Consider the following 288,358-nt stretch of genomic DNA (forward strand, 5'->3'; position numbering starts at 1 on the left):
TCCCCTAATAACATCTAAATTATGTGACATCAGTCTCTGGCAGGAACTAGGGTAGACATCAGGACCAATCCAATTCTTTGGAACTGGGAGGGTACTATGAAGTCTAGAACAGAGAATCACTGAGCCTGGGTGGCCTTGTCTTTGTCGAGTCACATTAATGGCAACTATTTTAGGAACTTCAGCCAAGGGCTTGAAGCAAGACTAGTTCCCTCTCATTGACCTTTGGTTGTTCTAAACATCCATGAGGTAATTTACATCCTTTCAAAAATGTGCCTTTTTGCTAAGTTAGAAAGAGGATTTCTGTTACTTACAACCAAAGAAACTTAACCAATAAAACCCATCTGTTTTTTATTTTTGTTAATTTTTTAGAGCTGTATTTTAGGCTGAAGCGTGGTAGGGCAATCATGACTCACTGAAGTCTCAAACTCCTGGGCTCAAGTGATCCTCCTGCCTCAGCCTCCCGAGTAGCTGGGACTACAGGCATGCACCACTACACCTGGCGAATTATTATTATTATTATTGGAGAGATGGGGTCTTGCTATGTTGCCCAGACTGGTCTCAAAATCATGGCCTCAAGTGATCCTACTGCTTCAGCCTCCCAAAGAGCTAGGATTACAGGCATGAGCCACTGTGTCCAGCAAAAACCCATCTGTTTTTATTTTATTTTATTTTATTTTTTTGAGACAGAATCACCCTGTGGCCCAGGCTGGAGTGCAGTGGTGCGATGTCAGCTCACTGAAACTTCCACCTCCCAGGTTCAAACTCCTGAGTAGCTGGAATTACAGGCATGCGCCACCACGCCTAGCTAATTTTTGTATTTTTAGTAGAGACAGGGTTACATCATGTTGGCCAGGCTGGTCTTGAACTCCTGACCTCAGGTCATCAGCCTGCCTCAGCCTCCCAATGTGCTGGGATTACAGGTGTGAGCCACTGCGCCTGGCCCCATCTGTTTTTAACCTGATAATTTAATTAACTGCTGGATGCTGTCTTCTTTTATTAATATTTTATATAAATATAATATTTCTTGGTATTTTATACTTGTTCCCAGAGCTAGTAAAAAACAAAACAAAACTCCCACAACCTTTCAGTCCTTTCTGCAGTTATTTTACTGACTGACTATGCAAAGCTTAGAATATACAGTCATAACTAAATGGATTTCAATCTCATGAAGGTGCCCAATATATAAACAATTAACTGTAGGCAAATCAGACTGAAAATTTGTTCTTTCATGGCCTTGGAATGAGAGAAATCTAACAGAAGCAGCTTCTAAAAATACAATCAAGATGATCTTGTATCTTTTTAAAAATAAGCCATTATTAGCAAGATCCTTCTCTCCTTTTCTGAAGTATGGGCTTCCCTTCACCGTAGCTATATGTGCCTCCATTTCTTAGTAAACTCATATCTTTCCATTCTGCTTTCTTAATCCTCTTCTTATCTATTTATCCAGCAATTAAGTCAACTGATACCTATTTAGTGCCAACTGTGAATTGATTGTGGTAGGTGCTAGATCTATAATCATAAAACGAAACAAAACAAACTTAGTTCCTGACCTTAAAGAGCCTATGATCTCATAGTGAGACAAATATTAAATAAATAAGCATTAAAAACACCTAGTCACCGGGCACAGTGGCTCACGCCTGTAATCCCAGCGCTTTGGGAGGCTGAGGTGGGTGGATCACCTGAGGTCAGGAGTTTGGGACCAGCCTGGCCAGCATGTGAAACCCCGTCTCTACTAAAAATACAAGAATTAGCCAGGCATGGTGGCAGGCGCCTGTAATCCCAGCTACTCCAGAGGCTGAGGCAGGAGAATCACTTGAACCCAGGAGGCAGAGGTTGCAGCGAGCTGAGATCGCGCCATTGCACTCCAGCCTGGGGGACAAGAGCGAGACTTCGTCTCAAAAAAAAAAACCTAGTCAAAGTATGTGTCACTGCAGGCTGGACTCATGGTCTCACCACTGAGTTTCAACAGCTGGTGATACTGGTCACTGGTGTAGGGGAGGACTGTGCCCAGTCTATGCCCTGGCTTTTGTAGAAAAAGGAGCACTAATTGTTGTGAATTATTGAAGAGGGAGTTGCTAAAGGCTCTTTAGTTGCTGATAAGGTTGATGAAGAAATAAAAGACAAAGGTGGAAAAGTGGTGGCCAACTATGATTCAGTGAAAACAGGAGAGAAGGTTGTAAAGACAGCACTGGATGCTTTTAGAATAGATGTTGTAGGTCAACAATGCTGGAATTCTGAGGGATCATTCTTTTGCTAGGATAAGTGATGAAGACTGGGATATCATCCACAGAGTTCAATTGCGGGGCTCATTCCAAGTGACCCTGGAAAGCATGGGATCACATGAAGAAGCAGAAATATGGAAGGATCATTATCACTTCATCAGCTTCAGGAATATATGGCAGCTTTGGCCAGGCAAATTATAGTGCTGCAAAGTTGGGTCTTCTGGTCCTTGGAAATTCTGTTGCAGTTGAAGGCAGGAAAAGCAACATTCATTGTAACACTGTTTCTCCTAATGCTGAATCGAGGTTGACTCAATTATGCATGAAGATTTTGTGGAAGCCCTAAAGCCAGATTATGTAGCATCGCTGGTCCTTCGGCTTTGCCAAGAGAGTTGTGAGGAAAATGGGGGCTTGTTTGAGGTTGGAGCAGGATGGATTGGAAAATTATTCTGGGACCGGACCCTTGGAGTGGTTGTAAGACAAAATCAGCCAATGACTCCTGAAGCAGTGAAGGCTAACTGGAAGAAGACATGTGACTTCGAGAATGCCAGCAAGCCTCAGAGTATCCAAAAATCAACTGGCAGTATAATTGTAGTTCTAAGTAAAATAGATTCAGAAGGAGGAGTTTCAGCAAATCATATCAGTCATGCAACATCTACAGCAACATCAGGATTTGCTGGAGCTATTGGCCATAAACTCCCTCCATTTTCTTCTGCTTATACAGAACTGGAAGCTATTATGTGTGCCCTTGGAATGGGAGCATCAATCAAGGATCCAAAAGATTTTAAATTTGTTCATGAAGGAAGCTCTGATTTCTTCTGTTTGCCTACCTTTGGAGTTATCATAAGTCAGAAATCTATAATGGGTGGAGAATTAGCAGAAGTTCCTGGGCTTTCAAGGAACTTTGCAAAGGTTCTTTATGGGGAACAATACTTGCAGTTATATAAACCACTTCCTAGAGCAGGAAAATGAAAATGTGAAACAGTTGTTGCTGATGTCCTAGATAAATGATCTGGTGTAGTAATTCTTATGTCTATTCTTATTCTAAGAAGGAATTTATATGCCGTAATCAGTTCTCTCTCTTTCTCATTGGCTCTGGAGGCTTTGGTGGAAAATGGGCCTGAAAGTCAAGGTAGCTGTAGCCATACCTAATAGACCACCTGATGCTATACTTACAGATACCACCTCTCTTAATCAGGCTGCTTCGTACTGCCTCAGCAGAAACTGGAATCTGTTACACGTTGATCCTAACTTTGCTAGCCTAGCACGTTTTGACATGTGTACATGGATTATGTGTATGTGGGTTATGTACATTTAGATTTTTTGCCAGGCATGTTTTATAATGTGTCAAGATTCAAAGTGATTAAGACTTGTTTTGCAAAACCAGTATATCCAGCGCAAACTACAAACTGAGATGTGGAAGGAAGGAAACAGAATTCACTTTCAAACCACGGTCCAAGGACCTAGAGACACTGTCATTTCAAATGCATATGTGAATCTTATGCCAACATCTGATATTTCAGCTAAGACACCCTCTGAAGGTGAGGAACTTCAGAATACCCTTGCATTTGAGGAAAAAGGTCACTGCCTTTTAAGGATGTTGGGTGTGAGATGGCAAAGAAAGTAAATGCTGTATTCGAGTGACATATTAGTGAAGGTGGAAATATTGCAGCTAAGTGACCTGAAAAGTGGCTCTGGAAAAGTGTATCAAAACCTGGAAAAGGTTTTGCTGATGCATACTTTCAGATGAAGATTTCACAGAGGTAGTTCTAGGCAAGCTTGACCCTCAGAAGGCATCTGTTACTGGCAGACTGAAGGCCAGAGGGAACATTATGCTGAGCCAGAAACTTCAGATGATTCTTAAAGACTACACCAGGTTCTGGCTGGGCGCGGTGGCTCACGCCTGTAATCCCAGCACTTTGGGAGGTCGAGGTGGGTGGATCACGATGTCAGGAGTTCGAGACCAGCCTGACCAACTGAAACCCGTCTCTACTAACAATACAAAAATTAGCTGGGCGTGGTGGCAGACACCTGTAATCCCAGCTACTCAGGAGGCTCAGGCAGGAGAATCGCTTGAACCCGGGAGGGGGAGGTTGTGGTGAGCCGAGACTGCACCATTGCACACCATTCTGGGTGACAGAGCGAGACTCAGTCTCAAAAAAAGAAAAAAAAAAAGACTATACCAATTTCTGAAGGGCACACTATATTATTAATAAAAATAGAATAATTAAATACTCTCTTCACCCAAATATGCTTGATTCTTCTGCAGAAGTGATCAGAACTAAGATGCAGAGGAAGTTACTTACCATTTTCAGATGTCAGATAAGTTTTCAGATTTTTTTTTTTTTTTTGAGACCCAGTTTCGCTCTTGTTGCCCAGGCTGGAGTGCAATGGCACGATCTCAGCTCACCACAACCTCCGCCTCCCAGGTTCAAGCGATTCTCCTGCCTCAGCCTCCTGAGTAGCAGGGATTACAGGCATGCACCACAACACCCAGCTAATTTTTGTATTTTTAGTACAGATGTGGTTTCTCCATGTTGATCAGGCTGGTCTTGAACTCCCGACCTCAGGTGATCCACCTGCCTTGGCCTTCCAAAGTGCTGGGATTACAGGCGTGAGCCACTGCGCCCAGCCGAGATTTTTATTTTTGACTATTTTTTAAATGTATAATTATTTTTACAAGGAACTATATATAAGCTAGCATATAATTATCCTTCTGTTCTTAGATCTATATCTTCATAATAAAAAATTTTCACTCAAGTCTAGATTCTTTAGAATTTGTGATAGCATTTATAAAAGTTAAAAGGAAAATTAAATGAATAAAGGCCACTTTGATACCTTTAAAAAATACCTAGTTAAAAATCATGAAATATGTAATATAGGAATATTGTACATTAAATGAGAGGTTAAAATACGAAGTCTTGTTTAGATTCAAGGAGTAAGAAAAACTTCTCTAAGACAGTGACTTCTATGCTGATAAATGAAGGATAAAGCATAGAGGTTAGATAGGTACCGAAAAAGGAAAGAGCATTCTAGACAAAAGGAACAGCATATGAAAGAGCCCAGAGGTAAGAAAAAGAACTTTAAAAAGGACAAGTGTAGGCCGGGCGCGGTGGCTCACGCCTGTAATCCCAGCACTTTGGGAGGCCAAGGTGGGTGGATCACCTGAGGTCAGAAGTTCGAGACCAGCCTGGCTAACATGGTGAAACTCCATTTCTATTAAAAATACAAAAAAATTAGCCGGGCGTGGTGGCAGGCACCTGTAATCCCAGCTACTCTGGAGGCTGAGGCAGAAGAATCGCTTGAACCTGGGAGGCGGAGGTTGCAGTGAGCTGAGATTGTGCCATTGCACTCCAGCTTGGGCAACAAGAGCAAAACTCCATCTCCAAAAATAAAAGGGAGAGAGAAGCTTTGTTTCTGGTTTCAGCATTTAGATGGATGGTAGTGGAATTTATTGATACAAGGAACTTTGGAGGAGCAGCAGGTTTCAGGGGAAGATCAAGATACATGGGCTTGTAGTTTAGAAAAATGATATGACCTAGAGATAGAAATTTGGGAGCAGTTGATATTCAGACGGTATTTAAAGCCTTGAGAGTAGAAAACACCACCTGGGAAAACAGTGTCAACTGGTAAGAGAACAGAACCCCACACCAACTCTGCAGAACAACATGAAGCTAAAGGTAGAGGAGGATGCCATCAAAAAGGCAAAAAGGCCGGGCGCGGTGGCTCACACCTGTAATCTCAGCACTTTGAGAGGCTGAGGCGGGTGGATTATTTGAGGCCAGGAGTTCAAGACCAGCCTGGCCAACACAGTGAAACCCCATCTCTACTAAAAATACAAAAATTAGCCAGGTGTGGTGGCAGGCGCCTGTAATCCCAGCTATTCGAGAGGCTGAGGCAGGAGAATTGCTTGAATCCGGGAGGCGGAGGTTGCAGTGAGCCAAGATTGTGCCACTGCATTCCAGCCTGGGTCACAGAGGGAGACTTACTTCAATTTAAAAGAAAAAAAAAGGCAAAATGTTTAAGAACAAAAGAACAGCCATAGAATCTGGAGGAAAAACCACATGAGTGTAGAGTAGGCATAAGAAAGCAGGCAGAAGAAAAAATTTGTTTCAAGAAAGCTATATGCTGTATTTCATGGAATGATGCTAAGTGGCAGAATATAAAAAAAAAGTGCACATTGATTCGGTCACATGGCTGTCACTGATCCCCTTAGACTAGTTTGAAGAAGTGTTTTTGCAACTTGCTATGCCCTATTCCAATCATGCTCTTCTCCCTGACCAAAAATTTTAAAAAGCAAAAACCGTTCTCCTACATTTTGCTTTGAAATCTACAGCACTCCTACTCCAAGGTGAGAAATTCTCCTTCATATAAAATGAATTCAAAACCTCTTTCATTTCCTTCCTCACCTTATTCTCACATGATAACCTCCCCATCTTCTGAGGAAGATCCACTTCAAGGGGAGGAACTTAGAATACTTGTTCTTTCTTTCCATCATTACTTCTAGGCAATCATAACTCCACCAGTTTTCTGTTGAGTGAAACGTTGGTTCTAGCATTTGCCTCTAGCATTAATTCAATTATTTAACAAGTATTTATTGTGTACTTTTATCACTAGAAATACAAAGACACAGTATTTATTCTCAAGAAGCTTATAGATTCCTAGAATAAGCAGAGATAGTGGTATGATATAGATATAAACAAGTATTTTACTGAGAGGAATTACTTATGGACCATAAATATGTATAAAATCACGATGACTGGGCCAATGGAAATCAAGGCCACAGTGGGATGCCATTTTACACCCATTTAATAGACAAATGTTACAAAGTTTGACATTGTCAAGTTTTGGAGGAGGAAATATGCATTCACAAAGTCTCTTGTACACTACAAGTGGAGTGGAAGTTCTGTGGCCATTTTGAAAAGTTTGACATCACCTCCTAAAGGTGGACATTCACATGCCTTATGACTCTAGGTATACAGCAGTGTTGGATACTTTCTGTTTGTCCCTCCAGGTCTGCTTTCCACCCTTCTTCATCCTGCTCTCCACTAAGATGTCTGACTTGTGTGGACTGCATCAACAGGATCCCATACACCATTGCTTCTGGTTGGGTTAGCTACTGGGAAGCAACGACAGGAAAAGAGGGAGAGTGAGGTTAGGGCATTTATTCCAATTCCCTCTGTGGGGTTGCTGTGGGGTGGCCATATCCCTCATCTGATGGTTACTGTTTCCCTCAAGGTAGCAGAGTCTACATGACTCTTTCTCTTTCCAGGTTTCAGTAACTATTCCCCGCCCTTGTTCCTCTGGGCTTAGGGGTAGTAACTAGCACCATGCACCCACACATTTGTAAATAAATGTTCTTCACAGGTACTGTTGCATGCTAAGACACTGATTGATACAGTATTTGACACCAGACCTAGGTTAAAACAAAACAAAAAACAAAGAAACTCCTCAAAATAGGATTCTGGGACTGGGTTAGTCATATATTCAAATGCTTGTGCACTGTTGTGAATGTAAAATGATATAGCTGCTATGAAAAACAGTATGGCAGTTCTTCAAAAAATTAAAAATAGCATTATTACTTGATCCATCAATTTCACTTCTAGGTATATACTCAAAAGAATTGAAAGCAGGGCCGGACACAGTGGATCACGCCTGTTAGTCCAGCACTTTGGGAGGTTCAGGAGGGCGGATTGCTTGAGCCCAGGAGTTCCAGACCAGCCTGGGCAACATGGCAAAACACCGTCTCTACAAAAAATACAAAAATTAGCCAAGTGTGGTAGCATGCACTTGTGGTCTCACCTACTCTGGAGGCTGAGGTGGGAGGATCACCTCAGCCCAGGGAGGTCAAGGCTGTAAAGAGCCATAGTCATACCACTGTACTCCAGCCTGGGTGATGGAGTGAGACCTTGTCTCAAAAAATAATAATAATAAATAAAATAAAATAAAATAAATTGAAAGGGGGATTTTTTATTTTTTTGTTTTTCAGATGGTGTCTTGCTCTGTCACCCAGGCTGGAGTGCAGTGGCATGATCTCGGCTCACCGCAACCTTCGCCTCCTGGGTTCAGGCAATTCTTCCTGCCTCAGCCTCCTGGGTAGCTGAGATTACAGGTGTGCCACCATGCCTGGCTAATTTTTGTATTTTTTAGTAGAGACGAGGGTTCACTATGTCAGCCAGGCTGGTCTCAAACTTCTGAACTCAAATGATCTGTCCGCCTTGCCCTCCCAAAGTGCTGGGATTACAGGCATGAGCCACCATGCCTGGCGTTTTTTGTTTGTTTTGATGGAGTCTCACTCTGTCGCCCAGGATGGAGTGCAGTGGCGCGATCTCAGCTCACTGCAACCTCCGCCTCCTGGGTTCAAGTGATTCTCATGCCTCAGCCTCCCAAATAGCTAGGATTATAGGCATGTGCCACCATGCCCGGCTTTTTTTTTTTTGTATTTTTAGTAGAGGCAGGGTTTTTCCATGTTGGCCAGGCTGCTCTTGAACTCCTGATCTTAAGTGACCTGTCTGCCTTGGCCTCCCAAAGTGCTGGGATTACAGGCGTGAGCCACTATGCCTGGCCTGGAAGCAAGATCTTTTTTTTTTTTTTTTTTTTTTTTGAGATGGAGTTTTGCTCTGTTACCCAGGCTGGAGTGCAGTGGCGCAATCTCAGCTCACTGCAACCTCCGCCTCCTTGGTTCAAGCGATTCTCCTCTCTCAGCCTCCCAAGTAGCTGAGACTACAGGCATGCACCACCACACCTGGCTAATTTTTTTGTATTTTATTTTTAGCAGAGACAGGGTTTCACTATGTTGCTATGTTGGCCAGGCTGGTCTTGAACTCCTGACCTCAGGTGATCCAACCGCCTCGACCTCCCAAAGTGCTGGGATTACAGGCATGAGCCACTGCGCCCAGCCCTTCCGGGGTTTTATAGTTTTGGATTTTACATTTAAGTCAGAAAGACAATTTTCTTATGTTAAACTTCTATCTTACAACCTTACTAAACTCAACTATTAGTACTAGAAGTTTCCTTTTTTTTTTTGCAGATTCCATTTTCTACACAGATGATCATGCTATATATGAATTAAGACAATTTTGCTTTTTCCTTTCCAATCTGTATGTCTTTTATTTCTGTTTTTTAATTATGGCAAAATACACATAACATAAAATTTGCCACCTTAGCCATTTTTAAGTGTTCAGTTCAGTAATGTTAAGTATATTCATGTAGTTGTGCAACCAATCTCCAGAACTTTGGCATCTTGCAAAACTGAAACTCTGTATCATTCAACAACTCCCCAGCAACCAGCCCCTGGCAACCACCATTCTACTTTCTGTCTCTATGACTTTGACTACTCTAGATACCTCCTATAGGTGAAATCATATAGGATTTGTCTTTTTGTGATTGGTGCATTTAACTTAGCAAAATGGTTCATCCATACTGTAGCATATGTCAGAATTTCCTTATTTTTAATGCTGAATAATATTCCTTTGTATGTATATACCACATTTTGCTTATTCATTTATCCATGGATGGACACCTGGGTTGCTTCCACGTTTTAGCTATTGTGAATAATGCTGCTGTGAACATGGGTGTACAAATATCTCTTCAAGATCCTGCTTTCGGCCGGGCGTAGTGGCTAGTGGAAGACAACCTAGACAACACCATTCTGGACATTGGAATGGGCAAAGATTTCATAATGAAAACTTCAAAAGCAATTGCAACAAAAGGATTATATAGGATTTGTCATATAGGATTTGTCTTTTTGTGACTGGCTCATTTAACTTAGCAAAATGGCCCCAAAGTTTATCCATATTGTAGCGTATGTCAGGATTTCCTTCTTTTTAATATTCACATATATATATATGTACACACACATGCCACATTTTGCTTATCCATTCATCTATGGATAAACACTTGGGTTGCTTCTGCATTTTAGCTATTGTGACTAACGCTGCTATGAACATAGATATACAAACATCTCTTCAAAGTCCTGCTTTCAATTCTTTTCAATATATACCTAGAAGTGGAATTGCTGGATCATATGAGGAACCGCCATACTGTTTTTCATTGACTGTACCATTTTACAATCCCACCAACAGTGCACAAGATTTCCAACTTATCCATACCCACACCAACACTTGTAATTTTCTTTTTTTTTTAGGTGGAGCTTCTCTCTTTCACCCAGGCTGGAGTGAAGTATGAAGTAGTGCAATCTCAGCCCACTGCAACCTCCACCCCCTGGGTTCAAGCGATTCTCCTGCCTCAGCCTCCTGAGTAGCTGAGATTATAGGCGCCCACCACCATGCCTGGCTAATTTTTGTATTTTTAGTAGAGACGGGGTTTCGCCACATTGGCCAGACTGGTCTCGAAGTCCTGACCTCAGGTGATCCACCCACCTTGGCCTCCTAAAGTGCTAGGATTACAGGCATGAGCCACCACGCCTGGCCAATTTTCTGGTTTTAATGTCAATCTTCCTCCCGGGTGTGAGATATTATCTCACTGTTTTGATTTGCATTTCTCTAATGATTAGTGATATTGTACATCTTTTCATGTGCTTGACCATTTGTATATCTTCTTTGAAGAAATGTCTATTCAAGTGCTTTGCCCAATTTTGAATTGAGTTTGTTGTTGTTAAGTTTTAGGAGTTTTCTTTATGTTCTGGATATTAATTCTGGGTATATGATTTGCAAATATTTTCCCCCATTCAGTGGGTTGTCTTTCTTCTCTGTTGATAGTGTCTTTTGATGCACAAAATTTTAAAAATTTTCCTGAAGTCCAATTTGTCTATTTTTTTTTATTATCTGTGCCTTTGGTGTCATATCCAAGAAGTCATTGCCAATTCCAATGTCATGGAAATTTTGCCATATATTTTCTTCTAAGAGTTTCATAGTTTTAGGTCTTACATTTAGGTCGTTAATCCATTTAAGTTAATTTTTGTATATGGTGCTAGGTAAGGGTCCAACTTCATTCTTTTGCATGTGGATATCCAGTTTTACCAGCACCATTTGTTGAAAAGATTGTCCTTTCTCCATTGAATGGTCTTGGCACCCTTACCAAAAATCTCTTGACCATATAAGTGAGGGTGATTTCTGGGCTCTCTATTCGATCCCATTTGTCCTTATGTCTGTCTGTCTTTATGCTAGTATGACACTGTTTTGATTACTGTGGCTTTGTAGTAAGTTTTGAAATCAGGAAGTATGAATCCTCCTGCTTTGTTCTTCTTCTTTTTTTTTTTTTTTTGAGACGGAGTCTCACTCTGTCACCCAGGCTGGAGTGCAGTGGCACGATTTCGGCTCACTGCAAGCTCTGCCTCCCGGGTTTATGCCATTCTCCTGCCTCAGCCTCCCAAGTAGCTGGGACTACAGGCGCCTGCCACCATGCCTGGCTAAGTTTTTGTATTTTTAGTAGAGACGGGGTTTCACCGTGTTAGCCAGGATAGTCTTGATCTCCTGACCTTGTGATCTGCCTGCCTCGGCCTCCCAAAGTTCTGGGATTACAGGCATGAGCCACTGCACCCGGCTCTTCTTTTTCAATATGGTTTTGGCTATTCAAGGTGTTGTGAGATTCCATATGAAATTTAGAATGGGTTTTCCTATTTTTGCAAAAAAAAAAAAAAAAAATCCCAAAAAGTCATTGGGGTTTTAATGGGGATTGCATTGAATTTGTAGATCACTTTGGGTTATGTTGACCTCATCGACAATGTTAAGTCTTCTAACCCATGAACATGGGATGTGTTTCAATTTATATATGTCTTCAGTAATTTCTTTCAGCAATGGTTTGTAGTTTTCATTGTACAAGTCTTTCACCTCCTTGGTTCAGTTAATTATCAAATATTTTATTCTTTTTGTTGCTATTGTAAATGGAATTGTTCTTGCAATTTCCTTTTCAGATTGTTCATTGTGTTTAGAAATGCAGTTGATTTTGTGTGTTGACTTGGTAACCTGCTACTTTGCTGAATTCACTTACTAGCTCTTAACAGTTTTTTCTTTGGTGTGTGTGTGTGTGCGTGTAATCTTTGTTTTTTTTCTACTTATAAGGTCTGTCTGTAAACAGATAGTTTTACTTTTCCAACATAAATGCTTTTTATTTTATTTTATTTTTCTTAAATGCTCTGGCTAGAACCTCCAGTACTACATTGAATAGAAGTTGCGAAAGTGGGCTTCCTTGTCTACTTTCTGATCTTGGAGGAAAAGCTTTGTCTTTCACAATTGGGTATGATGTTTGCTGTGGGTTTTCATATATAGCTTTATGTTGAGGTAGTTTCCTGCTATTCCTAGTTTGTTGAGTGTTTTTATAATAAAAGGGTGCTAAATGTTGTCAGATGCCTTTTTTCTGAATCAACTGAGATGATCATGTGTTTTTTCCCCTTCATTCTGCTAATTTAGTGTATTACACTGATCGATTTTTGTATATTGAATCATCCTTGCATTCCAGGAATACACCTTACTTAGTCATGATGTACAATCCTTTTTTTTTTTAATTGATATGGAGTCTTACTCTGTCACCCAGGCTGGAGTGCAGTGGCATGATCTTGGCTTACTGCAACCTCTGCCTCCTGAGTTCAAGCAATTCTCCTGCCTCAGCCTCCCAAGTAGCTGGGATTACAGGTGTGAGCCACCATGCCCGGCTAATTTTTTGTATTTTTAGTGGAGATGGGGTTTCACCATGTTGACTGGGCTGGTCTTGAACTCCTGACCACAAGTGATCCACCCACCTTGGCCTCCCAAAGTGCTAGGATTACAGGAGTGAGCCACATGCCTGGCCTACAATCCTTTTAATATGCTGCTGAATTCAGTTTGCTAGTATTTTATGGAGGATTTTTACATCAGTGTTTGTAAAGGATACTAAAGAAAACTACAAATATTTATCTGTAATTTTCTTCTACTGTCTTTGGATTTGGTATCAGGAGAATTCTGGCTACAGAATGAGTTAGAAAGTGTTCCTTCTTAAAAAAATTTTTTTTAAGAAAAGTTTGAGGATTGGTATAGTTCTTTAAATGTTTGCTGGAATTCACTGGTGAAGCCATCAGGTCCAGGGTTTTTCTTTATCAGGAAATTTTTGATTACAAATTCAATCTCTTTGTTACTGATCTATTCAGATTTTCTATTTCTCTATGATTTAGTGTTGGTAGGTTTTGTGTTTCTATAAATGTGTCCGTTTCATCTAGAGTTTCCAACTTGTTGGCATGTAATTGCTCACAGTACTATTATAATCCTTTATATTTCTGTAACATCAGTAATAATGTCCCCATTTTCATTTCTGACTTTATTTCATTTATTTATGTATTTATTTACTTATTTTTGAGATAGAGTTTCACTCTGTCTCCTGGGCTGGATTGCAGTGGTCCGATCTCATCTCAATGTAACCTCCACCTCCCAGGTTCAAGCAATTCTCTTGCCTCAGTCTCCTGAGTAGCTGGGATTACAGGTGCCCAACACACCTGGCTAATTTTTGTATTTTTAGTAGAGACAGGTTTCACCATGCTGGCTAGGCTGGTCTCGAACTCCTGACCTCAAGTGATCCACCTGCCTTGGTCTCCCAAAGTGGTATTACAGGCGTGAGCTACCGTGCCCGGCCTAATTTCTGACTTTAGTAATGTGTCTTCTCTCATCTTTTCCTAGTCCATCCAGCTAAAAGTTTGTTGATTGCGTTGTTTCAAAGAACCAATGTTTAGTTTCATAAATTTTCTCTATTGTTTTTCTATTCCTTATGTTGTTTTTCTCTGCTCTAATCTTTAATATTTTCTTTCTGTTAGCTTTTGGTTGTTCGCTGTTTTTCTTCTAGTTCCTTAAGTTGTAAAGCTAGGTTATTGATTTGAGATCTTTCTTGTTTTTCAGTGGAAATGTTTATAGTCATAAAGTACCCCTTCGCACTGCTTCCCTGTGTCACATAAGCTTTGGTATGTTGTTTGCATCTTCACTTGTCTCTATTTTCTAATTCCTCTTATGATGTTTTCTTTGATCCATTGGTTAAGAGTGTGTTGTTTAATTTCCAGAAGTTGTGAATTTTCCAGTTTTACTTCTATTGCTAATTTCTAACTTCATCCTAATGTGAATGGAGAAGATACTTGGTATCTTTTTACATGTATTGAGACTTAAATTGTGAAATATGGTGTATCCTGGAAGATGTCCCATGTTGCACTTGGGAAGAATGTGTATGCTGTTGTTGGGTAGAGCATTTTGTATATGACTCTTATATTAGTTGGTTTCTATTTTTTTACTTATCTTTGTGTGGTTGTTCTATCCGTTATTGAGAGTGGGGTATTGAAGTCTCCAAATGTCATTGTAGAATCATCTATTTCTTTCTTCAATTCTGTCAGTTTTTGCTTGATATATTCTGATGGACTGTCATTATGTGTGTGTAATGGTTATAATGTTTCTGTCTTCCTGCTGTATCGAACCTTTATTAATAAAAGTCATTTTTTTGTCTCCTGTAAACTTTTCTTTTTCCTTAAAGAGTCTTTTGAATAATTTACATATTTAAGATCTTCCTATTCGCCTGCTTTCCATCAGCATAGGTAGCCAAAATTTAGGTATAGCTTTCATTAAAGAGAAAAATTAAGTGAGAGACTGACAGACAAAAGGAAAGGATAGACAAAAGCCAGGATGGAGGTGAACAGATGGATGTAAGGAGAAACATTTATTGAATGCATTCTGTGACTTTATTTCTCGTAAACTTTTTAAAACTAAAATCTATTTTGTCTTATAGTCACCCTGCTTTTCTTTTGGTTACCATTTGCATGAAATATTTTTTGCTACCCTTTAACTTTCTGTTTTTTTTTTGAGACGGAGTCTCGCTGTCGCCTAGGCTGGAGTGCAGTGGGGCGATCTCCATTCACTGCAAGCTCCGCCTTCCGGGTTCACGCCATTCTCCTGCCTCAGCCTCCCGAGAAGCTGGGACTACAGGTGCCCACCACCACGCCCGGCTAATTTTTTGTATTTTTAGTAGAGGCAGGGTTCTACCATGTTAGCCAAGATGGTCTCAATCTCCTGACCTCGTGATCCACCCGCCTTGGCCTCCCAAAGTGCTGGGATTACAAGCGTGAGCCACTGCGCCCGGCCTAATTTTGTATTTTTAATAGAGATGGGGTTTCTCCATGTTGGTCAGGCTGGTCTCAAACTCCTGGCCTTAGGTGATTCACCTGCCTCAGCCTCCCAAAGTGCTGGGATTACAGGCATGAGCCACTATGCCCGGCCCAGTACTAATAATTGTTTTTAAATATATATTAGTCTCTCAAATAATGTAGAAAACAAAAAGTGCAGTTACAAGCCATTACTGCAATAATACTACTAGCTTTTATAATCACCCATGTATTTACCATTATTCAGTTCTTTATTTCTTCATACAAGTTCAAATTACTGTCTAGTATTTTTTGACATTTCACTCTGCAAGAGTCCCTTGACTGTTCTTGCAAGGCAAGTCTAGTGGTAACACACTCCCTCAACTTCTGTTTATCTTAAAATGTCTTAATTTCTCCCTCAACTTCTGTTTATCTTAAAATGTCTTAATTTCTCCCTCAACTTCTGTTTATCTTCAAATGTCTTAATTTCTCCCTCATTTTTGAAGGACAGCTTTTGCCAGATATAAGATCTTTGGTTGACAGTTTTTTATTTGATTTTTGTTTTTTAGCATTTTAGCTAACTGCCTTTGGTATTCCAATGTTTCTGATGAGAAATTTGTTGATAATCCCACTGAGTATCCTTTGTATGTGATGAGTTGCCTCTCTCTTGCTGCTTTCAAGATTCTTTTGCCTTTCAAAAGTTTGATTATGTGTCTTGGTGTGGATCTCCTTCAGTTAATCTTACTTGGAGAATGAATTTCTTGGATGTTTATATTCATGTCTTTCATCAAATTTGGGAAGTTTTCAGCCATTATTTCTCCAAATATTTTCTCTGCTGCTTTCTTTCTTCCCCTTGTGGAACTCCCACAATGTGTATGTTAGTCTACTTTATTGTGTTCCACAGGTTCTTTATGCTCTGTTCATTTTTTTTTCAATTTTTTTTCTGTTCCTCAGACTCAGTACTTCCCAGTATCCTATCTTCAAGTTTGCTGATTCTTCTTCTGCAGATTTCTGTTCAACTATGCCTTTAAATCTCTTTACTAAATTTGTCATTTTAGTTATCATACTTTTCAGCTCCAGAATTTCTGATTTAGTTTGTGTCTTTTTATTATTGATAGTAAAAGCAATAAAATAAATAAATAGCACAGTTTTCTTTACTTCTCCACATTTTCCTTTAGTTCTTTGAGCTCTTTAAGACAGGTTTTTATCTTCATACTACATGCCTGTTAGTATAAGACAGTTTTTAAAAGAGTCTTCGCCTAGTTTATCTGCCATCAGGTCTTTTTCAGAAAGTTTTTGTTGATTATTATTTTTTACTTTAAATGGGCCATATTTTCCTGTTTCTTTGTAAGCCTTGTGATTTTTTTTGTTGTTGTTGGAAACTGAACATTTAAATATATTACTGTAGTAACTCTGGAAATCAGATTCTTCCCCTTCCCCAGGGCTTGCTGTTTTTGTTACTGTTTTTGCTTTTTTAAAAAAATTTTTGTCTCTGTGCCAAGAATCAGCCCGAGCTATAAACTTAAGGTCTTCTCCGCTTTTCTGAGCCTCTCTTTGGGCGTGCAGTCACTTTCTAATTTTCCCCATATACGCAGTTGTTGAGGCTTTTCTCTTCACTTTTTTTAAAGACAGGGTCTCTGTTACCCAGGTTTTAGTGCAGTGGCATAATCATGTCTTATTGCAGTCTCAAACTCCTGGGCTCAAGTGACCCTCCCACTTTGGTCTCTTAAGGATCTGGGATTACAGGCATGAGCCACCACATCTGACAATATATGCAGTTGTTTTTGAATGGCCTAGTCTTAATGTCTGGCTCCCAAAAGGGGAAAAGGGTGCCAGCCTTTTAAATACCCCGAGAGCCACAGGAAAAAAAGACTTGCAACATTGGAGGGAAGTGGAACAATGGTCATCCACCTTCATCTGTACCTTTGTAATCAGGAGGAGCAATCAGAGCACAGATCCCTGATATTTGGAGGACAGGGTCCTTTCTGCCCACTCTGGCTCCAATAAATTGTGTGTAAGCTGCTGCCGGAATACGTGCACAGCTGCCTGTCACAGGGCTGATTTATGGGTAACTACTACTGTGCTAAAAGCTGAAATTGACTGAATTAACCACAATTTAGTGTCCAAGCCTTTCCCTGGAATTTGCAAGCCTTGAACAGACCCTAGAATTCCAAAATAGTAACATCAGACTGATTTTGCCAGTACAATTGTCTTCTAGGTGGGGAGACAGATTCCTGGTGTTTCCCACTCCACCATCTTCCCAGAACTTTACAGTATATGTGTTAACCAGCAGTATTTTATGCCACCTCCCTCACACTCCAAAATGCAATAGAAAAGTAAGGGTAGGGATAACTTGTGTCCCCTCTCACCATTGCATTTAATAACCCACTGGAATTTTTGCTTCCCATTCCTGAGACCTTGAGATCAGAGACTTTAGAGTCTTATCTTAGTGCTCAAGGAAGAAGCTCTCACCAGAGAACATGATCATGGTTCCAACTGATCGGCCTCTTTTAGGTCCCCATGCCACTGAACCAACTGGCAAAGACAGCAGTTACTGTACTGACCAGGGTAATTGATTCTGATTATATCAGGGGGAAATACGGAAGCCAGGAAAAGTGTTTGCAACCCAGGGAATTCATTTGGGATGCTTTTAAGTACTTCCTTTCAATAGTCTTGGTCACTGAAACACTGCAATAGACCACAAAGAATTCATATCTTGCAGGAATGAAAATACGGGTTACCCCATTAGGTGAAGAAGCCTGTCCAACTGAGGTACTGATGGAAGGGAAGGGCAATAGGTAAATGGGTGGTGAAAGGCAGTTCTGATTGCCAACATAAACCTAACGAGTAGATACGGAGGTAAATACTATAGCAGCTGGTTTTTAAATGATCTTTCTTCTCTCTTCCTTCGACCTCCACTACCTTGTATGAGTAACACTGGTTGTGGTATCATTTTAGGTTTCAGGTGGGAATTAGTAAAATGACATAATCGCACAATGATTCAGTATCTAATGGACTTTTTATATCCCTGATGTTAAAGACAAACTTTTCACATGGACAAAGAATAAAAGTGGATACAGGGGTGCAAAAGGGGTAGACTGTGCCAATTATTTTATTTGTCCTCCATCCTTCTTCATTCTACTCCCTGCTCCAGAAAGCTGACCATATAGATTACAGCAGTGGGCTCTGCAAGTGTGGTTTTGACCGTGTTTAACTAACTGGAAACCCTAGCAAGAGCCTAAAGAGAGTGAAGTCAGAGCACTTTTTCTTCTGGTTCCCTTTATGAGGTAATGTTGCCTAGGGCTGAATAGATGCTGTGACTGCAAATCACTGCTTTTCTCAAGGTGGCAGACTACATGCAGCCACTCCTCATCCATTACAGCCTAGGAAAGGCAACTAGGGCCAAGTTACTACTTGACATTCCCCTACACCAATCATCTTTCCTTGAGTTATTCTATCTTCAGTATGGTGTTTCCTAATACCCAAGTGGATCTCTTGCACAACACGTACAACAGACAGAAGGTGCAAGAATGTCCTTAAAACAGTTGACAATAATCAAAACCCGGAAAAACTCCAAATGCCCCTACAGTGAAGTGGATGGATAAATAAACTGTGATTTACTCACAAAATGGATTCTATAGCAGTCGAATGATGTACAATATGCAATCCTATAAAACATTTTAGCAGTAACATTACGTGAAAAAAGGAAGCTCCAGAAGATATCACACATGTAGTAGCGTAATACCCTTTCTCTAAGGTAAAAATCTGGCATTTTAAAACATGATTTGTAGGAACACACGGATGCAATAGAATTACATACAATAGAAAGCAAGGAATGATGATTGAGGATTATAATTATAGTGGGTGGTAATGGGTTAATGTGTCCAATAGGTGATTTGGTTAGTTCCTTTTGAGAAACAGGTTTTTATGGGGCATTTATTATTTTAAAAAATAAACTTTCTAAAGGGGGGGCATGCATGAATCGATGACAAGTGTGTCATAGTGCATGCTGATTAATTCTGTATACTTGACGTTAAATTTAAAAGTGGAAGGGACTTATACAGGGAGCTATGAGAAATTAAAAGGTCCCAGTTTAGCCTGGGGAATTAGGGAGATCTTTCTGGACCATCTCTGATGCCTAAAGTAGTCAAGTGAGAGTTGAGAGTGGGTGAGAAAAATTATTTCTGGCAGAGGATATAGCCTGAACAGAAGCCCTGAGGAGAGAAAAGTCATTTTTTAATTATTTTTTAAAATTATACTTCTGGGATACATGTGCAAGAAAAGGCATTGTTTATAAAATGGCAGTTTTGTGTTGGTATAAGGTTGTATTAGTTTTCTGTAAACATTGTAACAAGTTACCACAATCTTGGTGGTTTAAAAAATTCTTTCACAGTTCTGGAGGCAGAAATCTGAAATCAGCATCATTAGGCCAAAATCGAGGGATTGACAGGGCTGCACTACTCTGGAGGATCTAAGGAAGAATGTTGTGTGCTTCTTCAGCTTCTGGTGGTTGGCTGCTGACATTACCTTGGCTTGTGGCTGCAGGACACCAATCTCTGACTCTGTGGTTTCACAGCCTTCTCCCTTCCGCATAAAATCTCCCTCTGCTCTCCTTTTATAAGGATACATGTGATTGATTTGGGGCCCACAGAGATAATCCAGGATAATCTCCCATTTCAAGATCTCAAAATCTAAAAGAAACCCTTCCTCCTCTTTTGTTTTGCCATATAATGTAACATTCACAGTTTTCAGGGATTAGGACAAAGATATCTTTGGGAGTGGGTAATTTCTCAGCTTACCACAAAGGTTTTGTGCAACATATGAACTGTAAAAACACTCTTCTGAGCTGGGTGCGGTGGCTCACGCCTGTAATCCCAGCACTTTAAGAGGCTGAGGTGGGTGGATCACCTGAGGTCAGGAGTTTGAGACCAGCCTGGCCAACATGGTTAAACCCTATCTCTACTAAAAATACAAAAATTAGCCAGGTGTGGTGGCACACACCTGTAATCCCAGCTACCTGAGAAGCTGAGGCAGGAAAATAGCTTGAACAGGGAGGCGAAGGTTGCAGTGAGCCAAGATTGCGTCACTGCACTTCAAAAAAACAAAAGAACTATTCTCTTAAGCCTCGACAGCATCCCTACATTACCTGAAAAATCCAGATATTTCCAATTGTAATCAACTAATAGCTGAAATAGGCAACTTTTCTTTTAATGTCATTGCCGAGGACCCTCTACATATATAGAGAAAATACAGAGAGTGTAAATGGTTTCAATTTTGAAGTCCAATTGATCATTTTTTGTGTGTTTTATGGATTGTGATTTTAGTATATCTAAGAACTTTTTGCCTAACTTAAGATCATGATGTGTCACTTCAAATATGAAGCTATAGAAAAAAGAAAGATCAGCTGGGCACGGTGGCTCATGCCTGTAATCCCAGCACTTTGGGAGGCCGAGGTGGGCGCATCACCTGAGGTCAGGAGTTCGAGACCAGCCTGACCAACATGGAGAAATCCTGTCTCTACTAAAAATACAAAAAAAATAGCTGGGTGCGGTGGCACATGCCTGTAATCCAAGCTACTCGGGAGGCTGAGGCAAGAGAATCACTTGAACCTGGGAGACAGAGGTTGCAGCGAGCTGAGATCGCACCATTGCACTCCAGCCTGGGCAATAAGAGCGAAACTCTGTCTCAAAAAAAAAAAAAAAAAAAGAGTAAAAAGAAAGTAAGATCATGATGATTTTCTCTTATCCTCTCTTCTAAAAGTTTTATAGTTTTAGCTCTTATAGACAGGTCTCTGATCAATTTTGAGTTAATGTTTTATGTGGTGTGAGGTAAGGATCTAATTTCATCTTTTTTTTTGCATGTGAATATTCAATTAATCCAGCACCATTTGTTAAAAAATAACTATTTTTTCCCAACTGCCTTGGCAACTCTCTTGAAAATAAGTGAATACATAAAGACTCTCATAACTCAATAAGGAGACAATTAAAAAATGGTCAAAATATTCAAAAGGCCATTTCACCAAAGACGATATATGAATGGCTAATAAGTACATGAAAAATGTTTTCAACATCATTAATCACTAGAGCAATGCAGTTAACAACCACAAAGAGTACCACTTTGTACCCACCTGCATGGCTATTAAAAGCAGACAAGGCCAGGCCTGGTGGCTCATGCCTTGTAACCCCAGCACTTTGGGAGGCTGAGGCAGGAGGATCACTTAAGGCAAGGAGGCAAGGAGTTTGAGACCAGCCTGACCAACATGGCAAAACCCTGTCTCTAGTAAAAATACAAAAGTTAGCTGGGCATGGTGGTGAGTGCCTGTGCTTCCAGCTACTCAGGAGGCTGAGGCAGGAGAAACGCTTGAACCCGGGAGGCGGAGGTTGCAGTGAGCTGAGATTGCACCACTGCACTCCAGCCTGGGTGTTAGAGCAAGACTCTGTCTCACACACACACACACACACACACACACACAAAGGCAAACAACAAAAACAGTACAGATGATAACAAGGGTGGTAAGAATGTGGACAAGGTGGAACCCTCATATAGTGCCAGTGGAAATGTAAAATGGAGCAGCCTCTTTGGAGAGCAGTTTAAGATAATCATAAGTTTACCATATAATTCTGCAATTCTAGTCCCAGGTATCTGTCCAAGAGAAATGAAAACAAGTCACACAAAGACTTGCATGTAAATGTTCACAGCAGTACTATTCATACTAGCCAAAATGTGAAGCAATCCAAACGTCCATCAACTGTGGATGAATAGGCAAAAGGGGCATATCCATACAATGAAATACTATCCCACAATACAACATAACAAATTACTGATACATGCTACAACACTGATGAATTTCAAAAACATTATGTTAAGTGAAAGAATCTAGATGTAAAAGACTATATATTATTTCATTTACATGAACTGTCCAGAAAATGCAAATCTATAGAGACAGAAAGTAGGTTAGGGAATGCCTGGGGTTGGGGGTAGGAGGCCTGACTGCAAATGGGCATGAGGAAGAGATTGGAAATCTCTCTTTTGGGGAGATGGAAATGTTCTAAAACTGATTCATGCTGATAGTTGCACAACTCTGTAAATTTACTAACAATCATTAAATTGTACTGTTAAGATCAGTGAATTTTATGATATATAAATTATACCTCAATAAAGATGTTAACAATAAATAAAAAAATACATATAAGAATTGGAGACAATATTTTTTATGCTTAAGGGTCTGTAAAGGCCTTGCTCAGGATCTGCTACTTATAGTAAATTAAAGTTGAAAAAAACACACATTTATTTTATATGCTTTTACTGGTTAAGAATTACATTCCACTATCAGTAACAGAGATCCACTCAAGAATACTGAACAGCAATTCCCTAAAATTATCATGCACACACACATACACAGAGATGCTTAACTGTATATATGTATATATATATATATGTGTGTGTGTGTCTGTGTGTATAGGAAACTCAGAAGGCTCATCCTTGCCCTTCCAGAGAGCTTTCCTAGAAACTGTGTGCAATTCTCTATCTCATTGGCTAGAATTTAGTCACGTGGCCATATTTTGCTGCAATGGATGAAACATCATTTACCAAATGGGACTGTTACAAATAACGGAAGAATGCATATTAGGAGGCAAGTTGGCAATCTTTCCCTCAATGTCAGGGAGCAATCTCTTAATTACATTACTTTGAACAATAAAATATTCTGTGTATAAGGTGGGGAGTAGTAGGGAGAAGACACGAGTCTAAAATAAGCTCAATTAACGCTACAATATGTACATTTAGGGATCACTGATAGAACTGGCCTAAAAATAAATGGCAGAGTATAACTCCTCACTCCTTAAGAGTGGCCTGTTCATTGTGTGACTTCTTTTCATAGTACAGTTCAAAAGATAGTTCAGAAAAGATTTTCAGTGGAGAAACCTGAGAAATACTACTTAACTTGATCAAAGTCAACCAATAGTCAAAAATCACATCACTAGTAGGCAACCTTGATATGACCACTTTGCCTCTGTGATCTTCTTTCCCCAAACCCATAATTCTGGTCTGGTCATGAGAAAAACATTAGACTATTCCAAAATAGGTATCTTCCAAAATATTTGCCTGGTATCCTAAATATTGTTAATGTCATAAAAAACATCCACATCCATTGGGTTGTCTTTTTCTTGTTGAGTTTTAGGAGTTATATACATTATTTGTTGAAGCACAAAGTTTTAAAATTTTGATGAAGTCCAATTTATCTAATTGCCAAACTCAAGGTCATGAAAATGTCCTTGTTTTCTTCTAAGAATTTTACTTTTAGCTATTCAACTTAGGTCTTTAATCCATTTTATTGTGGTTTTTTTTTTTTAAAATCAACTTTTAAGTTCTGGGGTAAATGTGCAAGATGTGCAGCTTTGTTAGACACAGATAAACGTGTGCCATGGTGGTTTGCTGCACACATCAACCCATTACCTAGGTATTAAGCCCAGCACGCATTAGCCATTCTCAGATAAGGATCTAACTTCATTCTTTTGCATGTGAATATCCAGTTGTCTCAGAAACCATCTGTTGAAGAAATGGTTCTTTCCTATTGAATAGATGTGGGCACTCTTGTTGAAAATCAAGTGACCATAGATATATTGGTTTATTTCTGGACTTTCTATTCCATTGACCTATATGTCTAACCTTACGCCTGTATTATACTGCTTTAATATATGTAGCTTTGTAGTAAGTTTCAAAGTCAGGAAGTGAGTTCTCTCCTTTTTCAAGATCTTTTGGGCTATTCAGGGTACCTTGCAATACGTCATGATTTTTAGGATTTACTTTCCTATTTTTCAAAAAAAGGCCATTGGGATTTTGATGGAAATTGCATTGAATCTGTAGTCGCTTTGGGGATTACTGCCATCTTACCAGTACTGTCTTCCAAACCATGAATACAGGCTGTCTTTCTGTTTATTTAGGTCTTACTTAATTTCTTTCGGCAACAGTTTGTAGTTATCAGTATGTAAGTTCTTAAACATCCTTGGTTAAATTTATTCCTAGGTGTTTACTGTTTTAGATGTTATTACAAGTAAAATTGCTTTCATAATTTTCCTTTTGGACTGTTCATTGCTAGTATATAGAAATACAACTGATTTTAGTATGTTTTCTATCTTGTAACTCTGCTGATTTTTTTTTTTTTTTTTAAAGACAGAGTCTCACCCTGCCACCCAGGCTGAAGTACAGTAGTGCAATCTTGGCTCACTGCAGCTTTGACCTCCTGGGCTCAAGCTTTGACCTCCTGGGCTCAAGCTTTGACCTCCTGCCTCAGCCTCCCAGGGAATAGCTGGGACTACAAGTATGTGCCACCATGCCCAGCTAATGATTGTATTTTTTTTGTAGAGACAGGGTTTCACCATGTTGTCCAGGCTGGCCCTGAACTCCTGAGCTCAAGTTGAAGGCCACCCACGTTGGCCTCACAAAGTTCTGGGATTACAGGCATGCACCACCACATCCAGCCTGCTGAGTTCTTTTACTACCTCTAACAGATTTTTTGTGGATTCTTTAGGATTTCCTACGTAATACAAAAATTAGCCGGGCGTGGTAGTATGCGCCTGTGGGCCCAACTACTCAAGAGGCTGAGGCGGGAGAATCGCTTGAACCTGGGAGGAAGAGGTTGTGGTGAGCCGAGATCATGCCATTGCACTCCAGCCTAGGCGACAGAGCAAGATTCTGTCTCAAAAAAGGATTTCCTACATATAAAATCATGTCATTTGTACATAAAGAGAATTTCACTTTTTCCTTTCTGAGTTCCTTTTGTTTTTCTTGCCTTAACTGCACTTTTGAGCAACAAATGAGAGATAACATTCAACACTGCAATTTCAGCATGGTTTTCAAACTCTGCATAGGAATGTAGACATAACACTTCTAAAATCTGTAGAAGACATTTCAGGAAGCACTTTAGTCGCTGTACCTAAAATACATGTACCATATAAACATTCCAGTGTCAACAGCACTTTAAATTTGCACAGTAATATATGAAAGAACAGACTTTACACTTCTTTTGCACTGAATTATCTTTGCTGTGTTTTAAAATACTTAAGAAATAGAAACAAATTTGGCAGTTTTCACCTTTAAAATTTATTACATAAGCTACACACACAAAATGAAGTCCTAGTTATAAAAGATGCATCTAGAATAATTTATAATAAACCAACAAAAATGAGAATGTGTATCTCCAGGAATACAGACATATTTAAATGTTCTCAGTGACTGGCATTGCTTTATGCATTACATAAGACAGTATCTACTAATTAAGATACTGAATTTACTGGGTTTTAGAAGGCTTTAAAAACAATATCCAGATAAATCAACAACAAAAATTCAGCTCAACTTTGAACTGCATTAAAATCCAGAATCTCTCATTTTAGATGACCATTCCTTATTCCTCTCAAAAGGTTTCCAACAGAAGCTATCTCACAAACTAATTATTAGAATGTCTTCTCCCCACTCTCCCCAAAAGCAAGTATGCATAGAAGTGCATGCTTTTAACCTTAAGAAATGTATTTTTGGTATCATTAATATAAAATTATAATATTTATATTTATAAAATTGTATATAAAAAGTATCAATAGAATATAACCTAAACACAATTTTAGAAAGATATCAACAGCTTGCAAATATAAAAACTTTGTGCTATTAAAAGGTGTTTAACAAGGTAGTTATTAACACATTTGTTGTGTATATAATTACAAAAGTAAACCAAGAAATATTTAAAATCTTTATTAACCCAAATTAGAATTATAAGAATGTTTGTCTCAAAAACAGTAACTGTGACACTCAAGTACAGAATTGTGGTGCAGCCAGAAGTTGTTTAAGAGCCCTCCCGCAAATCATGACTTGCACTCTGGCTTTTAAGTGAAGACAAGGGAATCTCAAGACAGATAGGAGGAGGGCATTTAAAGAAAACAAAGATGACAAAAAAGATGGGAAGGACACAATGGTTAAGTAAGTTTCTTGTCTGATACAATAAACTATTTTTAGGAAGGATAAAATTAAAAGTGCTTAATACAAACAAAATTTAACGCTGCTAATTATTCTTAAGTGCCGTAAAACATTAGTTACCAAAATAACTTTATTAAGAGTTGGCCAAACTTCAACTATTATTACTATTACTACAGGGTCTTGTTCTAGCAAAGTTCCAATATTTATCAGTTATCTTACACATGACATTTATCTTAATATGTACATAAATATCAGGAAAGTTTAAATACTTTTATTTTACTATTTTAATCTTTTCCTTAAAGATGCAGGGTTTCATACTACATCAATTAGGTGGACATGACAAAAATGACTTGAATAGGAACTGAATATAAAGAATACTCGATACCATGACATCATCATCTGGAACAATTGAAGTTTTCTACCTCTTCCTCCATTTTCTAGATAAAGGGGAGGAAGAGCAAATAGTAAGTTTCAATATGGAATAAGCTAAAGAAACATTTCATTACTTTTTTTTTCAGTAAACAACCTTAAGAATATTAATATTCGTGTATATATTTGATAGTGAAAATAAACATTCAGTTCAATATTTAAGACTGCCACATAAACTGATTTTACCTGTAGGACTTCATTATTTAAATAACTTTGAAATGAGTCTGGGGTGCATTCATCTTATGTTAAATTCAAATAGTATTATCAAGGTACTGATGTAGTTAAAGAGTTTAGTATTTTACACTTTGTAGGTATCAATATTATATATATACTACATAGTATACTTTAGTAGGTATACTAAATACTATATATATACTAATGGGTATCATTTTTATATTTTGTAGTTACCAATAATATGCATATGTAAGTAATATCTTTTTTTAAAATTTAGCACTGTCTAGTGAAATGATCTGTTATTAAAAATAATAATAAGGCCAGGCATGGTGGCTCCTGCCTGTTAATGCCAGCACTTTGGGAGGCTGAGGCGGGAGGACTGCTTCAAGCTAGGAATTCGGGACCATCCTAGGCAACACAGCAAAACCTCCATCTCTACAAAAAATTTAAAAATTAGCCCAGCATGGTGGTGCTTGCCTATAATCTCAGTTACTTGAGAAGCTGAGGCAGGATTGCCTGAGCTCAGGAGTTCCAGGTTATAGTGAGCTATGTTCTTGCCACTGCACTCCAGTCTAGGTGACAGAGAAAGATCCTGTCTCAAAAATAAATATTAATGCTCTAATTAACACTCTTAATACCTACTATAAAGGAAGATTAAGTACATAAGTCTTTTTTTTTTTTCATACAGAGTCTTACTCTGTCGGCCAGGCTGGAGTGCAGTAGTAGCTTGATCTCGGCTCACTGCAACCTCTGCCTCCCGGGTTCAAGTGATTCTCATGCCTCAGCCACCCGAGTAGCTAGGACTATGGGTGCACACCACCACATCTGGCTACTTTTTGTTGTTTTAGTAGACACGGGGTTTCACCATGTTGGCCAGGCTAGTCTTGAACTCCTGGGCTCAAACAATCCACCTGCCTTGGCTTCCCAAAGTGCTGGGATTACAGGCATGAGCCACTGTGCCTGGCTGACAAGTCTTAAAAGAAGCTATTATTCTTCATTAATACATACACACAAAAAGGGTATTCATAGTTTATGTTCCACTATTTTTTTTTTTTTTTTTTTTTTGAGACGGAGTCTCGCTCTGTCGCCCAGGCTGGAGTGCAGTGGCGCAATCTCGGCTCACTGCAAGCTCCGCCTCCCGGGTTCACGCCATTCTCCTGCCTCAGCCTCCAGAGTAGCTGGGACTACAGGCACCCGCCACCGCGCCCGGCTAATTTTTTGTATTTTTAGTAGAGACGGGGTTTCACCGTGGTCTCGATCTCCTGACCTCATGATCCGCCCGCCTCGGCCTCCCAAAGTGCTGGGATTACAGGCGTGAGCTACTGCGCCTGGCCTCCACTATTTATTAAAGACACAAACTATGGCTGGGTGCAGTAGCTCACGTTTGTAATTCCAGTATTTTGGGAGGCTGAGGTGGCTGGATGGCTTAAGCTCAGGAGCTCAAGATCGGCGTGGGCAACATAGTGAAACCTCATCTCTACAAAAATCACAAAAATTAGCTGGGCATGATGGCAGGTGCCTGTAGTCCCAGCTACTTGGGAGGCTGAGGCAGGAGGATCGCTTGAACCTGGGAGGTGGAGGTTGCAGTGAATGAGTTGAGATCGCACCACTGCACTCCAGCCTGGGCGACAGAGACCCTGTCTCTAAATAAATAAATAAATAAATAAATAAACAAACAAACTAAGTTCTAGATTGAAAAAATACTAAACTCACTTGCATTTAGAAATAAGTCATAATCCGGCCGGGCGCGGTGGCTCACGCCTGTAATCCCAGCACTTTGGGAGGCCGAGGCGGGCGGATCACGAGGTCAGGAGATCGAGACCATCCTGGCTAACACGGTGAAAGCCCGTCTCTACTAAAAATACAAAACATTAGCCGGGCGAGGTGGTGGGCGCCTGTAGTCCCAGCTACGTGGGAGGCTGAGGCAGGAGAATGGCGTGAACTCTGGGGGTCGGAGTCAGCAGTGAGCCGAGATCGCGCCACTGCACTCCAGCCTGGGTGAAAGAGCGAGACTCCGTCTCAAAAAAAAAAAAAAAAAAAAAAAAGAAATAAGTCATAATCCATATATTAAAAATGATCTTTATGGAATGGGACATCAACTTTGGAAATAGAAAGATGGTCTTTAAGTTCTTACACAGATTAAATAAAGCCTCAACAATCCTACATAAGTGATATATTAATGTGACCATAAGAGCATTTGTAAAAAGTTTCCACTCAAGAGTTTACCTGAATAAGTGATGTTTTATCATAGTCCTTGCGATGCTGATAAATACATTGGCTGATTACTGCATACAAATTTTCCAACTGAAATATGTTGTAGTTTCGACTTTTTTTAACAACAGTCTTCAAAAGATTCTAAAAGAAAATATGAGTGTCAGTGTGTGAGAGAGAAACTTCCTCAGACAAGATACTTAATTTAGAAGGTTTGGGGAATTATTACAAGCCTGACAGAGGGTAGACCAAGCCATCTGATGACACAGGGCAGCCTCTGGCAGTGGCTCTGACATTTAAATGTACTTAAGTCTAGCTATAATCCTGGCCTTGACCTTGAGTAACTCATATTCTAAAAACTACAGCTGAGGGGATTGCCAATTCTACGTCTAGCCATAAGCATCTACAAACAAATTAAAAACTAACCTCAATTTAGATTAACAGGAGAAAAGCAAAGTTTTTTTGCAGGAGATTTTATGATAGTATAAGTAGATTTTAACTAATTTTATTATGTGAAACTAAAAAAGATACTACATAAATGGTGAACTACCTCACCACTTCAGGGTTCTTATATAAAAAGGATTTTCCATCTGCTAAGTGTTTTTTTGTCATGACTAAAACGGTGGACTTACTGGATTTCTGTAATTCTTCAAGTCTGGCCCTTCCAGAATATGCTGCCATTACCTCATAATTAACAAAAACACACCATTATAGTTAAGTAAAAACCAACTAAAATGGCCATAGGTAATGGTCATAAAAACAATGTATGGGACCAGTAATTTAGATCAGCAAGTTAAAAACTGCAATTTAATACATTAGTCACCTCCAACTACATCCTTTATGCAAATTATTTTTATTTTTTTTTTTTTTGAGACGGAGTCTCACTCTGTCGCCCAGGCTGGAGTGCAGTGGTGCAATCTCGGCTCACTGCAAGCTGCGCCTCCCGGGTTCACGCCATTCTCCTGCCTCAGCCTCTCCGAGTAGCTGGGACTACAGGCGTCCGCCACCACGCCCTGCTAATTTTTTTGTATTTTTTAGTAGAGACGGGGTTTCACTGTGTTAGCCAGGATGGCCTCGATCTCCTAACCTCGTGATCCGCCTGCCTCGGCCTCCCAAAGTGCTGGGATTACAAGCGTGAGCCACCGTGCCCGGCTTATGCAAATTATTCTATAGCAAGTATATCCTCTCATAAAAGGCCATTATTTATTGCATGCCTAATGGATATATGGTACTATTACATAGTCTATTTTGATGGGTTATATTATCAGAAAAAGTAAAAATTGAAAGTCTCAGTAATGAATTTAATTGACTCTGAATGACACACATGTATATTGAGCAGAACAAAGCTGCAAAATTTATAAAAATTAAGTAGAATAATAATTACTACTCTTAACCCCAAACAACATAACACGGTGAACTTACACACAAGTTCCTGTTTCAGCACTAGGAATACATTTCACTGTCATGAGATTTACATGGGCTTTCAGTTCCACACATATTTTTTAATAGAGTTTTTCAGAAAGACCAGTTTTTTGAGAGAAACTACTCCAGGAATACTGCTGCTTCCTTCTCTAAGAAGTGTAGACATCAAGTTCTTATTAGCTCTGCTACATTCAAGAAAAAGGCTTTCCTAAGTTCATTAGTACTAACAGGTTCACTTTGTACTTAAACAGGGCAGATTTCCCTCTAAAATGCCAAAACTCTTATCTGTATTACAAATAATGTATCTCTGATAAACGTATAATGTTTTCAGACTTGAAATGTGGCCAAAATAAAACAGGTAAATTGGAATTGGGATGCGAAATGTTTTTACTTTTGAAGGAAAAGGGCAAGAAATCAATCTTATTTCAAATATGTTAAGGCAACTGTAACACATCCAAGTTGTTGGTTGAGGAGATAAGACTGTTGTTTAGGGGTGTCAGGGTGTGGGGTTCCAGATGTAGGATCACCGTTACAGAGGTGATGGCTATTCCAAAAGTACAGAATAATAAAGCAAATGATCAGAAAAACCCTGAGGAGCTTACAAAAGTAGTTGAAGGCAAGGATGATTTAAGGACACAACAGTCAAGGAAGAAGAGTTATCTATTGTGTCAAGTGTTACAGATATGGCAAGAAGAATTCAATTTAACAAAGGCAAGTATTATTAGCTATTAGGATGTCATTTTATTACAGTGGTCAGGATGAAAATTGAATTTAGGGGAACAGGCAGGGGAATAGAATGAGCAACAGATAACCTGACAGCTATCAGAATCACTTAGCTATTTTCTCTCTGATTCCTACCACAGATCCTTGGATATAATTCTTAATTTTGGGCCAGGCATGGTGGCTCATGCCTATAATCCTAGCACTTTGGGAGGCTGAGGCGGGAGGATTACTTGAGCTCAGGAGTTCAAGACCAGACTGGGCAACATAGTGAGACTTTGTCTATTTTTTTAAGAATTAAAAATCTATTTTATATTAAAAAATAATAGTAATAATTCGTTTTTTTTTTTTTTTTTGGAGAGAGTTTTGCTCGTCACCCAGGCTGGAGGGCACGATCTCGGCTCACTGCAACCTCCGCCTCCGGGTTCAAATGATTCTCCTGCTTCAGCCTCCCTAGTAGCTGGGAATACAGGCGCCCAGCACCACACCTAACTAATTTTTTGTTTTATCTATTATTATTATTTTTTTTTGAGACAGAGTCTTGCTGTATCGCCCAGGCTGGAGTGCAGTGGCACAACCTCGGCTCACTGCAAGCTCCACCTCCCGGGTTCACGCTATTCTCCTGCCTCAGCCTCCCGAGTAGCTGGGACTACAGGCGCCAGCCACCACACTCAGCTAATTTTGTTTTTGTATTTTTACTAGAGATGGGGTTTCACCGTGTTAGCCAGGATGGTCTCAATCTCCTGACCTCGTGATCCGCCCACCTCAGCCCTCCCAAAGTGCTGGGATTACATGAATCATGGAAGGCATGAGTCACTGCGCCCAGCCTAATTTTTTATTTTTAGTAAAGACAGGGTTTCACGCTGTTGGCCAGGCTGGTCTCGAACTCCTGACTTCAGGTGATCCGCCCACCTCAGCCTCCCAAAGTGCTGGGGTTACAGGCGTGAGCCACTGTGCCTGACCTATTCTTAATTTGGAACAGGGGAAGGAGAAGAACAGTAAAGGGAAACTTGGAGGAAAAAAAAGTTTTACTTTTTCATGTAAATCCCATGTAGCCAGAATGCTACTAGTCACAAGCCAGTGTTTGGGGATTACTAATCTGCAGAGTAAAAGCATTATGATTTCAATTTACATACTTTTAATCGCTCATGATCCACAACAAGTGAGGGTGTAGGCTGAGAAAGAATTGCCAAAGCCTTTTCAACACTGATGAGCTGCTGCTGTTGTACCTGGGAACGTCTAGCTCGAGTCATTCGCAGAACACACATTTCTAGAATGAAAAATCAAATGATTATTATTTGGTCCATAGATAGTATGATGCCTAAAATAAATAATATTAGGCAGATTAAACAGGGCATGTTTACTAAGGACATAAACAGCAATTCTGGCTTATTAACTCATTCTAAGATTAAGATACTGCCACTCATACACTCAAAAATTAAGGACAGTTTGAGAAGTATGTTTCATACTGAGTATTTCAAGGGGATTCTCAACAGGTTAGAATGTCTTCTACTTAAGCACAAGACACACAACTGAAAAGCTAGAAGGGACCTCAATAATCTAGAACAGGGGTTGTAAAATACCATCCATGGTCAAAATCTGGCCTACCACTGTAAATTACGTTTTATTAGAACACAGCCTGCCTGTAATCCCAGCACTTTGGGAGGCCAAGGCAGGTGAATCCCTTGAGTCCAAGAGTTCAAGACCAGCCTGGGCAACATGGAAAAACCCCATCTCTTAAAAAAAAAAAGAAAAAAAATTAGCTGTGCATGGTGGTACATGCCTGTAGTCTCAGCTGCTTGGGAGGCTGAGGTTGGAGGATCGTTTGAGCCCAGGAGGCAGAAGTTGCAGTGAGCAGAGATCATGCTACTGAAATCCAGCCTGGATGACACAGCAAGACTCAAAACAAACCAACCAACCCAGCCATATCCATTTTATCTACTGTCAGTGTAGTTTTCCCAGCAGGGTTGAGTAGTTGTCACAGAGACCAAGATTGTACGGGCCCCTGTGTAGGCTAAAGTATTTAACTATCCGGTATTTGGTTCTTTAAAGAAGTCTGCTGATCCATGATTTAGCACAATACATTCAATGATAAATGAGAAAAATAAGGCCAGGAGAGGTGAAGAGACTTTTCTTTCTTTTTTTTTCGAGACGGAGTCTTTCTGTCACCCAGGCTGGAGTGCAGTAGCATGATCTTGGCTCACTGCAACCTCCGCCTCTGCCTCGTGGGTTCAGGCGATTCTCCTGTCTCAGCCTCCAGAACAGCTGGGACTACAGGCAGGAGCCACCACGCCCAGCTAATTTTTGTATTTTTAGTAGAGACGGGGTTTCACCATATTGGCCAGGCTGGTCTCGAACTCCTGACCTCGTGATCCACCCACCTCAGCCTCCCAAAGTGTTAGGATTACAGGCTTGAGCCACCGCGCCTGACCGTGAAGAGACTTTTCTAAGGATATACATCTAATTGTTGTGAGAGCCAGGATAAGAACCCAGACTTCTTGATATCGAAGCAAGTACCTGTACCGCTAAATAGTATTCTTTTTAAAAAGAAAACGATAAAAGAAAAAACAAATCTGATTCAAACCAAAACATATTATACAGCCAGAAGATTAACATTTAAAATATTCACACTAGAAAGTATATCCTAGTCTATTATTGCTAATTACTCAAATATACTTAGAACTCATGTCAAAGAAGCCCTTGCAAAAGCCTTGCATTCAGTGTATCAGCCACTAAAAAAAAAAGTCCATTAACTGAGTCAATGCTTATTTTTGACCAAAATAAATGTTTGGCCCCATTATCCACTATTTTGCTTTGTATAATTAAATAATGTTTGGCTTTTCTAAAATCCAAACAAATCTACTGTCAGGGGCTCCAGAAGATCCAAATGAGGACAATTCTAAATAGAAAATTTGGGGAGCAGGATCAGTGGAATAAATATAAATAATCTTGGACTTAACCTACAATAAGGGATAGAAAAATGATCGGGGTAAGAGTTGTTCATACCACTCAGCAAGAATCATAGCAGACTCTTACCTTGCTTAAAAATGAAAGGGTATCATATGCTTTAGTTTGTTACATTTAATCTTCAAAATACCTCATTACCAAGCAACTATCTTATCTACCCCAATTCTGCAGATGAGCAAACAGGCTGACAAGTTAAGTATCTTGCCAAAGGTCACAAGCTACTAAGTAGTGAACTGGAGGCTCAAATCTAGGTCTGTTTGATGCCACAGCTTGTAACTATCCTTACTAGCTCAATAGTAAAGATAATGCTATTGTTTTCTAATTAACTAACATCTGCTCTGAAAGGCAAGCAAAAAGCAATAAACCAAGATGCAATTAGGTGTTTAGAAACTTTGAAATATCTTTTAAAATTAGTAGATTATTTTAATTGAAAAAGACGTACCTTTTCCTTCATTTTCATCAGAAATATGTATTATCTGAGAGCTAGAAGCATCTTCATTGCAAGCAATCTTGTCTCTCAATTCTGTACATGCTGTAGTCTTCCTAGAGTCTTCAAGCTCATTCTCAATATTACAAGTATTTGAATTATTTCTCAATTCCAGTATGCTTTCAGAGGCATTTTGCTGTTTTTCATTTTCTTCCACTGAAGACTCTCCTGTGTTTCCAGTCTCATTATGATCTACACTTGTGTCTTGAGTTTCCTCTGTATCACTCTCAATTTTGTGGTCCATGGCATTCTGGCTATCATCCTTTGCCTGTGAAATCTTCCTTCGCTTTCTTATGGTACCTAAGTACCAGTTTGACTTTTTGCGAATTTTCCTCTTCAACTGAGCTTCAAGAAATTTAAAGAAAAATGATGAAAGAACATTCAAGCATTTTCTAAAATTCAAAGAGTGAAAAGCCCTGATATATGAAAGGATAAATAGTGAGAAACCACAGTAGTTTTGTATGATTAAAATACAGAAACAAGAATAGAGCATACTGTGAGAAGGTGGAGAAGTGGGTAAGGCCCAGATCATAAAATGGTAAAAAATTTTGATTTTATCTTGAAATTTTTTTTTTTTTTTTTTGAGACGGAGTCTCGCTCTGTTGCCCAGGCTGGAGTGCAGTGGTGCAATCTTGGCTCACTGCAAGCTCTGCCTCCCGGGTTCACGCCATTCTCCTGCCTCAGCCTCTCCAAGTAGCTGGGACTACAGGCGCCCGCCACCACGCCCAGATAATTTTTTGTATTTTTAGTAGAGACGGGGTTTCACCATGTTAGCCAGGATGGTCTCGATCTCCTGACCTCGTGATCCGCCCGCCTCGGCCTATCCTGAATACTTTTAATCTTGAATAATTTTAAGGAGGGTACTGACACGATCTGTCTAATGCATATTTTGCAAAGATCACTTTGGCAGCAGTATGAGAAATGGACTGGAAGAACGACAAGACTTGAAATAGGCTACACTTATTGAGCATTTATCATATACTAGAAACTATCTTACTACATTGCCTAGACTGGAGTGCAATGGCTATACAGAAGCACAGTCTTGGCGCACTACAACCCCCAAACTCCTGGGCTCAAGTGATCCTCCTACCTCAGCCTCCTGAGTAGCTACAACTATAGGTGTATGCCACTGCATCAAGCATATACTAGGAATTCTTCTAAGCCCCTTATGTATGCTTACTCATTAAAATTTAATTTAACCTGGTGGGGCGCGGTGGCTCACGCCTGTAATCCCAGCACTTTGGGAGGCTGAGGTGGGCGGATCACGAGGTCAGGAGATCGAGACCATCCTGGCTAACACGGTGAAACCCCATCACTACAAAAAATACAAAAAAATTTGCCGGGCATGGTGGCCGGTGCCTGTAGTCCCAGCGACTCACAAGAGAATGGTGTGAACCTGGGAGGCGGAGCTTGCAGTGAATCGAGATCATGCCCTGACGCGACTCCGTCTCAAAAAAAAAAAAAACTTCACTTTAACTCAATGAAGTTTGCTACCATTTTCATCATCATTTTACAGATGAAGAAACTAAGGTACAGAGAGGTTAAATATTCTGTCTAGACTAGATGCAGTATAACCACACAGCAGTAGTCCTGGAAAGAAGTGGTAAAACTTTTAGGTAATAGAAATGACAAAGGAGAATGAAAGATTACCTTTCTCCCCAGTAGCTTTTTTTTTTTTTTTTTGAGACACGGTCTTGCTCTGTCACCCAGGCTGGAGTGCTGTGGCATAATCAATAGCTCACTGCAGCCTTGAACTCCCGGGCTCAAGCAATCCTCCTGCCTCAGTCTCCCAAGAAGGTAGGGCTACAAATGTGTGCCACCATGCCTGGCCAGTGTTTTGTTTGTTTTTTAGAGATGGAGTCTTGCTCTGTTGCCCAGGCTGGTCTTAAACTCCTGGCCTCAAGCAATCCTACCACCTTGGCCTCCCAAAGTGCTGGGATTACAGACATGAGCCATAGTGCCTGGCCTCTGTCCAGTGATTTTCTTAATGGTGTTTGGGAACTTGTCTGCTGCCTCTTGGTTGTCAGAAGCTGCTTCTCTTGTTATCTTGGTTTTTTTTTGAGATGGAGTCTTGCTCTGTCACCCAGGCTGGAGTGCTGTGGTGCGATCTTGGCTCACTGCAAGCTCCGCCTCCCGGGCTCACGCCATTCTCCTGCCTCAGCCTCCCGAGTAGCTGGACTACAGGTGCCCACCACCGTGCCCGGCTAATTTTTTGTATTTTTAGTAGTGATGGGGTTTCACCGTGTTAGCCAGGATGGTCTCGATCACATGACCTCATGATCTGCCCACCTCGGCCTCCCAAAGTGCTGGAATTACAGGTGTGAGCCACGCGCCTGGCCCTATCTTGATATTTTTTAAGCCAAACCTCTTTCTAAAATTATCAAACCATCTTTTGCTGGCATTAAATTTCTTCTGCTTTGTCATACAATGACTTCATTTTTTCTTGAATTATATTACAGTCTACAGGTATGCCTTTCTTATAGCAATCTTGCATCCGGATAAAAGCTGCATTTTCAATATCAGACAAAAGGTATTTCACAAAAAGTACAAAGTTTTTGCATCTGCTAGTGTAGCTGCAACAACAGCTTCAGAAATTTCCTTCTTTTCTTTATTTTTTGAGACAGTCTCACTCTATTGCCCAGGCTGGAAGGCAGTGGCGCGATCTCGGCTCACTGCAACCTCTGCCCCACTGGGTTCAAGCAATTCTCCTGCCTCAGTCTCTTGAGGGCTGGGATTACAGGAGGAGCTGGGATTACAGGCGTGCACCACCATGACCAACTAGTTGTTGTATTTTTAGTAGAGACGGGGTTTCACCACGTTGGCCAGGCTGGTCTTGAGCTCCTGACCTCAGGCAATCTGCCCACCTTGACCTCCCAAAGTGTTGGGATTACAGGCGTGAGCCACTGCGCCTGGTATTCTTTTCTTTCTTTTGAGACAAGGGTCTCACTTTGTTGGCCAGACTGGAGTGCAGTGATGCAGTCTGGCTCACTGCAAACTCCACCTCCCGGGTTCAAGTGATTCTCATGCCTCAGCCTCCCCAGTGGCTGGGATTACAGGCACTCTCTACCACGCCTGGCTAATTTTTTTTATTTTTAGTAGAGGCGGGGTTTCACTGTGTTGACCAGGCTTGTCTCAAACTCTTGACCTCAAGTGATCCATCCGCCTCAGCCTCCCAAAGTGCTGGGTTTACAGTTGTGAGCCACCACGCCTGGCTCTTTATTATTGTTTATAATGGTCCTTATACTGGATTCATTTGTCTTGAAAGGGCAGGATACTACAGCTGCAGACCTCAATCTATGGTATATATCAAACAATTCAACTTTATCTTAGAAAGTTATGACTTTCTCTGCTTCTTGGGAGCACTTCCAGCATTACTAGTGGCACCTCCTAGGTGTCCTATGGTGTTACTCAAGGTTTTTTGTACTACACTAAACACAAAAAAAAAATACTTGAGAACCGCAAATCACTTTTTACTGCAATAAGCAATTTACTGGAGAGGCCAACTGCTCACCGCATCACACATCGTTTTAAGCAGATACTCACGAAACTTGAGCTCACCACAACAGTAACAGGAGGTGGCTCCAAAATTACGGTAGTAAAGTTATGTACTACAGTAAATTTTATGCAGTTGTGATTTAATACTGAATCTTTACATTTGTTTACATTTCTCTTGACTGCAAATGGTGCTATGTACGATCTGTGTTTGTGTGATAAGTTTTGATAAATCTTAACTTTTTAAAAGACTTGTGTATATTTTATGGTGGTGATAAAATAGACTACTGTTTATACATATTGTATGCATCTGTGACATACCTAATTTTTTCACTATTTCTAGGCTATGCGATTCAATCTGCAAGTTTTTTCAAACTGTTGCAAAGCTCCAAAAAAATTTCCAAGATATTTATTGAAAAAAATCCACACATATGTGGACCTGTGTACCTCAAACTTGTATTATTCAAGGGTCAATTGTACTCAGAACATAAACATGAAATGAATATCCACCAACAGAAGAAACTCACATAATCAGCACCCAGATTGAGAAACAGAATATATACTAACATTCCAAATCACCTTTATTCTAATTCTAGTCATAATATCCTAAAAAGTAAACAGTATCCTGATTTATAACACCATGGATTAGTTTTGTCCATTTTTGACTTCATACATATATAAAAATTTTAAATGTATATTTTAAAATTTATTTCACAGGTGAATGTATCTAGGATTCACTCAACATTGTTTGGGAGGTTCATCTATGCTGTTATATGTAGTTGGCATTTAAGGATTCTCACTGTATAATAATTCATATCTTTCCATTCTACTAGTAACGGGCATTTGAGTTACCCCCAGTGTTGAACCATGACTTTTAATGGCAAAACCACAACCACTTTTGTACCAACCTAATATTATGAATATTGCTTCTCTGAATATTCTTGTACATGTCTTTTGGTGGACACAAAATATGTAATCCTGTTGGGTATCTATCAAACGACTGTTTTAAGGTAGCCAATTTCCATGTCATCAATTTATATATTCTTGCTTAAAGCTGATTTGACTGTCAGCATTCTAGTAGTGAAGGCCTCTTGCTAATTTTCTTCTCTTATCTTTCCTTTCCCAGCTGCCTCCTCCCATTTTTTCAAAAGAAGGGCTTATTCTTTATCTCAAATCAATTACCCGAGGATGGACAAACTTGCAATACAATAGAAGGCTCAACCCCAGCAAACACCGCTAACCCTAACCTTAACACACACACAGAGATCTAAAAAGGTAGTGAGGAATGGCCAGGCGCAGTGGCTCACGCCTGTAATCCCAGCACTTTGGGAGGCCGAGGCGGGTGGATCATGAGGTCAGGAGATCAAGACCATCCTGGCTAACACGGTGAACCCCATCTCTCTAAAAAAAAAAAAAAAAAAAAAAAATTAGCCGGGAGTGGTGGCGGGTGCCTGTAGTCCCAGCTACTCGGGAGACTGAGGCAGGAGAATGGCATGAATCCGGGACGCAGCGGTTGCAGTGAGCCGAGATCGCACCACTGCACTCCAGCCTGGGTGACAGAGCGAGACTCCGTCTCAAAAAAAAAAAAGAGTAGTGAGGAATTACAGTGCTAAAATCTGGGAAAACAAATGAGTAACAGAGGCTGAGAAGCTGAGCAGTCTGACAAAGGGGCTTAAAGAACAAAAATTGGAATTAGAGGTCTGCCAAGGAAGGCAGGCCTTAGAAAACCCTACCGGCTTTGAATAGGTAACATGTGGAGTTACCTTCTAAGAATAAGGGGGAGTAGGAAATAGACCAGAATTTACAGACATCAGTTTCAAATCAAGACAGTCCACAATTAGATGGTGACTTCTGGGTTGCAAGTGGTACATTAAAAACTTGGATTTATTTCAAGAATGCAAAGTTGTCTTAATAGTAACAAAATCAATGTAATTCACTGCATTAACACATATAAAGGAAAATAAGGGAGAAAGTTAATGGTATTAGAAAAGAATAAAGTTATAGTTTCATAAATGAAAACTACTTGAGTACTTACCAGGAGTGCTGCAAGCCATGGGAGTACTCGGTGTCTTTAGCTTTTCATTCTGCTCTGGGTCTGATCTTTTATCACCAACAAGAGTGGAATTTTGCTTTGGCATCACATGGTAGTAAGACGGGGCATATTTGGAGGAGCTACAACCTTATAAATAGATATGTGGGATGTCAAAAGGATTTCCAGATTTCAAAATTACATGAAGGATTAACTAAAAGTACAAAATACATCTGAAGCACCCTTTTCAGATGCTTCTGAAATTCATATATTCTGAAATTCATTCATAATATTAAGTTGGTATAAATCAACCAAACCACTTTCCTACCTCTTTTCTTTCTAGATTCCTGAATTTCTTCACAGAGCTGCTCAAAGTCTTCATCAAGTTCTTCTTTAATTATGGCATAGGCAGTATCTCTTAAAGCACAGGCTCTATGCCTAATAAGACGATCTATGAAGTGAGTAAAAAATGTAATTTTTAATTTCCCCCTTTTAATAATATACCAAAAATAAACTCAGTATATTAGGCTAAGATAGTAGCTCTTACAATTCCTTTTGACTTTTATCAAGAATAGTAAAAGTTACTAGAATTGTCCTATTCTGTTTCTGGTGCTAATCTAATGTTCTGGACATCTGATTCAATATGGCAGACTAAACCCAAACAATTTTACTGCTCTGTCCTGTTCAGATCCCTTTGAAATATCAGAAGAAAAAAGAATCAATCAATAGCAAGAGATTAAACATGATAACAAAAAATAAGAGGCAGCTATCAGTGTCATTAGTGAACAAAGAATGTGAAAGAATTTTGCAAGAGATTTATAGAGGTTGTTATTGCATTGACAAAGAAACTAGACAATGAAAAAGCAATCCTCCACAGGAAACACTGGGAAAATCCTATGCTGAGAGTATGAATACTACAAACTGGAATATGATTTCAGGCAGAAGACGGAATAAGCGAATGCAGGATTGCTTGAGCCACATCAATACTCCTCAAAGGACAAGAGATTGCAAAATTCACTCCCAGGTTATACAGTACATCACACGCAGAATGTTGAAGTGGGCTTTCTAACATGGCATTTGGGCCTGAAGAAAGTCAGAGCAAGGTCTAAGTAGTGGTTCCTGAACCCAGCAGCATCAGTGTCACCGGGAAACTCATTAGAAATGCAAATTCTCAGGGTCCACACCTACAGAATCAGAAACCTTAGAGATGGGGTCCAGTGATCCGTATTTTATGAAGTCCTTTAGGAGATTCTGATGTCCACTAACATTTGACACCACTAGCCTGAAGTAATTTTAGATTGCCACAATAGACAGAAAGGGAGTAGCAGCAACAGCATGATTGCAATGCAACAGAGAAAGCCCTCTGCCTCCAGGGTACCTCGTTTCTTCTTCCTACGTACAATGGACTGTTCTCATCTTGTTAGTCTGTTTCCTACTGCTTAACTCCAGAACTCTGAACTACAGGGAAATGCCTAGGGAAGGTGAGCTAGAGGACTGGGAGGGAAAGAGTAGTAAGATTTTCAATTGTTGAAAAAAATTTTAGTAGTTTCCTATACTAATCAATCTAACAAGCGCCACCAATTTAAAAACAGCTGGAGGAGAAATTAATACAGAAAACAACTATTTTTAAAATGTATCTTTTTATCCACTGGTAAGAGTTAAAGAACTGCATCTGTAAGAACAGGAAGCCATCAAAAAATAAGCACCCAAGAACATTTCTTGGAAATGGACAAGCTGCAGAACAAACATATCATTAAAAATCCTTTATACATTTTATTTTTAAAAATTTGTAAAAATTTATGGGGTGCAAGTGTAATTTTTGTTACAGGCACAGACTGCACATGAAGTCAGGGCTTTGGGGGCATCTACCACCCAAATAACATACATTGTACCCATTAAATTTTATATTAATAGAGGGGATAGGTGAGAGCAGAACGGGTATATGCACAGAAAAAGGTCTGAAAAGATATCCTCAAACTTAACAGTGTCTGCCTTTGGAGAAAGGAAATGGGGGGCTAGATTTTTTAAAATATTACTACTAGTAAGCTCTATATTATATTGCTTTTGTAATAAAAATTATAATGGTCTTAACTAATAGAATATTTTAAAAACTATTTCATTACAGAGTGCCTACTTTTCCACTTTGAGGAAGAGCACTAATATAGAAAGTATACAAGCCATTTTGTGTCTCATTAGAGGATCTATCATGTAATTGTTAATAAACAGGGATTTGGGAATGAAAGAAACCTGCATTCAAATTCTCACTGTCCCTTCCTGGAAGTGTGACCTTCAGCAATGTTTTTAACCTTTCTAAACTTCATTTTTACCATTTGTAAAATGGTTGTTGCGGATTAAATAGTATTTTGATTATGTTTATAATACAGCACCTGACACACAAATCAACCCTAAGTGTTAGCTGCCCCCCAACTCAATCCCCTGAAAAAAAAATTCACTAATGCTCACCTCCAGGATCTCTATCTGGATTGTATTCTAAGGCATTACTACAGATTAGATCAATATCTCTCAAATAGTCTTTCACGGTCAGATACTTGTGTAGATCAATTTTACTGATTACAGATGAAAGGTCCATTGGTTGCTTTATTACAGTGACATAATCAGGAACCTAAAATTCAAGCAAATGATGAAATCACGAAGTTAACTCTAAACGTAACATGTGAGTCAAGTTTCTCTGCCAGGCAATATAGGAGATAGAGAATAAATACGTAAGAGATTATGATAATATATTTAACATAAAACCTTTCACTTGATTTAAGGCTATTTTTGTTTTGTATTTGTTTCTATTCCTTGGGCAACTGTATTCTCCAGTAATTGCTTCTTATTCTTGGGCAGCTATATTCTCCAGTAACAGCCTATATTCTTTCCTCATCCAATTGCCACCCATCCTTCAGGGCAACTTAAGACCTGGCTCTCTAGGTCTCTTCCAACCGTGTAGGTCATAATAATAACATGCCTGTAATCCCCAGCACTTTGGGAGTCTGAGACAGGAAGATTGCTTGAGGCCAAGAGTTTGAGACTAGGCTGGGCAACATAGCAAGACCCTATCTCTACAAGGTTGCAGTGAAAGATGATTGTGTGACTGCACTCCAGCCTGGGCAACAGAGTGAGGCCTCAACCCTTACTACAAAAAAGGCCGAGCATGGTGGCTCATGCCTGTAATCCCAGCACTTTGGGAGGCTGAGACAGGAAGATCGCTTGAGGCCAAGAGTTTGCGACTAGGCTGGGCAACATAGCAAGACCCTATCTCACAAGGTTGCAGTGAAAGATGATTGTGTGACTGCACTCCAGCCTGGGCAACAGAGTGAGGCCTCAACCCTTACTACAAAAAAGGCCGAGCATGGTGGCTCATGCCTGTAATCCCAGCACTTTGGGAGGCCGAGGTGGGTGGATTACCTGAGGTCAGGAGTTTGAGACCAGCTTGGCCAACATGGAGAAACCCTCTCTCTACTAAAAATACAAAAATTAGCTGGGCGTGGTGGCACACGCCTGTAGTCCCAGCTACTTGGGAGGCTGACGCAGGAGAATCACTTGAACCTGGGAGGTGAAGGTTGCAATAGCTGAGATCGCGCCATTGCACTCCAGCCCGGGCAACAGGAGCAAAACTCCGTTTCAAAGAAATAAAAAATAAAATAAGACATTCTCAATTACTTCTGGAATGTTTAGGTTGGGGAGACAAAGTTAATTGTCTGCAGGAAAGGAAAATGTGTTACCCTGCTCTTATAAAGTCTACATGTGCGTAGGACACTAACCCGGTACATGTTTCCAAATAGATAAAACTAGTTCAGAGTGTAGGCAGAACCACATAAACTCTTCAAATATCCTTTGATTGTGAAGCATTATGGCCTAGAATACACTTGATCCAAAGATTAATCTAATACCTCATCAGGGTCAACAGGCTTAGTAAACACTCGGAATCGCTTGTCAATAGCAAGCCTATGTGTAACATTTCTTAAGAAAATCCTCAGTTCTCTAAATGTATCTTCTTCTTGTTCTTCTAGTCGTTTCACTTCTTCTGCTGTCAGTGATCTTGGCTCAGGTGGTGGTGCTACTGGGAGTACCTCCAAAGCCTGCAAAACTTCACATGAATGGAAGAGGTTAGTTACTGCTCCTCCATAACATTGAGGGTGACAAGTGATTTAATGAAAACAGAGTCAGGATTTGAGGGATTATCTTCCTTATATATACAAGGAATCCAAAGATTTGAAATACAAAAGTACTACCATAATCTCTAACCCTACATCCCCTCTAGAAATCATTAGTAACTTGTAATTTGGAATGCTAATTCCTACAAGTCATTACCTCTGTTCCATTTTAAGATAATTTAAGAGGCAGCTGGGTGTGGTGGCTCACACCTGTAATCCCAGCACTTTGGGAGGCCGAGGTGGGTGGATCACCAGGTCAGGAGATCCAGACCATACTGGCTAATACAGTGAAACCCGGTCTCTACTAAAAATACAAAAAATTAGCTGGGCGTGGTGGCGTGTGCCTATAGTCCCAGCTACTCAGGAGGCTGAGGCAGGAGAATGGCATGAATCCGGGAGGCAGAGCTTGCAGTGAGCCAAGATCGTGCCACTGCACTCCAGCCTGGGTGACAGAGAGACTCCGTCTCAAGAAAAAAAAAAAAAAAAAGATAATTTAAGAGGCTATTAAACTTCGAAATTGCATGATTTCCAGGACAAAAATATTCTAACTATAAAAAAGCCTTCTTTACTAGTTTTGAACTAATGAAAATGTGTAATATGTTTCAAATATAACAACAAGTTATTTTGTTTAAATAGATATCCAATGAGTACTCAGGATAAAAAAAGGATTATTAGAGTCCTGCCACAATGAGCTGACTAACTACTAAGGGCGTAAGAGGCATAATTATATCATTGTAATGCCATATTAGTAGTATTTTAAAAGTATGATGGGTCATAAAGGCAGAAGCAATTCATTTTGCCCATATAAGTTAGGAAAGGCTTCATAATAAAGAATAAATGAGGTATACTAAAAGGACAATTATTTAGCCGGGCATTTTGGCATGAGCCTGTAGTCCTAGCTACTTGGGAGGCTGAGGTGGGAGGATGCTTGAGCCCAGAAGGTTGAGGCTGCAGTTGAGCCTCAATCATGCCACTTCACTCCAATGGATGACACAGACCCTGTCTCAAAAAATAAAAATAAAAGAATAAGTAGTTCTTTAGACAGAGATGGGGGATAGAGATAGAAGCTTTACTGAGGAGAGAGCAAGCATTAATAAAATAGTGAAAAGGTAAAATCATGTTACCTATGGTTTAAAGATAGTGTTTTATAAGAAAAAAAAATGTGGGGGTGGAGGGCTGAGCAGAACATAAGTGCCCAAAATGAGTTCAGAAAGACAGACTGGGGCTATACTATGAAAGACCTTGTGTACCTTAAGAACTTTAGTCTACTTTAATGGGAAGCATAGAGATTTTTAAGCAGCAGATGCATCAACCTCACGACTGAGGTTTTGAGCTTGTGTTTTCAGACACATGTCAATGCCATTAACTATTTCATTCCTACTTTCTCAAAATTATTAAATATTAACTTTGATATAGAAACTAACCTGCTTTCTTTTTTGATATAGGAGGCTTAGCAGCTTGTTTTAGAATTAAATCTTCAAAAAATTTTGTCCGTTCTTCTTTACGCGGTAACTGGACATTAAAAATCTCTCCATAATCACGGATAAACAATTCTTGCACCTTAAAAAAGAAAATAAATGCAATATATATCATATATACAGATGATCCCCAACTTACAATGGTTCAATTTACAATTTTTAGACTTTACAGCAGCATGAAAGTGACATGTATTCAGTATGTCCCTCCACTTAACAACCGGGTTATGTCCAAAGAAACCCATCATATGTCAAGGAGCATCTGTACAGTATATAAACATATGTATGCAGTATATATACACACATGCATATGAAATGCATGTGTCAGTCATTTAAGACAATAGCAGGTTATTATACACATATTTTTAATGACAAGCTAAATTGTATATTTTTTAAAAGAGTCTTTAAAGAATGTTAGATTTATGTATAAACTATGTTTAGAAGAGACTGAGGAACTAAAAACCATGAGAACTCAAGAACCCAAACTACAATTAATAAAGGACCTGACTTGATGATATTTTACTTTTTTCGTTTTCTTTTTTTTTTTTTTTAAGAGACAAGGTCTTGCTCTGTCACTCAGGCTGGACTGCAGTGGCACAATCATAGCTCACTGCAACCTCAGACCGGGCTCAAGCAATCCTCTTATCTCAGCCTCCTGAGTAGCTGAGACTACAGGCACGCACCACCACACTCAGCTAATTTTTAAATTTCTTGTAGAGACAGGGTCTCCTTGTGTTGCCCAGGCTGATCTCAAATTCCTGGGCTTAAGTGATCCTCCTGCCCTGGCCTCCCAAAGTGCTACAATTATACGCATATGCCACTGTGCCTGGCCCTGATACTTAAAAGGTTTGTTGAGATCAATTAATTCATTTTCCCAACCCCAAATGAGATGAGATACAAGAAAGAGAAATTGTTCAAAAATAAAAAGCAGGCCGGGCGCAGTGGCTCACGCTTGTAATCCCAGCACTTTGGGAGGCCGAGATGGGTGGATCACGAGGTCAGGAGATCGAGACCACGGTGAAACCCCATCTCTACTAAAAATACAAAAAATTAGCCGGGCGTGGTGGCGGGCGCCTGTAGTCCCAGCTACTTGGAGAGGCTGAGGCAGGAGAATGGCGTGAACCTGGGAGGCGGAGCTTGCAGTGAGCCGAGACTGCGCCACTGCACTCCAGCCTGGGCGACAGAGCGAGACCCCGTCTCAAAAAAAAAAAAAAAAAAAAAAAAAAAAAAAAAAAAAAGAACTGTGTAGAAAGTGTTTCAACATAGGTGAGATATCCACATAAAGGCAATAGTGTAGAGTATGAAACTAGATAATTAACTAAACTGGAAACCTTTAAGGACCTCCCCCACTCAAAGAGTTTATAATATATACTTAATATTCATTTCCTAGCTTATTTAACTTAGAGGTTCTGTAATCAATTATTACACAGAGTCACTGGGGACATAATCTGGTCCCTTGATAACCTTGGCCTCCTTTCCTCCTGCATTACCCCTCACTTACTCTGCTCTATCATCCTGGCCTTCTTGCTATTTTTCCAACCTGCCAGATACAGATCTGCCTCAGAGCCTCTGCATTTGCTTCTTCCTCTGCTAGGACCTTTTGTCCCTCAGCTATTCCAATGGTTCACTACCTTACCTTTTCCATGTCTTTCCTCAAATATCATCATCATCTTTTTTTTAATTTTTTTTTTGAGATGGAGTTTTGCTTTGTCGCCCCAGCTGGAGTGCAATGGTGGGATCTTGGCTCACTACAAACCCCACCTCCCGGGTTCAAGCAATTCTCCCGCCTTAGCCTCCCGAGTAGCTGGGATTACGGGCACACATCACCATGTCTGGCTAATTTTTGTAGAGACAAGGTTTCACCATGTTGGCCAGGCTGGTCTTGGACTCTTGATCTCAGGTGATTCGCCCACCCCGGCCTCCTGAAGTGCTAGGATTACAGGCGTGAACCACCGCACCCGGCCAAATATCATCTTCTTACTGAGGCCTTACCTAGCCTATTTAACACTGTAACCTACCCATACTCTTTTACCCTTAGCTGAATCTTTCTCCACAATAATAGTTAGTATTATAAATTTTTTAAAACTTCTCTCCCCCACTCAACTAAAATGTTAGCCCTATATGTGTAAGGATACACGTTTTTGTGTATATTATTCACTGTTATATCTCCAGTTCCTAGAACCATGCCTGGGAGAAAATAAGCACTCAATAAATATTTCTTTAATAAGTATTTGAGCTTATCTTCCTACTAGTGTTCTAAAAAGTATAAACCAATTTTGTCAAAGTTGTGAAAAAAACATTAAACTCATTCATTAAAATATACAGAAGCCTACAATATGCTTGTTATGTGCTCCATGGACACAAAGATGACAAAAAATAGTTCCTAATTTCATGTACTTTACATTCTGATGGGGAAACAGTCAAGCAAATTAATATTTAATGGAAGGAGGCAATACAAATAAAGCAGGAAAAGGGAAAAGAGTGTGATGGGTGAAAGAGCTATTGCTATTAGTGAGAAACTCTGATCAAAGAAGGCCTCCCTGAGGTGATATCTGAGCAGAGATTTGAGAAAAATAGAAAATGATGCCAGGCAAGTATGTAAGAGAAGAGTATTCCAGGCAGAAGTAGCATGGCCTTTTGTTCACTATTGGCAGTTGTCTAAATTGGCACAAACTTGAATGAGTAATTTAATATTGTTAAAACTTGTAAATGTAAAACACTCTTTGATTCAGCTACAGCTATTCCACTTCTAGGAATCAATACTAGAAAAATCCACATACTAGTGCTCAGACTAACTAAAATACAAGGATGCTCACTATAATAGTTCAGTAGAAAAAAATCTGCAAAACCACCAAAAAACCTATCAACAGGGCTTTGGACAAATAAATTATAGTACATCAAGAGTGGAAAAACCATGCAGCTCTTAAAGAGACTTTCGCACTAACAAATACATGACTACATTTATTGATAAATGAATAAAGCAAATTGCAGAATAGTATGTATCACATAATCCCGTTTTTTAAATACTTTTTTTTTGAGACGGAGTCTCGCTCTGTCACCTAGGCTGGAGTGCAGTGGCTCACTCGGCTCACTGCAAGCTCTGCCTCCAGGGTTCATGCCATTCTCCCGCCTCAGCCTCCCGAGTAGCTGGGACTACAGGCGCCAGCCACCACACCCAGCTAATTTTTTTTTGTATTTTTAGTAGGGACGGGGTTTCACTGTGTTAGCCAGGATGGTCTCCATCTCCTGACCTCATGATCCACCGCCTTGGCCTCCCAAAGTGCTGGGATTACAGGCGTGAGCCACTGCGCCCGGCATATAATACCACTTTTTTAAGAGAAAAAATTTATGTATCCTTAATATATATATATACACATATACATATACCATCTTACCCAATGAGCATATATACCAAATAGTTAACAATGGTATCTCTGATAAGAAAACTTATCCTTTTATTCACTTCTATAGCATTTGAATTTTTTCAATAAGTTATGATTATTGTGGTACAAACAACTCTCTTTTTAAAAGTATAACAATACTGCCCCACATAAATTACCTCTTCTGGCAAAGCAGAATGGGGTTTGTCAGAAGTTGCAAGTAGTAAAACTGGAGCAAATGAAGGAATATTCTGTAATAATGTGGTAAATGTGGCTTTAAGTGTCGGTCCAACTATTTCCCACCACACGTGGATATGAGGAACATACACTATACTTGGTGCTGTTCTCTTAGCTTCACGAATCACCTAATAGAGAGAGAACAAAACAAATTCAGTTACAGTCAGCATGTTAATAATGCTAGTTCTATTAGTCTGAAACAATGTTTAACCTCCTAGGAGTAACATATAAAGTCCTCAAGTTTTTAAAATGCTTCTCCAAAATCCCACAACCTTATTTTTAAATGTTGATTAAAAGTTTCATTTTTTTGGAAAAAGATAATTTCTTCAAGCAACTAGAAAACAGCTGGAGAAATCTAGAAGATTTTTCTATTGTGGTAATCAAAAGTAAACAAAACTACAAATATAAAATATTTTTATATTTTAAAAATGTTAATATAGCCAGGCGTGGTGGCTCATGCCTATAATCCATGCACTTTGGGAGGCTGAGGCGGGTGGACTGCCTGAGTCCAGGAGTTCGAGACCATCCTGGGCAACATGGTGAAACCCCGTCTCTATTAAAATACAAAAAAAAAAAAAAAAATAACTGGATGTGGCGCCATACACCTGTAGTACCAGCTACTTGGGAGGCTAAGGCAGGAGAATTGCTTGAACCCGGAAGGTGGAGGTTGCAAGGAGCCAGGATCGTGCCACTGCACTCTAGCCTGGTGACAGAGCGAGACTCTGTCTCAAAAAAACCAAAACCAAAAACAAACAAAAGCTAATATACAAATACCAAAAACAGAAACTGCAGAATATCTGAGTACTTACTAAGGAGCAGTCACCATTTTAAGTACTTTACTCATTTAATTCTCACAACAGCCATATGAGGTAAGTATTATTATCTCCATTTTCCAAAAGGGGAAAATTAGATCTAACAACTTTACTAAGGTCACAAAGATATTAAGGGTGAATGTGGGATTTAAAGTCATTCTCTTTAATGACTAAGCAATCATGCATAATTCTGTTTTGTAAACCTGAAGTTACAAATCACAAAGACAAAAAAACATAATACAAAAAAATGGGGCAATTTTAGCTTTTGTCTCCGAAAGGCTGTTTTGTCTTACACTTATACTTGGGCACCAACAAATTACCTGGGCACATGTTTCTTCAGGGGATGTAGCACTAACTCCAAAAAGAACAGGAATGTCTAATGTATATACAGTAAACTTTTCCAAAGCATGAATGACAGCTGGTGCCAAGTGAGAACCCTGCCCAAATCCTGGTTCTCCTACTATCAATATTCTCGGTCGAAAAGACATAGGTTGGTAACAAGCATTTCTGAAAAAGAAATGATTAATAAGCTATGTTTTAGAAAAAACAGTTTAAATTTCCCCTCTAAATTGTCAACTATAAACTTTCATAAGTAAAAAGTCTTGCCAATAAGGCCAACCAATCATAACATGGTTCACATAGTTTCTGGAAACAACCGACTCCCAAAGGTTTTTAGGAATATTTTTATAGACTGTAATTTCTACTGTTGTGACAACTGTAACAACTAAAAATTTCTGGTAGTTTAATTTAAATAAAAAGCAGATTGGTTAGCATTTTTTACTTTTTCAACCACATCTCATTTATTTTTAGAAAATTTACACATGTAAAACATTGATTTGCAAGAAAAATATACCTATTCAAACGAAGAAAATTAAAATTGTCTTTTGTCTTATGAGCAGATTTCTGAGAAAGTCCATTTTCATAAACTGATGGAACATCATCATCACTGTAAGCCAAGTCACTTTCTAGCAGAGGACAAGAAATATCTATAAAACCAAAAAATTGTACATTAGTAACTTTTGGATTGCAAAGCAAATCTTTAATGCTTCAGTTACCAAGTCAGCATACTTCAATTAAATTTTTTCAAATAATCAAAAATATTTGTGTAGATATGAATAAGTAAATGTAAAAATGTACCCCAAACTTACAATAAATTAAGGGCAATCCATGGAGTAAATTTCCTTCAAATATCCCAGGTAAAGCATTACCAAATTCTTTTCAAGAGATTCTTTTACAAATAAATATTTCTGGTATGTATGAAACATTTCACTTTACTGATTATAAAAACTAACTTTAAATGGTCAATCAAGTTTTGTACCTGAGTCTAATGTTTTATTTGTTCTGAATTCTGCATGTGGAAATACTCTCTGCAGGGCTTCTAAGATCTTGTCAACAGTGTTTTGCAGGAGTGGTTTCACAATGGTGGACAGTGCCTGCCCAGGTGATGTCACAGCTCTTTGGGAGGCTGGTATCATCTTTTGCATAGCTACCTCGAAATCCTTAGCTGAGATATTAATTGAAGAGAGATCCAACTGTAGTTTCTCACTAGTGGTATAGATCTGTGGGTAGCGTCGTCGTAAAGCACATAAAGCAGCTTCAGCACATATTGATTTAATATCTGCTCCACAGTATCCTATCCAAAGCAACCAGGGGAAGAAATGAACCAACCGACCAAACAAAGAAACACAAAACTCTATTAGCATGACCATGGTTAAAAAAAAATTAAAAATCAGCCTCGCAATATAGTTAGCAAATATTTAAGAATAATAAGACCAAAATCTCTTTTACCCAGTAAACTTATAGGGTAGTAATGGCCATCAACAATCAATCAACTTTTAAGAGTGCAATACACAAGCACTAAGTATAGCACAGAGGTCAAAAGCAAGAGTTTTAAAATCACACAGACTAGATTCAAATTCCAGTTTGTAATTCGCTAGCTGTATGACCTTAGAAGATTCACACAATGCTCTCCAGCCATTTCTTCATCTGTAGAGATACTGCTACCTACATCACAGGAATGATGTGAAAATTACATGAAATAATATATGTAAAATGCTTAAAAGGATGACTACAAAATGGTCAGTAAAGAATAGCTATTATCTTATTATGATATAATAATATAATGTTTTTATACAATTATATTAGTATCTACTCTGCCCCTGATGGCCAATTTGTCAAATATCTCTATTTAATACCAAGACTTCATGAGAAGAAAATGCCACAAATAAGAGATAAGAAACAAATATAACCTTGTATTTCTTTATTAGTTTGGTGCAAAAGAAACTGGTTTTTGCCATTACTTTTATAGGCAAAAACCACAATTACTTTTGCACCAACCTAATATAACTTGTCTCATATTTGAAATAAATGTAGTATTTATTTTAACTGCTTAAAACAATGTTTACCAACACAGTTTTCTGCTAGCTCTTCTAAAAATGTGTCCAGTGGTTTGGGATTCCAATCCCTGGTGTGAATCTTTAGAATCTCTTTTCGAGCCTATGAAAAAAACAATTTAATTTTTTACAACTATAATAATAAATGCTATTCAGATTACACTAATTTCAATTAAAATACTTTTGATTATCTAAAATTTTAAAGTGATCAGTACTTAATATTGGCTGGGTGCGGTGGCTCACACCTGTAATCCCAGCACTTTGGGAGGCCGAGGCAGGTGGATCACCTGAGGTTGGAAGTTCGAGACCAGCCTGGCCAACACGGTGAAAACCACTCTACTAAAAATACAAAGATTAGCTGGGCGTGGTAGCGTGTGCCTGTAATCCCAGCTACTTGGGAGTCTGAGGCACGAGAATTGCTTGAATCCTGGGGGCGGAAGTTGCAGTGAGCTGAGATTGTGCCACTGCACCCCAGCCTGGGTGACAGAGCAAGACTTTATCACAAACAAACAAACAACCAAAAAAACTTAATATAAGCAAAATATGAAAATGAAAATAAGAAAAAGGATGTACTTTTAAGAGTTTAATGAACTTAAGTCTCATTATTAAACATATTTGCATTTATAGCACTAAAGTTATATTCATTATAAATACAAATAAGAGAAAATAAGTAACTACTAAAGTAGCTATTCATTCTGGTGCATATTAAGAGCTGTTTTTAAGACTACAGAGAGCTCTTCACATATTTTCCTCTTTGGTTCCCAGAAGATTAAGTAGACATAAAAAAACTCAGTAGAATTATATAATGATATTCATGAAAAAGTCAAGGCTAACAAACTGGCTAAGGATTGATTACTCATTAAGCCATATGTTCTGAAGCAACACTTAGAACATCCAAAGGCTACACTCAAATTGAAATAATTTTAAGAGTAATTTTGGGAAGGCATTATTATATTTAAAGAAAAGAATAAAAATTTGTCCCCACTTGAGTTGTTTACTAACAACTATCACTTGACAAGACCATGATACAAAACGCAAGAATCTCCAAATTTTTACTATACCAAGACTTATTATTAACAAACAGCAATATATTTTGTCAAAATTTGAGTGACATTAAATTCTTACCTCTTTATCAGGCAGGCTAAAGAGGAATTCTCTGTCAAAGCGACCAGGCCTTCGTAAAGCAGGGTCTATAGAATCTAGTCTGTTGGTAGCACCAATGACCACAATTTCCCCCCTGCTGTCCAATCCATCCATAAGAGCTAGCAGGGTGGAAACAATAGAACTAAATTTTAAAAATAAGAGAGAAGAGATTAATACTATGAACACAGTCTATATCATTCAATAATATTTCTTCTTTTGTAATATTTAATGCATTGCACGTGAATAAATTTTCTCAGGGCACCTCACTATTTCCAATGGATTACAAAAATCTATAAAATAACATCCCAAATGGCCCACAGAAATTGAAATAAATGGAAAACAGACAGTCGTTAGACCCCCACAAATGAATCCTAGAAGACATTTCATAAAGCATAATTTCAAAGGAACTTAAGAGTTCCCAAACAATATATAACATCAAAAAGAAAAAAAAGGCAAGGCATGGTGGCTCACGCCTGTAACCCCAGAACTTGGGGGCTGAGGTGGGAAGAGTGCTCGAGGCCAAGAGTTTGAGACCAGCCTGGGCAACATAGGGAAACCCCATCTCTATTAAAAAAAAAAAAAATTAGCCAGCATGGTGACATGACCTGTGCCTGTAGTCCTACTACTGGGGAAGCTGAGGTTGTACGTAGTGAGCCAAGATTGCACCACTGCATTCCAGCCTGGGCGACAGAGCAAGACCTTGTCTCAAAAAAATAAAAAAGAAAAGAAAAAGAAAAAAAGTGCTGGTAGCACCAGGTAGGACACACAGTATCTAAAAATAATAAAATTCCCACTATATATACATTATCAAAGGACATCAAAATAAAATACAATATACATAAAGCATAACAGAATTTTCATTACATTTCAAACTTTTTATTATAAAGACAGAATAGTAAAATGATATCCAAATTTCCATCGCTCAGCTTCAACAATTATCAGTATGCCTTTTTTAATGTCTTCACCTGACCACTTTTAAAGAGAAAAATAAAACCTCGGACACACAGTTCAATTCATAAATATTTCATGTAAGTACTTCATGTATGTATTTCTAAGAGATAAGGACTTAAACCCAACAATATCATCATCCTAAGTAAATGACTAATTCTTTAATATCCAATATCCAATTTTTCCTGATTATCTCAAAATATCTGTTTACATTTAATTTAGTTAATCCAGGACCCACACACCACACGTATTTGTCACTGAATTCCTTGACAGTTCCCACTGTGCCTCTTACATCTTTTTTCCCTCCATGCCATTTATTTGTTGAAGAAAGTGGGTCATTTGGCTTGTAGAATTTCCTTTCCACATTCTGGACTGGGCTGACTGCTTCCTGACAGGGTCATTTAAGTTGTCCCTCTATCTTTCGTATTTCCTGCAAACTGGTAGCTAGATCTAGAATCTTTTTTTTTTTTTTGAGACGGAGTCTCACTCTGTCTCCTAGGCTGGAGGGCAGTGGCGCGGTCTTGGCTCACTGCAAGCTCTACCTTCTGGGTTCACGCCATTCTCCTGCCTCAGCCTCCCAAGTAGCTGGGACTACAGGCGCCCGCTACCATGCCTGGCTAATTTTTTTTTTTTTTTTTTTTTTTTTAGTAGAGATGAGATTTCACCGTGTTAGCCAGGATGGTCTTGATCTTCTGACCTGTGATCTGCCTACCTCGATCTTCTGACCTGTGATCTGCCTGCCTAGGACTCCCAAAGTGCTGGGATTACAGGTGTGAGCCACTGCGCCCAGCCTAGATCTAGAAGCTTAATGGATGCTGGCTAAACCATTTGGGATGACATATTTCACAGGAAGATACCAGGTAATTCCTATTATATCCCCACAGGAGTCACCTAATACCAGTTTCCCATTTAAGGTCAATCAGTGGGTTGAGTTTCGGTCAGGTGTTATCAGCTTGTTCCACCCATCATAAATATCCCCATCAATCTTCTTTTTTATCTTACTGCTTCAGTGGCCATTGATAATTATTGTTTAGATAAAGGTTTCCCAAATTAGCACTACTGACATTTTGGGCCAGATAATTATTTGTTGTGGAGAGCTGTCCTGTATGTGTAAGATGTTTAACAGCATGTCTGGCCTTCATTTACCAAATGCTAAGTAGCTGCCCCCACCAGTTGTGACAACCAGAACTGTCTCTAGATATCTGTCCCTGTGGGGAGGGGGATGGCATCATCCCTGGTTAAAAAACGACAGGTCTAGATCCACTATTTCATAAGAGGGGGCAAAATGGTGACTTTCTAATTAAATCATTTCTTTTGCATTTATTAGCTGTGATTTTCCTATATAAAGAACTACACTACTTCATCAACTGCTGAATTACCCTCAATCATGGCCTGTATAGACAGGAAGAAGAAATGTTTGATTCTTTCCCTCTTATCAATTTTCAGAGTAATAAATAATAACTCAGCAACCTTAGGTGACCAGTTGAATTAAAAACATTATTAAAAACTGATGATTTTTTTTTTCTTTTTTGAGACGAAGTCTGGCTCTGTCGCCCAGGTTGGAGTGCAGTAGCACGATCTCAGCTCACTGCAAGCTCCGCCTCCCGGGTTCGTGCCATTCTCCTGCCTCTGCCTCCCGAGTAGCTGGGACTACAGGCGCCTGCCACCATGCTTGGCTAATTTTTTTGTATTTTTAGTAGAGATGGGGTTTCACCGTGTTAGCCAGGATGGTCTCGATCTCCTGACCTCGTGATCCACCTGTCTCGGCCTCCCAAAGTGCTGGGATTACAGGCGTGAGCCACTGCGCCCAGCTCTAAAAATTGATGATTTTAAAGATCTTGGTGTGTTCCCTGCCAGCAGTGGCGGGGGTGGTGGTGATGGGGAGAAGGCTCATTCTGCACTTTCTGGTTCTCGTGGCTATCTCCTCCCCTCACCTCCTTGCTCTGCCATGCCCTGCTCCAAAGAGACACCTGTCATTTCCCTCCGCAAGTGGGTCTGGCCTGCAGAGGAGGGTGGGATGGGGCATGCAGCTCCACCTTGCCTGGTTCTGGACTCAACCTGGGAGCTGGGAGTCCACACAGGCTGAGGGCTATGACCTACACAGTGCATATGATTATACAATACCACCTATGGAAGAAGCTATCAGACATTCAGATACCTCCTCCTTCTGGGTGTTACGGAAGAGTAGCTCTACATTTTGGCTTGGCTGCAAAACACTTAAGAGCTGGGTGTCTTAGATGAAGGTTATAGGAGAAACATTGGTGTTTTGTCAAAGAAAAGTTTGAAGTCAAAACTTCAAGGTAATTGAATTGCACAGCTTATTTGTGAATCAATTTTTTATCCAGCAATAGAACTCCAAGTTTTGAATAACAATGCTGAAAAGGGTTCAGGAAGTTTTGGTTGCAATGGAAAGAAAATTTATGCCAAGAATAGAAATGAAGAAATCATACCTTTGTCTTACAAATAAGATGTTTTCATTTAAAAAAAAAAAAACAAAAAAACAAAAAAACAAAAAAACAAAATCAAAAACAACAACAACAAAAAACTGATGGTGGCTGGGCATGGTGGCTCATGCCTGTAATCCCAGCACTTTGGGAGCCCGAGGTGGGAGGATCACTTGAGCTCAGGAGTTCGAGACCAACCTGGGCAACAGAGACTTCATCTTTACTAAAACAGAGACTTCACCTTTACTAAAAAAAAAAAACAGACAAAAAAAAAAACCCAGCTGAGTGTGGTAGTGTGTGCCTGTAGTTCCGAGAAGTTGAGGTGGGAAGATTACTTGAGCCCAGGAGATCAAGGCTGCAGCGAGTTGTGATCATGCTACTGCACTCCAGCCTGGGTAACAGAGTAAGATCCCGTCTCAAAAAAAAAAAAAAAAAAAAAAAAAAAAAAAAACAAGGCCTTGTGCGGTGGGTCACGCCTGTAATCCCAGCACTTTGGGAGGATGAGGCAGGTAGATCTCTTGAGGCCAGGAGTTCAAGACCAGTTGGCCAAAAGGGCAAAACCCCGTCTCTACTGAAAGTTCAAAAATTAGCCAGGAGTGGTGGCACATGCCTGTAATCCCCGCTACTGCGGAGGCTGAGGCACGAGAATGGCTTGAACCTGGGAGGTGGAGGTTGCAGTGAGCCAAGATCATGCCACTGCACTCCAGCCTCGGTGACAGAGTGAGACTCTGTCACAGAACAACAACAACAACAACCAAAACCAACAACAACAAAAAACTAACAACACAAAAAAAGTGATGTTTTTTAGGTATTTGATAAATTTCTATCTACTGTAGTCATTATTTTTGATGCTCAAATTGTTTAATCTTCAGCCAGTGAGAGATCCCTCAAAATTGGCTCCTACGTCATTCTGGTACGATTCCAGTAATTTTTTTTTTTATTGCTTTCAGGCATTACAAAGTATTCCAGGCTTGACTTTATCATTTCTGCTTCAGTGTTACAATCCGCCATCTCTCCTGAGTCCTAAGATTTAGAGACCACACTCAGGGACGGACATTAATTGCTACTGGACTGCGATTGCTTCTAGGCCTTTTTAAAGTGTCCAGAGTTAGGATTTTTTTTTCTTTAAAAACAAAAACAAAAAAAACTTCGTCCCAAGTTCCTATTGATATTTGCAATTCAAAGTAAAGACTATCAGGGTTTCAGGTCGAGTGGGTGGCTCGCGCCTGTAATCCCAGTACTTTGGAAGGCTGAGGCACAGGTGGATCACCTGAGATCAGGAGTTCGAGACCAGCCTGGCCAACATGGTGAAACCCTGTCTCTACTAAAAATACAAAAAAATTAGCTAAGTGTGCTGGTGCATGCCTGTAATCCCAGCTACTCAGGAGGCTGAGGCAGGAGAATCGCTTGAACTCGGGAGGCAGAGGTTGCAGTGAGCCAAGACTGTGCTACCGCACTCCAGCCTGGGCGACAGGGCAAGACTTCGTCTCAAAAAAAACAATTTAGGGTAATTTGACCTCTTTATTCACATTTGAATCTTCTTTCTCTTAGGTTGAAACTATTATTACCTAATGACATTCACATAATTACTTATTTGCACTATTCTACAGTATTATTACTAAAATTAAGGTACAGAATACAGTTTAATCATCTTCAACATGCAATGTGCTAAATTCTAAAAAAGCTTAATTTAACATACATTTTTACTCTGTCAGAATTTTTAAGTTTTTGGTTAAAATAACTTGAATACTAAATTTCTTTTAAAAATGTAGCTATATTTGGCCGGGTGCAGTGGCTCATGCCTGTAATCCCAGCACTTTGGGAGGCAGAGACGGGTGGATCACCTAAAGTCAGGAGTTCAGGACCAGCCTGGCCAACATGGCGAAACCCAGTGCCTGCTAAAAATACAAAGAACAGGCTAGGCACGGTGGCTCACGTCTGTAATCCCAGCACTCTGGGAGGCCGAGGAGGGCTGATCATCTGAGGTCAGGAGTTCAAGACCTGGCCAACATGGTGAAACCCCATCTCTACTAAAACACAAAAATTTAGCCAGGCATGGTGGAGCACACCTGTAGCCCCAACTACTTGGGAGGCTGAGGCAGAAGAATCGCTGGAACCTGGGAGATGGGAGTTGCAGTGAGCCGAGATCACACGCTATTGCATTCCAGCCTGGGCAACAGAGCAAGACTGTCTCAAAAGAAAAAAAAAAAAATATATATATATATATATTTGAGATGGCATAGTTTTGCTACAATTACTGTGTAATTTTTTTGCCAAAATTCCTCCAATACCTTTAGAACTATCCCAAAACACAGTAAGTACTCAACTTACTTCCTTATGAAGTGATGGAAGTATTGTTAAATGTTTCTTCCTGTTAGCACAATGAATATAGTGTGACTGATAATGAAATGTGTCACATATAAAAAGTTTATCTGATTACTAATAGGACATGCAGAGACAAAACTACTTTTACCATGGTACTTAACACATATTTTAATTTACTCACAGCAACAAATAAAATTGTTTATCATCAAGTTTAAAAGGCCATTAGAATATAGCAAATCTTGTTAGATGTTAGAAAAGCCAAAACCCACCTATCAATCACACACTATATCTTATTCATCTATATTATCTACAATATAAAACAATACTACTAGCATATATGAAAGCATGAAAATATTTCCTTTAGGATATTCCAAATTAATCAATAAATTACACATCATTCATGAAACCATTTAAAAAGAAGTTCTAAAAAACTAGAATGAATTGGGACTAAAAGTAATTTAGATTCAGGTTGGGACAGTAGCACTAGTAAAAGTGCTCCCTTGGATAAGCAACTAATCATGGGGGTTGAGGGTTCAATTTACCCATCTTTAAAATGAGGAGATTGGTCTAGTATTAGAATCCTAAACTAATAGTAATGCCCTAAGTTAGATTTTATTTAGCACAGGCAATGTCTTAAAAGCATCCAAATTAGCTGGCAAAATTTAAGATACTTAACAATTTGAACATAAAATCTGAGGGAAAAAAATCGATTTTTCAAGCCTGGGTAAGCTTCTGCACATCAGTAACAGGTCAGAGATAAAAGCAACTGGATATGCTCTTGTGATAGGACATTCAGCCACATTCCCCACCATAGCCCTACTCTTACTAGTGGCTTAACATCACTGACCCGCAGACATTTGTTTCTATCATGAGTTAAATCTTCTGCAACCAAGATTTTTAAACCATGCTTTACAACACACTGACACTCGGAGCAGGTTTACTTTTTTTTTTTTTTTTGAGAGGGAGTCTCGCTCTGTCACCCAAGCTGGAGTGCAGTGGCATAATCTCAGCTCACTGCAACCTCCGCCTCCCGGGTTCAAATGATTCTCCTGCCTCAGCCTTCCATGGAGCTGGGATTATAGGTTTGCATCACCACACCCGGCTAATTTTTTTTTTTTTTTTTTTTTTAGTAGAGACAGGATTTCACCATGTTGGCCAGGCTGGTCTCAAACTCTTGACCTCAAGTGATCTGCCTGCCTTGGCCTCCCAAAGTGCCAGGAATACAGGTATGAGCCACTGCACCCGTCCACATTTTTTATTTTTGTACTATATACTGGGGTTCTACTACCAAAAAAAAGGAACTACTAGCTTATAAAGTTTCTTTTACCATTTAACATTCTATCTCTCACACATCAATACCACTCAGGAAATAGGAAGAAATGTTGAAGTGCCATCAAGCAAGTTTTACCTGTGAATCTGATCTTGCCTGCTTGACCGTACTGGAGCCAGACCATCAATTTCATCAAAAAAAATAATTGATGGGCGCATCTGATAGGCCTAGAAAGTAGGTTGAGTGGTCATTTGTTAGCATAAATAGCCTCAAACACGTAGACTTAAACCATTTTAATCAATTCTCATTCAAACATGCTTAACAGAATTTATAAAGCTGAATATACTATTTCAATCGGTTTTTCTTCAAACTTGCTACCAGAATTTATTTATAATTTTTTTTTTTTTTTGAGATGGAGTCTGTCACCCAGGCTGGAGTGCAGTGGTGTGATCTTGGCTCACTGCAACCTCTGCCTCCTGGGTTCAAGTGATTTTCCTGCCTCAGCCTCAATTTATTTATAATTTATAACTATTTATAATTTATAAATTTAAACATAAGTTCCAGTAACTGGGTTTTAAGAATTCAAACTAAATTATAATGACATATGGTTTAATTTTCAATTGCATTTTCGACTAGAAGTATTCAAAAGACATACTCCACTGGTTATATACCTTAGATTTCATACAGCTATCGTTCCTGGACATGCAAAAATATCTATTGAACTATGGAAACAAGACAAAGAATAGAAGACAGTGACATAGTCTTCCTCCAAGTCAGGATGGGAAAACATTATTTAGCAAGATGCCACAGTTTTTATCCATTTCCATAAACATAAAAGTAAAAAAGAACCTCGGGAGAGTTCCAAAAAGAGATTTAAAAGCATTTGCAGCAATATGCCCCAGTAGATCAGAATGTATTATCTCACAATGTGCTGTCAATACAATCTGGGATATGAAAATGAAAGCTGCTCCAGGGCAGAACTAGTCTTCAACTCCCATACTGAGCCATAATTCACTACTACCATCTCTCTAAATATGAGATTACCACTCTCTTCCTAGGCATGAGACCTAAGACTCCAAAGAACTAAGATCCAATTATTTCTTTCCCTTCGTACTATAAAATTGTTCACTGTAGGTCAGTGTCATCTCGACATATAAAAGAAAATAATCTAGAAAGATTACATATTGCCGGGCGCGGTGGCTCACGCCTGTAATCCCAGCACTTTGGGAGGCCGAGGCGGGCGGATCACGAGGTCAGGAGATCGAGACCATCCTGGCTAACACGGTGAAACCCCGTCTCTACTAAAAATACAAAAAATTGGCCGGGCGAGGTGGCAGGCGCCTGTAGTCCCAGCTACAAGGGAGGCTGAGGCAGGAGAATGGCGTGAACCCTGGGGGGCGGAGCCTGCAGTGAGCCGAGATCGCGCCACTGCACTCCAGCCTGGGTGAAAGAGCGAGACTCCGTCTCAAAAAAAAAAAAAAAAAAAAAAAAAAAAAGAAAGATTACATATTTAGTCTAATTCCTCTGGGTTTATTTAGAACACTGATTAAATGAAAGATTTATCTAATCCTCACAGACATCTGCCTAGATTACAGAACTATCCAGATATATAAAATGTTAATACCATACCTGATCAAATAGCAATCGTAGCTGTCTTTCAGATTCTCCTACCCATTTACTTAGGCAATCAGCACCTTTCCTCATGAAAAATGCTACTCTTTTATCCCCTTGACTGCACTCATTGGCAAGTGCTCTGGCAACCAGAGTCTTTCCAGTTCCAGGTGGCCCATAAAACAAACAACCTCTGAAAAACAATACATTAACATTTTAGTATTACATTTAAAAAGCAGACTTTTAAAACAAAAATTAGAAACCAATTTCATGATTCATTTAATTAGAAAATTAAAATGTGTAAGACAACTGAATTATGGTACAGTTTCACGCCACAAAGCACAACTTAAAACCTGGGAGTTAATACTGATACTGTAAAATTAATATTGAAACTGTAAATAAAACTCTATTTGAAACATTTAACAATTCATTCATCATATTATCCTATCTTGCATACGTAATCACATATCACAATCATATAATTCAATTTGTATGGGGGAAAACGTATGTTGTAAGGAAGAAGAAATGTGAAAGAAAATTCAAGAAATTTGTTTTTAATTTACTAAATTACTTTAACTAGGCATTTCCAACATTTCCTGTAAGAAGTAAATGTTATTTAATATTAATAACTTTCTGACTTATTTTTAGAGATGGGGTCTGTCAGCTAGGCTGGAGTGCAGTGGCATGATCATAGCTCACTGCAACCTCAAACTCCTGAGCTAAAGCAATCTTCCTGTCTTAGTCTCCCAAGTCACTGGAATCACAGGTGTGAGCCACCACGCCTGGCACTTTCTTTCTTTCTTTTTTTTTTTTGAGACAGAGTCTTGCTGTGTCGCCCAGGCTGGAGTACAGTGGTGCGATCTCGGCTCACTGCAATCTCTGCATCCCAGGTTCAAGCAATTCTCCTGCCTCAGCCTCCCAAGTAGCTGGGACAACAGGTGCCCGCCACCATGCCCAGCTAATTTTTTTGGGTATTTTTAGTAAAGACAGGGTTTCACCATGTTGGCCAGGCTGGTCTTGAACTCCGGACCTTGTGATCCACCTACCTCGACCTTCCAAAGTGCTGGGATTACAGGCGAAAGCCACCGTGCCTGGCCACTTTCTAATTTTTTAAATTACAAAATTTAATTTAAAACCCACCAGTGTTTACCTGTGATTGATATATGGTACATTACTTTTTTTTTTTGGAGATGGTGTCTCGCTCTGTCGCCCAGGCTGGAATGCAGTGGCACAATCTCAGCTCACTGCAACTTACGCCTCCCGGGTTCAAGCAATTCTGCCTCAGCGCACGCTGCCAGGCCTGGCTAATTTTTTGTATTTTAGTAGAGACAGGGTTTTACCACGTTGCCCAGGCTGGTCTGGAACTCCTGAGCTCAGGTAATCCACCCGTCTTGGCCTCCCAAAGTGCTGAGATTACAGGCATGAGCCACTACGCCCGGCCCGGTATATTACTTTTATGATGGGGGGAAGCTTACTAATTTTTGAAAGTTTATTTAAATTACTGCTTCTAAAAAGGTGATTCAGAGAGAAAAGCTGTATAATGAAAAGGGAAAAATCGCTTAAAAATGGGTTAATAAGTAAGGTATAAGAACTACAAGAAGCAAGAATAACAGATTTTCAGCTAAAATTAAAAATATAATTAAATTACCTTGGGGGTTGAATTTTAAATTTTTCAAAGACTTCTGGATAAAGTAATGGAAACACCACCATCTCTTTTAGAGCTGCTATATGATTAGACAGGCCACCAACACTATCAAATCGTACCTGGTAATGGAAGCGAACATGTACATTTTTAGATTTGCATTCCAGATTAAAATGTCACCCCACACCATACACAGTCAATGAAGTAATAATATCTTAATTGTGACCTGAAGATTAACAAAAAATGTCTGTAAAGGTTAGAGTTTTGACTAAAAAGAAAAATCATTGGTTCCTTTTTTTAACTTTAAAAGCACATTATAGTTCAAGCGTATGTTTCAAAACAGAGTACTCACTGAAGAATCTAGTTGCATTGGATCAACATCGGCAAGGCTTGCTCCAATTTTCATTCGATCTTTATAAATGCCTTTTAATTCATCTTTCCGAAAATTTAGTGGGAGGCACCTATTTAAAAAGATTTTTTAAAACCACACAAACCCATCAACTCACCCTTCTTTCCAAATTCCATGTTTGAATATAAACATTTAAGTTTAAAAAAAAAATCTAATTCAACTGGAGCAATCTTTAGATATGTATTTTAATTTCCTCATTTTCTGTAATAGGTCCAGAACTTAAGTGTTAGAAATATTTATATCTGAAGCTTTATTATGAAATTAAAGATATATAATCAAATAAAAATACCAAGATGCCACAGGCACCGTAAAGTGATTCATGATGGTGAAATCAGACAGTACCAACCTACATTTTAATGGAGGTGTCTAACATAGACAGGGTATTTACCATTTGCCAGACACTGTTTTAGTTTTAGGTGCTTTACCTGGATTAAGTCAATAAATCCTCACAACAGTCTTATGAAGAAGGTATTATTATTTTCCCCATTTTAAAACAAAACCAAGACATAGAAAGATTAACTGATTTGTCCAAGATCACCCAACTGGTAAATGGCAGGGCCAGGAATCAAACACAAGTGGTCTGTCTCCAGACCTATAACAACTCTGCTATAATACCTCTCAGAAAAAATATTCGCAGTCTACCAGCATTTGGATCCAACATCAATCCTCTCAAGCAAGTTCCCTAACTACTTCCTTTTTTTGTTGTTTTGTTTTGTCTTTTGGGTTTTTTCTGAGACTGAGTCTCACTCTGTCGCCCAGGCTGGAGTGCAGTGGCGTGATCTCGGCTCGCTGCAATCTTCGCCTCCTGGGTTCAAGCGATTCTCCTGCTTCAGCCTCCTGAGTAGCTGGGATTACTGGTGTGCACCACCAACACCTGGCTAATTTTTGTACTTGTAGTCGAGATGGGGTTTCACCATGCTGGACAGGCTGGAAGTTTTCTAACTACTTTCAAAAATATTCAGAAATAGTTATGGCCAGGTGTGGTGGCTCATGCCTGTAATCCCAGCCGAGTCACTTGAGGTCAGGAGTTTGAGACCAGCTTAGCTTCTACTCCAGTCTGAGTGACATAGTGAGAACCTGTCTCTATTAAAAGAAAAAAAAAAAAAAAGAATCCAAGCACCTAAGCACTGCATTTTCACTTACTCAACCAGATCTGTAAAATGTAAATAATCCTTGCTCTATCTCCCTTAAATAATTATTGGGAAAATCAACTAAGCTGGTTAGTATATGTGGACTTACACTACAAGGAGTTATAAAATGAGTAAAGCCTTCTGTTTTCCTTAAGAGTTCCTCAGAACTTATCATTATTACAAGCAAAAAAATAAATAAATAAAAATAAAATAAAAAAATACATGAAATGAAAAGAAAAGGTTATTTCCTTTTCTGTTTGACCAGAACCACTGTGGGCCATATATAATGATTTGGCAAGTGGGCCAGGCATGGTGGCTCACAGCTGTAATTCCAAAGCTTTGGGAGGCTGAGACGGGTAGATAATTTGAGGCCAGGAGTTCGAGACCAGCCTGGCCAACATGGAGAAACCTCATCTCTACTAAAACTACAAAAATGAGTCGAGTGTAGTGATGCACACCTATAACCCCAGCTACTCGGGAGGCTGAGGCAGGAGAGTCGTGTGAACCCAGGAGGTGGTGGTTGCAGTGGGCCAAGATCATGCCACTGTACTCCAGCCTGGGCAACAGAACCAAGCCCTGTCTCAAAAAAAAAAAAAAAAAAAAAAGGCAAGAAATCAGTCATATGTTCTAACCTGTTATTCTGATTCAACTGTAGATAATTCTAACAAGACAGCATTCTAGTTTATACATTAACCTGTTGTGCAACTTTTTAATCAGCCAGCCTATACTTATACCCAAATTATTTTCTTAGCAATTTTTTAAAAATGTATCTTCTAGTTTAAAAAGGCATCGATATGGCACTTACCTATTGATAGCCCTATTACGACTCCTTTTCCTCCGCCTCTCAAAGTGCTGTTCATCTTCAGAGGAGGAAGATGAAGTCGAGTCACTACTGTGGATTGCATGCCTTCGCCTAAAGTAAAAAACAAAATTGAAATCATGATAAGGGAGGGCAGGAAAAAGAAAAGGCATAAGAAAAGCATCAGAAATATCTAATGCTCCAAAAAGGTTTATCATAAAATTAATACATCTGCTGACCCACTGACATAAACTTTGTTGGTTGAATCTTTCAAACGGAATAAAAGACTTAAACAACTGAGAGGAAAGGAAAAAAGACTAAAGACTGGCAGAGCTGAATATCAAATGTTCATGAAGACAGGAGAAGGCAGGGTGACTTCTTAGTCTTGATATAAATCAGCTATTCTCGAAGAGAAAGGTGGGATTAAGAGGGTATTAGAATATTTGGGGCTGGGTGTGGTGGCTCACACCTGTAATCCTAACACTTTAGGAGACCGAGGGTGAAGGATCACTTGACAGGAGTTCAAGAACAACGTAGCGGGACCTTGTCTCGACTAAAAATCATTCGAGCAACTTGGCAAGATTTGGTCTCTACTAAAAATCAAAAAGCTTAGACAGGTATGATTGTAGCACATCTGTTGTCCCAGATACTCAGGAGGCTGAGGTGGGAGACTTGCTTGAGCCTGGGAGGATGAGGCTGTAGTGAGCCATGATTACATCACTGCACTGCAGCCTGCTGGGTGACAAAGTAAGCCCCTGCCCCTATTTAAAAAAAAAAAAAAAAGTATTTGGGACTGTAATTTGAAACTATGTTCAATATTACACTATACATAATATTCACATTTGGGAGGAAATCACCTACTTTAAAAAATCAAATAACTTTTTTTTGAGATGAAGTCTCACTCTATAGCCCAGGTTGGAGTGCAGTGGCGTGATCTCAGCTCACTGCAACCTCTGCCTTCTGGGTCCCAGTTGAGCAATTCTCCTGCCTCAGCCCCCCGAGCAACTGGGACTACAGGCACGCGCCATTGTGCCCAGCTAACTTTTTTTTTTGATAGAAATGGGGTTTCACCATGTTGGCCAGGCTGGTCTTGAACTCCTGACCTTGTGATCTCCCCGCCTCAGCCTCCCAAAGTGTTGGGATTAAGGTGTGAGCCATCACGCCCGGCCTAAAATATCAAACAATTTTAAAAGAAGGACATGAGATTTTATGTAAACAAAAGGGCATCAAGAAAGACTTTTTAAATGCTGGGAAACAGTGATGAGTAAGATGGCCTTTTATCAACAGTTTACCATCCACTGTAAATTCACAACTGTCACTTAACAGCTGTGTAAATGTGGATGAGTTACTCAACCCATAAGTTTTCTTACTCACAAAAAAGAAAAAAATACTATCAAATACTTAGGCTGGTTGGTAAGATTAAATAAGATGCCAGGTATTACAAATATACAAGAAAATTTTTAATCACTTCTACCTTTGAATGGTTGCAAAAGACTCACAGAAAAAGAGTCTGGTTGGGAAGAACTTTAGTTATTCTACTTGCTCAGGGTCTAGAACTTTTCTGAGTCAGAGTGCAATGATGGTAAGTAGGTATTTCCAGAAATATAAAAGGTTCACAATCTATTATCTGCATAATGTAGTTCCAGAAACGTATATCAAAAAAACTCTGAAAAGTTATTCCATTATTCACTTGCAGCAAATCATAACCTGACATAGTACAAGGCAATTTTTAGTTTCTATTTTGTCCCACTTACTATGATTATTCATATGTTTTACTACAGAATTATTAGTTAATATATTTGACTACACAGTGCTGGCTTGGAGACCCTAGAGATGTTAATGTTGCCACACTACATATGTTGTGTGTTATCTGTAAATCCAGCCAAAAAGTCTGAATTCTGAAACACAAATAGTTTTCCAAGGGTTTTGGATAAGGGGTTGTAGAAACACAGAAATAAATGAGAAAATAATCTTTCACCCATCCACCTACCCAAATACACCCAAGACCATCTTTATGATCAGCCTGAAACTAAAATTATTATTATTATTATTATTATTATTTTTTTTGAGACGGAGTCTCGCTCTGTCGCCCAGGCTGGAGTGCAGTGGCGCGATCTCGGCTCACTGCAAGCTCTGCCTCCCAGGTTCACGCCATTCTCCTGCCTCAGCCTCTCCGAGTAGCTGGGACTACAGGCGCCCGCCACCACGCCCGGCTAATTTTTTGTATTTTTAGTAGAGACGGGGTTTCACCGTGGTCTCGATCTCCTGACCTCGTGATCCGCCCGCCTCGGCCTCCCAAAGTGCTAGGATTACAAGCGTGAGCCACCGTGCCCGGCCAAAACTAAAATTATTACATCCAGTACAAGTCTGCAATATTATATGAAAAACTAACTTATTCATTATTACCATGAATATTAGACTTTAATGTATTCACATAATTTTATGTGAACTCACTATGTAGTCACAGAATTCAGACTAACCTCCCAATTAATAAAAAAGACTAACATTAACTGACTGCTTTCTGTACCATGTGCTTGATATAGTATTTAATCTTAATTAAAATTTTGGAAAAGTGGATTATTAGTAGGCTCAATTTACAGTTAGGGCCAGTGTGGCTTCCAGGTTAAATAATTTACTCAAAATATCAGAATTAGTCATTGATGGTATCAGAATTCAAACCTATATGTTTATTCAAAAAATCTGCATTCTATACATTACTATACTGATAATTTCCAGTTTTTTATTTCATAAACCAATAAAGTTAAAAGCAAATAATAACACAACCTGTGGACCAACATGAAATTTCTGACATTCGATTTGCAAAATGGACATTATTTTTGAACATCAAAGTACAGTTATAATAGCAAATACATATAGCACTTAATGTATGGTAGACACTATTTTAAATGCTTTACATGTATTAACTCATCTAATTCTCACAATACTATGAGATAGGTTCTACCATCTTCACTTTACAGATAAAAAAAAAAACTGAAACAGAGTTAAGTAACTTGCCAAAGGCCACCAATAACTAGTAGAGCTGAGCTCCAAGCCTAGACAGTCCTAGTCATGGGCCCAGGTTCTTAGCAATTACTCTATACTGTAGAAAGGTCATTACTTCAGTTTAAAAACATTGTAAACACTATTCCACAAGGTAGAGAAAGAGGGAATCCTCCCCAAATCATTCTATGAAGCCAGTATCACCCTAACACCAAAACTAGGAAAGGACATAACCAAAAAAGAAAACTACAGACCAACATCCCTGTGAACATAGATGCTAAAATCCTTAACAAAATACTAGCTAATCGAATCCAACAACATCAAAAAGATAATCTACTATGGTCAAGGGGGTTTCATACCAGGGATGCAGGGATGGTTTAACATACTCAAGTCAATAAATGTGATACACCACATAAGCAGAATTAAAAACAAAAATCACATGATCATCTCAACAGATGCAGAAAAGGCATTCAACAAAATCCAGCATCCCTTTATGACTAAAGCTCTCAGCAAAGTCGACATACAAAGAACATACTTCAATGTAATAAAAGCCATCTATGACAAATCCATAGCCAACATAATACTAAATGGGGAAAGGTTAAAAGCATTCCCTCTGAGAACTGGAACTAGACAAGGATGCCCACTCTCACTACTTCTGTTCAACACAGTACTGGAAGTCCTAGCCACAGCAATCAGACAAGAGAAAAAAATACAAGGGTATCCAAATCAGTAAAAAGGAAGTCAAACTGTCTGTTTGCTGATTATATGATTGTGCACCTACAAAACCCCAAAGACTCCTGCAGAAAACTCCTAGAACTGACAAAATAATCCAGCAAAGTTTCAGGATACAAAATTAATGTACACAAATCAGCAGTAGGTCTACTATATACCAACAGTGGCCAAGCTAAGAATGAAATCAAGAACTCAACCCCTTTTACAACAGCTGCAAAATAAAATAAAATACTTAGGAATATACCTAACCAAAGAGGCAAAAGACCTCTACAAGGAAAACTACAAAACACTGCTGAAAGAAATAACAGATGACACAAACAAATGGAAGCACATCCCATGCTCATGGATGGGTAGAATGAATATTGTGAAAACGACCATATTGCCAAAAGCAATCTACAAATTCAACATAATTCCCATCAAAATACCAGCTATCATTCTTCACAGAACTAGAAAAAAAATCCTAAAATTCATATGGAACCAAAAAAGCCCGCATAGCCAAAGCAAGTCTAAGCAAAAAGAACAAACCTGGAAGCATTACATTACCTGATTTCAAACTACGCTATAAGGCCATAGTCACCAAAACAGCACAGTACTAGTATAAAAACAGGCACATAGACAAATGGAACAGAAGAGAACTCAAATAAAATCAAATACTTACAGCCAACTGATCTTCAACAAAGCAAACAGAAACATAAAAGTGGGGAAAGGACATCCTATTCATCAGATGGTGCTGGGATAATTGGGTAGCCACATGTAGGAGAATGAAACTGGTTCCTCTTCTCTCACTTGATACAAAAATCAACTCAAGATGGATCGAGGACTTAAATCTAAGACCTGAAACTATATAAAAATTCTAGAAGATAACATCAGGAAAACCCTTCTCGACATTGGCTTAGGCAAGGGTTTCATGACCAAGAACCCAAAAGCAAAAACAATAAAAGCAAAGATAAACAAGTGGGACTTAATTAAACTAAAGAGCTTTTGAACAGCAAAAGGAAGAATCAGCAGAGTAAAAAGGCAGCCCACAGTATGGGAGAAAATCTTCACAATCTATACATCTGGCAAAAGACTAATATCTAGAATCTACAATGAACTCAAACAAATTAGCAAGAAAAAAACAATCCCATCAAAAAGTGGGCTATGGACATGAACAGACAATTCTAAAAAGAAGATATACAAATGGCCAACAAACATGAAAAAATGCTCAACATCACTAATGATCAGGGAAATGCAAATCAAAACCACAAATGTGATACCACCTTACCCCCGCAAAAATGGCTATAATCAAAAAATCAAAAAATAATAGATGTTGGTGTGTATATAGTGACCACTTCTATACTGCTGGTGGAAAAGTAAACTAGTACAACCACTATGGAAAACAGTGTGGAGATTCCTTAAAGAATTAAAAGTAGAACTACCATTTGATCCAGCAATCCCACTACTGGGTATCTACTCAGAGGAAAATAAGTCATTATACGAAAAAGATACTTCCACACGCATGTTTATAGCAGCACAATTTGCAATTGCAAAAATGTGGAACCAACCCAAATGCCCATCAATCAAGTGGACTACTACTCAGCCATCAAAAGGAATGAATTAATGGCATTTGCAACTACTTGGATGAGATTGGGGACTTACTCTAAGTGAAGTAACTCAGGAATGGAAAACCAAACATCATATGTTCCATGTGTTCTCACTAATAAGTGGGAGCTAAGCAATGAAGATGCAAAGGCATAAGAATGACACAATGAACTGTGGGAACTCACGGGGAAAGAGTGGGAAGGGAGTGAGGGATAAAAGACAACAAGTTGGGTTCAATGTATACTGCTTGGGTGATGGGTACACCAAAATCTCACAAATCACTACTGAAGAACTTACTCATGTAACCAAATACCACCTGCTCCCCAAAAACCTACGGAAATAAAAACTTAAAAAAAAAAGGAAAGAGGCGCTGAGGCAACCCTTGTATTTTTTTCTCTTGTCTGATTGCTGTGGCTAGGACTTCCAGCATTGTGTTGAACAGAAGTGGTGAGAGTGGGCATCCTTGTCTAGTTCCAGTTCTCAGAGGGAATGCTTTTAACCTTTCCCCATTTAGTATTATGTTGGCTGTGGATTTGTCATAGATGGCTTTTATTACATTGAAGTATGTTCTTTGTATGTCGACTTTGCTGAGAACTTTAATCATAATCCATTTTCTTAGGAAAATGTTTCCTAAATTTGAAAAACAAAAACCAAAAATAAAATAAAATAAAAAACATTTTAAACACACATATCTGTCTACATGTGCTCATCCCCCAATCTCCATTTTACTGAAAGCCAATTAAAAATCTGACACCCACAAACACTGGACCAGCACTTTGAATCTAACCAAGAACTCGGCCGGGTGCGGTGGCTCACGCCTGTAATCCTAGCACTTTGGGAGGCCAAGGCGGGTGGATCACGAGGTCAGGAGATCGAGACCATCCTGGCTAACACGGTGAAACCCCGTCTCTACTAAAAATACAAAAAATTAGTCGGGCGTCGTGGCAGGTGCCTGTAGTCCCAGCTACTCGGGAGGCTGAGGCAGGAGAATGGCATGAACCCAGGAGACAGAGCTTGCAGTGAGCAGAGATCGCACCACTGCACTCCAGCCTGGGCAACAGAGTGAGACTCCGTATCAAAAAAAAAAAAAAAAGAAAAAAAAAAGAATCTAACCAAGAACTTCAACTTCTTGCCAGTTCTAGTTCTTTGACAAAAGATAAAGAATATACTGAAATACTAGTGATGCAATTGTGCTATTACGTTACCTTATTCAAAGGTAACATTACCTTTAAAAAAAAAAATTAGCCAGGCATGATGGCACAGGCCTGTAATCCCGCTATTCAGGAGGCTGAGGCAGGAGAATAACTTGAAAACGGGAGACGGCAGTTGCAGTGAGCTAAGACTACGCCACTGCATTCCAGCCTGGCAACAGGCGAGACTCTGTCTCAAAAAAACAAAAAAAAATCAGGAAAAAAAAAAACACCCCAAATAATTAGAGGAGAAAAAAAATCCTGTAACAAGGAGCTACTCAACGATGTGAGGCATTTTCCACAGGAGAAGACTAGACACTGTGAACCAAATATAGAAACTCACAAACATCAAAGAGATTAAAAAAAAAGAACAAAACCTACCCTCTGCAAGATACATACATTGTAGGTGGTAACTGTAGAGTTAGTCAACCAACAAATATGTTACTTCCAGAAGCATACATTCATTAAAGATGGGAGAAGAGGCCAGGAGTGGTGGCTCACGCCTGCAATCCCAGCACTTGGGAAGCCAAGGCGGGTGGATCACCTGAGGTCAGGAATTTGAGAACAGCCTGAGCAATAATGGTGAAACCCCGTCTCTACTAAAAATACAAAAAAATTAGCCGGGCGTGGTGGCAGCTGCCTGTAATCCCAACTACTTGGGAGGCTGCGGCAGGAGAATCGCTTGAATCCAGGAGGCGGAGGTTGCAGTGAGCTGAGATCGCACCACTGCACTCCAGCCTGGGCGAGAGAGTGAGATAACCAAACCAAACCAAACCAAACCAACCAAACCAAACCAAATCAAACCAAACCAAACCAAACCAAACCAAACCAAGCCAACCAAACCAAACCAAAACAGGAGAAGAAATAAAATCCCAAAGTAGCTGCCACCCTCTTAGTATTGCTGGATCAAACAGAGATCCACCCCTTGAGTTAGGTAACCATAACAGTGCCTTGGTCCTGTGCCTGGTGGTGGTGGGGATTCTAGGGAACACTACCTTCCTCTCCTTTTCTGAAGATCATTACATTTCACCACCAAAATAGAGGTCTTTACATTCTAACGGGCCTGTGAGAATACTGATGTGCAGCCTCCTTTCAAGTGCAATAATCTTGAGAAGCCCTGAGAGACTGAGTTTGTCTTCCTGATCGTCCATCCTTCTGGACCCTGGTCATGTGAAATAGGATGATGAAATAAGAAATCTAGATGTACACTTGTGATTCTTACAAGGAAATGAAAAGACCTAGGGACACAAATAGTATTTTTTACTTTTCCTAAAAGAAATTAACCTTCAGCACTTATAAAGGTGCTGCCTTCCATGACCAAAACATGATCAGATGGTCTGTTTCTAGGAGAAAACTTCCAAGAACTGTTCAAATAATTGAAATATCCTAAGGCTTCAGTCTTACTTCTGAAAAAATTCTAATATTAAGGGAAAAAAGTACGATTTCCCATACAAATAAAATTTTTTTCCTGGTTTCCTAGTCTTCTCTCTCATTCATGAACTACCAAAATGATTATTCCAATGCACTGATGAGGAAGTATCAACAATTATCTCTTTGACGGGGTGTAGTGCCTCACACCTGTAATCCCAGCACTTTGGGAAGCTGAGGCGGGTGGATTACTTGCAAGAGATTGAGACCAGCCTGGCCAACATGGTGAAAACCCGTCTCTACTAAAAATACAAAAATCAGCTGGGTGTAGTGGCAGGTACCTGCAGTCCCAGCTACTTGGGAGGCTGAAGCAGGAGAATCACTTGAACCCAGGAGGCAGAGGTTGCAGTAAGCAGAGATCGTGCCACTGCACTCCGGCCTGGGGAACACAGCAAGACTCCGTTCCGCCCCCGCCCCCCCCCAAAATAAATAAATAAAATAAAAATAAAAGAATTATCTCTTTGGACTTAAATTTGACCAACATGCAACAACTGTTGGGATGTAGAAGGAAAAGAAATCCACAAATATTGAATAGTCGAAGAAAAATGTTTCCTACAACAGAAGAGGAACAAATTATAAAACAGATCCAGAAAAAGATAACCAGAGTCATGAAAGGTCTAGAGGCCATGTAGCTTAGAACATCTGACGTGGTAGGAAAATGCATCTGTGACAGTATGCAAAGACTAAACCTATATTCTAACTTAATGTGAAGATTAAATGAAACCTTTTATGTAAAATGCTCAACACAGAGCCAGGACTACAGTAAACCCTGAGTCTAAGGTTGCTCTATTATTAAAGTGTGGAAAAATGGAATAAACTACCTTACTACGGTAGTTACTAACACTTCCTATTAGTGGAAGCAAAAGCAAAAATTAGTCAGTGGTATTGGGGATTAGACTATTAAAGGCATAGAAACTAAGCTCTCCCAAATACACAATTCTAGAATTTTATCCTAATACACCTAATCCTGAAAGTCTAGAGTCCAGCTCTAACAGAAAAACAATTATGTTGTCATAAATCAATCACTATATCAGAACCAAACCTGTTCATTCGTTTACAGTAGGGACTTCTTGGTCCTGCGGAAGATAATCGGTATCTTGGTCTTGCAGGAGAAGCTGGGCCACTATAAAATATATTGGGCTTTCTCTGGTGACGAGGTTCTAAAAAAAAGAAATATATATATATATGTGTATATATATGGCATATAAATACGTATGAAGATAATTTTGCTCTTCATCTATACTTACAAAGGTGCTTATTGCCTTCCATGAAGTACTAGTAAATATCCACTATGGAATATTTTGCTGTTCATATTTTAAGTCATTTATGTCCAGAGGGTTGCAGCTGATAACATGTATAGCACAGATACCAACCAACCAAAACACACACAGGCCATAAACAACCATTGTGACTGTAGAGATGTGTAACAGGTGATTATCAGCCTTGTATGTTAATGCTCACAAGTACTGTGGTATAATATTAACATAAATCAAAAGAAGTCCTATCTCTATACAAACTGACAAAATAAATTAAGTAGAAAGCTGTGCAATCTAAAATAAAGACAGATATAAAATTCAAAAATAGCCCAATTATTTGCTTTGGTCAAGGCTAACATTTAACTTTCTTCAGAGAAATTATTTGTTACAAACTTAGGATAGGTAAAGACAACAGTAATGAGTATTCAACAAAATGAAAATATAAAACATACCAAAAACACAAGAATAACAGAGGGGAAACAGCAAATATAAAGCTAATATAATTACATCTCCTGGAAAGAGTATGTATAGCACTTACTTTCCAATGGAGCCTGATAGTAAACAGTAGCTTTTCTCTGTCTAAGATAATATCGCTTCTGATTATCTTCTTCTCCATCTTCTTCATCTTCATCATCTTCATCATCTTCATCATCATCTTCATCTTCACCATCATCTTCATGTTCTTGGTCTTCACCCTCTTCAGATGACTCTACAATTAAGAGATACTTACTTCCAGAAGGATACTCAGCAAAATGTTAACAATTTTTAACACAGGTGAGTTGGGAGAGAAAGATCCACCCTTTTAAAACTTATCTACTCCTAAAAAAAAAAAAAAAAAAAAACCTTATCTACTTCTAGATTGTTCATGGGAAGAACTTGTAATTCTTTTCCAACATTAAAAAACTGTAGAAAAACGAGAGGAAGGAAAAAAGGAAGCAGAGAAATAAGTTTGAAGGCTACGTTAAGCAAGTACCAAACTAAAATGCATAGTCTTTCTATGAATTTCATTAATGTAGGTAACTAAAGTTTCCAAGTTAACATAACTTTTTGACAAGTTTTCAAATTTCCTCATTAAGCTTTTGCTTTCTAAACTTAAGTGTGACATCTCACCCAGCCCATCTGGCTGTCATGGAGTTACATGCTGCATAACTCAATCTACTTAGATTACGGCAAAACATGCTCACCAAACATTTAAAATGCATTTCAGAAAACTGATTTTCACTTAAGATAAGTTCTAATAGATGATGGTAATAAGTCCTAAATGGAAAAGCAAAACATAATTTTAATCACCTTTAAACTAAAAAAGAGATATACAGTGTGTTGTCCATAGCAGATGTATTACATAAGCAGACCAATATTATTGGCTTTAGATTGTTGATTTCAGTTACTTTCCCAAACAAAACATACTATCCTTTTAAGCTCTCCCCTGTCCCCACTTTTAAGTTACCAATCCTCTGATCTCTCACAAACTACCATGTCACACCTTCTAAATAAAAAGGCTATTTTCTACTAAATAAAAAGTTCTTAAATTCAATCCCAGAAGACAGAACAAGAGAAGAGACTAACCCACACTGCCTTCTTGATTATCAGTTGTTTCTTCATCAGTTCTTTGAATATCTTTCTGTTTTCCTCTTGTGTACATATTAAGATTGCTCTAAAAATGTTTAAATAAAAGCCATTAACATTTGGAATCTATTTATTAAAAAAATTAAGTTGGATCCTCCAATCTTGTTTAAAATGAAGATATTTACAGCCATAAACTCTTACATTTCCAGCAGTAACTAATGACTGATCAAATAAATGCTGGAAAAAGTGGTGTTTAACCAAAAATGGATTAGGTACTATAAAAAAAATTAAACTGGATATTATTAAATCATTCCCTTAATGGAAGAATATATTTACTTCTTCTGTTTCATTAAACACTCCCAAGTCTTCAAGTTCTCTCATTCGCTGTCTACGCATCTTCTTCATGTCATCCATTTTCTGAAGTACAGCTTCAGCAGTGCTTTAAAAAAAAGATATAAATATAAGTGAAAATTGTAAAAGAGTAGCAGAATTTTAAAAACTTTATTTTTCTTCCATTGCAATCTTTTGGCACTAAGGTTTTAAATATTTTTATAAGAAGCATTGATTCACTTGTATAAAAATATTTTAAAATTTCTTTCCAAGAATAGAGACATATACAGAATTGTCACAAAGATCTCTGATAATCATTCTCCTCTATGTTTTATGTAGTAGAATGCATTAAATGTTTGGGCTGGTTGAAATCCATGATTCTTCCCCAGCAAAATGTCTCTGACAGATAAATCATCTTGATCTAAGGAATTTTTACTTACTTAGTTATAAGTTTGTCAAACAGCATGGACTGGTTTACACCACTATAACGACTTCTAATCCTACAACTTCGACGCACTTCAACATCACCATTATCTTCATGTAAGTGTTCTGTACTTTGAACGATGTTTCTAGCCCTCAATGACCGAGTAACTGGAATCACTTTGTCTTCACAAATGCATACATAAAAATAAATAGAAACATTTTAAGTAATAGTATTTATAAAACAATTCTAAAATGAACAATTGAAAAGCAATACTTTCATGTAACAAAATTACAATATCTTAAACTTAGCTTTCTTAAAAACATTAGAAAACAAAAATAAAGTTAAAACATATACCTACCATAAGATGGAGCCCACCTACTCCCAGGAGAAGAGGAAAGATATGTAATACAAAGACTTGTACATGAATGTTCAAATCAGCTTTGTGATAACCCCAAACGAGAAACAACCCAAGTCCACCAAAAGGTGAAGAGATAAATTGTGGTATATCCATATAATGGAATACTACTCAGCAACAAAGTGACCACATGGATTCTCAAAGCAATTATGATGAGTGCAAGAAGCCAAACAAAGAATAAATACTGTATGATTCCATTTATATAAAACTCTAGATAATACAAACGAAGCTATAATAACAGAGAACAGATTCTAAAATGAATGGTCACGGCTATGTTCCAATGAAATTATTTGCTCAGGAATCTGGTGGGGAGTAGTGTCAAAGAGTGAGGAGAGAAGCTAGAAGAGCCAGGAGGAATTACAAAAGGGCCTGGGGAAGTTTTTGGGGGTAATAATTACCTTCACTATCTTGTGGTGATGGCTTCATGGCATATACTTATGTTAAAACCTAACAAATTATACACTTTAAACATGTAAAATTTATTGTATGTACCTCAAGAAACCTGTAAACAGAATATTAATTACACATTTTAAGATTTGAAATGCCTTTAACAGTACTTACCTTCTCTGCGCTCTTCTTTTTTTTTATCAGCCTGCTGTCTGGCCAACTGCCTATATTTTAAAAAATTAGATTAATTCAAAATAATTGACATAACTTTATTTTTATTTATTTAGATGGGATCGCACTCCGTCGTCCAACAGGAGTGCAGTGGCACAATCATGACTCACTACAGCCTCAAACTGCTGGGCTCAAGCAATACCTCCCACCTCAGCCTCCCCAGAAGGTAGAACTACACACCTCACTACATCCAGCTAACTTCTAACATTTTTTGTAGAGATGGGGGGGGGGGTCTTGCTTTTTTGTCCAGGTTGGTCTTGAACTCCTGGCCTCAAGCAGTTCTCCCACCTTAGCCTCCCAAAGTGCTAGGATTATAGGCATAAGCCACCATACCTCGCTATAACTGACATAACTGTATTTCTTATATTCCATAATACTACAAACAAGACAAAAAGTTAAAATCAGCCTGGAGAACAAATACTAAGATACCTAAAAACTTAAAATATACTGAAAAAAACAGGCCAGGCACGGTAGTTTACACCTGTAATCTCAGCACTTTGGGAGGCCGAGACTGGCGGATCACGAGGTCAGGAAATCGAGACCATCTTGGCTAACAGGGTGAAACCCTGTCTCTACTAAAAATACAAAAAAATTAGCCGGGCGTGGTGGTGGGCGCCTGTAGTCCCAGCTACTCAGGAGGCTGAGGCAGGAGAATGGCATGAACCCAGGAGGCGGAGCTTGCAGTGAGCCGAGATTGCGCCACTGCACTCCAGCCTGGGCGACAGAGTGACACCCCGCCTCAAAAAAAAAAAAAAATCTACTAAGCAAAACAGTATGTGCCATTAATTTGTTTTTAGTGACTCAATATTCCATCCTTAGGCTGCATTTGTTAATCAAGCTATGTATCATGCTATTTGCAAGTGGGCTGATTTATATGTGGAATTTCAAATATTACAACTTAAAATAAAACCATCTTTCCCGGATGAGTTAACTTATATATTCTCATTAACAAAGTAAGTCATCATTAATTCCTCATCTCTCTTGGAGACAGGTAAGAATTAAGAAGAAAATAAAAACTTTTGGCTGGGCACAGTGGCTCATGCCTGTAATCCCAGCACTTTGGGAGGCCAAGAGTTCAAGACCAGCCTGGCCAACATGGTGAAACCCCATCTCTACTAGAAAAAAAAAAAAAAAAAAACCAAAACCAGTCAGGTGCCTGCTGCAGTCCCACCTACTCAAGAGCTGAGGCAGGAGAATCACCTGAACCTGGGAGGCAGTGGCTGCAGTGAGCTGAGATTGTACCACTACATTACAGCCTGGGTGACAGAGCATGGGGTCCATCTCAAAAACAAACAAACAAACTTGAGTAGTCCACCTACAGGTAAAGGCTTAGTTTCTTCAAAGGCTCACAGACTTTTCTCATAAAGGAGCTCCTCCCTTCATACCATGTAGGTCTATACATTTTATAACCAGGCCCCTTTCAGATGCTAGAAAAAGAATGACTAAAGCACTATTTTTCTGAACCACCCACCCCTGCTGCCTTCTTTTTGCCTGCAGGAGGAAAGCAACCTTCCAAGGGTTGGTAAACTTTTCCTTCAATTGCTATGCACTAAATATTTTAAGCCTGTAAGCCATACAGTCTTCTCTGTCACAGCTACCTAACATTACAGGGTGAAAGGAGCCACATACAAAATGAACGGGCATGGCAGTGTTCCAAGGAAACTATTTACAAAAATATGCAGCTGGACTTTGTCAACCGCTGCAAATCTGATGAAACCTACGGTATACACAAGTTTAAACATTACTTCAGAGGTTTTGCACACCCTCTGCGAAGACTATACATAATCACTGGACTCCAGTTAAGAACCGCAGGATTATGGGCCGGGCGCGGTGGCTCACGCCTGTAATCTCAGCACTTTGGGAGGCCGAGGCGGGTGGATCACGAGGTCAGGAGATCGAGACCATCCTGGCCAATATGGTGAAACCCCGTCTCTACTAAAAATACAAAAAATTAGCGGGGCGCAGTGGCGGGCGCCTATAGTCCCAGCTACTCGGGAGGCTGAGGCAGGAGAATGGCGTGAACCCAGGAGGCAGAGCTTGCAGTGAGCCGAGATAGTGCCACTGCAGTCTGGCCTGGGCGAAAGAGCGAGACTCCGTCTCAAAAAAAAAAAATAAATAAATAAAAAATAAAAAAAAGAACCCCAGGATCAAGTAAGTAAGTAAGTATGTAGATCCTGCCCTCATGACACAGTTACTCTTATCTTTCTGTCTTTTTCTAACAATCTTGATCCTCTGGTCTTTGAGCCTCAAGTAGATTGAAAACAGAGTAAAAAAAAGAATGGAAAGGAAGGAAATAAAGAGATTTCTATAGTCAGGCATGCTGACAACAGTGAAAAAGAAACAGGAAAAGTATATGAAAAAGGACTCAGAAATACTGTAGGCTCTTTTATATATGCCTTATGCAAACAGATACTGATGTTACCATTACGTAAAATAATCATCACTATTTGTAATAATGACCTGAATGTAGGGAGAGGATTTTTGTACAGGAAATCTTCTTGACAGAAGACATACAAATGGCCAATAAGCACATAAAATGATGCTCAACATTATTAGCCATCAGGGAAAGGTAAATCAGAACCACAGTGAGATACTTCACACCTGTTAAAATGGAGAACACCAAAAAGGCAGACTATGACAAGTGTTGATGAGGATGTAGAGACCCTTATACGTTGGTGGTAGGAATGTAAAATGCTGCAAATGTTTTGGAAAAGTATGCTACTTCCTCAAAATGTTAGTGTTACTATTTGACTCAGCAATTCCACTCCCAGGTGTATACCCAAAAGGACTGACACCTACACCTTCACATAAAAATGTGTATACCTACATTCATATTATTATTCATAATGGCCAAATAGTAGACAATCCAAAGGCTCACCAACCAATGAATGAATAAACAAAATATGGTATATCAATACAATTGACTCTTATTCAATAATAAGAAGTACTGAGCCGGCCACGGTGGCTCACGCCTGTAATTCCAGCATTTTGGGAAGTCAAGACGGGTGAATCACCTGAGGTCAGGAGTTCAAGACCAGCCTGGCCAACGTGGTGAAACTCCGTATCTACTAAAAATACAAAAATTAGTGGCTGGGCGCAGTGGCTCACGCCTGTAATCCCAACACTTTGGGAGGCTCAGGCGGGTGGATCACAAGGTCAAGAGTTCAAGACCAGCCTGGCCAAGATGGTGAAACCCTGTCTCTACTAATAATACAAAAATTGGCCAGGCGTGGTGGCGGGCATCTGTAATCCCAGCTACTCGGGAGGCTGAGGCAGAGAACTGCTTGAACCTGGGAGGCAGAGGTGGCAGTGAGCCGAAATTGAGCCACTGCCTTCCAGCCTGGGCGACAGAGCAAGACTCCATCTCAAAAAAAAAAAAAAAAAAATTAGGCTGGGTGCAGTAGCTCATGCCTGTAATCCCAACACTCTGGGAGGCCTAGACAGGCAGATCGCCTCAGGTCAGGAGTTTGAGACCAGCCTGACCAACATGGTCTAACCCCGTCTCTACTAAAAACACAAAAATTAGCTGGATGTGGTGGTGGTCGCCTGTAATCCCAGCTACTAGGGAGGCTGGGGAAGGAGAATCTCTTGGACCTGGGAGGCGGAGGTTGCAGTGAGCCGAGATTGTGCCACTGCACTCCAGCCTGGGCGACAAGAGCAAAACTCTGTCTAAAAAAAAAAAGCTGGGCATGGTGGCACATGACTGTAATCCCAGCTACACTGGAGGCTGAGTTAGGAGAATTGCTCGAACCTGGGAGGCAGAGGTTGCTGTGAGCCAAGACTGCACTCCAGTCTGGTCAACAGAGGGAGACTCCATCTCAAAAAAAAAATACACACACACACACACACACACACACCATGGAATTGTACACTTTAGAACTGTGAACTGTATGGTGTATAAATTATATCTCAATAAAGCTGTTATTAAGAAATAATTAATATGGCCAGGCACAGTGGCTAGCACCTGTAATCCCAGCACTTTGGGAGGCTGAGGCAGGGGGACTGCTTGAGTCCAAAAAAGTTCAAGACAAGCCTGGGTAACATGGTGAGACTCCATCTCTACAAAAAATTTAAGGCCGGGCGCGATGGCTCACGCTTGTAATCCTAGCACTTTGGGAGGCCGAGGCGGGCGGATCATAAGGTCAGGAGATCGAGACCACAGTGAAACCCCGTCTCTACTAAAAATACAAAAAATTAGCCGGGTGTGGTGGCAGGCACCTGTAGTCCCAGCTACTCGGAGATGCTGAGGCAGGAGAATGGCGTGAACCCGGGAGGCGGAGCTTGCAGTGAGCCGAGATCGCGCCACTGCACTCCAGCCTGGGCGACAGAGCGAGACTCCGTCTCAAATAAAAAAAAAATTTAAAAATGAGGCAGGGCATGGTGGCTCACGCCTGTAATCCCAGCACTTCTGGAGGCCAAGGCAGGCAGATCACTTGAGGTCAGGAGTTCTACACCAGTCCGGCCAACATGGTGAAATCCTATCTCTCCTAAAAATACAAAAATTAGCTGGGTGTGGTAGGGCATGCCTGTAATCCCAGCTACTCAGAGGCTGAGGCAGGAGGACCACTGGATCACTTGAGCCTGGGGGTTTTAGGCTACTGTGAGCCATGATCATGCCACTACACTCCAGCCTGGGTGTCAGAGCAAGGCAATATTCTCAAAAAGAAAAACAGAATTAATAAAAAGGATAGAAATTCAATATATTTTAGAAGTAATCTAATTAAAAATATCAAGTCATTCCTCTTTAAATCCAGATTGAAAGCATTTATTTTATTATACTACCTTAAGACCTTTCTAACATAAAGCCAAACAATGTTTTATAAACTTGAATAATGTACAGATCCTTTTAAAGGTAAAAACAGGACTTCCAACATTAATTTGTTTGTATGACTACGTAAACCAAACTAAACAGAAATTCATCTATAAGTTTTATACAAATAAAACTATAAAACCATCAATAAATATTAATGTAATAAGGGGTTTTGCTAAAATGAAATAACCATTTGGTGTATGAATGTGGTATTGACTGCTATCAGTTTCTCTCGAATTTGGCATGTTGTGTATCATATTTGCGTTATATACTGCTGTGTACCACGATGGGGCAACTCATCCACTTCTCTTTACTGGAAATGTGCCAAACATTCATTTAAATAGTATGTCATGCTATGACATCATATTGCCTTTCATACAGAAGCAGACGCATCACTTATGTATTCAGGTCTGATTCTGTTCTTGTCTCATTAATCTAAGATAACTAAAGTAGTACTACTTGATGCCAATTCAACTGTAAACACAAATGTATGGCCTCAAATTTTATGGCAATTCTCTATAAGGTAACAATTTAGGGAGCCTAAAATGTTTATTTTTTTCTTCAGATTGTCAAAACCAATTTTAAGTTCTCAGAGACAGTTAATGGACCACTACCTTAACCCAGAAGAATAAACCTTAAGACTTCAAATTTCAGAAATATCAGGCTGGTTTATATTGTACTTCATCGATTCTAAAAGTTGTACATTTCTCCCCATTTTAACATCTCTGAAATTGGAATGTGTCTTACTGATGGCACCTCACAGTTCACTGTCAGTGTTTTTTCTTTTTTAGTGTCCCATAAACATTGTCATATGTTTTAATTGCTGATACTATGGATTTCATAAAATATAGTATAAAACACTCCATAAATAATGGATGAAATAAGATGCAAATTTAAAAATATGTATTAAAAGAATGATGAAATAGCTGAGAAAAAAATTAAAAACTCAAAAGGGCATAACCTTGCTTATCTAGAAAATATGGTATACAAAATAAGAGAATCAAAATTCCAGGCCGAGCGCAGTAGCTCACGCCTGTAATCCCAGCACATTGGGAGGCTGAGGTGGGTGGATCACCTGAGGTCAGGAGTTCGAGACCAGCCTGGCCAACATGGCGAAACCCCATCTCTACTAAAAATACAAAAATTAGCTGGACATGGTGGCGCGTGCCTATAATCCCAGTTACTAGGTGGGCTGATGCAAGAGGATCGCTTGAACCTGGGAGGCGGAGGTTGCAGTAAGCTGAGATCATGCCACTACATTCCAGCACAGGCGACAGAGCAAGACTCTGTCTCAAAAAAAAAAAAAAGAATCAAAATTCCATTTAAGAGCAGGAGGATTTCAGTCTTCTAAGTCATTACAAATTGTTTATTTATGAGAAGAAGTAATGTAAAAACGATTCTTTTTTTTTTTTGAAACAGGGTCTCACTCTCAGTGGCATGATTACAGCTCACTGCAGCCTTGACCTCCCCAGCTCAAGTGATCCTTCTGCCTCAGCCTCCACAGTAGCTGGGACTACAGGTGTGTGCCACCATGCCCAGATAATTTTTTTATTTTTATTTTTTGTAGAGATAGGGTCTCGTTATGTTGCCCAGGCTGGTATCAAACTCCCCAACTGAAGTGATCCTTCTGCCTTGGCCTCCCAAAGTGGTAGGATTACAGGTGTGAGCCACAGTGCCCAGCCAAAACAATTACTTCATCAAACAAATTTTACTCTAATTGGGGCTTTTTGCCCTGAACCAAAGATACTCCAGTTCCATGAATTTAGCCAAACTACCTAATCCATTAAAATTGATTTCTTGAGTTTAAAATGGGTTTCATGCCACCTCATTAGACTAAAAACAAAACCAAAAAAATGTATGTACAGGCTGCTTTAGAAATACACCAACACATAGAAATTCATAAATGACTCAGAATTGATAAAAAACTTTATAGCAAGCAATCAGAAACAGAACTACGATTATGAATGAAGGCTTTGTATAGACTATGAAGCGGAGCCATAAACCACAAGCTAAGTTATCGTCACAAAAGGTCTCTTTAGACACTCAAATACCTGAGAACTGATCCTATGTCAGCTAACCTTGTTAGCTGTACTCATACGTATCACAGGTATCATCTTTGAATAATAAAAGCATGAATGTGTACATTTTTTTTTTTTTTTTTTTTTTTGGAGATGGAGTCTTGCTTTGTCACCCAGGCTAGAGTACAGTGGCACGATCTTGGCTCACTGCAATCTCTGCCTCCTGGGTTCAAGCGATTCTTCTGCCTCAGCCTCCCGAGTAGCTAGGACCTCAGGTGCATGCCACCATGCCCAGCTAATTTTTAAAATTTTACTTTTAGTAGAGATGGGGTTTCACCATATTGGCCCGGCTGGTCTCAAACTCCTGACCTCGTGATCTGCCTGCCTTGGTCTCCCAAAGTGCTGGGATTACAGGTGTGAGTCACTGCGCCTGGCCACATATTATTATTATTATTATTATTTTTTGAGACTGAGTTTCGCTCTTGTTGCCCAGGCTGGAATGCAATGGCACGATCTCCGCTCACTGCAACCTCCACCTCCCGGGTTCAAGTGATTATCCTGCCTCAGCCTCCTGAGTAGCTGGGATTACAGGCAAGCGCCACCACACCCGGCTAATTTTGTATTTTTTTTTTTTTTTTTTTTTTTTGAGACAGAGTCTCGCTCTGTCTCCCAAGCTGAAGTGCAGTGGCACGATCTCAGCTCACTGCAAGCTCCACCTCCTGGGTTCACGCCATTCTCCTGCCTCAGCCTCCCGAGTAGCTGGGACTACAGGCGCCCGCCACTACGCCCGGCTAATTTTTTGTATTTTTAGTAGAGACGGGGGTTTCTCCATGTTGGTCAGGCTGGTCTCGAACTCCTGACCTCAGGTGATCTGCCCGCCTCGGCCTCCCAAAATGCTGGGATTACAGATGTGAGCCACCGTGCCCAGCCACATATTAATTTTTAATTTAGTAATACTCACTTGTGATCATTTATTTTCAAATAAACTACATTTTATAGCCCTGGAACCTTGATGACCAGTCAAAAATACACTTCAAAAATTAAAGCAAATCCTAAATTACTGCTTTAAAACTATTTTGAATTAGTGTTCAACCATCTTGTATTACCTTGTAAAATGCCTGCCATTAGCAAGTTGCTCCGTTATTTCCACATTCTTCTCAAAACTAGAATCTGAAGAATTCTGTGCATCTTTTCTCAAAGATCTTAAAGCACGTGTCCGGTGGTAGGTTTCAACTTCCTTAACTGATGACCCATCCTTTAAGAAAAATTAAGAAAGCCATCTAAGTTTTTCTTTACAAAACTCCCAATTTAAATTCCTCCAAAGAGTATTCTCTGATTACAAGTTAGTAAAAACTGCTTTTTGTGCAGAATCATTTTGCAGCTCCCCAGGAAACTACAAGTTAGTATCTAGAATAACCATTTCATGATAAACAAATATCAGCAATGTCTATGAAGCAGCTAATATAAGATTTACTGGTTTATGGTTCATAACAAGTAGTTCATAACCACTTTAGAAAAAGTAGTCTAGACAGTGAAGTTTTCCACCACTGACAAAAAGTTGTAATAGTTTATTACAGTAGGTACTCATTTATTTTAAGGCTATAGAAATTAGAAAGACCTAAGAAAGATACAGACTCACCAAAATATTGCCACCTAACCACCAGCAGCAACCTCAAAATAACTGGTCCATCAGAATTATAATTTTGGCTTGAACAATGAAAAAGAGTTATTACTGTATATTTTGCCCAGTTCAATGCAGATAATGCAACAGCTGAATTAAAAAACTGTTTAGGGGCCGGGCATGGTGGCTCATGCCTGTAATCCTAGCATTTTGGGAGACCTAGGCAGGTGGATTGCTTTGAGCTCACAAGTTCCAGAACAACAAGGGCAATGTGGCAAAACCCCATCTCTACTAAAATTGCAAAAAAACTAGCCAGGCATGGTGGAGCACACCTGTGGTCCCAGTTACTTGGTAGGCTGAAGTGGGAGGATGATTTGAGCCTGGGAGGTGGAGGTTGCAGTGACCCGTGATCGCGCCACTGCACTCCAGCCTGGGCAACAGAGTGAGACCCTGCCACAAAACAAAACAAAACTGTTTAAGTACGTTAATCTGTTGTAAAAACCATACAGCTTTATGTAACTTCATTTTAGTACAATAAATAGACTACAGGCTAAGTTAATGGGCTGCTTTATGAGCTAGAGGTTCTATCATAAAGTATTCCAAAGTTCATACACCGCTCTGAGATCATATAGAGTATTTTCACATTAGAAGTCAAAGGTATCTAAAATACAAACAAAACAAAACAAACAAAAATAGACAGGGCCAGGCGCGGTTGCTCATGCCTGTAATCCCAGCACTTTGGGAGGTCGAGGTGGGCGGATCACTTGAGGTCAGGAGTTTGAGACCAGCCTGGCCATGGCCAACAATGTGAAACCCCGTCTCTACTAAAATACAAAAATGAGCTGGGCGTGGTGGCACGTGCATGTAATCCCAGCTACTTGGGAGGCTGAGGCAGGAGAATCGCTTGAACCCAGGAGGCAGAGGTTGCACTGAGCAGAGATCGTGCCACTGCATTCCAGCCTGGGCGACAGAGCAAGACTCAGTCACAAACAAACAAACCAAAGATAGAAATCAAAGTCAAAGGTTCCTAACAACTCTATAATTCTATGCCCTACTACTCTGAAAACTGATCAGTTTAGAAAAACAGGCAGTGCTTTAGGAAAACACCACCAAACATTTGAGTCTTTGGATCACATCCCAGGCTGGCTTTACTCTGTTGTCGAATGTTGTTTTATCAGGGCATTTATTTTTGATTTGAGCAAAATATTTGGTTGGTTCACAATAAAAAGGATATTTATACCACAATAATTTGTGTAAAAATTAGACAGGTACTTCAAAAATATTAAATGACGTGTACGATTTGTCACCATCTTTATCAATGTACCTATATTTGAGGATGTTTGAAAAAAAGCTTACACCTTGGGTGGTGTATTATTTTTAAGACAAATATTTACATCTTAGATCAGTGTAGTGTATAAGACTTTCATTTTCCAAGGAATATTTAAAAGGAATCTATTTCCAAATTATCAACTTTCACATGTACTTTTTCTTAAAACTGATCAGCCTAAAAAGGCACAAGGCATCCCATTCATTTGCCTTTCTCCATTTTAAAAAAGAAAGTTCTAAAACCACAATGACATACCAGCTGATACCAGTTAGAATGGTGATCATTAAAAAGTCAAGAAACAACAGATGCTGGAGAGCATGTGGAGAAATAGGAACACTTTTACACAGTTGGTAGGAGTGTAAATTAGTTCAACCATTGTGGAAGACAGTGTGGCAATTCCTCAAGGATCTAGAACCAGAAATACCATTTGACCCAGCAATCCCATTATTGGGTATATACCCAAGGGATTATAAATCATTCTACTATAAAAACACATGCACACACATGTTCACTGCAGCACTATTCACAATAACAAAGACTTGGGACCAACCCAAATGCTCATCAATGATAGATTGGATAAAGAAAATGTGGCACATACATACCATGGAAATACCATGCAGCCATAAAAACGATGAGTTCATGTCCTTTGCATGGACATGGATGAAGCTGGAAGCCATCATTCTCAGCAAACTAACACAGGAACAGAAAACCAAACACTGCATGTTCTCACTCATAAGTGGGAGTTGAACAATGAGAACATATGGACACAGGGAGGGGAACACCACACACTGGGGCCTTTCGGGGAGTGGGGGACATGAGGAGGGATAGCATTAGGAGAAATACCTAATGTAGATGACGGGTTGATGGGTGCAGCAAACCACCATGGCACATATATACCTATGTAACAAACCTGCACATTCTGCACATGTATCCCAGAACTTAAAATATAATTTTAAAAATAAATAAAATTAAATCTAAAAAAAAAATTCTCTCTCTCACCCATTCTGAATTTCACTATTGCAGACACTTCAAGGTATTAAAAACTTTCATAAAGCCAAAGAAAAACACTGGTGTAGGTGTTAAGAAATTGAATGACAGCCGGGCATGGTGGTTCATGCCTGTAATCGCAGCACTTTGGGAGGCCGAGGCTGGTGGATCACCTGAGGTTGGGAGTTCGAGACCAGCCTGACCAACATGGAGAAACCCTGTCTCTACTAAAAATACAAAAAATCAGCCGGGCGAGGTGGCGCTTGCCTGTAATCAGGGAGGCTGAGGCAGGAGAATCACTAGAACCCAGGAGGCAGAGGTTGCGGTGAGCCAGGATCGCGCCACTGCACTCCAGCCTGGGCAATTAAGAGCGAAACTCAGTCTCAAAAAAGAAAAAAAAAAAAAAAAAGAAAGAAATTGAATGACTAGGCCAGGCATGGTGGCTCACGCCTGTAATCCCAGCACTTTGGGAGGCTGAGGCGGGGGGGATCATGAGGTCAAGAGATAAAGACCATTGTGGCTAACATGGTGAAATCACGTCTTTACTAAAAATACAAAAATTAGCTGGGTGTGGCAGTGCGCACCTGTAATCCCAGCTACTTGGGAGGCTGAGGCAGGAGAATTGCTTGAACCCGGGAGGCAGAGGTTGCAGTGAGCTGAGATCACACCACTGCACTGCGGCCTGGTGACACAGCGAGGCTCCGTCTCAAAAAAAAAAAAAAAAAAAAGAAAAAGAAAAAAAGAAAAAAAGACATTGAATGACTAAAGAAAGGCAACAAATACTTTCCCTTATTAGGTGGTTTTCAATTCTCTGCTTTCAATAAAATTGAAAGGAGACCTAATAAAGCTAAAAGAACAATAAAAATCATTTTTGGCAAGTGATTTTTGATGTATAACAAAAAAAACTGAGTGGCACTGCTAAGCATAACTCCTTTTATTACTGTCTACTTATTTATATGAACAATACTTACATTTATAAAAACAATGGAACTGATACACAAAAACACAGTCTTGATTTTTTGTTTGTTTGTTTTGCTTTAGGAGCTTTTAACGCTTAGACTGGAAAAGATCACAGGGTAGGTTTTTCATAGTCATTGATCCATCTCTGAGAAGGCAAGAATTTTCCCTTCACTCTGGTCACAGGTAGAAGAAGTCCAGACTCTCCCCTAGCAATGTCTTCAGAATGCAGAATGGAGGGGCTCCCTTTGCAGTGCAGTGCCTCCCCAACCCAGAGGCAAGAAAGCAAGAATATGTAATAAGCACCCATGTGCCAGGCCCATGCAAGGCATTTTCAAGAGAACACTGTCTTTAGCAATAACTACAATACATCCACAGACAAATGAACTAATTGGATGGGTAAGGAAACTTCAACCATGTAAGATCTCATAAAATCTTACTTTTCTTGCTCACAAAATTGGAACGATACAAAGATTAGCGAAAACAATTTTTTAAAATCTTACTATGTTTTATCATTTCAAATCCAAGTAGATAACATGTTCTTGTTCTGAATGACAGAGCATTAATTCTAACAACTCTACCCACAAACATTTTATTTCTTGGCACTCAGAAGCCCTCTAAGGCTCAGAAATTTTTCTTAAACTGATTTCATGTCCTATTCAAGTGTTGTCTACAACCTGCATAACCAGTACTTTGTACAACTTGTTTATACTTTAATTGTATATAAAAGTTTTTAAAGAAATACGTAGTATTTTTATTTAGGTACCTCCAAACTTGAATTCACCTGTGTAAAACATTTTAAAATGATACAATTCTCTTTTGAGTACCACTACAGCTATACAGAGGTTTCCACTGGTTCTACTTTTCTACTGTTATTGATGAGCATGCTAACACTGACTGTCTTACATATAGTAGACATTTCAAATAAACGGCTTGTATAGAAAAAAATTTCACATCAACATAAAATACAGTGGGTTAAGTCGACTGAAAACGCAAATTAAGAGAGAAAAAAAAGAATCAAGGTAAACTTTGTTTGCTAAGAGTTTGCTCATGTTATTATTTTTAAATGTTTCACAACATATCAACTGGTTTTTAGACTGCAGTGGGTACACGTAAAGTCTGACATAATAGTTTTATTCTTTTTAATGTCAACATCAAAAGATGACAGAAATTACATCCTTTGAAAGAAATAAATGAGGGGGAAGTTGAGATGATAACTTAAAACTGTATGAGAGAATAAAGAACTAAAAAACAATTTAGGAACTCTTAGGAGAAAACAGCATTGGATTTGGCAATGATTTCGTGGATGACACTAAAAGCACAGACAACTAAATAAAACTATGTAAGTTAGACCTCATCAAAATGAGTACCTTTTATGCACAAAGAACACTATCAATGGAGTGAAAAGGCAACCTACAGAAAAGGAAAAAAATCTGCAAATCATATACTGATAAGGTATATAAGGTTTTATATGTATATATACACACACACACACATATATATACACACATACATATATATATATCTCCAGAATATTTAAAGAACTCCTTTGCAAAACAAGCAAACCAATTAAAAAATAAGCTAAAGATGTGAATAGAGATTTCTCCAAAGATAGACAAATAGCCAATAAACACATGAAAAGATGCTCAACATCACTAGTCATTAGAAAAACGCAAATCAAAACCACAGAGTTAACACTTCACACACATTAGGATGGCTATTCACAAAAAAAAAAAAAAAAAAAAAAAGGAGAAAATAGCAATTGTTGGTGAGGATGTAGAGAAACTGGAATCCTTGTGTGTTGCTGGTGGTAACATAAAATAGTAAGGCAATTCCTCAGAAAGTTAAACACAAAATTTCTGTATGATCCAGCAATTCCACTTTTGGGTATATACCCAAAGAAGCAAATGCAGGGATTTGCACAAATATTTGTACACTCATGTTCATAGCAGCATTATTCAATTCCCAAAAGGGGAAGCAACCCAAGTGTCCACTGACAGACGAATGGACAAACAAAACATGGTACACAGAATGGGGTATTATTCCTTTTTGTTTAAAAAAGGGAATTTTAACACATGCTACAATATGGATGAACTCTGAAGATATGCTAAGTGAAATAAGCAAATCATAAAAGACAAATACGATTAGTGTAGGAATATGAGATTCAGAGAACAGTCCCATTCAGAGACAGAAAGTAGAATAGTGGTTGCCAGGGACTAGGAGGAGAGAGGAACTGGGACTAAGTGTTTAATGGGTATGGAGTTTCAATTCTGGAAGATGAAAAAGTTCTGGAGATGAATGGTGATGATAGTTACAGAACAACGTGAATGTACTTAACGAACTATAAGCTTAAAAATGGTTAAAATGGGCCGGGCGCGGTGGCTCACGCTTGTAATCCCAGCACTTTGGGAGGCCGAGGCGGGCGGATCACGAGGTCAGGAGATCGAGACCATGGTGAAACCCTGTCTCTACTAAATGTATAAAAAAAAAAAATAAGCCGGGCGCGGTGGCGGGCGCCTGTAGTCCCAGCTACTCGGAGAGGCTGAGGCAGGAGAATGGCGTGAACCCGGGAGGCGGAGCTTGCAGTGAGCCGAGACTGCGCCACTGCACTCCAGCCTGGGCGACAGAGCAAGACTCCGTCTCAAAAAAAAAAAAAAAAAAAAAAAAAAAAAAAAAAAAAAAAAAAAAAAAAAAAAAAAAAAAATGGTTAAAATGGTCAATTTTATGTTATGTATATTTTGGCACATTAAAAAAGAAAATAAATACTACCATATTCCTGAGGATAAAAAGATTTTATTTCCTTACAAAACAAGAAAAGGGGTGGGTGTGGACAATACTAGGAAAAAACATTTCCTAAGAAACTTGGAAGACAATCTTATAAGTGGTATAAAAGAATCTTTGATTTGCATAGTGAATGGCTTGTCATTCTCTCCAAATAAGCACTAGGCAGCAAGAAAGACTCAACAATGTGTGCAAAAAAAAAAAAAAAAAAAAATTATTTGGGAGTCCTCCATATAGAGTATACACTAAAAAATTTTTAAATGCATCTTTCAAAAACAGTTCTAACAAAAGCAATATAAAAATAAAAGCAATACATGCCCATTATAACTGGAAAAATGAAAATGCCACCCTTAATTTCAGCCACCCACAGACAACCTCTTTTAATCTCTTGGTGCAAAAACCATTTTTTTCCTGTGCAAACATATTTACGTGATTTTAAAACTGAGATAATACTATATATGTTTTGTAGTTTTTTCTAGTAATACCAACATTTTTCATGTCATTAAATACTACTCTAAAAATTTAATGAATGAATAGTATTTCAGCCATTACACGAATCTATTTAACAAATTGCTGAATGTATTATATTTAGATTGCCTGCAATTTTTTCTGATGTTATAAGTATCTCTAGATGAATTATCTTGTGTATATCTTATTTCCTAAAGAAGACTAGCACAAGTATTAAATCGAAGTCATCTAATTCCCAAGAGGTAAGTTCAACACGTTAACAGTAATTAACACTGGATGACAGAGATGGGGACTTTCACTTTCTATTTTTCACATTTTCACATGTATTACCAGAAAAAAATTCCTAAAAAGTAAAAAACAAAGAGAAAACAAACTTAATCTGAAATTTTAACCTAGAGATGTAATATTCTCATTTATTCTTTGGCTAAAATCTACTTAAATATTGAGAGCACTTATAGTTCTTTAAAAGTGAAGTTTTAAGAGAGGAAATGTCAGTATTTTGTTAAATTTTAAGTCTCTCACAACCTTGCAGAATCAGTAAGTTAGCACAGAGAAAAAGCAGCAATAACAAAAAAGTTTTCCTAAAGTAGACACAGTTGCATAATAAAAATATTCTACGTTATTTTTCACAGAAGACCAAGCTTATTCAAGCTTTAAATTCATTTTTTAAAAAGCATGTTTGGTGGGGAGGTCAGTTGTTTGAGTCAATTCAAATATCAACAAATGAGGCTGAAATAGGATGTACTCAACACAAATTTAGGGCTCTTTGAAAACTTAAACAGCAATATATTCTAATACACGATATACACGTTATATCACTATAGTTGTGATATCCTTCCTTAGCTTTGTCTTTAAACATGAGTTTAAATCACCTCACCATCTACTCGGTAATCCAATTTAGTTTCTACCTCTACAGCTCTTTCAGTACATTCACAACTGTCTTCCAATAGCTAAATCCAATAGCCTTTTCTCTACCTCACTGACTTCTACAGAACTATCACTACCTTCTTTATTTATTTTCAGAGATAGGGTCTTGCTCCGTCACCCAGGCTGGAGCACAGTGGCACAATCATGGCTCACTGCAGCCTCAACTTCCTGAGCTCAAGAGATCCTCCTGCCTCAGCCTCCCCAGTAGTAGCTGGGGCTACAGGCATGTGCCACTATGCCTGGCTACTGATTATGTATTTTATCTTATTTTATTTTACTATTTTGAGACGGAGTCTTGCTCTATTGCCTGGGCTGGGGTGCAGTGAGTGCAGCAGCACAATCTCAGCTCACTGCAACCTCTGCCTCCTGGGTTCAAGCGATTCTCTCTCTCAGCCTCCTGAGGAGCTGGGACTACAGGCAGGCGCCACCACACCCAGCTGGTTTTTGTAGAGACAGGGTTTTACCACATTGCCCAGGCTGGTCTTGAACTCCTGGGCTCAAGTTATCCACCTGCCTCGGCCTCCTAAAGTGCTGGGATTACAGGTGTGAGCCACCATGCCCAGCCAATTTTTATTTTTTATTTTAGAGATCATCATCTCTAAAATAAAGAGGTGGGGGGGGTCTCACTATGTTGCTCAGGCTGGTCTCGAACTTCTGGCTTCAGGTGGTCCTCCCACCTTGGCCTCCCAAAGTGCTGGGATTAGAAGTGTGAGCCACTATGCCTGGCCACTACTTTCTTAAAATGCTTCGATCCCTTGGTTTACTTAATATTCTTGGTTCCATGATTCAATTTCTCACCTTTAAAATACAGGCATTGTTTCAGACCTCCTTAATTCTTTTTGTGCTTTGCTGTTTTCTTTTCTTTTTTTTTTTTTTGAGACGGAGTCTCACCCTGTCGCCCAGACTGAAGTGCAGTGGTGCGATCTTGGCTCACTGCAAGCTCCGCCTCCCGGGTTCACGCCATTCTGCCACGGCCTCCCAAGTAGCTGAGATTACAGGAGCCCGCCACCACACCCGGTTAATTTTTTTTTTTTTTGTATTTTTACTAGAGATGGAATTTCACCGTGTTAGCCAGGATGGTCTCGATCTCCTGATCCGCCCGCCTTGGCCTCCCAAAGTGCTAGGATTACAGTCGTGAGCCACCACGCCCGGCCTGTGCTTTGCTGTTTTCTATTCATCCCCAAGGATAAGCAGTCCCAACCTCTTAGCAATTCTGGCATAAAACTCCCAACGGTCGGCCGGGCGCAGTGGCTCACATCTGTAATCCCAGCACTTTGGGAGGCCAAGGCGGGCAGATCACCAAGTCGGGAGATTGAGACCATCCTGGCTATCACAGTGAAAACCCAGTCTCTACTAAAAATACAAAAACTTAGCCGGGCGTGGTGGTGGACGCCTGTAGTCTCAGCTACTCAGGAGGCTGAGGCAGGAGAATGGCGTGAACCCAGGAGGAAGAGCTTGCAGTGAGCCCAGACCGTGCCATTGCACTTCAGCCTGGGCTACAGAGCAAGACTCCGTCTCAAAAACAAAACAAAACAAAACAAAACTCCCAATGGTCTACTGCTCACTTCTTCAGCTGGAAACAACACTGCCTTCCCTCCCTGTGTTCAAACAACTCTCAGATCCTGTGCTGTATTATTTGACATTTTTCTCCATTCCTGCTAATACCACCTTAATTTAAACTCTAAGGATCTAGTAATCTAGAATACTTAGTATATGGATACTAGATACTAAGAATCTAGTAATGAGGATAATGATAGTTTATAAACAGGAGAAATATATGTGTCTTATCAAGTACTATGCCTGGTACATAGCAACTGCTATGTAAGTGGTAGCTATTACTATTATATATATATATATATATATATATATATATATTTTTTTTTTTTAGACAGAGTCTTGCTCTCTTGCCCAGGCTAGAGTGCAATGGCACAACCTCGGCTCACTGCAACCTTCGCCTCCAGGGTTCAAGCAATTCTCCTGCCTCAGCCTCCCAGGCAGCTTGGATTACAGGTGCACACGGCCACATCCAGCTAATTTTTGTATTTTTAGTAGAGATGGGATTTCACCATGTTGGCTAGGCTGGTCTTGAACTCCTGATCTCAGGTGATATGCCCGCCTCAGCCTCCCAAACAAAGTGCTAGGATTACAGGCATGAGCCACCGCACCCAGCCTACCATTATAATCTTTTAACTGGTCTTCTTAGCTCTAGATTTGTTAACTATAATCCATCCTAAACACTGTGTCATCAGATCCCTGTTCTAGCTCTTCACTGTCTCCCAAATAAAGCTGTAACTTCTAAACCTAAAATCAAGGGCCCTTTCTTGCTTATAACTGAATACAGAACTGCCATGTCACCCAACTCTAGCGAACACCATTCACTGCCACACCCAAAAGCTCCCTACCTATGCTTTGTGATACTTCATTAAGCTGTATACTTTTCATGTTTCTGTACTGTTATGCTTTAAGTTTTTAAAATCTCCTGTATGCTACACGTATTGGTGTTGAGTTTTGAGTATCTTTCCAGACTTTCAAATAAACATACAATTTTTAAAATAGTACCTTCTACATACTGCAGAATGTTCTATTTTACCTAACACATGGAAGAATAAAAATGTAGGTAAACAACCCAAAAGTAGGCCGGGCGCAGTGGCTCACGCCTGTAATCCCAGCACTTTGGGAGGCTGAGGCAGGTGGATCACCTGAGGTCAGGAGTTTGATACCTCGTCTCTACTAAAAATACAAAAATTAGCTGGGCGTGGTGGCAGGCACCTGTAATTGGGAGGCGCTTACAGCTACTCCGGAGGCTGAGGCAGGAGAATTGCTTGAATCCACGAGGCAGAGGTTGCAGTGAGCCGAGATTGCGCCATTGCATTCCAGCCTGGGCGACAAAAGCAAAACACTGTCTCAAAAGAAAAAAAAAAAACCCAAAAGTAATGTACGATCATCATCAATTAAAAAAAAAAAACACCCTACTATCCATCCTTAAGTGACTCTTCAACATGAGAAACAACCCTAACTTTACAGAAACCAAAGAACCTTAGACTTTAGAAAACAAAGAAAGTACAGAAATAGACAATGGCTACTCTGATTCTGGAAGAAAAAGAAACTACAGAAAAGATATCCAAAGTCATAAAGTTGGTAGGATGAAAATAAAAGTTTTAAAAAAACAACAAAAAACAAACAGACCACCACCACCACAATATTCAGGGAACCTGTACAAGTCAGGAAAAAACAAAAACACAAATCTATAAGCCCAGCTGAATGAGATCATATTCAAAATGTAAAAATAGAATGTAGTTAATAAATAGGTGACTATAGGTAACTTCAGAACTTGAAGATAAGATCAGCCTGATCAGAGGTAATGAGAAGTTTTGAAAAAAAAGGTCAGCCTGAGATTAGACTAGGAAAAATTCAAGTTAATGAATTAATATGAATAAATGTAACCACCCATAAAAGTAGCCTAGCCTAAGAAATGCTCTGTCAATAAATATGTGGCTGAGGAAACTAAGAAATATCCAAATATAATCAGGGTGATCAGGGAGTGAAGTCTCTGAAATGCATGATTGATGTAAAACAGCAAGGTGTAATCCAGCCAAATGTTTTGAATGTAAAGCCCCCAAATCAGAAAATATTCCAATTACAGAGACGTTTCATTTTCGGTACTGATGGGCTTGTCGGTATGAATATATTACCCCTAAAGACCACCGATTTATTTTAATCCAATCCCATGCTCATTAAGTAACACTGTGATTATAATTTGGTCTACACAGACACCTTGATGTATAAAAGGGAGGAGAACTTTGTCTCAAAAAGGTATAATGCCTGCTGGGAACTGTGGTGGGGGTTGGGGGGAATCCTTTCTACTCTACAACATCCAGCAGAGTGCATTCTAATTGCTCAACCACCATATACCGCAAATATGGGATTTATGGCAAATAGTCTCTGTATATTGCTGTTAGGTCTCCTCTGCTAGACTTCTATCTCTTTAGAGTATAGAACAATCAACAACAAATATTTAATATACACTTACTTCCTGCTAGGTTCTGTTCTAAGTGCTGGGATAACATTGCCAAACAAAAAGTCAAAATCCAAGTCCCCGTGCAGTTACATTCTGATTCGGGAAGAGAGAAAAATACTTAAAAATAGAAAAGTATAGAAAATGTTGGAAGGTGGTAAGTGCTAGGAGAGGCATGTCAGGTGAGTGGTTTGTAATTTTAAATGTGGTGCTATGGTAAGCATCATTGCAAAGGTGAAATTTTAGCAAAGACTTGAAGTAGACAGACTCCTAAATTTGAATCATAGTCACACAGCTTACTATAAGGTGAATTTGGGCAATTTATTTAAGTCTCTGTGCATCAGTTTTCTCATACAAAAAAAAAATCTTACCTACCACATAAGGTTATAAGGACTGAGTTATTTATTTGTACACTTTCTGGACCACACTAAAGTACTATAACTCCTGAGGTTTTGTTTTTTAGTTTAAAATAATGTAAAAAAAAAAAAAGTTAAAAGAATGGGTCATGCAGATATCAAGGGGAAGAGTACTTCCAGCAGAGGTATACCAAATGGAAAGGCCCTGGTATTAAAGAAGTAGCTATGCCAGTGTGGCTGGAATAGAGTAGGTTTTGTAAAGGGGTAAAAAAAAGATGTCATTATAAAGGATGCAGGGATGCTTAGGGTTGCTTCCAAACTTATAGACTTTTACTTAGATAGGGAGTCTCATGAGGGTTTTAAGTGATCAACTGTTTTGACTTTTTAAAAGATTCACTGCATTTGCTGGGCGTGGTGGCTCACGCCTCTAATCCCAGCACTTTGGGAGGCCAAGGAGGGCGGATCATGAAGTCAGGAGATCGAGACCACCCTGGCCAACACGGTGAAACTCCGTCTCTACTGAAAATACAAAAAATTAGCCAGGCATGTTGGCGGGCACCTGTAGTCCCAGCTACTCCGGGAGGCTGAGGCAGGAGAATGTCGTGAACCCGGGAGGTAGAGCTTGCAGTGAGCCGAGATTGTGCCACTGCACTCCAGCCTGGGTGACAGAGCGAGACTCCGTCTCAAAAAAAAAAAAAAAAAAAGATTCACTGCATTAAGAACTGACTATTGGTGGGGCGTGGTGGTTCACACCTTTAATCCCAGCAATTTGGGAAGCTGAAACTGAAGGATTGCTTGAGTCCAGGAGTTTGAGACCAGCCTGAGCAACATAGTGAGACTCCATTTCTACAAAAAAAACTTAAAAATGAGCTGGGTCTGGTGGCGTGCCCCTGTAGTCCCAGCTACTTAGGAGGCTGAGGTGGGAGGATCACTTGATTCTGGGAAGTTGAGGCTGCAGTGAGCCGTGTTGGTGCCACTGCACTCTAACCTGGGTGACAGAGCAAGACTCTGTCTCAAAAATAAATAAATACATAAAGAGAACTGACTGTTGAGGGAAGGTGGGGCATAATATATATATCAAACAGTGGAAAACAGGAAGGAGGCCAATCAAGAATCTATTATAATAATCCAGGAAAGATGGTCAGGCGCCGTGGCTCATGCCTGTAATCCCAGCACTTCGGGAGGCTGAGGTGGGCCGATAGCCTGAGACCAGGAGTTTGAGACCAGACTGGCCAAAACGGTGAAACACCGTCTCTACCAAAAACACAAAAATTAGCTAGGCGTGGTGGTGCATGCCTGTAATCCCAGCTACTTGGGAGGCTGAGGCAGGAGAGTCACTTGAATCCGGGAGGCGGAAACTGCAGCAAGCCGAGATCACATCACTGCACTCTAGCCTGGGTGACAGAGCAAGATTCTGTCTCAAAATAGTAAGTAAATAAATAAATAAATAATCCAGGAAAGAGATTATGGCTTGAACCAGCATGGCAACACTGGAGGACATATAAAGTGGTCAGACTTGGAATGTATTTTGAAAGTAGAGCCAACAGAATTTGCTAATGCACCGGATGTGAGGAGTCAACAATGACCTAAGGTTTTTCTCCTGAGGAACTGAAAAAAAAAAAAAAAAAAAAAAAACAGAATGGCCATTAACTAAAACTGACGATGGTCTTAATAGCTGACAATGACTGAGTCCTAACTATATGCTAACTGTTCAATTAATCTCCTTACATACATGATCACATTTAATCCTCACTACCAGTGTGGTGGGTATCACCCCATTTAACAAGTGTGGAAACCTGCTGATTATTGGTAAACCTGAGAAGCTGAAACTGAAATTCATAATTAACAGTTTTCTTAAGTCTATATATTTGGCCAGGCAGGGTGGCTCACATCTGTAATCCCAGCATTTTGGGAGGCTGAGGCGAGTGGATCACCTAAGGTCGGAGTTCGAGACCAGCCTGGCCAACAAACAGAAACCCTGTCTCTCCTAAAAATACAAAAATTAGCCCAGCATGGTGATATATGTCTGTAATCCCAGCTACTTGGCAGGCTGAGGCAGGAGAACTGCTTGAACCCGGGAGGTGGAGGTTGCGGTGAGCTGAGATCGCACCAGTGCACTCCAGCCAGGATGAGAGTGAGACTGTCTCGAAGAAAAAAAAAGAGCCTATGTATTTAACCAGTATTCAATACATCAGTATGTATCATTATGTTCATAGGATCTGGTGTTACCCTGGACATAAATAATCAATCAGTATTGAAACAGCTTTTCTGAACACAGGTTAAGTAACCAATTTCAGTGCAGAAGTGTTTGGCCTCTCCAGGTCTCTGCCAATTCCTGGCAGATGACTGAGAAACAAATCCTGAGAGTCAGGAAATTACTTGTCTTTTCAATTCAGAATCACAATTTCAGAGATTGAAGGGACTACAGTTTTTAACCCATTCCCCTCAGCAGAGTAGCAACCAGAATGGGATGCCCACAGAAGATACTGGCAACTGATTTTATATAGTTATCTAAATACAAGATCTTAATAGAAGACTTAATACAAGACCCTGAAATCGTCTGCTGAACTGAAGGGGATTACATTGTCACTTCCACCACACGCTTCCCCTGAGCCTCTCATTCTCACTCCCAAGTTCCCAACCTTCTCTCAGGTCCTATTTTTCCTACTCCATGCCTACCCTCACTCACTCACTCCAACACCTTCAGTCCAACTATATATATTACTTGCTGCCTTAACTAAATTTACTAGCGAGCTTCCTCGACTTCTTCAACCTTCGGTGAATGCCGAAACCCCTCCACCTAGGCCTCTTTCAGCAGCTGGGGTGGGGAGGTAGATGGGACGGGAGTAACTCTGCTCAGCTTTAACTCTGCCCTGCAAAAACGGTCACTGTACTTCAGACCTAGAAGCAGCACTTCTTTCAAGAGGACCCTCCTCCCTTCCAAACTTCCCCTATAGACACTGCTTGTAACTGCAGCATGATGAATAGAAAGGGACCGATTTGGGAGGCAGGCAATCTGAGTTCCAATTTTAGATCTACCCCTTACTGTTTACCTCTTTGAGTCCGTTTCTTCATCTGTCAAAGAGATATCACAACTATGCATTCTCAAAGGGTTATGATGAGGCTTGGAAGGAGGGGGTACAGGAAATGTTGGTCCATCCCTCCACATTATGCAACCTGGTATTATTCACTGCGCTGTTATTACGGAACCCCTCTGGATCGTTAATGGAGGTCAGAGAACCTGAATTACAACCTGTCTGTCCCTGTGCCCCCTCCCCCCCAACGTTTATGGCGCAGACAGAAAGCAGTCAGGGGATGCGTGTTGCCTCCAGGTTGATGCGAACCTAGGGCAGGAGCCTGGGCGATCGATCGGCCAGGGAGGGGGGGGTCGTGCGGGCGGCCGAACAGCCGCGGCTTGGCCCCAGACCGCACTCCGCTGTGGCGGGCTTCGATTTCCTCTTGCGTAAAAGTAGGTGGTGACCAAATGCTTAGTCCTCTCCCGGCCAGCCTCAGCTCAGCGACCCGACCCGCACCTCCGATCCCGAGAGCTTCCATTTTACTCGTCCTCGACCACACTTCTCCCCCGACAACTGTCACCCCGACCGGCGCCGCCCACCCCCAGGCCCCTCCGAGCGCCGGGCTGCCGGCAGTCCCCACGGGAACCGCCCAGGCAGCCCGCCTCAGGCCGGTACTCACGCCCGCTTTGGCTGTGGTCGCCGCGGGTTTCTTCTGCGCCGCGCCGGCCGAGCGGAGCCGCCTCCGGCCGATCTGCTCCAGACTGAGGAAGTCACTGGACAGGTCCAAGGAGTCCGTGGCCGAGGCGGCGGAGTGGTTGTGCAGCTCCAAGCTGCTGCGGAGAACCACCATCTTCTCTCCCTAATGGCCTCGGCGTGCGCGACTGGAGAGGGCTCCAGCGCCAGGCGCCTGCAGCTCGGGCTCTTCCGCGCTCCGAATTCTGGCGCCACAAGCTCCGCGCCAGCGGCCGCAGCGCGCGCGCCCAGAATCCCTCCGCCGTCCGTCCCGCCCACGCCACCACCATAGAACAGCAGGCTCGAAACTCTCCTCCCATTTGTAGAGCGAAGGAGGCCGGGCCAACGTGGAGAGGAACACAGGCCGACAGTATAGAGGACCTGAGCAGAGAGTCGAGGGGAAAACGCTGACTTCTTTTTCTTCACATAGTTCCGGCTCGCTGAGCTCGGCGGAAGAAGACGGTGGGAGCGGTGCGCAGCCCGTTTGGAATTTTGGCGCGGGGACGGCGGCGGGGGAAGGGAGGCCTCCGCGCGCTCTGATTGGCTGGCGGGATCCGGCGTCTCCTCCCCACCCTTGGTGACACCTGCTTGCTGCTTCCCGCCATCCGGGATTCAAATGCAAAATGCCCAGTCCTTGACTGGAGGGAAATAAAGCACTTGGCCTTTGACAGGTTTTGACTGAGCCTTAAGAACTTTTTTTTTTAATTGACGGCTGACGAAAACAAGTTAACCACCAAAAAGAAAGAAAACACAAGGAGCTGAAAGCGAGCCAGCCGAGTGCCATCGTTTAGTTAAGGACGCGGGTTCTGTACCCATCTTTGCCATTGATCATCCCACGTAGAAGATCTCGAACAAATTATTCACCTCCCCGGGTTGTATTTTCTCACAGACGGAGGCAGGAGAATCGCTTGAAGCTGGGAGGCACAGGTTGCAGTGAGCCAAGATCGTGCCACTGCACTCCCGCCTGGGCAACAGAGCAAGACTCCGTCTCAAAAAAAAAAAAAAAAAAAAAGAACCTGTCTCAAAAAAAATAGCAGGACTCCCAGTTAAATGTGAAGTTCAGATAAACAACACATCAAGGCGCTGGCCCTTAGTGCCCCCACAGTGATGATGGACTCCCTGCTGGCTGCCACCTCGGAGGCCCCCAGTGAGTACTTCTCAGACACGTTGCAGCTCAAGAAATACCGGGGCACAGGTTCGCTGGATGCCACGAAGAAGAGCAGCAGCAGCCAGAAACGATACTTCAGCGAGGGGGATAAGGTGAAGATCACACAGGGTGTCTCGGGCTCCATCCAGGACAAAGGGTCCATTCAGAAGTTCGTGCCCTACCTCATAGCGGGTATCCAGCATGGCTGCTAGGATATCAGGGCCCACAGCCTGTCTATCCTTTGGTCCATGATGTACTCAGGAGAGCTCAAGTGTGAGAAGCGGACCATGTCGGCCCAGATCGAGGGTGGCGTCCATGGCCTGCACTCTTAGAAGCGGCTGTACTGAGGACAGCGGTGGAGGCCGAGGTAGTGGAGGGGGCACCCCCCAGTGTCCACCTTCGAGCATAGCCTCCCTCCATCACTAAATGGTCCCCAGATTTGCACTACGGGTTCCCCAGCTCCTTTCCAGGGAGAGAGGAGGGGAAGTTCTGAGGGGTCTGCGGCCCCTTGCTGGGCATCCCCTGCAGAGTCAGGACTGCTCCCTGGGCCAGGCTGCCCCAGGAGCCCCCCCAGAGCCCAGCCAGCCGGGCTCTCAGGCCCTATGCCTGCTTCAGGTCTTGCTGCAGCCTGCTCCAGCCTGGCCCCCACCCCAGGGGCAGGCAGCCCCTCCTGGCTTCTCCTGTAGGGCACTTCCCTGCCCCCAGCCCCCCAGGAAATGATGCTCTCCTGGCCCTGCCTCTGGCCCGCTGCCCCCTCAGCCATGTGGCACTTCTGAGCTCCTGACCTAGGCCAAGGGGAGGTCTCTGTCCCCTTCCCCGGCCCTGGGCTACCCTTGGGTCCTGCTCCTCAGGCCACTCCCCTGTCCCTGGCCCTGGGGAGAAGGCTGCCCTGGTCATGGCTGCCTGCCCCTCATTCCTGACTCACTACCTTCCCCAGTTGTACCATTCCTGCCTTCTCCTCAGCTGCAGTTGAAGGCTTTAACTTCGCACACTTTGGGATCACAGTTGCATCACTGTGTATTAAATAATCAGAATAAATCAAGCAGGTCTCAACGCCAAAAATAATAATAATAATAATAATAATAATAATAATAATAATAATAATAAAAATCAACACACTACACACAACTTCAGGTGCCTCCTCTAAAGAGCCTGATTTCATGGGTCTGAGATAAGGCCTGGAAACTTGGATTTCTTTCAGGAAGTCTCCTGGTGATTCTTATCCACACAGTGATTTGTGTTGCGCTGTTCTGGAATGTGGTGAGGAAAGAGTTGATTGCTAGAGAAGTAGCTATTGAGAATAGAAGGGTATGCATGGGCCAGATAGCACACTTTAAGAGCACAATAGAGAGGGATTTTGTCGTTGTTGTTGCTGTTTTGAGAAAGGGTCTCGCTCTGTCACCCAGGCTGGAGTGCAGTGGTGGGATTTTGGCTCACTGCAACCTCCACCTCCCAGGCTCAAGAGATTCTCCCACCTCGGCCTCCAAGTAGCTGGGAGTAGCTGGGACTACAGGGGCACACCTCTGCTCCCAGCTAATTTTTTGTATTTTTAATGGAGATGGGGTTTTGCCATGTTGCCCAGGCTGGTCTCGAACTCCTGAGCTCAGGTGATCTGCCCACTTAGGCCTCCCAAAGTGGTGGGATTACAGGCATGAGCCACTGCGCCCAGCCAGGAGGGTTTTTTTTTTTTTTTTTTTTTTTTTAACATTTATTGATTTATTTTAGAGACAAGGTCTCCCTATGTTGCCCAGGTTGCAGTGCAGTGGCTATTCACAGGCGCAATCACAGCTTGCTACAACCTCGAACTCCTGGATTCAACCGATTCTCTCACCTCAGCCTCCTGAGTAGCTGGGACTACAGGCATGCGCCACCATGCCAGGATGGGAGTTTGGTTTTGATCCATTTGCAAAGGGCAGCTGTGAAAGGACAGCAAAGGAAAGAAGTCACATGATTGGCTCTTTGGTGAGAATGACTGGAAGTAGCAAGAACAGATGTAGAATGAAAAACTAGGAGGTTACTGCACTGTCCTAGTGAGAGAAGATGGTGGCCTGGACTAGTAGCAGTGAGCAGAAGCGAAATGGACACAGATGGGGGATCTATTTCAGATCACAGCCTACAGAATATCCTGTCTGCCTTCAGCAGAAGGACTTTGTCTAGGTGTGCTGTTGACATAAAGTGACCTTGTGAGGCCATCCACAGGAAGCCACACCAGCAGGAGGGGAGGTTATTTTAGCTGGTCAGAGCTGAGCAGGCTAAAAAGGCAACATGCTTTACAGTGATTATTTTAGACACCTGCTACAATCAGAGGTAACTCTCTTCCCTGGGCTAGACCAATTAGGAGTTATTAACTTTTCTACTTACATTGTATTTATTTTTCAAGATGTAGTATATTCGTATGGTTAAATTTTAAGTTACAAAGGAGCATATGGATTAAAAGTCTCCTTCACACGCCCGTTTGCTAGCCATCTTGTCACCCTTCCCATCAGCAACCAAAGTTATTCATTTCTTGGGTATCCTTCCAGAGATCATCTATACCAGGTATGTTCATTTCTTGAGGCTGCTGCAACAACTTATCAAAAACTTGGTGGCTTAAAACAATTTATTCTCTGATGGTTCAAGAGGCAAGAAATCCAAAATCAAGGTGTTGGCCATGTTGCTTCCTTCTGGGGGCTCTGAGTGAGAATCTATTCCATGCCTGTCTCCCAGCTGCTGGTGTCTGCTGACAACCTTTGGAGTTTCTTGGCTTGTAGGAGTGTAAGTCCACACTCTGCTTTCACCATCACATGTCCTTCTTTCCTGTCTTTTTGTGCTTGTACTCAAATCTCTCCCCACTTTCTCTTTTTTTTTTTTTTTTTGAGATGAAGTCTCACTCTGTCGCCCAGGCTGGAGTGCAGTGGCGCCATCTCGGCTCACTGCAACCTCTGCCTCCCGGGTTCAAGTGATTCTCCTGCCTCAGCCTCCAGAGTAGCTGGGATTACAGGCGCCCGCCACCACGCCTGGCTAATTTTTGTATTTTTGGCCAGGCTGGTCTTGAACTCCTGACCTCATGATCCACCCACCTCGGCCTCCCAAAGTGCTGGGATTACAGGCATGAGCAACCGCGCCCAGCACCCCCCTTTCTCTTATAAGGACATCAGTCATTGAACTATTTAGAGCACACCCTAAATCCAGGATGATCTCATTTTGAGATCTTAGTTATATCTGCAAAGACCCTGTTTCCAAATCAGATCGCATTCACAGATAAGAGGGGGGTTAGGACTTGAATATATCTTTTTGGAGCCACTATTTAACCCACTACCCTAGGGGCTGGCAAACTTTTTCTGTAAATGGCCAGAGAGTAAATATTCTAGGTTTTGCGGGTGGTATGATATTTGTAGCAATTACTCAATCCCATAGTAGTGAAAAAGTGGCCACATACAATATAGACACAAATGGGCATGATTGTGTTTCAATAACACTTTATTTACAAAAACAGGTCTCAGGCTGTATTTGCCCCAAGGAGGTCATAGTTTTCTTTTTTCTTTCTTTCTTTGTTTTTTTTTTTTTTTTTTTTTTTGAGACGCAGTTTTGCTCTTGTTGCCCAGGCTGGAGTGCAATGGTGTGACCTCAGCTCACTGCAACCTTTGCTTCCCAGGCTCAAGTGATTCTTCTGCCTCAGCCTCCCGAGTAGCTGGGATTACAGGCAAGCACCATCAAACCTGGCTTTTTTTTTTCTTCGTATTTTTAGTAGAGACGGGGTTTCACCATATCGGCCAAGCTAGTCTCCAACTCCTGAGCGCAGATGATCTGCCCACCTTGGCCTTCCGAAGTGCTGGGATTACAGACATGAATCACCACACCTGGCTAGTTTTCTAACCTCTGATTTATACTATACAAGTAAGTGTGAGCATGTGTTTGCATGGGTATTCATTTCCACCCTGTTTACACAAATGTAGCATACTGTACACTCTGTTCTGTACTGTGCTTCTTTATCTAGGTCTTAGTGATCTTTCCCTGTGAGTACATAAAGAACTTCCTCCCTTTGTTCAGCAACATCATAGTCCACTTTGTGGACACACCGTATTTTATTTAAGTAGAACTTTCTTGCTGAACATTTGTTTCTGTTCTCTTGCTATTGCATAACTGCTAATGAATAGGTTCAAATATCACTTCTACATTGTATCTGTAGAATAAATTTCTAGAAGTGCAATGGCTAGGTCAAAAACTATGTACAACAACTAGATGCAATAATATGAATAAATCTTACAAGCAGAATAGGAGCCTGTATAATCCCTTTTATATTAAGCAGAAACACAGACAAAACTAACTTTTGCTGTTAGAAGTCAGAATATTGATTATTCTTGGGCTTGTAAAACATGAAGGCAGGCTGGGCACAGTGGCTCATGCCTGTAATCCCAGCACTTTGGAAGGCCGAGGCGGGCGGATCACTTGACGCCAGGAGTTCGAGACCAGCCTGGCCAACATAGTGAAACTGTGTCTCTACTAAAAATACAAAAATTAGTTGGGTGTGGTGGCGCATGCCTATAATCACAGCTACTTGGGAGGCTGAGACAGGAGAATTGCTTGAAACTGGGAGGCAGAGGTTGCAATGAGCCCAGAAGATCACGCCTCTGCACTCCAGTCTGGGGGACAGAGCGAGACACTGTCTCAAAAAAAAAAAAAAAAAGGTTTTCATAAAATTAAAAAGAAAGAAACTAAGCAAAGAAATCAAAATTCCAGAACGCTAACAGATGGACAGCCAAAAGCTTTTCTCTATTCCTTTATTCTCTCTTTATAATATTAAACATTAAGGAATTACCACACTGGAGCCAGGTGTGGTGGCTTTAGCCCTCCCAACATTTTGGGAGGCCAAGGCAGGAAGATCCTTTGAGGCCAGAGATTCAAGACCAGCCTGGGCAACATGGTGAAGCCCCATCTCTACCCAAAATACAGAAATTAGCTGGGCGTGGTGATGCATGCCAGTACTCTCGGCTGCTTGGGAGACTGAGTCAGGAGGATCACTTGAGCCTGGGAGGTGGAGGCTGCAGTGACCGGAGATCTCGCCACTGCACTTTAGCCTGGGCGATAGAGCAAGACCCTGTCTCAAAAAAAAAAAAAAAAAATTACCACACTGGCTTCAGCTTTTGGTTGGATTAGTGAGTTGAACTGTGCCCCCATAAAGGATATAAACCTCCCCTTGTGAATGTGATCTGATTTGGAAATAGGATCTTTGCAGATGTAATTAAAATCTCGACATGAGATTATTCTGGTTTATGGTGAACCCTAAATCCAATGACTAGTATTTTTATAAGGGAAAGGATAGAGAGATTGGTGCATACAGACACAGAGAACGCAGTGATGTGAAGACAGGCAGAGATTGCAGTGATGTGTTTATAAGCCAAGAAATGCTAAGGTTTGCCAGCAACCACCACAAGCCAGGAAAGAAGTATGGAACAGATTCTTCCTCCAAATCTCCAGAAAGAATCAACCTGGCTGACGCTTTAATTTCAGACTTCTGGACTCTTGAACTGTGAGAGAATACATTCCTGGTTTTTAAAGGTTACCAAGTTTGTGGTAATTTGTTACATATAGCACCCCTGGGAAATGTATATAGTACAGTTGGTCTGGGATTGGTCTTCTCTTGGTGACCAATTCTATCTTTTCTAATCTTAACTATTCTAGTTAGGAGTGACTTGATTTAGGAAAAAAATTAAAAAAGGCAGGAGAGGCTGGGTGTGGTGGCGGGCGCCTGTAGTCCCAGCACTTTGGGAGGCCAAGGCAGGTGGATCACTTGAGATCAAGAGTTCAACCTGGCCAACATGGCAAAACTCCGTCTCTACTAAAAATACAAAAATTAGCTGGGCGTGGTGGCACACGACTGTAATCCCAGCTACTCGGGAGGCTGAGGCAGAAGAATTGCTTGAATCTAGGAGGCGGAGGTTGCAGTGAGCCGAAATTGTGCCACTGCACTCCAGCTTGGGCGACAGAGTGAGACTCCGTCTCAAAAAAAAAAAGAAACAGAGGTTCTTGTTGGTAACCCCTGACTGCTTCAAAAAGACTCAAGTGTTCTTACTTCACATGCTACAGAAAAGAGGCTCAGGTAAGAGCTACTCACGATTCCACTACCTCATTTGGGATGAGGTCATAGGTGGGTCCCTTTCTGTTCTTTGGTAGCAAAATTAGAAAGTAAACATTAATTTGGACTGGGATTTCTTTCAGGAATGTTGCAAATGTGAGCTTACTTAAATTGTATACCAAATCTTATTGATTTCCCACAAAAGAATAAAAAAATTAATTGAATGGAGGTGGGGAGACATTATTGACATTTGCCATATATTAGCCATTCTATTCCATGTTTTAACTATATCCCAGATTCCCCTTCTGTCTGGGAGATTTTTCTCTTTGGGTGGGTTTGGTTTAGGGAGGGCCCAGCCTCCTTCTGTGGAAATCCTACAGGGAAATACACTTTATTTCACTGGAAACCTGGCAATAAGGATTCAGGCATGTGACCTTGGACCAGCCAATGGGCTGCTCCTATCTGAGGCATTTATTGCCTCTGGGAGGAATGACCCAAAGATGCGGGGACAGAGATTATTCATGGTGGCAGAGCAAAGGATACAGAGCCATGGTATTAATGGTGGCCTCCCCTCCCCTCCCCTCCCCTCCCTTTCCTTTTTGAGGCAGAGTTTCACTCTTGTCTCCCAGGCTGGAGTGCAATGGCACGTTCTCGGCTCACTGAACCCTCTGCCTCCAGGGTTCAAGCTATTCTCCTGCCTCAGCCTCCCAAGTAGCTGAGATTACAGGCACCTGCCACCATGCCTGGCTTCTTTTTGTATTTTTAGTAGAGACAGGGTTTCACTATGTTGGCCAGGCTGGTCTCAAACTTCTGACCTCAGGTGATCCACCCGCCTTGGCCTCCCAAAGTGCTGGGATTATAGGTGTGAGCCACTGCACACGGCCTGGAAGATATATTCTTTTTTTTTTTTTTTTTGAGAAGGAGTCTCACTCTATCACCCAGGCTGTAGTGCAGTGGCGCCATCTCAGCTCACTGCAGCCTCTGCCTCCCAAGTTCAAGCAATTCTCGTGGCTCAGCCTCCCCAGTAGCTGGGACTACAGGCACGTGCCACCACGCCTGGCTAATTTTTGTATTTTTAGTAGAGACGAGGTTTCGCTGTGTTGGCTAGACTCATCTCTAACTCCTGACCTCAGGTGATCCACTCGCCTCTGCCCCTCGAAGTGCTGGGGTTACAGGTGTGAGCCACGGCCCTGGCCGATATATTCTTATAATGTGGTTTTCAGGCCTTACCTCTCTATTGACCTCTCCTGAAAATACGTAGTTCAATTTCTCAGTTTTCCCATGTAATGTATGGTACACAGCAGTGAGTCTAATACCACAGGTATGGACCTGCTTCCCACCCCAATCTAATTCAGATGGGTCTCATATTGTGTTTCAACCCAGCCAACTTCCCATCCCCAGTGATAAGGACTCTACCCTCTGAGTTCACGTAGTACTTTGCTGCCATAGCACAAATTGCTTTGTATTGAAATGATCGCTTTAACTTGGGACAACAGCATAATGCAAATCAGATAAATGTAAATTAGAATAACAGTGGGAATGTCAGGGTTTTGGTTGTTTTGTTTTGCCAATTTGTTTTCCTTTTGAGACAGGGTCTCGCTCTGTCGCACAGGCTGGAGTGTGGTGGCTGAATCATACCTCACTGCAGCTTTGATCGCCTGGGCTCAGGTGATCCTTCTGCCTCAGTCTCCGAAAGTGCTGGGATTACAAGCTTGAGCTACTACACCCATTCTAGTTTTTGTTTTTAAATAATAATCCTTGGCCGGGCAACGGGGCTCGCGTCTGTAATCCCAGCACTTTGGGAGGCTGAGGCAGGTGGATCACCTGGGGTTGGTTTAGTTTTGTACCAAAAATACAAAAATTAGCCAGGTGTCGTGGCACACACCTGCAGTCCCAGCTACTCGGGAGGCTGAGACAGGAGAACTGCTTGAACCTGGGAGGTGGAGGTTGCAGTGAGCCGAGATTACACCACTAGAATCCAGCCTGGGTGTGACGAGTGAGACTCCATCTCAAAAAAAAAAAAAAAAAGGCATTAAAAGCACATCTTTCCAATAAAAAAAAGTTTTAAAAAAACCCTTCTGTTATTAAAGCTCAATGTACTGTGTGCTGTAGATTCCCTGGATCTCCTTTTACATGTCTGTGGCCTTTCTTGCAAATTCCTCTGTTATTTATCTCTCTTCTAAACACCTGTCCTTTAATATCTTAATTTCACTGGATACAGGCTTCGAGTAGCATTTCGTATTTCTTCCTTAACCAGATCATTTGAGTTTGTAGGTCAGAATCTGGTTCTAAGCATCTCCTACTCTTCTGAAACCATATCCGTTTTTATAGTTTCTACTGTAGGATCATATTATTTATTTATTTATTTATTTATTTATTTATTAGCAGAATTTTGCCCTTGTTGCCCAGGCTGGAGTGCAATGGTGTACTCTCAGCTTATGGCAACCTCCACCTCCCAGGTTCAAGTGATTCTCCTGCCTCAGCCTCCCGAGTAGCTGGGATTACGGGCATGCGCCAACACGCCCGGCTAATTTTGTATTTTTAGTAGAGACAGGGGTTTCTCCATGTTGGTCAGGCTGGTCTCAAACTCCTGACGTCAAGTGATCCACCTGCCTTGGCCTCCCTAAGTGCTGGGATTACAGGCATGAGCCACAACGCCCAGCCTATATGTTTTTTATGATCTATTTTTTTCAATCTAAAAAGTAATTCCTGGGCAACCCCCTTTGGGTCCCCTCCCTTTGTATGGGAGCTCTGTTTTCACTCTATTTCACTCTATTAAATCTTGCTACTGCACTCCTCTGGACCATGTTTGTTACGGCTCAAGCTGAGCTTTCACTCGCTGTCCACCACTGCTGTTTGCCGCCGTGGCAGACCCGCCGCTGACTTCTATCCCTCCGGATCTGGCAGGGTGTCTGCTGTGCTCCTGATCCAGCGAGGCACCCATTGCCGCTCCCAATCGGGCTAAAGGCTTGCCATTGTTCCTGCATGGCTAAGTGCCTGGGTTCATCCTAATCGAGCTGAACACTAGTCACTGGGTTCCACGGTTCTCTTCCATGACCCACGGCCTCTAATGGAGCTATAACACTCACCGCAGGGCCCAAGATTCCATTCCTTGGAATCCATGAGGCCAAGAACCCCAGGTCAGAGAACACGAGGCTTGCCACCATCTTGGAAGTGGCTTGCCATCATCTTGGAAGCTCTGTGAACAAGGACCCCTGGTAACATTTTGGCAACCATGAAGGGACCTCCAAAGCATTTGTCTCTTCCAGAATCAAAGCTGCAAAACTACAAATCATTCTTCAAATGGAGCCCCAGATGCAGTCTATGACTAAGATCTACCGCGGACCCCTGGACCGGCCAGCTAGCCCATGCTCCAATGTTAATGACATCGAAGGCACCCCTCCCGAGGAAATCTCAACTGCACAACCCTTACTATGCCCCAATTCAGCAAGAAGCAGTTAGAGCAGTCGTCGGCCAACCTCCCCAACAGCACTTGGGTTTTCCTGTTGAGAGGGGGGACTGAGAGACAGGACTAGCTGGGTTTCCTAGGCGGACTAAGAATCTCTAAGCCTAGATGGGAAGGTGACCGCATCCACCTTTAAACACGGGGCTTGCAACTTAGCTCAAACCCAACCAATCAGAGAGCTCACTAAAATGCTAATTAGGCAAAAACAGGAGGTAAAGAAATAGCCAATCTATTGCCTGAGAGCACAGCGGGAGGGACAAGAATCGGGATATAAACCCAGGCATTCGAGCCAGCAATGGCAACCCCCTTTGGGTCCCCTCCCTTTGTATGGGAGCTCTGTTTTCACTCTATTTCACTCTATTAAATCTTGCAACTGCAAAAATAAATAAATAAATAAACAAATAAAAAGTAATTCCTGCTTATAATAGAAAGTTTAGAAACAAAAAAAAAAAGCACAATATGGCAGTTTAGAAACTGCTGGCAATCTCTCAGTATGCATTCTCCCCTTCTTCCTTGAGACACTCAAATAATACCTGCACTGCTGAGAATAAACTGTATGTTTCCTGATCTCCTTTACACCTGGATGTGATTCTGTGAGCATCTTTTGGTCAGTGGAATGTGAGCAGAGTGATGTGCATTAACTTGCAGATTTTGTCCTTGAACCTCCCACTACTCCTTTTCCCTGGTCTTACCAGTCAGAATGCAATCAGCAGGTAGGGTGGCAAGCCATCTTCAGCCACGCGGACTAGGGCATCACTCTAGATATGGCCCCCAATAAGACATCAGGAGCCTGGGTAACAGATATTGCAGAGACACTATATCAGCTCTAGAATGTATATGCTCAGGCTGTGGCATGAGAGATGCATTTGTATCTCATTTAAGTCACTAATATTTTTGGGTTTCTTTGTTACAGCAATGTCACCTGTATTTTAATTAATAGAAATATCGATTCAACAAGGATTTATGCCAGCTACAATGCTTATACCCTGCTCAGAGCTATGTGATGATAATAATCATAACTGCAAAATTATGTAGTTTTTTAAGTTATTTTATTTATTTTTTAAGAGATGAAGGTCTCACTGTGTTGCCCAGGCTGGAGTGCAGTGGCGTAATCATAGTTCACTGCAGCCTCAAACTCCTGGGCTCAAGCAATTCTTTTGCTTCAGCCTTCTGGGTACCTAGGACTACAGGCACCACCATGCCTGGCTAATTAAAAAAATTTTTTTTTTGTAGAGACACGGTCTTGCTGTGTTGCCTAGGTTGGTCTCAAACTGACCTCAAGCGATCCTCCCGCCTTGGTCTCCCAAAGTTCTAGGATTACAGAGGTGAGCCACTACACCCGGTCTATGTAGTTGTTTATTACGTAGGGTACTGAGAACTGCAGAACTCTCAGCACAACTTGGTCCCAAATCCCTACACTAACAGACTTGACCAAACTCTAGCATGGCTTCTAGCAGTATAAGGCTATGTCAGCCTTCTCCCCCAAACCCCCCGCTAAAATGCCTGCTTAAGAAAGCTCAAAGCTGCCAGGAAAATTTACTATTTGTTGTTGCCAGTACCTGATGATAGGCCCCTGACCTCCTTTTCTTAGAGCATTTACTAAAAGGGCTTAGAATTGTAAATATGTATTAGTTGCAACTCAGAAGTCCTTCTCAAGGACTTAGCCATTCCTTTGAAATGTAATCATCAGGAAGGATAGGGCCTCTGACTCCCAGTCTCGGTGGGAGGATAGAATCCTAACTTAGATAACTGCCAGCTAGCAGACACTGCTGGCTTAATGGTATTTACACTGACCAACCCTTTGTAATTTTCACTTCCCTGGCTCTAATGAGTGCCCCTCCCCCGGCCCCCCAACTCCTCCCTGCTTCCTCATCCTCCTTTCCAAATGCCCAAATTACCTCTGCACAATTGGAATGGAGCTCAGCTCTTTCCCCTACTGTCAATAGTTGCTGAATAAAATCTGTTTTCATCGCTTTGACTGATGTTCAACGGCTGTGTTTATTTTTGACAGTACCTATGTTCTGCCAGGCACTATGCTAAGTGTTTTGCAGAGATTAGTTTATTTAATTTTCACTGCAGCACCCATTAGATAAGCACTCTACTATTATTATCCTCATTTTGCAAAGAAACTGACACTCAGAAATCCTAGTGTTACTTATCCAAGGTCACTCAGGGTAATAAGTAGCCAAGATAAGATTCGAGTGTGTTTCTGACTACAGCACTATTTATACCATTCTACCTCTTAGGGCAAGACCCATGCCCTGGAAGAGCTCATGGCAGAGGTAGAGACAGATTGAGTTGCTGAGCATGCTACTGCATTTCAAGACATATGAATAAAAAGTTGTGACAAAACAGGAAAAAAAAAAAAAGCTCCAGGAAGATGGAAGCCAACAATAAACTCTTCCTGGGAAAAGCTGCAAATAAGGCATGTAAAAGAGTGCATCAGACAGAGTATACATACATCTTGTGCAAAGGCTTGGTGTGTCAAACGAAGAATAAGACACTCAGTGACAAGAGTATGGCGGCGGGGGAGGGCGGCCGAGGCGGGCGGATCACTTAAGGTCAGGAATTTGAGAGCAGCCTGGCCAACATGGTGAAACCCCACCTCCACAAAAAAATACAAAAAAATTAGCTGCGGTGGTGGAGGTGGAGGTTGCAGTGAGTCAAGATTGCACCACTGCACTCCAGCCTGGGCAACAGAGTGAGACTCTTATCTCAAAAAAAAAAAAAAAAAAAAGTATAGGGTATATGGGAAATAATGAAATCAGATTTTTTTAAACAAAAAAACATAGTTGCTAACATTTATATTACATACTACCAACTATTCTAAGTACTTTATATACATAAACTCAACTAATCCTCATAATGACCCTATGAGGTAGTAGCATTATCATTAACTTCATTTTACAGATGAGGAAAGTGAGACACAGTGAAGTAACTTTGCCCAAGGTGACCCAACTGGCAAGTTGTAGAACCTAGCCAGCCTGGCTTCAAAGTCCTATAGTAAGTAGTTTGTGCCCAATCAGGATAAGAAACTACACAGTCGGTCAAGCAAGGGAAGTTATATGTAAAGAACTATTAATTATGTTAGCTGCGCACAGTGGCGCATGCCTGCAGTCTCAGCTACTCAGGAGGCTGAGGCTGGAGGATCACTTGAGCCCAGGAGTTTGAGGCTGCAGTGAGCTATGATTGCACCACTGCACTCCAGCCTGGGTGACAGAGGGAGACCCTGTCCCCCCCAAAAAATTATTATTAACTATGATAAAGGCATAACGATAACATATAAGGAAACTCTATTCAGTACCTTACTGTATAGAAGGTAGGGTTAGGGAGGACCCTGGTTTCTGTGTCAAGAGGCTGAAGAAAGGTTATTGCCAGGCGAAAGCTGCAAGGTTAGGGAGGGACTATGTTCTGAGTCTGGGGCTGGGGCAGACTCCACAAGGATGTTCTCACCACTACACCTGTCCCACTCACTTTAAATGGAGCATTTGGACCATTTACATTCAATGTTAGGATTGACTTGTGAGGTACCATTCCATTCATTGTGCTTTGTTGCCTGTGTACCTTGTTTTTTTTGTTTGTTTGTTTTTGCTTTTTAAATTGTATTTTTGTTTTATAGGTCCTGTGTGATTTATGCTTTAAAGAGGTTCTGTTTTGATCTGTTTCCAGGATTTGTTTCAAGATTTAGAACTCCTTTTAGCAGTTCTTGTAGTGGTGGCTTGGTAGTGGTGAATTATCTCACCATTTGTCTGAAAAACACTGTATCTTTCCTTAATATATGATGCTTAGTTTTGCTGGATACAAAATTATTGGCTGATAATTGTTTTGTTTGAGGAGGCTAAAGATAGGGCCCCAATCCCTTCTAGCTTATAGGGTTTCCCACTCACTTTAAAGGAGAAATGTTTACCACAGTTGTTATATAGCATGGAGGCTATGTGGAAGTTTGTATTAGGAGCTGAGAGGCTATAAAATTGGTAATTGACACAGGAACTGTGCTCCAAGTCTTTAGGATTTATCAGCTTTGAGACTTAAGACATTGGAGAATCCGACTGTGGATGGCTAAAATCAATGTAAACATCTCAGTTTTTATAACGGAAGTACACTGATTAGCTAGTTATGCTCATTGCAAATATAAACAATTCAGAAGACTGTAAAGTGTAAAGTCCTTGAAACTGAAAGTCCCTGATATTAATATCATTCATTCACCAGAGATAAACACTATTTTTTTTTTTTTTTTGAGACAGAGTGTCACCCTGTTGCCCAGGCTGGAGTGCAATGGCACGATCTCGGCTCACTGCAACCTCTGCCTCCCGTGTTCAGGAGATTCTCTTGTCTCAGCCTCCCGAGTATCTGGGATTACAGGCGTGCGCCTCCACGCCCAGCTAATTTTTGTATTTTTAGTAGAGACGGAGTTTCACCATGTTGGCCAGGCTGGTCTTGAACCCCTGACCTCGTGATCCACCCGCCTCAGTCTCCCAAAGTGCTGGGATTACAGGCGTGAACCACCGCGCCCGGCCCTAAACACTATTTTAACAATATGGTGTCTTTTCTTCCAGACTGCCAGTAATTGAACAAATATATGATTAACACAAAAAGGATACCATATGGACTCTTGAAACTTTTTTTTTTCGAATTTACTATATCAGGGAATTAATACATCTTTTCGAGCCAATAGATACAGGCCTCCCAATTTAAAAGATTAAGTTACAATAGAGTGAGATTTGGGGTGCTATCCCTTTTGGAAAGCGTCCTCGATGCGGTCATACTGGAATTAACCTCCACTCCCCTCCTCTTCTCTGGGCTCCCGCAGACTCCAGGCTGAGTGCAGAAACGTGGATTTTCACACCCAAACCTCTGTTATTTCAGTGTCTCACCTGGCTTCTCCACAGCGCAGAAGCCCCTGGTTGGAAGAGCCTCCCCGGGGAGATTCACAGCGAAGCGCCATTCACGGCCCAACTCCAAGCCCAAACCTAGCTCCTCCCCAAGCCGCCGCCAGGGACCCCTGTTCTCCCAAAATCACCAGGGCCCCGCCCCTGACTCCGCCCACCAGAGCCCAGGCCTCCAGTCCCGCCCCATCCCGGGCCCCACCCACCAGCCGGGATCCGCCTACCCGGAAGCGCGCTGTCCTCCTCGTCCCGGGCTCCGCCCACCGGGAGTTCGCGCCACTCAACCCACCCCGGACCCGCCCACTTCGCTTGGGCTCCACCCACCCAGGAACTGGCGCCGCAGGCCCCGAGCTCCGCCCACTTCGTCCCGAGCTTCCCGCGCCAGGAACTCGTGCTGCTAGCCCCGCCCTTGCCCCGCCCACCGCGCTACTGGCCCCACCACCCGGAAACTGCCCGAGCCCCCCCTTCCCGGGCTCCGCCCACTCCGCGCCGGGAACCCACGCGGGCCACTACAAGCCCACCCTTTCCTACGTCTTGTCCAGTCGGTCGTCCTCCGGTCCGGGCCCTGGCCTAGCTAGCCGGCCATGGAGGGTAATGGCCCTGCTGCTGTCCACTACCAGCCGGCCAGCCCCCCGCGGGACGCCTGCGTCTACAGCAGCTGCTACTGGTGAGGGGGCGCGGGCGCAGCCTCTGGGTCTCCCAGGCTCCCGGGCGGCGAGTCGCAACCGGGCCCCGCCTCTTCCCGGCCCCTCCTTGGGGGCGCTCCCGGCCTCTACCGGCGGGTTCTACAGTTCTGCGGGAGGAGGGAGCGGGAATGGCAGCTCTCGTCTCTTGAGTAGAGCGTGGGCTATTGGATGGGGTTGGGAATTCGTCCGGAATCATAGGGTCGATAGTGCCTTACCTGTGCCTGGCGCTTGTCGGTTGGATTTGCTCAGCAGATCTCTGCTTCGGGGCCAGGAAGGGTGGAGCTCTGAAAACCTTTGGAGATTACTCTGCTGAAGCCTGTGGGGTTTCAGACTGAGGTGAAGGTCATTTTAATTTTGGAAGAGAATGAAGGCACAGAGAGTTTGGGATAACTTCCCAAGGTCACCCAGCTAATAGCAGCCAGGAATCCAGTTCAGGCTCTCTCGCACCAGAAACCATGATCTTAACCATGTTGTCATTATAATAATGGTTACATTCATACAGCACTTGCTATATGCCACGCGTTGTTCTGGGTGGTTTAGGTAAACTAAATCACTGAGCATCACAATAACCCTAAGAGGAAGGTATTGTTTTCCCCAGTTTAAAGATGAGAGCACTGAAGCACAGAGGGCTGCAAGTAATTTGCGCAGGGCCACGTAGCTTGTGAATGAAAGAGTGGGGATTTACAGGCAGGGTCTGGCCCCGGAATCCACGCACTGCACCCGTGTCCTAGGCCACCTCTGCGGCTGAAGCACCGCCCCTGCCTTAGTCTTCATACCTACTCTTTCCTGAGTAATGGCTTCTTCCCCAGCTTCTAGTCCTTGTACAGGAAACCTCAGTGCTATCTAAACCTACCCCGACCCCTTCTGCTGGTCACTAAACCAATACCACCAAGAGCTTAACATTTGTTTGGCCCTGATTGCATGTCAGGCTCAGTGGCAGGTGCTTCCATCGATGTCCAGGAGGTAGCTTCTTTTATTATCGTTATCCTCATTTTACTAATAAAAAGACTGAGCCACAGAGAGGCTGTTCTGTGCCCCCAAATCACACATCTAGCAAGTGGTGGTGCTGAAACTGGAACCTCTTCGTGATTCTGAAGCTCATGCATCTTAACTACTGCACTATTTTTCTGTTCTGCCTCTTCTAAATCCCATTAGTTCTCCCTAATGTCCATTCATTGTTTTATTCATTCATTCAATAAATGTTTATTAGGCACTTGGAGTATGTGGCACACTTCTGGGCACTGGGGATACGGCAGTGAACAAAATCGACAAATTCCCTCATGGATCCCTTGGTTCTTATATTTTGAGAGAAAAGCAGATAAGGCCTGGTGCGGTGGCTCACGCCTGTAATTGCAGCACTTTGGGAGGCCGAGGTGGGCGGATTTCTTGAGGCCAGGAGTTTGAGACCAGCCTGGCCAACATGCAGAAACCCTGCCTCTACTAAAAATGCAAAAATTAGCCAGGTGTGGTGGCGCGCACCTGTAATCCCAGCTACTCAGGAAGCTGAGGCAGGAGAATCGCTTGAACCTGGGAGGCGGAGGTTCCAGTGAGCTGATGCCACTGCCCTCCTGCCTGGGCAACAGAGCGAGACCCCATCTCAAAAAAAAAACAAAACAAAAAACAAAACAAGTAAACCATGTTTGGGTTTGAGAAAAATAAGATAAAGGATGGTGATTTATTTTCTATTAGGATATTTTGAGAAGACATTGTTGATAAGGTGATATTTGAAAAGAGATCTGAAAAAAGAGGGTGGGAGCTTTGCAACTATTGGAGGATGGTCGTTTCAGCAGGGAGAACAGCAGGTACAAAGGATCTGAGAAGGAATCGTGCTGTGAGTGTGATAGGAACAGTGAGGAGGCTGGTACAATTGGAGTATTGGAGTTAGAGCAGTCTTGTAGAAGAATGGTGAGAGATGACCACTCTACCACAGGGTTTCTCCATCTTGGCTTGAGTGACATTTTGAGCATGATAATTCTTTGCTATGGAGGCTGTCCTGTGTATTGCAGGACGTGTAGCAGCATCCCTGGCTTCTACCCACTAGTTGCTGTTAGCACCCTAGCCCTAGTTATGACAACCAAAAATGTCTCCAGACATTGCTAAGTGTCCTGTAGGGGTTGGGGGGTAAAATCGCCTCTTGCTGACAACCAGTGCTCTACCCTGTCTGAATACATCAGGTGGGGACACCGCACTACTTTGGCTCCTGCAGCTTTGTGGGGTTTTTTTTTTTGTTTTTTGTGGTTTTTTTTTTGAGACTGAATCTCAGTCTGTTGCCCAGGCTGGAGTGCAATGGTGCGATCTTGGCTCACTGCAACCTCTGCCTCCCGGGCTCAAGCCATTCTTCTGCCTCAGCCTCCTGAGTAGCTGGGACTACAGGCACCCACCACCATGCCCAGCTAATTTTTGTATTTGTAGTAGAGACAGGGTTTCACCACATTGGCCGGGCTGGTCTCGAACTCCCAACCTCAGGTGATCCACCTGCCTCGGCCTCCCAAAGTTCTGGGATTACAGGTGTGAGTCACCGTGCCCGGCCATCCTGCAGGTTTTTTAACTTGAAATGAATGCCTCCTGTCTACTTCTGTTAGCTTCCGTCATGTTAGCTTCCAGATGTTACTTATGCTTCAAGACCCTGTTTAATGATAATAGTGGCAGTCAGTATTTGTTTGGGACTGTGTCATCAGCAGAGCATTTCTGATTCTGACTTAATTATTTTGTGTTTTTCAAACCTGATTCTGACTTAATTATTTTGTATTTTTCAAACAATTGTGGAGTGCCTGCTTTGTGCCAGGGGTTCTCCCCATCTGCATGCATCTCTGACCTCAGCTCATCACTGGGAACCCCTGCAGCGTCCCAACCTTTCTGCTGCCAAGATGATCAGCTGACAGCTTGGGGCAAATCCACAGCCCTCCCTCTCTCCCTCCCTCCCTCCCTCCCTCCCTCTCTCCCTCCTTTCCTCCCTCCCTCCCTCCCTTCCTCCCTCCCTTCCTTCCTTTCTTCCCTCTCTCCCTCTCTCCCTTTTTTGAGTCCCTTATGCTTTTGTTTAGAGTCTAAAGAACATTTCAGATATTGTCCAATCACATATTTTGTTTGAGTTTTGATGTAATAAAAATCTTTTTTTCCCTTCCAACTTTTATTTTAGATTTGGGGTTACATGTGCAGGTTTGTTACATGGGTAAAGTGTATGTGTTGGGGGTTTGGCCTACAAATTATTTTGTCACCCAGATAGTGAGCATACTACCAGATAGTTTTTGATCCTCACCCTCCTGTCACCCTCTACCCTCAGGTAGGCCCCGTGTCTACTCTTTCCTTATTTGTGTCCATGTGTACTCAAGGTTTAGCTCCCACTTACAAGCAAGAACATTCAGTGTTTGCTTTTCTGTCCCTGTGTTAATTCACTTGGGATGTTGGCCTCTAGCTCCATCCATGTTGCTGCAAATGACATGATTTTTGTTCTTTGTCATTGCTGTGTAGTATTCCATGGTGGATGATATATACCACATTTTCTTGATCAGTTCACCATTGATAGGTACCTAGGTTGATTCTGTATCTTTGCTATCATGAATAGTGCTGTGATGAACATATGTGTGCATGTGTCTTTATGGTAGAAGGATTTATATTCCTTTGGGTATGTGCACAGTAGCGGGATTGCTAGGTCGCATGGTAGTTCTGTTTCAAGTTCTTTGAAAAATCTCCAAACTGATTTCCACAGTGGCTTAACTAATTTACATTCCCACCAGGAGAGTATAAGCATCCCCTTTTCTCCACCACCTTGCCAGCATCTGTTATTTTTTGCCCTTTTTTTTTTTTTTTTGAGATAGGGTCTCACTCTGTCACCTAGGCTTACAGTGCAGTGGCATGATCATGGCTCACTGCAACCTCAACTTCCTGGGCTTAAGTGATCCTCTCACCTCAGCCTCCTGAGTAACTGGGAGTACCGGTGGACACCACCACTTTTTTGACTTCTTAAATTATTTTTATTTGTTTAGTTTTATTTATTCTTTTTTTTTTTTTTGAGATGGATTCTCACTCTGTCGTCAGGCTGGAGTGCAGTGGTGCAATCTAGGCTCACTGCAACCTCCGCCTCCTGGGTTCAAGCCATTCTGCCTCAGCCTCCTAAGTAGCTGGGACTACAGGCATGCACCACCACGCCCAGCTAATTTGTGTGTTTTTAGTAGAGACGGGGTTTCACCATGTTGGCCAAGATTATCTCAATCTCTTGACCTCTTGGTCTGCCCGCCTCAGCCTCCCAAAGTGCTGGGATTACAGGCGTGAGCCACCATGCCCGGCCTATTTATTGATTTTTTTGAGACAGAATCTCACTGTGTCGCCCAGGCTGGAGTGCAGTGGTGCAATCATGGCCCACTGCAGCCTTGACCTGGTGTCAATCAGTCCTCCCACTTCAGTCTCCCGAGTAACTGAGGCTACAGGTGTGCACCACCATGCCCAGCTAATTTTTATATTTTTTGTAGAGTGGGGTTGTGCCATGTTGCCCAGGCTGGTCTTGAACTTTTGGCCTCAAGCAGTCTTCCTGCCTTGGCCTCCCGAACTGTTGGGATTACAGATGTGAGCTACTGCACCTGGCCTGACTTTAATAATAGCCATTCTGACTGGAGTGAGATGGTATCTCATTGTGGTTTTGATTTGCGTTTCTCTAATGATTAGTGCTGTTGAGCGTTTCTTCATATGTTTGTTGGCCGTGTGCATGTCTCTTTTTCCTTTTTTTTGAGACGGAGTCTTACTCTGTTGCCCAGGGTGGAGTGCAGTGGCTCGATCTCGGCTCACTGCAACCTCTGCCTCCCAGGTTCAAGTGGTTCTCCCAGCTGAGCCGCCAGAGTAGCTGGGATTACAGGTGTGCACCACCATGCCCAGCTAAGTTTTGTATTTTTAATAGAGACAGTGTTTCACCATATTGGCCAGGCTGGTCTTGAACTCCTGACCTCAAGTGATCCATGTGCCTTGGCCTCCCAAAGTGCTGAGATTATAGATGTGAGCCACTGTGCCTTGTCTATCTGCTTTTGAGAAGTATCTGTTCATGTCCTTGGCCTATTTTTTAATGGGGTTGTTTTTTGCTTGTTTATTTAAGTTCCTTATAGATTCTGGATATTAGACTTTATCAGATGCATAGTTTGCAAATATTTTCTTGCATTCTGTAGGTAGTCTGTTTTTTGTTTTGGGTTTTTTTTTGAGACAGGGTCTCACTCTGTCACCCAGGCTGGAGTGCAGTGGCACAATTACAGCTCATTGCAGACTTGACCTCCCAGGCTCGAGTAATCCTCTCATGTCAGCCTCCCAAGTAACTGAAACCAGCCTGCCTGGTTAATTTTTTTTACTTTTTGTGGAGACAGGGTCTCGCTATGTTGCCCAGCCTCATTTTGAACTCTTGGACTCAAGTGGTCTTCCTGCCTGGGCTTCCCCAAGTGCTGGGATTATAAGTGTGAGCCTCACAGTGCCTGGCTGTAGGTTGTCTATTTACTCCATTGATAGTTTGGTTTTTTTTTTTTTTTTTTTTTTTGCTGTGCAGAGCTCTTTAGTTGAATTAGGTCTCATCTGTCAATTTTTGTTTTTGTTGCAATTGCTTTTGGAGTCTTCATCATGAAATCTTTGCCAGGGCCTATGTATGGAGTGGTATTTCCTAGGTTTTCTTCTAGGGTTTTATAGTTTTAGGTATTACATTTAAGTCTTTAATCCATCTTGAGTTGATTTTTGTATGTGGTGAAAGGAAGGGGTCGAGTTTCAATCTTCTGCATATGGTTAGCCAGCTATCCCAGCATCATTTATTAAATAGGGAATCCTTTCCCCATTGCTTGTTATTGGACTTTGTTGAAGATCAGATGGTTATAAATGTAAATATGCAGCTTTATTTCTGGGTTCTCTAACTTGTTCCATTGGTCCGTGTGTCTGTTCTTGTACCAGTACCATGCTGTTTTGGTTACTATAGCCTTCTAGTATAATTTGAAGTTGGGTAGTGTGATGCCTACAGCTTTGTTCTTTTTGCTTAGGATTGTTTTGGCTGTTTGGGCTCTTTTTTGGTGCATATGAATTTTAGAATAGTTTCTTCTAGTTCTTCTACAACTTGCTTGCTCTTCCTTCCTTTCCCTCCCTCCCTTCCTTCCTTCCCTCTCTCTCTCCTTCCCTCCCTCCCTCCCTCCTTTCTCTCTCTCTCTCTCCTTCCTTCCTTCCTTCCTTCCTTCCTTCCTTCCTTCTTTTCCTTCCTTTCCCTCCTTTTCCTTCTCTTCTCTTTCTCTTTTTCTTTTTCTTTCTGGAGGGTCTTGCTACATTGCCCAGGCTGGTTTCAAACTCCTGAGCTCAAGTGATCCTCCCACCTTGGCCGAGGCATTGGGATTACAGTTGTGAGCTACCGCACCCCGCCTACAGGTATTTCTGTTTCAGCTGTGACTCCTTGTATTTCCGAGTATAAGATCACCTCCCCCTTTTTTTAACATCGAAACTTTCATGGGAGTCTCCTACATGATATTCGTTGTGCTCTTGAAAAACAATTGCTGACTAAAAGGCACTAAAAAGTCAATGACTCTTATGAAGTTTACATTTTTTTTCTGTGTAACATTTACATATATTTCAAAAATAACAGTATGTTCAAGCCACATTATGTATTCAGCTTACCAGTAGTGCTTGTGGTATCTGTGGGTTCATGAACTCTTTGTAGTTTTTATTATTATTATTTTTTATTTTTAGACAGAGTCTTACTCTGTCACCCAGGCTAGAAGAGCAGTGGTGCGATCTTGGCTTATTACAACCTCTGCCTCTCGGGTTCGAGTCTTACGCCTCAGCCTCCTGAGTAACTGGGATTATAGGCGCATGCTCCTATGCCCGGGTAATTTTGTGTTTTTATTTTTATGTGTGGGTTTTTTTTTTTTTTTTTTTTTTTTTTTTGTGATGAAGTCTAACTCTGTTACCCAGGCTGGAGTGCAGTGGTGCAATCTCGGCTCACTGCAACCTCTGCCTCCCGGGCTCAAGCGATTCTCATGCCTCAGCCTCCCAAGTAGCTGGGATTACAGGTTTGTGCCACCATGCCTAGCTAATTTTTGTATTTTTTTTTTTTTTAAGACGAAGTCTCGCACTGTTGTCTGGGCTGGAGTGCAGTGGTGCGATCTAAGCTCACTGCAACCGCCGCCTCCCAGGTTCAAGCAATTCTCCTGCCTCAGGCTCCCGAGTATCTGGGATTACAGGTGCCTGCCACTATACCCATCTAATTTTTTGTATTTTTAGTAGAGACGGGGTTTCACTATGTTGGCCAGGCTGGTCTTGAACGCCTGACATCATGATCCACCTGCCTCGGCCTCCCAGAGTGCTGGGATTACAGGTGTGAGCCACTGCGCCCGGCCATTAATTTTTGTATTTTTAATAGGGTTTTGTCATGTTGGCCAGGCTGGTCTTGAACTCCCAACCTCAGGTGATCCGAGGTCTTAAATTCCTGACCTCAGGTGATCTGCCTGCCTTGGCCTCCTTAAGTGCCTGGATTACAGGCATGAACCACCTCGCCCGGCCCCTTTGTATTAACTCTAAGCCCACCCTTAGAGGGGAATGAACAAAGAGAAACTACAACCTGTACCTCTTCCCATTTCCCTCCGAATTAATGACTCCCTCTTCCTTTCTGCATGCATCTTTTATGGCCTTCTATGATGCTTGCCATTTATGGATTTGTATGTCTCTGCTCATGGTCTGTAAGCTCTAATTTATCATCATATCCTCCAAGCACTTAGCACAGTATTTCGTACATTATAGGCTCTTGAAGATATTTACGGTAAACTCCCCCAAAGCTTCTATAAGCCAGAGAGATAATTGTCTTCTTCAAACCTGGCCTTAGAACATTTAGATTAAGGAAATTTTATTGACTGTATATATACCATATGTCATGTTGAAACAGTCAGTAAAATTTTTTTTTTTAGAGGTTGTTTTGCTCTGTCACCCAGGCTGGAGTGCAGTGACACAGTCTTGGCTAACTGCAACCTCCGCCCCTGGGTTCAAGCAATTCTCCTGCCTCAGCCTCCCGAGTAGCTGGGATTACAGGCACCAGCCACCACGCCCAGCTAATTTTTATATTTTTAGTAGAGGCAGAGTTTCACCACGTTGGCCAGACTGGTCTCAAACTCCTGACCTCAGGTGATCCACACGCCTCAGCCTCCCAAAGTGCTGGGATTACAGATGTGAGCCACCATGCCCAGCCCAGTCAGTAAATTTTTATTACTGTATAGTACATATCATATGAAGTAGTCAGTAGCAGTAGCAATCTCCACCCCCCCCAACTTTTTTTTTTTTTAACCACAACCATCACTTTTCCCTTGTGGTTTCTTAGTTATTTTAGAGAAAAAGAAAACCATGGGAGAAAAATATGTCCAACTTCTGTATTTTAAGCCTAGTTTTATGGACCATTTGAGACAGGCAAGGCAAAGATTGATGAACTGAAACAGTGCCTGCTTCCGTTAAGATGGTGACCGTCCTCAGGGCTGTTCATGCCTTGCTTCATTTTTAGGTAGCATGGCATGGATGAAATTAGGCTTTGGGCTGGGTGCGGTGGCTCACACCTGTAATCCCAGCATTTTGGGAGGGCGAGGCAGGTGGATCACATGAGATCAGGAGTTCAGGACCAGCCATGGCCAACATGTGATGGCCAACATGTGAAACCCCATCTCTACTACAAATACAAAAATTAGCTAGAAGTGGTGGCGTGCATCTGTAGTCCCAGCTACTTAGGAGGCTGAGGCAGGAGAATCACTTGAATCCAGGAGGTGGAGGTTGTAGTGAGCCGAGATTGTGTCACTGCACTCTAGCCTGGATGACAGAGCGAGACTCTGTCCCCCCTCCCCACCAAAAAAAGAAACTAGGCTTTGACAGACTGAGCCACATTCTGTGAACAGAGTGTTAGTATAGCTCATTTTGAGCAAAGGTGCTGTGTATCTTATTAGAAAAAGATAGGAACCCAACAGCTGAACTGTGAGTACTGCCTGCAGTGACTGGTTTCATGTGTATGGGGGTGCAGCTCAGTTACTGCTCTGTTTGATGTACTGGGCATCACTTTACTTAGGCGGGTTCCGACCACTACTTCAGATAGCCAAAGACCTGTCACGTAGAAGAGAGATTCATCTGGGGCAAAGGTATGGGAAGATTGATTTCAGTTCAGTATGAGAAAGAACTTTCTAAAAATCAGGCCTCTTGAGAAGGCCAGGCAGTGGCTCATACCTGTAATCCCCGTACTTAGGAAGGTTGAGGTGGGAAGATTGCTTGAGCCCAGCAGTTCAAGACCAGCCTGGACAACGTGGCAAGACCTTGTCTCCACACACACAAAAATAATTTTTAAAATTAGTTGGGTGTGGTGGTGTGCATCTGTGGTCCCAGCTACTCAGGAGGCTGAGGCTGGGAGTTTGAGGCTGCGGTGAGCTGTGATTGAGCCACTGCACTTCAGCCTGGGCTATGGAGTGAGACCGTATCTCTAAAAATAAACATAGGCTGGGCACGGTGGCTCACTCTGTAATCCCAGCACTTTGGGAGGCTGAGGTGGGTGGATCACTTGAGGTCAAGAGTTTGAGACCAGCCTGGCCAACATGGTGAAACGCCGTCTCTGCTGAAAATACAAAAGTTAGCCGGGCATGGTGGTGCACACCTGTAATCCCAGCTACTCAGGAGGCTGAGGCACGACAATGACTTAATGACTTGAACCTAAGAAGTGGAGGTTGCAGTGAGCCGAGATCACACCACTGCACTCCATCCTGGTCAGTGAAGTTAGACTCTGTCTCCAAAAATAAATAAATAAATAATAAAAAAAATAAAATTTTGTCCCTTCCTTACTAGAGGGGCATGGGGAATCCCACCCAAATGAGTTCCTGGACATATCACATAATTGCTCCTGATTCTTTCCAGCCAGGAGGCTTCCAACCCAAAACACCCATCCTGCCCCATTTCTAAAGAGAGCAGGGAACCAGTGTTAACTAAGATTTTTGTGTGTTTACAGTATATGATTATGCCCATTTTACAAATGAGAAAAGCAGATTCTTGGAGAGGTCAAGATGGTCAAAGGTTTTTTTTTTTTGTTTTTTTTTTTTTTTGAGTTGGAGTCTTGCTCTGTTGCCCAGGCTGGAGTGCAATGGTGTGATCTTTGGCTCACTACAACTTCTGTCTCTCAGGTTCAAGCAATTCTCCTGCCTCAGCCTCCCAAGTAGCTGGGATTACAGGCACCCGCCACCATGCCTGGCTAGTTTTAGTATTTTTAGTAGAGACGGGGTTTCACCATATTGGTCAGGCTGGTCTCTTGGCCAGGCTGTTTTCGAACTCCTGACCTCGTGATCTGCCCGCCTCAGCCTCCCAAAGTGCTGGGATTACTGGCCTGAGCCACCACGCCTGGCCTTTGTCAAAGGTTCTTATCTTGTAAGTGGCTGAGTTAGAATTTCAGCTGTATCGCAAGTTGCTGGGCCCAAAACTAATAGAATATTGACATATTTTATCAGTTATAAAGTGCCTCCATGTACAAGCACTGCTAGGGGAGGTTATCAGCTCTGTGTGGAGGGGGGTTTACACACAGTATAGGTTGAATACCAGCTTGTTGGGATGTTTTAGAGGAGATTCAAACGTTAGCCAGTTGTTGGATGACATGGTGTTTAAGGTCTTTTCCAACTTTTTGATGTCATCATCAGTATTTTGTTCAAATTTAAAAGACACATAGAATGTTCTCTAATCTTGATTAAACAATTATTTTATTTCAGTGAAGAAAATATTTGGAAGCTCTGTGAATACATCAAAAACCATGGCCAGTATCCTTTAGAAGAATGTTATGCTGTCTTCATATCAAATGAGAGGAAGATGGTAAGTTGGTGAGTGATTGCAGAAAGAAAACAAGAGATTTAGGATGACATTAAAAGCTAAATTAAAAAAAAAAGAAGCTAAATATAGCATGGGTGTAGTACTCTTCTGAAGTGTGCTTTATTAAATACAGCAACATTTAAAAGTTTGCTTTTGAATGAGTTTTTTTCCTTACAAGGCACGATTGAGTTAGAAGAGTTGAGTCCTTTCTGTCGCCCAGGCTGGAGTGCAGTGGCGTGATTCTTGGCTCACTGCAACCTCCACTTCCCAGTTTCAAGCAATTCTCCTGCCTCAGCCTCCTGAGTAGCTGAGACTACAGGCATGTGCCACCAAGCCCAGCTAATTTTTGTATTTTTTAGTAGAGATGGAGTTTTGCTATGTTGACCAGGCTGGTCTCGAACTCCTGGCCTCAAGTGATCCTCCTACCTCAACCCCACAACGTGCTGGGAGTACAGGCGTGAGCCACCATGCCCAGCTTAGTCCCTTACTTTAGGTAAGGAAATATGTGATGGTCTACACAGATAAAGTCCCTTTTCTTTAGGTATTAATGTAGATGTGTTTTTTTGTTTGTTTTTTCTTTTCTTTTTTGATACGGAGTCTCACTCCATCGCCCAGGCTATATAGCACAATGGCGCGATCTCGGCTCACTGCAACCTCTGCCTCCCAGGTTCAAGTGATTTTTGTGCCTCAGGCTCCCGAGTAGCTGGGACTACAGGTGCCCACCACCATGCCCGGCTAATTTTTGTATTTTCAGTACAGACAGGCTTTCTCCATGTTGGCCAGTCTGGTCTTGAACTCCTGACCTCAGGTGACCTGTCTGCCTTGGCCTCCTGATGTGCTGGGATTTACAGGCATGAGCCACTGTGCCTGGCCATTTTTTTTTCTTTTTTTAAATTCAAGATGGAAGATGTAGGCTTTTTTTTAATAGCTTAGAGACGCATACTCTCAGTTTTAAAGTAAGGATTTGTCTCTGGAGTTTAAATAGAACTACAGTCAACTTATATGAAGAATTAGAAAAAGTAAGCCCTTCATATTTTATAAAACACGTTTGCAGGTATCATCTCATTTGATCCCAATGGGAGCCCTGTGAAGCAGGCAAGGTTTGGACAACTTTCTTCATTTTATAGATGAGGAAATTAAGACTTAGGGTGGCCCTATGAATAATTAAATGGGAAAGCAAGATTTGATACCTGCCAGGACTTCTGATTCCTAGTTCAGATCCCTTTTCACTCTCTGAAGACCATTATACAGTAACTTGTGCTCTTGAGAGCTTTCATTGTTGGGGATACTTAGAAGGATTTAGATTTCTTCCTCTTCATTCATTCCTTCACCTTGATTTTTGCATACTTAAAAATATTTTATTTCTCATGTATGTTTTGCTTTAAATAATTTAGTAGTAGCCAGGTACAATGACACGTGCCTGTAGTCCCAGCTACTTGGGAGGTGGCTGAGGCGGGCAGATCACTTGAAGCCAAGAGTTCAAGGCTGCAGTGTACTATAATGGCACCTGTGAGTAGCCACTGCACTCCAGCAAGAGTGCATTCCAGCATCGCAAGATCCTGTCTTGGCCGGGCGCAGTGGCTTACGCCTGTAATCCCAGCACTTTGGGAGGCCGAGGTGGGCAGATCACCTGACATCAGGAGTTTGAGACCAGCCTGGCCAACATGGTGAAACCCTTTGTCTATCAAAAAAATATAAAATAGTAGCCGGGTGTGGTGGCGCATGCCTGTAATCCCAGCTACTTGGGAAAATGAGGCAGGAGAATGGCTTGAACCTGGGAGGCAGAGGTTGCAGTGAGCCCAGATTGTGCCACTGCACTCCAGCCTGCGTGACAGAGCAAGACTCTGTCTCAAAAAAAAAAAAAAAAAAAAAAATCCTGTCTCAAAAAGAAAAAGGGAAAATAATTTAGTAGTGGTTTAACTGAAGGTATGAAGGTATGGCTTATGAAATGTATTGTATTTTGTAGATACCTATCTGGAAACAACAGGCGAGACCTGGAGATGGACCTGTGATCTGGGTAAGACAGTTAATACAGAGAGTATTGATACATTATGACTTGTAACCCCTTAGTGTTCTGTATGTTTTAGTAAAGCAGAAGTGACCTAAGCAGTAGAGAAAGGCTACAGTAATTAATAAGTTGACCTTTTGAGAATAGATGTTATTTGGTCTAAGGTAGAAACATTGTAGCCATATTTTCTTTTAACTTTTTGTTTTGAAATTATTATAGGAATGATTTTAAATGGTGGATATACTTGTGATCTAGACTCTTAACATTTAGCACAGGAAGGAACTTTGGCTACACATTAGAATTATCCGGAGACTGTTAAAAATGTAGTTTTTGGCTGGGCGTGGTGGCTCACACCTATAATCCCAGCAGTTTGGGAGGCCAAAGCGGACGGATCACTTGAGGCCAGGAGTTCAAGACCAGCCTGGCCAACATGGCGAAACCCCATCTCTAATAATAATACAAATATTAGGCCGGGCGCGGTGGCTCATGCCTGTAATCCCAGCACTTTGAGAGGCTGAGGTAGGTGGATCACTTGAGGCCAGGAATTCGAGGCCAGTCTGGCCAACATGGCAAAACTCCATCTCTACTAAAAAAAAAATACAAAGATTAACTGAGCGTGGTGGCACGCACCTGTAGTCCCAGCTACTCGGGAGGTTGAGGCAGGAGAATTGCTTGAACCTGGGAGGTGGAGGCTGCAGTGAGCTGAGATTGCGCCACTGCACTCCAGCTTGGGTGACAGAGAGAGACCCTGTCTCATTAAATAAATAAATAAATAATGTAGTTTTCCGATTTAGTAAATCTATAGAGGGGTTCAGGAGTTAGTGTTCTTGATGAACTCCAAGGTGAACATGACTGGCATTTGAAAAATACAGATCTACTCCCACCCCTTTATTTTTCAGGGAAGAAATAAACACAGCAGAGCAAAGTGAGTAGCTCAGAGTCGCATGGTCAGTGGCAGAACTGGGTCTCACACCTGGGTCCTTTTTTTTTTTTTTTTTGAGACGGAGTCTTTCTCTGTCCCCCAGGCTGGAGTGCAGTGGCGCGATCTCGGCTCACCACAACCTCCACCTCCTGGGTTCACGCCATTCTCCTGCCTCAGCCTCCCGAGTAGCTGGGACCACAGGCGCCCGCCAACACGCCCGGCTAATTTTTTGTATTTTTTAGTAGAGACGGGGTTTCACTGTGTTAGCCAGGATGGTCTCGATCTCCTGACCTCGTGATCCACCTGCCTCGGCCTCCCAAAGTGCTGGGATTACAGGCTTGAGCCACCGCGCCCGGCCACACCTGGGTCCTTTTTAGTACACATCTGCATGTCACTTTAACCTGTTCCCCTAAAGAATGGAGGCCAGGGTTGGGCACGGTGGCTCATGCCTATAATCCCAGAACTTTGGGAGGCCGAGGTGGGTGGATCACCTGAGGTCAGGAGTTCTAGACCAGCCTGGTCAACATGGTAAAACCCCGTCTCTACTAAAATACAAAAATTAGCTGGATGTGATGGTGTGTGCTTGTAATCCCAGCTACTCGGGAGGCTGAGGCAGGAGAATTGCTTGAACCCGGGAGGCAGAGGTTGCAGTGAGCCAAGGTCGTGCCATTGCATTCCAGCCTGGGCAAAAAGGATGAAACTCCATCTCAAAAAAAAAAAAAAAACCAACAGAGTTTTTATGCTAATAAACACAAAAACAAAGTGAAAGGAAAGCGACATTGATGAAATGTAACAAACTACTAGTTTCTGGGTATTTATTTAAAATTATGTATCATTTGATTGGCTTCACTCATGTATTTAACATGTATATATTGAGTGTGTTTTATATGCCAGGCTAAAAACAGATTAAAACCCCTGGCCTCACAGATCTGACGTTCTCAGTTCCGTTGCCAGCAGGTGATCTTGCGTGAAAGCTGCTCTTGCATGAAAACCCAAGCCCCTCAGCTCTGGGGTTAGGAGCACGGCCTCTGGAGTCAGGCATATTGGGTTTAAGTCCCAGGCCTCTCATTGGTCCGCTGTGGGATCCGGGTAGGTTATTTACCCTCTCTCTTCAGTGTCTCCCCCTGGTCAGTGGTGTCGTGAGGCTTAAATGAGATAATGCACAGGAAGCATCTTCCTGGTGTCTGCTACTGGTACTCAGGAAGTGTTGGCAGTTACTGTTAGCAGTGGTATCTAACCCCTGTTACAGATGGTCCCATGCACAAGAAATCATCTCTGTTGCTGAACAGCTTAGCTGATTTTGAGTCGTGGTCTTACTCCCCATCCTAGGGAAACTTGGAGGGGAAGGACCTGTAGCCTTACACATCTCAGGGCAGCTCAGGGTGGGGAATCCTGTTGCAAGAAGTCTCCCCACACCCCCTGGCAGGTTTTGCTTTGCCTCGCTGCTGTCCTGTTGTAGGGCATGGGTAGGCCTCGCTGAGTGAGCAGAGACACCAGTGAGTAGTAGTGAGAAAAATTTGAGAACACTAAATCCTGAACCCCTTTCTAGATTTACTAAATCAGAAAACTACATTGTTAACACAGTCTCTGGATAATTCTAATGTGTAGCCAGACTATATATTGCCAAAGTCCCTTCCTGTGCTAAATGGATAAAAGTCTATGACATCACAAATATGTCTGCCACATTAGCCATTTAAAATCATTCCTATAATAATTTCAGGTTGGGCATGGTGGCTTACACCTGTAATCCCAGCACTTTGGGAGGCAGAGGCAGGCAGATCACCTGAGGTCAGGAGTTCGAGACCAGCCTGATCAACATGCTGTAACCCCGTCTCTATTAACAATACAAAAATTAGCCAGGCATGGTGGCGGGCGCTTGTAGTCCCAGCTACTCGGGTGCCTGAGGCAGGAGAATTGCTTGAACCTGGGAGGCAGAGGTTACAGTGAGCCGAGATCGTACCACTGCTCTCCATCCTGGGCGATACAGTGAGACTTCATCTCAAAAAAATCATTCCTATAATAATTTCTTTTTTTAAATTTTATTTATGTATTTTTTTTTGAGATGGAGTCTCACTCTGTCACCTAGGCTGGAGTGCAATGGTATGATCTTGGCTCACTGCAACCTCTGCTCCCCAAGGTTTAAGCAATTCCTCTGCCTCAGCCTCCCGAGTAGCTGGAATTACAGGCACGTGCTACCACGCCTGGCTAATTTTTTTATTTTTAGTAGAGATGGGGTTTCGCCATTTTGGCCAGGCTGGTCTCGAACTCCTGACCTCAAGTGATCCACCCACCTTAGCCTCCCAAATTGCTGGGAGTACAGGCATGAGCCACTGCGCCCGTCCTCCTATAATAATTTCAAAACAAAAAGTTAAAAGAAAATATGCCTATAGTGCTTCTATCTTAGACCAAATAACATGGAGCAGATAGTGGCATCTGTAGGTGACATCCCTGTTCCTAGCACAGTCAGTTTTTTCCTGGCAGCTGGACAGACACTGAACCAACTCAGAGAGTGAGGCCGCTGCTCAAGCCTGCATTCCTTGGCTCCTCATCTGTGCCATGAAGGCAATTTTGGGCCAATGCTTTTCCTTTGCAGTCCCTCAGCTGCCTAGTGTATAGGAATGTGGACCTGAACTTACTAGAGAGTTGTGAATAGTCATTGTTTATGCCTTTTCACAAGTTGTACCTTCTTTCTGGAAAGCTGTCCCCATCAGGCAAGGTTCTGCAATGGGGTCCTTTCCTCTGTGAAACTCTCCTTGGCCATTGGGCTCCTGTCCTCTTCCTTTCTTGGTTGGCTTTAATTTTTTATTTTTATTTATTTGTTTTTGAGACAGATTCTTGCTCTGTTGCCTAGGCTGGAGTGCAGGGGCGTGATCTTAGCTCAGTGCAACCTCCTTCTCCTGGGTTCAAGTGATTCTCGTGCCTCAGCCTCCTGACTAGTTGGGGCTACAAGTGCACACCACCACACCCGGCTCATTATTGTATTTTTAGTAGAGACTGGGTTTCACCATGTTGGCCAGGCTAGTCTCGAACTCCTGACCTCATATGATCCACCTACCTCGGCCTCCCAAAGTGCTGGAATTACAGGTATGAGTCACCATGCCCAGCCTTTGGTTGTCTTTTAAAAGATTGACCATTTACACACTAATGCTTCTAGCAGCACTATGAGGTAGACCAAGCTTGTCTAACCTGCAGCCTGTGGGCTGCATGTGGCCCAAGACAGCTTTAAATGCAGCCCAACACGAATTTGTAAACTTTCTTAAAACATTATGAAATTTTTTTTGTGATTTTTTTTTTTTTTTTTTTTTTTAGCTTATCAGCTATTGTTAGTGTTAGTGTATTTTATGTGTGGCCCAAGACAATTCTTCTTCTTCCAATGTGGCCCTGGGAAGCTAAAAGGTTGGACACTCTTGAGTTAGATACTCCAGTTATCTCCATTTTATAAAAGAGGAGACTGAGGCTGCCGAGGGGAGGGGCTGAGATTGGAACCAGGCGTTTACCTGCTCCTGCCTGCATTGCTCTCCTGCCTCTGACGTTCTCTGTTCTCCACAATGTCCTGCAGCAGTTTACCTGGTTCCCATTCACTTCTCTGGGAACTTCTTTTTTATTTTATTTTATTTTATTATTATACTTTAAGTTTTAGGGTACATGTGCACAATGTGCAGGTTTGTTACATATGTATACATGTGCCATGTTGGTGTGCTGCACCCGTCAACTCGTCATTTAGCATTAGGTTTATCTCCTTATGCCATCTCTCCCCCCTCCCCCCTCTGGGAACTTGTTGAGGGTGAGAACTTATCTTTTTCATCTTTGCATCTGCAGTTCAGCAGCACAGTCTTTCACATAGAATAGAGAGTGTGTGGTTCCAAAAAACTGATATGGGACTGGGCACAGTGGCTCACACCTGTAATCCCAGCACTTTGGGAGGCAGAGACAGGGAGATCACTTGAGGCCGGGAGTTCGAGACCAGCCTGGTCAACATGGTGAAACCCCATCTCTACTAAAAATACAAAAATTAGCTGGGTGTGGTGGCACGCCTGTAATCCCAGCTACTCGGGAGGCTGAGGTGGGAAAATCGCTCGAACCCCGGAGGTGGAGGTTGCAGTGAGCCGGGATCATGCTACTGTGCTCCAGCTTGGGTGACATGAGAGAGACTCTGTCTCAAAACAACAACAACAACAAACCTGTAATATGAGTTAGAAGATGTTAAGAGAGAAACAGAATTTGGGTAAGGCAGAGATTCTGGCAGGGGGTAGGAGAAGATAAAAAATTGATTGGTGGGAAGAAAGCCTTTAGCTGGAGCTTGTGTGGTGGAAAGAGGTAGAGAAGGTTGCTGCAGATGGAGGGGAATGACATGAGCAGACCCAGTGGGAGGCAGTGGTGGACTGTTTGGGGTCATGGAGGATAGGATGTATCTGGGGAAGTCCAGAGAATAGGCATTCATTTTTGAATCTTTCTGTTTTGCTAAGATAGACTTAGAGCCAAAGGCAGCACTCAGGCTTTTAAAGGCACAGCATCCCTAGTCTTAAGTATTGTTCTTGCCTCATAGGATTTATACAGGGCTCAAGTAGAATGATATTTGAGAAAGAAAATGCCTTTTAAACTCTGAGATATTGTAGAAATATAAGATGGTATTACTAATGTTGCTAGGTTGCTTTGATTTCACAGTGCTGTTCTCTATGAGAGCGTTTTTCTTTGAAAGAACTCAGAGCACCACATTGCTCATGTCCCTTGATCACCTCCCTGAAATCCCTTTCAGCTCATCACTGGTGTTGGGCAGTACCTTGAGTCTGAGAGTGAGGGTGAGAATTAACATCCACACCGTGACAGAGCTGTGTGGGAAAAGCTGTCTTTTTCTTTCTCCCTTAGTGGCTACAGATGAAGGCTTGGCTAACTTCTTTTTTTAAAAAATAATTTTTCTTTTAATTGCAAAAGTGGTTCCAAACTAGAAATTAAAGTCCTCCTTCCCCTCTCCAGGCTGACCCCCAGAAGCCTCCTTTGTTATTAGTTTGGAGCAAATCCTTGCAGACATTTTCCTTTGCATTCACATGCATGCAAATGTACTTCTGAATGCGCACGTATGTCTTTATATACAGATAGCTTTTAACAAATAGCAGGTGGGGCCGGCACTGTGGCTCACACCTGTAATTCCAGCACTTTGGGAGGCTGAGGCGGGGGGATCACTTGAGGCCAGAAGTTGGAGACCAGCCTGGCCAACATGGTGAAACACCATCTCTACTAAAAATACAAAAATTAGCTGGGCGTGGTGGCAGGTGTCTGTAGTCCCAGCTACTCAGGAGGCTGAGGTAGGAGAATCGCTTGAACCCAGGAGGCGGAGGTTGCAGTGAACTGAGATCATGCCACTGCACTCCAGCCTGGGTGATAGAGCAAGACTCTGTCTCAATAAAAAAAATAGGTGGGGCCAGGCGCGGTGGCTCATGCCTGTAATCCCAGCACTTTTGGAGGCTGAGGCGGGTGGATCACCTGAGGTCAGGGGTTCGAGACCAGCCTTGCCAGCATGATGAAACCCTGTCTCTACTAAAAATACAAAAAATTAGCTGGGCATCGTGGTGTGCGCTTGCAATCCCAGCTACTTGGGAGGCTGACACAAGAGAATTGCTTGAACCTGGCAGGTGTAAGTTGCAGTGAGCTGAGATCATGCCATTGCACTCCAACCTGGGTGACAGAGTAAGACTCCATCTCAAAAAAAAAAAAAAAGTTTCCTAGAGGTAAAATTGCAGTTTCAGAGGATGTGCATTTAATGACTATGAACATTTCCATTATTTAACCATTTCCCTATCTGTGGACATTTAGTCTGTTTTCATGTTTTCAGGGTGTTGTGTTTGCTTTATTGTATTTTGCTATTATAAGGAGGGCTGTAGCAGTCCTATATCCTTTTTAGTGATAATGTATGTGTCTGAATACTGGGATTTCATCATTATGAAGTAACTTCGTTTAACTTCAGCAACTTTTACTTCTAGGATTACCATGTTGTTTTGCTTCATGTTTCAAGTGGAGGACAGAGCTTCATTTATGATCTTGATACTGTCTTGCCATTTCCCTGCCTCTTTGACACTTATGTAGAAGATGCCTTTAAGTCTGATGATGACATTCACCCACAGTTTAGGAGGTGAGGACATTCAGGATGGATTTACTTATTTTCTGAAGTAAGAATTTGACGATTCCACAGAGGTTCTTTTTTTTTTTTGACAATTGTTTTGTAAAGATCTCGTCTGGCATCACCATTGAGTTGATGTTTATTTATTTTTTTTTATTTTTTATTTTTTTGAGACGGAGTCTCGCTCTGTCGCCCAGGCTGGAGTGCAGTGGCGCAATCTTGGCTCACTGCAAGCTCCGCCTCCCTGGTTCACGCCATTCTCCTGCCTCAACCTCTCCGAGTAGCTGGGACTACAGGCGCCCGCCACCACGCCCGGCTAATTTTTTGTATTTTTAGTAGAGACGGGGTTTCACCGTGGTCTCGATCTCCTGACCTCGTGATCCGCCCGCCTCAGCCTCCCAAAGTGCTGGGATTACAAGCGTGAGCCACCGTGCCCGGCCAAGTTGATGTTTAAGAATGATGTATTTGCAACACAGGAGATTCAAAATGTTTTAAAGCTTTAAAAGTTATCTATCATATAAAAGGTTGTCATTCTTTTAAAATTTTGTGTGATGAGATCTCAAACATTTAACTTCAAGCAGGTTGGGGATTTTTCTTATATTCTTTTTGTTTTTGTGGGGATACCTCGTGCTGTCACTATTGAGAGGGCTGTGAGAGCAGCATCAGCAAATCATGCCCGTTGCCCTTGATACACAAATCGAGTAAATCAAGGCAACCAGATATATTTTGTGCCTTTGCCTTTCTGTTTCGGGTTTTAGTTGATCATTTCCTATGCTTCTCTAATATGTAGTAAAGTTGCCTGTGTTACTAACCATACAGAAATGCATGAGTAGTTTTGTGCATGTCATAGGAAATGAGTCCATATAAAAATGGAGTTAGAATTTTAAACGTGACACCTCCCTAATGTGAGTGTATATTGATTTTTCTGCAGGAAATTTAGAGTGATCCGTGCAGATTCATATTTGAAGAACTTTGCTTCTGACCGATCTCACATGAAAGACTCCAGTGGGAATTGGAGAGAGCCTCCGCCGCCGTATCCCTGCATTGAGACTGGAGGTGAGCCAGGATGCCTTCTCGGGGGATTCTGATTGATCACATACACATCAGCATTTTTCCTTAATGGAGGACAAAAGTCAGGTCATTCTTTGAATAAAACTCCATGAATGAATCCCAGCACTTTGGGAGGCCAAGATGGGCGGATCACGAGGTCAGGAGATCGAGACCATCCTGGCTAACACGGTGAAACCCTGTCTCTACTAAAAATACAAAAAATTAGCTGGGCATGGTAGCGGGCGCCTGTAGTCCCAGCTACTCGGGAGGCTGAGGCAGGAGAATGGCATGAACCCAGGAGGCGGAGCTTGCAGTGAGCCGAGATCGGGCCACTGCATTCCAGCCTGGGTGACAGAGCGAGACTCCATCTCAAAAAAAAAAAAAAAAAAATTCCGTGAATGATAAGGAGGTCATAGGAAATACTACTTCTGTGTGTGTATTAGATTCAGAAATGAAGGCACAGAGAATAGGACTGGAAGGCATAAAAACTCGTGGGAGAGGAAGGGTGTTAAGGATCAGAACCATGGCACCTGCAAACTGCTGGATTATTGGATATAGCTACTGCAGAGACACTGAACATCAGGAGACTCGCATGCTTGTGTCATTTAACAGCAGGACTAGTAGCACCTTGCCATGGTAGGGTTTTGTGCTATGGTGAAAGAAATCCCCATTGCATCTTTATGATGTGTGAAATGTCACTTTGGCTATATAATAAAATCTGCATTAGAGGGAGGTGAGCGCCAGCAGGTTTTATTATACCACTTGTCTCATTTATGTGCTTTTAGGCATCAATCCGGTTGATAATTTCCTGACATTTAAGAAAATAAAGGGTCCTTCACCCTATTACTATTGTTTGGCATTCATATGAGTTTGAAGCATTATTTACGTTTGTAAGTAATTCACGACATTCCCACTTAGGGGTGAGATCATCCCAACACCTGGATAATACAGTCTGTGTGAAAGTGCTCTGTGAGCTCTGCAGCATGTCAGAAAAATAGGGCAGTAGTGTTAGTACTTCAACAAGGGTCTGAGCGTGGTGGCTCATGCCTGTAATCCCAGCATTTTGGGAGGTTGAGGTGGGTGGACCACCTGAGGTCAGGAGTTTGAGACTAGCCTGACCAATGTAGTGAAACTCTGTCTCTACTAAAAATACAAAAGTTAGCTGGGTGTGGTGGTGTGTGCCTGTAGTCCCAGCTCCTTGGGTGACTGAGACAGGAGAATTGCTTGAACCGGGAGGCAGAGGTTGCAGTGAGCCGAGATTGCACCACTGCACTCCAGCCTGAGTGACAAGAGTGAGATTCCATCTCAAAAAAAAAAAAGAGAAAGAAAAAATAGTTTAACAAGGAAGAAAGTAAAAAATACATTTAGTATATTTGAGGGGACTGAACACTAAGAGAGGGTTCAAACTCTGATTTTTGAGGCTCTCTATGAAAAGCTGTCATAATTTAAAAAATTTATATTGGAATTGCTTATCAGTACACAGAGCTGCTTCCTGGCCTCAGTGTGAGAACTGGGGAAGCTTCCTGGTAAGGAGAGGGCTTGAGGGGTCTGCCTTAGCATCTACAGCAACCTGCTCTACAGGGCCTGTTTCCCCTCAAGACGTGAGCACCTAAGACAGAACCTAGTGCATAGCCGGCATTTAGTGAACCCCTTGTCAGCCCTGGTCTGGCTGGGGCAATTCCTTTGGTTTTAATGACTACTAGTCACTGGATGCTGTTTTGTGCTGGGCTTTTGCCAGCCCAATTACTATATGGGCTGCCGAGGTGAGCACTGCCAGCCCAATTTTCTTTCTTTTTTTTTTTTTTTTTTTTGTTGAGACTCTGTCGCCCAGGCTGGAGTGCAGTGGCACAATCCCAGCTCACTGCAACCTCCATCTCCTGAGTTCAAGCAATTTTCATGCCTCAGCCTCTGGATTAGTTGGGATTACAGGCATGCACCATCACACCTGGTTAGTTTTTTTTTGTTTTTTTTTTTTTTTGAGATGGAGTCTCACTCTGTCACCCATGCTGGAGTGCAGTGGTGCAATGTCGGCTCACTGCAAGCTCCACCTCCAGGGTTCATGCCATTCTCCTGCCTCAGCCTCCTGAGTAGCTGGGACTACAGGCGCCCGCCACCACGCCCGGCTAATTTTTTTTTTTGTATTTTTAGTAGAGATGGGGTTTTACCATGTTATCCAGCATGGTCTCGATCTCCTGACCTCGTGATCTGCCTGCCTCGGCCTCCCAAAGTGCTGGGATTACAGGCATGAGCCACCGTGCCTGGCCACACCTGGCTAGTTTTTATATTTTTAGTAGACATGAGGTTTTGCCATGTGGGCCAGGCTGGTCTTGAACTCCTGGCCTCAGGTGATCCTTCCACCTTGGCCTCCCAAAGTGCTGGGATTACAGGGGTGAGCTACTGTGCCCGGCCCATATAAACCAAAAATTAGCCAGGCGTGGTGGTGCACGCCTGTAATCCCAGCTACTCAGGAGGCTGAGGCAGGAGAATCGCTTGAATCTGGGAGGTGGAGGTCACAATGAGCCAAGATTGCACCACTGCACTCTAGCCTGGGTGACAGAGGGAGACTCTGTCTCAAAAAAAAAAGAAAACAGACTTTAAATTAATGCATGTTTTAGATACATGCATTATTGGGTATGATGGATTTAGTTATGGAATTGACTCTTTTTTTTTTAAATCAAGATAGGGTCTCAGTATATAGCTCCTACCTTGGCCTCCCAAAATACTGAGATTATAGGCATGAGCCACCACGCTGGCCAGGATTAACTCCTTTTTTTTTTTTTTTTTTGAGACAGAGTCTTGCTCTGTTGCCCAGGCTGGAGTGCAGTGGCACAATCTTGGCTCACTACAACCTCTGCCTCCTGGGTTCAAGCGATTCTCCTGTCTCAGCCTCCCAAGTAGCTCAGATTCTAGGCACCCACTACCACACCTAGCTAATTTTTGTATTTTTAGTAGAGATGGGGTTTTACCACGTTGGCCAGGCTGGTCTCGAACTCCTGACCTCAAGTTATCCACCCGTCTCAGCTTCCCAAAGTCCTGGGATTATAGGTGTGAGCCACCACGCCTGGCTGCTTTTAATCTTTTTGAGTGAAGGTTCAGAGTAGCGTTTCTTTCTTTCTTTATTTTTTTTTTTTTTGAGACAAAGCCTTGCTTTGTTGCCCAGGCTGGAGTGAAGTGGCATGATCTTGGCTCATTACACCCTCCAATTCCAAGGTTCAAGCAATTCTCCTGTCTCAGCCTCCTGAGTAGCTGGGATTAGAGAGGTGTGCCACCATACCCAGCTAATTTTCGTATTTTTAGTAGAGATGGGGTTTCACCATGTTGGCCAGGCTGTTCCCTTAACTTCTGACCTCAAGTGATCTGCCCGCCTCGACCTCCCAAAGTGCTGAGATTACAGGTGTGAGCCACTGTGCTTGGCTCAGAGCAGCCTTTCATCGAGGGCTAATTTAGCCCCCCTACTCTGACGTGACCCTTCTGAGGATGCTACTGAACGCTGCATGTTACGAGTTCTCTCCACTCTGGCTGATGGTGACATGAATTATTTCTAGCCCTGTGGAAGTTCTAGGGATTATTAGACCCACCCCTTCTTGGTGCTTCTTTCCCTGGCCTCATGAAGTTTCGTTCCATAGAAGAGAAGATCAGTACTTAGCCAAAGACTCAGGGGGTCCCCTCTGCTGATCTTTGGAGCTCTGACTCTGTGTAGTCCCCTCTTTGCTGATACTCTGTTTCCCTCAGTTTGAGTGTGTGTGTTTTGTCATGATTGGATTGAAGTTATACATTCAAGGCAAGAAAACCACAGAAGTGACATTGAGCCCTTATCCATTTGAATAATTTTACCTACTTTTCGTCTTCTGCATTGTTTTATTGCTGTTAAACCAAAATTGTGTTTTCAGTGGACATTTTTTCATATATTTTTTTAGATTCCAAAATGAACCTGAACGATTTCATCAGTATGGATCCCAAGGTAGGATGGGGTGCTGTCTACACACTATCCGAATTTACACATCGGTTTGGCAGTAAAAACTGCTGAACTTGGCCTCAAGATGTGGAACTGCGGAGAAATTCTAGGACATGAACAAGCAAGCTATCCTTTCATCGAGGACAGCAAACATTATGGTACAGTTGGCTTGGAATTATGTCTTTCTCTTTTAATTTGATTGAGTGGAAATCTGAGTGAATACAAATATAAATGAACAACATAAAAACTTTTGTTTTGACATGTCAAATTGAAACTTGATAAAGTGCGTACTTGCTAAGATATTCCTGTGGCTCATGTGTTAAAACATGAGGACTTAAGCCAGTAATCGTTTTTGTTCAGATAGAGGTGTGGAGGTAGAGCCAGCCCCTCATGTCTGTTCTGGATGTTTTGTGTCTCTCCAGCTACATTGTAAGCTCCTTGAGGGCAGGGCCATGGCCCATTGCTCTGTGAATCTCAAATGCCCATAAAAGGTGCCCATAAAATGTTTTCTTGAACATTTGAATGTGCTGTTGTCTGGAAAGGGGTAATATTGTGAGCTGAATCAGCAATAAGTATTAGTCTTTTTGGACTATGATATTGTTAAAAAGATTGCAGCCCTCTCAGACTTGAGTGTTAATTGGCTTATTTATTTATGGCTTTAAATAAAATTGATTTAACATTAATTTTGTTTTAAAGATTTTCGTGTCACCCTTGATGATCTGAAATACCTAAATATGCCTCAATTGTAATGAGAACCAGGGCTTTAAAATATATTTATTACATGTGCCTTCTGGAAGACATCTTGGTCATTTGGCTTTAATCATATCATTCCAAATGAAAGATATTTGGCATTACACTGGCATATAGTACCAGCTCTCATGTTCTCATGATTCCGCTTTAAAAATGAACAACTTCCTATAGCAAGGATGTCTGACCTTTTGTTCTTAGATGAGCTTTCTACTTATTAAGAAACTATCGGCTGGGCATGGTGGCTCACGCGTGTCATCTCAGTACTTTGGGAGGCCTAGGTGGGCAGATCATGAGGTCAGGAGTTTGAGACCAGCTTGGCCAAAATGGTGAAACCTTGTCTCTACTAAAAATACAAAAATTAGCTGGGTGTGGTGGCGGACGCCTGTAATCCCAGCTACTTGGGAGGCTGAGGCAGAATTGCTTGAACCTGGGAGGTGGAAGTTGCAGTGAGCTGAGATCATGCTGCTGCACTCCAGCCTGGGTGACAGATCAAGACCCCATCTGAGAAAAAAAAAAAAAAAAGAAACTGACATTTAATGCGAATCCTCCACCTTACGCTATGGAGGGTACAAATGTAACCATTTATTTATTTATTTAGAGACAGAGTCTTGCTCTGTCACCCAGGCTGGAGTGCAGTGGGATGATCTCGGCTCACTATAACCTCCGCCTCCCAGGTTCAAGTGATTCTTGTGCCTCAGCCTCCTGAGTAGCTGGGATTACAGGTATGCGCCACCACGCCCAGCTAATTTTTGTATTTTAGTAGAGACGGGGTTTTACCACGTTGGCCAGGCTGGTCTTGAACTCATGACCTCCGGTGATCTGCCCGCCTTCGCCTCCTGAAGTATTGGGATTACAGGCATGAGCCAACGCGCCCGGCCTCCTTCCCTAGAAATTTCTGCATAAACTGCCCTTTAATCTGCATGTTATTTTTATTTACTTATTTATTTTGAGGCAAAGTCTCACTCTATCGCCCAGGCTGGAGTGCAGTGGCATGATCTCGGCTCACTGCAACCTCTGCCTCCCAGGTTCAAGTGATTCTCCTGCCTCAGCCTCCCGAGTAGCTGGGATTACAGGCGCATACCACCATGCCCAGCTAATTTTTGTATTTTTAATAGAGACAGGGTTTTGCCGTGCTAACTAGGCTGGTATCAAACTCCTGACCTGAGGTAATCTGCCCAGCTCGGCCTCCCAAAGTGCTGGGATTACAGGCGTGAGCCACCGCACCCAGCCAAATTTGCGTGTTATTAAAGGTAGGTATAAATGTGACTGCCAGACTGCCCTGAGCTGCTCCTCTCTGCCTACAGGGTAAACCTGCTCTGCAGCAGCAGTCACAGTACACTACCGCTTCAATAAAGCTGTTTTCTTTCACCTTCAGCTTGCCTTTGAATTCTTTCCTTGGCAAAGCCAAGAAGTCTCATGGGCTCAGCCCTACTTTGGGGCTTGCCTGGTCTGTATCAGATTGATCTGTGCTTGAAGCCAAGCCCACCTTTTTTGTTTTTGAGACTGTCTGGCTCTGTCACCAAGGCTGGAGAGCACTGGTGTGATCTCTGCTTACCGCAACCTCCGCCTCCCAGGCCCAAGCGATCCTCCCACCTCAGCCTTCTGAGTAGCTGGGACTATAGGTGCGCCACAGTGCCCAGCTAATTTTTATATTTTTAGTAGAGATGGGGTTTTGGCATGTTGCTCAGGCTGGTCTTGAACTCTGGGACTCAAGCAATCCGCCCACCTTGGCCTCCAAAAGTGCTGAGATTGCAGGTGTGAGCCCTCGCATCCGGCCTGCACTTCCTGGTTCTGTGAACCGGTGGATTCCTTTTTCTCTTCAGCTTGTGCGAGTTGGAATTCTGTCATTTTTAACTGAAAGATAGGTTTTCTTACAAGGTTGTTCTTCAGAGTTGTTTATCAGGCTTAGGAACTGTTATTTGTTTGTCTCTGTGCTTAATTTTTCTATTTAAACTTTTTTCTTTCTTTTTTTTGAACCCAAACTAAGACAATTTTTCTTTGAGGTCAGATTTCTTTCTCTTAATATTCAACATGTGTGAGAGGATTTTCTGTTTGGAAAGAGGATATTTCAAGAAAAGCAGGGGACTAAAGTAGAATTTTGTTTGTTTGCTAGTTTTTGTTTGAGATGCAGTCTTGCTCTGTTGCCCAGGCTAGAGTACAGTGGCACAATCTTGGCTCACTGCAACTTCCATCTCCCAGATTTAAATGACTCTCCTGCCTCCGCTTCCTGAGTTTCTGGGATTACAGGCATGCACCACCACGCCTGGCTAATTTTTGTATTTTTAGTAGAGACAGGATTTTACCATGTTGGCCAGGCTGGTCTCGAACTCCTGACCTCAAGTGATCCACCCACTTCGGCCTCCCAAAATGCTGGGATTACAAGTGTGAACCATAGTACCTGGCTGACTAAAGCAAAAAAATTTTTTTTTTGAGATGGAGTCTCGCCCTATCGCCCAGGCTGGAGTGCAGTGGAGTCATCTTGGCTCACTGCAAGCTCCACCTCCCAGGTTCTCACCATTCTCCTGCCTCAGTCTCCTGAGTAGCTGGGACCACAGGTGCCCGCCACCACGCCTGGCTAATTTTTTTTTGTATTTTTAGTGGAGACAGGGTTTCACCGTGTTAGCCAGGATGGTCTCTATCTCCTGACCTCATGATCCACCTGCCTCGGCCTCCCGAAGTGCTGGGATTACAGGCATGAGCCACCGTGCCCAACCTAAAGCAGAATTTGTAAATTGACTATGAAAGCAACAGAAACAGAGTATCTCTGAGAACCTGACACACCAAGGAGTTGGGAAGCAAATACGAAAATATAAAATGGTTCTCAGCTCAGTAGAACTGGCTATCCCTGACTGAAGATATTATTGGAGCTTTTAAGAAAATCATGTCTTTCAGAAGAGGAGTTGGTTAGCAATGGTAGTAAATGCAAACCTTTCTGTGTGTTTTTCTTGGTTTAATTTTTAATTAATTAAAAAATAGATGGTACCATGTACATTGTACCAATTCAAAATGTATAAAAGAGTATTTGGTGAAAAGTAAACTTCCCTCCTGCTTTGTCCTCCAATTTTCTGATGTTCCCACCCAGAAATAACCTCTTTTTCAGTTTATTTTATATCCTTCTTTCCAGGAATTTTCTGTGTAAACATATAGGTGTGTATTATATATTAAATTCTGTTTTCCCCCCCACCCCAACAAATGGTAGCATCCTAAATATATTGTTCTGTATTTTACTTTTTTTCCCTTCACTAAACAAAGAAAAATACATTTTACTTTTTAAAGTTAATATATTTGGATGTTTTCTGATTGGTACATATTGATTGGAAAATCAACAAGAATGAGAAAATATCTACATTCTTTTAAAAGGCTACATTGTATTCTGCGATACATATGGTCCATAATTTAAGTCCTTTATAAGTTGTTTTTTGCTTCTTGTTATGCCAAAAAAAAGCTACAATAAATGTTTTTGTTTATGTGTCTTCATAAGAATTTCCAAGATGAATTTTTAAAATTTTTTATTTTTTGAGACAGAGTCTCACTCTGTTGCCCAGGTTGGAGTGCAGTGTTGTGATCTCAGCTCATTGTAACCTCTGCCTCCCGGGTTGAAGCGATTCTCCTGCCTCAGCCTCCCCATTAGCTGGGATTACAGGCGTGCACCACCACACTTGGCTAATTTTTGTATTTTTAATAGACAGGGTTTCACCATGTTGGCCAGGCTGGTCTTGAACTCCTGGCCTCAAGAGATCCACCTGCCTTGGCCTCCCAAAGTGCTGGGATTACAGGCGTGAGCCACCATGCCTGGCCCCAAGATGAATTGTGAAACTGTAGACTGCTGATTGTCCCACCTTTAAATCCATTCTCTTTTCTTTTCTTTCCTTTTCCTTTTTCCTTTCCTTTTCTTTCTTTTTTTCGAGACAGAGTCTCATTCTGTTACCCAGACTGGAGTGCAATGGCGCGATCTCACCTCACTGCAACCTTCACCTCCCAGGTTCAAGCAATTCTCGTGCCTTAGCCTCCTGAGTAGCTGGGATTACAGGTGCGCTACCACACCTGGCTAATTTTTTTTGTGTTTGTTTTTATTATAGTAGAGACAGAGGTTCACCATGTTGGCCAGGCTGGTCTCAAACTCTGGCCTCAAGTGATCCCCCCTGCCTCAGCCTCCCAAAGTGCTGGGATTACAGGCCTCAGCCACTGCACCTGGCCCATTCTCTTCTTTTTCTAGAGCAGGTGTTGGCAAATGTTTTCTGTAAATGACCAAACAGTAAATGTTAGACTTTGCAGGCCATAAGGCCTCTGCCACAACTACTCGACTCTGCCTTTGTAGCCGAAAAGAGCAGCCACAGACAATATGTAAATGAATAGGTGTGGCTGAGCTCCAATAAAACTTTGCAAAACCTGGGTCTCCTCTCTTGTCTTTGGAGCCCTCCTCCCTCTGTGTCTGTACAGGGGAGCTTTTTCCTTCTTTCTTCTCTCTTCTTTCTTGCCTATTAGACACACTGCTCCTTAAATCCACTCCACCTGTGTCCGTGTCGTTTTATCCAGTTCGTGCAACACAAGAGCCCTGGTGCTCCTCCACCTATCAGAGCCATCTTCACAGCAGAGACCAAGTCCTCACCAGACAACATAATCTGCTCAGCCCTGATCTTGGACTTACAGCCTCCGCAATAGACTCTGCTCCAACTATCAACTTAGGAAGTTAAGGAAAAACATGGTTTTCTTTTTCCAACTAGAAGCTGGACATCCTAAGTGATTGGTTGAAGGAGCATGTTTGGTTTTCTCTGTCTGGTTCCAAGTTGAAAGTAAGAACAACAACATGGGGAAGCCTGCAATTTTTGACCATGTCCTGATCTCTCCATGCTGATCGCCACCGAGCTGGGGGTCAGGGTTCTGTTATCATCTGTGCCCTGTTCGTTGTCTGCTTGAATATTCTGTCTATTTATAGAGAGGAAGAACAATAACCTTCATTATCAGAAACCTCATTCTAAGTTTACTTTTCTGTCTAGGTGTCCTTGTACAAATCACTTAGCTTTTTAAATATATAAATATGCTTTCTCACTGAGTAGCAATAGTATTTTTGCTAGGCTTGAGTTGTTTACTATTAAAAAAATTATACTTACATTTTTATAATAAAACCTAATCTTAGGCTCAGATGCACATACAACTAAAGAGCAGTGCTTGTCTTTTGCTTAATGTTCATATTACAAGATTGATTTTTATTTATAATATATGAACATGTTCTTTTTTAAAAAATACACAAAGTGATGGATAAATCTAATGTCCTTTTTTGATAATCACCCTGGTTTTAAGAATATAACTGTCTAGAGAAAATAACTAATAGAGCTCATCGTGTATTATTTAGAGGTCATTGTATGCCAGGCAATTTTCTGACAACCTGATGGGGTCGGTACTATTTTTAATCCCTATTTTACAGATGAGGAAACTGATGCAGAGAGAGGTTTTCATATAGCTCCCCAAGTCACTAGCCAGTAAGTAGTAGAGCCAGGATTCAAATTAAGGAAAAAAAGCACCCGAGAAGCTTCATGCTGCTTTCTGATCACCTCCTTACTCTGTAAGGGTAACCACCATCCTGCTTTCTAACTGCATACCTTCGTTGTGCCTCTTTCTGTATTTTATATAATTTCATATAAAAATATGTTTGTATATGGCAGAAAAAAAACAAAAACAAAAAACAACTTTGCAAAACCAAGAGCTGGTAGATTCGGCCCTTGGGCTATAGTTTGCTGTCAGCTGTGAATGGTGTGTGGCTGCTCTGCCATGGACTACGTTTCCCAGTCTCCTTTGCAGCCAGGTGTGGCCATGTGACCAGCTGAATATAAGAGGAAGTGTGTGTGCCACTTACATGACTGACCTGTGAAACTCCTGCCCACTCCTTCACACCTTTGCCTACTTTCTTACCAGATGAAATGGTGATGACTGGAGTGACCTCGGAAGCTACTTATCAAAGGCAGAAGAGCCACCATCAGCCTGGATTCCTGATGACTCTATGGAGCCGAGTTGCATGCCTGCCTAAGTAGTATATTGTGGAACTCTTTCATAGGAGACAAATTTATGTGTTTTTTAAGTCACAGAATTCTTGGTGAGTTTTGATTTGGCTGTTTAGTCCTCCCTAAATAATTCAGTGCCCATTCAAGCATGTAACAGGATATTTTTAGCTGGGTCAGAAATAAGAATTTGTGGTGTTCCAGGCCGGGTACGGTGGCTCATGCCTGTAATCCCAGCACTCTGGAAGGCCAAGGCGGGCGGATCCCTTGAGGTCAGGAGTTCGAGACCAGCCTGGCCAACATGGTGAAACTCCATCTCTCCCCAAAATACAAAAATTAGCCAGGTATGTATGCCTGTAATTCCAGTTACTCGGGAGGCTTGAGTGTCACCTGAAATATTGCCTGAACCCAGGAGGTGGAGGTTGCAGTGAGCCGAGATTGCACCACTGCACTCCAGCCTGGGCAACAAGAGTGAGACTGTCTGAAAAAAAAAAAGAAAAAAAAAAGAATTTGTGGTGTAAGCCTCTGTGTACTTGTGCAGACTGCCCCTTTAGTGTCTCACAGTTTTTGTGGAATTATTGCCCCTCCTGGAATGTTCACAAACCCTGAACACAAATGTCTATCCAGTCCTGTTGTTTTGTATGAGGTTCAGGAGCCTTGTGAGAAAGAAGCCAAATGGTCTGTGTTCTCATTTAGGGTTCAGACGTGTATAGGCTTGTCCCGTGGGCTAGAGGTCCTCAAAGATGTCTTTGCTAGAGGAGAGAAAAACATGAACAGGTCCCTGAGAGAAAATCAACGTAAGTGAAGATGACATCTGGCTGAGAGGACCAGACTAGATGATTATACATTAGAGCGTTCCTTGATGGCAGATGCCATGAGAGATGTGCCACGGTGTACCCTTACCCCTACTCTCTTACTCTCTTGAAAGCCCTGTCTCCTGGGAAGAAACGAAAGAACTGTGTCACTAGGGGCCCCATGTGGCTCTGTGGGAACCTTGGAAATAGCTGCTGATTTTCTGTAGAACAGTGGACAGCAGTGTTCTGACTGAGTCTGGTATTTTGGTGGTTGACAGCAGTACACGCCATGCCCAGTGGCTGGCTCAGCAGTGAAGCAGAAGCATGAGGAAGGCTGCAGGCTGTGGTTTGGATTCTCTGTGAATCCCCTTTTCATCAGGATTTGAAAGAGAAAATGACTTACACAGGACTCTCAGACTGGTAGGGGCTTGTGTACATTCAGCATATAGCAATTAACACCTTGATGATTTGCAGAAATTCTTCATGGAGGATGCTTATTTAAAAGAGCTGGAGGGCTGGGTGTGGTGGCTCATGCCTACAATCCCAGCACTTTGGGAGGCTGAAGCGGGCAGATCACTTGAGGCCAGGAGTTCAAGACCTCTACTGTTGCTGTATCACTGCCCTGGTGATTCAGCAGTGAATCCTGCGCTCATGGATGTTACATTCTTGTGCAGAAGACAGACAGTGAACTTCTACAATGTGTGGAAGATTGGTTGCTATTTACTGAGTTGCGGAAGATTGTGGGTGGAGTAATTTTGGGGAGGAAGAGCAGGAGTTTTATTGGGGGCATGTTAAATTTGAGGTGCCAGTTGGGTGTCTAAGAGGAGCTGTCAAATAGGAGTTGGTAGCCGGGTGTGGTAGGCGGAGGTTGTAGTGAGCCTGAGATCACGCCACTGCACTCCAGCCTGGGCGACAGAGTGAGACTCCGGCTCGCTTTCTTTCTGTCTCTCTCTCTCTCTCTCTCTGTCTCTCTCTCTCTCTCTCTCTCTCTCTATATATATATATATATATATATATATATATATGAGCTGGATAAAGGGGTCCCAGAGTCAGTGGAGTGGTGTAGGATGGGAATATCAAATTGGGAGACATCCGTTAATAGATGACATTTAAAGGTACAGGCCTCTATAGTATCATTGAGAGAATGTGTGTGGTTAGAGGAACGGTCCAGGGATCTAGCCTAGGGAGCTTTTATTTAGGGCTCAGGAGACAGGAAGGCAGATGGAATGGTCATGGAGGAAGGAGGAGAAAACAAGGATGCCCAAAGGAGAAAGTGGTATTAGAAGGGGAGAGGGATCAGCTCTGTCAGATGTTGCTGATCAGTTGAGTAAGTTGAGGACTGGGATGACCATTGGTTTTGGCAGTGTGGAGGTCTTTGAGCAATTTCAGTGGAGTGATGGGGATGACAGCCTAATTTCAGTAGGTTCAGGAGGGAATGGGAGGAAGGAAGTAGAGTGGTTTGGGAAGGGGGCAGAGAAAGGGGGCGGTACTGCAGGGGGATGTGGGTCAGCAGGGGAGACTGCTATTTGCCTGGCTCTCAGCTGGTTCTTCCATTATGAAGAATAAATTATCCATTTCTGCCCCTCCAAGGAGACCTCTTATGACATCAAAACCTGTCGGTCCTCCAGGGCCACTGTCTCTCAAGCAGGGCAAACACTCCTCAGTTCTCACTCTGTAGGACACTCCCTTTGACTCGATCCATCCCTTGGTTCATGCAGCCCTTCTTCAGCATTGACAGAGAGGAAAGAAAGCTGGATAACTTTCAGGGATATTTCATCCAGGTCATGGGAAAGCCTCAGGCACCACTCCAATGACTCTTTGCTTTTTTCCTTGACCTCTTCCCACTTTGCAGTGTTTTCTCCACAAAGCAGCCAAAGTGATCTTTTTTTTTCTTTCTGCTTCATTTCTCCTTCATACAGAGTGATCTGTTAAAAACCAGACCATCTCATTCCCCTGTTTTCAAACAACAACAAACCACCAACACTTTGCAATGGCCTCAGCATGTCCTTAAGCTAAATCCACTGTTCTACCCTGGCTCTCGGGCCCTGTGTGGTCTGGATTGCGGCTGTCTCTGTGATTTCAGCTCTGCTACTGCTGGCCCATTCCCTGTCCTGCTTCCCCCATTAGGTTTCTCTTGGTGAGCAGGACAAGCTCATTCCTTCCTCAGGGACCTCACGTTCTGTTTACCCTGATCTGACCCTTTTTTTCCCCCTTATCTTCTGTTGGCTGACACTCCCTGATATTGAGGTCTGAGCTCTGAGTCTGATAATTCTTCCCTGATGACGTATCTAAAGATGACTGCCCCAGTCAACATGACAGTACCCTTTTTTCTTCGTAGCAGTTATCACTAACTGAAATGATCTTGCACACTTATTTGTTTAAAAGTCTGTTATCCTTTTTTTTTAAATTAAGATGGAGTCTCGCTCTGTCACCCAGGCTGGAGTGCAGTGGCGTGATCTTGACTAACTGCAGCCTCCGCTTCTGGGTTCAAGGGATTCTCCTGCCTCAGCCTCCCAAGTAGCTGGGTTTATAGGCATGTGCCACCACACCTGGCTAATTTTTGTATTTTTATTAGAGACGGAGTTTCATCATGTTGGCCAGTCTGGTCTTGAACTCTTGACTTCAACTGGTCCGCCCACCTCAGCCTCCCAAAGTGCTGGGATTACAGGCATGAGCCACCACACCTGGTCTAAAAGTCTGTTTTCTATCTCTCTCCATTGGACTGTGAGTCCTCCCTGCCTTATTCTCCACTGTAATATAGTGTCTAGTACAGTATCTGATCCTTATAGTAAGCACTCAACAAATATTCCTCAAGTATTCAATAAAGGAACAACTCCTGTCAACCAAAGGGGTCTGGAACATCAAGTTCGCCACTCCACTGGATCTCAGGATAATGCTCAAAAACTGCTGCTAAAGTCTTGTTCTTTGAATTATTCCCTTTGACTAGATTCTATTCCTTTTTTTAGATGATCTTGTCCTTGTTCAATCAGGTTTTGTCTGCAGTCCCTTCAGCCTTAACTCCAAGCCCTACTCTTCCACCTTTTGGTGTGAAAAGCACGTTATGAATGACTTCTGCAGAGAGCTAAGAACACCATCGATTTATTTAATTAGTTCTCTCACATTCTTGGCAGGCACTGCATTCCAGCCTCTTGTCACAAACGCAGGTATGGAAAGCACCATGTCTAGTGTCTGATACTGAGAGCAGGAGCTCACAGTACACTTTTCGTCTTTGCTCCAAGCTGACCACGCAGCCGAGCACCAGAGAATGAACTATGTCTTTTACCCTGGCAGTCCAGGGAGAATGTGGCTTTGGCCCTGAGCTTTACAGCAGGTATCTGTTCGGGCCAGGCTTTTAATAACATCCATTTATTGGTCAGGCGCAGTGGCTCACACCTGTAATCCCAGCACTTTGGGAGGCCAACGCAGGTGGATCACTTGAGGTCAGGAGTTCAAGACCAGCCTGGCCAACATGATGAAACCCTGTCTCTACTAAAAATATGAAAATTAGCTGGGCACGATGGCAGATGCCTGTAATCCCAGCTACTTGGGAGGCTGAGGCAGGAGGATCTCTTGAACCCAGGAGGTGGAGGTTGCAGTGAGCTAAGATTGAGCCATGGCACTCCAGTCTGGGTGACAGCAAGACTCGGTCTCCACACATAAAAATAAATAAATAAATAAATAAATAAATAAAATTTTAAAAGGCTGGGCGCAGTGGCTCATGCCTGTAATCCCAATACTTTGGGAGGCCGAGGCGGGCGGATCACCTGAGGTCCGGCGTTTGAGACCAGTCCGATCAACATGGAGAAATCCCGTCTTTACTAAAAATACAAAAAAATTAGCCGGGCATAGTGGCGCATGCCTGTGATCCCAGCTACTCGGGAGGCTGAGGCAGGAGAATTGCTTGAACCCGGGAGGTGGAGGTTGTGGTGAGCCGAGATCGCACCATTGCACTCCAGCCTGGGCAACCAGAGCGAAACTCCCTCTCAAAAAAAAAAAAAAAAAAAAAAAAAATTGCATCCATTTATTATCAAGGGAGCAATCATAGCAGAACTTCACTTAGAGTCAATAGGCAATCTCTCCTGAGGTTTCCATGGGGACCTGGAGTTTTAGAGCAATTTCGGGGAAGAACATTGGAAGGAAATTGTGGGGCAAGATGTTAATACAGTCACACTGTTCTGGCACACGCTGTTTCTGCAGCCGTAAGTGACGGTTGAATCAGTTTCCACTCAAGGCCCACAGGATGCAGAGCTGTGTTTGACCTCCTTGGGGCCAGATGCTGAGGAGATCTTGTCCCTGCCCCTGGAATACAGGAAAAATAAGTTCAAGTCCTTGGCCCCCGTTACAGTTTTGCATTTGCTAGTGACATACTGTGTGACCTTGGGAAAGTCACTTAACCTCTCTGGGCCTTCGTTGCCTCACCTAAGAATTACTTTGAGGCTCAAATGAGATTGTGTGTGTGTTGGCGGGGAAGAGAATATTTCATACACCGAAAGGTGAAGTGTTTTGTTGCTTTTTTTTTTTCTTTTTTGGAACAGAGTTTTGCTCTTGTCATCCAGGCTGGAGTGCAGTGGCACGATCTCAGCTCACTGCAACCTCTGCCTCTCAGGTTCAAGTGATTTTCCTGCCTCAGCCTCCTGAGTAGCTGGGACTATAGACATCTGCCACCACGCCTGGCTAATTTTATATTTTTAGTAGAGATGGGTTCACCATGTTGGCCAGGCTGCTCTCGAATTCCTGACCTCAGGTGATCTGCCTGCTTTGGCCTCCCAAAGCGCTGGGATTACAGGTGTGAGTCATTGTGCCTGGCCCCAGATAGCTCATCTAAGCTCTTCATGTGTATGAACTCACTCAATCCTCAAAACAACAATATAAGGTAGATACCATTATTCTCCTTATGTTACAAATTAGGAAACATAGGCACAGTGAGATAAAGTGACTTATGGAAAGCCACATAGCTAGTGAGTGGTGGAGACAGGATTTGAATGTAGGCATTCCCGCTCCAGGGCCTGGCTGCCATCCAATTCCCAGTTCACCCAATTCCAAGTTCATGCCCACATTCTGTAATCAGATAATGGGTCACTAGCAAGGTGCTGTCTGTTGTAGGGCAGGAGTGGGTCACCGAGCTTCCCCACAGTCGGGATGAAGTGTCCTTCACAGCCGTCCACCTGAAGTAACTTACCCTGTAGTTACTGCAAAGAAACTTTATCAGTAAATGTCAAACTTGTTAAAAAGGCAAATGTCCAGAACCTCCCTGAGTGCTTCTGGTTTAGTAAGCATCCCAGTCAGGTCTCAGCGGCAGAGAACAGAAATTGCTTGCTGCGTGAATCCAAAAGGCATTTGATTCAAAGTGATGGAGACGAGAAACAAACATCAAGAGAAACAGTCATAGGTGTAGCAGTCGGAGATGCACTCACTTCTAGCCCTGGTGCCCAGACCTGTGAACTCTGGCAGTACTGTCACTGGTTCGGAGCATCTACTACATCTTATGGGACAGAACTCCAGTGTCACCAGGTGGTGTCTGCCAGCGGATGCTGTAGCTCAGTCTCCAATGGGCTATTCATTCTACCATCCAGAAGATCACCTACCGCTGGGAACCACGGTAAGATCAGAGCATCTGGGGGGCACCAGCATATGGACCCATTTCTTTTGCTGTGAATGGATTTGTGATCAGAAGCAATGTGGGTGTCTGGCATTGTGGCAGTGGACTAGGCGTTCATTGAGTTGGTAAGTTGCTGGCAGAAGCGTGGTGATTAGGAAAAGGAAATCCATCTGTGGAAGAAGTGTTTATTCAAGGGAGGGGAAAAGTCACCTGTCTTCCATTTTGTTTTCAATTAGCAATAATCATGCCTCGGATAAACCTCATTGGCTATGATACTGCCACTGCGCAAAGCTCTGTCTTCCCTTTTGGAAGGGATCCCTCATAATTAAGATGCCATAGCTCAGCCTTGGTCTCCACTTAGGACTTCAGCGGAGAAGGCAGCTGAGTCAGCTCTGGTGAGGGAAAGACGGTGGTTGAGTCCATGCACACCTCCGTCCCTGCTGCCGTGGCTGCTTGGTTCGTGGGCCCACAGTATAAACACGGGCACTGTCGGTGACTTGCACAGAGGAGTCAGTCCACACCCTGGTTCTTTAGTGCTGTTTGCAGTGAGGACCTGTAGTGAGCAACCACTTGTGTTACCAATATCCTCAAAACCCCATGCCCAGAAAATTTTTTTTTTTTTTTTTTTTGAGACAGAGTCTCGCACTGTGCCTGGCTGGAGTGCAGTGGCGCGATCTTGGCTCATTACAACCGTCGCCTCCTGGGTTCAAGCAATTCTCTGCCTCAGCCTCCTGTGTAGCTGAGACTACAGGCATGTGCCACCATGCCTGGCTAATTTTTGTGATTTTAGTAGAAACAGGGTTTCACCATGTTGCCCAGGCTGGTCTCGAACCCCTGAGATCAGGCAATCCACCCTCCTCGGCCTCCCAAAGTGCTGAGGTTACAGGCATGAGCCACCGCACCCAGCCGAAATCAGCATTTTAATAGCCAGACTCACTCCCACTTCCCCACCCGGAAGTCTACTGCAGGTGTTCTGGGACCATGTATCATGAAATACAGATCTAGGTATATTGCTAATTTTAAGTGTAATTAGGCTGTTTTTAGTAAGTGGGTAAACTTTAGCACCGTTCCAAAGTGGTGGCTGGTGTGGCTAATTACAGAAAGTGGCAAGAGAGGTCAGGAACTGTATCTCAGCCCATTCATGTTTGGTTCTAAAATGTGCTAATACTCTTGATTTAGGCATCTGGTCAGGTGGGGAAATATTGACTTTCTCCAATCTCTGGATTTTAAGAACATCTTTTTAGGTCTGATCCTTATGACAGGACTCAAATTAGTGGCCCTCCCCAAAAAGGGTGATATTTAGGTGCTTGTATCTCCAATGCCAAACCCCACTGGTCATGACATTGCATTGCAGAGGTTCCTATAATCTGACAGTTGTTGTATTTCTGGATAAGCCCTTTGTTAATAATCATCCTGCTTGTTCCTTATGCTTTTGAATATTGAGAGAACTTATATATTGCAGGGATTTTTGTTGTTGTTGGTGTTTTGAGACAGAGTCTTGCTCTGTCGCCCAGGCTGGTGTGCACGATCTTGGCTCACTGCAGCCTCCGCCTCTGCAGGGATTTTTGTTTCAAAACTTGGAACCCAAGATGCACATCTTAAATATCTAAGGCAGCAGGCATTTTAAAGTAAACAAAGTCACAAAAAGTGTGGCTGAACTTGATTCTGTAATTACCTCATTGCAGGAACTAATAATTCCTGTCAGTTCTGAGCAATATTAACCCTTACAGGAATTACACCAGAATAAAGTATATGTTTGGGCACTTCCCCAAGTGTCGAAGGCACCGTCAGGAGTTGTTTTACATGATTGCCTCAGAGGAAACAAGAGATAGTTAATGCTTTATGTATTTTTAACAAGAAATGTCACTTAAAGAAGATCCTTTTGCTTTCCTGTCTTTTGTCGCTTAAATGATTTTGCCATCTGTTAAACTTCTAGGCATCTTGGAAACTTTCAAAAACAAACGAATCAATTTTTTTCAACTTCTGTAGAGGGCAATCCAGATATTTATCTATAGAAATGACCTGTGACCATCCCGTTTGACTTAGGAATTCCTCATCTAGGAATTTATCTTACAGATATATACTGCACACATATAAAATGGTGGATACACAAGGAAACTCATTGTAGCTTTGGGCATAACAACAGGCAGTTGGAAACCACCTGTAGGCTTATCAACAGGGGGCTGATGAAATGTTTATGTTTCTTAAGCCGAGTGATGGCTTAAAATTTTTTAAAAAATCTCTCTATATATAGATATATATATTTTTGAGACAGAGTCTCCCTCTGTCACCTAGGCTGGAGTACAGTGGCATGATCACTGCAACCTCTGCCTCCCTGGTTCAAGCAATTCTCCTGCCTCAGCCTACCAAGTAGCTGGGATTACAACTGTGAACCACTATGCCCGGCTAATTTTTATATTTTTAGTAGAGATGGGGTTTCCTCATGTTGACGAGGCTGGTCTGAAACTCCTGACTTCAAGTGATCCGCCCGCCTCGGCCTCCCAAAGTGCTAGGATTACAGGCATGAGCCACTGCACCCAGCCAAAATTAAAAAAACAAAAATCTTAAACATGATATAAATATTCTTTTGTATGTATTAGTTGGTGCAAAAGTAATTGCAGTTTTTGCCTTTCAAATTAAACCTATATTAAATATGTAATAAACCAATATTATATATGTAATACAACTAAATTTAAAGAGCAAGTGGAAATCTGTACTAAAAGATAAAAACATATATGTGTATTTGCTTATATTTGTACAGAATATCTATAGGAATATCCAGTATCCAGTACCAAACTGGTAATATTGGTTGCTTCTGAGAAGAGAACTGGGTGGCTAGGGTCACAGGAGGGAGGGCAACTTCATTGTGTACCCTTTTGTGTTTTTAAGTGTTGTGAGCCTTGTGAATATATTACTTATTAAGGGTAGAATTGACTGGGCACAGTGGCTCACACCTGTAATCCCAGCACTTTGGGAGGCTGAGGCAGGTGGATCACCTGAGGTCAGGAGTTCAAGACCAGCCTGACCAATAAGGTGAAACTGCATCTCTGCTAAAAACACAAAATTTAGCCGGGCATGGTGGCATGTGCCTTGTAGTCACAGCTACTCGGGAGGCTGAGACAGGAAAATCGCTTGAACCTGGGAGGCGGAGGTTGCAGTGAGCCAAGGACACGCCACTGCACTCCAACCTGGGCTACAGAGCAAGACTCTGTCTCAAAAAAAAAAAAAGAATTAAAATAAAAAAACCAAATAAATCACACTTTCCCTCACTTTTTTTTTTTTTTTTTTTTTTTTGTAGAGACGAGGTCTTGCTATGTTGCCCAGGCTCATCTGGAACTCCTGGACCCAAGCAATCCTCTCACTTTGGCCTCCCAAAGTGCTGGGACTACAGGCGTGAGCCACTGTGCCTGGCTAACTTTTTTTTCAAACAAACACAACTTGAAACAAGTATAGTCTCAGATGTTCTCTCTGATCAAAGTTTCATTGACCAAGAGCAGGAAAAGCCAAAAGAAATTATTATTCTATTATACCACTCTGAGCCTGTTTGTTTACCAATTCTAACCCTTTGATTGGGCTGCTGTGAGTGAAAGTGAGACCTTGAAATTGTGAGTCTAGGTGAAACCATTAAACAGCTAAGTAGCTGTCTGTGTGCTGGTCAGGGGTGTGTTTCTGTGGCATCTATGGCATTAAGCTGCGATCTGGGTACAGAAATGCTCAGAAAGCCCATGAGCTCATGCGAAGAGAGAAAACCTTTTTAGCAGATGTGTGAGACAGGAAAAATAGTTGGTACTTTCTTTCTTTCTTTTTTTTTTTTGAATCAGAATCTCTTTCTGTCGCCCAGGCTGGAGTGCAATGGCTCAATCTCGGCTCACTGCAAGCTCCGACTCCTGGGTTCACGCCATTCTCCTGCCTCAGCCTCCAGAGTAGCTGGGACTACAGGCACCCGCCAGCATGCCCGGCTAATTTTTTGTATTTTTAGTAGAGATGGGGTTTCACCATGATAGCCAGGATGGTCTCGATCTCCTGACCTCGTGATCCACCCACCTCGGCCTCCCAAAGTGCTGGGATTACACGGGTGAGCCACCGCGCCCGGCCACAGTTGGTACTTTCACACTCAACACTGAACATAATACTTTGCCTCTGACATCAGATGTGTGTGGTGTTTTCCTACATCTCAGTCGTTTCTCCAGTGACGCTAGCTGGCTGTTCTAGAATTCAATGCAACTCTGACATTGTCTACCTGGAGTTAGAGTCAGATCCCAGGGTAAGGGGCTCAGTCCCACAAGACTGTCCCCTACTTGATATATCAGTTGCAAGTAGTAGGTGGTCACCTGTATTTTGCTATAAATCGGAGTTCCTATAACCCCCTCTTCAGGTTCGATTAACTTGCTAGGATGGCTCATAGAACTCAGGGAGACATTTAACATTTACTCTTTTGTTATATTAATAAAGGCTGTGTTAAAGGACAGAGGCTGGGCATGGTGGCTCATGCCTGTAATTCCAGCACTTTGGGAGGCTGAGTTTGGAAGATCACTTGAGCCTAGGAGTTTGAGACCAGCCTGGGCAACGCAGCAAAACCCCATCTCTATAGAAATTACAAAAGTCTGCCAGGTGCAGTGGCTCATGCCTGTAATCCCAGCACTTTTGGGATGCCGAGACGGGTGAATCACAAGGTCGAGAGATTGAGACCATCCTGGCCAACATGGCAAAATACCATCTCTATTAAAAATACAAAAAAATTAACTGGGCGTGGTGACACATGCCTGTAGTCCCAGTTACTCCGGAGGCTGAGGCAAGAGAATTGCTTGAACCTGGGGGGCGGACGTTGCAGTGAGCCAAGATCGTGCCACTGCACTCCAGCCTGGCAACAGAGCGAGACTCTCTTTCAAATAAATAAAATAAAATGAAAAAATTAGCCAGATGTGGTGGTGTGTGCCTGTAGTCCCAGCTACTCAGGAGGTGGGAGGATCCGTTTGAGCCCGGGAGGTCGAGGCTGCAGTGAGCCGTGATTATGCCACTGCACTCCAGCCTAGGTGACAGAGCGAGATCCTGTCTCAAAAAAAAAAAAAAAAAAAGGCCGGGCGCGGTGGCTCACGCTTGTAATCCTAGCACTTTGGGAGGCCGAGGCGGGCGGATCACAAGGTCAGGAGATCGAGACCACGGTGAAACCCCGTCTCTACTAAAAATACAAAAAATTAGCCGGGCGTCGTGGCGGACGCCTGTAGTCCCAGCTACTCGGAGAGGCTGAGGCAGGAGAATGGCGTGAACCCGGGAGGCGGAGCTTGCAGTGAGCCGAGATCGCGCCACTGCACTCCAGCCTGGGCGACAGAGCGAGACTCTGTCTCAAAAAAGAAAAAAAAGTGTAGATGAACAGCCAGATGAAGAGATCAGGTGTGGAAGGGTCCTGAGTGCAGGAGCTTCTGTCTCCATGGAGTTGGGGTGCACCACCCTCCCAGCACATGGACGTGTTCTGCTACCCGGAAGCTCTCTGAACTCCATAGTTCAGGACTTCGGCTTCATCAGGTAGGCATGATGGATGATTAATTCAGTCTCTAGCCCTTCCCCATCTCTAAAGAATGGAGGATGCGGCTGAAAGCTCCAAGCTTCTAATCATTGCTCAGTCTTTCCAGTGAGCAGCCCCTATCCAGGAGCTCACCAAGAGTCCCCTCATTAGAAAAAAATACGCTCCTGAGAAAAATTCCAAGGGATTCAGGAACTCCAAGTCAGGTGTTCCTATTACTCAGGAAATTACAAAGGTTTAAGAGCTCTGTCTCAGGTACCTGGGGCAGAGACCCAATAATTCCAACAAAAGTTTCTCCTAGAACCCCTATTGCTCAGGGAATCACAAGGGTTTTCGAAGCTCTGTGCCAGGAACCTGGGGTAGAGACCAATATACATCATTCTTTTTTTTTTTTTTTTGAGATGGAGTTTCACTCTTATTGCCCAGGCTGGAGTGCAATGGCACGATCTCAGCTCGCCGCAATCTCTGCCTCCTGGTTCAAGCGATTCTCCTGCCTCAGCCTCCCAAGTAGCTGGGATTACAGGAATGCGCCACCATGCCTGGGTAATTTTGTATTTTTAGTAGAGACGGGGTTTCTCCATGTTGATCAGGCTGGTCTTGAACTCCCGACCTCAGGTAATCCGCCTGCCTCGGCCCCCCAAAAGGGCTGGGATTACAGGCACGAGCCACTGTGCCTGGCCCAATATACATGATTCTTATTTCACAGCAGATATCTCTTGATTTCTTTGAAAAAAAATCTTTAATAGTAACTTGAGAGAACCCCTAATGACAGATAATATGTATTGAGTACTCATTTTGTGCCAGGGACTGCTCAAAACTACTTGTTGGGCATGAAATTATTAGTCCTTACAATAACCTTATGAAGTAGGAATTATTATTATCCTTATTTTTCAGATGAAGAAATGGGAGTGGGCAACTTGCCCAAAGTAGCACAGTTAATATCTAAAGGAATGTGATTTGAACCTGGGCCTGACTCCAGAATCACTACACCATAAAGTGGAGATTCAGTCACATTGGAATAAATCCAAAGGCAAAATGAGGGCATTGCTTCTTGTGCTGGTCTTAGGTCTAAGGAGGGGCATATTGCAGAGGTGAGAGCCAAGGGGAAAAGATGGAGTGGGCTGTCTGTGGCACACGGGATGTCTTTACTACTGGACAGCCTTCAACCACAAGATGCAATGTAGGGCTGAGTCTTGTAGGAAAAAAGCGGTCAGGGTAAGCTCTTCAACATCAGATGTGAGAAGACCACCAGCCTTTTGCAGTGTCCTTTGGCTGTGGTCGGCAGGTTTGGGCTGGCAGAAGGGTCAGTGGAGACCAGCTGGGGGAGACCTGCATGCAATGGCAGGGGGTTGGGAGTGAAATGAGGGAAGGATGGACCTGGTAGGTTTGGTTTTGACGATGTAGTGGAGTTTGCATTGGCTGAAGGTTACAAAGGAAGCAAGGAGAGAGTAATACGCGCCAGCATCCAGAGACAAGTTGAGGAGGCGTGCCGTCTGACTTTTACATTCAGGCACCTTTCACACTTCTGTCTGGTACTCTGCTCGGGGCTTTTGGAATCTTTCCTTCACGTATTCCTCCATACAGTGTTTGCAGGTGGTGTATGGATGCTGTCAATCCCTCCTTTCCATAGGCACCCTCCTTACTATTCCTTGCCTAAGTGACCTAACACACTTGGTCCTGGCTTGGGCAGGCGGGAAGCATGGAGTTAATACATCCTGGAGCAGCCTTCAGCCCTGATGGGTGGGAGTAGGTGGATAAGTGGCTTAGCTTTCTTGCTCCTTGGAGGGTACAACTCTGGGCTAGATGCTGCGCCATCTCCCAGTGTCCCCAGCAGCCTTGGTCCCCAGCTGCCCACAACAGCCTATCCTCTTGGCACCTGCTCAGTGACCTGGCTGGCTTCCTTGTTCCTTGACTCACGTCCCCACTCCCTGCTGGTGTTTCCTAGGATCACCTCTCAAATAAACAACTTCTACCCAAGTTCCTGTCTCAAGGCATGCACTGGGGAAACCCAACCCAAGGCAGTTTCCAGATGATGGTATCTATACCCCGAGAGGTTATTTCACCTGCTCAAGCTCACATATCCAGGATGTAACAAATCTAGGACTTTAACCCAGCTTTCCTTAGCCCCAGCCTGGTGTTGTCTTCTGCTCTACCGTGCTTAGTATCTGCTATAATGACACCCTAGGTCCTTTTACATGTTGGGCTTTCCTGCAGGAGTCTGGCCTATTAGACCATAAACTCATAAAAAGCAGAACAATGACGTTGATAACTTTGTATATTGAAGAACAACAGGAACTATGTCTTTCAGCGAGTGGATGCTAAATAAGGATTTATTGAAAGGAAGGGAGATAGAGCAAGCGGAGGTATGTGACAGGAAGAGGAGACAGTTGGGAGCATGACATTGGGGCAGAGGAGAGAGACTCTTGTGCTCCTTGACATGGGGCACAAGAGTGACTTGCTTTGGAGGAGGCTATGGCTAGAGTGTCACAGGCAGAAGCCCAGGAGGCCCACAGGTGAGCAGAAAATTAAAGAACTTGAAAAATCATTTTTCTTGGAAATAATGTAAGAGACAGGGAAATCTAGTGAAAAAATATTTTTCAGTGCATCGATCCCTAAAAGGGAGGTTTTCTTTTAAAATTTTTTTTTTAAGACAGTCTCGCTGTGTCACCCAGGGTGGAGTGCAGTGTCGTGATCTCAGCTTACTACAACCTCCTCCTCCCAGGTTCAAGCGATTCTCATGCCTTAGCCTCCCAAGTAGCTGGGACTATAGGCGCGTGCCACCATGACTGGCTAATTTTTTTGCATTTTTAGTATAGAAAGGGTTTCATCATGCTCACCAGGTTGGTCTTGAACTCCTGACCTCATGTGATCTGCCTGCCTCAGCTTCCCAAAGTGTTGGGATTACAGGCATGAGCCACCGTGCTAGGCCTGTGTTTTGTTTTTAATATGAGATTAGTTATTTTAACTTTGTAGAAAGAACATTGGATGGATTTTCTCAGCAGAGTTAAGTCTACAACTCAGATACTCTAGGGAAGTAGTTTTTGAACTACACAAGGCACTAGGACTTGTAAGGCACTCTCTTAGAACCCTCCTCAAAAAGGAGGAGATAATAGATTACTACTTACTGAATTCTAATTAGACTATGTGCCAAGCTCCAGGCTAAGTCTTGGTCTGCGTTATCTCATTTAATCCTCTTTGATATGAGTCATGTTATCATTCCCACTTCACAGATTACGAAGAGGACACTCAAAGAGGTCCCCCAGCTAGTAAGTGGCCAAAGTGGGATTCATTTGACTGTTTGACTCCAGAGCTCATGCATTCACGGGCATGGCTACAGGTATCCTTCTCTTCACTCCTTCCCCAACCATGCCCCCAATTCACCAGAATTGAAACTCAAGATTTTGACACCATAGAGAGCAAACTGGGGAACAGGAACTACACTGTTGGTTAGGACTTGGGAGAAGATAAATTAAAAAGTCTGACACTTTGATCACGTTCTGTAAAAGTCTTGGGGCTTTGCTTTCCCACTGTGAAGGGCATTTTGAAATAAATTTTAATGAATGCATTCTGCTCTCTTGGTACACCAGGGGGAGCATTTAGTACAGGAATGGGAACAAGGTGGCTCCAGGAAATGACTATTCCTGCTCTTTGTAGGGAAGAACACTTTTTCTTTCTCTCCTTCTCACTCATGAAAAACACATTTTTCTTTCTGAACAGTTTGAAAGCAAGTTGCAGATATCATGAGACTTCACCTATAAATACTTCAGAAGGATTTCCTAAGAAAGGCATTCTTCTGCCTTATGATGATATTATTATCACGTCTAAGAAACTTAACATTGACGCAACAATGTTGTCTAATATGTGGTCTGTATTCACACTTCTCCAGATATCCCCAAGATGTTCTTTATTGCTTTTTTTGGTTTCAGTCCAGAATAAATTTTGTATTCTCTTAATATTAGATCACAGTTATTCTTCTGGAATATTTTGCTGCAAAATGCTTATAATTTTTACTGTCTATTGAATAACTCATGAAGTTGATTTGCCATGCTTTATTAAGGTTTTCTTTGATTGCTATTGTTTATTCCTATTATAAGTATACCATGATGTTAAGTGGGACTTCCCCTTTCTCAGTTTTGACTCAGGCACCAATTAAATAGATATCAGAATCCAAAGTGAGTGTGAGATTGGCGTAGTATATGGAATTCATCAAGTGTCACAGGTTAGGTTCCTTGTAAAAGGCTCTTGATGGACATTTGTATGGAGGCAGTTTATTGGGGGAGTGTTTGGTGCTCAGCAGCTAAGGGGGAAGAAAGGAAGCAGGATGAGACACAGGGAGGTGTTGAACTGTGATGCAATCCCTACTCAGCCAATCTCCTGGGACCTCTAGTGCTGGGATGGTGATATTTGGTTGTGTCCCCACCCAAATCTCATCTTGAATTGTAGCTCCCATAATTCCCACGTGTCGTGGGAGGGACCTGGTGGGAGGTAATTAAATCATGGGGCCAAGTCTTTCCTGTGCTGTTCTCATGATAGTGAATACATCTCACGAGATCTGATGTTTTATAAAGGGGATTCCCCTGCACATGCTATCTTGCCTGCCGCCATGTTAAGACATGACTTTGCTTTTCCTTCACCTTCCACCATGATTGTGAGGCCTCCCCAGCCATGTGGAACTGTGAATCCATTAAACCTCTTTCCTTTATAAATTATCCTGTCTCAGGTATGTCTTTATTAGCAGTGTGAGAACAGACTAATAGAGATGGTCTTGCAGAGTTTTTCCCTTCTGGAGCAAGGAGGCTGGGTCTTTATACCCCTAAAGGGATCAGTCAATGGATGCAGGTTGCCCCTGGGACAGAGATGTGATCACGGTAACTCCCTTCGGCTTAGAGCAGTTTTCAGAGAGACTTGGAATAGAAATGAGGGCCTGAAGGGGAGATCTGGGCAGGGACCACAGCATCCATAACAGCAGGGAAATGCTTATGAACATGTTGCCTAACCTTGGATCCCCTCAGACTGAATATGCAAGAGGTCAGAGTGGCAGTGGCATGAGGAGGAGGAAGGGTAGAGAGACGCCACTGGAGAGAGCATTGCCAGGCTGTGCCTCCACTCTCCCTCCCCAGGGGGAAGGGCCAGGAGTGCTACCACCTTCACCTCAAGGGTACGATGGGGGCTCCCACAGGACCACATATTTAACTTATGTATTTCCTATGGTTGAGAAATATGTAACTGGCTAGAGTGGCCTGTGGCAGCAGGACACAGAGGGCTGGGTTTGGTCCTGTGTTCCCAGGGTTTGTTGGGGCAAGAGATGAGAGAATGTTTCCTGGGACTTAAGTGTGGGCCCTTGGCCGGGCACTGTGGCTCATGCCTGTAATCTCAGCACTTTGGGAGGCGGATCACCTGAGGTCAGGAGTTCGAGACCAGCCTGGCCAACATAGTGAAACCCCATCTCTACTAAAAATATAAAAATTAGCTGGGTGTGGTGTCATGCGCCTGTAATCCTAGCTACTTGGAAGGCTGAGGCACGAGAATCTCTTGAACCTGGGAGGTAGAGGTTGCAGTGAGCCCAGATCATACCACTGCACTCCTGCCTGGGCAACAGAGCCAGATTCCACCTCAGGAAAAAAAACTGTGGGCCCCATGGGAGAGACGATACTGAGCCAGAGCCATTTTTAAAACCCTTTTATTTTGAACGAATTTAAGACTCAGAAGAAATTGCAAAAATAAAAGGGAGTTCCATGTACCCTTCATCTGGCTTTCCCCAATGATAATGTAGAACCACCGTACATTTTCAAAACTAGGAAATTGACATTGACATTGACACAATACTGTGAACTAAACTATAGACCTTGATTTTCATGAATTTTGACATGCTCTTGTGTGTGCATGTGTATAAACAGTACTGTGAAATCTTGTCACACATATAGATATGTATAATCGCCACCACAACAAGGACACCGTCACCAGCTTCCGTCACTTTAGAGAAACTCTCTCATACTAAAGATTTGTAGTCAGACCCTCCTGCCAAACCTAACCCCTGGCAACCACTCATCTGTTCTCTATCACCAGAATTTTGTCATTTTAAGAGTGTTCTATAAATGGAATTGTACAGTACATACCCTTTTGAGATTGCTTTTTTCACTCAGCATAACTTTTTTTTTTTTTTTTTTTGAGACAGAGTCTTGCTCTGTCACTCAGGCTGGAGTGCAGTGGTGCGATCTCGGCTCACTGCAAACTTTGCCTCCTGGGTTCAAGCAATTCTTGTGCCTCAGCCTCCTGAGTAGCTGGGATTACAGGCGCCCGCCACCATGCCAGGCTAATTTTTGTGTTTTCAGTAGAGATGGGGTTTCACCATGTTGCCCAGGCTGGTCTCGGAACTCCAGGGCTCAAGCGATCCACCCACCTCAGCCTCCCAAAGTGTTGGGATTACAGGCGTGAGCCACTGCACCCAGCCAGCATGACATCTTTGAGTTCCATCCATATTGTTGCATGTGTCAGTAGTTCATTCTTTCTCTATAACCTAGAGTTGTATTCTGTTGTATACCCATTGACAGTTTGTCATTCTGCATGAAAGTCATTTTAAATCCTGTCCAAGAGGACCCTCTGGGAGGGTGAGAGGAGGCCAAAGAGTGAAGTCTGAGTGGACGGGATTGCCAGAGAACCAGGGGCTGAGGGCAATAGCAGCTGGAATGGAATGCTTCTCCCTTGTTCTGAGAATTATAACTGGAGAGGTTCCCAGAGATGGGAATCGCCAAAGATCCCAAGAAAAGTGCCCCAAGTGAGAGGCAGCTTTATATAGCTGCAAAGCCCAGTGAGCAGGAAGTCAGCTTACAACTGTGCCACTCAGAAGCCAATTAAAGTAGCTCCAGACATAACCACTTACCTCTTTGCCTTCTGTCCATTTGGGCATGGGATCCAAACCAGTAGCTAGTGAGTGGAGGAGGATTATGGCGCATGGTGCAAGACAGAAGAAAATGACTACTTTCCCCTCACCTCCCTGGGAACCACCAGCTCTCGCAAAGAAGGGGAAGAATCTTTTGAGTGAAAATGGAATTGTTGATGAATAGAATGAACTGACTCACTGAATTACTCTAGTAAGACCATGTTTGTGACTTGATGTGACCATCAGACTGTCATTACCTGAAAGTGACACAGCAGGCAGGAGCCTGCAATTGTTTTCATCTGGAGTGAGGACAAGATTCTTTCCTCCTGCTGCCCCTCCTCCTTATTCCCCCCCACCCCGGCAAACTGTATACATGGATGTGCAAATATCTGTTTGAGATCTTTTTTTCAGTTCTTTTGAATATATATCAAGGAATGGGCTTGCTGGTCATATAATTGCTGGTAATTCTATTTTTAATTTTTTGAGGAACCTCCATTCTGTTTTCTGTGGGTGATACCATTTTACAGTAAAGGGATGATGGAAGAAAAGCAATAAAGTGGCATTTTGATTATGTTACCATATCAGTTACATAAATAACTTGGAAATAAACATCTTCTATATATAAGTTCTTTTTTTAATAGTATAATTTTCCTTAGAGCAAATTCCTGAGAATGAGATTAACAGGTCAAAGGGCCGGGAAATGTTTGTGGTTCTTGAAACATATTCCAAATTGCTTTTCTTTCTTTCTTTTTCCTTTTTTTTTTTTTTGAGACAGAGTCTGGCTCTGTTGCCCAGGCTGGAGTGCAGTTGCGTGATCCTGGCTCACTGCAAGCTCCGCCTCCTGGGTTCAGGTGATCCTCAGCCTCCCTCAGCTGGAACTACAGGCATGCATCATCATGCCCGGCTAATTTTTGTATTTTTAGTGAGATGGGGTTCCGCCATGTTGGTGAAGCTAGTGTTGAACTCCTGGCCTCAAGTGATCGACCTGCCTTGGCCTCCTAAAGTGCTGGGATTACAGGAGTGAGCCACTGTGCCCGGCCGCCAAATTGCTTTTCTAAATGTTTGTGCCAACTTACATTCCCACAAGATATTGTATGAAGGTTTTATCACGTATGCAATGGCATGAGATAGTGTCATAAGATTGTTAATGTAATGGTATTTAAGTGCCATTTTGATGTTTGAAATAATTTTTAAAGTGGTTTCATAATATAATTTTTGCATTAAGTGTTTTATCAATGTCTTTAAGCTTGGCTTTAATATCTTGAGTATAGAATGTGGCTGAGGGTCTGATTTCATAAATTAATTACTGGCCATTCATATCCAGGTTCCAGAGGGTTCCTTGGAGCAGTTAGAACCAGACCAAATCCTGTAGAATTGTGGGCAAGGAAGAAAGGGAGAGGCAAGGGCCAGAGGAGCAGTGAATATAAGAAACAGGTTCAAGGTGTCTATTTTTATTTTGTTTGTTTATTTATTTAGAGACGGAGTTTTGCTCTTATTGCCCAGGCTGGAGTGCAATGGCACGGTCTCGGCTCACTGCAACCTCTGCCTCCTGGGTTCAAGTGATTCTCCTGCCACAGCCTCCCAAGTAGCTAGGGTCACAGGCACCAGCCACCACTCCCCAGTTTTGTATTTTTAGTAGAGACAGAGTTTGCCATGTTGGTCAGGCTGGTCTTGAACTCCTGACCTCAAGTAATCCACCCGCCTTCACCTCCCAAAGTGCTGGAGGTTTAAGATCTCTAAATGAGAGGTAAACAAACTGAAGCAGGATGCCAGAGCAAGGAGATGCCCACCATGATGTCAGGAGGTGAGTTGGGAAAGGGCCTCAGGAGATAGGGATTCCTGCATGGCCCCCAAGGAGGGTAGTGGGGTGGGGAATAAGCTTCCTCCTACCCCAAACACCAATAAATTCAAAACCTTATTTATGTATTTATTTATGGTAAAAATATAACATAAAACTCACCATCTTAAAGTGTACAGTAGTGTTAAGTATATTTGCATCATCATGCCACAGATCTCCAGAAGTTTTCATCTTGCAAATGGAAACTCTGTACTCATCGAACAACTCCCCATTTTCCTCTCCCCATATCCCCCCAGTAACCGCCATTCTACTTTCTGTTTCTATGAGTTTAACTACTTTAGATACCTCATATATGTGGAATCATAAAGCATTTATCTGCATTATTTTACTTAGCTTAATGTCCTCCAGTTTCATTCATGTTATAGTGTATGATAGGATTTTCTTATTTTGAAGGACTGAATAATATTCCATTGTATGTATATATCACATTTGCTTTATCAATTTTTCCATCACTGAACATTTAGGTTCCATCCACCTCTTGGCTATTGTGAATAATACTGCAAGCGACATAGATGTGCAAATATCTCTGTGAGATCTTGTTTTCAGTTCTTTTGGATATATATCAAGGAATGGGATTGCTGGTCATATAGTTGCTGGTAATTCTATTTTTAATTTTTTGAGGAACCTTCATTCTGTTTTCCATGGGTTGTACCATTTTACATTCCACAAACAGTGCACAAGTGTTTTAATTTCTTTATATCTTTACCAGCAAGCACTTGTTATATGGTCTCCCTTCTTTCTTTTCATAGTGGCCATCCTAATGGGAGTGAGGTGATATCTCCTTGTGGTTTTCAGTTGCATTTTTCTGATGATTAGTAATGCGAACATCTTTTCATGTGCTTGTTGGCCATTTGTATATCACTTTTAGAGACATGTCTGTTCAAGTACTTTGCCCGTTTTTTAATTGGGTTATTTGATTTTTGTTGTTGAGTTGAAGGAATTCTTTATATATTCTAGATATTAGTCCCTTCTCAGATGTATTATATGAGCATATTTTCTTCAATTCCATAAGTTGCCTTTTCACTATATTGATTGTATCTTTTGGTTCACAAAAGTTTTTAAGTTTGATATAATTCCATTTGTCTATTTTTGCTTTTTGTTGCCTATGCATTTAGTGTCATACCAAGAAATCATTGGAAATATGTTTTTTCATTTGTTTAAGCCTGTGGGAGGAAATACGGTTTGAGTGGACTTTAACATCTTGGAAAAGTAAGTAAGCCTTGGTCAAGCTTACAGACAAGAGACTTGGCTGGTTTTTCATCCTGTAAAACAGCCCCACAAATTTATATACACCATGGAATCCGAGATCCCACTGATAATGTGAACTTACTCCTTTTTGTTTGTCTTTTCCCTTCTAATGTTAATTTTTTTAACTGCAGAAAAAATAACAAAATATCAGAATTCTTCTTCTATAAGATAGATTTGGGAGCATGTACTGGTCTTTTGAGTGAGGTGGAGAGGTCAAAATAAAAATACTAAAATGTGAATAAAACTTTGAGACTATTAAATGGAGATCTAGTTAAACCTTTTCTTCAAATGCCATCAATGCCAAAGAGCAGCAGTTGTTTTACTAATTCATTCACCAAAAGTGATTATCAAATGTCTACTATGTTCTGGGCACTAACCAGCCAAGGCAATATAGGTGTGTATAAGAGACAAGTCTCTGCTGTCTGTGAGTCTATGCAGAATCTCATCTTCCATTAGAATCATCAACAAATGTGTATTGCCTGCCCTCCCTCCGCTAGAAGTTTGGGGAGACATGTTATGGACTAAATGTTTGTGTCCCCCAAAATGTACATGTTGAAGCCTTAACGCCCAATGTGATGGCATTTGGAAGTGAGGCTTTTGGGAGGTAATTAGATATAAATGAGGTCGAGAAGGTATGGTCCCCATGATGGGATTAGTGGCCTTATAAGAAAAGAGACAAGAGAGGTTCTTCTCTTTTTCTGCCACATGAGGACACAGTAAGAAGGCAGCTATCGACAAGCCAAGAAGAGGGTCCTCACTAGGAACTGAACCCTGCTGGACCTTGATTTTTAAATTTCCAGGCTTCAGAGCTGGGATTCCTGTGTTTAAGCCACCACCCAGTCTATGGTATTTTGTATGGCAGCCAAAACAGACTAATACAAGGCATAAGGGACAGTGAGATGCTGTTCATTCTCTCAAGGTTCGTGAACTTGTTACCGTGGCCTCCGCAGTCCCTCTGTGTTCACTTATCTTTGCTAAGGGCAAATCACTGATGAGGTGGACACATTTTATAACTGGGGAATAAAAGGGATGAGGCCCTACAGGCTGAGGGTTACAACCAGGTGTCTGAAGGAGTCAGTGTTCCAAAGAGTGAGAATAGTGGAGTGTGTAAGTGGAGAATAATCAGGTAGGTGCTTAAAAGTGAACCTATGTTGACTGTATTCACTTATTTCATAAGACAACTTTTGGAGGCCAGACACACCACCTTTAAAAAGTAATTGTATAAGTGTCCTAGTGCTGTGCATGAAGTCCCATAAACTGGGTGTTTTTTAAACACCTAGTTGTTTTTACAATAGAAGTTTATTTTCCCATAGTTCTGGAGGCTGGAAGTCCAAAATCAAGGTGTCATCAAGCCTATGCTTTGTTTGAAAACTGTAGGGGAGAATCCTTTCTTGCCTCTTTTAGCTTCTGGTGTTTGGTGGTAATCCTTGGTGTTTCTTGGCTTGTAGATGATTCACTCCCATCCCTGCCTCCAAAGTCGTATTGTCATCCTCTCCCTGTGTCTCTCCCTGTGTGTTTCTGCTTCCTTTTTTTTTTTTTTTTTTTTTTTTTTTTTGAGACAGGGTAGCATGCTGTTACTTAGGCTGGAGTGCAGTGGCATGATTATAGCTCACTGCAACCTTGACTTCCTGGGCTCAGGTGATCCTCCTGCCTCGGCCTCCCAAGTAGCTGGGACTACAGGCATGCACCACCATGCCTGGCAAATTAAAAAAAGATTTTTTTTTTTTTATAGAAACGGGGTCTTGTTATGTTGCCCAGGCTGGTCTCGAACTGCTGGGCTCGATCAGTCCTCCTGCCTTGGCCTCCCAAAGTGCTGAGATTACTGGTGTGAGCCACCGTGCCTTGCCTCTGCTTCCTCTTATAAGGACACCAGCCATACCAGGTTAAAGGCTCACTCTACTCCACTGTGACCTCATCTCAAATAAACTAATTACATCTGCAACAACATGATTTCCAAGTAAGGTCACATTCTGTGGTACTAGGTATTAGGACTTTGTTGTAGTCAGGGTTCTCCAGAGAAACAGAGCCAATAGGATGGTTCCGTCTCTATAGATAGAAATAAATTTATTATAAGGAATTGGCTCACATGATTATGGGGGCTGGAAAGTCCCAAGATCTGCATAGTAAATCAGCAAGCTGGAGATCCAGGAGAGCCAGTGGTTTAGTTCCAGGCCATGTCCAAAGACCTGAGATCCAGGAGAGCTAATGGTATAGTTTCAGTCTGAAGTCCAGCAGGCTTGAGACCCGGGGAGAGCTGATGTTTTAGTTCAAGTACAAAGACAGGAAAAAAATCAATGTCCCAGCTCAAAGGCAGTCAAGGAGAAACTCTCTCTTACTCAAGGGAGAATGAGCTTTTTATTCTATTTAGACCTTCAATGATTGGATGAGGGCCACCCACATTAGGGAGGATAATCTGCTTTACTCTGTCTACCAATATAAGTGTTACTCTCATCCAAAAACACTCTCACATAAACCCCCAGGATAATGTTTGATTAAATATCTGGGCACCCCCTGACCCAGTTAAGTTGACACGTAAAATTAACCATCACACTTTAAAATATCTTTTTGGGAAGCACAATTCAACCTATAAAAGTAACCATCATGCCTAGAGAACTTTTTTAGATGAAGAGATAGAAGGATTAATTCAAATCTGTACCTATTGCTTTGTACTGTTATTTGATGGGGGTCTTACCCCACTCCTATCCATCAAGGGTGGCAGAGGCTATTTTCCAGGATTTTAGGGTTGCTGGCAGCTGGGCAGTGACTCAGGAGAGTTGTGAGTGGGGACAGAAAGGAAGGAAGTATGCCAAACAGTGCTAAAAAATACCCAAAGCTAAGAAATGTGTAATTAGCCCTGACCTCCTTTGCCCTTCCTCCTTACTAAAGCAGAGTGGGTGAAATGGCTCATGGGTTATTAATTGCCCTCTGCTAGTCACTTTACAGGCATGGCCTCCCATATTGCTTGCTTTATTTTCTAGGGATGTCAGCAAATTACCACAAACTTGATGGCTTAAAGCAACAGCAATATATTGTCTCATAGTTCTGGAAGTTAGAAGTCTAAAATCAAGGTGTCACAGGGGCCATGCTCCATCTGAAGTTATCCAGGGACTGAAATCTCCAGTCCTTCCTTGCCTCTCCCTAGTTTCTGGTGGTTCCTGGCAATCCTGGTTTTCCTTGGCTTGCAGCTGGCTCCCCACAATATCTGCCTCCATTTTACATGGCCTTCCCTCTGTTTCTCTGTGTGCCCTTTCTTATAAAAACAGCAGTTATTGGATTTAAGGCCCACCATAATCCAGCATGACTTTATTTTAAGTTAATTACATGTGCAGAAACCCTGTTTCCAAAGATGTCACATTCTGAAGTTCTGGATAGACATGCATTTTGAGGGAGACGCTATTCAACCCCCCATACTAAAACTCTTTTTCTGTGGAAGAGAAGGAGGCAGGGAGAGTAACTTGCCCAGATCACTGTTAAGTGGCTGAGCTGAGCTTTCATGTGTACTCATTAGCCGAAGTGTCTTCCTTCTTCCCCTCTGCGCTTTTCCCTCTTTCCTTTCATCACCTATTTTCTTATCCAAGGATGCCCTGGATATTAGTTTACCTTCATTTAATGGAGAAAAATGCCCATTATTAACTGTTAACTGTTGGGGTGAGGGGATGGGAAGATGTTCAGTGGAAGGTCTCTCAATCTCCTTGAGAGTTAGTTTACTTTTTTTGCAAAAATGGAGAAAGTGAAACTTGTCTCATTTGGTGGTTGCATGTATTATTAAATCACATACAACCAATCACAAAATCAATGTATAAGAAAGTGTCTGGGAAAATCTTCCAAGGCATACAGCCCTGAGGGACTTTTGTAGAAAATCATTCAGAAAGTAAGACATCCATTACTCACCTAGGGTATTAATTAATTTGTATTCTTGAAATTCTTTTTTTTTTTTTTTTTTTGAGATGGAGTCTTGCTCTGTTGCCTAGGCTGGAGTGCAGTGGCGCAATCTTGGCTCACTGCAACTTCCGTGCCCTGGGCTCAAGCAATTCTCCTGCCTCAGCCTCCCAAGTAACTGGGAGTACAGGCACATGCCACCACACCTGGCTAATTTTTGTATTTTTAGTACAGATGGTTTCACCATGTTGCCTAGGCTGGTCTCGAGCTCCTGACCTCAACTGATCCGCTGGCCTTGGCCTCCCAAAGTGCTGGGATTATAGGCATGAGCCACCATGCGCGGCCTGTATTTTTGAATTTCTGCATTGTTGACATGCCTTGAAGTCTTAGACAGTGAGCAAGAAACAGAAATCATGTAGCACATATATTCAACATTGCCACGTAATTTTAGGTTTCTATTTGGTCTCCTTCAAGCAGTAAGTAATTTACTTTGATCTTCTCTGCTAGGTTATAACAAAAGTTGACATTATAGCTCTGCCACTTACTAGAAATATCATCTTGTTTATGTTACTTAACTTTATGACCTCTAATTGTGAAGGTTAAAGGAAAGAGCACGTATAAAAGCTCCTGGTACATTATGGGTAGTCGGGAAGTAAAAGTTTTTTTTTTAATTGCATTGTTATTATTATTACTGTTATTAATATCATTGGTATGCAAGATACTGAGTTATACATATTATTTTAAAAGTTGAAACAATTTTTGTCTTAAAGTTACAAAAATAGTACAGACAATTCCCATATATTTCGTCACCCAACTTCTCCTACTGTTTAACGTCTTACGTAAGCACAGTATGATGATCAAAAATGGGAAATTAACATTGCTACAAGACTATTAAGTAAACTATAGATTTGACTTGAATTTGCAGATTTTCCCATTAACGGTTTTTTCTGATCCAGGATCCAAACCTTGATCTCCAATTGAACTTAGTATGAGAAGGAGACAAACTTAATCTTTTATAACTTAGTTTTTCCGTGTCTTTCATGATTTTGACACTTCTGAGGAAAGCTGGTCAGTAGCTTTGTAGAATGCCCTCCAATTTGGCTTTGTCTGTATTTTCTCTGATTAAATTGAGATAATACAATTTTGGCAAGAATACCTCAGAAGTAATGTTATGTCCTTTCTCATACACCATATCCAGAAGTACACAATGCTGGTATATATTATTACTGGTGAAATTAATGTTGATCTCTGGGTTAAAGTGGTGTCTTCCAGGTTTCTCCACTAAATTACCATTTTTCCCTCAGTGACTAACAAATATCTTGGGGAAATACTTTAAAACTACGCAAATATTGCTGGGCGTGGTGCCGTATGCCTGTAATCCTAGCACTTTGGGAGGCCAAGGCGGGCGGATCACTTGAGGTGAGGAGTTCGAGACCAGCCTGGCTAATATGGTGAAACATCATCTCTACCAAAAAGTGGCGGTGCGCGCCTATAATTCCAGCTACTCGGGAGGCTGAGGCAGGAGAATAGCTTGAATCCAGGAGGAGGAGGTTGCAGTGAGCCGAGATCGTGCCATTGCACTCTAGCCTGGGGGATTAGAGCAAAACTCTGTCTCGAAACAAAAACAAAAACGAAACTATGCAAATATCCTGTTTCTTGTACCTTCTCCCATTAGTTTTAGCATCTATGGATGATTCTTGCCTGCCACATTTGCCTATTAGTGATTTTCTGTTCCCTTCATTTCTTCTCTATTAATAGGAATTCTTCTCTAAGAAAGAGTTATTCAGTCTCCCTCATTTTTTTTTTATATCAATATGGGCTGATGAATATTTTATGGGTTATAATCGAATACTGTCATTATTTATTTTGTTGCTCCAGTGGTTCCAGCTCTGGGCATTAGGAGCTTAAACAGGTTGGCTCCTGTATCCTTTTAACGTGCCTCATTATTTTTAGTGCTTTCTTGCTTTTTGATGCTTACTTTTTAATCTAGGCTCATCTTGTACTTTCTTTGCCCCAACCATGGAATTAATCTTTTCTCCAAAGAACTCTAATTCCTTTTATTGGAAAATGGACTTAGGAACCAAGATCTTGGCATTGAGTAGTCTCATTGCTACTGGGGTTTCATTGCTTCTACATCCTCTCAGTGGACAGAGTTTGGAAATATATGTAGGTATGCTAACACACATACATATGTTTATATTTATAAATTATAAAATTGTATAATTTTAAATTTTTATATTATAAAATTATAAATGTGTTATAAATCTATGTTTATTTCAACATATATCTGTGTAACTCTTAAGGACCACAATGAATACATTCAAAAGTAAATATGTGAATATCTCTAAGGCATACTTCTACTGATCTCCCAATAATAAAGAGAGTAGGTCCATTACACTATTGCAGAGTCATTAGTACTTGTTTACTTTCAAGTTTTATGTTGTAATTCAGATAGCTGAGGTTGTCAGAGAAGAGACCTAGCCTTATGTAATTCTGGAACCAGAAAAAGAAGTCATGGAACTATCCAATTCATATTTCCTAAACTGGTATTCCATGGAATACTATTTTAGGAGTTGTTAATAGCATTATCCTGATCAAAGGGTTTTGTGGTTCAATAAGTTTGGGAAACAGCATTGTAGATCCTCCACACTTGTGTGACACTGCCGATGGATTATTTTATTCATATGTTTATTTATTTTTAGGGATGGGGTCTTGCCAGGTTGCCCAGGCTGGCCTCAAACTCCTGGGCCCAAGCAATCTTCCCACTTGAGTCTCCTGAGTTGCAAGATTACAGGTGTGAGACACCATGCCCAGCATGCCTATGGATTATTAAAGGAGTTTTTAAAAATTTGTTTTCTAGGCTGGGTGCAGTGGCTCGCAGTAGTAATCCCAGCACTTTGGGAGGCTGAGGCAGGTGGGGAGTTCGAGACCAGCCTGGGCAACATGGCGAAAAACTGTCTCTAAAAAAATACAAAAAAAATTAGCTGTGTCCACTCCTGTAGTCTCAGCTACTCAGGAGGCTGAGGTGGGAGGATTGCTTGAGTCCTGGAGGGAGGGGTTGTAGCACGCTGAGATCACACCACTGCATTCCAGCCTGGGCAACAGAGTGAGACCCTGTCTCAAAAAAATTTTTTTTTGTTGTTTTACAGAGTAATTCTGTGTTCAAAACAAAATACTTGTCTAATAATTTTATGGAGGCAGAAGATAGAAAAAAAGAAAAAGTAAAATCAAATCTGTATGCATTTTCCGTTGCACAAATGTATTTGAGGTTAAATGTTGGTATGTGCAATAACCTGAAATGTTTCAAGTACTATAATTGTGATCAGATTTTTTGTTTGGATAGGCTGCCATAAGCTTGTCTTCAAGTGGCTTTTAAAACTTAAATTGCATTAGCTTTACAAGGGGCAAATATATCCTTTAGAAGAAAGGTGTTCTCTATTCCTGCCATTGAAATATTGCTTCACAAAACTTATGGCACAACTAACAAAAAAGGCAAAGAATCCTATTTCAAAGTAGTCATTTTGCGGACAAAGGTAGAAACCTATAATCTTTCCTCCACCACAGCATTTCATATTTAAACCTTCTATTTTTAACCTGATGGTGGGATTCATGGCTAATGCTTATGAGATCTGTGTCTAGACAGTTGAGAAAAACAGGAAATGAGTTACATTGTCCTAGTAACCTTTTGTTTTCTAGCTCCAAACTGTGCTTGCTTTAAAAAAATATTCTTTCTCTCCTGAGAATTTCAGGGAATTTAAGGAACTATAATAATCCAAGGCCTCTTCAGGGAGCAGAGATAGCTGTTTTGGTGGAAAAGGAAATGAGAACATGAGTTTACTATGCTTGGACCATAAAAATGAATGCAACCATTCTAAGAACATGTTTGCTGTCCTCTTCTGATTGCAGACGTGCTCCCAGCTATCTCTGACTGTGTGATCCTAAAGGGCAGGAACTCATTCTCCCTCTGTGCCGGACACATTGATGCTTTAGGACATAAAATCACCCCCAGAAGAGCAAGTTAAGAAGAGACAGCTGACATTTATGGAACACTTTTCTATGTGTCAGGCACTGAGCTAAGCACATTACATGCATTATCTTATTTAATCCTCAAAGCAATCATTCCTCAGGTGTGGTTACTCCTGTTGCCCCCATTTTTTTTTTTTTTCTTGAAACAGGGTCTCTCTCTGTCACCCAGGCTGGAGTGCAATGGTGTGATCTTGTCTCACTGCAATCTCTTCCTCCCAGGTTCAAACGATTCTTGTGCCACAGTCTCCCGAGTAGCTGGGATTACAGGCATGCACCACCACGCCTAGCTTTTTGTTTTTCTTTTTTTTTTTTTGGTATTTTTAGTAGAGACAGGGTTTCATCATGTTGGCCAGGCTGTTTTTAAACTCATGAGCTCAAGTGATCTGCCCACCTTGGTCTCCCAAAATGCTATGATTATAGGTGTGAGCCAGTGCACCCAGCCTGTTGCCCCCATTTTACAGATGAAGAAATGAAAGCACAGAGAAGGTAAGGAATTTGCAACAGTAGCATAACTGGCATTTGAACCCGAAACAATATGATTTTATAACCTATGTTCTTACTTGGTATGCTATACTCTTGTAGGGCTGTTGTGAAGATTACAGGAGATGATGTATGTAACAAACTTATCAAAGGCCCAGGTCCATGATAAGCATCACAATTAATTCCAGGTATTATTTACATGTGTAAGCAAAATAATGCTGGTTTTTCATATAAGTAGGTGTTGCTACTCATCCTCTTGACATATTAATAAGACACGCAGCACTTAATGCTCTTAAGTATCTATTGATTTGAAAAGAATTGAATAGCAGTAGTGATGATTGGTGCTAAATGTATTTATATTATGCAGCATTGCAGTGAGGCTGAAGATACAATAATGGTGACAGTTGATTGGGTTAGAGAGTTTGTAAACAAGTAAAGGAAACTGGTCTATACTGAGATAAAGTCTGCAATGTTGACTGTATTAACCATTGCTTCTTAGAGTCTATAAAATGACCATATAACATATGTAACAAATATTGCACCAAATGCCTGCTTTCTCAGACTCAAAGCCTGTAGGGACACAATATTAGATAAGACCTAATCCTTTTGCTCATGGAATTTACAGTCTAGTAGAGAATTAAAAATAAAAAGAAATCTTTGCAAATTGTGATAAGTGCCACCAAGAAAATAATCAAAGAGTTAAGATACAGAGTAGTGGAGTTGGGACATGGGGAGGAGGGTCTGGATCCTACTTTGTATGGGGTAGTAAAGAAAGGCTTCCTGTAGTAGGTGACATTTAAGACCAGATGATGGGAAAGGACCCAGGAAGAGGGAACTACACACACAAAAGCTCTGAGGCGGGAAAGAGCTTGACGAGTTCGAGGAGCTGGAGGATTGTTACCCATATAACGGTTGGGTTCGGTTGCTTGGTGGGTGAACATCTTTACAGATGAAGAAATGAAAATACAGACAAGGAATTTGCAAGAGTAGCAACTGACATTTGAACCTAAATCAATATGATTCCATATAACATATGTTCTTAGTTGGTATGCTATACCCTTGTAGGGATATTGTGAACCCAGTGACTACAATGAAGGAGAATGTAACAATGGGGTTTTAGTACTTGCAACAAGAAGAACACTGGGGATAGTTCCCAAAGCAGTGTCTCCTGGAATGAAGGTGAAAGCAGGGCTTTTATTGTGCCGCTGGCTGAGTCATTGCATGTAAAGCGGGGTAAAGGTAGTGAGGTGCAGGCGCAGGCGCAGATCCTACTTCTTCACACATGGCAAATATTGAAAATGGCGAATAGAAAATTATTGACAGGCTCAGGGAAAATGCCGGCTTCAGTCCCGAGTGGCTACAATGCCTCTTTAATAAATTCCAGTCTTCTTTATGGAATCGGTTAACCCCTTTATTAAGCCTTCTCTTGCTTATATGTCTTGTATTGATATTTGGACCCTGCATACACAGTACTATAACTCGAATTGTTTCTTCTCGCCTAGAAGCAATCAAATTCCAAATAGTGCTGTAAACTGAACCACACATGGACATGCCATTCTTCCGAGGACCCTTAGATCGGCCCCAGAAGGAGCCCTAGCTGCTGTTCCCCATTCGATGCCCTTTTTCAGCAGGAAGTAGCCAGAAGGAGTCGTTGCCCAAAACCCCGTAACAGCAGTTAGTGTGGCATCTCCACAGGGGGGAATGTCATAGGAGTTACTAAGAAATTATTTTAGGCAGATAGAGAGGAAAATGGGTCCTTGGGAAGTTTTCGTTTTTTAAAGCATCCCCAGAAAAGTTTCTTGTAAAACCGCGGCTCTTAGAGCCAGGTGGGCAACCTTTAATATGCAAATGCCAGCCATTAGAAACTGAGTCCGCCCAAACATGGCGATTCCCGCCGGCCTTCTTGCCCTTTCCCCACATGTTCCTGGCAACATGGCCGCCCCCACGTATGCCCACGTGTGTAGAACATCATGGTGCCCTGCATTTGCATATTAAAAGGCTAGGGTGGGAGGGCCAGCTTTTTTGAGGGCTATGTGAACGACATGCCCAGTCAAACCCATCCCCTGAGCCCTATGCAAATAAGACACCGCCTCCTCCAGCCTTTGTATATATACCTAGCTGGTATCTGTGGCAGGTGGGGTTCCCTTTCTCGGCTTTGAAGCCTCCCTCCCTCTGTCTCTGTACAGAGGAGCTTCTTTCTTCTCCCTTCCTTCTTGCCCTTTCTTGCCTATTAAACTCTCTGCTCCTTTAAAAAAAGAAAAAGAAAAAGAAAATGGAGAATAGATTCCTCCCTGGGCGGGCTTTTTAGTATGGTAATGCTGAGAGTTCACCAAAGTTCATCTCTTACTGAGGCATCTCTCTTCCAGCTGGTTTTGGTTTTGCTATAGCTGGGCTTCTTCCTGGAACAACGGAAGCTCAAGGCACAACAGTTACAAGTGGTTACCCTATCATAGCATGCGCCCAAAGACCAGGGACCCTGGGTTACAAGATGAGTGTGGCTGGAGCCTAACAGAATAAGAGGAGACCAGAACCAGATCATGCAGTATCTTTGTGGCTCTTCATAAGAAATTGGGTTTTATTCCAAGTTTAATAGAAACTCTCCAAAGGGTCCTGAATAGGTGAGTGCCATGATCTGATTTGCTTCCATGTGGAGAAAGGACTAGATGGAATAAGAAGGTTGTTGGACCTCATTGGGCAAAAAATGATGGTGGCTTGGATGAAGCAGCAGCTATGGAGAGAAAGAAGCTGACAGATTGACAGATTTGGGAGTTGACAAGACTTGATCCATGAGGATTGGATGTGGAGGATGAGGGAAAGGGGAGAAATTAAGGTGACTCATAGATTTTAATTTGGGGAAATACCATCTCATGGGTATTAAAGTAAACAAATATGTAAACTTATTACTATCTTAGTCAGTTTTTGTTAGGTTTTGCTCCAGTAACACATAACCCTCAATTCTCTGTGATTTATACAGCAAAATCTTATTTTCCATTTGTGTTATATGTCCACTGTGAGTCCACTGTGGCTTTTCAATTGGGATCTAGGCTGAAGAAATAGCCCCTATCTGGGACACACCAATCTATGGCACATGAGAAGAGCTACAGTGGAACCATGCAATAGCTCTTAAAACATCTACTCAATGTGACACATGTCATTTCTGCTTGCATTACATTGGCAGAAGTAAGTTACACATCAGAGATATCAATGGGGCAAGGAAGAATTATTCTTTTACACAAAGGGATAATCATTTGGAACCATAATATAAAATACCCCAATTTCAAATACTGTTATGGGACTCACCCCCAAGACATGGCTTGTTAGGTTAGAAACTAAGGAAGTGGTGCTACATGTCAGGGATTTTTATATGCCTTACCTAAGGAAAGAAAGATGATATGCAGAATTTGGAAATGAATATTTTGTGGATTTTCTCAAATAGAAGAAAATAGCTTATTTATTTATTTATGACAGAGTCTTGCTCTGTCACCCAGGCTATAGTGCAGTGGTGTGATCTTGGCTCACTGCAACCTCCACCTCCTGGGTTCAAGCGATTCTCCTGCCTTAGCCTCCCAAGTACCTGGGACTACAGGCATGTGCCACCATGCCCAGCTAATTTTTGTATTTTTAGTAGAGACAGGATTTTACCATGTTGGCCAGGATGGTCTTGATCTCTTCACCTCAAGATCTGCCTGCCTTGGCCTCCCAAAGTGCTGGGATTACAGGTGTGAGCCACCGTTTTTTTTTTTTTTTTTAACAATTATTTTTTAACATGTCATCCATTTATAAGATATCAAGATCTAAAATTACAAAAGGGGCTGGGTGCGGTGGCTCACACCTGTAATCCCAGCACTTTGGGAGACCGAGGCGGGTGGATCACCTGAGGTCAGGAGTTTGAGACCAGCCTGACCAACACGGTGAAACCCCATCTCTACTAAAAATACAGAAATTAGCTGGGCATGGTGATGGGTGCCTGTAATCCCAGCCTCAGGAGGCTGAGGCAGGAGAATTGCTTGAATCCAAGAGGCAGAGGTTGCAGTGAGCTGACATCACGCCATTGCACTCCAGCCTGGGTGACAGAGCGAAGCTCCATCTCCAAAAAATAAACAAACAAAATAAAATTGCCAAAGAGTATACAGTGACTCCTTCCTACTTCTGTGCCCATCAACCAATTACCCTCCTGTATGCAACAGAAGGTGTGTGGGACCTTGGAAGCTGGTGGAAGAGGGCATCTTGGAGAAGAAGGAGTGGTACAGGTGGTCAAGTATTTCCAAGAGGGAAAATTAATGTATATACTTAGAGAAGCTATGATCATGAAAGGCCACCATAAATTCAAGAATAAATTCATACTAAAGGAACCTCATTGCTTTTTAAATTTATTGTGTTACTGTGTAAGACTACTTAGAAAGGAGAGTATCCATCACTTCTCGGCCTTTTGGCTAAGATCAAGTGTAGAAAGGAGAATGCCCTGAATGAAGTGTGTCTTGATTTCACTATAGCAGCTGGCACAGGCCAGCTGATTAGATGTGGGCACAATGGAGAAACGTGGCTGCTAACTCACAGCCGGATGGTTTCAAGGCTGGTGGAGCCATGGCACACTGATGGGTCGAGTCACAGGTTGAGAAACTTGTGGGTGGAGTTTGTCCCTTCGTCTCATCCTCTTCAATATATTCTGTTGCCAACTTGAATAAATATACAGAAAGTATAAGATAAAAGAGAGATGACAGAAGCGAGACCTCCAAAAATCTTTGTAGACTTGAGGAAGAGATGGAAATCAGGATAACGCGTAATAGTAATGAAAATGAGAAGTCCTATAACTAGGTTGAAAAAGAAAGGTTCAACGTGATGGGGAGCCAGAAGTCCCAGGCCTTTTAGTTGACAGAAAACATAATGTGGGTCAACAGTAAGTCATTGTTGCTTCCCACAATTAATTCCATCTTAATATATACATTAAAATATAATATATTAACGTACATGGAGTATACAGAGTGGGGAGGGATGAGTTGCACTGTTTGGGCCACTTCTGAGTCCTGTGTCTTGAAGTTCTGGAATGCTTTCAGAGGCAGGGAACAGGACAGTAAAGAGCTTAGAAATAATTGCAGAAGTCTCAGAGTTCCACCCTGACTGAGTGTGGTTTGTGTGAAAAGACTTAGGGCAGATGGCACGGGGGCTGTCTTCCATATTGGAAGGGCTGAAGTGCGCACGTGAATTAGACTTACATTTGTGGCTTCTGGGGTCAGAAGTGGACCAATGAGCAAACGACAGGGAGGTTTGTGCACAGCCCAGAATAGAGCTTCCTTCCAGAGCTGTTGTTGTGTTGTAATAGTCACCTCCTTGCCACTGGAGATCAGTGTTGCTGGAATCAAAGTGGAGCCTGGATGACCAACTATTAGAGATGGTGGAGACCAAAGAACTTTCCCTAAGTGAGGAAGGAGGCGTTCCACCATACCCTGGTCCCAGGTGTACATATCATGTACACTCTGTTCAGGTGGTCTCACACTGTCCTCTAACACAGCTCTTGTACCCTGCGTCGTAACTGCACATACAGTAGTGTCACCTGGATATCACCTGAGGCTTCCCTTCCCCTCAGAGATCTCACTACGCTTGACCTGAATCCCCAGTTGCATGATAGCCTTGAGCCCTCCCACGGTTCCTGTGATTCTGGGGCTTCCTCTCTTGGTCTCTGTGTCCCTCCTCTTCCCTGGTAATCTGGATATGAAACCCATGAGAAAGGCCTGTGGTTTGTTCAGAGGAGAATGACAACCTCAGAGGGTTTATGTGGAACCAAGGGATGGTTGAGGCTGGAAATGCCAAATAGAGTCCTGTCTTGGATGGTTCCATTGTCAGAGTCCTGGCAAGAAACAGATGTAATACGCCATCTGGATCATTTGGAGTATAACATCTCCCTTAACATAGTAAATGGAATGTTTACAAAGGCATGGGCAGTGTTAGGAGAAGCAACCAAGGACGATGCAGTGGCTGAGGTAATGAATAACGGGGAGCTGTGGGCCGGGCCTGGTGGCTCATGCTTGTCATCACAGCATGTTGGGAGGTTGAGGCAGGAGAGGATTGTGTGAGCCCAGGAGTTTGGGACCAGCCTTTGCAACATAGTGAGAGCTCGATCTCATCTTTACAAAAAATAAACAAAATTAGCCATGCATGATGGCATGTGCCTGTAGTCCCAGCTACTTGGGAGGCTGAGGTGGGAGGATCACTTGAACCCAGGAGGTTGAGGCGGCAGTGAGCTGTGATCGCACCACTGCAGTCCGGCCTGGGCAACAGAGTGAGACTCTGTCTCAAATAAGATAAAATAAAAATAAAAATAAAAATAATGATGGAGAGCTGTGGCAGGCAGTGCAATGGGTTCCCAGAGTCCCCAGGTTCAAATCACCTGTTCTTGTGAATATGCTAATTTACATGGTAAAAGAGACTTTGCAGATGTGGTTAAGTGAGGGATCTTCATGGAGGGAGATTATCCTGGATTATCCAGGTGGCTCAATGCAATCACAAGTCCTTGTAACTGGGAGGCTGTAAGATCAGAGATGGAAAAGGGATGTGACCATAGAAGCTGAGGCCAGAGTGATGCGGGGACATGAACCAAGGAAGGAGGACAGCTTCTAGAAACTCAACAAGACAAAAAAATGAATTCTTCCCTAGAACCTCCAGAAGCAATGGAGCCTTGCCAACCCATTTTAGACTCTTTTTTTTTTTTTGGAGACAGAGTGTCTCTCCGTCCCCAAGGCTGGAGTGCAGTGGTGAGATCTTGGCTCACTGCAACCTCTGCCTCCCAGTGGGCCCCACCATGCCTGTCTAATTTTTGTATTTTTAGTAGAGATGGGGTTTCACCATGTTGGCCAGGCTAGGCTCGAACTCCTGACCTCAGGTGATCCTCCCGCCTTGGCCTCCCAAAGCGTTGGGATTATAGGCATGGTGAGCCACCGCGCCCAGCCCCATTTTAGACTTCTGACCTATAGAACTATAAAATAACACATTTGTCTTATTTTAAGGCCACAAATGTGAGGTAATTTCTTATAGCAGCAATAGGAAGTGGATGCAGGGGGCTTCACAGCCCTTATGCATAAAGCAGCAGCAAGGGGAGGTGGGTGTGACTGGATCCCAGGGAGGCTGCATGGGCAGTCAACTGACACCCGGCTCTCCTGTGGCCTAGCAGAGAGGTGTCAGTTGGAATAAACACTCTGTCCTCAGCCTGCCTCATGCTCCAATCTTCCTGTCTTCCTTCTATAGGCCAGGCCTAGCCAGAAGCTACAGGCAAGGAACCCACAGATGCAGTTCAGCAGGTCCACCTCCCAGGCCACAAAGAAGACAAAGAAGGGTGGAAAATGATTTAGAAGTGGAGAAAGGGTTGACTTGGAGGGGGTGATGCTTAGAGAAGCCTTTAATTGAGCTGGGCTTTGGAGGGAGAGAGTTTACCAGGCAGACAAGTCAGGAAAGGGCATTCTAGACAATGAGACCAGCACATACAACAGAGGCACGAAGTAGGCGACCCATTTGGGGAGCTGCACGTAATTTGGCGTGGCTGGAACAGAGGACGCATGTGGCTCTCAATGAGAGGCTTTGGGAGCACTGGCCTGTTGCCATGGCAGTGAGCTTGGGTGTTAGACCAGCGTTAATGGGAAGCTTCAAAATGATCCTAAAATTTATTGCAAAAATGAAAAAAGGAACTCTTGGCAACCTTCCAAATTACGCAGTTATTTTTTGTTTATTTTTTTGGATGCCCTCTCTGTGTCCATCCAAATCCCTCCTCCCATCCAAAACGAGGTAGACATAAGGGAGGAGACCACCCCTCTTATTGTCTTATGCCCAATTTCTGCCTCCAAAGAAAGAAGTAAAAACTAAAAGGCAGAAATGAAATCCACAGGCAGACAGCCCAGCACCACACCCTGGGCCTGGTAGTTAAAGATCGACCCCTGACCTAATTGGTTATGTTATCTATAGATTACAGACATTGTATGGAAAAGCACTGTGAAAATCCCTGTCCTGTTCTGTTCCGATATAATTACCCATGCATGCAGCCCTTAGAATTATAACGGCTACATTACAACTCTCACACGGACACCCTTAGAGTTGTAAGGCCTCAAGAGGGACAGGAATTGCTCACTTGGGGAGCTCGGTTTTTGAGCCTTGAGTCTTGTCGATGCTTCTGGCCGAATAAAGCCCTTCCTTGTTTAACTCAGTGTCTGAGGGGTTTTGTCTGCGGCTTGTCCTGCTGCAGACATTGTTAATGGTCTGGTGGCATCTTCATTGACATATTACGTGTTTTATGATGTAACATTTCAAATCTACCAAAACAGTAAAAGAAATTATTTGCCCATTACCCAGATTCAACAGTGATCTATTGAGTAATTACAAACAGGAGAGTGACACGATTAGGATTGTGTTCTAGAAAGACCTGTGGGAAAGCTAAGTGGGTGGATTGGAGGGCCTCAGCCTAGAGGAGGGGAGACAGGTTAAGCACTTCTTGCAAATATCCAGGCAAGCAATGCTGAGGGCTCGTGTCAGAGGGCAGGCGGTGGAGGAGAGGAGGGGGCTGATCCGGAAAGGTGTTTAGAATTGATGGGCTGTGTGTGTCTCAGTCACGAGTCTGTTTCACTGGATCTAAGATGCTATGCAGTATTTGGGTATCTGGAATCCTGCTCCACAGTATGGATTAATGAACATGTCTTATGCTTATGAAGTGGAACTCATTATTCTTGATTAAATAACATGTTTTGGGGGATTTCTATGGTTGGGAACCTCAGAGGAGCCTCTCAGTTTCACAAAATGCTACCCAGATGCAATGATGTCATTTATGAGGCCACGGTCCTCTTCAGGTAGGGGGCAACTATATTCTATTTGTTTAATAAAAGTAGATGTTTTGAATGACTTCCAGAGAGAGCTTGGATTCCACAGGCAGATGGAGCTATTATCCGTGTTTTTTTTCTCCCCAGTGACAGGCTGCAAGCCTGTAATTACAGTGACTAGCAGCCCTCATTTGGGAGCTGGGATGGTTCTACAAACACTACTTCAGTCCTCACCTCCTCTACTGGCTGCTGAAGCTGCTGAACTGGGGGACATACCTTAATGAGACACAGCAAACATGGCTCAAACCCAGCTACCTTCTTGGTATCCACTCAATTTATGGAAAGCTCTCGTATCCTTGTGTGCTGCTGGGGGCAATGAAAGCTGCCTCACCACCCCTCCGGCTCCTAGGCCTCTGTTCTGTCCAAGTCTCTCGTCCCCAGCCCCAAGCAATATTTGCAAGTCTGTTGCCCCAGCAGCCATGCATACAGGAATGATTGACTGGCTTGCATGTTGCTGGCACTTCTGATACAGGACATTATTTCATAATGTCTATTTCAGATCCATCTGTAGTTCTCCTTTTCTCCCCGACAGTGCAGGGCGAGGCTGTGGCTACAATGGCCACTGGTACCCTTGTAGCTGTCTCTGTTTCTGGGGCTTACATGGGTGTTGGGGGATAAGGGTGTGGTGGGGTGGTGGTTAGGAGTAGGCAGAGTTGCCTCCTGACTTGGCCGTTCAAGAAGAGGTTTCTCTCCTCTCCCTGTGGGTTGTTGCTGCCAGGTCTCCCTGGGGCAGGCATTCCAAGCTGGCTATCCCGTGGGGCATGGGATACACTTTCCCCATACACTTTCCCGACTGGAGCTTCTGGTACAGGAGACAGAAAGAAATTATTAAGGCATGCCAGGTACGGTGGCTCACACATGTAATCCCAGCACTCTGGAAGGCCGAGGCAGGCAGATCACTTGAGATCAGGAGTTCAGCCTGGCCAACCTGGTGAAACCCTGTCTCTACTAAAAATATAAAAATCAGCCGGGTGTGATGATGGGTGCCTGTAATCTCAGCTACTTGAGAGACTGAGGCAGGAGAATCACTTGAACCCAGAAGGTGGAGGTTGCAGTGAGCTGAGATCGTGCCACTACTGAACTCCAGCCTGTGTGACAGAGTGAGACTCCGTCTCAAAAAAAAAGAAAAAAATAAAAAAAAGAATTATTTAGGCAGACATTGAGGGTAAAAGACTCCTCTGCAGGACTTCCCTTTTAACAAAAATCAGCCTAAGAAATTCTTTTTTCTAATAAAGAGCAGACTGAAAAATCAAGCTGCAAACAGATAAGCAAGCTGGAAGCTTACACAGGTGAATGCCAGCCGCTGTGCCAATAGAAAGGGCTACCTGGGGGCCAGGTATGTTCAACATGGAGGCTCCATCTTCCCTTTTATTTGTTACCACATGTACAATACAGAAATAGGCAACCTGGTGCCAGCCAGGTAGAGAGCATCTGCATAATACAAGATTAAGGTGGAGTGTCCAGAAATTCACACACTATGCAAATGGCACACCTGGTCTGACCAATCTTTTGTCCCTATGTAAATCAGACACCACCTCAAGCTCATCTGAAAAAAACCCTGCATTTCACCATGGAACCGAAACCCATTGAGGACCCCTCACTCTGCAGCAGAGAGAGCTATTCTCTTGCTTTTGCCTATTAAACGTCTGCTCTTAAACTCACTCTTTGTGTGTCTGTGTCCTAGCTTTCTGTGGCCATGAGACAACGAATCTCAGGTATCACCCCAGATGAATGATGCTGTTCCACTTCGGGGCTTTGTGAATGATTCTCCTGGAGTCCCCACTGTGACTTACGGGAGAAGATAAGCTCTTTGCATGAATACTATTCTCCTTTCCAGGGTGTCCTTCTTTCTCCTCACCCCTTCTTTTATGTTGATGCTGGGAATGGAATGAGTAGGATCAATTCTGGCCTCTTGATAAACCCTGTATGGAGGTGGCTGGCTCCAACTATTGAAACTGGAAACTAGAATATCAGGAGGATGCTCAATGCCATTTGTCCTCTGAACTGGGTTTTAAAAGAAATTCATTTATTTATTTTAGATACAGGGTCTTCCTCTGTCACCCAGGCTGGAGTGCAGTGGTGTGATGACAGTTTACTACAGCCTCGAACTCTGGGGCTCAAATGGTCCTTCTGCATGCTGAGTAGCTAGGACCACAGGTGCACATCACCATCCCAGACTAATTTTTTTTTTTACATTTTGTAGAGGTGGGGGTCTCTCTATGTTGGCCAGGCTGGTCTGGAACTTTTGGCCTCAAGTGATCCTCCTGCCTCAGTCTCCCAAAGTGCTGGGATCATAGGCATGAGCCACCATGGCCGGCCAGCATTACGTTTTATCCAAAGTTCTGGGAAAATAAGATAAACTCCATTCAACATCTATTACAGTAATTGGTTAATTACAGAGTGTGATGCTCTATTATAGTTTTTTGGGAGGCAGGTCATTAACATTTCTAGGTCTTTGTTGTCTCATCTGTGAGATGGGGGTGGTGGGTATGCCTCTAGGAAGATAGCAGAAACTGGACCATGTCACCTCTTCAGATCTCTGTCAGGTAGAGCTTTGAGTCTATAGAGTTCATGGTTTTAGGTTTGCTTGATTTCAAGGTTTTTCTCTTCTCATCTTTGTTTCAAAAACTACATTCATGTCAAAGCACTTCATAGTTGTGAAGCGCCAGACATAGAAAGAGGGACAAATCCTAGCTGGGGAAGGAGAGAGCATTGTGTTCATCCACGTGAGGGAAATGGAAGCCGAACAGTGCTCTGTGTCTAGTCTACTCTCAGTTATCAGAGGCAGGGCTATTAGCACAAGTCGAGTTATTTCAAAATTATTTGTCAGCAAGTCTTCCTCCAATCGAAAGCCCATTTGGTTGGCAAGGCCAATGAGGTGCAGGAAACATATTTCACAGACTCTTCCCAAAGTATTGCACTAGGTGCTGTGTGGGAGAGAAAACGGTGGTGTCATAAAAGAACACTGGGTAGGCCAGGTGCAGTGGCTCATGCCTATAATCCCAGCACTTTGGGAGGCTGAGGTGGACGGATCACCTGAGGTCAGGAGTTTGAGACCAGCCCGGCCAACATATAGTGAAACCCTGTCTCTACTAAAAAATAGAAAAATTAGCTGGGCATGGTGGCTCATGCCTGTAATCCTAGCTACTTGGGAAGCTGGGGCAGGAGAATCGCTTGAACCTGGGAGGTGGAGGTTGCAGTGAGCCGAGATCATGTGACTGCATTCCAGCCTGGGCAAAAGAGCGAGACTCCGTCTCTGAAACAACAACAGCAACAACCCCCCTCTCCCCTCCCCCCCACAAAAAACCCAACACTGGGTATAGGGCTAGGCAGATTTGAGCATCTAAGACAGAGACAAAAAATGGAAAGTGGACTTAGTGAATACGAATAATAAATGTTTATGTAAAGCTTACTATGTGCCAAGCACTGCTCTAACCACATAACATGTATCAAATCATGCAAAACGCACCAACTCAATGACTCCTCGTGGAAATTCGATGACACAGATGCTGTCATTGTGTCTATTTTACAGATGGAGGGACTGAGGCATTTTTCTATTTTTTGTAGAGGCAGGTTTCACTTTGTTGGCCAGGCTGGTCAAGGTTTAACACACAGTCCAACACAGCTAGGAAGTGGTGGGCTGGCTTCAGATTCTGTGCCCCTCACCACTGTGCTATGCTGCCTCTCTGAAGGAAGGAAGGAGGGGCTCTTCGGGATACTTTTGACATTAAGAAAGGATTAAATAGTACAATATAATGAAAACGTTTGAATACACGTTTTAAAAGTACAAAAAAGAGAGAGCCACACAGGCACTTTTATGTGGGTCAGGAGTGACTGTTTTGTTGCACTCTTTGACATCTGCCAAGCATGATTTCTCAGGATGTGGTGGTTGGCCGACTGCCCTTGCGGCCACTGGATTCCGTTCTCTCTCTGGTTTTTCTCCCTTTCCCTCTGCCCTCTGAAACCTTCCTCTAGACTTCCCTTGCCCTTGTTCTCTTTCTAGGAGCTTGTATTATTCTTCAGAAAAACGGAACCAGTAGGAGGTATGTGTCTTTCTGTCTATTGATAAATGTATATATATATGATCTCTCTGTCTCTAAATCTCTCTTTCTCTCTAGTATCTCTATCTGTCTATCTATCATCTATCTATCTATCTATCTATCTATCTATCTATCTATCTATCTATCTATCATCTATCTATCTATCTATATCTATCATCTCCATATATGCTTATATAGGTAGGTTTGTGTTTTTTTTTGTTTGTTTGTTTGTTTTTTTTTGTGACCGAGTTTTGCTGCATCGCCCAGGCTGGTGTGCAGTGGCATGATCTCGACTCACTGCAACCTCCGCCTCCCAGGTTCGAGTGATTCTTGTGCCTCAGCCTTCTGAGTAGCTGGAGTTTCAGGTGCATGCCACAATGCCAGGCTAATTTTTGTATTTTTTGCAGGGGCAGTTTCACTATGTTGGCCAGGCTGGTTTCGACTTCCTGGCCTCAAGTCATCCGCCCGCCTTGGCCTCCCAAAGTACTGCGATTACAGGTGTGAGCCACCGTGCCTGGCTGATATATTTTATTCTTTTAACTACTTTATTAGGTAAAGTAAAATATTTTGTTCCTTAAAATTGACCTATGTTTGGCTAGGCACAATTGCTCATGCCTGTAATCCTAGCACTTTGGGAGGCCAAGGTAGGAGGATTGCTTGAGGCTGGTAGTTAGACCAGCCTGGGCAACATAGCAAGACCCCATCTCTACAAAAAATAAAAATAAGAATAGCCTGGTGTGTGGTGTGTGCCTGTAGTCTCAGATATGCAGGAGGCTGAGGCAGGAAGATCACTTGAGTCCAGGAGTTCAAAGTTGCAGTGAGCTATGATTGTACTACTGCACTCCAGCCTGGACAACACAGTGAGACCCTGTCTCAAAAAAAAATTTTTTTTTTGATCTCTCTCTATACCTTTATCTCTATTTATCATCTATGTATGTATGTGATATGGTTTGGCTGTGTCCCCACCCAAATCTCAACTTGAATTTTATCTCCCAGAATTCCCATGTGTTGTGGGAGGGACCCAGGGGAAGGTAATTGAATAATGGAGGCTGTGCTATCCTTGTGTAGTAAGTCTCATGAGATCTGATGGTTTTATCAGGGGTTTCCGCTTTTGCTTCTTCCTCATTTTTCTGTTGCTGCTGCCACGTAAGAAGTGGCTTTCACCTCCTGCCGTGATTCTGAGGCCTCCCCAGCCATGTGGAACTGTAAGTCCAGTTAAACCTCTTTTTCTTCCCAGTCTTGGGTATGTCTTTATCGGCAGCATGGTCTTCCCAGTCTCGAGTATGTCTTTATCAGCAGCATGAAAACAGACTAATACAGTATGTATGTAGATTTATTTTAAGAAATTAGCTTGCCAGGTGCCGTGGCTCATGCCTACAATCCCAGCACTTTGGGAGGCTGAGGTGGGCGGATCACGAGGTCAGGAGATGGAGACCATCCTGGCTAACACCGTGAAACCTCGTCTCTACTAAAAATACAAAAAATTAGCAGGGCATGGTTGCAGGCACCTGTAGTCCCAGCTACTCGGGAGGCTGAGGCAGGAGAATTGCTTGAACCCGGGAGGTGGAGCTTGCAGTGAGCCGAGATTGCGCCACTACACTCCAGTCTGAGCGACAGAGTGAGACTCTGTCTCAAAGAAAGAAAAAAAAAGAAATTGGCTTATGCAATTGTGAGGGTGGCAGGTCCAAAATCTCCAGGGTAGGCTGCAGGCTGGAGACCCAGGGAAGAGTTGATGTTGCCATCTTGAGTCCAAAGGCAGTCTAAAGAAAGAATTCCTTCTTCAGGAGATGTCACTCTGTTCTCTCAAGGCTTTCAGCTGATTGGATGAGGTATACCCACATTATGGAAGGCCTTACCCACGGTCTACTGATGTAAATATTAATCACACCTAAAAAATACCTTCACAGCAACAACTAGACTGATGCTTGACCAAATAACTGGGTACCATGGCCTAGCCAAGTTGACACATAAAATTAACCATCACAGAACCACTCGAAGGGAGTTGAGGTTCATTTGAGCTTTTGTTAGTTTTCTAGAACACTGGGAAAGCTCTGGTACTGAGACCCCAGGGCACACAGCTTTAATTCTCTCTAAAAGGGAACTCTGTCCAAACTTTAGAGTACTGTTTTTCCCCTCCCAAGAAATCTATCAATGCACAGAATGGACTTTGGTTGGTAAGTGTTAAGTATTGGTCTCCGGCCCTTGATGCCTAGTCCCATTTCTGGCTTCCAACGAAGGAACTCATGTTTCATCTCACATTGTTCTCCTTCTCAAAAACGTGAACTCAGTTCTTCTTCCTATCTGAACTCCTCTAGTACATTGTAACTGACTCTGGGCATTTAAAACTTTGGCTCCTGTGTTGTAATTGATACACATTTTCCAGCCCCTCCCACTCCTCCACCAGCGGGTAAGTTCCCTGAGGGCAAGGGCTAAGCTCACACTTCTGCCTGGCTGCTCCAGTGCCCACGACACTGCTGCTTCATAAACATTGCTCAGTGGAAACAATTTGCAACACTGATTCTCTGTGATGTTTCTTGGGCAGAAACTTGATTGGTGTCAGCCTCAATTTAAGCCTATGTAAAACAGGAAGGAGAAAACCTTACACCTACCATGGACAGAGGCTGACACCCCCTGTCTAGCTTTTGCACTTCCACATATCTGGTGGTCAAAATAAGTCTTGCTGCTGAATTAGGCTGTGAAGATGGTTGTGCCTTTTATTTTCAGACAGATCCTTGCCCAGCTTGGGCTGAGGGCTATGCAGCAGTAGGGACAGTGGGAGTTTGTCTGGGGTGGGGGCAGAACTGGCGGGGAAAAGCTTTTGTAGGGGTGGGCTGCTAGACCTACTAGAGAAGCTGCCAGCTTTACCGTATTCATTTCCTATTACTACTGCAACAAGTCACACTTTCAGTGGCTTAAAACGACAGAAATTTGTTATTTTTATAGTTCAGCAGGTCAGATCTGACATAGATTTTGGTGGACTGACGTCAAGATGTTGGCAAGACTGTTCCCTTCTGGGAGCTCTAGGGGAGAATCCCTTTCCTTGCCTTTTCCTGATTGTAGGCGCTGCTCTCATTCCTTGGCTGGTGGTATCCTCCTCCACCTTCAAAGTCAGCAAAGGCCAGTGGAGTCCTTGTGTTGCATCAGTCTGACCTCTGCTGCATTCCTCTTGTACTTTTAAAGACTCTGCCATAAATGTTACACTGGGGCCAGGTGTGCTGGCTCATGCCTATAATCGTAGCACATTGGGAGGCCGAGGTGGGTGGATCACCTGAGGTCAGGAGTTCGACACCAGCCTGGCGAACATGAGGAAACCCTGTCTCTACTAAAAATACAAAAATTAGCCGGGTGTGGTGGCAGGCATCTGTAATCCCAGCTACTCGGGAGGCTGAGGCAGGGGAATTGCTTGAACACAGGAGGCAGAGGTTGCAGTGAGCTGAGATTGCGCCATTGCACTCCAGCCTGGATGACAAGAGTAAAACTCCATCTCAAAAAAAAAAAAAAAAAAGGCCGGGTGCGGTGGCTCACGCCTGTAATCCTAGCACTTAAGGCAGCCAAGGAGGGCAGAGCATGAGGTCAGGAGATCGAGACCATCCTGGCCAACATGGTGAAACCCCATCTCTACTGAAAATACAAAAATTAGCTGGGCGTGGTGGCGTGTGCTTGTAGTCCCACCTACTCGGGAGGCTGAGGCAGGAGAATCACTTGAACCTGAGAGGTGGAGGTTGCGGTGAGCCGAGATCGTGCCACTGCACTCCAGCCTGGCCACAGAGTGAGACTCAGTCTCAAAAAAAAAAAAAAAAAAAAAAAAAAGAAGTTACATTGGGCTTACTCAGATGGTACTGGATAACCCCTACATCTAGAGGTGCTTAATCACATTTGCAATTTTCCCTTTACCATGAAGCGACATATTCATAGGTTCCAGGAATTAGGATGTGGACATCCTTAGGGAGCTATTATTTTGCCTACCATGGTGGCCTTATGATTTCCATTTAAAATAAGTGATTAGTGTAAGATATGATTTTAAATGGAAAGATGTGATAATTTTACTTGTTTAACAATGTTAGAGTTTCTAAGAGAGTCTGAGATAAAATACATTTATGCTTAATTTGTTAAATTTGTAACTTATTTACTTGAGAATGTTTTGCTTATTAAGGCTGTAAGCTTATCTGAGCAGGTATTTGCAGTGTTTTTTCTTTTTGTTTTGTTTTGTTTTTGGGACAAAGTCCCATTCTGTCCCCAGTCTAGAGTGCAGTGACACGATCTCAGCTCACTGCAACCTCTGCCTCCCAGGTTCAAGTGATTCTCCTGCCTCAGCTTCCCGAGTAGCCGGGACTGCAGGTGCACACCACCACATCCAGCTAATTTTTTAGTAGAGAGGGGGTTTCACCATGTTAGCCAGGTTGGTCTCAATCTCTCGACCTCATGATCCGCCCGCCTCGGCCTCCCAGAGTGCTGGGATTACAGGCGTGAGCCACTGCGCCCAGCCTGCAGTGTTTTTTTAAAAAGCAAATGCATTCAATTTATAATTGAAGTGCTTAAAAATCAAATGTATCAGATTTATAATTGCAGCTTTAAAATGTTTAAAGGATTTTTTAATTAAGTTTGTAAAAGAGAATTACTTTTTAGAGGGACTGTGATCTATTAAATTTGAGTTTATTAAGAGTAATAAAAGGTCCTACTATTTTGTATTAAAATTTACTAGGCTTGTAAATATCAAGATTTGTTAGTGGAATTTAAAGGCAACTTTAATGAAAACTGGGTCTCTGTATTTGTTACTTTATCAACGAACATTAATTTTAAACCAAAAAGCTGTAAATAATTCTGTCTATGACATAAACTCATGCCAATTTTTGTTCTAGTTAAGGGTAGGTATATGGTCCTAAGACCTTCAAAAGCATTTTTTGAATGTATATATCAGTGGTCCCCAACCTTTTTGGTACCAGGGACTGGTTTCTGTGGACCAAGCGGGTGCGGGGGGGATGGTTCTGGAATGAAACTGTTCTATGTCAGATCATCAGGCATTAGATTTTCATAAGGAGCACACAACCTAGATGCCTTGCATGTGCAGTTCACAACAGGGTTCGTGCTCCTATGAGATTCTAATGCCACCGCTGATCTGACAGGAGGTGGAGCTCAGGTGGTGACGCTCACTTGCCTGCTGCTCACCTCCTGCTGTGTGGCCCGGTTCCTAACAGGCCATGGTCCAGTGCTGGTCCACGGTCTGGGGGTTGGGGACCCCTGGTATATATGGTCCTATTAATTCATTCAGCCCTGGCACTGTGCTAGGTAGTATGCAATTGCCACAAGTAAGACTACGATGTAACAAAGTCCCTAGGCAAAGAAGTGTGATGGGAAATGGGATTTACTTAGCTGGGGGAGGCTTTAGTGAGGAAGTGGCCCAAAGGTGCTAATCAGACAGATGGTAGATGGTAGGGGAAGAACATTCTAAGGGGGCACATTACCTGAGCAGAGAAGGCTTGTCACATTTAGGGAATGGTGAGATTTTGTGATCCTGGTGGAGGTTTAAGGAAATGATCTCTAATTACTCTCATGTACCTTCTGTCATTTTCTGATTGACAGTTAGTGGTCAGATCGGAGGGCGTCCCAGAGTGAAAGTATCAAGTAAGCCAATCTCCCGCAAGTCAGTCACCTGAATAAATCATACCCTCCTGGAAACACAGTGCAATTCTGAACCCGATTCTTAGACTCTTGTTGCTCAGGGAATAACAACAGTCATTAACATTGACTGAACTCATATTATGTGCCAGTCTCCAAGCACTTCATATGTGTTAGTTCACTTAACCCTCTGAGTCATAAGAGATAGGTATTCTTAGAGTCGAGGAAATTGAGACACAGAGGGGTGAAGTGAGGTGACAAAGGCCACTCTGCACGTAAGTGGCAGGACCATGATTTGAACCTTGTACAAGCTGTTTCTCTTTTCAGAATGCTCTTGCCCTCATTCCTCTGGGCTGGCTTCTTCAACATCACTTCTTCAGAAAGGCCCCTGCTGCTTTGGTCCTCACTGTCTTAACTGGGTCCCACTTGTTATTCTAGATCTCAACCCTTTGTTTATTCCCCCATATTGGTTATTACAAATAATTTATTTACTTGCTTTCTCCCCCACCCCCCCTTTTTAAAATTTTTTTATTTTTATTTTATTTATTTTTGAGACGGAGTCTTGCTCTGGAGTCCAGTGGCGCGATCTCGGCTCACTGCAAGCTCTGCCTCCCAGGTTCACGCCATTCTCCTGCCTCAGCCTCCTGAGTAGCTGGGACTACAGGTGCCTGCCACCACGCCTGGCTAACTTTTTTTGCATTTTTAGTAGAGATGGGGTTTCACCGTGTTAGCCAGGATGGTCTCGATCTCCTGACCTCATGATCTACCTGCCTCGGCCTCCCAAAGTGCTGGGATTACAGGCGTGAGCCACCGCACCCGGCTCCAGCCTCGCTTTTTTTTTTTTTTTTTTTTTTTTTTTTTTGAGACAGAGTCTTCCTCTGTCACCCAAGCTGGAATGCATGGTGCTATCTCGGCTCATTGCAACCTCTGCCTCCCAGGTTCAAGAGATTCTCCTGCCTCAGCCTCCTGATTAGCTGAGACTACAGGCACCTGCCACCACGCCCAGGTAATTTTTGTATTTTTAGTAGAGATGGGGCTTTACCATATTGACCAGGCTAGTCTTGAGCTCCTGACCTCAAGTGAGCCACCCGCCTTGGCCTCCCAAAATGTTGGGATTACAGGTGTGAGCCACTGCACCTGGGCCTCCTTTCTTACTAAAATCTAAATTTCATTAAGGCAAGGACGATCCCATCCTTGTCACCAAAAAACAAAACAAAACAAAACAAAACCACACACAAAAGGCAGGGACAATTTCTGTCTTGTTCACTACCCTATTCCCAGTGCCTTGCACAGGTCTAGCATATAGTAGCTGTTCCATGAATGCCTGTTGATGAATAAATTGATGTTGACTTCAAAATTCCTTATTCCCTAATCATTCTGCTGTGCAAACAGTATATGAAAACATTCAATTTAAGCATAATGCTGTATTATGGACTCAGGTTGGTATTCAACCACAAGCTTATTTTTCTATGGATTCCTAGAAATTTTACAAAAATGGTAACGAGTTTCTGGGAGAAGGAATATAAGTCTAAATAAGCAAAAGATAAACATATTTGGTATGATAAAAAGCCAACTTGAATTGGGACATACTAAAAATGCACCAGTGTGTGTTGTTGGAAAAACATTTATTGCAATTCAGTGTCAAAAGTTTTTTACAAAAATATGCCACCGTCTGGTACAAACAACTATAAAAAATCAGTTCATCATGCAAGAAAAGTGTGCAAATAATTTATACAGAAGGACTCAGCTCACACAATATTAAATAAACATCTCTGCATGTAATTGGTCTAACTTTATGCTTTAGTTACAATGTTCAACCCCCTCTAATATTTTTCATTTAAAAAAGTACATTAAAGCTTCTAAGCTTAGGACACAGGCTGTAATATACGCCCACTTTAGCCATGGTGATTGGCACTTGGTAGAATAAAGATGGCACCAAGGATTCCCAAGTATAGAATACAGCTTGGAGCCTTCTGCTTAACAGACTTGTGCTTCGTTAATTAAACAAACACATCTATACTCAAAGACAGAAAAAGTCATGTTTAAACTCCCGAAATAATGTAGCAGATGGAGTTTTAAGAAGTTCAGAGTTTTGGAGCAGCCATCATTGTTGGCCAAATGGAGCAGGGCCTAAGTTTTGAGAGATTCTCCAGAAAGCTTTGTTTGCTGAGTGAATTCAAGGACACTTTGAAAAATGCCCAGCAGACAAAGTCATGAATATCATGGCCCCTTGCTCCTGGCTGCCTCATGGAATAATCCCCCTTTGCTTAGTAAAAGATGAAGTTTAGCAGAGAATGAACATCTGCTGGGATAGAAATGCACTGAATCTCATAGCTGGTCCTGAAGGAGGAAATGGAGAAGATGGATTAAATGTACCTCTGAGTCTAGGGGAGAGGAAACACCTGCTTCGGAATCTCAGTTTCTAGGGAGCAAGCCACTGCCCAGCCCTTCTGTCTTTTTTTATAAGGGCCGTTTTTGTAATAAAAATGTAAGTACCCAAGGAAAAAATAAAGTTGTCAAAATATGCTGCTTTCTTTATAGCAAGCAGGTTGTACTCACTGGAAATGCCACATTCACAACAGAATTAGAGGTCTGTAAAAACATTAAGTGGCTCCTTAACTTCTCCACTAAGAATCAGGGACTTGAAATGGAAACGTTAACAGCCAGATGCTCAATGCTGGGCAGTCTCCCATGCCTTCCACAGTGAAGGGCTTGAGAAAAATCACATCCAATGTCATGTGTTTCCAGCCACACCAAAAGGTGCTTGGGGTGGAGGGCTGGGGGCACAAAATGTCAGGCCTCAGGAGGCCTCAAGTTCGCATTCAGCTCTGCCACTGAGTACCAGGTGGGCTGACGCACGTCCCCTAAACATTCTGGATCTCTTCCTCATTGTGAAAGGCAGAAGCTGTAAGTCTAAAGTCTGGGGTAGGAGTTTCCATTCTTTGGAAAACCAAAGATGGTTACTCTCCTGAATGAAACTGAGAAGAAGGTATCTACAGAAAACACTGAATTTAAACAAATTATGACCTTGTTTGTTGAAGCCATCAAGGACCCAAGATATATCAAAGAACAGCATCTCTGTATTGGCCTACAGGTTCAGAGTGTTTTGAGGTCTGTTTAAGCACTAATAGGATTTTAGGCCAGCATCCAGTCAGAAGAGATAGTTCACAGACTCAGAGTTGGAAACAGATTAAAAAAAAAAAGATGTCAACATAGAAAATGATGACAGAGTTTAGTTAAAAAAATTCACACATAAAATTACGGTTAAAAAAATTCACACATAAAATAGAGTGTTTGCATAGCAAGACATTATTGCCCTTCAGCCTGGCAGAAAAACATAAACTCAGGTGTATATTTTATAATAAACATTGTATTGAATGCTAAGAATGATATACTGTTGAACATCTCTTGAATGGTTTGCCTCCTTGTAAATCATACCAATTGTTTAGACAATTGAAATTCCAAGCTCTGTCTCTTCTCCCATATAAAAACAACAGAAACAAGGAGCCTGTTAGTAGCAAGCTCCTCATGGGAAAGAGTATGTGAATCCACAAAGACGAGAACTGTGGCAATAGCGTAATACACACCCGCTACCTTACTGCCCAAGTGCTAGTAGAACCTGCTCTAGTGTTCAGAGTTTTGCAGTGCAAACCCAGTCCCTCTGAAATACGTCTTCCAAGCCACTTCAATGTAAACCTGATCATCATTAAACAAAAATCATCTCACAACTGATACATTGGGGATGCTTTCGCCTAATAGCTTTTTTGATTTCTGCCATTTGCCCTCCCATTCAACTGATTTGTCTGCTCAGAGTAACAGCATTGAGTGATAATGCAATCTAGTTTAAAATGCCATTGGATTTTTTTTTTTTCTGGATCTTGCTCTAGTGTGAGCACTCCTGAACTTCACATATTCTCCTTGTCTCAAATGCAAGGGTTTACTCTCAAGAGACTCTAGGCTCACTGCCCATAAACCTTTGAGTTGGACCAAATCTTAACATCCCTGTGGATTTGCTCATACTGCCCTGGGCAGAACTCTTTCCTTCTTTGGAAGTCTGAATTACTTCATATTTGACATCTATTTTGAAATTCTGTTTTACAGGGTTTAGGATGGGGGTAGGTAGGCACAGGAAAGAGAGTAGAGCATTCTCTCTTTTCTAGCAATTTCCATTGTCCTGCCCCTTCTGGCTTTTAGACCAGCAGTTCTGAGACAGGGATTATTTGCTTTTGTTTGATAGGTCAGGTTGTCTGGGATGGTTTGCCAATAGAAATTCTACAGACTATTATTGTTCAAAGAGCAAGAATTGCCTTAACTCTCTTCACTTATATGTGAGGCTCTGGCCATACTTAACAGATACCACATGGCACTAACACAGATACGCTGTGCCTGCTGTGCTCTTCCCATCGTCCCCACACAAGCCACAGCATCAAAGACATGCCATTTCTATTCCTTTCCCCCTCCCTCTCTACCTGCCATTTCCTTCCTTATTCTCCTCTTCCAATGAAAGAGAACCATAAAGGTTGATTTCTTTTTCATTTTCCTTAAAAAATTTCCTTGACTCTGTCATACACCAGCTCCAATAACACCAAAGGACATGGGGAGAGCCCGCTGGCACCATCCTGGTAAACATTTAAGAAGACTGTAACCCTTCTCTTGGGGCAGAGGTCATCTTGCACAGATGCACATCGTACAATCGTGTGCACTGCTGACAGTCTAAATGAGACCAGTGTCCCAGTTTTGTGCTGACAGTCCACAGCAGGCAATGTTTCTGGGACTGCAAACCTGAAGGCGACGAGGAGTTTCTACTTTCTTGATCAGCATGAAGGGGCTGAGATTACAAGTTGGTGGCAACATGTGGAAGGCCACGAACCTCTAAATCTAAAAATGTCACTAAGAGTCAAAGGTTCCAGAGCTCTCTCAGTGATGGCACACCCAAGTCCACCCCATGTCTGTGAGGAAGCTGAGAAATTGGAGAGAACCTGACAATTATAGAAGTAGCTTTTTATTCAACAGTCTAGGTCCTGCATTCCCAATGTGAAATTGATTCAGGGGGAGAGGGATTGCAAAAAAAAGAAAACCACACCTTAGAATAACGGTTCATGACCTTCCAAAGCTCAATCTTACCCAAAAAAATCCTATTCTTTCATATTTAATTTTTCTTATTAGGGAAAATTTAAATTCAATGTAATTTTTTTCTCCTTAGGGGGATGATAATGAAAAAAACTGGAGAAATCCTGGCGTAGCACAAACATTGCAAAGTGAGGAGCACTAAACAGTAGGTTCCTTCTCTTCAGAAAGCTGATACGTGGGTTGTGTGCTATTGAGGGCAGGGGCTGAAGAGGTGTTGTATCATAGCTTGTCTCTTGCCTCATTTCTGCCCATGCTTAGCCATCTTTCCCCCTTTCCAGGTCACCCCAAAGGTCAGCTCTTAAAGATACACTGTTCCTCAACTTGAATGTGGACTGTGTTCCTATTTCTGCTTCACTTATTTGCCAAGGGCATGCAGGGTGACAACTTTATTTGGGGAAAAAAAAGCATATACAACTGCAGATATATGTACATTGTTGTAGGAAAGCAACAATATTCTGTAAAAAGTAAAAAACTGGGAGTAGATCCCCCATCTACTCCCAGGAATATTTTACAACGAACTCATTAGGTCCTGAGATTTCCTTTCTTCCACAGTTACCTGCTGATATTTGTCTCGCAAGATCCCCTTGGGATCTTCCTGTTTTAACTACCCAGCCTGGAAGCAAGTTTAAGATGAACTTGTGGTACCTCTCTTCCCTATTTGGCTGGAACTCCAGCCTTGATTTTTAATCACCTTTGCAAAAAGCCCTATCTCAGATGGACTCATTTTGATATTAGACCTAAAGAAAAGAAGCTCCTCAGCTCATCCCCCTGTCAAGGGGAACAGCAACTGGTAAGATGTTTAATTGGCTGATTGTAAAACCTGTCTTTCGAGCCTCAGCACTTGGGCCCCACTCTGTCCACAGACACAGGCTTATCCATGAAGATATCCAAGGAAGGAAGTTAAGCAGGAATAAGGAAGTCTTCACAGCTATTGATTGGGTGACTAATTCTATCATCTTTTCTGCAGCAGGACTTCCTCTGGGACGGCTTTTGTTTTGTTTTGTTTTGCTTTGGAGACAGGCTGGAGTGCAGTGGCACGATCATAGCTCACTGCAAACCTCAAACTCCTGGGCTCAAGCAATCCTCCCCTGGGACTGTTTTAAGTTGGCCTTCTCTTCCCCCAAATGAGCTACAACATGACAGGAAAAAAGGAACATGTGCTTTTGGGTTGTTCTGGTAAACAGATAACTCTAAGGAGGGCCCTGTTTGCCTGAAAAGGAAGTGTGAAACCAGAGGATTGCCTCCAATATCCCTTTCCATTTTGAATCACTTTTTATAGTGATGAAAACACTTACGATAAAAACAGACACTGCCTACTGGATCACATGCGTTGTCAGAGAGGGCACTCTACGCTTTTAGAGGTAGACCATTGTGTGGTATCTCTGTAGGGTAAGGCTCTGTGCCCATGCAGGTTTAGGATGGGTGGCGCTTCCTTCGCCTTCTCAAAACAAACACCAGATCAAACCCCAAAGCCCAGGAATTTCTCCTATGTAGTTTTCCTTCTTCTTTTTTTCTTTTCTAAACAAATTTTGACATTGTAAACAAAGCATCCTATTTTGTTTTTGAGTTTTGCCTTTTTCTTCCTAGGGAACTATAAGGGAGTTTCTGTGACCATTAAGAGGACTCCATTTTCACCGCTGAAATAGAATTATTGCCCTTATAGTCTTGCTGGCAAATTGTTAGAAAAAAAGTTTATTTACAGTATTTTGCTCTTCCATACCAATTCTAGTGAGAAGTTCACATTCTTAAATTCCCAGTCAGCAACTGCATTTCTCCTTTCCAATGTCCTCTCCATGACTTATCTCTGAAGCTTCAAGCCAATGTTTAAAATGTACACTATTTACAAACGAAGTGTCCAAATGCCATATTCCCAGCTCTCCAGTCAGCAGGGGGACCCTTCTGAAGCGTTGTCATGTGCTGGGATTCAGAACTTGAACAAGTTGATAAAGTCCTGGGGTGAAAGTGAAACGGAGCAGCTCTCTGGGTTATTGGCAGTGCACGGATGGTCAGTGCCCTGGAAAGGAACACATGGTTAGCTTCAAGTTCTCAGAGGCCTCTCATTGACTTTTAGCACCATAAGGCATTTTCCAACTTCAAAGCAATGATTCTCTGTCAATAATGCCCCAGGCCTAAATGTTGCATGTTCTCACTCATACGTGGGAGCTATAAAAGTAGATTTGATGAAGAGAGAGAGTAGACTGGTGGTTACCAGAGCCGGGAAAGGGAAAAGGAAGGGGACGCAGAGAAGTGGATCAATGGGTACAAATATATGGTATGATAGAAGGAATAAGACCTGCTGTTAGATCAGTAAGTGAATGTAGTTTACAATAATCTATTGAATATTTCAGGCTGTGCGCCATGGCTCACACCTGTAATCCAAGCACTTTGGGAGGCCAAGGCAGGTGGATCACTTGAAGTTAAAAGTTCAAGACCAGCCTGGCCAACATGGCAAAACCCCCTCTCTACTAAAAATTACAGAAATTAGCCTGGGTGTGGTGGCATGTGCCTGTAGTCCCAGATACTTGGGGAGGCTGAAGCAGGAGAATCTCTTGAACCTGGGAGGTGGAGGTTGCAATGAGCTGAGGTTCCACTACTGCACTCCAACCTGGGTGACAAGAGTGAGAGAGACTCCATCTCAAAAAAAAAAAAAAAAAAAAAAAAATCTATTGAACATTTCAAAACAGCCAGAAGAGAAGAATTGGAATGGTTCTAGCATAAATAAGTGACAAATATTTAAGGTTATGAATGTGTCAAGTACATTGATTTAATCTTTACAAATTACCTGAATTACATTATCACATGGACCCTGAAACTATGTACACCTACTATGCATCAATGAAAAAATTTTACAAGTCTGGAAAAACTAAAAGCTATGTGTTTCCATGTGTAAGTGTGTGTACCCGTACACACAGAGAGAGGAGGATTTAAGGGTGGGTGGGTGGAATGCAGAAAAAAGTAAACATAAGAAAGTGAAGAAAATGGAGGTCTACAAAAGTCCTTCCCCCCACCCTCCCAGGCACTGAATCAGTTTACCCTCACTTTCAGCTGGGGTCTGTGATGGGGAAGACGCAGAAAGGCACTGGCCTCACCATGCTGGCTGGCACTCTTGGCTCTTAGGGGACTGGGCTGGGGGTCTGTGGCAGCCACCTCTGAGACACATACCTTCCAGGAAAGGATGTGACAGTGTTTGCAAAGCTGAAGGGTATCTCCGTACTGCTCTTTCCTTGGGTAACATCGGACAAGTTTGAAATACATCTTCTTCCAATCCAGCTGCCCTTTGTCTGACAGAATTAATCGTTTGCGGATCTAAAAAATCAAATGAATAAAGGAAATTGCAAGAGAGTTTGTCAAGAAGATGGCTTGTGGTTTTCTGGTTCTGAAAAGGTTTACTCTTACCCTTTCCCCCTCTTTTCAGCTCTACAATAGCCAGGGGGGATAACCGTCACTATATTAAGAAGTATCTGCTTAGCTCTCCTCAGTTAAACAGTAGCTTTTAACCAAGCTTAAAAACAAACAAACAAACAAAAAAACAAAACCAGGTGGCTGGTGACATGTTACTAGTGACCTTTACTAAACTGTGGCTGGATGGTCCTTTAAAGTTTAGGTGATCTCGATAAACAACTTTAATCTTTTCTTTGCTGTAGACTTGAGTGATCATTTCCAGGGAGATGCAATAACTGCTTGGCACCAGGGCTCTATTTTATATCTAAATATTAGTGGCTTCACGAACAGAACCTGTTGAACTCACACATCCATATAAAGAAACTGGAAAAAGACCAACAAACTTGAGGCAGCATGATGAAGGGAAACAGGCTTGGAGTTGGTGTCTGAAGGCCCAAATTCAAGGTCAGGGCCAGTTTCCTCACCCAAAGAGCTACTTCACTAATTTGGATATGTCACTTAGCCATTTGTGGCTTTAGTCCCTTCATCTGTTTAAAGTGGGCACAATACCTATCCTTCCGTGGGCCATCGGAATAAAATGAAATATCTATAAAAGTACTTTAAGGCTGGGCGCGGTGGCTCACGCCTGTAATCCCAGCACTTTGGGAGGCCGAGGCAGGCGGATCACCTGAGGTCAGGAGTTCGAGACCAGTCTGGCCAACACGGTGAAACCCTGTCTCTACTAAAAATACAAAAATTAGCCAGGCATGGTGGTGCGCACCTGTAATCCCAGCTACTTGGGAGGCTGAGGCAGGAGAATCGTTTGAACCAGGGAGGCAGAGGTTGCAGTGAGCCGAGACTGCACCATTGTACTCCAGCCTGGGTGACACAGTGAGATTCCGTCTCAAAAAAACAAAAAACAAAACAAAACAAAAAAACAAAAAAAAGTACTTTAAAGCACTCAGAAAATGTAAGTTATTGTGTTATAGAAAAAAAAGATGGGTGCCAATTTATGATTTTTTTGAGTGAGTTGTAAAATGAGAATAGGTTAAGAATGTAAGTTTAATTTTTTTCATAAAAACAACCTGAAACACACACAGATACAACATCTCTATTTAAAAACTCAGACGGGGTGGGCATGGGGGCTCATGCCTGTAATCCCAGAGCTTTGGGGGGGCCGAGGCAGGAGGACTGCTTGAGGCCAGGAGTTTGAGGCCAGCCTGGGCAACATAGAGAGACCCTATTTCTACAAAAACAATAATAAAAAAATTATCCGGGTGTTGTGGCATGAGCCTGTAGTCCCAGCTACTCGGGAGGCTGAGGTGGGAGGGTCGCTTGAGCCCAAGTGGCTGAGGTGCAGTGAGCTATGATTGCATCACTGCACTCCAGCCTGGGCCACAGAGCGAGACTCCGTCTCAAAAAACAAAATAACAAAACTCCTTCAACTGTCATTTTTCAGTCAAACTAGGGAACCTGGAGTAGGGGGAACCCAAACCTCAGGCTTCAGCAGGGCACCAAGGAAGCCTGGGGTGGGGGTCAGAGAAGGAGGGTGGGAGGAAAGCCTGCTGGGCCTTGCTGACCTGCCGCTCGGAGAAGTGGTACTGGCAGAGTTTCTTCCACAGCAGCCGGTCTTCGCTGAGCACGTGCAGGTCGGGGGCAGCCTGGCCCAGGCTGACCAGGTCCCGCCCGTCGCTCAGCCTCTGCATGATGTTCAGTTGTAGGCACAAAGGCAGGTCAGTGAAGGTGAGGCCTTTGAAGGCAGGCTGCAGAGAAGGGTGACAATAGGTGGGGGGGCCAGAGAGCAGTGATTCACCAGGCCACACCCTCCAGGCATGCAGCTGTCCCCCTGTCCTCCACCCTCAAGGCAGTTTATTGATAAGAGGTCGAAAGCAGTAGTAAATCTCCCCATCCTAGATGCAGACACGAGACCATGGCCATGACCCACAAAGAAGTGTGGAGTGCGCTGAGCTGAGTGGTGCCAGACGGATCTCCCTACATTTCCAAAGCTTGAAACTTTCACTCTTAAAGACTCTCCAAATAGTGCATGTGCTTTACCCAGTTTACACAATTACAAGATTCGCTGCTTTCCTGAAGGCCTCACTGCCCTGGATGGAGTGGCCCAGCCTGCCACCCCAAGTCCCATCTCTCTGGACCCCCTCCAGACCTCAGGTCCCTCCAAGTAGGTTTACTCACTGGCAACTAAACACACCTAGCTCAGCCTGACCTCAATGCCTTCACCTCCCCAGTCCTCTCTGCCCGGCCACGTGGTCATCCTGCTCACATCCAGTTCAAACCTACTTCCTCTGAAAGGCCTTCTCTGTTTCTGTGACTCCCTTACTCACTGCACCTTCCTAGAATTCTTAGGATCTCTTTGAGACTCATTTTGCAATATCCTTCTTTTTGTCGTGCAACATGAGCTTTTTTTCTAAAAGAAACTTTGAAAGGAACATTCTTGCTGGAATTTAAGCTCTATGAAGGAAGGAATTTTAATCTTTTTTTCACTACTGTGTCCTGGGTGTCTACAAGAGTGCCCAGCACATAGAAGGCACTCAACAAATACCTGTGGAATGAATGAAGCGCAAATAATTAAATAGGTAGAAAACAATAACACAAAGACTCTGTGCTGGGGTGTGTGTGTGTGTGTGTGTGTGTGTGTGTGTGTGTGTACGTGCACATTGGGAATGGCAGGTCCAGAAGCCTTTGGCCCAAGCTCCACCATCTCTTGAGACATCTCTATTTGAACCGAGGCCTCCATGGAGCATTGTGAAAACTGCTGGACTGTGGATAATCCCTTGGCAATTAATCGCGAGCTTCTCCAAGAGCTTCTGGTACATCCCTGAACTTATTAATATATTTAAGCCTTTATTGTTTTAAATTTTGATGAGCTCATGATACCCTGCCCAGATCTACATCCTTGAAGGCAGGGTCTAATTTTATGTCCCTTGTAGACTAGCCCAGCACAAGCCACCTCTCCTGAGTGCATACTATGGCCTGGTGCTGAAGTTGCTGCAATGAGCTCTTCAGGCTGGTAAGAGACCCAGAGGCAGAAACAAATAATCATAAAATAATATAAAATAATACAGTAAATGCTGTCATGGAGGGAAGCACAAAGCGCTGTGGGAAGAATCTGCACCTGGTAATCCGCATATGTATTTGCTGATGTGTCTTGAACGGCAACAGGATGCGCTATCCAGATAAGTCAATAGACTACCTGGGACTGTGGTTCCTTGTCCTGCCCCTGCTGGTTCTGGGTGAGCTCTTGATTTTGGACTACTCACATTTTCAGATCAATGTTCTGTGACCTCTGAGAGGTCAAAGGGAAAAATAATACAGGATGAAGAAACCCTTCCTTAGCTCAGGGGAAAATATCCTGAGAATGGGTATCAATTTCCCTGCCCAAATTTCTACAGGAGCCAAACTCTGTACGAAGCACATCGAAGCCCAAACACATGGAGGATTCCAGGAGACACTAGGTCTGGGCAATTCTCTCCTGTGTCCCCGGCAAGGCAGGGTAGGCACGAGGTGGGGAGGGAGCAGTGGCAAGGGGCCTTGGGAAGGCTGAGCTATGGAGAAGAATGGGAGGTGCAGGAGAGGAACACCCATGGACAGGCAGCACATCTGGATCCCAGCTCCCCTGGGAAGTCTCCCCATGTCCAAAATGAATGGCTTAGAAGACTCTGAAGATCCCTCCCAGCTCCAGTAATCTCAGATGTAGAAGGACTTCAGCCTCCTATTTCATTCAAAGTATCTATGACTTGACAATTTATACTGCTCGGTTCTACTCCAGGCTGCTGGGCAGAGCTCTCAATTGTTTGCAAACTTCAGGTCTTTACCAACTGCAGAAGGCCCTAGACCTATTTATCGCTTATCATCTCCTGCTGATCATATGAGCTAATAAAACTGCCATGAGATTTTCTTTTTGTTTCCAACACTTCAAAGCTTCTACTTTTTTGGTTAAAACTCCCAGGCCAATTATTACATTAACTCCTATTAAAGGCAAGTCCACTTGGCAGAGTTCACTCTGTCAAATTTTCAAACCTGAACTTTTCCAAAATCCTTGCCCAGACCCCATGCTAAGCCCTTCCTCCTGATAAGTGGTTAACTGCTTACATGCCTCTTCCTTTCGAATATAAATGTATAAAAGAAAAATTAGTCACTCTCACTCCTCTAGTCAAGCATTTGGCTAACATCCACTGGGGTCTATGTCACCCCTCACATGCTTCAAAACAGTGCCCTGCCCACTGCATACTGTCACTGTATTTGATTTTTTTCCCCCAAGACCCAGTTCTCTTAATTTGTTTCCTTCATTCTTTATTAATTATTTTGCCAATAAAAATTGGCTCCACAGATTTAGATATGAAAATTTTGCGGGAAAACAAAATTTTATGCTGGAAGGAGACTGACAGAACTTTGGCAAAATAGAAAGCATTTACTCTGAAAGTTGACTTTATATTTGCATGTAATAACGTACTTCTCTTTGGGCCAAACTGTTAAAAAAGTAAGTTTTAAAATACAGTCCAGACTGAAGTAATTAAGTCTTTTTTCTTTCTCTCTCTCTCAATTTCTCTTTCCTCTGCAGAGTTGAGCTTCTGTGTGGAGGCTGGGCGCAGTGGCTCATGCCTGTAATCCTAGTACTTTGGGAGGCTGAAGCGGGAGGATTGCTTGAGCCCAAAAGTTCAAGACCAGCCTGGGCAAGATGGTGAAATGCCATCCCTACTAAAAATACAAAAATTAGCTGGGTGTGGTGGCGAGCGCCTGTAGTCCCAGATACTCGGGAGGCTGAGGTGGGAGAATCATGTGAACCCCGGAGGCCAAGGCTGCAGTGACCTAGGATCATGCCACTGCACTCCAGCCTGGGCAACGGGAATAAGACCCTGTCTCAAAAACAAAAAAAGAAAAGCCCTTTAAGGTTCCGTGGGTTCCAGTACAGCTCTCAATATAAGGAAGCTCAGAGCCAAGGAGGGCTGGGACAGAGGACAGCGGGAGGAAGGTACAGTGGTTGAAAGCACAGCCTCTGTGGACAGGCCTGGGTTCAGTTCTTGTGCCACATCCTACTGAGCACGAGGCCTCAGCCAAATTATTCTTAACTATTTGTTCTAATTGTTCTCATTTATAACATGAGAAAAAGCTTATCCTACAGTGTTGCTGGGTGGGGTGGATGAGATAATGCACAGAAGCACTCAGTACAGTGCCCAATACATGCCAGCCACTGTGATGACTCCTATTTATAATTCTTCACTAGGTGAGTTAATTAATACATGCAAAGGACTTAGAAGAGGGCCTGCACAGAGCCAGCCCTTAATAATAACAGCTGATATGTTTACAATACTTCCTGTGCATTAGGCACTGTGCCATCTGCTTTCTATATATTAACTTATTCAATCTCACACCATGGCTATGAGTTGACACTATTGCAACTATTTTCCAAATGAGGAAAGTGAGGCATGGAGAGACTGAATAATTTGCCTCAAATCCTGCAGTTGGGGCTGGGCACGGTGGCTCACGCCTGTAATCCCAGCACTTTGGGAGGCTGAGACGGGGCAGATCACTTGAGGTCAGGAGTTCGAGACCAGCCTGGCCAACATGGTGAAACCCTGTCTCTACCAAAAAATACAAAAATTAGCCGGGTGTGGTGGTGCATGCCTGTAATCCTAGCTACTGGGGAGTCTAAGGTAGAAGAATCACCTAAACCCAGGAGGTGGAGGCTGCAGTGAGCTGAGATCACACCACTGCACTCCAGCCTGGGCGACAGAGAACCTGTCTCATAAAGAGAAATCCTACAGCTGGTAAGTTATTATCATCATCATTCATAACACAGGGCCATGTTTCCCATTTGTGTTCCTTTAAACACTGAACGAGTACTCAGGCAGGCAATGGGAGGAGACTCCCTTTCAACCATTCATTCATTCAGCTCAGATTTACTGACTATCTCCTGCTCTGTGCCAGGAACAGGGAATAGATGGGTAATGTCCTTTCTTTGTGGAGTTTATAAGCCAGTGGACAGAGACAGAAAAGTGCACACACATTAGACAATTTCAGATCATAACTGCTCAGAAGAAGGTGATATGATGGTGACGTCCATAGATTGGATGGTCAAAGAAGGCAGCAAGCTTCAAAGCCCTGAGGCAAGGCCAAGCTTGGAGTGTACAGAGAATGGCTTGGCTTGGCTGGAGCTCCTCGTGCAGAGGAGATAGTGAGTGAATTTCAGTGTTTGATCTCTTCTTCATGGGATCTCATTGGATTAAAGAGAGTTTTTTGAAAAGCTGGATCACTGGATAAATAGTTGGAAGAAAGCTGGTTGAAAAAGTTTGGAAACCACTGATGTCAAGCAAGCTTTGCCATTTTAGGAATATGGAATCCAAGGTTCTGGCCTCAGCTCTGGCCCTAAGTGCTGTGTATTGCTAAGAAAGTCATTGGGCATCTGTGGTCCCCACTCCACCTCCACTCCAAGAGGGGTAACAACAGCTACAATAGCTAGCTCTGAAGAGTGTTTGTGGATCAGCTAAGGAGGGTTCTGAGCATGTGAGCCTACGGCAGTGCAGGGTATGTGGACAGATGTGGCCAGGAGGGGTCCTTGGAGGTGGACAGAGGGAACAGAGGCAAGCTCCAGGCAAATGTGACCATCTAGAGGTTTTTCTTTTTTTTTTTTTTCCTTGAGATGGAGTCTCAGTCTGTCACCCAGGCTGGTGAGCAGTGATCTTGGCTTACTGCAACCTTCAACTCCTGGGTTCAAGCAATTTTCCTGCCTCAGCCTCCCGAGTAGCTGGGACTACAGGTGTGTACCACTACACCTGGCTAATTTTTGTATGTTTAGTAGAGATGGAGTTTCACCATGTTGACCGGGCTGGTCTCGAACTTCTGACCTCAAGTGATCTGCCCACCTCGGCCTCCCAAAGTGCTAGGATTACAGACATGAGCCACTGCACCTGGCCAACTGTGATCATCTAAATGGGTGTTCTGAAGTTGCTAAAGGGAAGTGCCCTTGAGACACATTGGACCCGCTTGTTTATATCACTGGCTGGGCAGTTCTCTCCTGGCCTTAGAAAAATCCCAGTCAGTCAGTCCAGGCCATAGGGAATGCCAGAAACCAGGTAGAATGTGTATGTGGGTTTTCTATGAGAGACAAGCTGGGAACTTGGGTCTCACATTCACATGGTCAGACTATGTGCCTACACTTGAGATGTGGGAATGGGGTAAATTATTAGAATAAATCAGGTAAATGTTCATAATAAATATGTACATTCTCTTAAAAAAATCAAATACTTGAGATCATTTCTGAAAGATGACTTGCATCCGTGCTCTGCTCTGTGTGTGTGTGTCTGTGGGTGCAGCGTGTAGGTGTTGTAGCCTAAGTGACTCCAAGGAAGTCACATAACTCTGAGCCTTCGAATGATTCTGTTTCATAGCTTAAACAGTGAAGGTACAGAGAGGTAATTACCAGTAAAGTCAGGAACATGCATTTTGAAAACTTCATCTAGTAAAACAGTTATTTAAAAGAAGTCAAAGGATTTCTTCCTGCTACCTTCTCCTGATACGAGGCAACCTCAAACTTTATCAGTGTGGGTCCCAGAAACTACTTAAGCCAGTTACAGTCAGTGATGAGATAAATAAGCAAAGTGCTACATGAGCCGCCTGAGTGTGTCTGTCCCTTAGTGAGCCCTAAGAGATTACACCAGCGTCTTCCTCCCTTTTTTTTTTTTTTCTTGTGCCTTGGTCCTCCTGCTCACTATTAGGAGGACAAGAGCTGAGGGCCAAGCTATGTTGCGAAAGCCAAAAGAAACAACTGCTCTAGATCGCCAAACCTCACTGGTAATATACGGCTTTTCCTTTTTGCTTTGAGAATTGCTCATCATTTTCCCACATGTAAGCTCGCAGACTTTAATCAAAGGCTTCCTTTGTCGTAACTACCAATAATCGGAACTAGGATTTTAAAAGGCTGGTACCAGTTCTCCAAGCTACTGCCTTCCCAGCTCTACTGTATTCAAGACAGCAACCTAAAGCTGCAAACAACTCATCCTTTATGAGGAAACGAGCAAAGAGACATCTCTGAACTCCGCTAAAGATTTCAGCAGGATGGCCAGCATCTCCCCAAAAGCCAAGTTTCCAGCTTTCCCATAATAGTTCACCAGGCTGTCATCTTTCATGTACTTTGATCCCGTTTTGCCAAGTTTTTCTTCCCACCTCCCTTTATCAGGAGGTCCCCCAGCCCACCCTCAGCACCAGGACAAAGCAGCAGATCAGAAAAGACCAGACTCTTTCGTCACGGGAGTGAATTCAAAGTCCTGGCGAGGCTGTCCAGTGTCTCTGTGGAGGGACCCACTGCCGGGAGGAGGCTGGGTCTGCCCGCTTACCCTGGTGATCTGAATGTTGTTCAGCTGCTGCTGCCAGTGGAGAATTGTCTCCATCCGATACACCCACATGTTAATGTTCCCGACCAGCACAGACTTGCCGACTCTTTGGACCAGTGTACATAAGGACGTGTAGAGGGTCTGGAGTAGTTCCCTTATTAGTCTAATGTTTTGCTGGTCTTCAAGGACTTGAGTAGGGAAGAAAAAAATAATCACAGTTATGATATTGGAACACCCTGTATTTTATACATGAGCTTTTCTCTGTCTCTATTCCACTCATGTTACCCGGGCACTGCCTCTGGGGATATGGTTTTCTTCCTCACCAGTGTTTATTGTACGCTTGGCCAAGCTTCTGCATTTGAGGTTAAAGGGTAGAGTTTCCATTATCTAGGTCCCTCTTTGTTCTCTTCTCTCTCATTTTCTATAAAGCCTCTTTCTCTTTTCATTGTTCTCCCAGCAGCCATGGTTCACCTGATCAGAAAGCCACTCCTTTTGCCCAGAAGTGACCCCTTTTAGGACAGTCAGTGGAAGGAGCATGGTTTCAGGGGTTCGGAGCCTGGGTTCTAATCCTGTCTGGCTGACTCTCTGTGTGATTATGGACAAATCACTTCTCCTCATGGGCCTCAGTTTCCCCATGTGTACAATGAATCAGTTGAACCAGAGATCTAAGGTTCCTTCTAGCCCGAATAGTCTATTAATCTATTCTGACTTTGTACACATGTCCATTTTCTAGGAATTTGGGACCCGGAGGCTCGGTAGCCAGTGCTGGGACCTGTGTCTACACTGAGAAGCCTACGAGGCTTATAGTAGGGCAAGTGGATGGTCCCAAAGAAAGGACAGGAGGGTGATGGTCTCACCCTTTGCCATGAGGATGAGTTGCACCCCTTTCTGAACTGGAATTTAGTGCCTCTGAAATGTAGCTGGAGTTATTCATTTCTATCCATTCACATGTCTTCAAATCTAATGACACGTCCACTCCATTGGAAAATCCATCTGCCCACCTCTATGCCTATAAAAAGGGGCTAGAGAGTGAGAGAAGGCTCACCTTTCAGTACCACTTTTTCCAAAATATTCATGAAGTTCTTTTGGGCGATGCCACTCAGGGATGTGAGCTGTGACTTTGCTATCAGCTCCAACAGCTGAGGATAAAAATAGAAGTTGCCAGGCTTAGAATACAGAGATATTTTTCTCCTCTAATCTTCACTTTTGAGTCCCATGACACATGGATACAGACTGACGGGGAGAGATAAATGGCAGGCAGGGCCACAATGCAATAAAAAGCAGATGCTCAGAGTGAAAGATAAATGGGGTAATTCAAAACCCAGGATCGGGCTGAATATTTAATTGCTTTTCTTCTTTTAAATATAAAGAATTTTGGCTTCAGCCAGGGCTAATTCATTCTACTTGTCCTACTTCAGCAAGTGAAGCTGACGTACCCTGAAGGGAACAAAATCTCCCATGACCTGTGAATGGCTGAGTTCTGCAGAATCACCTCCCGGGGGAATTCTTCTGCCCCCGCTTGAACTTCTTCCTTATTGGCACTGACTGCTTGCAAGGCACCTAAAGCCCATGTTCAGCAGCCATGTGCACTTTCCATGGAAGTGGAGAGTCTTATCCTGATACCTCCTGCTATTAATTAGACCCTTTCATTGCACTTAAATTTCTATAGAAAGACGCCAATCACAGGAAGAGAGAGAAATTCAGGGATGTATTTTATATGATGTCACTGTGGCTAAAAACTTGGATCCTTGTAGCACTTGGCCTTAGATTCAAGTCTTGACTTGACCATGTATTAGCTCCGTGATGATGGGCAAGTTACTATATTTCTTGGTGCCTCACCCAGTTTGTTCATCTATACTAATAATATTTAGAGTCTTTAATACAAGGTTGAGTATTTAATACCTTTAATACAAGGTAGAGTCAATAATACAAGGTTGTTGTGAGTGATAATAGGAGAATGCACATAAAGCCCTCAGTAAGTACCTGGCACTAATTAGGTGCTAAATAGAGGGGTTTTTTTTGTTTTGTGTTTTGAGATGGCGTCTTGCTCTGTTGCCCAGGCTGGAGTGCAATGGTGCAATCTCGGCTTACTGCAACCTCCGCCTCCCAGGTTCAAGTGATTCCCCTGCCTCAGCCTCCTGAGTAGCTGGGATTACAGGCATGTGCCACTATGCCTGGCTAACGGTTTTTTTGTTTTTGTTTTTTGTATTTTTAGTGGAGACGGTTTTGCCACGTTGGCCAGGCTGCTCTCAAACTCCTGACCTCAGGTGATCCACCTGCCTTGGCTTCCCCAAATGCTGGGATTACAGGCATGAGCCACCACACCCGGCCAGTTTGTTTGTTGAAAAAGTATGTCCCATTCCTACCAACCCCATAATCACCAGACAAAAATAAATGAAGATAATAACTGAAGTTAGTGCATACTTAGTCCAATCTTTTTTTCCTTCTATAGCAAAATTCTTTACCGACATGGCAAGATTAAAAAACAAATAAAGGCTGGGTGCAGTGGCTCATGCCTGTAATCCCAGCACTTTGGGAGGCCAAGGCAGGTGGATCACGAGGTCAAGAGTTCAAGACCAGCCTGGCCAACATGGTGAAACTCCATCTCTAATAAAAGTACAAAAAATTAGCCGGGCATGGTGGCACATGCCTGTACTCCCAGCTACTCAGGAGGCTGAGGCAGGAGAATTGCTTGAAGCCAGCAGGCAGAGGTTGCAGTGAGCCGAGATCGTGCCATTGCACTCCCTCCTGGGCAACAGAGCAAGACTCCATCTTAAAAAATAAAAACAAAAAATAAAAAACAAAGTTCCTATTGTTGAAAAATGAAACTTTAGACTGGAAGGAATCTTAAGAGACCATCTAGTTCAATCCACTTAACAGATGAGCAAAGTGAGGCTCAAGAGACCCACCTTATGAGCCACTCCACAACTAGTGAGGACTCAGCAGAGTCCTTCTCAACACAGGAAAATAAAAGAACACACTTCATGCTTTCAAAGGGTTAACAAACAAAAGAGGTTGATATAAAGTGAAAGTACTTAACTTCATGAGAACCCACCAGGCCCCCAGAGAAAACTATTAGGCTGGTGCAAAAGTAATTGTGGTAACAACTAGCCTGAGACTCAGTAGACTAGACACAGAGAACCGAGGCCCCTCCTTTACACTGAAGCTAGAATCTCCGCTCCCAGGAAACTTTCTAAGAGATTCGTCTCCTGGCCAGGCCTCAGCCCAACTTCATTTCAGATCAATAAACACTGAGCATGACACTGTGGTGGGCGCTGGAATCAAGGCTGAGGGAAGAAGCAAAATGAAATTTTAAAGATTGGGTTGCAGAGGAGAATGGAAACTTTTGGATCAACGGCCTGGGCAATTCAGAGCACCTCTGCTTCCTTGGCATTTGTATAAAATGTTTGTCCCCATGGAGCTCTTTAGGAGCCTGTTAAACCACACACAGACTTTTAATTTCCTGAATGTAATTTTACTTTACATATTAAAAAAAACCACCCCAAACCAAACTCCTTTTTCTCCCTGGCTTCTGTATCTTTTCCACATGCAGGGAGAGATGAGGCTAGCTGACTGGGAGGAGGGGGTGGTTTGTTGCAATTAGTACTGGTGATCTAGTTGGAAGTCAGGAGCTCACTGAGTGTCTGCTAAAAGAGGCGGGAAATCAAAACACCAGTAGAGACCATGGCCATGGGCGGTGACCACACTGAATGCTGTGGTTTAGCTTTGCCACCAACCAGCACGTGACAGTCAAGAGAGGAGTGAAAATGGCACAAAGGGACTGGCCAAACCTTTCATTTACCTCCCTGACCAACAACAAGATTCAGAAGGCCAAGATGATGGTCTATTAATAACCTGATCCTCACATGACCAACATGAAGCAGATGAAAGAAGACAAAAGCCTTGGGTCGGCTCTTGAAGGGCAGTCGGCTGTGCACTGTGACTCATCACTGGGTAGGAGGTGGGGCAAGGGGTTGGGAGGAAGGCAGCCAGAGCTCTGCCTGAAATCCATCCAAAACCCAGATTCCATGTGACTACCATCTCATGAGGGTGTCAGTTTTAATCTTGTCAAAATATGCACCAATCACAAGGACAAGTAAACTCTCAACACTATGACTGTGCACTGGAGGAGAAACGAACTGTCTTTTGGTCTGATTATCTTCTCTAAGGAGAGGGAGGAATATAGCAGCAAAACTTTGTCAACTGACAGCATAATGACATATTAACCATTCTGTGCTCCATCCTATCTCAAGGGAAAGTCCCCCCCAACCTTTTTTTTTTTTTTTTTTTTTAACTGTCGTCTGACAGCTGTGGAGTCAGGAGAAAGAACCCTGGAAGAGGAGAAGACCTGGATTCTCTAGCTGGGTGACCTTTGTAACTGTCATTCATTTAGCAAGTATTTTCTGAGTGTCCACCCTGTGCTAGCATCGTGGTAGGTGACAGGGACATGATGATGAAGACACATGATCCCTAGACTCATGGAGTTTGCTCTCTAGCCTACAGTGTAAGTCATTTAATCTCTCTGAACTCCTGATTCTTCATTTCTAAAACGGAAATAAAGACTACTTACTTCACAGGATTGCTATGAGAATTAAGTAAGATAAATATGTACAAATCCACAGTAAATACCAAACATAAGGCATTTTTATTATAAGATATTATTTCTTTCCCTTTAAACTCCAGTCTTTTTGTGAAGTTTAAAGTTGACATCAGGGGTTAGCAAACTTTTTCTGCAAAGTGCCAAACAGTAGGTGTTTTAAGGTTTGTGGGCCACATGGTCTCTGTAGCAACTACTCCACCCTGAAGCTATAGCACAGAAATGGCTACAGACAATGTGTAAATGAGTGGGCATGGGTGTATTCCAATAAAACTTTATTTACAAAAGCAGGTGGAGGGCCAGATTTGGCACCTGGGCTATGTCATAGTTTCTCGTATATATCGTAAGAGTTTAAGAGTGAGGGCTCCAGAGGCAAACTGTCTGCCTCAGTTTTCCCATCTGCAAAATATGCACAGTAATAGTACCTACTTCAAAGTTGCTGTGAAGATTAAATGTATTCACATAGCACTCATAACTGTGCCTGGTAAAAGAATATACTCGATAAATTATTATCATTAGCTTTTAGCATAATACAGAGCATTACCAAATAAAATTATTGCCAATCATAACAGGGCAAAGTACAACCCATTTAAAGACCTTCAGAATCGCTGTATTTCAATTGTACCTGTTGTCAAACAAATGCATAAATGCTTTCACACTGTAATATTCCTTTCTGTCATTTTACTATGTTGGTGATACATTTAATAGCACCCTATCTGTTGATAAAAGTTAATGCTGATACATTTTATGACTTGCATAGTTTTTCTGCCATGGAGTCTTATTTTGCTAACAATAACGATAACAATGGGGTGCTTACTATGTGTCAGCAACTGCAGCTAAGCACTATACATATGTAATCTTGTTTATCTTTAACAACAACCCAGTGAGATAGGTTCTCCATTTAACCATTGAGGATATTGAGGCTCAGAGAAGTACTCACCTAAAGCCATACCAGCAGTAGCAAATGGTGGAGCCAGGACTTGAGCCCAGGTATGTCTAACAGAGAACACATTTTCTTTTTTTTTTGTTGAGACAAAGTCTCACTCTGTCACCTAGGCTGGAGTGCAGTGGCACAGTCATGGCTCACTGCAGCCTTTACCTCCGAGGCTCAAGCTATCTTCCCACCTCAGCCTCCCAAGTAGCTGGGACCACAGGGGCACAGCACAAAGCCTGGCTAATTTTTTTTATTTCTATTTGTAGAGACAGGGTCTTCCTATGTTACGCAGGCTGGCCTCGAACTTGTGGGATCAAGTGATCCTCGTGTTTCAGCCTCGTAAAGTGCTGGGATTGCGGGCATGAGCCCTGTGCCTGGCAGAACATATATTCTGATAGTTTCAGGACTTCAGTTTGTCAAGGCCAATCAATTTGCATGGAAGGCCAAATTTTACTCCAAAATGGGAGCAATACCATTTATTGTTATGTTCTGGGGAAACAGAGTCTAGAAATTTTATATAATATTGGGCTGGGTGTGGTGGCTCATGCCTGTAATCCTAGCACTTTGGGAGGACGAGGCAGGCAGATCACGAGGTCAGGAGATTGAGACCATCCTGGCTACTGGTGAAACCCCGTCTCTACTAAAAATACAAAAAATTAGCTGGATGTGGTGGCGGGTGCCTCTAGTCCCAGCTACTCAGGAGGCTGAGGCAGGAGAATGGTGTGAACCTGGGGGGCGGAGCTTGCAGTGAGCCGAGATCATGTCACTGCACTCCAGCCCAGGTGACAGAGCATGACTCCATCTCAAAAAAAAAAAGAAAAGAAATTTTATATAATATTATGTTGTGACTGGTAATCAACTTTTAATATTAAGGGCACTATAATGCTCAGAAAGTGCTAACAGCACATTTAGGATGAGGCAACTGCTTTGGGTAAACCACAGGGTCTACTTTCCACATCAGCATCACTCTATAGGCCCAGAGCTACTACGTAGTGATGTGTGGAACTAGTAGTGAAGAGAGCAGAATTTACCGATTTTTAAAATTTTTAATTTTTGAGACAGAGTCTTGCTCTGTTGCCCAGGCTGGAGTGTAATGGCATGATCTCGGCTCACTGCAACCTCCATCTCCCAGGTTCAAATGATTCTCCTGCCTCAGCCTTCTGAGTAGCTGGGATTACAGGTACCTGCCACCACACCTGGATACTTTTTGTATTTTTAGTAGAGATCGAGTTTCGCCATGTTGACCAGGTTGGTCCTGAACTCCTGACCTCAGAGGATCCGCCTGCCTTGGCCTCCCAAAGTGTTGGGATTACAGGCGTAAGCCATCGCCGCGCGCAGCCCAAATTTATCGATTTTATTTGTGTTAAGAGAGCTGCGTGCCTAGGAAAGTAGGTTTGTATCTAGCAATCTGTGTACCAGGATGACTTAGCCAACTGGATTCTTTGCCCCTAGCCACAAGAGAAAAAAAGAACAGAGGAAAATGTCTTGTTTGGAAGTGGCTGCTTGTTTTTGACTGGGCAAATTTTAGCCCAGGTGCCAGTAATTTGTGGCTACGTTTAAAGAGAGGCAGGGGGAGGGAAGGGGAAGGAGGAGGAGGCTTCTCGGCTCCTCTGGAATTCCATGGTGTCATTATCGTGTGGGCACTCTGGGCATCCGGCATGATCTGCAGTGACAAGCTGTGCAGTACCAGGAATGGCTCTGAGCTACTGGAGGGAGGGATGGTGGTCACCGCATGCCGAAACCACATCCTGCCCTTCAGCTTTGGCTCATGTTAGTTCTGGAGGCAATGAATAGGAGACAAATCTATTTGCAAGCAATATCGTATAGCAAATCTCAGAGCGGATATCAACCAAAGTTTGAAGTGGTGTGTGCAAGATGAATGGGCAGAAGAGAGATTTCCCTCTTATCTCACTGCACTCGTGTTGAGAGCAGGCTTCTTACGTCTTCTTCCCTACAGTTTATTTTAGCATAGCATTCATTGTTTTAAAAATCCATCAGTTCACGTTACTTCTTTGCTTAAAATCCTCAAATGGCTTCTCCTTGCACTTAGGAAAAAACTCAAGCTCCTTACCATGACTGGCAAGGTTCTCCCTGATCTGGTTTCTACTCCTTTTCCAGCCTAGTTTTGCACAAATTCATTCTGCTCTGGCTACACAGGTTATCCATCTCTCGAATAGGTCAAGCTTATTCTCACCTCTAGGCCTTTGCCTCTGCCACATCTTTACGTGCTCAGCTCCATCTCATCCCTCAGATCTCAGTTCAAACGTGGCCTGCCCCGGGCTCAGAGGGCCCTTTCCTGGCCATCTTATGCGAGAACCTCCCTGTTGCCATCTTTACCTTACCATGGTTTCATTGTTCTTCACTGTTCCATTTATGCATATCTGAATTGGTCTTGTTCACTTACTTGCTGATGGGCTAATTAGGATGGAACCCTCAAGACAGCAAGTGTTGTCCTGTTTCCCACTCTACCCCCAGCTTGGCACATGGTAAGCACTCAACAAATAGTGTTTTTTTAAACATACATTTGTCTTTTTGAATCAAAGAGTGTTGTAGCTGGAAGGGACTCAGGAAACAGTTTCCCCAAATTTCCTCCTGCTATAGATGAGGTGGCTCATGATGGCCAAACGACATATCAAGGTCAATGGCGGACCATCTGGCTGGTCAGGCTGATATCTATATGGGGACCGGTTCCAGACTGATGCCCCAGGAGTGGCATGGGCCTAGGAGTAAATTACTTATAATGCAAACATATCTCAAACACTTTCCAGAAAGGCAAGCAGCCTGAGATCTGGAGGGACAGTAAACACTTGGGCTTTCAGAAGCATCAACAAAAATAGCAGCTTCCTCTACCTGTTAGTTTAAAAGGACAAAACCACAAGGCTGTTGCCTAAGCATACTCTATCATTCTCATATGGAATTGTTAAGCACACAATTTATCCCCAAATTCCTTATCTCATATAACAGTGGGGTGTTACAGTATGAAGTATATGTCTGATTGGAAAATCTGCCAGAGTTATCAAAGGCAGAAATGAGTCCCAGCCTCAAGCAGCCTTGCCATGCCTCACATGCTCAATACCCAAGTTGGGTGCCCATCTATAGGAAGGCTGCGTCTTCTATAATAAACCTTTAGTTAGACTAGGCAGTGCCTCTCCCTGCTCTGAGTGCTGGGTACTTCCAAGACCCTTATTTACTCAATGAATAACACAGATAAAAAACCTGGAAAGTTTTGTTCTGACTTTGAGCTTGAACACTGACAGGTTGAAAGAGAAAAAAAATTCAGCGACATTAATAATCTGCAGGCATGTCAAGATTGGATAAATATTATTTGCAAGTGAAACAGCTCTCTTTTAACAGAGGGAGTTAAAATAATAAGGAGGGCCAAGTTTACACGCATTAATTGTATTCTCAGCAGAGAGAGACTTGCCTCTTCATCTTTCAACCATCCCGGTTACTTTTTTGTTGTTGTTGTTGAGATGGGAGTCTCACTCTGCTGCCCAGGCTGGAGTGCAGTGGTGTGAGCTGGCTCACTGCAACCTCTGCCTTTTGGGTTCAAATGATTCTCCTGCCTCAGCCTTCTGAGTAGCTGGGACTACAGGTGCCTGCCACCATGTCCGGCTGATTTTTGTATTTTTAATAGAGATGGGGTTTCACCATGTTGGCTAGGCTGGTCTCAAATTCCTCACCTCAAGCGATCCACCCGCCTCGGCCTCCCAAAGTGTTGGGATTACAGGTGTGAGCCACCACACCTGGCCCTGGTTACTTTTGAATTGACAATGGCAGTTTATTCCCCATTACATCCATCTGAACAGCGATGTCTGGCTTGGTGATCTTCCTTAAACTGAGCTCCCATCTATTCCAGCAACCCTCACCTCTACCCTACGGTTCTATAGGCTGAATGTCACATCACCATTGGCCCCTGACCCACAATCATTCCCCTTCACTTTTGTTCCTTCCCATTTCTAGGTTCTGCTTACATCACTTGTCCCTGCAAAGCCTTCCACTTGCCTTTCCATCTGGCCAAATCCTGGCCGTCCCTCAAGGAAGGAGAATTTCAGGTTCTACCTCTTTCAAGAAGCCATCTCCAAGGCTCCTAGACTGTACTAATTCAACTTGCCATTTGAATAGTCATACTTTGTCCCCAAGAGGAGCCCAGAAGCAACTGACAAGCAGGGGCCAGGTCTGACATGATTCTCAAGTGGCTATGGCAACACTAGGTGCTTGGGCCCGATACAGAAATACCCGTTCAGGGACTCAAAAGCATTCATTTTAAGCAATTTGCTGCGTAGGGAGACCTAGCAGGAGGATGCTGTCAATTCCCACTCCTTGCCATCAGAGACCTCTTCCTGTAGTGGACTTGTGAGGCCTTCAGATTCTGGGTCCCAGATACTCAGAGCACAGTATAAATACTCTCGGGAGCATCACTCCTGGGTTGAGAAAAGGTCTGTGGGACTGGCACTGAAAACCCAGCTCACCTGCCCAATTTGGCACATCCCAAGGTATGATAAACCCCCAACGGAGCCTAGATGCTTAGGTAGAATTTTAATAGAAAACATTGACCAGGTATGGTGGCTCATGCCTGTAATCCCAGCACTTTCGGAGGCCAAGACAGGTGGATCACAATGTCAAGAGATAGAGACCATCGTGGCCAACATCCTGTCTCTACTAAAAATACATAAATTAGCCGGGCATGGTGGCGGGCACCTGTAATCCCAGCTACTCAGGAGGCTGAGGCAGGAGAATCGCTTGAACCCGGGAGGCAGAGGTTGTAGTGAGCTAAGATCGTGGCACTGCACTCCAGCCTGGTGACAGAGCGAGACTCCGTCTCAAAACAAACAAAAACAACAACAACAACAACAACAAAAAAAAAAACACACACAAAAAAGAAAGAAAACACTGCTGGGATGCTGGTGGTATAGGTTTAGATCCTGAGTCATCAAGAAAAAAAAAATTATACAAAATAGGCACACTTTTGATCCAGCAGTCTCTGAAGTGGTACTGGAAAGAAAATCAGGTAGAAAAATAATAAAACAGAAATCTCAGTATTTTATATCATCTTTAATCTCTGATTTTGTGTACTTTCTAATGCCCACAATAAGGTCCCTAAAGTTGATGATGACAGTAACAGCAACAACCATTACACTCCTTGAATGTTACCACACAACAGGCGTGGTTCTACAGCATTTACCAGGTTGAAATTCAATTTCATTCTCACAGCAACACTGCAGGGTAGACATCATTACTGGCATCTTTTAGAGGTATATGAGTTATAAGTGAATTTATGAATATGCATAAAGTGAGAGTGCATGCTTAAGTTATTTTATACTATTAGGAGTCTATGCTCTAGTCTCTTAGTCCTCCCCCATTTCCATGGGAGCCCTAATTTCTGTGGGTACCCTCCTACTTCTTCAAATACCTTACTACATCTAGGGTGGTGTGGGCATCTTCCACTTCTTCAGGCGGCCTCCTTTTTCTACACAGCCCCCTCCAATTCTGTGGCCATGTCCCCCTGTCTGTGAGTGTCCCCCATTTCTGTGGGCACCTAGACACCACAGGATCTGCCTGCCTGAATGCTAATAATAATGACTAACAAGGCCAGAAATTCCAAGAGATACAGATTTCCTCCTGTGAAATCACTAACAGTTTAACCAGTCATTGAAGGACTGACCCTATACCATTAAAGTTAATGACCCCAGTACCAAGATGTGGTAGAGGCAGTTGGCTATGAAGTTTCAGAAGGGTGGGATCACAATCACTTCTGTGCATCATTTCTTTTCTTTTTTAATCTTTTTTTGAGACAGAGTCTCCCTCTGTTACCCAGGCTGGAGGGTGGTGGCACGATCTTGGCTCCCGGGTTCAAGTGATTCTCATGCCTCAGCCTCCAGAGTAGCTGGGACTACAGCAGTGTGCCATCAACCCAGCTAATTTTTGTATTTTTAGTAGAGACAGGGTTTCACCATCTTGGCCAGGCTGTTCTCGAACTCCTGACCTCAGGTGATCTGCCTGCCGTGGCCTCCCAGATTGCTGGGATTACAGGTGTGAGCCACCACGCCCGGCTCTGTGCATCATTTTCAAATGGGCCTGTGGCTCTACTCTTTTGACTTTATTGCTGCTGCAGTGGTTGGCCTTTTCTCCATCCCAGATAGCACCAGTTTAAAGCCCAGGTGGCCGAGGCCACCCTCCGTCAGAGGAAGGCCTCTGCATGTACAGCCTCAAGTGAATCCAAGGTCACTGTGGCAGAGGAACCTGTGTGAAGGGGCCAGGATGCTGATGCACATCAAGGCCCACCAGGGGCTTGGCAACAGCAAGACCTTAATTTAAGGCATTGGGTTTAAATTTGAGTCATCGTGCCATATTCCAGCCTTTTGTTTGCCAAACCGCCAGTCAACTTAAACTAAAACATGTTTTTGGAAAATGCTTTCAGCGGTGGTAGGAATGCAGTAACTTGCTGGAAGCATTCAAATGCACTTAGGGTGGTAACGCAGAAAAAAAATAAGAATGTGCATCAGTTTAGGTTGTGATGCTCTGCTGCAGAGGGACAAAGAAACTGGTGTTGCAAGCTTTTATTTGTCCTTCTTGATCCACTAGCACATACGGGTCAGTTTACTCCAGTGAGAAAATTGGTACTCAAGTTCTCCATGACCTTTCTGGGCTGTTAATGGTAGCTACAGTTACTGTAGACTTGGGCTCATTCTCATTCTATAGAGAGAGCTATGAGTAATCAGATCAAAGGTCATTCTGGCATTAAGACTCTCTCCTGTGATAGTGTGTGTGCATGTGTGCAAATATTTTAGTGGTGATAAAAGGCAGGCTCCATTTTGCACTTTGCCCTCTAAGCAATGCAGTTGAAAGGAGAGAGCACTGGAGCAGGAGTTGGAGAACCAGGCTTAGGTCCTGTCTTTATTCCACGTCCCTTCCTGGGCAGGGCCTCTGCTTCCTCACCTCTAAAATGAGTTAACAACATCTGCCTACTGTACAGCTTGACTGTGCTTACCAAAGACGTAGACATACAAAGATGGAATTCGTAAACCACAAAGTAACAGATTTATAATTTGCTGGTTGATGGCATCTGGGGATGCCACAGCCTGTTAGAAGTCATGACTTTCTGAAACACTGCTTGGCCAAGGTGCTGTTGCTTGTTTTTTTTCCAGTGGCTTCCTCTTGCGTACCAGATAATATAGCCTCACACTCAAAGCCTCTTCTCAAGTCTGTCCAATGTCCTTTTCTGGCTATATTTAAATGAACAATCATCACTAGTGTTTATAAACTTCTTACTACACATGACTAACACTCATAAACTGCTTATCTCATTTAGTCCTCATCATATCTAGGAGCAAGGTGCTATTGTCATCATTTCCATTTTACAGATGGGCCAGTTTGGCCTGACCAAGATCATAATAATCAGCTTGTGGCAACACCCTTCGATGATCTTTTTTTTTTTTTTTGAGACAGAATTTCTAAAACAGCAGCCTCTGTCACCCAGGCTGGAGTGCAGTGGCATGATCTTGGCTCACTGCAACCTTTGCCTCCCGGGTTCAAGTGATTCTCCTGCCTCAGTGTCCCAAGTAGCTGGGATTAACAGGCATGTGCCACCACACCTGGCCAATTTTTGTATTTTAAGTAGAGATGGGGTTTCACCATGTTGGACAGGCTGGTCTTGAACTCCTGACCTCAAGTGATCTGCCCGCCTCAGCCTCCCAAAGTGCTGGGATTACAGGCGTGAGCCACCACACCCAGCCCATGATCCTATATTCTAAAGCACACTGTGCTACTTCTGTCCATACTTGAATGTTCTGCTCACCGATCTCTGAACAGACCTTATAGCTGCCTGCCTCAAACCAGTTCCCCTGAGTTCTACTCCTACTCAAGACCAGTTCAAACCCCACTTTCTCCTTGAAGACTTTCTTGAATATCCTGCCCACAGTGATGCTACCCTTCTGAAACTTCATAGCCTATCTGCCTCTACCACATCTTGGTTCTTTTCAAATTCATTCTCATGGTGTCAGGGTAGGTAACTTCTTTTAATGCATACTTCTCAGGCTATCAGTTAGACTGTATGGCAGAGGGCAATAATTTTTTTTTTCTGTAGAAATCCAGATAGTAAATATTTTAGGCTTGCAGGCTATAACCTCTCTGTTGCTCAACTCTGAACCCAACTCTGCCATTTTGCACAAAAACAGCCATAGACAATATCTAATGAATGAGCATTGCTGTGTTCCAAAAAAACTTTATTTATAGATACTGAAGTTTGAGCTGCACATAATTTCCATGTGTTATGAAATATTATACTCCTTTCAATTTTTTAAAACATTGAAAAACATACAAATCATTCTTAGCTCATGGGCCATACAAAAACAGGCGGTAGGCTATTGACCTGAGGGCTAGAAGTTTGCTGACCCCTGCTGCAGGCCTTCAAGGTAGAGTCAGAACTATTTCATCTATTTCCTTCACTGGCTAGTGGCAGGGCCTGGAGAAAATAATACAGGTTTTGGAGGAGTATAAGTTTGAATTCAAGTTCAAGCTCTATATTACATTGTACTCAGCAATAACAGATACTAAATAACGATTGCTTTCACGCCCTTTTAAAGTCATATTTTTTATTGGTACTGCTCAGTTTTTATCTTAATTCCATCTTATCCCAATGATGCAGTTTCTCAAGGGACTCACTAAGGACGAGGGGAACAGGGGCAGTTGTTTGGGTAAATGTTGGTGTTTTCTGTCACTGAGCCTCACTGGGGAGAATATAAAGATTTTAAAAATGTATGACCATTCTAAGGACCTCAAAAGTCCCATTGCAAATAGGCAAATCTCTGTCCCCAACTTATCTGGCCTTTGAATTGAGTCTTCAGGTTTTAATCACCCCGGAAAGATGGTTGCATATGCTAAAATCCTACTTAACTTTCTGAAAAGTAAGTTACATTGCATTTTGAAATTTATATAACACTTTCACACCCACTACATTTTTACATTTTATTTTTTCATTCTCATAAAAATGCTTCAATACAGGTATGGTTATCCTAGATTTACAGTTTAGAGAAGTAAAATGATCGATTTGCAGAAGGTACTACAAAAAAAGAAGCTTCGAACTTTGAGCTGGAATATAGGAGGGGCTGTCCTCTTTCCATCACTAAATTCCTGATGGACCACAGTACACGCCCCAGGAGTCATGTCTAGAGTTTAATGTCTCAGTGCACTTTGTTTAAAAATTTTCATTAATATGCAAAACACAATATCTGGGCTCCAAAGTAGTTTCTGAGCTGGTCTGTAAACTTGAAAACTGATTGGGATCACCAGGCAGATATTTTAAAAGTAGCAATGCCTGGGTACCACCTTCAACTAATTAAATCGGAAGCTCCAGAGGTGGGCTTCTGTAGTCTAACAAGCTTCGAAGGTGATTTAAATGTGCAGCCAGGGCTGAGAACCACTGGGGTCCCAGCAGGCTCACTGCAGAGCCATTACGTGGGTGATGGTCTCTGAAACCTTCCCCTGGTTGACTTGATGCTCAAGACTCACTCAATTCTCTGACCTCTCTGTGGCCTGGTTAGTCAGCACTCACCTACTCATGGTTACAAACTTCCAGTCCGACTGGCTCGGCCTCTGGAATCCTCTCCAGCTCCCCAAGGGAATTTCCAAAATGTGTTGGTCTTGAGGTATAGGGTAAACTATGTTTTAAATGTCCTTCCACAAGTAGGTAAGTTGCTGCTTCTAGAGATGTGAAATCTTTAAAACACATAGCTAGAACTGTCTTTATGTCATTGGGGCTGTGTAGGGGAGGGAGCAGGGCCAATGCATGTAGCTTGTAGCCAGTGAAAATGATGTAGAAATGATATATAAACATCTAAGTTATAGTAAAAAATTTTGACTCTAAACATTCCATGAAATTTTCATGCTGAGTGATAAAAATGATAACATTTTGAGATAGCAGTGTTAGCCATCTCTTTTATTACCTCTGCATGTCTCTTTTTTGGAAGATGACAACCGGCATGAACATAACAGATTTTCAGAAAATGTATTTGTCTCTCAAGGCTTTGAACGTTTTTTTTTTTCCAAATGGCCCTTAAAAATCAGTTTAGCTCCTTAGCAAAACCGGTACTCACGGCAGCATTTAAACACCGTTAGGTCAAAGTAGTACGATGGGGAGAGTATACTGGCAAGCTACTTTGCAGAGTTGGTTTAAGGATAAGAATGTATGAGAAGTATACTGAGTTCCTAAGAAGGAAAACCTCAAAACACGGCGGCTATCATTAAAATGTTTTAAGTTCTTTATAAAAATAACACATTATTCCTCAAATTACAGAGGTCTCTAATAGTGATGGGGAAAAATTGTTCTTTGCAAAATAGAAATATTTTTCCACTATTTCTGAACCTAACAACTTTGAAAGCATTCAGCAGTTTCTCTAAGATTATTTAAAGCAAAGTGCTCGTGATGTATTTTACAATTAGATACTCTTAGATACGTGTTCTCTGTGCTGAGTCTTAAGCAAGTGCCAGATTCACCAATTAGTTTTTTAAAAGTAGAAAACATTTTAATCAACTCAACTGAACAGGTGTTTTAGGGGGAAATCAATAATTTTGGTAAGTGGGTAACAGTAAACATTAGTGGCTGACTTTGCACAGTAGATAGATTCTAGTGTCCAAAGTGCTTCTGTTTATATCACTGAGTTTCCCTGAATTTGAAGTAAGTCATTCTTACAGAGGAGGAAACCACGTCTTAGGAAGGCTGAGATAGTTTGAAATTAGTGGAGCTGGGACCTGCCCTCAGGCTATTTTACTTCAGCTCCTCTGCTCACACAGAACTCATGGTAGCAGTTAAAAGTGTAGACTCTGACTGCCCAGATTTCAAATCTTGATTTCGTCCCTTTGTGATCATGGACAAGTCATTTTATCTTACTGTACTGCCATTTGTTTAAAGAGAGATAATAAAAGCACCCATATTTTATAAGGTTATTGAAAAGATAAAAGGTGAAAATGAACATATTGGATGAAATAGATTTTCACTATCATGATGCTTGCTCCTTTGCTTTATTTCTTGTAAAAGGAAAAGCAGGTAGAAAGGAAGACCATCTAAAAACTGACCATTCTGAAGATCAGTTTGTAATGAGACATCAGATATAAGTGTCTTCCTCTAATACCTAGAAGATGGAAACTATTTGTATTCTTAGCAATGGAAGTTTCCAGATCATCCGGGGCCCATTTCCAACCAGCCTAGACTAGTCTGTGGGCCCTAGGAGGACTAGGTGACCTCTGTGAACTTGCAGAGTCACACTGAATGGCATGAACATTTCACCCAAGAAGGTCTCTTATTTTTATCCCTTTTGGATTGGAAGAAGAGCTTAGCTGAAGAGCGAATAGATCTGCTCATGTGGTCACAGGCTCAGCTCACAGCTCCTAACCTGCTTCTTGCAGGCCTGCGTTTTTATCAGGTCACTTTGGACAGCCAAGCCTGCATCTGCCCAGATGACAGGTGAAGGATCCAGGCCTCAAGGGGCCTTGAATGTCATCACCCTGGCTGAGCCTCTGCAATCATCTGACTCAGTGACACGGCACCGAGAAGCACAACAACCCAGGAAAAAGAAAATAAAAACCAAACCAACCACACCCACAGGGGGAAAATTCCCTCCTACTTCTGAGCCTAAACCCAAACAGCTGCTACCCCAGGTTGACTGCTGACAAAAATACACAAGGGAGCTTTGGAGGGCAGGCAGGGGGAACAAAATAATAAACCAATTAAAAATAATAACGTGACGGTCATGGTTAAGCTGATTTGCTTTACTACCTTCATCATTAATATTTTTGCTCATTAACTTTTTCTTTTTTGAGACGGAGTCTTGCACTGTCGCCCAGGCTGGAGTGCAATGGCACCATCTCTGCTCACTGCAACCTCTGCCTCCTGGATTCAAGCGATTCTCCTGCCTCAGCCTCCCGGGTAGCTGGGATTACAGGCGCCCGCCACCACATCTGGATAATTTTTTTTTGTATTTTTAGTAGAGATGGGGTTTCACTATGTTGGCCAGGCTGGTCTCGAACTCCTGACCTCATGATCCACTTGTCTTAGCCTCCCAAAGTGCTGGGATTACAGGCGTGAGCCAATGCACCCAGCCTTTTTTGTTTTTTGATTTTTCTTTTTTCAAAATACGGTTTAAAATGGAAAGCAACAGATCCAGTCAGATTTTTTTTTTTTTTAAGATGGAGTCTCACTCCCGTTGCCCAGGCTGGAGTGCAATGACGTGATCTCAGCTCACTGCAATGTCTGCCTTCTGGGTTCAAGCGATTCTCCTGCCTCAGCCTCCTGAGTAGCTGGGATTACAGGCACCCGCCACCACGCCTGGCTAATTTTCTTGTATTTTTAGTAGAGATGGGGTTTCACCATGTTGTCCAGGCTGGTCTCAAACTCCTGACCTCAGGTGATCCACCTGCTTCAGCCTCCCAAAGTGCTGGGATTACAGGTGTGAGCCACCGCGCCCGGCCAAAACAGGCAGTTTTAAGCTTTAGGTGGACATGGGACTGAATACTGTTATCACACGGGGGTGGAAGGGAACCACAGGCACAAAACACGGAGGTGCTTTAACTCATCCAGTTTTGTGGCCTCATCTGAGAATGCCTTGGGGGTCCCCCAGAGTCAGCTGAAGTAGGACAAGAGGGAGACAGTGAGAACAGTCAGAGATGCAGGGTTTTGAAACAGGCCAAAGTGCTTTAGGGTTTGCTTCCTGCTGAATTCTCTCTTGCTAAAGCTGTTGCCAGGGCCGGTGCTGCCTGTGACATGTTCCCATGTATCCACAGGGCGGGCTTGGAAGGGGCTTGGCGTGAAATTTCACTTGAAGAGACTGGCTCTTTAACCGACTCACTGGGGTATTATGGCGGCCCCTGCCCGTCCTGGCCAATCTCAGGGACATCCTAGTAGGACTCACTTAAGAACTTGAAGTACGTTGGGGAAGAAGGAGATTGAGGGGTCTATTTCCTGCTTACCTCAAAATTCTTAGGGTCCTAAAAAGTTATTTTTTGGGGAAACTACTTCGAGACAACCCAAAGAGATGATTCAACTTGGGAAAGAGCCTGGATGAGCCGTTAGGCACTTGAGACTTACCCGGACCACGTAGTTAAATCTTCTGGAATCCAGAATGGCAGTTGAGAAGTCCAGTCTGTTGAAAGCTTCCCCCAGGGTGCAATATCCATGGCGCTGAATGCGAAAACAAAGGCACAGAAGTTATTCCTGCCATGCAGAGGTCATCCAAGTAAAAATGAGCCAGTTAGAACAACCCAACTGGATTTTGCCGAATGAGCTTGATGCCTGTCTTAGGTGACCTGGGGCACTGGCTTCTTTCCTGTACCCACAAGCCCTTGAGAGCCACCAAGATGGGTAACACAGCCAGCAGCTGCCTCAGTCAGCCCCTCACATGTTAAACACCCCCTTTTCGTGACTTGTACCATTTGGGACCTTGCTTATGATTTTTCCACATATTAGTCTGGAAAAATCATAAGTAATTGCTTATTAAGGAAAGACTGGGAGCAGAGTACGGGATATGGGAGGTCATGATGGTTGGTGACTGTAACGTACTCCTGGGAGGAGAATTAGACCTACCTGCACCAACTGTGTCACCACCTTGCCTTATACCAATAGTGCTTTTCTCACTGTGATCATCAGAAGTGTTTATAAGGTTTTGGGAGGAAGCAAAAGAAGTTTTGATCTTTTAACCTATGAACACAGAGGGAATTGGGAGTATAAAGTCCCAGCTCTGCTCTGAGTATCTGGGTGGTCTTGGGAATATTAGTGACCCCCTCTGGACCTCAAATCACAGAGGGGACTAGATGTTCACTGAGGTCCCTGACAGTCATAGAAATTCTTTCATATTGCCTGTATCCTAGTTATTTTAGCAGCAAATGCCTGTACAGAGAGAAAATATACATAAAAGGGCTTTATAAAGTACCACACAAATGTAGTTATTATAATGTCTTGTCCCCTCCCACATCACACTGAGCAGGCACTGAAAACCTCTACTATATTTAGTGATTAGCCCTTCCAGGACTGAAATTTAACTGAGTTGGAGTCCAAAGAGATCTTAGAACAAAAAGGAGACCTTGCCTTGAGGCAAAACCCAGGACAATATAATAATATGGTTGAGATGGGCATGTCAATCTTTATAAAGCATTTTTACATACATAATCTCATTGAACGACTAGAGGGTCCACCTAGTGACTTTTGCTTCTTTCTCCCTCTGTTGTTCTAAACTCTGATGGTTGGCTAAATAATAGACTAATAGCTGCCATCTCCCACATCCAAGAAGACTCTCATGATCTGAAATAATTTCCCTCCCTACCATATCCCTCCCTGCGCTATCAGGAAGGGATAAGGTTTAGCATAACTTAGTAAATGAATGGGATGCTCACCTCTTTAGTACTTCCTTTGTGAACATAGATCCATTTTTCTTGGTGGAAATCTACAGAGACAAAAAGAATACACAGCTTTAACATCTGCAACATGCTCAAGATTTAAGACATCTCATTTCATTTATTCCAAAGTTTTAAAAGTTTTGACAAAAAAGATAAGGACTCTACTGACAAGCGAAGAAGTTTCAAGTGCTTAATTTCTGCAGTGTAGAAATGCTGGGGCTATAAGTTGCTTTGTCTGGAGCACTCTAAATCTTTGATAGCCAGATTTCATATACCAAAGCTCCAAACCATTATTATTTTTTTCTAAGACATTATGCCATAAGAAATTACAGGCCAGATGCAGTGGGCTCATGCCTGAAATCTCAGCACTGTGGGAGGTTGAGGCAGGCAGATCACTAGAGGTCAGGAGTTCGAGACCAGCCTGGCCAACATGGTGAAACCCCATCTGTTCTAAAAATACAAAAATTAACCAGGGGTGATAGCGGGCACCTGTAATCCCAGCTACTTGGGAGGCTGAGGTAGGAGAATCAACTTGAACCTGGGAGGCAGAGGTTGCAGTGAGCCAAGATTGTGCCACTGAACTCCAGCCTAAGCGACAGAGCGAGATTTCGTCTGCTCCCCAACAAAAAAATGAAATTAGGCTTCGACAGACTGAGTTACATGCTGTGAACAGAAGGGGGTGGATCGCTTGAGCCCTGGAGTTTGAGACCAGCCTGGGCAACAGGCGAATCCCCGTCTCTACTAAAAACACAAAAATTATCTGGGTATGGTGGCAGGTACTTGTAATCCCAGCTACTCAGGAGGCTGAGGCAGGAGAATCGCTTAAACCCGAGAGGTGGAGGTTGCAGTGAGCTGAGATCATGCCACTGACTCCAGCCTGGGTGACAAAGCGAGACTCTGTCTCAAAAAACAAAAACAAACAAACAAACAAACAAAAAACACCAAAAAAAAAAAAAACCCTAATACTCAAGTACAAGTTTATTTTAAATGCCAAGCCTGAAACTTATATAAGCCCATGAAAAGTGGAAATCAAACAGATAACATGAGGAAAACATGCATTACAGATAAAATAACCTGTAATTCCTGCTAATTAATACTTTATATTCTCTGCTGATACTTACATATAGTATCTAGAAATCTTAATTGGATTTATACAAGGAAAGAGGGAGAAAAATCTATTTTCAAAGCCTCAAAACAGTTCAAAATGAAAGTACATACTAGAACTGATTCAGCTGACCACATCACTGTAAAATAACTTATGTCAAATACAAATGACTAGCAGGAAAAAAGGCCCTCAACTAGCAACTGACTTATAAACAAGACTATAAAGAACATGTTAATCTCACTTGTAGAATGCACAGCCAGGTTTCTGAGTGCTAAGATCTCAGTAACCTCTGTCAGTGACACACAGTAAAACACTGAGGCAGATGTGTGACATGGGAGGTGTTATTTTTTTTTTCATCCAAGAACCAATCATAACTATCTTCAAACAGCTTTTTTCTGAAGTTCAAAACAAATGGCTTACACTGAGTTTTGGTTTTGCTATTCAGCATGTCCTTCTTTCTCTTCTTGGCTGCAACATCATAGTTCAGGCTGTTGAAAAGATTCTCCTTATTGTATACTTCCTTGTTGCAGTAACTATGAATAACAGAAGACAAAGAGGATAAGCTGTAACAGCTATACATGAACCTGAGCTGTTTCTATAAATAACTCACTGAGTTATAAGACAAGCAAACACACAGGCTTCTCAAACAAAATAAAACAATAAAATGATCACTCAAAAAAAAAAAGTCTATACAGGCACAGGCTTCTCCTTTAGGATGAAACATGTTCACATCTGTGGGGAAGGCAGGGATGGGAGCTGCTACTTCTTTTGAATTCCCTAATAGTGCCTTGCATTGTAATTTGACACACAGCACTCTACTCTTCAACTAAGAGCAATGCAGAGTACACGATACTACTTTAAACAAAAATGACGAATGGGGGGAGGGGTGATTACTGGTGTTGCTGTACTACACAGTGCCTTCATTTTGCAAAAGCATCTACCCCAAGCTGCTGCTGCTTCTTTAAAGAAAAAAAAAAAGTTTCATTGAGATAAACTTCACATACCATACAATTCATCCATTTAAAGTATACTTAAGCCGCTTTTAAGTAGCATCCTTCTAACATGTCTTTAAAACACGATCACGTTTACAAAAATCTGACTTATAAACTCCATTTCTAGGAGATGCTTTGTGTATAGTGCTAGTTGCTTAGGTTTTATGTGGTGCCTTGACTAAAACACACTAGGCATCATGCTGTGAGGTGAAGACCTTGGGTCTTGACTATACAAGGTAAACTTATAATTGATAAATTTATAAGGGCTGAACAGACATTGGATGTACCTGCCTAATTCACAGGTCACTGAAGGATGGGCAGGCTCATCTCGGCCCGGCACTTATTTCCCTCAGTGGGCTGAGCAATCATTTGAGGGGTAATGAGCTATTCTACTATACAATGTAACTTCAAAGTAAATCTCTGAATAATTTCCACAGAAGGAATGCAGGAGAAATACTGAGGTATGATAAGATAGGTTCCCTAACTCCCTCAACTCCCACAAAGTATGTAAAACAGGATTTATAATGCCAACTGGTAAAACATAAATTAGGGTTTTTTTTTTTTTTTTGCTATACCACCGATATTTTATACTCCTTTAATGTTCTGAGTTTCTCTGCGGAATTTAAAATGTAATTTGATTTATATCTTTTTTGGATATACATCTGTTGGGTACAATTATGTACATCTGCACTTCTCTATTTCCTTGGCATTATGTAAATGGTAGAAGAGAAAAAGAAGATTTGAAGCAACTTCTAGTACCTTTTTGTTATTAATACAATAGTCTCTCAAGTAGCACTTCGGTTAGTATAAGTATCTTGCTAATATGCTTACATGTGACATCTCCAACAATATACTCAGTGTTGCTTTTCTGGACCCTTAAGGACAAACATGATAAATAATCATTTGTTAATCTTCCTTCATAAGGCCATACTTAATACATTTATTTAGTTTCCTCTAAACTCAATAGCCTTCTCCTTTTCATTCAGGGAAACAGGATATTTTTAGGTTTCAGATAGAGTCATGCAGAAATGTCCTCTCAGAGGCACCTTCAAAAGCAAGCCAAGGATGAGTGTTTTGGGCCAGGCTTTGTATAACACTTCAGTGTGTTTCTGTCTATTTGCATGACTATAGGGGTATACAATCACTGACCAGCTGATTATCTGCTCCAAGGTCAGAAGGAAAAGAGGGACAGAACAAAGAACAGAGCTGAATTCCTGAGGCTAACTTAAGACATTTCAATCAACGTTGAGAAAAACAGCAAACGATGGAAGGTCATTTGAGTGGTCCATGATGTACCACAGCTGAGAACAGCTTTAGCAAGCAAAGCTAGAACATTTTGTGTGCAAAAATACCACATGAAGACTTACTTAGAAAGAACACACACAACCCCCACAAACAACAAAAACCTACAGTATAAATTCCACATGTAGAGAATCATAAAAGGAGGTTGTCTTATTCTCAACATTTAAGGTGCAGCAGCAGATTTTCCGAGCCTGGGCCATAGATTGTGATCATTATTTAGAAAGTTCAAATATTTAGATTTCATCTTATTCTTTTCCAATTGAAAACGTTCTTTAAAGGAATTGGAGCACTCACTTTCCTCAGAAGCTACAATAACCTGCTTTAAGCCTGAGTGACTCATTTCAAAAGCTAGTTTAGAAAGAATTTTACATAATTGATGATGTTCTCTCACCGTAGAATGTAGAAAAGTTTTAACCAAAGAGAAACCCTATATTTTCACTTGGTATTAGGTTTTAGATTCTGGAGGAAGGGCCTGGAAAGAAGGGCTATGGGGTTTATTTGTGTTGCCTACTTATATGTTTTCTTTTAAGCAATAATATATTCAGTTAGAGGCTATTTTGAGAGTTCAATTTTGTCCTTTTCAAGAAAATGCAAAGCCAATGGAAAATTACAACTGAAATTTTTAACAAGAAAAACCACCACCATTTAGGAATTGGAGCACTGGATTTTTTTTTTTTTTTTTAATAAGCAAAACCATCTCAACGAGGCTGCCTTCTTCACTAAATTCAATAATAGCGAGCAAGTTGCTATTTTGTAGTCACTATTTACTAATCTTGATTTTTATAGGCACAGGCCTAGAATAAGAAAAAGACACTCCACAGCCCCACATTACCACATACCAAGATACTTTAAGGCAACTTTTTAAAAATGTAGAAAAAATTCAAAATAAGACCATAAATAAGTCTGTTTTGGCAGCAGATAAAGAAGAGAATGAAAAAAAATAAAGCCCTATTTCTCATTTCATTTGCAATAAAAACCATTTAAGAAAGCTGTGACATGCCCCCAGAGGCTTAATTGTAGTTATATAGCCTTGATTAAAGCCAGTGAGATTTCTACGCCAATTTACTAACGCATCTCTAGATCGCCACACTCACAGGGCTACTACCCGGAATGCTCTGGTGAAACAAACAGCCCAGTGTATAACGCTCATAGAACAGTGTCTTGCACACAGTAAGCACTCATAAAATCTTAACTATTATTTTTATCCAGGCACCAAGGTAAACTTCCTGCTTCCGCGTCCAGCCTTAGCTATACAGTAAAGCAACATTTGAGTCAGTCTTCAATGACAGAAGTGTAGGCTTAGAAAAGAGTGGCAGAGGCTCAGATAGCTTAGGTTACTCATCCTGGGGGTGGGCGTTGAGGGGGTGGTTGCTGAGGAGGCTTGTGCGGGTGCCTGAACCACCACTTCCTTGAAGCATTCTTGGATCATCCCAATTCATGCCAAGCTCTTTCCTTGCATTTTAAATCTGCCCCAGCATATTTAACACTTGCCATTCCCCTTCTATTTTATATAATTTCAACATTTTCGAGAAGGGGTCCTGCTTTAAGCTTATCTTAAATCCTCCCATGATCTCACTCCTGGACACATGGCTGGGACTGGATTTGTAACATTCTACACTGGAGAAGGTTGGAGTCCTAGACCACAGAGAAGATGGCCAGCTGAGTCCAGAATAGGTGTGCTGTGTGGACAAGACTTGGTCAACACGAAAAAATAACCCCAGGCTGAAAACCACCAAATGCATCCTTCATCCCGGGCTCTTGTTTGGGCTGCTTGCAGAATGGTCCGTGGAATTAGAGAAGTCAGTCTACCATGTCTCTGTAGTTCTTTGTTTCACGGTCCCTCCCCGCTTAAGGGCCTGCCTTTTGTTTTCTCATAACAGGAGAGGCATTCAGCTTCACCTGTGTAGGCAGGCACGCAGCCCAAACCTGACATCATGGGGAAACATCACCAAGACCAAAACCAGTTAGGATATTTGAGATGACAAACCCAGACCACAGAAGGCCAACTGCTTTTAAGAAGTTGGCAGGCTTCTCATGCTAAGCAGGGAAGGGATTGTTTACAGTTGCTGGAAAAAAAAAATACCTTGCAAACAAACAGCCAGCTGCTTTGCTAGGAGGCTACCAAATGATTCCTAAATGCTGACTCAAAGGACCACAGGTGGTCAGTATATCAGTGACTATTTGCGGTAATGATGATGGATGTGACAGCTCCAGCTCAGGTGTGAAATGGGAAGAAAAAGAGGCTCATGAACGGGACACGGGAGGGGGGCTGTGCAGGAAGCCACCTGATTCCAGCCCAGTCTAAACTTTTGTGGTAAGTTAAGACCATCTTCAGGTCTTCCATACTGTGAAGGCAGAGATACCACTATCTCTAAAGGAGAGTGACACCAGTTTCTCTCCTGATGCCGGTATAGGGTATTTTAAAACAAATTTTAAATTTGTATTTATTTTTAGAGACAGGGTCTTGCTCTGTGGCCCAGGCTAGAGCGCAGTGGCACAGTCATGACTCGCTGTAGCCTTGAACTTCTGGGCACAAGTGATCCTCCCACCTCAGCCTCCCGAGTAGGGTGAGTATTAATATGACCCTACATTTTAAATTTTCTCCTGCTGAACTCAATCATCTGTTCTCCACTGAGGAGCATCCTGCAATTATATTTGGGTGAGCGGCTCTAACATGACTCTTCAGACCCTTTCTGCACTTTTCTAGAAAGAACCTGAACTTGTATGCAGAAATAAAGTACCAACATATTAGATCATTGTCCTTAGGAACAAGGAGGAAGGAAGGTAGTTTCCCATTTTGTTGAGGGAGAATAATTTAGGCATAATTGGTAACTCCAGTAGATAAAAGACATAGTCTGTCAATAGCAGTCGGTCTTACTTTCCTGTAAATAAATTACCTGATTTTATGTAAATAAGATTTCCTTATGGTGGTCCCTAAACTCCCCTGGGACTGCCTCCAAGTAACTCCAACATAAATGGTTATATGCTGGCGGTTAATATGCTCAAGTCTCTCCAGACAGACCCCCAGAATTAAATAATGTCTTTCTTTACATTATGAGACAATGGGAATTTGATGCATTACAAATCGCAAACAAATGGGAGGCACGGGAGGTCAAGCTGCCAAAATAACCACATTTTCTTGATAGTTTTCTCAAAATTTATTGCCAATACTTCATCCAAGCAACGACTGGTAAATCTCAGTAAGCGGGAACCTGGCCCAGAAACAGAATTCTCCATTGAAGTCAATTTAAGGGTGCAGGGGCCCATGGTTTTAACCAAAGGTGGCAGGAAAAGGCTCCCAAGGGTGACTCTGGCTGCACCAGTCCATTCTGGAATCACTTTCATCGCCCCCGCCTCCCCCAACCGGGTTAAATGCTAAGAGTCTCTGAAAGTCAGTTGTCGAGGTCAGGGGCTGAGAAATTCCAGGCTACCCGACTTACTAGCCGGCGCTGGCGTCGTTAGCCAAGCTGAGCGGGGAGCGCAGCGGACCTCGGGTTTCCCACCAGACCACAGAGCTCAGGTGAGACCTCGAATCCAGAGGCTAACCGGGGCCAGGCAGGCTTTTCGCAGCTGACAGGCACCCCTGGAAACGGAGTGCACTCTATACAAAGCAGACCCACCGGGAGGGCCACCGAGTAAACAGGTGCAAGGGCCCTGTCCTCCCAGAAGCAGAGCTCTTGTGGGTTTCATCCCCTGCCCCCTTCCCTCCTTTGCACCTCTGCGGCCCCAAGCCTCCACCGCTCGCAAGTCCGCCCAGTAAGCGGCTGCCCCAGGGACCATCTGGCCGTCCCTTCCTGGTTACTCATCCTCCCGGCCACTTCGTGGTTGCCCGTGCCTGGGCAGGGCCTGGAAGCGCTCCAGGCGGGACCTGCGTCGGATCCCGTCACCCGTCGCGTCCACAGCGCTTGGGCGCGGGGAGCTGGGCCACCCCGCGGTGAAGGGGCTCAGCCCATCCGCCCGCGCCCCCACACGGGCAAAGTGCGCGACTCCGGTATCCTTAAAGCAGGGACCACTAAAGCTGTGTGATTAAGTTTGAGCGAGCGTTTGGGGACGCGATCCGCGAATGTCATCAGACTCTCAGAGGGACCAGGTGTTCTGTAAGGAGTCGTGTCCACTTGGAGACACTGACCTTGAACAATAAGAGAAAACGAATTCCCCGTCTCCAGTGGTCTGGAGAAATCCGGCACCGCAGTCCCATCCTCCGGGTCAGGGTCTCCCTCCTCAGCCCGCTCCAGCCCTGCCTGCCCCTCATTCGCCGACCCTGCGCCCCCCAGACCAGCCCGGGTCAGTTTCGCGGGGGCTGGAAGTTGGTAGCGGGTACCCTCACCTGCTGAGATCGCTCACGAAACTGCCGCTCTTCTCATCCAGGAAGCGCTTCCAGCCGTCGGCCGTCTTCACCCAGCTCTGCCCGGGGGACCGCCAGTCCTGCCCGAGGAATGGCATGGCACCGCGAGCGGACTGGACGGATGGGGAGACAGGGCCGGCCTGGTGGCCTCGGGGACGCGCCACCCGGGGCGGATGCTCGGGGTGCAGGGGCCCGCAGCGGGGCAGCGGGAACGGCGCGGGGCACCCTGCGGGGCGGCGGGCGCGGAGAGGGTCTCAAGCGCTGCAGGCTCCGGGAGTGCTGCGTTGCGGTCGCTGCGGCAGTATTTATCCCCGCCGCCTGCCTCGGCTCTTTGTTGCCGGAAGAGCCGCCTGCTCTTAGCCCGGCCCTCCGGCCCGGAGGCCACGTGGCTTTGTTTATGGGCTCGGCTTGTTTTCTGAGGCGCCTGCGGCTCACGCTCCCTTCCCGGTTGCACAACCGCGCCGGTGGAAACTTGAAGCGGTGCTGCCAGGCCGGGTCCCCCGCCGCCCCTGGCACCTCCGCGCGCCCTCCCCGCCCCCAGGACACCGTCGTCCCAAAGCGAGGCCTGGCGCTCGGAAAGCCGCGCCCCGGTCTCCTGCAGCTCCCGGGCTGACGAGGCGCAGGGAGGGGGCCGGAGCGGCGTCTGGGTCCCTGCGGGGTGGGCGTGGGGAGCAGGGCCAGCCCCCGTCCTGCCCCCGAGCTGTCAGATCCGCAGCCAGGTCAGCCTCCCAGGCCGTCGGCAGAGCTGGGGCCGGCACCGCGCGGCCCGGCTGAGAGTAGGGGGCGCAGCCTCCTGACCTTGCTCACTGCCCTAACCCCGCCCTAGCGCGCGGGGGTTGGAGCGGGGAGGAGGGACAACCTCCCAGCCCTCCGGGCCCCTTAGCTGTCACTAACCAGTCCTCCGTCAGGCCTGCCGCTGGGGTAGCAAAGGAGGGGAAGGAGAGGAAGCCCCGGGAGGTATCTGGTTCCTGCAGGGTGGGAGTGGAGAAAAAGAACAGCGCCCGTATCCTACCCGAACACTCTAAGAGAGGGGTTAAATGACGTACCCCGGGCCAATGCTACAGTACAATCTGAAACTACCGTGTTTGCTTTTACTTTTTGTTGTTGTTATAACAATCTACCCCTGTCTGCAGTGGGAACGCCATGAGAGCTGGTCTGTCTTGTTCCGGAGACATTTTAGTCCCTGCACCCTGCCAGGCCCAGTGCAGGCCTATTTGTGTGAAAAAGTGAATGGATACGGGAGGCTGCTGGCATGAGGGTGGCTTCTTGCCCTTCATCACCTCTGGTTATGATGCTTTACAGCCTGGTCTATTTGGCAATTAGTTTGCACAGGACAGCAGCAGCAGAGTAAAAATCCCATGCTCAAGCATTAGCTTCGAGCTTGATTCTTCCATGCTCCTTTCTCTGCAGCCATCAATATCATCTCGTCCATTGACTCGGTGTAATCTTTAAGGCTCAGGCAAAGAAATTGTGAGTGCCCTATGAGGCTACATGTTGGACTGGGAAGATGTTTTTAATAAAGTTTGTTTTCAGGTAGCCAGAGCTTTCTGATTTAGATTTCCCACCGTAAATAATTTATTAGTGTAATAATAGTAAAAAAAGCTTGTAAAAACATTGAAGAAGCCCCAAGCAAATGTTAAACACTGTGATGGTGCTAACAAATGAGGCAGTGTTGGGTCTGGTCTCTGTTGGAGGGAATTGGTATCTGTATAATTAAGGGATGTGATGATGATGATGATTATTTTTGAGACAGGGTCTCATTGTGTCACCCAGGCTAGAGTGAGTGATCATTGGCTCACTGTAGCCTCAGCCTCCCCAGCTCAAGCAATCCTCCCACCTCAGCCCGGGTCTCCAGTAGCTGGGACTACAGGCACTCACCACTGCACCATGCCGATTTTTTATATTTTTTGTAGAGATAGGGTTTTGCCATGTTGCCCAGGCTAGTCTTAAACTCCTGGGCTCAAGTGATCCTCCTTTCTTGGCCTCCCAAAGTGTTGGGATTACAGGCATGAGCCACCATGCCCGGCTGGGATGTGATTATTAAAAATGTGTGTGAGTTATATATTAGTAAGCTAGCTACATACCTGTAGAAACCACAGAGGGCCAGAAGGTAGAAGATTTTAATTCTAATTCTGCTGGAGCAGCATACTACCTGTCCTCCCTTGGATGAATGACTTAAACTCTTAGGGCCCCATTTACTCAACTGTCAAGAAAAAATGGAGCCAATAATGTCTACCTTTCAGGATGGTTTAAAAGCTGTGGTAGATTGAATTATTAGTACCCATTCTTCCATCCTTTCCAGTAGCGTCATGTTCCCACACTTTTTGGTGATGTATATTTTTCTAATTCTTGACAATGGGCTTGGCCATGTGACTGTCTTTAGCTAATGGGATGCTGATGGATGTGATGTGAGCAGAGGATCTGATGTATGTACTTGCCTGGTTGGTCTTGATGTTTTGTGTGTTCACCTGCTCCATGAAAAGCGCATACCCTGAGTAGCCACTGCTCCTGGAGTGGCTTGAGTGACATCCATGTGTCCCAAGATGTGACACATGGAGCAGACACTCCAGTTGACCCCACAGATGTGTTAGCAAGAAATAAATGTGTCTTGTTGAATGCCACTGAGATTTTTGTGATTTATTGTTACACAGCATTATTGTGTCGATAGCTGACTACTATAAAGGGTTGAGTGGCTCAAAGTTGGTGAAAGTTTCTTTAACTTCTAAAATTCAAGCACAAATAGGAAATTACAATGATTTTTGTCTTTGTCTTTTTGTCTAATAACTAATTTAAGGAAGCCTCAGTGTTTTTCTCTAGTCCTTCAGCTTTCTGTTCCTTAAAACAAACAAACAAACACAGAATTGTTGCTATCATATCTTAATGCAGGCTTCTTCTGAAGTATGATTGACTGTTTTAGATTTCTCTCACCATAAAAAAAATCTAATTTGAGACTTCTTTTTTTTTTTGAAACAGAGTCTTGTTCTATCACTCAGGTTATAGTGTACCGGTGCAATCATGACTCACTGCAGCCTTGAACTCTTGAGCTCAAGTGATTCTCCTGCCTCAGCCTCCTGAGCAGCTAAGACAACAGGTGTGCATCACCATGCCTGGTTGATTAAAACATTTTTTTTGGAGAGATGGGGTCTTGCTATGTTGCTCAGGCTGGTCTCAAACTTCTGGCCTCAAGTGATCCTCCCGCCTTGGCCTCCCAAACTACTAGGAGTACAGGCATGAGCCACCATGCTCAGCTGACACTTATTTAAACATGGTTTCTACTGGGAAGTTTTGTAATGCTGGACCCCTCAAGATAAAGAACTTGCTAGGCTATGTCCAGAACAGTTACCTTCACATCAGATGCTGGCTTGACTTTGCAAAGACTCTGTGATTGTAAGCCCTATCATAGCTGAGCATTTGAGAATCACCAAAAGCAAAATAACAGTGTTATAGCTTCAGGCTGAAGACATAGAGACAGATAGATACTCAGAGAATTTCACAAGGCACAGCACAGACTGGTCAGGACCCCATGTAGCCGAATGGTGTGTGCAGTGTACACAATGTGTGTACCATGGCTGTGCGTTTCATTGCTTAGACACTTAGCTACTGCCTTTCCTGCACTGTTTTGTATAACACATTACCCATATTACATGCTGGGTATTTGATTTTGTGTGTTTTCTTCTCCCGTCTAGGACTGTGAGCTCCTTGATGGCAGGGCTCTGTCTTAGGAGTTTAGTGCCACAGTGTCTAATAAGGTTCTTGGTACATAGTACATTCATATCAATAAATCAACAAATGGGCCCAATGCGGTGGCTCACACCTGTAATTTCAGCACTTTGGGAGGCTGAGGCAGGCGGATCACCTGAGATCAGGAGTTTGAGACTAGCCTGGCCAACATGGTGAAATGCCATCTCTACTAAAAATATAAAACTTAGCTGGGCGTGGTGGTGGGTGCCTGTAATCCCAACTACTCAGGAGGCTGGGGCAGGAGAATCGCTGGAACCCGGGAGGTGGAGGTTGCAGTGAGCTGAGATTGCGCCAGTGCACTCCAGCCTGGGTGACAAGAGTGAGATTCCTTCTCGAAAAAAAAAAAAAAAAAACAAATAAATAAAATAAACAAATGTTGTTGAGCTGACCTGGAAGGCTGTTATTCCCGTGTCTTTACCTGTTGACATTTTATTACTTCTAGGGACATAGCAGGGTGAAGCAAAGGGAGGGTTGGCAGCCCCCAGTCCTACCTCGTATAGCTGCATTCTCCAATAGTGATGCTTTACAGGTTAGTGAGGCAGATGGGGAAGGTAGTCAAAAGGTGGCATCTTAGAAAAAATATGTTTTAATGTCCTATTCCACTGATGATAGATGCCTGCCATGCTGAGGACAGTGTGCCAGTCACTTCGCAAACAGAATCCTGTTACATACTCCTCATAAACCTGTGGGCTAGGAATTGCTATTGCCGTTTTATAGATGAGGAAACTTCAGCTCAGAAAAGTTGAATAGCCTGCGTGAGATCACCTAGCAAATGTGGTGGGACTCCAACTGGTACCCAGGCTTATCTCTAACCCTGACTAGAGCCAGACTCACTGGGTTCAAATCACATTCCCCACCTAAAAAGCTGTGTGATCTTGGACAAGTTACTTAACATCTCTGTACCATATTTCCTTTATTTGTAAAATGGAAATAATGATAGTACCTACCTCAAAGGGTGTTTTGAGGATTTATTGAGATAATATGTATGAAGAACTTCTAACAGTGCCAATGACAATGGGTCCTTATTGTCATTATCTTTATGCAAAGTTTGCACCTCCATCTTTTACTCGGTTAAGCCATGTCCACCTTCCCCATCAAACTGTAAGTTTTGAGGGCATGGAGCATAGCTCACTCAGCAAATTTCCAGATGTGGGACAAATGTGTCTATTGGGGTACAAGTATAATGAAATAATTCCTTGCATCTTATTAGTTACTATTTATTACACTTGAACTATGGAAATGGGCCTTATTCTGTAGAAAATGTGGAAGATTATATTTTATTTTTCTTTTCTTTTTTTTTTTTTTCTGAGATGGGGTCTCGCTCTGTTGCCCAGGCTGGAGTGCAGTGGTATGATCTCAGCTCACTGCAACTTCTGCGTCCCAAATCCAAGCATTTCTCTGCCTCAGCCTCCCGAGTAGCTGGGATTACAGGTGCCCGCCACCACACCCAGCTAATTTTTTTTTCTATTTTTTTGTATTTTTTTGAGACGAAGTCTCACTCTTGTCCCCCAGGCTGGAGTGTGATGGCACGATCTTGGCTCACTACATCCTCTGCCTCCTGGGTTCAAGCGATTCTCCTGCCTCAGCCTCCCAAGTAGCTGAGATTACAGGCCCCTGCCACCATGCCTGGCTAATTTGTGTATTTTATTTTATTTTTTTTAATAGAGACGGGGTTTCTCTATGTTAGCCAGGCTAGTCTCGAACTTCTGACCTCAGGTGATCCGCCTGCCTTGGCCTCCTGAAGTGCTGGGATTACAGGCGTGAACCACCGCACCTGGCCTTTTTTTGTATTTTTAGTAGAGACGGGGTTTCACCATCTCTGGTCAGGCTGGTCTTGAACGCCTGACCTCGTGATCCACCCGCCTCGGCCTCCCAAAATGCTGGGATTACAGGCGTGAGTCACCGTGCCCGGCCAGAAGACTATATTTTCAAAGGTACACACAACACAAATTTAGCCTGTCCACTTCCTCGTAAGACTGTTTACAGAAATCGTTTGTGGAAAGGACTGTGATAAAAACATAAGTATAAAGCATTTTGTTGTTTCTAAACCAAAATGACATTCGTTTATAGCTTTGGCTGAGGGACTGACTACTTCTCACTGAAGTGCAATGATATTTTGTTTTTTCATAGTTTCTCTTTCTGAAAGGGTTTTTTTTTTTTTTTGTGGTGAAAAATACTTATCAGCAGTAGTTGTAAGTTAAAAATAACTTTAGCTTGTCGGGTAGGGCAGGAGCAGAAATCAACTAAATCTGTTCAAGTCAGAGGGAATTTTATAAAGGAGGAGCTAGAGGAATTCAGTGTGTTAAATTCAACCTGTTAGTGTGGTCACAAGGAATGTATGTTTAATGTCACAACAATTTGCATATGACCTTAAACCCTATCTGTCTAGGGTGGGGCGTCCCTGAAGCAGTGTGAAATACGTCTGTTAGGTGTGTGAGCAGGAATTGCCAGCTGTGTGTTATTTTTGGGTCTCTGGCTGCCACAAGTCCTGCCAACTAAATTAAAGGCAGTCAGACACATGTTATTGAAAATATGCTCATTACTTTAATGAGAATCATTTGGCATTCCTCAAATATGTGACTGGTTCTGTTTCTGAGAGAGGGTCAAGGGGATTTTGTAATCCTCCTCCCTTTGTAGGCCAATTGCTCAGTTTTAATGAAAGTTCTTCTTTTTCTCTTAATAAGTAGCAAAAAGAATTTGAAGACAAGGCTGCGAACTTTTGTGTAATATAAGGAAATGAATGAAACCACAACATTCACATCAATAGGTCAAATTTCTAGTGTATCTTTACAAAAAGATTTTAAAGTGAGGATGTTAAATTTGTTACCGTCGATTTGTAGGTTAAATTTGTTATGGATGCAAAGCTTTCAACATAATATTAGTGCCTGAAATGGGTTAAAACCAGCCTATCAATAATCCTTCAAACGGTATCTTGGATGAATGAGTGTCAAATTTTAGTTCTGAGATTTTTCATATGCAAAAATAGCTTGGACTGAAATTTGTCTAGATATGTGTCTGGTGGTTTACTTCTATGAAGAATGTTCATATAACTTTGCAAGGTAGATATTTTTATTCCCATTTTACAGATGAAGAGACTGAGGCTCAGATGTGTTAACTTACTCATAGGTCTGCTTAAAAATCATAACAGGAGCTGGGTACAGTGGCTCATGCCTGTAATCTCAGCGACTTGAGAGGCTGGGGCAGGAAGATTGCTTGACCAACCAGGAGTTTGAGACCAACCTGGGCAACATAGTGAGACTCTGTCTTAAAAACAAAAACAAAATTAAAAAAACCCAGAATAGATCTTAGAAGTGACCTAGTCCAATCCTCCTTTACTCATGAGAAAGCTAAGGCTCACAGAAGACAGACTAACTGAGGTACACAGAGCTAGCTGGTAGCAGCAGAATTGGGCACCATGAGACCAAACCAGCAGGGATAGAATATTCCATTACACTTACTGTTCTGACCAATGTCCCTGAGAAATGTAATTTTGAAGTAAAATTCAAATAATCTGATTTACACATTCCAGTAACTGAATTTTTTCAGGACTTCTCATCTAATGAGTTTAGACCAAAGAATACAAGAAAAACAATAACAGGTACTTAAGTCCTGAAAGCGATTACTCTTCAAAGTCAGCCAGAATCCTAGAGAAACAACAGATTTGAAAATCAGGCACCCTGGAAGTCCTTACCTGACCACCAGATTAAATGCAGATCTGCTGCTGGTTATTCTTGGACACGTTTTTGTCATCACTGCATGTTTTGACTGGTGGACTCTAGTGATTGGAGAAGCGTTTTCTGAGTCATTTAAGTGTGTTTCCTTGTATGACTCAGCTCTTGATTTGTTGGATTCTGGAGAAGTCATGTAACCTGTTTGGTGTTCTGTTTTCACATTTATACACACACACACATTATAAAAATGGTTGTGGTTTTATGGTTCTTTTTTATTTTTTTGAGACAGAGTCTTGCTCTGTCACCCAGGCTAGAGAGCAGTGGTGCGATCTTGGCTTACTGCAAACTCTGCCTCCTGGGCTCAAGTGATCTTCCCACCTCAGCCTCCCAAGTAGCTGGGATTACAGGTGTGCACCACCATGTCCGGCTAATTTTTTTTTTTTTTTTTGTAGAGACAGGGTTTTGCCATGTTGCCCAGGCTGGTCTTGAACTCTTCACCTCAAGCGATCTGCCCACCTGTGCCTCCCAAAGTGCTGGGATTACAGGCATGAGCCACCATGCCCAGCTGTGTTGTATGGATCTTTGACATTATTGATTGAAGGATGATCATTAACAGCAATGACAATTTTTCATTAGGAAATAGAAAAACACAATTCCTCCTATCCTTTTTCTGGGGTGGTTTATTTCTGCCTGTTGTGTCTATAATTTTTTCACAGAAAGCAAAAGTCTGCAGTTGTAGTCTGCTCAACTTTTCACCTCTCCAGTTTTTTCCAAGTGATACTCCCAGTTCTAGAGCAATCTATAGCTGTTTATATGAGGTGCCCAACACCCACTCATCTCAAGTACTTCAGTCTTTGGTTTATTTCATGCACTGTGCCTTCAAAATGAATATATATATATTTTTTTGAGACAGAGTCTCACTCTGTTGCCCACACTGGAGTGCAGTGATGCGGTCTTGGCTCACTGCAACCTCCACCTCCTGGGTCCAAGCGATTCTCCTGCCTCAGCCTCCTGAGTAGCTGGGATTGCAGGCGTGCATCACCATGCCCAGCACATTTTTGTATTTTTAGTGGAGATGGGGTTTCACCATGTTGGCCAGGCTGGTTTTGAACTCCTGATCTCAAGTGACCCGCCTGCCTCGGCCTCCCAAAGTGCTGGGATTACAGGCGTGTGAGCCACCGTGCCTGGCCTCAAAATGAATTTTCTTTTTTTTTTTTTGAGACTGAGTCTTGCCCTGTTGCCCAGGCTGGAGTGCAATGCCATGATCTTGGCTCACTGCAACCTCCGCCTCCGGGGTTCAAGTGATTCTCCTGCCTGAACCTCCTGAGTAGCTGGGATTTCAGGTGTGCGCCACTATGCCCAGCTAATTTTTTGTATCTTTTTTTTTTTTTTTGAGACAGAGTCTTGCTCTGTTGCCCAGGCTGGAGTGTAGTGGCACGATCTCGGCTCACTGCAAGTTCCGCCTCCCGGGTTCATAGCATTCTCTTGCCTCAGCCTCCCGAGTATCTGGGACTACAGGCGCCTGTAACCACGCCCGGCTAATTTTTTGTATTTTTAGTAGAGATGGGGTTTCACCGTGTTAGCCAGTATGGTCTCGATCTCCTGACCTCGTGATCCGCCTGCCTCAGCCTCCTAAAGTACTGGGTTTACAGGTGCGAGCCACCGCGCCTGGCCAATTTTTTTTGTATCTTTAACAGAGACGGGGTTTCACCATGTTGGCCAGGGTGGTCTCGAATTCCTGACCTCATGATCCACCCGCCTAGGCCTCCCAAAGTGCTGGGACTACAGGCATGAGCCACGGTACCCAGCAAAAATGAAATTTTTAAAAGGGACTTTATTATTATTTTATTATTATACTTTAAGTTCTGGGATACATGTGCAGAATGTACAGGTTTGTTACATAGGTATACACGTACCATGGTGGTTTGCTGCACCCATCATCCCATCATCTACATTAGGTATTTCTCCTAATGCTATCCTTAAAAGGGACTTTAAATGAAGTTGAATAGTAGTTTTTAAAAGTCAATGTGTAATTTATGTGAAATCTAACTGTAATGAAGTCCTTTCTGTTTTTTGTGTGTAAACAGATCTACTAATCCTGTATAAAAGTTATTTTATGAAAAAAAAAAAAACCTGATTCCTGGCACATAGGAGATTTCAATGTGTGTCAACTGTGTCCCATCAACTGCAAGCCGTCTTACTGCTTCTCTCAGGCGATTCAATAAGAATAAAAAGCAAATGAATCCTTGATTTCTTTTAAATAGTGCATTCATTTCAGGAAGAAGAAAGTGATTTAAAAAGAAGTACTGAATGTTCATCTTCTCTTTCATTCCAACTACAGCCTGAGAAGTTCAGTCCCTTAAGGGACATAATATTTTCAACCACGGTTGATAGTAATTTAAGAAATAATTTAGTATTTTAAACATCTGCTTTGCTAAAAATGGTATGCCATAAAACCTCTGCTAAATGTCTTGAAACTGTGTATATTTTGAAGAGATGGTGCATGTCTTAGATTTTTTTCCCCTCCTCTATCAGCTAAGCAATAAGAATGCTTATCTTTAGTTCTGTTTTAGAGCATTTTTGGGGTGGTAAAATTTATTACAAATTATTACTCATTCATTGTCTCAACAAGGATGCATCATGCCCTTGCTATGATCCTGGTGCTCTTCTAAAGCAGCTTTGAGAACACAAAGATGAACACTTACCCTTAGCGAGCGTACAGGCTGTAAGGAGAGAGAGAGAGACATTAATATGTATACCTAAAGCTGAGCCTATGTGCAGTGAAGGGGGTGGAGAAGAGAGGGAGGTAGGGAAGGATGGGGGGAGAGGGAGAGAGAGAGAGAGAGATACAGGGTACTATTAGAGCACTTAGGAGGATAAAGCACCTAATCAGCCTGAAATAGTCAGAGGAAGCTTCATGGAGTTGGTCTTGAACTAGGTCTTAAAGGACGGGTAGGAACTAATCGAGCAAATGGAGGTAAGGATGGGAGTAGGTGGGCATTCCGGGGAGAGGAGACAGTAGGAACAATGGAGAGAGGAGAGGAGCAGCATATGACATGGTGAAGAATAGGATGTGGAGCAGGGCATGAGGATAGCTGGTGATGGGGAAATAGGCAAGGGTGAGATTGCAGAGGGCTCCATGTGCCTTACTGGGAAGGCTGGGCTTTGTCTGAAATGATGGGAGCCATGGAAGAGCTGTAAGCAGGAGACCACCAATGGGCAGATAGCGCTGTAGTGAGATTCTCTTGCGGAGTGGAGAGATGGATAGAAGAAGTACGTGACAGGGGGCAAGAGACCAGTTAGGAGGATGTGGCTGTTTCCAGGCAGCAGTTAGTGCCACGGAGAGCTGGGACAGACTTATGCCATACCTAAGAGGCAAACACTGCAGGACGCCCTGACTGCCTCCTTGCAAGGGTTGAGGAAAGGGAAGCGCCAAGCAGGGCCTTTCAAGATTCTGGTTTAGGTACATCATTCTGAGCAAACTATCGCAAGGACAAAAAGCCAAACGCCGCATGTTCTCACTTATAGGTGGGAACTGAACAATGAGAACACTTGGACACAGGAAGGGGAACATCACACCCCGGGGCCTGTCATGGGGTGGGGGGAGAGGGGAGGAATAGCATTAGGAGATATACCTAATGTAAATGACGAGTTAATGGGTGCAGCACACCAACATGGCACATGTATACATATGTAACAAACCTGCACATTGTGCACGTGTACCCTAGAACTTAAAGTATAATAAAAAAATAAAATAAAGCAAACAAAAAAGAAAAAAAAAGATTCTGGTTTAGGTAAAAGAAGAAATAAATGGTTGAGTGGAAGCCTGAGGACTGCAGTCTCATTGTTCTGAGAGAGACTTCACTTTCGCTGACTTTCCGGCCAAGAACAGAACAAATTCTGTGCTTCCTCTGCCCCTGGGGAGATTGCCTGTGTTGCTGGAAGGACTTCTTCCTAATTGCCCAGGCCTGCCCAGAGGAAGAGGCAGGAACTGTATTTGGAACAATATTCAGAAGGGATCTGTCCTTGTTACCTTCACCTTTCTGATCCATCTTGAATAAGATGGTTTTCTCTGCCAGTGGTTACAGCACTCCTGTACATGTTCCATTTTCAAATGCCTTAAAAATGTTATGAATATATATATTGTGCTAGTTCTCTCTATAAAGTAGTTATAATAAACTTTATTTTAAATTAATGAAATTACCTAAAATCAATAAGTCAATGAACTCATGGTAAAAATTTATCTTATTTTTTTTGCCATCTGGTTAGGACCCATTTTCTGCTAGCCCCCTCATTTTTAGAGGAAACTTCACTGTGTGCAGTCTTGGTGGGAGGTCGTGCTCACTTCCAAAAACAGGACCTAAAAAGACCTGATCTTTTCACTCTCTGCTGTGGTCCAGCCAGGGTCAGGTATGTGACTTAAAGGTTTGGCGAATGACACATTCTTCTGGGGGAGTGAGGGAAGGAGGTTGGGGGTTCTCTGGTGGGAGGGCATTCCTGTCAGCATCAGTGAGGGGTGCTGACCACAAATTGTTCCTGTTGTGGAGGCTTTGCTATGGTTCCTGCTGCCTGGCCCTCCAGAGCTTTCCCAATTCCTGCATTTTTCAAGTCTGTGTCTTCAGCCTCTTGCTGATACTATGTACCCAAATAGTCTTTTAATAAAATCTTTGCCCGAGCCAGGGTTGGTTTCTGTTGCTTGCAAACTGGTCCTGACAGTGTAGACCTTCCATGCAGGAGAGGTATCCAGAGACAGGGTCACACACACTCACCCTCTCCTTCACCCGTTACTCCCCAAAGCCCCTCCAATCTTACGTGCGTACTGGGGCCAAGGGTTGAATTAGACTAGAAAGAATGATTTGTATTGGGACTTACCAAAAGAAATCATCTGCTGAGAAAACTGGACTGAAGCCCAGAGAAAGGATTTTGTGTTGCACAAAACTGGCAGATTTAGAAATATTGAGACATAAAAGAATGTTGAAATATCCCTTTGTGACAGTCAAAGATGAGGCATTGAAAAGCTTAGAACTGTAGATTTCACTTATAAAACCATGGCAAGGGTATCATCACCGCAGCAAGGCGAGCCCAGAGAAAGTGCATTTGGTGAGATTTTATAAATGTACCCAAGGCATGTGTTTTGTTGCAAACGATTTTCTAAAATTCATGCTTCAGACATGAAATTTAGTTTGAAGGCAGGAGGAAGGGAGTGACATTTATTGAGTGCCTATTGTGTGAATGACTTTAATCTGCATTGGTTTGCGTATTTATTTTATTTTTGAGACAGGGTCTCACTCTGTCACCCAGGTTGGAGCACAGTGGTGCAATCATAGCTCACTCCTGGCTTGAATTCCTCGGCTCAAGGGATCTGCCTGCTTCAGCCTCCTGAGTAGCTGGGACTACAGGCATGTGCCACCACACCCGGCTAACTTTTTATATTTTTTGTAGGGATAGGGTCTTGTTATGTTGCCCAGGCTGGTCTTGAACTCCTGGACTCAAACGATCCTCCCCCCTTGGCCTCCCAAAGTGCTGGGATTACAGGTGTGAGTCACCATGCCTGGCCTTACATTGGTTTATTTAATTTACCTCAAAACCCTAAAACCCTCCAAGGGAGGTATAACATTTCTGTTGTATTCACAAGGAAACTAAGTAGGTGACTTGCTCAGAATTACACAGTTCACAAGTGGTAGAACTGGGATTTGAATCCAGGACTTTTGACTCCAAAGCTACCTATCCTACCTTCTGCCTCTCAAAGATTTCATGAGGCCAACAGGGGAGAAAAGTACAGAGAGAGAGGCTTTAGAATTTAGAAGAACATTCTTCTTCCATGTAAATGAGAACTGGGACTGAAGACACAGCTGACTTGTTTTTCATATCTGCCACTGTATAGTCTGAGGAGTTTTGATTGTCTTGGTAACTCATACAATATCACCTCTAAATAACCAAGAAACTCATGTTACAGCAAAAGAAGTACAGACCTGTGCTCTTATTGATGAAATGAACTGATCTTACTGTGTAACTCATCACTCAGAAGCTTTATAGAACTGCAGAATGACCTTCTAAAGACTGGCTGAGAAATAACATTCTAAAAATTTAGGGGTACTGCCCTACGGAAGGAGGTCAATATGGTGTTCTTCCTCCTATGTCCAGAATGCATGATCTTGGAATCAAGGGTGGAAGGAATGGGTGTAGCCCCATCTCGCTTTGAGACTATTACACGTAATAACTTAGATGTAGCCTTTTGAGTTTTCATCCCTGAAACCCTGAGTTGGTGCATTTGGAGGATCTGATTTCCACTTAGGAACACAGACATGCTTCTATTAAATCTGAAGCTAAAACTGTCCCCTAGGCATTTTAAGATCCTCATGCTATTGAACCAACAGACAGACAAGAAGGTTACTGTAGTGACTAGAGTGATTGATCTTAATCAAGGGAAATTAGGCCACTGCTATCTAACGATGGCAAGCAAAACCATGTCTAGGAGCCTAGAAGACTCAGTGGGTCACTTCCTAGCACTCCTATATGCAATCATAATGGTTGATGGCAAACTGTGACAACTCAGTAATACAGGATCACTAGGGCTTAGATCCTGGGAAATAAAGGGTTGAGTCATTCTATCAGGTAAAAACTCTGCCCATCTGAGATGCTGAAGGTAAGGAGATGTGGAATGGGTGTTGGAAGGAGGAAGCTATGGCTGTTGATTTCCATTTCATGACCAGCTACTGAGGCATGGAATGTAACTGTTATACTCGTCTTATCTAATGGATTATAATTTTCTTTTACCTCTCATCTTTCTGCTCTGTTGTGTGAAGGACACATTACAATTTAGGTTCCAGGTGAGAGTATGAATGTATTGACATCTCTTACCATGACGTGACAGTATATAAGACTCTCTGTCTCGAAAATGTTGGAGATGAGAGTTTCTTCACCTGAGTGAGGGGCAAGATAGATGTGGAGTGGATACAAAAGGGGTGGACCATGCAGGTTATTCTCTGCATCTCACCCCTTCACTTCTCTCCAATCTGTTCTCTATTCTTCTTTATGCCCAAGGAGGCTGAGCCCTCCAACCCGCCTCACCTGGGTTCTCTTGCTGTCTGGTTTCCAGTTGATGTTGGTCGCGGAAGGTTCTTAGCAGAAGATGAGAGGAGCTTAGGCTTTAGCACCTAAGGCTTAGTTCTTCTGTGACCTCAGTTCCTTCCAGGCAGCCCGTCTGCCCTGATTTCAGCTGTCACTGGATTCTGTGAAATAATTTTCCTCCCCTTGTCCCTTAAGACCCAGAGGTAGCAACAGCTTCCCACAGATGCTAGTCTAATAGTTTCCATTAACCCTATCATCTGCATCTCTGTAACTGGTCCCTTTATTAAAAATCTCTTAGGTCAAAACATTTGAACAGAGTTTTGTAACCTGGTGGGCCCCCGGATGATACAAATTGGGAGCTGATTTCATTTTATCGAAGCAGTCTTCACTTTCCCGGAAGATACGTACAGTGTTTTTTGGAGACTCAAATCTCTGTGATATTTAAGTCAATTGGCTCTACAAACATCTGATTTATATGCAGACTTCCAAGAAGTCATGCCAGAAGTCATATAAAATAAGGAGAGGAGGCTACTTTAAAAGTTGATTTTATCTAAGAAACTTAGGCAAATGTGCTTTCCTCCTAGCAGACTTATCACAAAAATGTCTATGTCATAAATGAGAAAATTGACTTCTACAGACATGTGGTAGAACTTGGCTATTACTTCACCTTTTTCTATTGGCTATCATCAAATGAAAATCCTTTGGGATTTGCAGTAACCAGACATTCATTTATTCTTTCTCCATGCCTTTATTTGGTAGTTACTGAGTGCCACACCAAGGCCCTGCCGTTGGTGAAACAAAGATAAGTGAGCTGTGGCCTTTGCCCACCAGGAATAAGCTGGGCACAGTGTGAGAGGCCATGGGCAAGTTCATTCAAGTCTGTGCTTTAAAGTGTTTTCTTTTTGCTTTTTTTGTTTTTGTATTTGTTTTGTTTTTTGAGACAGAGTTTCACACTTGTTACCCAGACTGGAGTGCAATGGCGCTATCTCGGCTCACTGCAACCTCCACCTCCCGGGTTCAAGCGATTCTCCTGCCTCAGCCTCCCAGGTAGCTGGGATTACAGGTGCCTGCCACCATGTCCAGCTAATTTTTTATATTTTTAGTAAAGATGGGGTTTCACCATATTGGCCAGGCTGGTCTCAATCTCCTGACCTCAGGTGATTCACCCTCCTTGGCCTCCCAAAGTGCTGGGATTATAGGCATGAGCCACTGCGCCCGGCCTCTTTTTTTTATTTTTAATTTTTTTTGAGACAGGGTCTCACTCTGTTACCCAGGCTGGTGTGCAATGGTTTGATCTAGGCTCACTGCAACTTTTGCCTCTGGGGTTCAAGCGATTCTCCAGCCTCAGCCTCCTGAGTAGCTGGGACTACGGGTATGTGCCACCACACCAAGCTAATTTTTGTATTTTTAGTAGAGACGAGGTTTCACCATGTTGCCTAGGCTGGTCTCCAACTCCTGAGCTCAAAGTGATCCACCCATCTCAATCTCCCAAAGTGCTGGGATTACGGGGGTGAGCCACCGTGCCAGGCCTAGAGTGTTTTCATGTGTAAAAATAATACTGACTTTCATTCATTCAACAGTTACTCACTGAATTCTTGCTATGTGCCAATGCAGGCAGTGGAGGTAGAAGACTGAGGGAAAAAATCCCCAAAAAGAAAAGAAAGCAAAACAAAACAAAAAAGCCTCCAAAACAGGAAGAAAAGAAAAAAGAAAAAGCAACAAAACAACACAAAACCTACTACAAACAAATATAAATCCCACTTATCAGATTGTCTCTGCAGTCTGGCGTTTGTAGTCTAGGGATCTCCTTCACAGAGTTGTGAGAATTAAATGAGATGAGAATTAAATGAAGCAGTAGGCACATAGTAGATGATTAATAAATACTAGAGATTATGATCCTTTATTGGGGAGACAGGCTCATTCCAATAAAATGTAATGCATGGTATACGTGTGCAAATAAGGGAGTGCAGAGAAGGCAAGAACTTATTCTGTTATGGGGAAATCATGGAGGGTCCCATAGAAGAGGTGACATTTAAAAGAAGAGCCTGGGGCCGGCGTGATGGCTCACGCCTGTAATCCTAGCACTTTGAGAGGCCGAGATGGGTGGATTACTTGAGCTCAGGAGTTAAGACCAGCCCGGGCAACATGCTGAAACTCCATCTCTACAAAAAATAGAAAAATTAGCTAGGCGTGGTGGTGCATGCCTGTAATCCCAGCTGGCTGGGAGGCTGAGGTGGGAGGATCGCTAGAGCCTGGAAGGTGGAGGTTGCAGTGAGCTGAAATTGTGCCACTGCACTCCAGCCTGGGCGAGAGAGTGAGACTCTGTCCCAAGAAAAAAGAATAAAATTGAAAAAAAAATTAAGGAGGAGCCCAATTTCACTGGAGAAATGATGAGGAGGAAGACATTCCAGGGAGAGGGCAAAGCCATGTAAGAGTGAGAGTATCTGCGGTGTTTTGGGAAAGGTGGTGAACTCAGTTTGGCTGGGGCAGAGGCTGCATGGAAGGAGATACAGAGAATGAGTGGAAGACAAGTTAGGGCCTGCTGCCATATGAAGTCTTCAGCTAGAATAAAAGCAGAGAGCCCTGTGTGAGTGAGGTGAGCATCTCCCGTGGTGTTCAACCCTAGAACACTGGAGGCATGTTGAAACCAGTGTATGTCTATCCCTGTGGGAGGGGCACTCCACTTTCTTGTGCTTTAAACAGTTGGAAAGGCTGAAGCTGCATTAGAAGTCTCTAAGCAAGGGGAAACCAATGGGTCCAGAGTATGGTCTTGAAGTACAAAGTCTCCAAATATTGGTACAGGACCATCATGTTCAAATAGCATCCCTTCCTGGCCGGGTTCCTTCTAGAGAAAGCACATGTATTGTATGTGACCAGATCAGTTTCCTTTTACAACATATCAGAAATATAAGATACAACATGAAGAATCAGCTTCTGTTATTGGTGGACATTAGGGATCAATGTCAAGTGCTGCTTTATTTTTCTTATCTATTTTCCAGGACCAAAGGGAAGGAAGAAGGGCCAAAAAGAGAAGAACAATATATAAAATCACATTTATTGAGCACATAGAGTATACCATGCTCAGTGTTAGGTGCTACTGATTCACAGATGAAGAAAATGAGATCTGTGGTCTGAAAGGTCAGACCAGTCTAGTGTAGGAGATATGTCTACAGGTAGAGTGTCTGCCGTGGGTCATGCAACGTGCTGGATTCCATAGATGTCATCCCATAATTACCTTGAGACATAAGTATAGTTATTCTCATTCTCAATCGTAAGACTAAGGTTCCCAGAAGGTGAATAATTTGCTTTAGATCACCTAGCTGGGATATCAAATCGGGGTCCTTGTAGGAAATAGATGGCCCTTGCAGATGGCAGGGATTGAGAATAGTTTAGTGAAAAGACAGTTTACAGTGGAATGGGCAGGGCAAGGGAAATGAACAAAGAATGGGGGGCACCCCGGGGATAGCCATGGGGAGGGACACTGACATCCCTAGGCCTAAAGCGGGAGGCAGAGGGAGCAATTACAGGGCCCTGGAGAGAAGGGCTATGATATAGGGGAGGGCCTCCAGATAGGAGCTGTGGCCTTTGGTAGAAGGATGCAGCCAAAAGGGATATCAATATTCTGAACTCACTCTCCTTCTGCCTGTTGATCTCTTGCCAGTGCCTTCACTGGCAAAGCCCGACCAGAAGCTAGAGGTCAAAGGAGCCCACTGATGCGGCCCATATGGGTCAGCCTCCTGGGGCATAGACCGAGGCAGAGAAGGGCAAAGTGTTGGGTCTGGAAAGGAAAATGGAAAATACCCAGTGTAACCAGTCAGGGATAAAGAGGAGATTCCTGGTTTGGGTCCCTTGCCTTGTCTGCTCTGCATGTTAAAGCAGCAGCTCTTCAACGTTTACACACATCACCTTTACAATAGTCTGGAGGATCATGTGAAAAAGCACAGGTTAAACAGCCGTGGTATGGTGGAGTTGAGGTGTGTTGTTTTTGACCGCTCTGACATCCATTTCCTCCTTTCTTTGGTGGCAGCACCCCCATTTTCCTTGGTGGACCACCCCTTCCAGATACTTCACACACGTGCCTCAGATGGGCTGACCCCCTGCAGGAGACAGGGTGGGGATGGAGTCCGGGTGAAACAGTTCTCAGAGGGCTGGGTTGAAAGTTTGGAGAAGCCAACCCTGAATCTTACAGATGTCACAATCTTACTGATGTAGGAAGCATAGAGGCTTCACTCTTAGCAAAGTGCGCCAGAGGGTTTCAGGCTGGAAGATGTTTTGGGGGAATTGCTTCTTTAGGTCACTCCTTTTTCTTGTAGGAGACACATTTGGGTTTATGGTGATGGAATTCTGCCTGTACAGATTGAGGAAGTCCTGTTGAAATCACTGCAGTGTTATGTGCTTGCAAAAAGTGCTTTTGTAAACTACGTCACCTGGATCTGACATCTAGGTTCTAGGAACAATTTTTCACTGGGTCATCAGTGCTGTCTTGCTATAGGGTTCCTGGGTTATATATCTTTTTATATGGTTATATATATACTGGTTCAGCATCCCTAATTTGAAAATCTGAAATCCAAAATCCAATGAGCATTTCCTTTGAATGTCATGTCAGCACTCAAAAAACTTTGGATTTTGGAGCATTTCAGATTTTGGATTTTTGGATTAGGAATATCAAAATATCCCGAAATAAAGGGTGAGTAACCATGTATGTGTATGGTTTCATACATCCTCCCTTTTTCTGCTAACTGCCCCTCCTTTCCTTTGGGGGAAAATTTTCCCTTTTCCATGTGGTTGGGTGGGGCTGCTCATCACAGTACTCTCTCCTCCCACAATACCAACAGGCATTGCCAGGTAACAAAGCTGAGCCAGTTACAGTTCCTACTCCCGGAACAGCGATTGGGCCATAGAAGGGCATGTGACCCAAGTAGGGCCAATCAGAGTCTTCTCTGGAATTGATCTAGAGAGACCCCCAGAGAGGGAGGGTCTCTGTCTCTCTCTCTGGGTTGCTATCTTGGAGAGGCATCACACATGGGCATAAAATTATAGTGATGGAATGGTGACCAGTACATTGGCTTGTGTGTCTTTTTCTGGAAGGTCTAGGAGGGTGAGCACAAGCCTGGTCAATCATCCTCCTGGATACAGTGGGGCATTCAGGGCATGTGACCCAAATCAGGCCAATCAGAGCCAATTGCAGGACTTCTGCCAGTGAGCCTGGGAAGGCCCCTTTCCACAGGCAATCCTGAGAGGGTGGGGTGTAACCCTGTAGCTGTTGGCTGCCATCTTGCCTCTGTGAAAGGAGAACCTGCCAGAGAATGGAGTTAACAGAGGACAGCATAACCGAAGATGTAGACTAGGGTGACCAGTGCATCCCGGTTTGCCTGAGACTGTCCTGATTTTAAAACTAAAAGTTCCCCATTGTAGGAACCCTTTCATTTCTAGGCAGACCAGGACAGTTGATAACCCAAATGAGAGAGTGAGAATGTGTCCCGATAACACTGTTTGAGCCCCCGGATTCAACCCCACCTGTTTTCTGTTTTCTGTTCTTTGTCTTAGGTTTTCTGTTCTTTGCAACCAAATGGGTCTTGACTAACTCAGAAATGGGCAGTTCAAGGGACAGGAACATCTGTGTGGATTTGACTAAGTCAACTAAAGCCTTCCAGTCAGTTCTCCTTGATTTTCTGATCTTTAAGATGAGGAGGCGATTGACTTTAATGTTCTCTTCCGGCCCCAGAAAGTCTATGAATCTGTATCAGGCCAGTCTTGCAATCTTCCCCTCTCCCTTTTTGCAGTAAAAAAAAAAAAGAAAGCATAAAAGCCCGCTCTGCAGAGCATTCCAAGATCTAAGCAATGTGCTTGAGCTGATGTTATCATCCCTTAGAGCAGTTTTACCTAGATGAAAGCAAGGACTATTAAAATATCTGATTATAACTTTTATGTGAGAAGAGGGCTGGAACACTAGGCATGAAATGGTATTTACTGTGCTTGTGATACTAAACAGCTGGAAAGTCTTCAAGAATTAGGCAGATACTCCACTGACAGGGATAGCTCTCAGGCTTGAGCTTCTGCAGGGGAACCTGAGGCAGGGCGTTTTCTACGTCCCAGCACTCGCTCTCCAGAGTAAAAAGGGACCTCATCTGGGAGTCAGGATTCCTGGGCCCCAAAATAATAACAATAACATACTTAGTGGTTTAGTGTCGATGATGCATTTTAATATATATTACCTACTGTGAGGCATTCCTGCTACCTATAGCAATCTTGCTCAGGTACTTCACTATTTCTACTTATTCTCTAAGTCTCAGCTTTGATGTCCTCAAGGAGAGTCTTGCTGGCACCCCTAGAACAGGCTTGGTTTCTGTAGTGATCATGGTGAATCAGGATAGTTGTTGGTGGCCATGTACATCATCTCATCCTCCCTTTTTTTTTGCTAACTGCACCTCCTTTCCTTTGGGGTAAAATTTTCCCTTTTCCATGTGGTTCTTGTGGGGCTGCTCATCACAGTACTCTCTCCTCCTACAATACCAACAGGAGTTGCCAGGTAACAAAGCTGAGCCAGTTACAGTTCCTACCCTTGGAACAGTGATTGGGCCATAGATGGGCATGTGACCCAAGTAGGGCCAATCAGAGTCTTCTGTGGAATTGATCTAGGGAGACCCCTAGAGAGGGAGGTTCTCTGTCTGATGGGGCTGCTAAGCCAGAGGGCATGCATGGAAGGTTGCCAGAGGCTTTCTTAGTAGTGCTGAGGACAACTATCAGTGTTAGGGGAGAAAGTAGGTGGGGCATAAAGGGAAACAGTGATGAAGACCTGAATAAATGTGAAAGCCCTCTTTTGAGATGTAATCCACATACCTTAAAATTTACCCTTTAAACGTGTAAAATTCAGTGGTTTTTAGTATATTCACAGGTTTGGGCAACCATCACCACTATCTAATTCCAGAAGGAAATTAGAAGCCAATTAAATAGACCTATGGACTTTCAATCAGAAGCTGATGATGCAGAGAAGTAGGGCCAATGGAAAGGACATTCTGGTTTGGCCAGCAGCAGTAGCAACAATGTCTGATATCCAGGGACCATGATGGCAGCAGTAATACACTTGGTAATGTCCTCTGTTCAGCGGGGATGCCAGCAGTGTCCTCACTAGGCTTTTCTCGGGTATGATTTTGGGCACGGTCTGTGCTACCACCTTGCTTTCCTTATTCAAACTCATATTCCAAGTCTGGGTCTTCCTGGTGATTTTGTGAGCTCCCCAGTAGCCCAGATGAGCCTCTCATACTATTTCCAGAAGGAAATTCCAGAAGAATACTCTATAACCTTTAGAAGTCCCTATTCCCTCTCTCTCTCTAGCCACTGGAAACCACTAATACCTTTTCTGTTCCTATGGATTTGCCTGTTCTGGACACTTCATAGAAATGGAGTCAGGAAATATGTGTCCTTTTGTGCCTGGCTTCTTTCACTTAGCATGATGTTTTCAAGGTTCATCCATATTGTATCATGTATCAGTACTTCATTTCTTTTTATGACTGAACGATATTCCATTGTAAAGACAGAGGAGTATGATTCTCATTTTACAGACAGGGAAGCTGAGTCAGGGAGATTAAATAACTTATACAAGTCATAAAACTAGTACATCCATTAGAATTCCTAATTATAAACAACAGAAGCCAACTCTGGTTGATTTCAGAAAAGGAATTTATTGACAGGCTACCGGGGAGCTCACATAATCACCAGGAAGACTCAGGCGTGGAATGTGAGTTGGAACAAGGAAAGCAAGATGGCAGCCCAGACTATGCCCAAAATCGTACCTGAGAAGAGTCTAGAGAGGATGCTGCTGGCATCCCCACTGAACAGAGGACACTACCGAGTGTACCACTGCTGCCATCATGGTCCCTGGATATCAGACATTGTTGCTACTGCTGCTGGCCTCACCAGAATGCCTTTTCCATTGGCCCTTCTTCTTTGCATCATCAGCTTCTGACTGAAAGTCCATAGGTAAATTTAGTCTGTGACTTAGCTGCAAGGGAAGCCAGGAAAGTGAATATTTGGTCTTTTTGGCTTCTATAGTAGAAGTGGGCTTGCCTTACTCTAGGACACACTGTGGGGGAGTTCTGTAGAGCAGGAAGGTTCTTTGTTGGGTAGAAAAAAACAATCTCCACTCTAGTAATAGGTGGAAAGCCAAGTTTGAACACATTATAGTTGTTTGACAGTTTCTGACAAAATGCCCAGTTCTCTGAACATTTTGATTAATTGAAAGGCTTACCATATTATTTCCCATGTACTCCCCACTATCCAAATGTCAGGTGTCAAAGCTATGACAGGTCATCATGTACACAAGAGGCCTATTAATTTATCTATCCCTCACCTTTTGTTTTAAAAGTAAATCCTGCCAGAACACAGTGCCCTTTTAAATATAAGCAGAATTAATCACATTAAAAAGCAAGAACCAAACCAAAACAAAAATACTCAGAACAAACACGAGGACTTCAGCCTCTGATTTTGCCATGCGTGTGAGAGTGTGGAGTTTCCCTGCTGCCTTAGCCCTTGAGAGTTGTGGCCTGATGGCAAAAATTCTCCTACCCTCTGTCCTAAAGGAAAATATATTGAGAAACACGTGGATTGTTTCTTGGCTAGTGCCCCCAGGACTTTTCACGAGTAAACTCCTGTATCTTCATCATCATCTCAAGAGAAGCCTGCCCAGACCATACATCTAGTGCTCGTGGAAACAGAGATGTTGCGCCAGATGAGAGGCCTCATCTTGGATTAAACAGGCTTTGATAAGATCAATGTAAAAATGCATCCACTCTCCTCTGCCCTTGGGCACATGGATAATTAAATCACATACTTATTTACAACCATGGAGGAGATGCCAACCTACCTGTATTTAAGCCAAGAAACCTCACATTTGTCAGACAATAAGGGAAGGACATTCCAGAGAACAAGGTTGTCTCTTTATTATCTTGGGTATTTACACTGGAGAGACCTCAGAAACAATCCAGTTCCAAGCCTCTCACTTTACAGAGGAGGACACTGGGGCCTAGAGAGGAAAAGCTCAGGGTTCCTTAGCTCAGTAGTGACAGGACCAAGGCAAAAACTTTGGTTTCCCACAAATGGAGGTGATAAAAATAATAAAATATTTCTCCACGAATCTCAAGCTTATGACATTAAGTAAGAAAATATGTGTGGAAGCCTTATTATATGGATATTAGGTAAAGTTAACAGAACTCGAGCAAGTACTTAATTTCTCTGTGCCTCAGTTTCATCACACCTGTGAAGTGGGGGTAATATTCGTCCCTCCTCATTAGCTCTGTGAGGAAGAACTAAGTTAAAACGTGTAAATTGCTTGGGATGGACCTTGGCTCATTGTGTGTACTTCATGGCTGTTTTTTGTTTTGTTTTGTCTTTTGAGGCGTAGTCTCACTCTGTTGCTCAGGCTGGAGTGCAGTGGCGTGATCCCGGCTCACTTCAACTCCCACCTCCTGGGTTCAAGTGATTCTCCTGCCTCAGCCTCCCAAGTAGCTGGGATTACAGGCATGTGCCACCATGCCTGGCTAATTTTTTGTATTTTTAGTAGAGGAGGGGTTTCACCATGTTCACCAGGATGGTCTCAAACTCCTGACCTCAGGTGATTCACCCGCCTCGACATCCCAAAGTGCTGGGATTACAAGCGTGAGCTACCAATGGCTGTTATCTATCATGTTGGCTTGTTGAATCTAACATCCAGAGGAAACTTCAATTAGGCCCTGCTACTTAATTGGTTAATTAAAAAGGGTAATTAATTGATTAACTTACTCCCCTCCCAATTTTCTTATTGGAAATATGTCCAAAAGATAAGATCTCACTGTCCTATTTTTAACGAGCCCTAGCAACCGTAGGGGAGGCTGTTGTGGGAGACAGGAGACTGTCATCTTTCTAAACATGGAGCCTCTAGGCAATGCTCTATGGGTAAGAACTTGTTTCAAATCCTGGTTCTGGTGGTTGCTGGCTGAGTTCAGATGGACTCCTTTCTCTATTTGGGCATCTGTTTCCTCAACTATAAAAAGACAGGTGAATAGGCTTTTTTCAGTCAGCTCTAAATGTCTCTGCAGAAGTTGTAGGCATGGGACATGGATTTATTGATTTCCTAGAACAATCGAGTATAAGTTAAGCCTGTGGACTCAGAAGTCAGTGTCCTGAGTTCAAGGGCAGACTTGTGTAATGCTAGGCAAGTTATTCAACCACTGTAAGACTCAGTTTTCTTATTTGCAAAATGAGGACAATAACACTACTTTCTTCAAGGGTTGTGAGGATTTAATTATGTAATGTGTGTGGGCTGGGCACGGTGGCTAATGCCTGTAATCCCAGCGCTTTGGAAGGCCAAGGCAGATGGCTTGAATTGAGCCCAGGAGTTTGAGATCAGCCTGGGCAACATGACAAAAGCCCATATATATAAAACATACAAAAATTAGCTGGGTGTAGTGGCGTGTGCCTGTAGTCCCAGCCACTTGGAAGGCTGAGGTGGGTCAAGCACTTGAGCAAGGAGGTTGAGTGAGAGGTTGCAGTGAGTCGTGATTGTGCCTGTGTACTCCAGCCTGGGTGACAGAGGGAGACTCTGTCTCAAAACAAAACAAAACAGGCCGGGCGCGGTGGCTCACGCTTGTAATCCCAGCACTTTGGGAGGCCGAGGCAGGTGGATCACGAGGTCAGGAGATCGAGACCATCCTGGCTAACACGGTGAAACCCCGTCTCTACTAAAAATACAAAAAATTAGCCGGGCGTGGTGGCGGGCGCCTGTAGTCCCAGCTACTCGGGAGGCTGAGGCAGGAGAATGGCGAAAACCCAGGAGGCAGAGCTTGCAGTGAGCCGAGATCGTGCCACTGCAGTCCAGCCTGGGCGACAGAGCGAGACTCTGTCTCAAAAAAAAAAAAAAACAAAAAAACAAAACAAAACAAAACAAAACAAAACAAAACAAAACAAAAGAAAAAGCTACTTAACAGTGTGTCTGGCACCCCATAAGCTCCTAGTAAGTATTGACCATTATCAAAAAACAGCCACTGGAAGATTTTGGTTTCTAGAGCAAACCTAATATCAGCTTCTTCCATGTTCTTAGTCTTCTCCTCTGAAGTCAAGTAGAAAGCTTTGAACAACTGAGAGTTTGAGTGTGTTGAATGCTGGTTAACCAAGAGTTGGCTCCCCTGCATTTTGTCATTTGTGGATGTTTATGGACAGAATTTGCAAGGGGCCTGGTGGGCATCAGATGGCACTTGTCTTGAGCACATTCATTCTGAGGGAAAGAAGTAGATGTATTAATAGTTTCCCACATAGTGGTCACCACTCTCAAACCATTAAGGCAATCTAGCTTCTGGAAAATCCAGGTCAGACAATAACCTACCAGAAGTAGAGGAACTTCTTCCAAAAAAACAAAGAAAAAGAAAAGAAAATCTATCTAATAGGTTTTATCTGAGATCATCAGGGAATATATTTTTCTTGGAGATGAATAAAAAAGAAGCAACTGCTCCATCCACACAAAAGTAATAAATAGTAATAAAATCTCCTGTGAACAGCCACTTCTTAGTAACCTGAACCTAGAAGATGTGGGTTCAAAGTCATGGGTAGAAAGATATTAGATGCATCACAGAAAAACACAGAGAACGTGGAGAACTTGGTTATGGATTTATGACATGTTTATGAGGCTGAACATTTGCCTTTTAAGGGCCTCCCCACCATTCTTTGCAAATAAAAGGTGGCTTTAGAGAATGTTTCAACTCAGCCTCCTGGAGGGTGATGGGAGAAGGGGAGAGGGGAGGCAGAGGGGCTGTTGATCTTATGATGGAAAAGCAAGTGAGCAGGTGAACTTGCTTGAGCCTCAGCCACTTTGCATAGGAAGTTAACTCAAGAGTCTTGGTGTTAGGTCAGCATCCGAGCAAGTGTGCCTTCTGGAGGAGAGGTCTTAGAGGGGGTTTTACCTGAAGCCAGCTCTTGAGTTCCAGGCCATGGAGTCCTTGGCACAATGGTAATGGAACCACTTCTTCCATGACTCTCAGCTCTCCCCCCACAGTCTCTGATCCTCTCTGCACCTCCCTGCCCTTGAATCTTAACGTCTGGTGACCTCTGCTCTGGGCTGGCCATCCAGTCCCCTAACTGTGTCTCTCCCAGGCTTTCTTTCAGTGGGTTCTCTGCCTTTACCATCTGCCCATTCATGGAGCCCATTACTTTGTCCCAGGTCAATCAATTATCATTATCTCAGTTCTCATAATAATGTGCAATTAAGTATCACTGTGTGCTCATTGCTAGGTACTTCACAAAAATTATCTAAAATCCTTACAAAAGTCCAGAGAGGTGGGTATTTGTAGCTCCAATTTGTAATGTAAGATTGAAGCCCAGCTTGCTTACTTGATGCTTACTCTCTTCATGGCGCTATAACAAAATAGCTTAGATGGGTACTTTATAAAGAACAGAAATTTAATTCTCACAGTTCTGGAGTTTGACACATCCAAGATCAAGGTGCCATCAGATTTGATGTCTGGTAAGGGCTCACTCTCTGCTTCCAAGATGGTGCCATGTTGTTGCATCCTCAAGTGGTGGAAGGGACAGAAGGAACAAACTTGCTTCCTCAAGTCCTTTTATAAAGGCACTCATCATTCATAAAGGTGGAGCCCTCCTGGCCTAATGACTCTGAAAGGCCTCACCTCTTGAGACTGTTGCACTGGGAATTAAGTTTCAATATAAATTTTGAAAGAGACACAAGCATTCAAACCGTAGCACCTGATTTGTCCAAAATTGCACAGCTAGTTAGTGGCGGAGCCAGAATTATATCCAAAACCCACTCTCCAAGATCTGGGGTCTTTGCACAACCTCAGTAGTCTTCAACTCCATGTCATCAAGTGAGTTTTCTCAGAATAAAGTTATATAGAAGGTAAATAAATGCGGAGCTGCTGTACCTTATCATATGTTTACAATGAGGCATTCATTTTGAGTTACCTGCTGATAAATTTATTAATTTATTAATTAATCAATTTATTAATTTAATTAATTAATCAATCAATTAATTAATTAATTAATTTATTAATTAATTAAATTAATTAATCAATTGATTAATTAATTAAATTAATTAATCAATTGATTAATTAATTAAATTAATTAATCAATTGATTAATTAATTAAATTAATTAATTCCATAGAATTGAGTTATTTTTGAGCACATACCTTCTTGTTGTGAGACCCTGGGCAACTAACTTACCCTCTCTGGGTTTGTAAAACGGGGATAATAAGGCCTCCTTGGCAGGCTGTAGTTAGGTTTAGAGAAGGTAATGGTGTCAAGTGCCTGGTACCTGGGAGGCACTGCATAAATGGTGGTTATTACTATGATTTTACACTTAATTTTAGTCAAAATATTAAGAGCATGAGGATTAATTTCTAATTTAATTAGTGACCTAAAAGGATGTTGGTGTCCTTTAAGCCACCAGAATCCAGATGAAACTTCAGGGCTCTCTAGCCCTGCATGATAGAGAAGGTCCCATCCACCTGGGAGAATGTGAAGGGGTACCAGGATATGTTTAAGTCTGTGGAGGGATGTGCACAACTGCTTTTATGAGCCAGGGACCCTACCCACAGGGGAATGATTCTGGAATGGGATACTTACATTAGTAACATGGCTTCTCAGTGCTTTGGAAAATTCTTCAGTTCCACAGCCCCTTCTGGCAGCGCTAGGGGGCTCTGATTTTGACATTACCCTGCATAGTAGATTGGTAGGTAACATTTATTACTCCTAAATGTCTTTCTTAATGGCTGAATTCCCGGAAGGTAGTATTCCTGCTTCAGGCTGCTTTTCAAGATGTGAGTTTCACTTGGAACAACTTGGAACAGAGCCAAGAGCTGGACTTTAGGGAGGGACTCAGGCCACGAAATGCTGCACTAGGGATGAGGCTCAGGAAGAGAGGAAATACCTCCATTCCTTTGCAGCTGCCACTCAAAGAAAGCAAGCTGTTTCTTCTTTCTCTCTGGAGTCCTCCTCTTTCTGCTGCCACAGGTTTCCATATGGATGTCCTACGAGAGCCGTGGAGACCTGCAGTTACCCATGAGTATTTGTTAGTGTTCCTAGCAGATGCATAAGGAAGAGAGAAGGCAAGTTTGTCAGGTGGGGCCTCTGGTTACATGAGGCATTTCCCATGTGGAATAATGGACTTGGAGAAATTGTGTATACCTTTGGGCTGAGCTAGGCCAAGTGACGTCAAGGACATTTGACTATTAATTAGGGCATATAAAGCTGGAAGGGACTCACAGTCCTAATCATTGACTTAGAATGATAGCATTTTATATCTGGAATTTAGGAGACACTCCAGGGTTCTGGGAAGTTGTGACTTGTCCCAACATGTATTTCTTGAGTGTATTAGTGAGGGCACTTGGCTGCAAGTGAAAGAAACTCAAATTAGTTTAAGGAAAAACACAAGAGCAGAGGAGAGGTATTGGTCCATGTGCTTGAAAAGCCCAGGGGTGGATCCTGGGCTGTGGGCATGGCTGGACATCCTGAGCCTCGGTCTCTTTCTTTCCATTTTAGATCCTTGCTCACTTCTGCACTGGGTTCAACGCCAGGGGGCTTTTCTGAATGGTGACGAAGATGGCCACTGGTATGTCTCTGTTTTCACTATTCTCAGAACTGGTGATCCTAGAAAAAAAGAATATCAAAATTCCAGCCCAACTATGAGGAATGACATGACTGACCTGGCTTGGGCCACAGTAACATTTCTGGAAACAATTGCTTCATCCAGAATTCTGATTGGCACCGTCTCTGAAACCATAGCTTGGTTGGAGAATCTGGGATGTCCTTGCTTTCTCTACAGTGACAGAATTTTTGCCACAGTTGCCTGTGGTAGGTAGAATAATCCCCTGCCACCCCACCCAAAAATGTTCACATCCTAATCCCCAGAACCTAGGCATCTGTTATGTTTCATGGGAAGTGTGGGGAGGGAGAATTGAGGTTGCAGGTTGAATTAAGGATGCTAATAATCTGTTCTTAATGAGATTAGCCTGGATTATGCAGGTGTGCCTAGTGTAATAACAGGGCCCTTAAATGGGGAAGAGGGAGGCAGAAAAGAGGCAGAACCAGAGAGAGGGCCTTGGGAAAAAGACTCACCCAGCCATTGCTGGCTTTGAAGATGGGAGGGGACCAAGATTTAAGAAGGGCAGACAGCTAGAAGCTGGAAGAGGCATGACAATAGATTCTCCCCTACGGCCTCCAGAAGGAACCAGCCCTACCGACACCTTGATTTTAGCCCAGGGAGACCCACTTTAGACTTCAGGCCTCTGGAACTCTAAGATAATAGATTTGTGTTGTTTCAAGCTGCTAAGTTTGTGGTGATTTACTACGCAGCAATAGGAAACTAATATACTGCCCCAAATAAAAAGGACACTGCTCAGCTTTCCTGCATCCAGGTGTGGCCATGACTAAGTTCTGGGCATAGGAGGAACAGTTGTGTGATGGCTTCTGGCAACATTAGACCGCCTCCCTCCCTTCATCTCTTTCCCACTGCTGCCTAGACATGGATGCTAATTGGATCACAAGGATGAGGCCCTACCCTGAAGAGAACGGAGGCGTGAGCTGGAAGGAGCAGAGCCACAAGACCAGCCTTGGGGTTCCCACCTCCACACCTTCACTTGGGCAAGAAATAAACTTCTATCTTGTTCAAGCCACTTTTTTTTTTTTTTTTTTTTTTTTTTTTTTTTTTTTTTTTTTTTTTGAGGTGGAGTTTCACTCTTGCCCAGGCTGGAGTGCAGTGGCACAATCTTGGCTCACTGCAACCTCCGCCTCCCAGGTTCAAACCATTTTCCTGCTTCAGCCTCTCGAGTAGTTGGGCTTACAGCTGTGCACCACCAAACCTGGCTAATTTTTGTATTTTTAGTAGAGACAGGGTTTCACCATATTGGCCAGGCTGGTCTTGAACTCCTGACCTCAAGTGATCCACCCACCTCGGCCTCCCAAAGTCCTGGGATTACAGGTGCGAGCCACTGCACCGGCCATGCCAGTTATTTTAGGTGTTTTCAAAACTCACAGCTGGATCCAACCCTAACTACTGTAGAAAGAAATGTGACATTTAAGGATGCCCAACAGACCCAGTGTCTCCACACACAAGCTAGGAGCATCCCTAGGATCTCCCAGCAGTGGTTCAGGAGCTGTCAACTCCGTCCTTGCCTCCCCCCAGTGTCTTTCCCATTGGATGCTGCAGTCTTGGCGTCCCTGCCCTTGTCTCTGTCTCGCGTCTTGCTGTTGCTGCTGGTGTCTCTTCTTAGGCAACCCTCACCATCCCTGAATCAGCCTGGCTCTCTGGACTCTGCACGGCTTTGGTGAGTACCTGTGAGCCAGCTCTGGTCCTATGGAACGTACTCCCACCCTAGCTGGCCTGCCCCCACACCCCACTCAGAGAAAGCTAAATAAAAATACAAGATGTAATTAGCATGGAAGACCTTGTCTTAGGTCTCTGTGTATGACTTCACAGGAAATGAATCAGTTATAATAGCTAACATATACTGAATGCTTACCACGGGACGGAAAATTAAGTGAGCTATTTTTTTTAACTTTATTTTATCATCAGAGCAACAGTAGGAGGTAAGCACTAGCGTTATCTCCCTTTACAGGTAAGAAAACTGAAGCTGTGCTAGTAGAGAAATTAAATAATTATCTGAGATCACTCATCTGTTAAGTGGCAGAGGCAGTGTATAAACCAGGCAGTCTGATTCTGGAGCCCATGCTGTGATAGATCAGTGTGCTACCTCCCAAGCCCAGTGGCTTTCATCTTCTGAGTAGCACCTCATATAATAAAATGTTTAGACAATCATGATAATGGCTTGGAGCACCAGGCAGGGCTGCCATGTATGGTTGGGTGGACTGTGCACTGCACAACTCAGGAGGTGCCACTCACATTGTCATATGCCAATTGTAACCCCGTCAGTTGTGCAGAGGACAATCCACACAACTACGTATGGCCACTCTGAGGCCTTGGGGCTTGCACAAGCTGATAGCAGGAGGTCACAGGGAAATGCCAGGAACTCAGTTGAGGAGCTATTAAAAACTTCTTGGGTGTTGGTGTTGAAAATTAGGAATCAGGGAAGTAAGCCAAGGTAATGGGAGACAGGAACACGGAGGACTCTTGTGGGGCAACCTGACAAAATGCTGGGTGGTTTCTTCCACACTCAGACCTACACTAGGTGACTTTTACAAAGGGGGGAGGGGAGGGGCCAGTTTTGTTTTTGCATCATAAAAATAAGACACGCTTATTAAAGGCCATTTAGGAAATGTAGAAATATTTAAATAGCTTAATATTTTAAATAATGAAATATTAGCAGTGGTTTGTCCTATAACCCAAAGAAAACCACTGTTAATATTTTATTGTATTGGCTGTATCTTCTCTAGGGTTTCTCTCTCTTTCTATTTATATTTCCATAGATATCTATACATAGAGTGAGAGCTCTCTCAAGGGGGAGAGATCAATATATTATTTGTACATGGTTGATCCTGCTAGAAATATGAATATTATTTGTACAATTTTCACCTGGCCTTCTAGAAACAGTTCAGATGGGACTGTGCTCAGTTTTGCTTGTCCAGGAACCTCTTAAGGGCTCTACTTGGCTGCTGGCACAGGCTACGGAGGGGGTTTGGAGAACTAGTAGGCCATAGGATGGAGAGGCTCTAGTAGATTTGAAGGGGAGAAGCAGGAGCAATCCTTGGGATGGAGAATCCAGCCCAGTCCAACACAGGGTCCTGGTGGTGAGGGGCTCACTGAATCCCACAGGCCAGTGGAAAGTCTTGAGCCTGCTTGTACACCAGGGGAGTTGGTGGCCTCCCTGATGATGAAGTCCTTCTCCTAAAAGAGACCTTCGGGGGGATGTAGTTCAGCCTCCTCCCTCCTCTTCATTACCTTCCTAGCCCACCTTAACAGCACAAACACATTTTCTAGCTGAGGAAACTACGCCCTAGGGAGGTAAGTTGACCTACTTGAGGTCATACAGTGAGTCAGTGTCATACTGGGCCCAGAACTTGGGGCTCCTGACTTCTTTCCAAGCCTGCAAATGTGTGCTGTTGAAGACCAGTCTTCCTCCCGAAAGAGTCCTTTAGGGTCTCTTGCTGTCAAATGAAGAACATGCTGGAATAAAGAACCACATTCCACATTGCTCTGGAGTAAAGAACCACATGCTCTGGAATAAAGAACATTCCATGGTCAAAGCAATGTGAGAAGCCTGCACATTGCAAATCCTCTCTTGGAGGTTCATAAGCAACTTAGCTTACTAAAGTCTCAGAGAAGGCCTGCAGCAAAGGAACCTGTTTAACTTGGTTCAATTCATTGTTGCTTGAACTTATGTGGGAAATTTCCATTGCTCATCTAGTTATGCCTTGAGGAACTTATGTTGGGAAAGAGAGGCTGTGTTACGCCACACTGCCTGTCCACCGAGGCCAGAAAGGATACCTGAGGACACAGGAAATGTCACACTGGGTGAGAGTACCATCCTTCCAGCCCAGGAATTTGCTCTCTGATAGGGCCACCAAGAAAAGTGTTGCAATAGCATGTGGCTGCCCTTTGCTGAAGCCAAGCTTAGAGGCCAGAGATGGTTTTTTGTTTTTTTGTTTTTGTTTGAGAGGCAATCTTACTCTGTCACTCAGGCTGGAGTGCAGTGGTGCTATCTCGGCTCACTGCAACCTCCGCTTCCCGGGTTCAAGCGATTCTCCCGCCTCAGCCTCCTGATAGCTGGGATTACAGGTGTGCGCCACCATGCCTGGCTAATTTTTGTATTTTTAGTAGAGATGGGGTTTTGCCAAGTTGGCCAGGGTGGTCTCAAACTCCTGACCTCAGGTGATCCGCCTGCCTCAGCCTCCCAAAGTGCAGAGATTGCAGGCGTGAGCCACCGTGCCTGGCCTGAGACAGGATTTTATTTTATTTTATGTATTTTATTTTTTTAATTTTATTATTATTATACTTTAAGTTTTAGGGTACACGTGCACAACGTGCAGGTTTGTTACATATGTATACATGTGCCATGTTGGTGTGCTGCACCCATTAACTCGTCGTTTAGCATTAGGTATATCTCCTAATGCTGTCCCTCCCCCCTCCCCCCGCCCCATAACAGTCCCTGGTGTGTGATGTTGCCCTTCCTGTGTCCATGTGTTCTGAGACAGGATTTTCTTAATGGCCTAATAGCTTTAAATGATACCGTGTCTCCAACTGGATTTAAACTTTTGAAAATTCCAAGTAACTTACATTAAGTAAGTGCCATGTGAGCACTTTCTTGCCTGTTGTGTTCATCTCTGTGTCCTCAATGCCTTGAACAATGACTGGTACACAGTAGATACTCAATAAAGACTTGCTGAATAAATGGAATGAAATTTCCAGTTACTTTTGGAGGCTACATAGAGTTCCAAAATAACTTTCCTCTGCATGACATAAAATCTTTAACTTTCCTCTTCCAGGCTGTGAGATTTGCAACTTACCATTTAGATTTAACAAATGCTTATGCAATACTTAATGTATAGAAACCCTATGCTGGGCATATTCTCATATAAAAAAATCCCTTAATTAATATTGTCAGTTACCCTGTAAAGTACAATGGCAAAAACGGCAATTACTTTTGCATCAGCCTAACATAATCTCAATTTTCCAGGTGAGGAGTCTAAGGTTTGGAGGTGTTAGTTGACTTAACCAAGGTGGTGTTCTTGAGTGTTGAAGTGAGATTTATGAGCCCATAGCCACAGCCAGGAGCAGCTTATTTATGGAGCTTCCCTGGAATGATAAAAGTAGACAAGATAAATCAACAAGGGGCAGGTCCCAGGTGAAGTCTCCTCCAGGTTATAAAGAAAGGCACTTCCTCTTCTGAAAAGTTGTCTGCAGCAAGGACTGGTTATTATGACTCTCCTGGGCACCACATAGGGACTCTAGGCCACCTGTTAAGTGTCTTTGTGGAAAATTATTCTGCTTAAAGCACAATAATTCTGAGAATTGAGAAACATGAATAGTTCCCAGCTGATGGAACAGCTGAGGCACTAAGCCTCCCCAAGCCTTGGTTACAGCAACACAATACCATAACACAACAGCATGACTTCAAATTTCCCCATCCACTCAGTAGGTTGATAGTTCTTTTTCCACCCAACACGTTGAATGCCCAGGTATTGATCTTACTAGTGCTAGAGTAACTTTTTCATTTTTAAGAATTAAAAAAAGACAGCCATTCTAACACCTGGTTGCCTCCTGAAAACAGTGTCTACGTCTCTGAGCCAGCACAAAGTGCGTTAATTACGCTTTGTTCAAGAGAGAGTGTCTGGCTGGATGGGAAGATTATGTTTCAATATATTTGTAGGATGTTTGACCTGGGAGGAGCACTGAGATCAACTTGCCTCTCATTTTACAGAATAGAAAACTGAGGCTCTGAGGCCACCCAAGGTCATGCTCTTGATTCTTGGGGCAGTTTTTAAAAAACTCTGCTATCTGAAATATAATCTTGGCTTCATCACTCATACTGTGTGACTTTAAGCAAGTACTTAATCTCTCTGTTCTTTAATCATATGTCAAATGCAAGCAATAAAAGTTACCTACTTCATGGAATTGGAATAAGGAGTACATGCGATTTTGCCTGTAAAGTGCATTTCCAAGTGCCAGACACACAAAATTGCTCAGTAAATTAGAATTTTAAAATCCTTACCGATATTGTCATTCTCCCCCTTTTTTTCCCCCTCTACAACTGCATAATCTCCCTAGTTGGGGGAATGAGCTCTGGGAAGGAAGGGGCTCTCTCTGTTTTTCTGCCCTTTGCAACTTGGAGATCAAGGAAGAGCACGTTAGTGGTGTTTGTAGCAGGAGTTTCCTTCCATGCTAGTTTCCATGTTTGCGGGACACATAGTGTTCTGTGAGATCCTGAAAGCGTTCCCCAAAAGTTTGTGTTGAAAACTCAATTGCCAGGCATAAGAATGTGATACAATGGACTTTGGGGGCTTGGGAGGAAGAGTGGGAGGGGAGCGAGGGAAGATAGACTACAGATATGGTGCAGTGTATACTGCTTGGGTGATGGGTACACCAAAATCTCACAAATCACCACTAAGGAACTTACTCATGTAACCAAACACCACCTGTACCCCAATAACTTATGGAAAAATATTTAGGTACTCAAAAAAAAAACCTAATTGTCATTAGGTGTGGCGGTGGGTACGTGTAATCCCAGCTACTTGGGAGGCTGAGGCAGGAGAATTGCTTGAACTCGGGAGGCGGAGGTTGCAATGAGCCGAGATCACACCAGTGCACTCCAGCCTGGGTGACAGAGACTCCGTCTCGAAAACAAACAAAACAAAAAAAAATCAATGCAGAGAAAATATCACCATAAGCACAAATAGCAAGATAGTCCATTTAAATAGCACAAATTGGTTTTAATTTTATGTCGATGTGCTAACAATTCAACGTTGAAATAATATTTTTTTGTATAAGACAATTATCTGTGCAAGACAGAAATGCAGCAGTGCCCTTTTGTCTTTCTCCTCTTTGCCCCCTATTTCGAATCCAGCATTGAGTCGTGCTGTGCTTCTAAATAGCTCTGGAATCTCTCCACTTCTCTTCCCATCAGTCCCACTGCCTCCATCATTGCTATACTGGATATTGCAGCGGCCTCCTCCATGTCCTCTCTGGGCCCCTCAGTATCAATCCAGTATTTATTGCAGTATCTCCAAGAATTTGCACACAATATGATCCATTGGCATGCAGGCAGAAGCCATTAGTATTTTGATTTTTATTTATGTTGAAATTAAGAGAGCAAGCTTTCCTGACATTCAATGACTGGCTTGACTGTGGCTCCTTGCCCAATTCTGCTGTCAGCCAGTCTAAAGTCATGTTTGGTTCAAGAGGTATCTGGGGACCCCAGAACATGACCATGTTCTCAGGGAGCCCGCATGGTTTTGTTCGCTCTTGCTGTGTTGCAGTGAACTGCAGTTTGTATCTTCTCCAGGAGAATACTGTTCGTGGATTACATTAAGTAGTTCCAATTAAACGAACTTCCAAAAAATAGACAAGCAACCTAAAAGGATTCCTGCATCCTTTTTGAAGATTAAAGATACAATTATGCACGGCATAATAATGCCTTAGTCAATGATGGACCGCATATATGACCGTGACAGTGACAGTGTCCCATAGAACAATAATGGGCCGGGTGTGGTGGCTCACGTCTGTAGTCCCAGCACTTTGGGAGGCCAAGGTGGGCAGATCGCCTGAGGTCAGGAGTTTGAGATTAGCCTGGCCAAAATGGCGAAACCCTGTCTCTACTAAAAATATAAAAGTTAGCAGGGTGTGGTGGCATGGGCCTGTAGTCCCATCTACTCGGAAGGCTGAGGTACGAGAATTGCTTGAACCCGGGAAGCAGGGGTTGCAGTGAGCTGAGATTGTGCCACTGCACTCCAGTCTGGGCAACAGAGTGGGACTCTGTCTCAAGAAAAAAAAAAAAAAAAAAAAGCCGAAAAACAAAACAAAAAAAACTATAATGGAGCTCAAAAATTCCTGTCACCTAGTGAAGTCATTGCTGTTGTAATGTAGTAGTGCAACACATTACCTTTTCTGTGTTTAGATACACAAATACCATTGTGTTGCAATTGCTTACAGTGTTCAGTACAGTAGCCTGCTGTACAGGTTGTAGCCTAACAGTAATAGGCTACAACCATATACCATATAGCCTAGGTGTGCAGAATATCTAGGTGTCTGTGAGTATACTCTATGATGTTCGACGACAAAATGGCCAAATGACACATTTCTCAGAATGTTAAGCATGACTGTAATACTGCAGGCAAGGAAAAGGCAACAATAAGCTAATCAAAAATACCGGATGAAATGTGGACAAATATCTACTATTGTTCATTAGTAACAACTCTTACCCTAAGTATATATTGTCCTTGGTGATATTAACTAATGATAACATGCAGTCATAATTTTCAGGACTTAAAATCATTTCACTGGGGAAATATTCAAACACACATAAAATAGAAAATATAACCACGAGGCTGGCATGGTGGCTCATGCCTGTAATCCTAACACTTTAAGAGGTCGAAATGGGAGGATTGCTTGGGGCCAAGCGTACAAGACCAGCCTAAGAAACATAGCAAGGCTCTTTCTCTACAGAAATAAATAAATAAATAAGTAGTAAATAAAATTAGCTGGGTGTGATGGCATGTGCCTGTAGTCCCAGCTGCTCAGGAGACTGAGGTGGGAGGGTCACTTGAGCCCAAGAGATCAATGCAGTGAGTTATATAGTCCAGCGCGGGTGAAACCACCGCACTCCAGCCTAGGTGAAAGAACAAGATCCTGTCTCAAAAAAAGTAATTAATTTAAAAAAGAAGATATAATTATGACCCCATGTGCCTATCACTCAACTTCAACAATTATCAACACATTGTCAAGACTTCAAAAACTATTTTTTGTTAGCTCCCTTTAAAAAAATTTCTATATTTGTATGTTTTATAATGTACATAAACTATACAGTATGTGTGTGTGTGTGTGTGTGTATATATGTATATAAAATACATACATTTACATAAACCAAAGGTGCGTACTCAAAACTTTATCACTTGTAAGGGTGTGTAGTCAAATGGTTAGAGAAGTCTGCTCCATGCTGCCGTCAGGAGACCTTTCCAGTGTGCAAATTTGATCACGTTGCTCTGTCTTGCATATCCCTCAATGGCTTCCCATTGCTTCTAAGAAAGTTCTGCAAGGACTCACCTAAGTCTCTTGCCTCACTCCCCACCTTGCTTTCTTTGCTCTGGCCCCAATGCCAGTTTGCAGGGCAATATGTGTCGAGTGCACATATTGGCGCACGTTTCCTCCTGCCCAGGGTCTCTGCACATTCTTCCTTCTCTGCTTTCCTTCTCAATGACAATTTCACTTCCTTAGGGAATCCTTTGATTCCCTCTAGTCCAGATCTGGTTTCCTGAATGTGAGCCATTCTTATGGAACTGAGTTGTTTTCCTTCATTACATTTGTCTCAGTCTGTCACAATAGACTCATTTTAGTGATGGCTAATGTCTCTTCCTTCCTCTAATCTCCAAGAAGATGCTACACATGACCTTTTCTACCTATCCCCAGTGTCTAATGATATGGCCAGCACATAGTAGGCATTCAACAAATTATGGATTAAATGAAGGCTTGTCATCGTTTGAGGTTAAAAAAAGTGTAAAAGTCAGATGTAATCCCTGCGAACCAGTTGGTGGATGAATCATCATTGCATAAGTTCAACACTGGAAGAGATAAAGAACAATACAAGACAACAATTCAAGTTCACGGGCGGTGTGTGGTTAATTGCCAAACAGGCACAGTGGATGTCAAATGCACTAGGTTCAAAGAGAGAACACTGTGGGGTGGGCTGGGCTGATTTCAGATGGTATTATCCTTTGAAATATAAAAGCCACATGTGAACAAACACATATTGATGTCCTGGAATCTGAACTTCTTGCTTGTAATACTGAAAGCATAATTTAATTTTGATTTACAAGAGGCTCTAATTTGACCCTGAAGTCATCATGATAATGTCATCTTCCCAGCTCATTCCCACGTGAATGAAATCTGCTGTTTTATCAGGTTCTGCATCCACCAAGCCTTGAAGATGGGGCTGTGGTTTATCAGCAATAACATCTTTCCTTAGGTCTTGCAAAAGTCCCTCCAAGTCTGACTCTTGACTGAGCTTTCATATTTTTTTGTGGTTTTGTAATAAAGGGATTTGTTTTTATATGATCTGGTAGAGAACCAACTCTTGGTATTAATTTAGAAGGTTGCAGGCTGATTTGTGAAGCTCGGCCTGACATTCATATGATCTGAGCTTCTTTTTTCCCAAGAGAAGCTCTGTTTGCATTGGTTTTAGTTTCAACATACACTTTTTTTTTTTTTTTTTTTTTTTTTTTTTTTTTTTTTTTTTTTTTACTGGTTTCTAACTTGTCTCCCTTCTCTAGAATGTAAGCTTCATGAAAGCAAGGACCTTAACTGCTGTGTCCCCATTGTAACGTCAGCACATATGAAAGGGCCTGACACAGCAGGTACTCAATACATATTTGTTGAATGAATGGCTGACTGTAGGGTGAAGGTCTGAAGGATAGTGGAGTTTATGGTTGCTTTTGAAGGCACATAGGCTGGAAGTCTCTGACCTGCTATTTCAAAATCTCTCATGCTTATAACTTGAGGGCAGGGGACATTTTTCTCCCCATCTTTTTATTTCCCGACATTGTTTGGCACCAGATGCTTGTTCATAGTAAATGCTGAGAGGACATCAACTAAAGGAATCAAAGAGAATTCTGGATCGTCATTTGACCATGGCAGTGGAGAAGGAAGAGCAGGCGGGAGAGGTCTGGTTTTAAGATGAGCAGACCTAGAGTGAAGTCCCAGTTCTCACTCACAGAACAACGCTGGCAAATCGCTGGACTTCTCAACCTCAGTGTATTCATCTGTATAATTGGCATATCAACAGCAGAAGGCCTTGTCCCAGGGCCACTGCAAGGCACTCTTTCTGGGAAGCACTCTGTAAACAGTGAAATGTCTAGAAATGAGAGTCGTGGACTTTGGCCAAAGCAATCAGGAAAGGCTGGGGATTCCCATAGGGTGGTTGGCGATGTTCTTGACCTTCAGACGGACATTGGACTCAGTCGTAGGCTGAAACTTCTGGGTCCAGATTTGCAGGTCTTTTCCTCCATAAGCTCCTCTTGTCACCACCTTCCTTTGTCCCCTCCCTCCCCCACCTCCAGTCTCCCTTTATGCTGGCTCATCAGGCCTGTCTGAATTGCCAGATTAAATGCAACTCGATAGCCTGAGTTATCTAGAATTACATTCCAAAAACATCTCTGCGTTTCCTCAGGGGAGGAAGGAAAACAGGGACCAGGGCATAAGAGGGCATAGAGTACCCTCTAGCCACATTCTACCTTTTCCTTTGTACAATTTGGCCTATGGTTTCCTAAAGAATTTCCCCCAACGATTGCCAGCCCTGTAGATGGAATCAGGAGTCTCCTATTGGGTATGATCTGAGGGGAGTTGGACGACCCTCCCCTAATCTCTCCTATTGGCCTGGAATTCTCAGACTACCTGAACTTTTGGTTTCGAAGCCAATATGTTTCCATTGAAGGTCACAATTAGCCATTATCACCTGAGCTTCAATTCAGGTTATCTGGAACTCCCTGGGCCTGAAACACAAAAGTGATAACTTTTGATAGAAAAGACAGTATCAGGCCGGATGTGGTGGATCACGCCTGAAATCCCAGCACTTTGGGAGGCTGAGGTGGGCCCATCACTTGAGGCTAGGAGTTCAAGACCAGCCTGGCCAACATGGCAAAACCTCGTCTCTACTAAAAGTACAAAAAATTAGCCAGGCATGGTGGCATGTGCCTGTAATCCCAGCACCCCCGTTACTCAGGAAACCAAGGCACGAGAATCGTTTGAACCCCAGAGGCAGAGGTTGCAGTGAGCCGAGATCATGCTAGTGCACTCCAGCCTGGGGGACAAAGTAAGAATCTATCTCAAAAAAAAAAAAAAAAAAAAAAGACAGAATCAAGACAGTACTGATCACGAAGACTATACTTTCAGGGATCGTTTCTATAGTTCGTTACTAGAAAAGTTTCTCTGACCATGTACATCACTGGCAGAAACTGGACCCCTTCCTTACACCTTATACAAAAATTAGCTCAAGATGGATTAAAGACTTAAATGTAAAACCCCAAACCATAAAAACTCTAGAAGAAAACCTAGGCAATACCATTCAGTACATAGGCATAGGCAAAGACTTCATGACTAAAACAGCAAAAACAATTGCAACAAAAGCAAAAATTGACAAATGGGATCTAATCAAACTAAAGAGCTTCTGCACAGCAAAAGAAACTATCATCAGAGTGAACAGGCAACCTACAGAATGGGAGAAAACTTTTGTAAACTACCCATCTGACAAAGGTCTAATATCCAGAATCTACAAGGAACTTAAACAAATTTACAAGAAAAAAACAACCCCATCAAAAAGTGAGCAAAGGATATGAACAAACACTTCTCAAAAGAAGACATTTATGCAGCCAACAAACATATGAAAACAAGCTCATCATCACTGGTCATTAGAGAAATGCAAATCAAAACCACAATGAGATACCATCTCAATGCCAGTTAGAATGGCGATTATTGAAACGTCAGGAAACAACAGATGCTGATGAGGCTCTGGAGAAATAGGAACACTTTTACACTGTTGGTGGGAGTGTAAATTAGTTCAACCATTGTGAAAGACAGAGTGGCACTTCCTCAAGGACCTAGAACCAGAAATACCATTCGACTCAGCAATCCCATTACTGGGTATATGTCCAGGATTATAAATCATTCTACTATAAAGACACATGCACACATATGTTTATCGCAGCACTATTTACAATAGCAAAGACTTGGAATCAACCCAAATGCCCATCAATGATAGACTGGATAAAGAAAATATGGCACATATACACCATGGAATACTATGCAGCCATAAAAAAGGATGAGTTCATGTCCTTTGCAGGGACATGGATGAAGCTGGAAGCCATCATTTTCAGCAAACTAACACAGGAACAGAAAACCAAACACTGCATGTTCTCACTCATAAGTAGGAGTTGAACAATGAGAACACATGGACACAGGGAGGGGAAGCATCACACACCAGGGCCTGTCGGGGGCATGAGGGGCAGGGGGAGGGAGAGCATTAGGGCAAATACCTAATGCATTTGGGGCTTAAAACCTACATGACAAGTTGATAGGTACAGCAAACCACCATGGCACATGTATACTTATGTAACAAACCTGCACATTCTGCACATCCCAGAGCTTAAAGTAAAATTTAAAAAAAAAAGACATCATGGAAGGAGATCCAGGGTAGCTGAGGGTATAAGGGACCTCAAGAACTGAGCCAAGGGGGAGGATGGAAACATTGAGGTAGGGGAGTGGAAGAGAGGAGACGAGGTACTTATAAACTGACTGCATCCCAGATCTGCCCAGAGTGACTCTGGTCTGCCTTTTCAATTTTAAGCCTCAATGAACTGGTTCATTATTAATTAATTGTTATTAATTAGCATTAGTGGAAGTATAGTAACTTTTATTTAAATTTTAAGGTACTCTTTATTTTTTCAAAATAAAATAGTTCTGTTGATTTGCCAGGTTCTCATAATAATGTCATTATAATTTTATCTACTTTCATTATAAGGCAATCCAGAGGAGACTGTGAGCTCCCAGATAAATAGCCTCTGGCCTCTGCCTCATGTTCCCTCCCCATGCCTGCAGTCCTGCCCCTGCCCTGTTCTTTCCTTGGGCTTTTCCTCTCCCTGGACTGCTTTCACTCTCCTTCAGAGCTGAGCCCACTCTATCAGCCCGGGAAAATTCTCATGATTTCTGTGCCACGTCCTGAGGTCCTGAGCAGCACTTACTCATTTGCTTTCTCATGCCCCCTCATGTCTGTCCCCTGGCACAGAGTTAAGGGTAAACTGCGTTTTTGTTGTTGTTGTTGTTTTTTTGTTTGTTTATTTGTTTTGAGATGGAGTCTGTCTTTGTTGCCCAGGCAGGAGTGCAGTGGCACAATCTCTCACTGCAACTTCTGCCTCCCGGGTTCAAGTGATTCTCCTGCCTCCGCCTCCTGAGTAGCTGGACTTATAGGCGTGTGCCACCATACCCTGTTAATTTTTGTATTTTTAGTAGAGATGGGGTTTCACCATGTTGGCCAGGCGGGTCTTGAACTCCTGACCTCAGGTGATCTCCCCACCTTCACCTCCCAAAGTGCTGGGATTACAGATATGAGCCACCATGCTTGCTTTTTTACTCCACTCCCCACCCTCTCCTCCTGGATGAGTGAGATGCAAGAGAAACTCTCCTCCTCATCATTGTAGACCCCAATTGGTGCTTAATAATATCCGTTTAATTAAGTTGTATGCAGGGGTGCATAATGGATTTCTATAGACACTTCAGATGCCTCAGAAAGAAAATACCCACCTCCCTGACTGATGCCTGAAACCCCCCTCAACATCTGTCTAAGGTTTTCATTCATTTCAAAGGCAATGCTTGTTGGAAGTACTATAAGGTTGCAGTCTCCTGGGAATGTCTGAATTCTAGGTCAAACAACCTAACTATAGAAATCCAAAGTGTTCCATATTGAAATAGATACTATTTACCTAAAATTACACTTTGTGTTCCATATTCCATACACTACACGAAGAGGTCATATGATGTAGTAACCAATCAAACTTGGGCTCTGACCAGTTTGCCTGGGTTCTGATTTGAACTGATTTATTTCCTGATTAAATGGATGAATATTCATTAAATGTGTGGAGCTGTGCTGGGCATGTGGTTAGTGCTCAGCAAGGATGGTTGTTATTGTCAGGTTATTATTGCTCTTATCCATCTAATCTGAATACGACTCTATCCCTTTGGGCAGCCGCTTCTCTTGCTGTATACCCACTATGGGACCAAATTCAGCACTTTACCGTATTCCTCCTTTAATCAAATTGAATGCCAAAAGTTTTCATGAGAAATGCAGACTTTACTGAAGATTTCTTAAGGAAATCTGGAGTAGCAGATTTAACACTGTGTCACACAGCAAAACTTACCCAAAAAATTCCTTTTAAGGCCTCTCTGTTCTTTCCCCAATGTTCCTCTGTCGACATTAGCAACCTCATCACTCCTCCCTCCCCAAATATTCTCCCACCTCTTTTGGTAGCTTCTCCAGAAATCCAGACATATCTTCTCTGGGATTCACCCTCCTTGGAAGGTAGGGAGAATAGAGTACAAATAATCATTTCCCCTCTCACATTTAGAATGTTAATTAACAGAAAGTGCTATTTATTATATAGGTCAAAAATTAAATATGAATGCCAGAT

The 288,358-nt window shown here is 42.7% G+C and overlaps 3 protein-coding genes, 1 long non-coding RNA gene and 3 pseudogenes across 10 annotated transcripts; 3 read left to right on the forward strand and 4 right to left on the reverse strand.

The window, feature by feature from the left end:
- LOC129485780 (peroxisomal multifunctional enzyme type 2-like) overlaps nucleotides 1–4,504 on the forward strand; it is a 4,677-nt pseudogene extending 173 nt beyond the window's left edge.
- A 21,488-nt stretch (nucleotides 4,505–25,992) lies between these two features.
- On the reverse strand, nucleotides 25,993–104,255 carry ATAD2 (ATPase family AAA domain containing 2). The gene is made up of 28 exons (XM_055287153.2): nucleotides 102,842–104,255; nucleotides 86,813–86,961; nucleotides 78,822–78,871; nucleotides 77,862–78,027; nucleotides 77,428–77,530; nucleotides 77,092–77,179; nucleotides 76,064–76,234; nucleotides 75,312–75,429; nucleotides 66,345–66,452; nucleotides 64,353–64,461; nucleotides 64,007–64,122; nucleotides 62,377–62,551; nucleotides 60,886–60,974; nucleotides 53,743–53,902; nucleotides 52,630–52,720; nucleotides 51,543–51,857; nucleotides 51,078–51,210; nucleotides 50,545–50,731; nucleotides 49,355–49,540; nucleotides 45,745–45,880; nucleotides 44,057–44,253; nucleotides 42,624–42,783; nucleotides 40,489–40,611; nucleotides 40,167–40,310; nucleotides 34,595–34,984; nucleotides 32,322–32,455; nucleotides 29,059–29,187; nucleotides 25,993–26,666 (listed from the first exon to the last, which is right to left on the reverse strand). The coding sequence occupies exons 1-28, from the start codon at nucleotides 103,010–103,012 to the stop codon at nucleotides 26,625–26,627; spliced, it is 4,140 nt and encodes a 1,379-aa protein (XP_055143128.1). The 5' UTR covers nucleotides 103,013–104,255; the 3' UTR covers nucleotides 25,993–26,624.
- A 1,497-nt stretch (nucleotides 104,256–105,752) lies between these two features.
- LOC129486776 (uncharacterized) lies at nucleotides 105,753–118,577 on the reverse strand. Of its 2 annotated transcripts, none has more exons than XR_010121756.1 (3): nucleotides 118,437–118,577; nucleotides 114,255–114,352; nucleotides 105,753–105,957 (listed from the first exon to the last, which is right to left on the reverse strand). It is a non-coding gene; the product is annotated as an uncharacterized lncRNA (long non-coding RNA). The 2 variants fall into 2 exon arrangements; XR_008659082.2 differs by lacking the exon at nucleotides 105,753–105,957 and adding an exon at nucleotides 108,697–109,118.
- Nucleotides 118,578–118,873: 296 nt separating this feature from the next.
- On the forward strand, nucleotides 118,874–152,957 carry NTAQ1 (N-terminal glutamine amidase 1). 5 transcript variants are annotated; one of them, XR_010121753.1, is made up of 8 exons: nucleotides 118,923–119,115; nucleotides 129,847–129,946; nucleotides 131,910–131,960; nucleotides 138,852–139,000; nucleotides 139,920–140,044; nucleotides 143,956–144,151; nucleotides 149,280–149,536; nucleotides 150,657–152,957. XR_010121753.1 is itself a non-coding variant. In XM_055287179.2 (6 exons), the coding sequence occupies exons 1-6, from the start codon at nucleotides 119,033–119,035 to the stop codon at nucleotides 144,063–144,065; spliced, it is 618 nt and encodes a 205-aa protein (XP_055143154.1). In that variant the 5' UTR covers nucleotides 118,874–119,032; the 3' UTR covers nucleotides 144,066–144,676. The 5 variants fall into 5 exon arrangements, 2 of the variants coding, with proteins under 2 accessions (XP_055143154.1, XP_055143155.1); XR_010121754.1 differs by lacking the exon at nucleotides 149,280–149,536 and having other exon boundaries at nucleotides 150,657–150,834; nucleotides 150,944–151,149; XR_008659080.2 differs by lacking the exon at nucleotides 149,280–149,536 and having other exon boundaries at nucleotides 118,908–119,115.
- Nucleotides 152,958–157,343: 4,386 nt separating this feature from the next.
- LOC129487140 (uncharacterized) lies at nucleotides 157,344–157,425 on the reverse strand (annotated as a pseudogene).
- A 28,012-nt stretch (nucleotides 157,426–185,437) lies between these two features.
- LOC129487132 (uncharacterized) lies at nucleotides 185,438–185,584 on the forward strand (annotated as a pseudogene).
- A 15,559-nt stretch (nucleotides 185,585–201,143) lies between these two features.
- FBXO32 (F-box protein 32) lies at nucleotides 201,144–244,961 on the reverse strand. Of its 2 annotated transcripts, XM_055287182.2 has the most exons (9): nucleotides 244,037–244,961; nucleotides 237,836–237,948; nucleotides 236,308–236,357; nucleotides 235,007–235,099; nucleotides 217,440–217,533; nucleotides 216,398–216,582; nucleotides 209,627–209,809; nucleotides 207,828–207,971; nucleotides 201,144–206,679 (listed from the first exon to the last, which is right to left on the reverse strand). In XM_055287182.2, the coding sequence occupies exons 1-9, from the start codon at nucleotides 244,150–244,152 to the stop codon at nucleotides 206,590–206,592; spliced, it is 1,068 nt and encodes a 355-aa protein (XP_055143157.1). In that variant the 5' UTR covers nucleotides 244,153–244,961; the 3' UTR covers nucleotides 201,144–206,589. The 2 variants fall into 2 exon arrangements, with proteins under 2 accessions (XP_055143157.1, XP_055143158.1); XM_055287183.2 differs by lacking the exons at nucleotides 216,398–216,582; nucleotides 217,440–217,533.
- Nucleotides 244,962–288,358: the final 43,397 nt, after the last annotated feature.

This window comes from Symphalangus syndactylus, chromosome 7 (assembly GCF_028878055.3).
Source record: "Symphalangus syndactylus isolate Jambi chromosome 7, NHGRI_mSymSyn1-v2.1_pri, whole genome shotgun sequence".
Classification (NCBI taxonomy): domain Eukaryota; kingdom Metazoa; phylum Chordata; class Mammalia; order Primates; family Hylobatidae; genus Symphalangus; species Symphalangus syndactylus.

What these genes read in the sequence shown, in the direction of transcription:
- ATAD2 (XM_055287153.2), bottom strand. Translation starts at nt 103,012, where the DNA reads ATGGTGGTTCTCCGCAGCAGCTTGGAGCTGCACAACCACTCCGCCGCC. An exon ending in TACGATTGCTATTTGATCAG is followed by an intron (nt 60,975 to 62,376) that starts GTATGGTATTAA and finishes CCTACTTTCTAG; the next exon opens with GCCTATCAGATGCGCCCATC. An exon ending in AGGCAAGATCAGATTCACAG is followed by an intron (nt 53,903 to 60,885) that starts GTAAAACTTGCT and finishes TTTAAAATTTAG; the next exon opens with TTCTATTGTTTCCACCCTGC.
- NTAQ1 (XM_055287179.2), top strand. Translation starts at nt 119,033, where the DNA reads ATGGAGGGTAATGGCCCTGCTGCTGTCCACTACCAGCCGGCCAGCCCC. An exon ending in TATCAAATGAGAGGAAGATG is followed by an intron (nt 129,947 to 131,909) that starts GTAAGTTGGTGA and finishes TGTATTTTGTAG; the next exon opens with ATACCTATCTGGAAACAACA. An exon ending in ATTCACCCACAGTTTAGGAG is followed by an intron (nt 139,001 to 139,919) that starts GTGAGGACATTC and finishes ATTTTTCTGCAG; the next exon opens with GAAATTTAGAGTGATCCGTG.
- FBXO32 (XM_055287182.2), bottom strand. Translation starts at nt 244,152, where the DNA reads ATGCCATTCCTCGGGCAGGACTGGCGGTCCCCCGGGCAGAGCTGGGTG. An exon ending in GATTTAACTACGTGGTCCGG is followed by an intron (nt 217,534 to 235,006) that starts GTAAGTCTCAAG and finishes TTTTATCCTCAG; the next exon opens with CTGTTGGAGCTGATAGCAAA. An exon ending in ACAACATTCAGATCACCAGG is followed by an intron (nt 209,810 to 216,397) that starts GTAAGCGGGCAG and finishes CCTTCTCTGCAG; the next exon opens with CCTGCCTTCAAAGGCCTCAC.